Source organism: Lepeophtheirus salmonis, chromosome 2 (assembly GCF_016086655.4).
Source record: "Lepeophtheirus salmonis chromosome 2, UVic_Lsal_1.4, whole genome shotgun sequence".
Lineage (NCBI taxonomy): Eukaryota > Metazoa > Arthropoda > Copepoda > Siphonostomatoida > Caligidae > Lepeophtheirus > Lepeophtheirus salmonis.
This window is the reverse complement of record NC_052132.2, coordinates 30,741,969-30,971,076: the sequence shown is the minus strand read 5'-3', so window position 1 is coordinate 30,971,076 and position 229,108 is coordinate 30,741,969. Positions and strand designations below refer to the sequence as shown.

At 30.4% G+C, this 229,108-nt stretch overlaps 1 protein-coding gene across 2 annotated transcripts; it reads left to right on the top strand.

Annotated features, from left to right (window-relative positions):
* Nucleotides 1-68,790: 68,790 nt before the first annotated feature.
* On the top strand, nt 68,791-195,579 carry eag (ether a go-go). 2 transcript variants are annotated; one of them, XM_040707524.2, is made up of 11 exons: nt 68,791-69,181; nt 103,869-104,183; nt 123,161-123,261; nt 153,657-153,789; nt 153,859-153,984; nt 156,251-156,765; nt 157,541-157,698; nt 170,314-170,594; nt 171,869-172,321; nt 172,388-172,584; nt 193,734-195,579. In XM_040707524.2, the coding sequence occupies exons 2-11, from the start codon at nt 104,105-104,107 to the stop codon at nt 194,775-194,777; spliced, it is 3,087 nt and encodes a 1,028-aa protein (XP_040563458.1). In that variant the 5' UTR covers nt 68,791-69,181; nt 103,869-104,104; the 3' UTR covers nt 194,778-195,579. The 2 variants fall into 2 exon arrangements, with proteins under 2 accessions (XP_040563458.1, XP_040563457.1); XM_040707523.2 differs by having other exon boundaries at nt 153,859-154,002.
* Nucleotides 195,580-229,108: the final 33,529 nt, after the last annotated feature.

Genomic DNA, 229,108 nt, shown 5'->3' with positions numbered 1-229,108 from the left:
CACCTGACTATCCAGAGAGCAAAAAAAGTGGGTGGAAAGAGCCTTGTGAGGGTTGAAAGGTCACTTTTCACACCAGCAATGAAAAATGCATCTTTTTCGTTGCCAAAATCTATTGAATAAGTCTTAAGATTTTTTTTGAACTCTTTTTTGGCACTTTTAGCCATCTACAGCCCTGATGCCAACCCCCTCAACTACAACTTTTGGATTCATGTCAAGGGAAATGCCTGCAGTGTCTGTCACTCAAACATCGAGGTCCTCAATGCTATTAGGACGCCATGACAGAGGAATACATCCGAAGCGGATGCCAGGTCTTCCGCCTCCACCTGGATGCCATCATTGCCGCTAAAGGCAGATACATTAATAATTAAGAAAATAGGTGCTCACGATACACAATGTGAGAGTATAATATTTTATTTATTTATTTTATTCTGAGCAGCGCAATAAACAAAGCCTATAAATGTCGACTTATTTTATAAAATATAAAAATTATTGTTCTTAATAGTAGTGATTCATTTATAATATAAATATTAAAATATAAAAGACAAAAAAAACATAGTAATAAAAAAAAACTAAGAAAAAAAACTAAACAAGTGACACACAAGAAAAGAATGTACTAAAAATCGCTTGAGGTCAGCCTCACATTCCTGGCGAAAGCAAAAAGTTATTTAGGTCCGAAGAATAATAGATTTGTTATAGGAACTATACTTATAAATGTCAATCTTTGGTTTTGGTAGGTAGATGGTGTTTTGAGTGGAGAGTCTCGTTTTATGGAACAGATAGCCTTTATTTAGCATCCAGGTTGGGGGAGACAGGTTAATCTTTTTGCTTAAAATTCGGTGTAGTGTAATTATATCTTTAATTGCACGTCTATGAGACAAAGTGATGAGGCCAAGTCTTTTGATTTTGCATTCGTAGTTCTCGTTATCTCCCTATGAAGGAAAAAACGAGACAATCTGGCTTGCTCATTTTCTAAGAATCAATCAAGTACTTTCTTGAAGGATTCCAGAAATTAAAATCAGAAGGACATAAAATTTATATAGTTTTACCATAAGCCAAGGGTCACGAGTTTTGAAGCTTCTTTTAATTATTCCCAGGTTACGATTGTCCTTCCTTATACTATATTGACTATGCCTCTTAATTTTCAAATCACGAGAAATGTAGATTCCTAAGTCCAAGTAATAATCTACTACCTTACCACTTGGGTGGATGAACTCTTTTTTGAAGAAAGGAAGCAGGGCATATTTACTAGTATTTATAGACATTCTCCAAGTTACTCTCCAGTGATTAAATTTGGTATAAACATCGTCAACAGAGTTTAAGTCAGAACATAGGATTTTCGTATCATTTGCGTATAAGAATGTATCTTCGGAAAAATTATCTACAAGTTGATAATGTAAATGTCAAAGAGTGTGGGTCCAACTTGGCTACCTTGAGGAACAGATGAAGTAACGTCACTAGGCTCAGAAACAGTGTAATTGATCGCTACACTCTGTATCCTATTCGCCAACTAGGAACTAAGCCACTTTAACAACCGACCCTTTATACCTATGTTAGACAATTGTAAGAGAAGATCCTCGTGAGGTAATTTGTCGAAGGCCTTGCTGAAATCAAAGTATACAACTTAACAGTCAAGGTTACAGTTACAACGACTGACGATAACATCCCAGAAAGAAATTAGATTCGAGACACACGACATATTAGGACGGAGTCCGTGTTGCCTACTAGAAATAAGTTTATTACTTTCAAGAAATGATTGTAGCTTCCGGTTAACGATCCGCTCCATTATTTTACTGACATGGCTTGTAGGGATATGGGCCTGTAATTAGAGGGATCAAGAGGATCTCCCTTCTTAAAGATGGGAACTACATTGACTATTTTCCAGTCATTTGGTACATATCCACTTTGAAAAGAAAGATTTAAGAGCATAGATATAGGGGAGGCAACACTATTAGCAACTCTTTTCAAGAAGAAGGAATTAATTTTTGTCAAGTCCAGTGGATAAAGAGCAACTGATATTTACAATTACACTACGAACTTCTTCAGGGAAAAAGAAACATTCAAACAGGGACGGGGCCCCAGGAATCATATCAATAGAACCTGCATGTACTCGATTCAATTTGGGTTGATAGAATGATGCATAATATGTGTTAAAACAAGAAGCTATGCCAACATCATCTAAGACGAGTAGACCCTCATTATTTCGTATCGAACCAATTCCGTTGTTACCTACTCTCTTCTTTCTTATATATGGACAAAGAGGTTTCATATTAGAGTGAGAAAGTTGTGTTAGTAGCTCCATTTCATTTTTAATACTATTTTGTCAAATAAGTTCTATTTCGTCGAATAAGTTAATATGTATACATTCTAAATAAGTACAGTAAATACTTAATAGTGATGTACGAGATATCCAAGATAATAAGAACTAAATTTATTTCTCAAGTCGTTTACTACTAATGCATAATTCAGAAATAAATTCAAATAGTCTAATGTCGATATATAGTTTAAATGGTTTATTTATTATCAATAGAGACTGATGAGTTTTACATCTTGTATATAGGATATGGGTTTTTCATGAGACGATTCTAACTGATTGGAGCGATTGGAGGGGGAAGAGCAAAATAAACGTTGATTACAAATTATTTTATAGAACAAACAAATGGATCTACGAAATTAATAAAATTTCACTGCAAGGTAGCAGGAATGAATATGTTGAATATTATCTAGTTGATAGGATATAAGTACGTTATATCCAGATTATACTAATCTACTTCATTATTGGTGCCTTTATATTTTATCCAATACTCAGTAGACTATTTATCTCAAATAAAAATATACTACTTAGAATAAATACGTATACTTTAGTTAAAAACATAACCAAAACCCAAATTCTGGACCCAAAAACTTCAAAGGCGTCCAGTAATTATAAAACTGTATTATGATATTTTTGCATCAATTATAATACTTCCTTTCTTCGACTATTTAAATCAAAAGTCCTTGAGAGTCATAAAACCTATTTGTCTTCAGTTTATAGAAAAGTTCAAGACAGGAAAAACTATTGTATATATGGTCTTGATCACTTCACAACAATTTAATAATAATTTGCGTGCTTCCTACAACATATCTTTGAAGATTCCTAGATCTAGTAAGGCTTACACGATTGGGCAGTAAGACAGATTATGCACACAGTTGTAAATATATATGTCACCAGACCAAATTATGAAGTCCGTACTACTCAGTAATAACTCAGTTCAAGGAAGAATATATGAAATGGCTGGAAAGATATAAGATTATATGTGCAACATTCTTTAGCTTGTAGTTAGATGAGTCCATTTCACTGGGAAATGAATATATGCTACTCGCTAATATTTATATTTGTCAAAGATAAAAAGTTGGCTCAGGAAATGGTGTTTGTAAGAAGTCTTATAATAAATACTAAAAGAGTGGGTGTTTATATCATTGATAATTTTTTTATCATGGATCGTTATCGTTGCTTCATCAGTTTCTTAAAAAGCCGTACCTAGTGTACTTTCAGTGCTTTGTGTACTACGCTCCGTTTGGTATTATAAAAATCTTAGTGGTCGACTTCACAAATCAAGTTATCACAGCAGTAAATAATATGCAGGCACATTCCCAACAAACAAAAATGACTTCATACCCTATCAACACTCAAACCCATTAACAAATTAACTATGTATTATGTACAATGATTAGTTTTATGACTGCCAAGTATATTTTTGGGTATGAGTGTTAATGAATTTGCTATCATAATTAAATAGTTTTATTTGAAACCATTGAGATTTCTTCCTCTCTTATTGGATTGAAACTCAAATATGAAAGAAAAGAGAAGACTTCTTGAGCAGAAAAACACATTCATGGGAATTGTACCTTTCGAATGAGAAGACACAAAATAATAGTTTAATCGTATAACTTGTGGGTGTATCAAGTTGTGAAATCCCAAACACAACGGTTTACCTTCTATAACTTTGTTACAGAGTCGCTATTAAATAAGTATCTCACTCCCCAGATCCAAATTTCCGAATGGAAGGGCCCAAGGGAAAAAATCAGAAACTAAAATAACCCAAAATTAATTATGGAGCTCACTTCCTTCACTCACAAAGTAGAAAAAGTGAAGGCTGGTAAAAAAATAACTTGAATTGAATTTGAGTATATCAAGAAGAAGAAGTATTTAGTAGTTTTTGAAATTAATGGACAGCCTACCTTACCCTTAACTCGTATAACAACTAGGCTCACAGGCAATATTTAATTTATAAACAAATGTTATATGAATTAAAAGTCGATGAGTAAGGATGTGAAAGTTGTCCAAAACCTTGTGAGTATAACTTAAAAAGTAAAATTATATGTTGGGAACATTGATACACCATGTATCTGCTGAAAGGATTATTATTAAAACTTAAGTGCTCCTTGTTTGATAATACGTTTGAATTAGCAAATATAGAGAGAAAAAATCTATAAAAGCACTTAAATTTTGTAAGTTACAATTAATAGAAATATGCTCAACTATTTCAGATCCCTATCAATGAGGCCCCTCTCCCTTTCAACTCACATAATTAATTAAAATCAGCAATAATTAATAGACTTTAGTTATTAACCGATTATATATGATTATTTTTTAGGATTGGAAAAAACTCGGCGGGAAAGTTGATCCATTTATTATTCAAATGAGGGAGTTATATATATTTTTAATTTATAAAGATCCATGGGACTCCATTACGGACTGGTTAATTAATAAAACTATTGCTCGTATCAGTAGTATAAGAATAGGTATATAATTTGGAGAAATTATTTTTATTGTTACATGAAAAATGAAACTATCATATTCAGATACGGGGATTTTGTATTTACACAAATAAAATTTCATAAAAAATATATATATATGAAAGTTTTTCTTATTTGAGACAATTATAGAAGCAATATCCCAATATTGCATCAGGGACACTCAAATTTGGCATTTTCCTTTCACATTGGACATTTGCAACGTCTTAGCTAAGAAATGTACCTGAAAAAGGGGATATCTTTGTTACCTTTTGTCAACTTTCGCTAGCTGTTTCTCTCAAAAATAGATGGGAACTGTGTCATTGTCTCTCTGCTTCATGATTGATTACCATCTATTATATTATATGACGAATGAATTATAAATGAGAGCGATGTACATTTGTTCCAGCTTCCATGATTCGCAAGGTTTGAACATCAGAAGCCCTACGAACCAGTTAAATATAGGGCACTACCTTTTCCTTCATATAATTACTCAACATCAGTGTAGAGTAATCAATGATCATATTTATGGATACCTAATGGGAAATCAGTTCATAGAGTTTAATTTCATTCTTTTTGGTTGGGATCTTGAATTTTTATATTTCTAGACTAAACAGATATTTTTTATTATTTTTTCATTTGTGCTACTACATATTGAAAAATGTATTGGATATTATAGATAAAAAAGAGGCCTCTTTTAAAGGACATTGAACATATTTTGGTAGATTTAGGGAAGGACATAATAACTGAGTCAAGAGATTTACAAAAAAAAGGCGTTGAGAACATAAAGAACATAATAGATACTTTGGTGCTCTTAATTCTATCTAATTATTTTTCCATTTACGCCTCACCACAGCTATTAACATTATGCTAGTCCTTTGTTTAATTGTCACTTTTATTTTTAATCCTCAAGAGAGTAATGCATTTTTTCTTAAGTTATGTCTTTTTAGTTTTCCATTTGTCCATTTAATTTATGTTTCAAAATCTTCATGTTTGAAATGAAGATAGCAAACAACTTTTTTTTAGAGCTATCAATGAATTTAGCATTTAAATTGGTATATCTGATTTCCATTTATTAATAATTTCCATGTTTGATGCTTGAAATTGATGGGAATAAGTTTTTATTTTATTATCTTTGGGCTTTCAACCAGATAATTTACAAGTGTATTAACAAGGAACCATGCAAGTTGAAGGGATATTTCACGTCTAGAATAATTACTTTCTTTGCAAACTATATATAGGGTTGATCTGTTCTAGTGGTACATATTTTATTGCTTTCAATCTGGAATCACATTGGTTCAAAATCCAGGACAACAAAACATCTTATCTCTGAACAGAGCAAGCTGATACAGTTGTAAAGAGTTGTCAACAAAAATTCGGGCAAAATTTGCCCTTTTCTGATGAAAAAAAAATCACCGTTGATACCACTGTAAATAAGCAGAACAGCCACTACATCACAACCGTACATCTCAGACAATGAGCTTCAGTGGGACATTTCTTCAGAACGAAAATTCCAGTGCCCAGAACAGGTGAAGTCTGCTCTCCCATTTTTGTGGAGAGGAAGGAACGGCTCAATGCAGATACTTATATTGAACTTGTGGATAAAAAAGTGGTACTTTGGCACTGATAAAATTTCGGGGACAACTTTGAGTTTGGAAGACAACTTTCCAGACTTTTGGGACCTCAACATGTGCCCACCCTCCTCTCCAAACACAAACATTTTGGAACCTCGTTTGGAGGAGAGGGTATGTGTTACTCCTCACATAAATGTCTAGTCTCTATAGCAGTGGTTCTTATCATGGGTTCGATCGACCCCTAAATGATCGGCGATTCAGTCTCTGGGGTTTGGCAGAAGTCAAAACACACATGATTTGGGATGACCTGCTCCACTTGATCAATTAACCAGAGTTTGCCGAATATTCATATGAAACTGGTGGGTTTCATTACCTCCAACAAGATGAAGAACCAGTGTTCTAGAGGCTTCCATCAAGAAAAAATGGACCAAGCTCGAGTCTGTCTACATAGTCAAGGTTTGGAAGGGATTTAGCCTTCGTTTTGATGTAATTATAAGAGCTGAGGGCTCACATATTGAATAAACACTTAATTTTTAGCATTGAAATTAATAAATTTGTCCAACAACCCTGTATTTATTTTACTAATTGACTATAAAATAATATAACTCATTGAATCCAAACAGTAATGGTTATAATAGAGAGGTTGCTTGATTTTTTATGGAAATAATTGATCCAGATATTAAGTAATCCAGTAATCATTTACGTTGCCAGTTGGTAAAAAAATAAAGAAGAGACAAAACGTCATACAAGTGTACTATAAAGCACAGTCTTGAAAACGGGATACCAGAACATGATTTTCATTTTCTAAAGCTATTATAATTACTATTGAATTCTTGAAAAGGAAACATTTAAGTTATAAAATAGTGTGTGTGCTCATGAAAGACGGAGAGTAAGAAATAGCGGTTGCTCAAGAGTTCTAACTCTAAGTCCTTGTTGGACTCGAATAAGAATTGAAGCTCAATATTGAAGTAATTCCAAGACAAGGAATGTCTTTTATCTGAAGATAATATATAAACTTCTATTCAGTTAATTGTACTAGAGATAAGTGTTCAAATTTTAATTTGAAAAGAACAAGATTTAGAAAATTTCAACACTATTTATGTTATTTGAACTTTGTCATTCAAATTTGTTATTTAAAGTAACCATATAAGTAATCACATGATTTCTATTAGAATGTATTTGAATGTACTCTTCACTTATTACCAGAACAATATTAAAAACACAAAATAGAAAAAGGAAAAGTGGAACTCTTAGAAGAAGTGAGGATTGCGGCTTCACTTCTTTTTATGTAGTATTGCCCATTTTTGTCTGCTAATTTAGCATTCGGTTCATTTTTCTTTATTTGTTCAATGTTCAGTTATTCTTTCCGTTCCATTCCGTTTTGTGTTCCGTTTAACGTTCCACAACAGCTAATCGCAACTTTCACTTAGATATTGTAACGGACGACGTATTTGACAACTAGGTTTCAAGATTCTTTAACATAACAATCTGTTGAATATTAGCGTTCAAATGAGGTACCAGTGACAAAAATCGGTATATTCATTGTAGATATAGAGACCAAAAGGCAAAATATAGCTAATTTGATTCGGGCCCAGCACAACAACAAGACAAGAAAACTGGACTGTTAACTAGTGAAGAATGACCACTACCTCGCCTACGCAGTCAAAGACGTTCTGCCAGTGAACCAGACTAAGTTTCCAGTCTCTGCAATTTCTTTGGGAATCAGGGTATCAGACAAGAAGAGGATGCCTCCGTATTGGTCTATTAAAGCCCTGAAAATCGAAGTCAAGGCGTACAAGGACATCGTCAAGGAGGTGGTCTTGCACTGGGTGACTTCCGACTACTCAGAGGGAAACTATGTGTTCCACCAAGGCTATATTGCGGCCTTTGTAACACAAAAGATAAAAAAATATTATTTTTAGTTGCTTATATTCACGGCCAAACGATGAGCCTCGGCCACATAATTAATAAGTATTAAACTGGTCAAGTTAGTGGTGTTAAGGAAGAATACTAAAAACTTTCATGTCCGATAAGAGCATTCAAAAAGTTCCGCCTCAGACTCACCCCCCGCCCTCTGAGCCACTGCCACAAAATAGGTCTCCATAGTTTTCGTCTTTTCTTTATCAGCCCTTTAAATCATATTTTCAAAAAAGAAAAAAAATATGTATATATATATTTATATTTATAACCTTTGATTTCTTGAATTTTTTGTAAATACTATTGGAATGGAAAGTAAAAATCTTATTCTAACAAAACAACATTTTTGAAATGAGAAGCAAATGTTTTCGAAAAAAAAAGAAAAAAAACTTGCGGATTCTACAGACATTTCCGGTTACATTTTTCTTCTAGAACATGTCAAAAATTGGAACGAAATGTACGCTTGTATAGAAAATATTATACTTTGATGTCCTAAATGATGATATTGATTCAATTATAGCATATCTCAGAATATTACTTTTGAAACAAGTCTGAATCGGGTTCATATTTTGTAGAAATTATATAAATCCCAAAAGCAAAAATTTTTTTCTGCTATTAAGTGGAATTGAGGAATCAAAGTATGATAAAAATATCATAGATATATTAAAAGCAACACCAAATTGCAATTTTAAAAAAGGTATCTAATTATTTTTTTAATAATAGGGTTGTTTCTCCACGGGAACATGTATAAATATAAGTTTTTGCTTCTACTATTTTAAATATTTTTAGTTCAGATAATTTCAAATCACAATAGAGACATTCAAATGATCTAGAAATATCTAACCTCTAAAGTAGGCAACCATTCAGATATGGAGTGCCAACTTCAAATAGTATCTAATTATTTTTTTTTATGGATAGGTTTTTTTAAAAGGGAAGATATATGTATAAACATTTGTTCATTCAAAATAAAATAAATTAATGGAATAAATGAGATATCCAAATGAGCTGTCAAACGTGATCTGCTTGAAAATTTACAGTTGAGATTATGTTTTGTATATAAATTAGTGAGATCTAATCATTTTGACCTTCGCCTTTCGATCATTAAATGCTATGTGTCATTTAAAATTCGGTCTAGACCGAATATAGATGACACCATATGTGTTTCTAAATTGTGAACCTCGACACATTAACATGGCATGAAGTCAATTGTTTTGCATATATAATAGTTATACAATTTCCGAATTGGGAGAAAATCGGTCCAATTATTGAAAACGAAAAAATTAGTCCAGGACTTGAAAAAATATTAAATCTCTGTCTACAGTCTGAGATCAAGGTCTGGAAAGAAATATTGAAATAATTCCTTTTTTTGTAATGATATGACGCACTGATCTTGAGCAATGTAGGCTAAATTGAAAGTTTCTTAGATCAAGTAGTTTGGCAGACCAAAGATGAAATTAAATAAGTATATACCATAGATGGCTTGAAAACGCTGATATTGCATAAGATCACGACAACGGATATACAATATACATATATATACTCAAAAATCAAGAAAAAAAGAGAAAAAAATAAATCTATATATATGAAGGAATGTTTGATAGTATATTTATCTATCTGTTTGTTTGTCTGGGTAAATCAGATTTTTAACAACAAACTTTTGTAGCTAAAGGTCATATTAAAAAAGAAAAGAAAAGAGGAAGTACATATCTATAAAAAACTTTGAAGGTGACTTGAAATGAGTTTTTGCAGCGGCTTTGTATATGCTCAGCTTACACATTGCCTACTAGAATCTTCAAATACAACGATTATTTTAAAACAAATTTTAAAAAACAAATTTTTGGAAGATATTTTTACCATAAAAACAATATTTTTTTATAATCTAGTCAAATCACTGCTCTGGACTGTCCCAAGATATGTATTAATAGTATTTTTTCAGTTTAAATATAGTGAAAATAAGATTGAAATAAGTCTATTTGAAAAAAATGCTCGTTTTATCAATAAACTAGATGGAGTATCCGGCATTACTTGAAGTTATTGTGCATCGATGAACAGACCAACAATCTTTTCTACAATAATATGGATATGTACTCCCATTTTTTTTTCTTTTTAATATGACATGCATAGCGTTAGTTACTCACGCTCGTTACTTCATTGTTTTTTCTTATATCAAGTAGTCACACAGCTCTAAGATTCTAAGCGCACACTCAAAAATGAGCATCTACAGGAAAACTGACAAATTTTTATGTATTCATTATATTACAATCATTGAAGGAACTTATTTTTCAATTTTTTCTTCACTTTAAGTTTGAAATATTATTTCTTTAGTATCACCCGTAAAACCTCAATTTGTTCAAAATAGACTCTATTTCAACCGTTTTCCACTGTATTCAAAAATCTCGATAGTTGACTACTTGTTGAAACACTATTAGAATGACTCAAATAGAATAAACTTAGCACATTTCTTTAGAACAGCTAAAACTCAAAACATTTTGTTTAGTTACTCAGAAATGATTCAGATTATATAAATACCAAATTTTAGCAATACATTTTCACATTTTTTAAATAGCAATCATACTAATTAAAGTACACTCATTATAAGATCTTTTTCTGTAACTTGCATTTAAGTATTAAATGTTTCGTCCCCCTCTCCCTCTCCACGCTAAAGCCATAGTTGGTTACCTCAGATTTAATATTTAAGCTCAAGGGTAGCAAAGCATAATTTAGGGAGGGATGAGTCAACTAATTTAATCAAAATATTCTGACCTAGGATTCTTTTAGTAAATTTGTATGACTTTTAGGAAATACATTTCTGGATGACCTTGATAACTTTGCAGAGCCCTGGTTGAGAATCACTCATCCAAAGAAATAACTTTTTCCTATTTATATCCTTAAGATCAAATAGAAATAAATATAAAGAGAATGAATTTTATAGTGAAAAAAAGAAGTCTTATTTTTTGGGGAACATGCTAATTCCTAATATACTCCTATCCTTTGTGTGTGTGTTGGTTCTTCCGTTTTTTATCATGATTATTGAAGTTTACTAGCGTCTGTTTTTTTTAATCATTGGTAGATTTAAAAAAAGAGTGCTTGTCAAAAGAGCTGTTAATCTTAATTTATTCATTTCGTAGTGGGAGGTGGCGGTATTTCTCGGAGTAATAAGGTTTCGACGAATAAACAAAACTTTTCTATAATAATAATAATAATAATATTGACATCTAGAGTTGTAAATCGAAAGCATTTTCGGTATGTAAAAATGCAATCCAAAAATTTAGATGGATGTTCTGATAATTTTAAGAATATTTTGGAGGAGCGTAGCTTAGCTGCCATTACGTTTCATTAGATTAGCTGTGAGTAGCCATAAGAGGAAGGAAATTAAACAAATCCTACTCCATATATAGCAAGAACAGAGGCAGAAATGACTCAGTTTTCATTCATCAATTATATCCTGTGTTCCAAAGGGACTCACATTTATAAATCGCCAACAAATTATCAGTGTTTTGGGTCTTTCACCATCATTCCCACTCGTGGTTACACTTTGTACTAAGATGTTCTCTCCTAAAAAATAAAAGAACAATGGTAATAACTTTATAAATTAAAGAGCACTCATCAGGTTACCAACAACAACAAAACTCAGAGGCTAAATAATGTTTGGAATTCACAACCCTATTACGGAGTGGTTCAGATACATGGGGAACAATTTCAATCACTTATATCTGAGCTTCTATAGGTTTTGTAATAAAAAAATCCTTTAGTTCCGAATAGCTTTGTGTGTTGTTAGAAGAAAAAAGAAATATCAGGCGACAGTTAAGGATGGAGCAGACCAGGAGAACCGTTAGAGGCGAATTGCGTCGCCTGAGATTAACTCCATATGGGATTATCAAGCGTCTCAAATACTTGAAAAGTACAGTTTACCGGATTTGTGATAAATTTGAAGCCCTAGGGAAACCCGCAGGAAACATCACAATGTCAGAGCTGACTAAAAACGATCTCCCTGGTTCGTGGCGAGGCTTAAAATGTAAATCGATTCAAATTCGATCAAATCGATGGACGTGTTCGCAAAGAGCAGGAACGTGAGTGAGAGAACCATCAAGAGAGTCAATAGTGTTGACCTGGGATATCTTTTTAGTCTAACGGTTGTAACATATCTCCTCAATGAGGACAACAAGGCCACTAGGGTGATCAGAGGCAACAAAATCATCAACTTGATCAAGTCAACTAAAGGATTCTTTTTTTCTTCAATTATGGTGATTAAAATATTTTTTTTTCCAAGTACTCATTCACAGATTTTTACGAAATATATATAAAGGAAAAGACGGAAGAAAAAAAAACAATAACAAAAAGAGCACAAGAATTCTTGTTGTTTTTTCCCTCACCCGAGAGCATTTGTGATTCTAGTGTGCATCAATAGCAAGTAATCTGATATATTGTTAAAGCACAAAAAAAGAAACCGACAATAAAATACAGTCAACAATCCTTATCACCACATTTTCGTCGCATTAAATGAAATAAAGTCCGGTTTTATTCCTGTTCATTTAAACTCGTCGAGAGACAACTCCACTATTCTTGGTTTAGGGTGGACATCGCTAAAGTGTATTGCAGAGATAAGAGTCTGGAGCCTGCATATTACTTTTTACACCAAACAGAGTCCCTCATAGGTTTTTGAGAGGATTCTTTTCTTTTTTTTTGAATTTTTTTCAGGCAAGAAAATTTTCAAGGTTGACCACTCATCCAACCGCAGGAACGACAGATAGATCTGTTCAGACCCTTCTGAGGGCCACAGTATCATGAAGACCAAGAAGCCAGCCGGGTCTTATGTCCTCACTTTTGAAGTCCAAGAAGCCAGCCGGATCCTATGTCCTCACTTTTGAAATCTGTTTTTTTGCCCTACAAACATCCTGGACCTAAACCTCTGCAATTTCTGTCTCTAGTGGATAGTCGAGCATGAGGCCTGTGTTAAGTGTCTGTGGAGGCCCAGAAGAAGTCCATTACCCGTACAATTGCAAATATGGATCCGCTCGAGGTCACCCGGGCTTGCCAAATCTTCCTGTGCCGCGTGGGCGAGGTTATCAAGAGGGGTAGATTTCATTATAAATAATTGAATTTCATTAAATGTAGCTTTCAAATAATAAGAAATTTATGGTAAAAACTCTATCTAGTTCGTTTGTTATAAGCCTTTTAAGATTTTTGCAATTTATCTAGACCACCATGCACTAAATGTATTCTTCTTTTTCAAAATGACACATTAAGTCTCAGCATCACATACTTATTATTAAAAAGGAGTCTTTCATAGGCAATATATATCGCAGACAAACTTTGCTATATTAATATAAATTATTATATTGTGGGAATACTCTATGAAGTATGATTTAATAATCTAAAAATAATTTATAACAACTTAAGAAAAAAACAACAAAAAAACTGGATCATGTTGCCACCAGCAACAAAAAATTGCACCCTAAGAAATACTAAGGCTTTACAACCAAAGAGCTGTACATCCCTTTTCTTTTTCAATGTGACGTGCTAAGATTTAGAAAAACATGTTCATTACTAAATTGTAATTTCTCAGATTAATAGGTACAAATATTAAGATATAAAGTGCAAACCAAAAAATGCGTCCTCAATTTAACAAACAGACAAACATCCAGTACAACTGTGCTTTATTAATATAGATTAATTATATTACATAATAAAAAAATAGTTGTCCTTGTTGCTACTATATAAAAAAAAATCACTAAAAAGTTGTATGTCCAAGTTTAATAGCTCAAGGATTCTCAACCTTTTTTTAGTGATGTACCACTTGTAAAATATTTATTGAACCCAATTTATTTTACCAGCACTTAGAGTTTTTAGCTTGAATGACAGGGGCATTTGTAGGATTATTTGGGGGAGGGGGAGCTTGGGTTATGGTTTCTTTTTAAAAATGTAATTCTTAAAATTAAGATTTGTTAGAAAAATAATTTCAAAAATTACAAAATAAAAATATCTTCGCTTTTCACAAAAAATTTCCAAATCAATATCTATTCTAAAAAATGTAAGTAATGTAATGTAAATGTTTTTAGAAAAAAAATCAAAATCTACAGCTATTCATAAAAAAATATTTTTTTTTGGAGGGTTAACATGTTGATTTGCATATAACCAAAGGGAGGTAAATAGTAGCAAAGACGCCCACAGGATTATATTTTGGGATGGGGAGTTTACAGCCCTTCCAGCCTCCCCATTGCAGACACCTCTGACTAGCTCCTTTGGAATTCAAAATATGTGACTTTAGGAAACCTTCGGATCTATGAACGTGTAACTTTTTCCAAAATTTTGGGGCAAGAACAGTTTCCCGTTTTAATGTAAATAATACTATGTTTAATAATTGGCTTAGGCTTGGACTGGGTCTTTCAAGCTTGAAAGTGAGTAACCAAGCTGAAAGCTTACAAATTGTTTGGACTAAAAAAGATAAAGTTTGGGCTTCGTCAAACCAAGCTTGTTTACATCACTAACAAGGAGTCATCAAGATATCTGATGTTCAAATGACATTTTTTCACTTTTTATTAAAAGGATATGTAATTGAGTCTGAAATTTAAATATGGATTTTGTCAAATGCTGTTTTCATATTCTATAAAAAGTATAAATACAAAGTACGACAACTTAAGTTCCTTTTTCTAATGCGTGGTAATCAGGCTGTAGAAGTAGTATTAGGATGGACGTGATTTCATTCATGAGGCGAGATCCCAAAGTTTTCTTGCAAAAACAGTCAGTTGCTATCATGCGTTGTGTGACCGACAATTTTATTCCTTGTCTTTTCATTTCTAGTAATTCAATAGGAAGTGAATTCATTCCCAGACATTTTATTCCAACTTGGAAGATGGATATTTAGTGACGTCATACAGTTTATCGTAATGTTTAGGGGTGGCTATCGACGGTGGAGATGAGTGATGAATGACGATTAGTGATTGATGGGAGATGGATATGAATGATTTATGATATTTATGGATTAGAAATGACTCATAATAAATCTTTAATAGTGAGTAGGAATTGAGTCCCGATTCAAGGATATTATTCATACCTTGGGAAATAGAAGTAAATCCCGTAATTACTCTATTCCTTCTATGATATGTCACTAACATACTCAATGTAGTTAAATAGACGATATATCCAGAAAAAATAATTAAATACTATATTTTGTAGAAAATTAATAAGTCAAATTTCAATTTTAAATATCGTCATATGTTTAGAGGTAGACATGGTCTTGGGATTTCTTTCTCAATTCTTTTTCTTCAGGTGCTCTCTTTACATAGTACCTTAATTGACCAAAATTTAATTGAAATAATTTTTAAGGGGCTTCCTTTAATTCACTTTGCGAGTGAAGGAAGTGAGCTCCATAATTAATTTTGTGGTTCATTTAGTTTTTTTTCCCCTTGGCCTTTCTATTAGGGGATTTGGATCTGGAGTGAGATAGACCATTTTATTAACAAAAAAAGAAGTAAATAAAGTACTGATAGGTTTTTCGACTATTTGTGGGGTTCACAACATCACAATGTTCCCTTTTTGTATTCAAAAACATATTTTGTATGTTTTCATTCGACATATAAAATTACCATATATGTTATTTGGCTCAAGAAGTCTCTCTCTTTTTTTCTTATTTGAACATCTATCTAATAAGAGGCGACGAAATCTTTAAAATAAAACTTTTCAATAATAATATCCTTTTAAAAATTTTACACCACTGATAGCCAAAAATATGCTTCATAGTCTTTAGCTATTTGTGTTTTTGAAGAAATTTTTAGCAATAATTTTATTGACATGAATTGACCATTTTGATACAAGATCCATTTTTTAAATAACTCTAACATATGTTTGGATTGATAATCCAAAATTTTAAATTAGGAATTTTCAAAATGTATGATTAAAAAAATAATATGACAATTGTCCTGTTATGTAAATACAAATGTAGTTATATCCTTGAATTTCTTACAATGAAGTGTGTATATATAAAAATATTATACAATCTTCAATTGCTTGGTATTTTAATGTAATTTTAAGTACAAGGATTGATCAATGATGGCTATTTAAAAGCAAAAAAAACAACTGTATTTACGTATTACGATTTACTCTGAAATGCATACATTATAAGCCAGTTAGTTTTTTAACAACAACCTTTGGATGATAAGGTGATCAAATTCCATGTAGAATATTTGAATTTCTACATTATCATGTAAAGTCTATTTAGAACTGTAGTCCACCGACAGTTCTCATACAGGTCGTCTAAAACTGAACACTCCTTTAAATTTTACGGCTTGAGGGCTTGACGAGGGGTTCTTTTGTAGATATTAAGGCAAAGATCTTTCTTAACTAACCGGTCCATGGTCCTTCTGCTGACGTTGAACTCCCTGGAGAGGCAGCTGACGGTGACTTTGCCTCTCTTGTCCTCGACAGACTTTTTCACGGCAGCAACCATTTCGTCCAACCTTCAAGGCATTGAATTAGATCTTGTGGTCACCTCAGGAGTCCCTTTGGTTACCACGCAGTAAACGGGGGTGCAGCTGCAAATCATAACCTTACCAATTTCAGTGTGAGTTTTTCCCCGCGCAGAAAGTTCCAAAATTGCGATTCGACGTCTCTCTATATTATCGGCTGTTGTTTCACTGTTGCTGCTTAGATTTTGCTTGGGTTTTGTTTATAACTAGTCAAGCCACTTGGCTCGAAGTATAAACCAGTTTTAACTCAATAAAATCACAAATATGTGCATGGCGTAAAATTTAAAGGAGTGTTAAGTTTTAGACGCGCACACCTGTATTGACTGAGATCCGTAATCCTAAAACCAGTTTTTTAAGGAACTCATTTATGGACTGTGTGTTAGTCTTTTTTAGCTAAGAAATTAAATGTCATCCTGAATAACGATCGACTAAAGCTATGTGCTTTATCATATATAAGAATCGAGCTCGTTCTCTTGTTTTCCTTATGCCTTGATGGGAAAGATGAAGCTTGAGGAGAATTTATTTTCGGGAGTTCTTTGTACTATTATACGTTGACGATGGATAATTATCAAAGCTGATGAATCGATGCTAAGATTGTTCAATGTTTAGTAAAGATGCGTCAAGTGTGGTGATAAGTTTGATTATTAATACGGATAAAATAAACTAAAGCTTATCTTGTTGCATGATAGTTGTCATCACTTTTTGTAGAAAATATTAAATAATTGAGTTGAGGATCAACGTTGATTTTGTTTGTTTCTGACTTTAAAATCAAGAAGCGGATGAACAACATGTACTCTATGATAAAAAGGTTGTCTTATCCTTATTGAAGGACCAAAGATGCATTTATAACAGATTTGAGTCAGCATTAGATGTATTAGAGACGGTATTATGTAGTATGTTAATTGAGGCGAGACTAGTGGCGATGAATGAGTTATTCTAAAAACCTATTATGAGTCCCAATATGATCCTAAGAATGATATGGATTCTCCTCTCCATTGTTGTAGGATACGATCCCGAGTTGATATTGAAGGAGGTGTGGGTAAGTGATCCTTGAGAAGAGAGTGGGGGCCTGAGCAAACTTTCTTATTGTTTACGTAGATTATAATTGTGGGAAGAGGAAAGGAAGGAAAAGGGTATATTGAAATGGATGGGTTTGAATTAATGAGGAGTAAGAGTAGTGATAGACGATAGTTTATAGTAGGGGAAGAGTCATTACTAGACTTAGGATTTGTAAGCGATTTTTGTAGGCCAAATGAGCACAAAAAAAGGCCTAAATTTTTGAAAAATGAACATCAAAATAGAGCAATTTTTAATAAAGAGAAAAAAATACAGTTTTATAAGGATCATTTATAGTAATTAGCGTTGTTTTATATTTTTCCTATTTTTTTTCTCATATATTTTACTGTATTATATTGACATATTAAGAATTTAGGAAAATTTTCTACCTTTAAATTTTACCTCCGAACTGTATTGGTAGTTTGAAGCATTCTAAAAGACGTTCAAATTAGTAGTTGAAGTAAATTTCAAGTTGGTAATATCTTCAGGAGTCTTCTTAGACGGAGATATCTCATGATCACCACCATCAACTTTTTGTACAAATGGAAGATCAGAATTTGGAAGTTTGGGACAAAAGTATTTATCATTTGTTGCAAGATTCATTGGTATCCTTTCTGTTGTCGGACACCCCTCACATATCCAATCACGTAATCATAACTCTGATTTCATTATATGCATCTTTTACCCCCAAAAAAGAGAGCCTAATGAAAGAAGGTATTGCCAGGTATAATAATAATCAAATGCTTTTGTAAAATATTACTCAAACCCACACTTTATATATTTATTTCATAACAGTTTACAAAATGAGCCATTGCTCATTAGTCCCAAGTCTAGTAATTACTAATTTCAAGCTGTGAATAATATCCACACGGATCGAAATTCTATTCCTAATCATCATTAAAGATTTATGCTGACGTCAATTCTAATCCATAAACATAATGAATCGTTCATATCCGTCTCCCCTCCATCACTATTAGTGTTGGATCAGTCTAAAAACTAAAAAGACTGCAATCCTATTAGTCCATTCCTAATAAAATGTCTCCGTCCTAGAACCGGCCCTTATCCTTCTTTAATGTTTACTACAACAGCTTAAATTACGTAGTTACTAACTACCTCCTTTCCGTCGGAGAAGTGTCATCATAACCTCTTTCAATGAGACAAGATACCTGAAATTTGAAGTAAAAGGTTAGTGGTTAGAACTTATTATTATTATACGTTCTAGCTTTCATTAATTATTTTCTTTGCTTTTATATTGTTCAATCCTAGCTGGCATAGAAGACAAAAATGAAAGTAGATAGGACTGATGAACGCACCAATCATGCGGCGGAATTATTTTTGTATTTAATAAATTATGCGTGATATTGTTGAGGTGTTGAGATCTTTATGTTATCAAATTGTTAGATCCACACTATCGTCGATGATATAAACATTAATAATCTTCATTTTATGGGTTATGATGCTCATGACAGTATCTATTATCTTGTCAATGCATATCATTTATTTATATACATTATTATCAATACATTAAAGAAGAAAAAATAAGTATGAAAATATTAACGATTTCATATTTACAGTTTTAACAAAAAGATTAGGCCTAACCTTTACTATAGCTCAATGATTTACTTATAAAAGATTAGGAAATAAAATAGTATGACAACTTGACATATGTAATTTTTTCTTCTCTCTGTTAATTTGGAATTCAAAAGATAGATTCATGGAGGTTGAGGCATTAGTTAAAGTAAGTGAGACGTATGGTACTACTGAGTTAAGACTCAGATGTATGTTGTATGATTTTTTTTTTTTCGAAGGGGGGTAGATGAGGTTCGAAAAGGAGAAAAATAAGAGATATTTAACAATTTGTTATAACATTGAATCTCATGTTGATTTTAATTTAAAATTTAACTGGGGCATATCAATATTTATGGACTTTTATTATGAAATCACCTTGAAATTTTTTTATCTCAAATTGACAATGGTATAGAGCGTTTTTGGGGAGGTTCTTTCTAAAAAAAATTAAAGTTTATACTTTCAGCTATTCTTTGAGATACTTTTAAACTTTTTGAATCTATTCGTCTTGAAGCTATGAGCCCTAAATAAAAAGTATCTATTTTCTACTTTAAACAAAGATAACTCGTGTTATGATGATTATGCAGACGTTTTAAAAATGATTTTAGAATTTTGTAACATTCGGCTTGAAAATATATTAACATAATTTATACCTATCTTCAACACCGAGGGCATTTGAATAAAAAAAAATATAAGGCATTTCTGAAGGCCACAAGGCTCTGTGAGAAAAAATAAGGCCTTATTTGGAATCAAGCGATCACATTCTATTAAATTGAGTAGATACTGTTTTTGTTCCATTTTTGCTATTGAACAGTGTTATTAGTGGAACGGAACGCTAATATCCCATTTGAGGCGTTTAACGGTAAAAGAAAAAAAGAAAAGAAAAGCTATCAGTTCATTGAACGTGCATTCCGCTGAACGCTGATAAATTTTTCTTATCGTTCACAGTTTAATAAAACAAAAAATTAACAATGAAACTAAACTACTATCTAAATAGATAACCAAATTAATGCATAATAATTTGAAGATTGAAGGGACCTTAAAATTGGTATGAGAGGTTTAGTTTGTTACTATGTATAATTGAGGAACAATGCTTTATTAAGTGATAGGTTAATTTCATTATTGATGTGTTTGGTAATGCAAATGCAATCAATGTTTTAAATAAACTTAACTTTAACGTGATTTGGTTTAAAATGACAAAATTTCCTTAACTTTATAAGCAATTCCCCTTTAAAATCCTTAAATATGAAATTTTACTCCATAATTTTATATCTATGAACAAATTAAACTTTTCATATTTCTGCGAAGGTATAAACATATAACTTTAATCTTTTTTTTTTCAAAATGAAATATTAATTTGATCCTTTTGGATAAATGTTTTATCAAAATAAGGAAATATAATGTTAGAAATATTTAAGGTCAAAAATATGGTTATGGTCTACAATACTTTTTATAACAGAATAAACAGAAATTGTTCAAAGTATTTTATTTGATAACTTTATAGCTATCAAAGGATCCTCAGGTAAACTAAAATCTAAAACGCTAGGGTCTTCAATATTTTGGACATCATTATCAGGCAATGGTATTCTAGTGGATCTAAATTTGGATGAGATGCTCTGAACTTTTAGGTATTAACATTACATAATAATTATTATTATTTTTTTAATGATTAGGGTCCAAATAAAATTTTGTAAAAAAACATAAGGTGCGTTTTTTATTTGAATATTAAAATACTATTAATGTAATCTTTTGTTGATACCGCGTCGTATATAAATGAATATAATAACCATTTTATTATTTCTCTAAATAAATTAGAACTATCAAATACAAATGTATATCTACGCTTTTAATAAAATATTATAAAGTAATTACAATATACAGTATCGAATAAAATAATATTTTGATTTTAATATTATGAAATATAAATATGAAATTCATTTAAAATATATATATAGCATTATGATAGTCTGAAAGTACTTAAGAGATAAATAGCAGTTGGTATGATTGAGTTATTTATTTCACCACCAAATGATTTTGTGCCTTTCTTCTGTTTTTTAAGGAAAGGCTGCTAGATAGAATAAAGGTAACGATGGGATTAAAGAACAAATATAATTCGAAAATATAAAAACAATACCAACAGTTTTTCGAATCACAAAACTATATTAGGTCATGAATTACAATAATACCGGGTGTGGCAAAAAATATTAATACTTTCAAGCCAGAACTTTATCAAGATGTATTTCAGCAATCAGTGGTAATAGGGTATGCCAATAAAATAAAAGTAACTAATAGGCGGTCACAAAAGAACTTGCATACCAAATCTTTGAAGTCCTCAAACATGGCATCCCAGTGATGGTTGACGGTATCCTTGAGGTTATGGATATTCGGGTGACGGACGGTGCAGGCCTTGGACTCAACAAACACCAAAAAAGAGTATATGGACGATTACTACTTACGAAACCTCTTAATCTCACCTTTTTTATTTAGTTAGTCAAATGTTATTGTGTATTACTGTTGTGATACTTTGGACTTCTTATAATGCCATTAATTACTTGTTTGCCACTCGTAAAGATTAAAAAAGTGTGTTATTGAAGAGCAGAAAGACTTCAATGGTCCTTGTTTCTTTTTTGCAAATCTCGAGGCCGAGTAGTATCTACTTCTTTGTCGTCCATGCGGGATTCAAGATGTCAAAGATGTATTTCCTTAAGTGTCATGAAGAACATCCCCGTTCTTGTCGAAGAACTTTTATGGGAAGAAAATAAAAAACACCCAACTGTTGCTCATTAGTTTGAATGGGCATTTCTTACTCCAGGATTAATAGGACACAAGTTTTTATTTATTTATATAATACGACCAAAGAATATACTAGGCACAATAACTCAACATACATTTACGATATTAAACACCATGAGTTTTTCGAGGAAGATATAATACTATCAGCATAAGCTTACTGATGTCATATAAAAGTTGCAATTGTTTGTCATAGACAAAACTGATATAATAATGGAAGAGTTATATTAACAAAATCTTGTATTTCTTGTGTCAATCCATGTATAATATAAATATAACTTTCAATATTTAATATTACATCTTCATTTTCATTATTTTCATATTTTGACTTTGGAAAAGCAAGAAAATTTAAGACTGAATCACATGAACTCATTACAAGAAAGTGAATAACTTCTTACAAAGAAAACTTCAAATTTGATCTACAAACTTTCAATTAAATGTTATGATCAAATTAGCCCCATGGTTGGAGATCCTGTAAAAATTTATTAACAGTTTATAATAAGCTAGGTACAATTTAATATGATAGTGTAGCGTTATTTAAATTTATAAATGAGCTTGATAGCTTCTGATTCTTTTTATTCTTTCACTTTGATAATACAAATTTTATTAGTGATTGTACCATAAATATTTATTATTATTAGATTTTTACTATTATTTTATAAAACAAGACATAATGCTTTCAATATGTTATTTAAATTGTATTATACCTACGCACATAGATCTGAGTTATGAACAAAAATTGAGATTGTTCAAATCTAGTTTTTCTTTTAGTTCAGATAACAATTTTTAATATTCTTTCAGTATTGAGATTCATTATAGACGTTTTTTGAAGATTGAATGACGGAAATAAATATTTCTTCATCAAAATGTGGTTTGGGTTTCTCTGAGCATATTCAGTCCGTGTCTAAAAGTCATAAGTCTTTGAAATGAAGCTAATCTATAAGGTTCTTTTAACTAATTTTGAATTTGAAAAATATTACAACAAATAAATCGATGAGGTTTTTGAAATTTATTTAAAAAAATATTTGTGAAATATATTTTTGATATCAAATAAGATGTTTCCATACTGTTACAATAAAATGAATATAATAATTCCCATCGTGAGACCTCAATCTTAGGGGGCAGGGGGATTTATTCTATGGGACCCTACTCCTCATTGCACCAGGCTTGGTTATATTTATATTAATGTAATAAATCCAAAATATATAATATACATAAGACTTGGAGCTCACTCCGTATTTCAAAATTTAAATAAATGTATATATCATTAATCTATGTTTTTATGAAGGACTACTAAAGAGTTTACATAGATGTCCTTCATTATTGTTATTAAAAAAAAGTTGTCGTGCAGCTAACTATATTGAACAAGTATTGATCATGACGTATTATTTGTTGCAAAACTTGGTAATAAGCTTTAGGTAACTGGTACTTATGTAATATTAGATAATAATGTTTGTTTTTTATTCATCAACCTTGATTTAATATTTATGCAAATATTAAATAAATAAACACTGAAGGTTAAAGAAATGAGAAAGAAAAGAAAGAAACTGAGCAATTTGCCAAAGTGTATATTATGTTATTACTTTTAATTTCATTTTGTACTTATTACGTACAATATTTGCATGTATATTTAGTGATTAAAATCTTCTATATAATAGACATGTGAAAAAAAGAAAGAAACTGAAAATCATCCTATTCACCTTGATAATTTGAAGAAGATTTTGGAGAAGGAAATAAACAAGGACATCTCCAAAAATTTTAGCAGTGTCGATCCCCAATTCTACTCGGAGTCCAGAAAGGACTTACAGTTATAACTCCGAAACAAATCCTCAAGGTTACGCTCTGTCTTTTATGAGCATACAGGAATGGTCAATCAGATTTTGAATATAATTGAATCTATTTAAGAAAGGAAGTTTACAACTCAAGAATAAAATTATAAGTATAACTGGAAAGTAAAAGAAAATTCCTTCTTCAAAAGGCGAAATTATATAACGGTTAATTTTTTTTAGGAGGGTCCATGACAGCAATGTTTCTTTGTGTGTGTGTGGGGGGGGGATGTTGGACTTTTTTTGTTTTATAAATGGGAAAAAAATTTTGGAAATTTTTTACAGTAATTAAATCGAAGTATATTTTTTTTTAACAACAGACAAATTTCAAAAAATTAATATGTTTTCGAAAATTTTGATATTAAAAAATATTTAGGCAAGCCATTATTTGTTAATTGCTTTAACTATAAGAATTCCTTAAAAGTGAGGGGCAATATCCCTTATTATTGCGACGCCGATGTCATATATTTACTCAGTTAAATACATTTCTTAAATTCCTAATTCTATATTCATAATACCTACAGTATTTCCATAAGATAATAATTTATATTAAAATAGCAAAGTTTTTAAATCAGTTTGTTTGTTTCAGAAGTAGGATAGTCTTACTTGAAGGATCCGTTGTCGCATAAGGTTGCTTCAGTTGTTGTTGTTGTGGTTGGGGGATTAATTCTATTTTTTAAAATGTACTAGTGGTAGTACCTGTATTCTCCGGAGTTATTAGGCGTCGACGAACAGACTGAGAATTGATCACTCGAATATCCAAAGTAGTTTGTCGGGCTACAATTTGTTTGTTTTTTTCAAAATGAAAAATAAGGATTAGGCTTTTCTATATCAAACTTTGGACATTTCATTAATAAGACTTTAAAATTGAAACCTCTGAATTCCTTTACAAATTGAGAATATCATTAAAAAAAAAGAAAGTCATTTTAAATGGGCATAGAGGTCACAGAAGATGGTTAAGAAGACTTTTCAAACATAACTTTTTCATCAATATAGAATTAAGAGATCACCCTAACAATGGGAATCCGTAGTACTAGGCTGTGCCGATTATACATCAAAATAAACAATTTACATAAATAATATTATTTCTAAATGTCTCTTTAGTTAGAAACTAATATAACTTCAGATCCTATCAACACTCTAACCCATTTAGAAATGTACTATATATGTACATTATTTGTTCTAAGGCTGTCTAGTATATTTTTGGGTATGATTGTTTTAAATTTGTTAATATTGTTGAATTTTTTTATCTGCAATCATACTGATTTCTTCCTCTCTTATATGATTGAAGTTCAATTACAGAAGAAAAGAAAGAACTTCTTGAAACATCCTTCGAATGAGAACACACAAAATAATAGGTTTGTCCAATAAAAAGGAGGACTTAATGAAATTGTGACCCACAACTACAATGGAAAACCTTTCAGTACTTTATTTGATTCATTTGTCGCTATTAAAATGGTGTCTCACACTCGAGAACTGAATCCACAAATAGATGAGCCAAGGAAAAAAAAACAACTTCACAAAATAAATTAAAGTAATCAAATTTTTTGGTTTTTTTAACATGCCCATTACAGACTGGATTTGCACCTTTAACTATTTACAAAGGTGAACATCCAGAGTGGAATGGGCATGTTCAAAAAAAGAAACCAAAAATCAACATGATAACCCTAACCATTTGAAGAATAGTTTGGAGGACAAAAAGAATAATGCTCATGACGTTTCCTTAAATTACCTGTAATCAGCTGTAACAAGAGAGGAAGGAAAAAATAATATAAACAAATATTTTGATAGTATTACTCCGATGTCGATGCCCAATACTATTCGTAGTCCATCAAGGACCTACAATTATATCTTCGCAACAAATCCTCAGGGGTACACTTCGTCTTTTATGAGCGCACACGAACGTTCAAATAGGTTTTGAATATAATTGAATCTATTTAGGATAGGATGTTCAATACACAAGAACTTAATAATAATGACAACCACGAAGGAAATTAAAATTTGTTCTTTTTACTGCAAATTACAAATTAACGGGCCATCTAAAAAATACACCGGATTTACATGTATACCTATATATGTAAAATTATACGTGTGCACGCGGAATAGATGTTTTGACCCGCTTTTATTGTTTATGGCTATTTTTTCCAAAGATTGCTACAATTTTTTTCTTGAGGCCTATAATTTTTATTATCATTGAGATTACCTGAAATAAAAATATATATTACTGAAAAATTATCAATTACTGTGAAATTTAGGTTCCGACTCTAATAAAAATTCCTGATTCCAAAGTTATTTATAATAGTACTAACTATATTTATAATAATTTACATCTTGTCATATTTTTAATTACCTTAAACAATCACTAGAGCGTAATAAATAATATACTTTTTTGAGTTTTGATATGTTTTCCCATTTTTTCCCATGCTTTAAAGGTGTGAGAGGCTTGAAATTCATATTGTAGGTATAAGTAGGACATTTATTTCTAATAGCACTAATAACACTATCCAACAAAAGAATAAAATATGGTCAACTTAGTAGAGTTTCATCCCCTAATTCCAAATATCACCTTATTCTTTCTTTGCTAGCCTCGTGGCCTCTAGAAAAAGATTATATTTATATTTTTTAATTTTGTGCTATTTTTAACGTTCAAAGCTCTTTAAAACCCTCATTGTTGAAGATAGGGATAAATTATGTTAATATATTTTAAAATGGAATATTTAAAAATTCTAAAACCATTTTTAAAATGTATATGTCTAAATAGGTGCTTTTCATTTGGAGAATCATAGTTTCAAGACAAATATATTCAAGAAGTTTAAAAGTATCTTATTAGATAGCTGAAAGTATGAACTTTAATTTAAAAGAAATAACTTTTCTAAAAACACCCTATGTCGTTGTCAATTTGAGATAAGGCTATGATAATATTTCAAAGACAAGACCTATTTTTGAATTGATTTCATAAGAAAAGTCGATAAACATAGACATTTGCACTGCCCTAGCCAGGAGAAAAGAAAAAAGGAAAAAGAGATAGAAACAAAGAGAGCGAAAAAGGATAGGGTAATAATCTTGTGAGATTAGGAACCGAATTAAGGATCGATGGTCCTTCATGGAGGAGAGTAACTAAAGAGACTACAAGGGAAAGAGGCGACATGTATATATATCAATAATCTATTTTCTTATCTCTAATTCTGATTCGTCTAAAATACGGAATATTATGCACTTTTTCATCTCTTGCGCATTTCATTCTTATATCCCGTCTTTTGACAAATGTAATTTAATACAAGTAAACGTTTTGGAAAAGTTTATGTATTTTTTGTTAGAATAAACCAAAAATATAAACTATAGAGTCTGAATCCTAATTATACTGTCACAAAATTATATAAGTTATTTTAAAACAAAAATACATAACCCTAATCATCTACGAAAAGTACTTATATTCTTTATTTTTGATCGAGGTTACATGAATACTGTACATAATTTACTTTTTATTTCAACCATCTTGTTTCCTCTTTCCTTTTTAGTCTCCTTAGATAGTACTACTTATATGTATTTGCTATAAATAACACGTAAAATTCAAGGGATTTCCTATAATCTCTATAATCATTATTCATAATTTTTTCCAATAACTCATTGTGATGATGGTATTCTGATATGTTATTGATTTTAGAAACTGTTCAAAATTATGTGGAAAAACTGATTGGAATGAGTTTCTTTTAAAGGAATTGAAATTTTCCCATAATCTTTTAACTATTAAGAGACTTGTAACTTGTTTTATTCTTCACTTCGAATACACTTATTAGAATCCATTCGTAAACATGATGCCAATACGCAAATGCTAGAATATCTCTTTCATTTTTTTTTCAAACATCCTAACAGTTCGATTAATTACATCAATGATTTTACTTGTTGTATCTGAAAAGTGAACTTTTATATTATCTACCAGTTTTCTGTATATGATTGCCTTCCAAACTGCTCAAACTGTTAATGATTTCTTTCTACAATTTCATCAAATAAACCTTTAAATATTTAACTGTCTGTTTTTTTACATCAAAATATTATTTTTTATAATCTAATTTTTCAATAAAGAAATATCCCTTCATTTTTAGCTTTCATAATAAAATAGGATCAGTGCCAAATTGTCATAACTTAAATATTTACTTTTCAGAATTAACCATGGAAACTCCAATTTTTTATTATGAACAATGTTGTTTTCGAATTTTTACGATAAAAATAATCTGAGAAATTCATTTCAAAAGTCTGTATTTATTTGTTTTTAAATATTTTATTTCTAGGATGTCATAAGTGCAATAACACTAATATTTGTAATTTTTGAGTATTAAAAATTTGGTATAACCCCTCTCTAGGCTTTTGTGGATCGAGGGTGTCCAAAATATATTCCATGTTTAAAAACATCTGGATTAATCTCTAGTCTGAGGCATTTACTCAAACTTGACTTGACTCAATGCTCAAAAAAACGAACTCAATAATAGGAAAGCTCATTTTTAACAACATCATTTGTGTAGCTCAGTGCGCCATATTAAAAAAGAAAAGAAAAGGGAAGTCAATATATTAAATGAGAAATGTCACTTTAGATGAGGTTTAGCAACGTCCATGTGTAGCTAAAGCTTAGCACCTCATAATAAAAAAGAAAAGAAAATTGATCTAGATATATTTAGGATTGTAAATTCGAAGTATTTATAGGCCGTACAAGTTTTGTTGTTATTGACAACTTGAATAATACTTTTTATTTTCTCAAACTGTTATTATTATTCTTTTATTATTGTGGAGAGAACATAAATGTATTGATTAACTACGTGTGAGAGAGTTCATAAAAAAAAAGGAGATTAAAACTTGGGATTTCTTAGGAGGTTATCTTCTATAATCTATAATAATATAGCAATGTTTGTCTGCTTGTCGACGACTATAACTCTAAGCAATTCATTAATGTCTTATTTTGCTTTCCCGCTTCTCTTTGTTATATGTAAAAAATAGAGATAGTTTGATAATCTTAATTATTATACAATGGCAATTCACTAACTTCATCACAAAAGCAATCTAGTATGACTTTTCAACAAAAAAAAAAAAATGAAGATTAATTTTTATCAGTGAATTATTTTCATTAATCCTTGAATAGTACCGAAAATTGCAGTTGAAGACACAAAAAGTCATAGATATAAATATATACAGTCTTAAAAAAATGGTACTTTTTTGTATGTTTCAGCTACTAAAGTTTAATATGCAATTTTCCTGTTCCAAGTATTGGTGAAATGATGAAGACCGGTGTACTGAATGATTATTAAAGTTGGTAAAAATATATTTTCGCGGTATGTAAAAAAGAAGAAGAGGAAGGAAGCCAAAAATTAGCATGGTTATTCTGACACTTTGAAAAATTTGAGGGGGGGGGGAGACAGCTTATTAGATTAGCTCTAGTATTCTAATCTGAGTCCAACAAGGACTTACATTTTTAACTTCCCAAATAATCAACAATGTTACTCTCCACTACATGAGTATGCATAGAATATACTTAAATATTCCCTCCTCATTAATTAAAGAATAAACTGTTGCAACTACAAAAAAAAATTTGCACTCGTTTTAGTTCCTATTTTTTACACGTCTAATGATTATTATTTAAAACTTAGGATTTTATTTTTGCAGGGGAGAACACAGTTGAGCAATTAGAAAAGGTAAAAACATTGGTACTTCTTTTTCGTTCATTCTTAAATTGATCGTCGTGGCGTTAAAATCTTCTGTGTGCCTTTCTTTGCTATAAATTGCTTTAAAAATAATAAAATAAATATGTATATGTATTTAAATATAATGATACCATTTTTCCTCCACTAATACTGGCTCAAATATGGAGTGCTCTCCTCTTTATGGTAATAATTATTTTTCCCCTCTCTAAAATCATATCGTAGAAGCTGATATTTATTTTAATTCAGTAATACTTTAAGTATCGCTCCCGCCTTCTCTGTGTGCTCTCCCAACATCCCATTCCTACATATAAAAAGTACAAAAGAGAAATGTATAACAAGGAAATACTCTAAAACATATTTTGTGAAAATATATTTATTTGTGAATTAGATTAGTTTTCTAAATTAATGTTTAGAAAGTTGCTTTTATCTTAATAATTCATATTTAAAGTTTTTGTTATGCAAAGGCGTTTAAAAATTTATTTCAAAGAAAAAGTTAATGGGATATGAATTTGACGGTATATAATATGTACGAATAAATTATTTAGAGCAGTAAAAACAAAAAAATACTGAATAAAAGTGCACGTAAAATAATTATACAAATTGCCAAGATATGGTATTATTTTCTTTTTCATATTTGCTGTTACCTTTATATTGTTGTTTAACTTATAACCAATCAGAAAACGAATAGATCTGTAGAAATTTTAGGATGATGTTTAGAAACAAATTAAATTTTTGCTCTAACTTTTGGATGCAATAGCATATCCTAAGTCTTTCGACAAATAATTTTGAATTTTCCCTCCTGTAAATTACTTTTTCCCAAGATTAATAGAAATACAAGATTATAACATAACGCTTTTTCGACTGGTGTTAGACTCCTACCACGCTTCTTTTTTCAAAGAGTACAACTGTTACCAAGAGTAGCCATATATTACCTTGTTTGACTGTTACTGTTAGAGTACTGTTGTTAAATTTTATGACGACAAAATCTATCTATCTTGTCCAGGAGTTTGTATGGTACATTAAATTGAAAACTCTAGCAAGCCAGATTACATGATAGTATAACTTTCTGTTACTATTAACCTTGTTTTTTTTACTATAAATGCTTATTTAATCAAATTTTAATGTAGTTTTATTTGAACTTTGTCGACATATTTAAACTGTCCATAATAAATTTAATATTTTAGCCCCGATTTGAACTATAAATCATGGAATCTATTCATATTAATTTGAATATAATTAATTCATTTGGGGATTTACCATTGTCTAGTGATTATGTACCTTTGTGCCTATATTTGAACATTTTACTCAAAATATGGGCGTCGTAGAAAAAGTTTTGCTTGCTTTGTCATTTGAGTAAGTAAATTCTCTCTAAATTTATCTACTAGTGACCTGTAATGTTAGACGTCTTTTATTATAATCTTTCCTACGATTAACAACATTTACAAATGTTTGATACAATAAATTTATACTTGGAAAAAATACATTCTTGAGATATCCTAGATATTTCCCAGCCAGCCAGCCTACATTTCAATTAATTAAAAAAAAGCTCCCAAAGTTCTAAACTGACCGAAGAATGCCATAGATAGAGATCATATCTTTTGATTGGAAGATTTTGATGTTAACAGAAGATTGGTCATACATAACCAAAATAAATTTAGAAATGTATTAAAGATTCCTGAGACAAATCGATTTGTGCATATTTAAATACAATTTCTAAGGCCATAGATTGTGATGTCATACAAATAGGAAACTATTATGAAATGGGGACTCTTGTTTGATACTATCTTTCTTCTAGACAAGGAAAGTTGAATATAAATCAACTAGAACCAATAAATAATTCTACATCAAGTCTTATATTCTATAAAAATTTTATAATTGTATTATTTACTTACAATGATAATTATGGGTTCTTTATAAGACAAAATATAGGCTGAATAAGTTAGAATTACATAATTGTATTGTACTATGGAATGGGGTTTCTGAATGCATATCTATGTAGATTGTACAACTTCATTCATAATTAATCTAGATGTCACATGGGTAATGAACTTATTCATAGCTCCATAAATCTAAAATATACTCACACGTTACGAATATTAAAAAATTCGTAATGGTATTTGCATGGAAGTTTGATGCCCTTTAGTTTCTTTGAATCACTTTTATATTTTTTTCATTTTTTTTCTTACTTCATTAACAGTTTCAGTAAAATAAATAATGCTTGTAGAAATTTGTCTGTAAATTCGTTTGCTTATAAATTTGGTAAATAAGACTTGATGTTTAACTGAAATTCTGTCATGTTTTGAATAATTTTTTTTTTTTTCAATTTTTATCCTTTTTTGTCTCCTTTTTTTTCCATAAAAAATCAATTTTCAATTTTTAAGAAGAAATAGCATAAAACGATGTTTTTTCCCAACAAATGTGATACTTAAACTGTCCCATTGAGTATCATCAATTTCTGGAACATTTTATTAAATAATTTTTTTTCAATATATACAAATATGTACCAGTTATCGCAGTTTTTTTTTGAGAACATTATTTTCTATAACTTTTTTGTTTTTGCAAGAAAATAAATAAATATTGGTAGGTTTTTGTTTCTCCTTACAATGCCAATAAATGTTATTTACTTGTTTATTGCAAAATTTGTGCAAAAAGTTTTTTCATTTTCTTTACAAATTTCGATTTAACAATATTTTGACAAAAATAAAAAATGATAATGTCAAGTAGACAATTTTTTTATGCATATATGTTGATATGTTATTTGAAGATTATAACACAATATTTAAAAATAAATAAATTATAATAATAATACTAAATTTACAAGAGCCAATAGTATGAATATTTGAGGAAGAGGGTGTGATATCGGATGATACTTTGTGGATTACCTTAATTAACCGAATGGATATAGTATGATAAGTATATTTAGTATAAAATAAATTCAATTTCCCACTCCATCGTTATTATCATAGCAAGATAATAGGAATTTGAATTATCAGGATCTTTCTGGACAACAACGAAACATTCATATTATATAAATAATTATTTTCGGAATAATTTTTCAATAATTCTGACCATTGTCGATGTGATGCCCGCTCCTTCCTTGCCTGAGGAACACCAAGTAACTCTTGGTTAGTAAATCATGAAGCAGAGAGACAAATACTAAATACCCATCTATTTTTGAGAGGAACAGCTAGCAAAAGTTGACAAAAGGTAACAAAGGTATCCGTTTTTCAGGTATATATCTTAGCTAAGACGTTGCAAATGTCCAATGTGAAAGGAAAATGCCAAATTTGAGTGTCCCTGATGCAATATTGGGATATTGCTTCTATAATTGTCTCAAATAAGAACAACTTTCATATATATATATTTTTTATGAAATTTTATTTGTGTAAATACAAAATCCCCGTATCTGAATATGATAGTTTCATTTTTCATGTAACAATAAAAATAATTTCTCCAAATTATAGACCTATTCTTATACTACTGATACGAGCAATAGTTTTATTAATTAACCAGTCCGTAATGGAGTCCCATGGATCTTTATAAATTAAAAAATATATAACTCCCTCATTTGAATAATAAATGGATCAACTTTCCCGCCGAGTTTTTTCCAATCCTAAAAAATAATCATATATAATCGGTTAATAACTAAAGTCTATTAATTTTAGTTTTATTAATTATGTGAGTTGAAAGGGAGAGGGGCCTCATTGATAGGGATCTGAAATAGTTGAGCATATTTCTATTAATTGTAACTTACAAAATTTAAGTGCTTTTATAGATTTTTTCTCTCTATATTTGCTAATTCAAACGTATTATCAAACAAGGAGCACTTAAGTTTTAATAATAATCCTTTCAGCAGATACATGGTGTATCAATGTTCCCAACATATAATTTTACTTTTTAAGTTATACTCACAAGGTTTTGGACAACTTTCACATCCTTACTCATCGACTTTTAATTCATGTAACATTTGTTTATAAGTTAAATATTGCCTGTGAGCCTAGTTGTTATACGAGTTAAGGGTAAGGTAGGCTGTCCATTAATTTCAAAAACTACTAAATACTTCTTCTTCTTGATATACTCAAATTCAATTCAAGTTATTTTTTTACCAGCCTTCACTTTTTCTACTTTGTGAGTGAAGGAAGTGAGCTCCATAATTAAATTTTTGGTTATTTTAGTTTATTTTCTGATTTTTTCCCTTGGGCCCTTCCATTCGGAAATTTGGATCTGGGGAGTGAGATACTTATTTAATAGCGACTCTGTAACAAAGTTATAGAAGGTAAACCGTTGTGTTTGGGGTTCACAACTTGATACACCCACAAGTTATACGATAAAACTATTATTTTGTGTCTTCTCATTCGAAAGGTACAATTCCCATGAATGTGTTTTTCTGCTCAAGAAGTCTTCTCTTTTCTTTCATATTTGAGTTTCAATCCAATAAGAGAGGAAGAAATCTCAATGGTTTCAAATAAAACTATTTAATTATGATAGCAAATTCATTAACACTCATACCCAAAAATATACTTGGCAGTCATAAAACTAATCATTGTACATAATACATAGTTAATTTGTTAATGGGTTTGAGTGTTGATAGGGTATGAAGTCATTTTTGTTTGTTGGGAATGTGCCTGCATATTATTTACTGCTGTGATAACTTGATTTGTGAAGTCGACCACTAAGATTTTTATAATACCAAACGGAGCGTAGTACACAAAGCACTGAAAGTACACTAGGTACGGCTTTTTAAGAAACTGATGAAGCAACGATAACGATCCATGATAAAAAAATTATCAATGATATAAACACCCACTCTTTTAGTATTTATTATAAGACTTCTTACAAACACCATTTCCTGAGCCAACTTTTTATCTTTGACAAATATAAATATTAGCGAGTAGCATATATTCATTTCCCAGTGAAATGGACTCATCTAACTACAAGCTAAAGAATGTTGCACATATAATCTTATATCTTTCCAGCCATTTCATATATTCTTCCTTGAACTGAGTTATTACTGAGTAGTACGGACTTCATAATTTGGTCTGGTGACATATATATTTACAACTGTGTGCATAATCTGTCTTACTGCCCAATCGTGTAAGCCTTACTAGATCTAGGAATCTTCAAAGATATGTTGTAGGAAGCACGCAAATTATTATTAAATTGTTGTGAAGTGATCAAGACCATATATACAATAGTTTTTCCTGTCTTGAACTTTTCTATAAACTGAAGACAAATAGGTTTTATGACTCTGAAGGACTTTTGATTTAAATAGTCGAAGAAAGGAAGTATTATAATTGATGCAAAAATATCATAATACAGTTTTATAATTACTGGACGCATTTGAAGTTTTTGGGTCCAGAATTTGGGTTTTGGTTATGTTTTTAACTAAAGTATACGTATTTATTCTAAGTAGTATATTTATATTTGAAATAAATCGTATACTGAGTATTGGATAAAATATAAAGGCACCAATAATGAAGTAGATTAGTATAATCTGGATATAACGTACTTATATCCTATCAACTGAATAATATTCATTGTTGCTACCTTGTATTAACGTTTTAAGTTTTGTAGATCCATTTGTTTGTTCTATAAAATAATTTGTAATCAACGTTTTTTTGCTATACTGTCTCTAATGGTCCCATCTCGCATCATCCCCCCCTCCCCCACTAAAGCAATGCCTTACTTTTTATTTAATAGAACATAAGCTAACTAAAAAATATGTATGAAGCTTGGTCGTGTAACATAAATAAATTAAAAATGAATAAAAATTCACAGCCCCTTGTATGTGAGAAATATATCTTTATTTTATATTATTTAATAATACAATTGACGGAGTTATAATATTTCACAGCAAAACTTTGCCACTCTCTGTTATATTGTTTACAAAGTGTTTTAAGTAAAACACGCTCCTGTTCTATGAAAATATTTGTATTATTGTTTTTTTTATAAACCATTTTTAACGTGTGTGGTGCGTCAACAAAAAAACAGTCTTGAACACATATCAAGAAAGGATTGATTTTTTTTTACTCAATTTTTCATCCACATATTTGAGTCAATTAGAGATTTTATATTCATTTTTGAAGGTTTAATTAGGATACACAAGAATTTTAGCGGAATCTTTATTTGATTTAAGAAGCTAATTAATCCCTGATAATGCCCATCAAATAAAATACGTCAATTTTGCATTCATTTATTGTGACAATACATTTTGACTACGTTAAGTACAATTTGCAATCTTACAATTTACTCCAAAGGGTATAGAAGAATAATTAAATCGTTATGTTATCACAATAAAAGTCTCATAACCCAATAAATAAGTAGTTCAAAATTTCAGTCTTACTTTTAAGCCATACCTTTAAAAATTAAAGACAAAAGGAAAAACAAAATAAATAACCAAATTTTCACAAAAATTTCATTAACATTTTATATACACCAAAAATATAATTTAAATAATAAATAAAGTAGGTAAATATTCGTGAAGTACTCTTATAAAAAATATATACAAACATGATTAGTCTTTTTGCTGCATAAAGAAACCTACATACTATGCATGTTGACCATAGTGCAAGTACAGTTTGTGAATACTTTTCCTCCTTTCTCAAGAACTAACTTTTATTGTATCTGTATATATATAAAAGAGAGATTGTGTGTGTGTAAATGTCCTTTATACGTTTCTACACCCTTGAACCTAGGAGGCTAAAATTTTGCATGGGTCCCTCTTTTGAGCTTGAACAGGCTAAAACGAGGGTGTTGATTTTTGGGAGAGGTTATATAAGAGGGCATATGCCATACCCAAAACTCAAAAAATGTTTTTGCAGCTCAAGGAGTCTAGATAAGGTATTGAGTTATGTTCGATAAGCGATTGGCGTTTCAAAAAAACAACTATACGAATAACTACATTTTCTCAATTTATTGAAAATCAAAAAAGTTATGGGCTAAGAAAATAAATCGGTGAAAATTGCAGTTTTGTTTATTTCAGGTGAAAAAAATGAACTTCCAATGGAGAATGGGATTAGTAAATGGAGTAAAGTTTGTAGAAATTTGTCTGGAGATTCGTTGGCATATAAATTGGCAAATAAAAATTGATGTTCAACTGTCATTTCCTGAATAATTTTTCAATTTTTTTCATTTTTTTTCTCTCCTTTTTTTCCATTTTTTCATCCAACCTCAATTTTCAGTTTTCAAGAAAAAATGCCACAAGACGATGTTTTTTGCATAATGAAAAAGGCCAACTGAATACTGTGATGGATATTTTCAATTTCCAGAACATTTTATTACATAATTTTTGCAATATTTGCGAAAAATAACCAGTTATCGAGTGTTATTTTTTCGACAACATTATTCTTCATATCTTTTTTGTTTTTGCAAGTACGAAAAAAATATTGGTAGGTTTGTGTTTCTTTTACAATTCCTATAAATGCTATTAACTTTCTTTTTTATAAAATTACAGCAAAAATGTTTTTTACAATTTCCTTTGCAAATTTCGATTTGGGATTTTTTTAAAGTAAATAAAAAATGTACTTCTCATCTAGATAATTTTTTAGATCTATATATATTATGTAATTTGAAGTTGATGACACATTATTTTTTTTATATTCATAATAATAATACTAAGTTTACAAGAGGCAATAATGAAAGTAATTTTTTTTTTTTTGTGAGTTACGATGATGAGACTTTGTAGATTACCTTACTTAACCGGATTGATATAGTTTGAAGAATTCAAGAGAATTAGAACTATCAGGATCTTTTTCGAGAACAACGAAATATTCATTTTATAATTATTATTATACATAAGTATTTTTTTGAATATTTTTTTAATTTTCTCAATTAATTCGTTCATTTTCAATGTGATTTTCATTTCCCTCATTTTCCAAAGCAACGCCGGGTAATCCTTTGCTAGTGATTATATAAATTAAAGGTATCCCTATGTTTGAAATGGAAAATTATGCAGGTGTCCATACAAAGGCTAATAATTTTGGTAAAGTTACTCTAAGTCAGTGGTTCTCATATGAGAGTCTCGTACCCCTAGGGGTACTTGGAGGCACTCCAGGAGATACTGGAAATTTTGAAAGAATATTTTACAAGTTGTACATAGCTCAAGGGTGTCCAAGGTTACCCCTCCATCCCGAATTAAGATTTTTTTTGTTTTCTAATAGAAAATTTAATATTGGAATTTCTTTTTAAGAAAAATTGAAATATTAGAGTTTAATCCAATAATTTGTGAATACCTATGGATTTTAAATTTTTTATGAGCAGTGGTGGATTTTGATTTTTTTTCCTAAAAAAATAATTTTTTGAGAATACATATAAAATTTTGGATTTCAAAAAAAAAAAAAATTAATTTCTTGTGAACAGATAAGTATTTTTGAAATTTTTTTAAGAAAATTTAATTTATGTGGTAATAGCTTTGGATTTTGAAATTTTTTTCTATTTTTTTTTTTTTAAATAGCTGTGAATTTTTGATTTTTTTCGAAAAATTTAATATTTTGAATTTTTAGATTTCTTTTCATATGTAAAACCAAAAATATAATCCTGCGAACGAATTTGTCACTGAAGGTAAAAATTGTTTTTTGCTGATAAGGTTTAAATAAATATTTTCCAAGTGGTACAACACGGAAAAAAAAGGTTGTGAATATCTACTCTATGTACTTCATAAATTTTTAAATTTGAAATATTTTAGCTAATTTGACTATGAAGTTGATAGAATAGATTGACTTAAGATATGCCTCAAACAATTTTTCACTATGTTGATGTGAAAAGGCATGTCAGTGATTGTCAAATGACCTAAGATACTCATAATTTTGGTAACTACCTACTTATGTTTCAATTTGATTTGAACCACGCCAAATGATTTTTTCTTGTTACTTTTACAAATTATATGATTGAATTTTTGATCAAGTGAAAATTATAGATTTGTTTAGTTCACTGTTTGTTAGATTCTGCCGAGGGATTTTGTTCCAGGGACATCTAAAGTCAGTATAATCTCATTGCAACCTCATATTAAAACTAGCCAAAATCTTTAAAATGGCTGTAGCGAGTGAAAGATCGAAGAAAAAAACTATTTTTGCTATCCTCAGACATATCATATTCATACTTTAAATGGACATTTTCATACTATTTCATTTCAAAATGACATGACATGCAGGAGCGTCCGCAGGGTGTGATCTGGAGGGACTGTAGCCCAGAATGTAATCCATAAATTAAGGATTTCTTTATTTTTACTAGAAAATTTAATATTTCAATTTTTATTTCAAAAATTTTAATATTTGAAATTAAAAAAAAAAAAAAAAAATTGTGAATAGCTATTAATTTTTGAAATTTTTTTCAAGAACTTTAACATATAAAATTTAATTTTTGCAATTTTTTTTTAATAAAAAATTATTTCTCAAATATTTTGTCAATAAATGTATATTTAAAAAAATATATATAAAAATATAAATTATAGTTTTTGAATTCGTTTTCAAAAAAAAATAATTTTTCAAATATTTGGCATAAAACTTTAAGTTTTAGATTTTGTTACAAAAAGGATAATCTAAAATCGTTATTTGCATCTAATTTGGTTCACTCACTTTTTTAATTAAAAATTTGCTTTTATAAAATAATTAAGTTTTTGTGAATTACTGTAGATTTTTAATTTTTTTTTTCAAAAAAATAAAATATTTGTAAATTGTTTCCTAAAAATCAATTTTTTGTGTATAGCTTCAGTTTTTCTAATTTTTTTATTAAAAATATCCAAAACCAAGCCCTCCCACAAAATATAATCCTCTGGAAGCCCCTATTTTGTATTTTGTCGTGGATTTTCCTCATAAAGTAACAAATGGATTCTTTTAAGATGACAAATCCTATTGTAATAATCTGAAGATTATTTTTACTCAAAGACACTACACATATTTGAAAGAACTGTCCTTCCTACTAATTTATATATTTTCATATAATATTTGTATAAAAAGGTTTTTGTACATATGTGTAACATATACATATGTTTTCTTTAGTACTTAATATATATTTCCTCTCAAATCCTATACATGGGAGGAAAAAACATTATTGCCCAATAAATTTTAGATAAATATATATATATTAATTTGCGAAGAGTAAGGAAACGTTTCATTTCAAAAATAAGTATTCACAAATCACGTGATCATTTAGGGGATTGGCCTAAAAATATATCTATCCTCTTTGGGACGCCAACCAGGATAATCTGCAAGTTATATTTGGGGGGCTTGATATGGGGATTTTTTCTTTTTAAATAGAAAATATATTTTGTTTGGAAAAAATAAATCAAAAATGCACATAAATTTCAAAAATCCATAGCAATTCACAAAACATGTCACAAATTCACTGTTGTTCATAATTTTTTTAGGAAACAAGTTTAAAAAAATTCTGTTCAGAAAAAAAATTAATTTTTATCTCTGCTTTATAATTTGGACGAATAACCTATTTTTTTTTATAGAAAATAAATCTTTTTTTCTGTAAATTTTTTCATTCTGACCAAAACAAATTCTAGGTAAATACAAAAATTTCTTAATTTTGGGGTGGGCTACAGGCCCTCCAATGTATGTATGGTCATAATGGCTTCTGAGTAAACTCAAAATCCTCTAGCACCGTATTGATTCTAATGTTGTGAATTTTTTAAAAGGTTTCGTGATATACTTCTTGATTTTAACGGTAATTTATATATCAATACAATGTCCCCTGTTTTTATTCTATTATCCGAAATACGTTCAAAATTATACAGCCGAATTTGTGCTGGAGACAGATTTGTTGACAAAACCAAGATCTTTGGAGTTCATGTGAACACTGTCAGCAACATTAACAATAAATTTCAATATACTGGAACCTTTAAAACAACCAAGAGGAGTGGAAATCTTGCAATGCCGTACCGAGGCCAAGATCAAGGATATAAACTTCATTACTCTATCTAATCCTTCAACTAGCATAATGATGCTTGCAAGAGACAATAACATCACTGAAAAGACTATGAGGGACTTCGTAAATAACGATTTGTCTTTAAAGAAGCTTGGGAATTCCTAAATTCAAATGTCGACTACCTTACAACAACACAAACAAGTTGAAGGATGCCAACAGATTTTAAATTTTCTCAAAAATTAGCAAACACCTAAGATAATCTATTTTGTAATGAGAAGATGTTTTTTGTTGATAAAGTCTTCCTATACATCTCTGCTAAGGCTGATCTGGCACAATTAAGGTATTTGGCAAAGTCCAAACAACCTGACAGAGTAATTATGCTAGCATATGTTGGCTCTGATAAAAAAAATTCCTTCCCATATTTATTGAAAACACAGTAAATGCCCTCACATAAAAAATATCTCCACATCCAAAAAGTGATTCTACTCCTTGAAGCTACCTATGGTGCTGGTAACTTTGTTTGGATGCAAGATGGTACTCATGTAGATACCAGTAACACAGTTGAAGCATACTTGATAAATAGACTAAGCTCATGTAGATTTTTGGCCACCAAGTGAATCCACATGTCTTCAATATATGGCAACATGTGGAAGCCAGAGCACTTATTATCACAATGTCAACAGCCTAAAGTCAACTATTGTAAAGGAATGGAACAACATGTCGGAGAAGTACAGGTGAAAAGTATGCAAGCCCTTTTGGCCTTGATTCCAATCTTGTGCTTCTGCCAAAGGATCAGTTTTTTATAAATAATTGTAGATATTAAACATAAAAATAAAGTATTGGCTTTGTTTTTTTAATATTATTTTACTTATTTAATTTACATTTACATTACATAGATCTTATTCTAATATTCTATACTTTTATAAACACAAAAAAAATTTCCTGTTATTAATTACAGTCGTTAATTTTTTTGAAAGCACTAATGTACTTACATATTTTATACATTTTTACGGGAAAAATAAAAGGAGAAATAGGAGGGGGAAGAAGGCGCACAAACACAAGCCTTGGTACCAAATATTTCAAATTCTCTTCTCTTCCCCACTCCCACAGCCTATTATGTACTCCCTGGACTATTTGTTCTCACTCTTCATCTTACACAACTGAAAATATACACTTACTTACTAAGAGTATTACTGCATAATGAAAACAAGACTTAAGATAACTTATAATTATTTGTTTAAAAGTACTGGCAAAACTTTGTTTTTTGAGGGGAACCCCGAATCCTCAAGGTTTTTAAGTACGTCCGTCTCCTGGGACACAATAGCCTCTAGAGATGATTGAAATCTTCTTTCACAAACCTTCACTGCGTATATAATTCCTTGGACAATTTCAATTATAAAATCAATTTGAAAAGCCTTTTGGTGTTTGGGGGATGTTGCAATCAGCCAGTTTATATTACTGCTCTGTTTTTTGGCTTGAAAGAAAATGAAATTGCTGGGGCTCAAGCTCGATAAAGCCTTGGTTATGCGTTATTCTATATACATAAAACTATATATTTGCGCTCTAGGCTACAGATATTGAAGAAATCATACACTGTAAACAAAGAAGAGTCCAATGGTGAAATGAAATCTGAATAAATGAGAATAAGGGATATTGAGAACTTTGAGTTGAAAAAAGAAAAATGATTTACTATTACCGCAGTCAACACCTTCAAACAGGTTAATAAAAGTAAATTGCGAGAACGGATTTCAAGTTTTGTATGGTCACGGATTCTTATCCTGAACCTTACTCTGAAGATCCAGATGGTGAAAGGAAATTTAAAAACTACAAATCGGTTTGGAGAACATCCAATTTCAAATATGAAGTGACAGGAGACCCTTCAAATATCCTTCAAATTATACTGTTTGACGAATGTCTAGTGAAATTAAGATTTATCGGTGTTCATCAACATTACCAAAAATACTTCCCGTTTATTTACTTTCTCATGAATTGTTGTGGAAAACGCTAACAAATATTAGAATACAGATCTGTACTCTTGCATAAGGTCAAAAATTCATAAAAGGACGCGATTAAAGATAAGTAAAATTCCAATAATCACATTGCCCCTACAGCTGTTTCAACGAATGGGTCACCAAGCAAAGCAGTTTCTTGTATTGGATCTCCTCACTTATCGAAAAAAGTAGTCTCGGTACATCTGATGTTCCTAAGGACGGTATTATTAATTATAATTGAGAGTTACATCACGATGGGAAACATAATGAAAACAAAATCTTCGACATTCAGGCAGTAAGGACTGATAAGGACTCTGAAGATAATACTCAACCGAAATCAAAACTTGATTCCCAATTTGTCGTTAAAAAGACTGATACTACTAAAAACTCACCCGTAAAAAAGTATTGACAGGAAGACTTGGATCAAAGGATGATCGAGGAACATGCAATTGAAACAAATCAAACAGTTGTATTGAGAATAAATGACGGGAAGAACAAAAACATAGGAAATCCCTTGTCACTTAAAAAATCCCTAAGTCACACACTTGAGTTTATATGCTCACAAGGAAATCTTGTGAAGGCGCGATGTAAAGCAGTTGAAGCTAATTTGGATGCTATTGGGCTGTATCGTCCTAAACTTGATGATCCAAAGTTTTTCAAATCCAAGGTTCTGTCAATATTATTGCATAGAGTGGTTGTTCTGGGAGGAGATTTTAACATCAAGTTAAAATCAAGCCGTGATTCAAAAAATAACTCTGCTATTTCGAAGCCTCGAGGACAAAAGTTATCTCGTCAATTATTTCTTCCTTTAAATTTATTGATGCTTGGGAAGTAGCAGAAAATATTTCTCATTCATTCTTTTCTGTTGACAAACAAATGAGACCTGCATCTTCAAGGATCGATCTGGTTCTTTTCAAGGGATTTGATAAAGATGTACTCGAGTTATACAAAGTAATAGACACCAGGATATCTGCCCACCGAGGCCTGATTGTATATCTGAAATCCAATTCAAAAATACGAACATATAAATCCTCTCGGAAACTCAACCCTACCTTAATTAACGATCCTGAAGTTAATAATAGGATCATTTCAATCATTGAAACTGCCAGATCTGAAGTAACAAACGTTTTTGCTTGCATTCAGAAGATACTTAAGTTTATGAAAAATGTTGGTCGTAGAGCTGGATCAAAAAAAGCTGAAATTAGACGAAAATGTCTTTATCAAATTGAAAATATTAATGAGGATGAAATATTTCCTCAGAATGGCTCTGAAAGTCGGAAACTTGGGCTCTTGGATTGGAGTGAGCAGCGTAGAAAGGAATCTGCTGGAAAAATATATGAAATAATGAAGAAAGTAATTCCCTTTTTCTCTTCTATAAGTTTGAACATGTGGGATAAAATCAGGACCTAATATATATATATATGATACAAAGTACATTGCATCTACTTCGTGTAAGTCTTTTGAAATGTTAACATTCTTGATAATATCAAATATGGAACGCACATTTTTCAAATTTCACAAGAAAACATTATCTCCAAAAATAGAATCTATAATCATTTAGATTATGAAGGCTTAGGCATTCTCAATTTGTATGATTTTTGGAAGTCTCTCATTAGCATCTGGATTCGTAAACCATGGTACAGGGAACATTTCTGGCAGGAATATCTCAATCATATTTTGAAAAGGGAAAGTAGTGGTGTTTCAGATAGCCCACAGAATGACCTCTCAAAAATATTATCAATATTGTCAAGATTTTCAGCTGCAATATAAAGTATTTGTGATTGATCTAGAAGCAATATGAACTTTCATTGAAATAGGAGATGCCAATAAGGGAAACTTTAAATAAAATGAACATCACAACCATATGCTCCGATATTGCAGGGGATGTCATATCGTCGAAGTCCTTGATTAATCAAATTGCCTCTAAACGCTTATTTTAAATCTTCAGGTTCTTAAATGAACTTCCAAAGACCAATTGTACATTTTAGTTTAATAATTTTAACAATTTCAACGGCCGTCCTAAGGAACTGTTTCAAAACTCCTTTTCTTCTGCCCTTCCAAAACTATCCAAAAAGACCAAATATATCCCAACGAAGCCCAGCAGATTGTGTAAATACTAAAAAGAATTTCATGCTTCTTCTGCAAAGAAATGCCTGAAACGACAGATCACATCATGTAGGAATGCATCCAACTACATTTGACCTACATGGGTATTATACAACTCATTGAAGGGCGGCATGGTAAGAAACTTGGAAGAATCGACTTTCTGACAACTAGTAAAAACCCTAAAATTGACGCCATGATCACCATGGTACGGTATATTTTATATTAGATAAGGACTATAAAAGACAATGATTTAAAGGGAATAATTCCTATTTTCACTTTTTACTCGAGTATTTTTAATTGCACTTAATTTGAAATTTTAATTTAATATCGCTTTTCACTTTCTACCTGATATGTTTTATTATGATATATTTGATGTGATTTCGTTGTTTTTAATATTTTTGAATAATTTTTAATTACATAAAGAATCTATCCTAATAAAGGGCGAGAAAAAAAAATTAAGAATAAAGTCGCTGTTATCAAGCGTCTATAAGATTAACATATTTCCAGAAACACTGTTAAAAATTTGGTAATGACCATGAACGCTAATATAGAGAGTAAATAAGGAAACAACTTGGCTGACTGTGATTTCTATTCAATTTGTCTTGATAAAACTGCTGATACCACATCGTCTACTCAACTAGCAATAGCTTAGTATTCATTTAATGTATAGTTTAATGCTTAGTTTAAAAAATTTGAATTCAAATACCGCTGGGAAAGATGTATGCAAGATTGTCTTAAATATGTTGCGTAAAAGAAACATAGATATTTGAAAAAATGTATCAGTAAAATAGATTATGCTCACAGCATGATTGGCCGTAATATTGGATATGTAAAGCAGTTGGTCATCGCACTTTATTGTTTCATTGCATTATACGCTAAGAAGTACTGTTTCCTAAAGTTGGGATAAAAGAACTCAATGATGTGACAATCTTCACTAATGTAGTTAACCTGATATCAGCACGAGCATTACTTTAACGTAAATTCAGCTTACTGCTAAACGAAGTAGAATCCCTTGATAATGGATTGTTAATTTACAATAATGTACATTTGTTTAGTAGAAGAAATGTTTTTAAACGATTTGTTGAATGATTAAATGAGATAAAACTCTCTTTAAACAAGAACAAGAATATCGATTTTCCCGACTTAGATGATGATGCCTGGCTCAGTAGGCAAATATTTTTACTGGTCTATCAAAGAATTTAAATGAATTAAATGTGAAGCTACAAGGCTAGGGTAAAAGTATTGATATTATGTTCGGGATTATCAATCCTTTTGAAAGTAAGCTGTCATTTTTGCCAACGTGATTTCGAAACTAAAAGTTACAAATACTTTCCAAGACAGAAAAAGAACCGTGATGAATTGAGTTATTAAGATCCAACTATCGGAATTGCAGAAGAAGCCTATTTTATCTCTCTGAAAGACCAGTTTTCATCAAGATTTGCAAAAATTCCGGGGTTTGACGAAATTTTACTTATCATTAAATATCCAGGAAGGCAAATTTGATAGATTTAGTAGAATGGCTAACCTTAGATAATTTGGAACTGGAGTAGTGGAATTCCAATTCCGATCCATTTGTTTACCATAGTCTACCATTTTTAGTGCCAATTTGGAAGAGCGTGAGCGAGACAGGTTACATGGATCCTGTGGCTCCAGAAATGTGAGTTCCTATGGGAATGGTTCTGGGCAGGAGTGAAGGGAGGGGGCGCAGTGTGTCGTAGTTTAATATATATGCAGTTGAATAAAAGAAGGGAATAGATATGTATTACTTATGCCAGGTGTAAGAAGCTTCAAGCTTCTTACAACCATGACTACAATTGGCAGGAGTGGCTCCAATGTTTCTGGATGGAAGAGCATTTTAAGGTTTACGATCCTGGTATAAAAATTTATTAATTGCCCGTACGGTCACATCCAAGCTTAAAGACGAAGAAGTTTGCGTCAATCTAACTCGTGGGAGCCCACAAGGGGGCGTTGTATCGCCAGTCGTTTGGAATATGATTATGGATAGCTTACTTAATAAATTTAAAAAAAAGAGCAATCAAGGTCGTTGGCTTTGCAGACGACATCCTCCTTTTAAATAGTGAAAAACATCTCCACTATTAACAATTTTTTTATTCTGTTTACAAGATTTTACACTGCCGTGCAACCTTTTCAAATTCATTTTATCATTTATTTTTTTAGACAAATTCTTGGTCCCAATATTGAAAACTTGGCAACAAATGCTAAAAAATAAATCTTTAAAAATATTACCATTTGAAAAATTTTGACTAATTAAGATTAGCTCGTAATCTTTCATCTCACTACATATTTTTGTAAATACTTTTCTTAAATTGTTGCATTGAAAAAAAATAGATTTTGCATTTTCACTTGAAATAATAAAATTATATTAATTATAAATTTGTGTGACAATCGAAAATAAGTCATCTCATGCAGTGCCCAAATCTTTTCTTCTTCTTTTAAATCTTCAGAAGGAATATTTTTTATGTCACCCAGACCACAGATTTTCTGTTTTGCTGTAGAGTTTATCAAAGCAAATTGCTCTCTTATGAAAATCAACTTTTTAGGTTTGTGAGAGTCTATATCTGACAGATATAGATTTTCAATGACCCTCTCAACTTCATTGATTAAGTGATTAATCATATCTTTAATTGGGGAAAAAGGAATACTCTTCATATGAGCAAGGATTTTCTGGAGAAGGCTTACCAAGGTGATCTTTTTATTCGTTGTGAGGTGATTCACGCAACTCCAATCTAGGTTGACGTTCTTTTGTATAAATTGAATGTCAAATCACTATTTATCATCACTGGGAATTCGATTTCGACAAAATCAAAACGCAGTTCAGATAGATAGTAAAACTGAATTGAATCCTCCGTCATCCTCCAATGATCATTCTTCGGGAATTTTTGATCTCCACACTTAAGACATAAATCACTAAAGTCAATAACAGAATCTTTAAGGAATAATGATGGTTGAGCTTCAACGATAGCTTTATTTTCCTAAGAAATCTTGGCTGATGTGGTAGCTCTCGGTGTAGGCCGTTGACTTTTGACCGGATGATAAGTATTTTGGAAGATTGGGGAAAATACTAGGCACTAAAGAGGGTTTCAAATACCGTTTTTGGAGCTTATTATATTCAACTCCATAAGATCAATATTTCTTCTTATGGTTTGTACTTCATATACAAAGTGTTCTCGGGTATGGAATATGGCCAAGGCAATCATAGGACAAAAATAAGGACTGCCTTCAAACAAGATTCTCTGGTTGTATGAAGCTATGATCAGACCTGTTATCTCCTACGTGTGTCTAGTATGGGGAAATGCAATCACTTCAAATAAAAGTGCAAGGAAAATATTAAACACCATTGAATGGAAAAACACTTTTGGGAACGACTCATACATTTCGATCAACCCCAACTGCAGGAATGGAGGCAGTTTTGGGTGTCGCTCCTTGGTGAAACATTGTTTTCTTTACTAAACTGTAAAGAACGAAAAGAGGAATAGGTTAAGGGATTTTGCAAGATTAGGCTGTGTTTTAATAAAACACACACATTATAAGCCTAACATTAAAGAATTGACAGCAGGAGTACAACATCACAAAATAAATAAATAAAAATGTCTCCTTTTTTATATTTAGTTTTTTATAGTCTTGATTATAATATTTTATATAGTGATAGTGTCCATTTGGTCTATGTAATAAGAATTTAAAAATATAAATAAACCTTATACCATAGCGTACCAGAATTATTTGTTACAAAATTGTTATTGTTAGTAACGAGTAATTACTTAGTTTTTCCCTTTCTTTTCTACAATATACAGCCAAACTATTATTTTTGAAAGGAGATCAGATTTTTCATTCCAATTGATAATTACTATTAAGAAGCTCATTTATCACTTTATGTTTATTAAGAATGATGACTTGCTTAGCAATAACAAGTAAACCTAGCAGTGATGAAAGAAAGAACAGCGACAACCACAATGTTATAAATACATTTCAATATATTTTCAGGGCACCTTCCTTATCTTATGCCCATGCTTCAGTTCCAATGGCAACGCTTGACTATTTAGAATAGGTTGAATTAAATACTGTTGCCGTTGCTGATAATCATCACTGTTTTATGAGTGTATGAAGAACTCTTGTCTCCGATCCTGATGTCCAAGTGGTATATAATTTTTTTGTGCAACTAGTGAAATGGGAAGCCATTAGTTATTTTATAATCTTAACACTATAAATATTTTTAATATTTTCAACCGAGTATGTAACTCATCATTTTTCTTTGTATGTCTGGCATTCTTGGGTCCCAATCAGATGACATTTACGATGTAGATGGTAGCGTCTTGAAATACATTGCTGCCCTCAAACACTTTTTGCAGGACATGGATGAAGCATTATACACATTGGGCAAAATTAGAAAATCAGCATTACTTAACCCTCGAGAGGTACTTTGTAATATGGCACAATACAGCAAACGTATTTATTCCAGTTCAAATATTTTATCAAGTCTTACGAGAAAAAACTTTAACGACTCAAACGATATTTATAATGAATAACTAAGAAATTCTTTGCAGCTATCAGAATTACCGCCTTTAGATCCTGGTTTACGCCTACAAAAGGTGAAGTGATGCCCAGCGTCGATAATTGGTAGTAAAAGGGACAATACCTTTCCCAAGAACAGTACAATTTCCGATGATAGAGTAGAGCAACGATAAAGAAGCAGAAATTGCTCTGCTAGCTCTTTCTTTCAGCTGCATAATAGCGAAAATGCATGGGGAGAAATGATGTATCATCCTAGAGTAAGATGAAAAGTGTCATGAAGCAAAAGGAGGGCAAATTAAATGTGCACTTCTCTTCCGACTATCATAGAGGAGCCATAGCTAATCTTGCACAGTTTTTAGATATCTTAAACATATAAAGATTAAAATTGAGGAAGATACAGCCAAGGACATTATTTTAGTAATATCGAACAACCAACAGAATACAAACACGATATTTCCACAGTCATACGATTTTGTTTCTACAATTTCTGGCCAGTACAACAGAGGACAACAGAAACTTCAAGAACTGATAGAACAAAATGTGGCATACATCCCATGTCGGAGTCACTGGATTAACACTGTAGTTGAACAGGGTGTAATGCGAGTAAACATTAATTACTTTATTGTTTACAATATTAGAGTTTTTATACACATTCTTTGCTAGTAGAAAAAAAAAGTAAGCATTAGATTCGTAAATGATAATGAAACATTTATTTAACATTTTCTATTTATATCACCGTATTTATGTATTTCCTGAATAACCTACATATTTATATACTCTAGTCTTGCTCAAAGTATTATTGTTATGATAATTATTTATTCAACACATCGTGATCAAACAACAAACAATTTACTTTTCTTTTAGGACAGAAGGGTTTGAAAAAACAACCAAAGACATGGAAAATTTGTTAAAACTTCGTAACTTGTCGAAGACAAGATGGACCACTCGTTTTGAACACTTTCATTGAAGCTTTAAGATTACTTTCTTTTCAAATCGATTTGATACAAAAACGACAAACCTTGCAACATCTTTGCTTGGTAATTTGCTGAGCGTCGACTTTGTTATTTTACAGATTTTCATGAAAAATATTATGCAGAGGTTATACAAGATGACTGAAATCTTACAAATGGAGGGACTTAACATCATTGATGGAACTGATGTAATAAAAACAACAGTCAAAATCTTGTTAATGATAAGAAATGACACTAACACTATGAATGAGGAAATTGTAGCAGGTGTAATATTTTTGAAGAAAATAGGTGATGATGATCCTGAAGCTGAATATAACAAGAAACATGGATGCAGAAAACAATCTTCACGATATGATAAAAACAATGATACACAACATTAAATTTAACTATGACACAATTTTACATGTAATAATTTATTGAATTTTTGAACACCCTTATTGTGGAATACTGCGACAATTTAAAGAAAAGTCTTGATGTGTTGAACAATTTTTCTCAATTCTAAAGCCACAACTTACAGTTCCATTAGTTGAAGACAACTTTCTTAAATTCTTTCGCAAAGAGGTTAATGTAGATTCATATTCTCTTCAATCAGAATTTTACAACTTTGTTTACCATGTAGTTATTCTGTAGAAGGAACATGCGAGTTTGAAAGATGTGGCCAAGAGAGGAAATCTATATTTCCATAAATTAGGTTGTGTTATCATCTTGTCTTGACAATATCAATAACAGTTGCAAAGGACAAAAGAGCATTTTATAGATTGTAGCTTATAAAAACTCATCTAAGAACTATTGCCGTCTTCAATCCCCAATACTTTTCTCCTGCCAGAAAGATTTGACTGATAAAATAGATTTATCAAGGGCAGTATTCGTGCATTCTTTCCTATCCTTCTTTTTCTAATATGTATGAAGGAGTATACACAAGTTGGTTATCTCACTTCCCCCAAGCTTTATTAGAGTCCTTCTATAAAAAATAATAACACTGCTCCCCTACGTTCTACGCCAAGCTTTAAAAAACTAATCAATTAAAAACATTAATAAATGAGAACATGAAAATAAAAACATTGATAAATGAGAGCATTTAAATAAAAATATATAATGAGAAAATTCGAATAAAAACTTTAAATGAGAAAATTGAAATGAAAGCATAATATGAAGTTGTTGTTGTTTTTAAAATAATTGATAAAATTCTTGGTGGAGAATCTAAAATAAGTTTTTAAAAGCAGAAAGAAAACAACTGAGCACCAAAAGCAGGCTTCAAACGGTCGACCGATACAATGTTGCACCTATGACTTAGGTCTATTTTGAAAGTCCTGTCGAATATAGACAATACTTTGAATGGACCAAGGTACGTAGGAGCCAAAGATGGCTTGAGCGGCCTGTTTTAATAAACACATGACTCTCCTTTTTAAGCGCAATTTGAGAAGTCTATTCTCGCTTTAAAGGCTGAAAAATAATTCTTGGCGGAAAATGCTTCATATTTCTTACTTTATTAAAAAGGTCCCCATCCTTCAAAGCAGTAGATGAATCAGCCAACGACATCGGTAAGCAGGGACTGATACCAAAAATTGGTGCATTCGCTAAAATAAAGAGCCTGGTAAATATGGGACGGATGTCTTAATCCCATTTAGCACAAACGTAAGCACCTTAAACCAAGAGCTGCCCTCTTAGTCCATCCTTGCTACCAAGCCTACTTTAAGAGTTTTATGAAATATTTCAAGTATTCCTTTAGACTTGGGATTATAAGTCGTAGTGAGCAAACTATGTGATCCTAGGATTTCACCCATTCTCCTCCAAAGTCTTCCTGTAAATTGTGCTCCTTTGTCAGAGTGAACAGAAGCCAGCACGCCGAATCTTGATATCCACTCTGAAAAGAAAGACTCCACAATAGTCTCAGCCTTAGTGTCACACATGGGTCATTCCATGCCAAATCAGCGAAAATAAAACAACATTTTTACCCTACTTCCTTTCATTTTTGGATGATTTTTGGCACACAAGCTCAAATTAATGAGTTGATTAAGTGTGCCACATTTCAGCCCCTAATTCTATGTCCTTTCTGAGAGATATATACTCATCTCAGACCAAAATTTTCAACGTTTATTTAATGTCTTATTACCATAAGCTACGTTTTCCTGTCTATTTTTTTCTCCAAACGAGCTAAACTCTTGTAATTTAATACTTAACTATTTTGAAGTGTGAGGATTCCAAAAATGAAGTCAAAAGTAGAATACATATAAATTTTTCATGACTTCAATTTTGATTTAAAAAAAAAATCTGAAATACACTAGCAAGTACTTCATGAACAATATAAAACCATGGCACAACTTTTATTAATATGAAACTTTGGCAACATCTTTTATATAAATGGTTGTTGAGGTGGAGGCACGCCGGTCTTTCCAAGAGGGAGCCACTCGTGACGTCAATGCTTAAATTGTGACAAAGTAAAAATCAACTCCCAAAATTGGAGGATCCTTGTCTACTACGTAAACCATCCTAGAGTAGTTATACTCGTCAAGGACTATATCAAGGGACGACATCCCTTAAGGAACAACTCTTTGTCCTCCGAAGGGGACCAAGGACGTAAGCTTAGTCTTTGTAAGATCTTTAAGAACCCATTTTTTTTGGGTAAAATAGAGACCTGAGATCCTAAATCGATAAGGAACTTAATTTAGTTTTTATCGTCGATCTTGTAAATTAGATCCTTGTTTAGGTTGAATACCTCAGCCTCTAAGACCTGAGGACAACGTAGCTTTTTGAGATGAGAGAAAAGAGGAAACATAAGGATCCGGAGCACGTCTTTGCCTCAACGCCGTAAGTCCTGTGCTTATAGCAAAATGAAGTTTGTTTTTCTCTTTTCCTTCCAATTCACATCTCTTTTCCTTCTCATATAGAAGCTTCAAATATTTCACCCGGTCTAGAGTAAGGAGAATTAAAATATGATGTCCAAGCCATAGGAAATTACTTTAAACCATCGCAAACCTCACAAATTCTTCGGACTTCATATTTTCCTGGGCCACAACCATGAGTCCGTATGAGTGTAGGACGGATCGTATCACCATATCTATGCATAAAGAATCCCTTAGGTAAGGTACGAATGCTGGGTCAAGGAGTCTGCGTACCTTAGCCATTACCTTACTCTTCTTGTTTATATAATCTTAATATGTATCATAGAAGGACTCTAATAAAGATTGGTTGAAGTAAGATAACCAACTCGTGTATACTTCTTCGTTGGTGACTACAACATTTGAACATAATGCCAATCACGTCGGAGTCACCAATGAAGAAGTCTATATGTTAATTAATGTTTTTTGTTTACCAAATATGAAACTAGTTGGAATTTTATGAATTACACCCCCAACACAAAAAAACGCCACTGTTAACAGAGTTGTTCTTTTTATAATTTGAACACAAACTTAATTTTTTAATCAATTTTTAATCATAATTGTATGACTTAAATGGTGGTCGTACTTAAAAAAGGCTGTGACGTCCCTAATTTCACAGCTTCAGTACGTCTATGCTTAATACCAAATATAAGTTTGATCTATGTATTGGTTTTACTAAACATTATTATTCCATATTAATTGATAAAAGTGACATGCTACGAGGAAAAAAACTGATTTTTTTTTTGTCACATCCACTTAAAGTTATTACCATCCCTGATAGTTTGTAAAACCTTTTTGCAAGAGCTTTAAAATTTGAATTTTATTTATCCTTCTACAGAAATTATGAAGCAAACGTGTGGAAGATGCACATTTGTACAAATTGTAACTTATAAAATCAAATTGTACAAGTTCCAATTCTAACACGAAACAAACAATTTTAAACGAAGAATTAAGGGTGAATGCTTATAGGATAATGCAATGTATGATATAATATTTTTGTGACAGTAACTTATTAAATAAAAATCTTATTTGGCATAATATATTGTTCAAATATTAACTGTAATTAGTCATAAATATAGCAAATACAATAGTTCAAAATGAAAAGATTGCATCAATTATAAGTTGGTATTTAAAATTACTAAATTTGTAGGACAATGAAATAAAAATTATACAATAGTACCCGGATACCAAAAAACACTTTAAACATTGTGTTGGAAGCATTTTCTCTTAAAAATAAGACTACAAGATTATGAAGGTTTTAATATTGGTTTTACGTTGCATTCACGTTTAGCATTCAAGATGCAAATTATATTCTCCCTAATATTATTCTATTTTATATGTAAAAGGTTCTCGTATCTTAAACCAGTTATACATTTTTATATTTAGCGGAAATCAATATATTAAATATGTATTTTTTTTGAGACGGGAGGGAGGGGGTCTTGGTCTTTCGATTTTTTTGATAATAAATTCAAAAATTAAGATTTTGTGAAAAAGAAAATCAAAAATCCCTATTTACTTACAACAAATTAAATTTAAAATATTAAATTTGCTGAAAAAAAAAATCAAAAATGCATAGCGGCTTATAGAAATTTAAACTTTTTGGAAAAAACTTGAAATTCAAAATTTCACACCCATTCACAAAAAAATTTCACAAATTGAATTTCCAATATTTTGTTCAGTTACATAACTTGCCCGAATGACAAGAAACATTCAAGTAAACGGGAAATATTCCTTAATTTGGGCAGCTGGAGCCCCTCCAATCCTCCCCCTGTGGACGCCTCTCTATTATGTCTATCAATGGCATCTATTTGTGCTGCTTCAGCCAAGCATTGAATTATATGTTACGCTTGAAATACTCTTTAATATTCCAAGATTTTTTATAAATATAACTACTAGCAGTAACACCCACCATTGCCCGGAGTTATTTAGTGTCGACGAAGAGCCGTACTTTCGTTTGATGATGATTTGCTTTATTAATGCATATGATAATTTACCAAGGAGTCGTCAGTCTTCTACTACATATTTCATGAACGCTCTTACACATAGCTACTCTATATATTCATAAACTAAGCAATGCTCACGATTTACAACCCTAAATATATGTGCTCCCCTTCTCTTTTCTTTTTTAATTTAAGATACTGAACTTTAGCTAAAAAATGTCATTCGTGAACCTCCTCTAATGGAAGTGTTAGAGAAAAGGTGAGCATACTTAAATAGCAAGTATACAAAAAATATATTAAAAAAGGAGACAAAAAAAAAAAAGAATAAAGACGCCCAGTAGTTTACAAAACTTAAACTGTAAAGAGCTATCATTTTTTTATAAATAAAAAAATTAATTGAAACAGTGTCATGAACTAAAATAAGCCAGCTAAACTCACGTAATTTCTTATCCAACTATAAAGAAAAAAAAAAGGGCATATTTGTATTACAGCTTGGAGGCAGCGGGTAATTCAGACCCTTTGAATTCATTCATTCACATATTAGTAATAAATTATTAAATCATGCATGCCCTATATAAGTTGACTAATTTTACTGCTATACTATAATTATGAGTGTTATTCCATGCCCCTCAAGGAAAAATGTCTGCCACCAGGCTGATCAATGTGCAATGAGTGATATTTAACTCTGAAGTAGGTTCCCATCAGCCATTTTGTGGAAAAAAATAAAATATGGTCACTCATGAAAAAATGCTTTTTGGTCTTCTTACGTATAATCCGTAATCTTTCAAAATCGGTGAAATAATAAATAAAAGATTTGAATTCTTCCTTGATCTTCCAGAGTTATGCTTGCAAGACATAACATTTAAAAATGATACCTGCGCACTTCTTAACGCACTCAATCAAAAATTGTAATAAACTAATAGAAAATCATGTACTTTAGGCCTGAGTTTGTAGAAATGATAGGAAAAAATAAAGAACTGCACCGTTTTCGTTTTCGATGTTCTTATTTAAAGTCGCATACATTATATATATATATACTTTTTCGTTTCTTTTATAGTATGACGCACAAAGTGATAGCTACACACGCTCGTTATTAAAAATGAGTTCTTTTCAGACAATCCAACAAACAGATATACTAACTTTGCTTCATAAGAATACATTATTTAATTAGGACAAGGTTGAAGATTTGAACCCGATTTTACTACCAAAAGTTTGAAAAAAATATTGAGGTTAGAAAATAAACATTGCAAATTGGTTAATATGCCATTTCTAGGTTAAAAATGTCTGTAGAGCATGATTTTTTATGCTTCAATCCTTTATTCTGTGCTGTTAGCCAATAAATTCACAGTTTTGACCAATTTTTGCCAAAAATAACAGCTTTTGCCTCACAAAATTTTTGAAATCCGAATTTTGTAGACCTACTGAATCTACAAGTTACATTAAAAAAACCATTATTTATGTTCAAATGATAGATAGTGACCAGGACTTTAAAATAAATTGTTTATTCAGTTGTTTCTTCCATAACTTTTGTGCAATGGCCGTTTAAAAATATGTATCGAGTGACAAACGAAATCGAAAATTCTGTGCAATGGCCGTTTAAAAATATGAATCAAGTGACAAACGAAATCAAAAATTCTCACTTTTAGTTAAGTTCCTTATTCCTTAATAGCCTTATCTACTGATAGGAAAGGACTACAGGCTTGATTTACCCAAAACTTATTGACGTGTGAAAAAAATACAGTTGGTCATTAAAATGGATACTGCATAAAAACCTTTGGAGCTATATACTTAAAATTTGATCGTTTGTACCTGATATATTATATGTTAGACTCATGTGTTTATTTTTCTCCTACCAACTGTTTTTCTGATTAATGCATTTAAATTTTTATGCAAAATTTTGCATTACAAGAAGCCTCCACCAAAATACGGAATAAGTGATATTCGTGAAAACTTAGTCGATATGGCCCAGCAAATACCTCATTATGAAAATGATGCCCCATTAAGTCAAACTACTTAATACTTCTGCTTTTTTTTTTGACAAAGCTACATAAACTTGATTATTGAGTAAAATATCCATATTTTGGAATGCGTGATATTGTGCAAACATTTAAACAGTAACAACTTGATATTTACTAAATCTAGGTCCAATGTGTCACAGCACTACTAAAGGTTCTCAAAACCAGAGGTGTTTGAATAATTGATTCATTTGTAGAACTTGAAAATGCTGAAGATATATTTTTATTTCCGTCAGATTAGACATACCTATACAAAAATGAGTGTATAAAAAAACCATTACATATTTTTGTCTTTGGATTTGAAGTCTACATAAAATTTTAATGTAGAAAAAATGCATTACATATAAGAATTCGATACTTGCTATTATCCCAATTTTGACAGTGAAACCTGGGTCAAATCTCAAACCATAAAGACAATAAAATTGCCCCTTGCTTAGAGCAACTTCTAAAGACATTGCAACTGTACACAACGTAAAAAACTATATTTGTATTAATTTTAAATGTACGCTGTGGAAACATATATGTGTTGTGTACAAGTTGAAACTTATGTACAAGTTGCAATTTGTACAATCAAATTGTACAAATTCCAATTTCATCGTCTTAAAATACAATATTCAATAAAAAACACTAGTCATTCTCATTACCAACTATCAATTAATACTACTATATTATTTTAAATAATACAATTACATGTTTGTTATGTATTTTTGTGGGTATTTAAAATGTATAATATGCCACAGAATATTTATATTTTAGTCACTTTTATTAAAAAAATACAGCATAATAAATTAATCATCCATGAAATATTCGATTAGCGTATTATCCTCATCCCAAGTACACAAAGTACTTCATTTTATTTTGTGGTTAGAATTTGTACAAAATCTCAATGTGTTGACATCATATGTACATTTTATTTATAAATCGATTTAAATCTACTTTATAAATTTTATTGGTTCCTAAACTTTTGGCATCCGTGACACCTTTAAAAAAGTATAAGCCCCAAGGGACTTATTAATGTCTTATTTCATCAGCAACATAACTTTCCTTTTCTTTTATATAAAAAAAAGAGATAAATAACAATTTAAAAAAACAAACCCTGAAATTATAATTTACATAATATTTTTGAGGAATAAATACCTAAACCTTTTAAAGTTTTGAATAAAACATTTTCTATGTATTATAGCAGATTAATATGTAATGAGATTTACATTATGAATTGGGGATAATTATAATGGATAAAATATATTTACTCTCACAAACCTCTTAATAATCTTGTCTGGGCTATCAGACATGGTTACTGTGATGTGTAAATATCCAAAATCTACATTCATAAAGCAAAGTTTATCTGTATAAATGTATAAAATATCGAATTACTATTAGAGTATACTTAAAAATTATTATTGGAATTATTTTTATAATAATATTGTACTCGTCAATACCTTTATTGTATATTGCAACCTCTTCTCCGAAAATAAGTTGAAAAAGGCCGCAAATCTGTTAGTAGTTAGCCAATTCCTCCAACTATGATCGCTGTTGCTCATCGACAACGTGCTTGGGAGAAGTTATTCTCTTGAACTCAATGTGTGTTCGCGCCCAGGTAGATAATAACTGTTCCAGTTTTATAAGAACTCATTCGGATCCAACCAATCAATGTTAAGAACACTTGTTAGAAGAAAATAAGAAGAAAATTCTACAGCTAACAACCAAATAAAATTATGGTCAGCCATTGATATTTATGCTTCTTTTCTCCTAATCAGTGTTCTGAATGCTGATTGGTTGAATGATAATGAGTTCTATTTAAACGGTGAACAATTCAAAACAATCATTGAACATTAATTCCATGGTTGAAAAAGAGTGACTAACTACCAACTTTTTTTTCTGTTGTGTGCTACAATCAAGATGCTGATTTTTTTACATAACACCGTGTGGAATAACCCCACAAATAAATTATTTATTTAAATGTCACTCCAAGACTAATAAAGGTAAGAAACAGTACATTATTTATAACTAAGATTAAGTATTGAGCAATACTTGTATAAGCTTTTTCAGATCCCGAAAATCCCTGAAACATTTTTATGGTCTGTAAAAGTGAGGATACCCGAACAAAGTTCGGATCTCAGATTCGGTATCTTTTCACATAATGCAAGTTTGCCTATACGGTACCCGGATACTTTGGATCCCGGATTTGATACCCGTCCTATCTCTAATCAAAACCACCAGCCGAAAAATCTGAGGATATATACTTTTTCAATGGGGCAAATAAGAGTTAAAACCCTTAACTAACGGGCTACTAGAAGATATACTCAATATCTTGGATGGCTGAAGATAAAAAGAGACGGCACTGTCCTTCTGTGTGAAGCGTGATGTGATGTCTCTGGGATGAGAAGGTTCACTTAACAGCAACATTTATTTTTTACTTTGCCAGAATTATTCATTTTTGGTACTTTTTCTGTGTTAATCAAAAGTTCTAAAAATGTTACTCAGGTTAAATGTGTTTAAAAAACATTAAAAACAAAAAATTAGCCAGTTTTTTAAATTTCAGACTATCAAAACACAAAAAGTTTTTTCATTACAAATTATAAACATATTCATTCATCTTTAAAAATCGATGTCACTAACGTGAACACTTTGAGCACTTTTAAAGAAGTATAATTGCTGAACCCAATGTTCTACTAATTTTTCCAATAAACTGACCAATATTGCAGCAATTTTGCGTTCTATATTTTTTCTGAGCTCTTCTAACACCACTGGATATTGATATTGGGCTTACTAGAATTTTCAATCTGATATACTGTAAATACTGCTGGAAAAGACAGGCAGATTTTGACAAAACATGCAACCACTCATAGGCTATGACGTCACTATTGCTAGAACTTTCCGTTTAATATATTGAACCGACTGCTTGGCAAGAAAAACAAATTTTGACAAAACACTCAACCACTCATCTACTATGACGTGAATATTAAGAACGTGGGGGAAGTCAAACATCAGTCAATTACGCGTTATGGTATAACCTTGTATTTCTATTAACATTGGTGTAGAGTAATGACTTGATGTGATCCCAAATAAAATAATCTAAAGGGGTTAAATCGTGCGATCGAGGTGGCCAATGAACTGATCCATTTCTCGAAATAACGTGCTGACCAAATTTGCATTTCAATATATCGATTATAATGCATGCTGTGTGACAAGTGACGCTGTTTTGTTGAAACCACATGTTGGCCAAGTTCATACCTTGAAATTGGAGCAACAAAAAAAACAAACAGTTATCATGGGTTGATTGTGATTTCCATTTACAGTAACGTGACAATTATCATGACCAAGGAAAAAATATGCCCTAATGATCCTTCCAGTATGAAGTCCACATCAAATATAATTTTTTTTGGGATGCAATAATGTCTTGTGATGAACTTGATGATTGATGCAATAAAAATCAATTCTTTTCTATGACGGTTATTTTGATAATAAATTTGGATAGTTTGCAAATGCTGATCAAGTGTATATTGCTCCATGGTGAAATGTATAGCAATTTAGTTTTTCTAAATATGAAAGGAAGAAAATAAATATGGTGTCGTTTTTCCCTTTCCGGGAAAAAAAATTGAAGCATCCCTAATCAAAAACCCATTTATAATAATATGAAATATAAGAGCAACAATTAGCTTTCATTGATTTATTGGAATTTTACTAAGTTACTTTAAACAATGGTTTACTCTCCTGATGCTGAACAATAAAATCAAATCACATAGAAAATTATAATATATGTATATAGAGAGAGAGAGAAGGAAAGAAAAAAAAATATTATCCTAATTAAACTTTGATAAAGATTTTTTTTTTTTTTTTTTTGGATGAATGATGTTTGTACATGTTAGCTTTTCTTTGCTCTTCTTTTATCAATGTGCCGATTTCATATCGAGAAAGAGAGTAAAAAAAAAAAAAAAAAAAAGAAGAAAAATGCAACAGGAGGGGGAATAACAGCTATTGAAAGTGTTTTTTTTGTGTTCTTTTTAAACAACATCAACGGATAAGGAAAGAAAGAGTGTCTTACAAGTCAGCTCTTTCTAGATTGAAGATCTAGTGTGCGTTTTCACGCGATGCTTTCATTTGGGAAGCCTAAACAACCCAGTGTTTTTTTTTTTTTTTTTAACAATGGAAAGCCTCTTTTCATTAATATTAAGTAGTCTGGGATGAGACATAGGACTAGGGCTGATTTTGAATAATCAATTTTTTTTTATGGGATTTTTCTTTTTTTATTATTATTGTGTTCCTTTTATTGGTCAAACAGACATGCACGGATTAATAGTGATGAAAAGGATGTTTACAATGGGCATGTTAAAAAAAAAAAGGAAACCGGAAATCAACATAGTAAGGCTAACAATTTGAAAAATGTGTTGGAGGGAGAAGAATAATACTCATGACGTTTCTTTAGATGAGTTACAATCAGCTGTGACAACAAAGGAAGGATGAAATGAAACAAACAAGGACATTTGCTGGAATTACTGTAATGTCGATCCCCAATTCTACACTCAGTCCAACAAGGACTTACAATTATCACTCAGTAACAAATACTCTGGGTTATATTCCGTCTTTTATGAACACACACGATTTTTCAATCTGAGTTTGAATATAATTGAATCTATGTATCAAAATATGTTTTGTACACCGAAAGTAAATAATAATGACAATTGCTAAGGAAAAGAAAATTCATTCTTTGGAGTACCAATTCCAAAAAAACGGGCCAGCTAAAAAAATCACCGAATTTACGTCACTTTTGATGAAACATGTAATACAAGAAAGCTGTAAGCAAATGCTCAAGCGTACCCGCTACAAATGGTAAAGAAGAACTGAGAAATTGCTATCATGACAAACATAACTTAAAATGGCCATTTGTCGACCATTTGTCATTTTTTTTAATGAAAAAGCGTATTTATTATAATTAAATAGTTAAACATATACCCATATAAAAAAGTCAGGCCTATAAAATTCATAAATCACTGTAGTTATAAAATTTTTGTGTTCCAATATCTAGTCGATCAGAGGCCTCTTTTTTGGTATAAGTACACATTTGACTTTTTTGAATCTAATAAATTTTTGTGTTTTTATTTATTTAAAAACATGACAATAGAGGACAAACGACCTTTTCAACTTATGATATGCCATTGTAATAATTTATAAATTATAACACCCCTTTTGTAGTGGGTGCGCTGGATCCTTCACTTACAGGCTTCTAGTATTATAACTAAGCATTATAGTATTGCATATACTCCATATATTGTCCATATACGCTAAGCATATTTTCTTCTCTAGGAACGACTTCGACAAAAACCTACGCATATTCAGTTTTCATTTAGCTACATCGTTCCATATCTTTTTTAGCATTCAACGGTGGTCCTAAGGATCAATAAATATCAATATAAAAACAAAGAAAATAATGAAAAATAGCTAGAACATATAATATTAAGTTCCAGCCATACACTTACTTTGAATTTCAGTTATTTGGTCTTTTTAAAGAGGTTATGTTAAACAAATGAAAGGAAAAAAGTGATTAACTTAGTTCTTTCAGCTGTTGTAGTTATCATAAAAGACTGATAAGGACTAGTCCTGGGACTGAAAAATTATATTAGCACCAGACTGAATGGATTGCAGACTTTTTTTTTAACCGATCCAGCATAAATATTAAGGAATACAGTGAAGCTATTGAATGTCAAAAAAATGGGGATCCAAATAAAAGAACTTTATTCTGACCTTCTATTAAGCCTCTAATGCGTAGTTTTATTAAATATCTGACCCTAATATTATCTATTCAAAATATGTTATTTCATCGTTATACAATATCCTCATAAAATATTTTTCTCTAAATATCCGACTTTTATCGTCCCTATGTTTATCGGTTTTTACTCTGAAATGAATATAATACCAAAAATTGTAAGATTTTGCAACAGAAACAATCAAAGAAAATGTTTCCAAGAAATTTCTTGAGACGATCCTGACTTCTGCAATGATTGAAATGACTACCGACAAGCTTTTTCATTTAAAAGTTGTAAATGATATTGCTCAGTTGATATCATTAAAGAATATATTGATCTACTAACATCTAACATGAATCGGAGCTCCAATTCCTACTACAAATGGTGGAAGATCATCGAAGTTTACATGTCCTTGATTCAATTATTAATATTCTTTTAAAACTTTAATTTAAAAACATATGTGCAATATAAATTACTGGAACTTTAGTACGTTATATTCAAAATTTAGAGTAATATTAAATTAGGAAAATATATGAAAGTTTTATTATTGAAAAAAAAAAAATTTTTTTTCTTTACATTGTGATAATTCTTCAGTTTACCCAATAATTATCTTGCTTTAAAATGATAATTTTCTACTAAAACTAACGTATAATTGTTCTTAATTACAACTACTACAAAGGTTTTGAAAAAATAAGATTATTTGAGGTTATAAAGGTTTTTTTTTATCGAAAAAGATCAGAAAAAGGTCAAATATATGGTAATTTAACCTGCTCTGTCTACTTCAAGTAATAAGTTGTCTAATACAAATGCTTTTGGAAACATAAACTGTAATTACGGATAACATTTCTTTTAAGAACAGACTGATATACATAGGCAAAAAATGCAAGTTATCGAAATCTGTGCTCTTTTAGACCAATTAGAATACAGTAATCTATAACATTAAAATATTGTAAGGAAACGCTACTATTAGCTTGAGGAGATACAATTGTGCAGTAGTGTAATATTTTTTCATAAGATGTCGCTTTTCCTATGACGTCATTTTGCTATTTTTCTTGCTGACGTAGACTTCCATATATATTAAAAAGAGATGATTGATGAACAATAATGAAAATCCAGTGTAGAATGGTCATGTTAAAAAAACAACCTGAAAATCAACTTGGTAATCCTAACAATTTGATGAATGTTTAGGAGGGGAGAAAGAATAATTCTCATGACGTTTCATAGATCTGCTACAATCAGCTGTGACGAGGGAGGAAGGTGAAAAGGATATAAACAAGGACATTTGCTAGAATTACTCATATGTCAATGCCCAATTCTACTCTGAGTCCAACAAGGGCATACAATCATTACTTTGCCACTAATACACAGGGTTACACTACGTCTTGTATGATCACACACCAATGTTCAATGAGGTTTTGAATATAATTGCATGTATTTAGGAAAAGATTTTCACTACTTTGGAATTAAATAATAATGACAACTGCTAAGGAAAAGAAAATTCCTTATTTAAATTACCAGTTACAAATTAATGGGCCGACTGAAAAATACACCGGATTTACATCATTGTTGATGAAGCACACCTCACACTCTAAAATTGCTTGGAGGGAATTCTTTTATTTTTCCTTTATTAAATTTCCGACCTAAGAGAAGATGAGTTTTCAAATACACATTTATGATTTATTTATTGTTATTATAATAATTAATAGTATAATAATAAATGTATTATTTAAAATACAATGGTCAGGGGTGGGAACTTGGACTTCATAGTTTAAAAGGTATATCTTTTTAGATTAATGAAATATGGAAAAATAACGCAGAATAAACATCATCATCTTTGAACTTGTATAAACAAATTAGTTGTGTAACAAAAGTCCATATTATTAAAATAGTCTCTAATTAAGCTAAGTCTGTATTCTGGACTTCGAATGAGTATCTTCTAAAAAGTAAAATATGTTAGATAACATCATAACTCCTAATTATGTCTCAAAATAATAACTAAGCAGTACCTCTAGCGGACAAAAAAAGTTTATTTACACCAAGACATTTTTCAGCTATTGATCCCTTGGGTACTCGTTTTGCTACTTGGTTTAAAGCTTTACTCTAACCATATTTGCGTGCGCTCATGAAGATGAAGATCAACACTGAGAAATTGGTTAGGAGCTATGATTGTAACTCCTTGTTGGACACAAAAAATGATACAGGAGGGACATCAAAGTACCTGTATGAGACATTCAAAAGGAAGCATAGTAAAGAAAGCAGAGCTCTGATCGAGGAGTCGCCATTAATTCAAAATTGAGGCCCCTCTTATTGATTTCTATAGAACCCCATAATTAAGTCAATATATTGAAAATTAGGGCAGAGATTTTTGAGGATAATTTTTTGTCAGTTTTTTAATTTAAGTAGATAATAAATTATTATTATTAAATAAAACACTTGCAGTCTGGACTTGGCTCATGGGCCCTTGTTGAGAATACCTACTCTAGTGGGAGTATTGTAGTATCTGTAACAACTTGTTGATATTCCTATGTTTTCTCTCAAAGAACTTTATGTATCAGTTTAGTTTAAAAAACCAAAAGTGTAAATTTCCAATACATATACGGCCCGACAACACAAAAGTAAGCTAGTAGGATCTTTTACATTTGTAATATTTGCCACGAATAATTGCCGATTTCAATGAGCAAATTATGCTTCTTCACCCTTTGGAGGCGCCGCTCATTCCTCTTAAAGTAGCAAAATTGATTATCAAAATTAAAGAATACGAAGTTGATATATTTTTCATTTGAAAGGTCGTATCGTGTCAAATTAATTATCACAAATAAAATAAAAATTTTAAACTATAGCAAAAATTCTTGGGTATCTTACCTCATCACACAAATTTGTCTACAAAATCTATAATAGACTACTCAAATATGTCTATTAAATATTTGGTATTTCCAGGGTGTCCAACCATTGATGCCACCACTTTGGTACACTCTTTTAGGAAAACACAGAGACTTAAGCAGCTGATTTTTTTGTTTGAAAGCTTGTTCATAACTTCTCTAGTTTGAAAAAATGGAATGAATGACAAATTTGTTTTCCCAAATATTTGGAAAAGTACAGAGCTCTCCTTGGAATCCGCAGCTAAAGCTACAATATAACTATGACTTGAACTTTGGGACTCAGTGAGGCATTTGTTCGCAAGGCTAGGAGGCAATTGGAGGCTTATAAAAGTGATTTTAAGGTAACAGTAATGTGGTCTAAGGTCTCAATTGGCTTCAATACAATCATCTTGGCGGACTTTGACATACATATCTTGCCGGATCTGAATCCTATGGATTTTTTTTTGTGTGGGCTGCGATGGAACGACAAAACAACTGAACTCCATACAACACCAAGCACGAACTTATCAGTCGGATCAAAAATAATTCAAGGATTTCCCGAGGGACCTATTGGCGAAGGCCTGCTCGTGCTTTCGGCCACTTATAGAGACTGTAATTGAGGCTATATATGATTTTCTTTAACAAATTTTATCAAAAGCCATTATGCTTTCATAATCTGATTTTATTTTTTTTAATCTGATAACTGGTTGGAGGGAAAATTGCGATTGAAAACTTTCATTTCACGGCACTGATAGCTTGCACACCCTGTATGTAGTCAAAAATTAATTGGGACTTTCTTCTTTTCTTGATAGTTGCGAATAAATGTATTTTATAGGAATTTAGATTCCTTAATTTAAAAAAGTAAAAAAAAAAAAAAAAGAAATTCTCAAATACTTTCAAACTTGGTTAAAAATAATAAAAATATCTTTTAATCACTAATTTGTTCATACAAAACATATATTACATACACTCACCATCAACATAACATTATGTTATTTTTCAAATTGAAATAAAAGTCAAATTTATTTCTTTGCAGATGTGTTTTATAAAGCGTTTCTTTTTGGAAATCCGTTTTTTTCTGTTTTAGCTTCAATACGCTCAACCATTAATGATAAATGATTCTTGTATTTGAAGTTCATTCGTATAATGATCATCTTCATTAAAAATGTATATTTTAATTTAATCTTCGTTCCCTTTGTTAAGGACGGTTGTAAATTTTAATTCATTCATAACAGCAATTAATGTGTTTTGTCTCCTCTTTACTCGTTTATAATCATGTTGAACGTAACTTACACTCATATTCGTATATATACTAAAAAGATACCATAGATTGCGATTAATTGACGTGGATTTATAAATAATCATAGTAATAATTATTTTTTAAATATAGCTAGAAACATAAATTTTACAAATGGCTTTCTTTTTTATGTTTAGGTATATTTGTTTCCCCGAATGGGAGAAGAACCCCACCTGAGGAGGTAAGTATACACTACAAAATATAAAACAAACAATATGTTTGTTAGAGTGAATACTATTTTGAATGTGGTATGTCCAAGGATTAGCTAAATAGTGTTGCCTAAACTTTAAGTTTTTATAACCTTGCTACCTATTTATACCTCTGGGTTTCCCACTAATGATCAATTCGCCCCCACCGACCTCGTCTACACCTTAAAGAGTGTTTTCAACGGCTATAATTCCTTTCATGGATATAATATCTGAGTATTTTTCATATTTTTTCTGCATGTCTTCATATAAAGGGGTTTCAAATCATATTCCACAGGATTTCCTCTCTTTCACAAAGAGGAAAATAAAATTTTCTAGTGCAACTCCAGGTCAATCATAAAAAAAGTATTAATGTAGCATGTCCAAAAATAGTTTTCCGTTCACTTAAAGTCTTTTGTAAAACTCAACTCGACCATATAAAAGATTTTGATTAATTCAACACTAGTTTGGACTAATATATTGATTTCATATTCCCTTTGCAGTACATTAACAAAAAAATCAATAATTCACATATTATCAAAAATTATGTCAAAAACTTTTAAAATGTCTCTCAAAAGAAAGATATCGCGTGGTTGAAATTAAATTGAAATAAAATAAGCGACCAAAACTTTCAAATATCATTGATGATTATTTTATGATTAATTTAACCATTTGATAATGACTTACTTGTCTTTTTTCACCAATATGGTGAAATATTGTTCTGAAAAAATCTAAAGTCAAGCATATATTGTAGAATTTACCCAATCTTTAAAATGGCCACCGTGAGTTTTGAAAGGCGTAGACAGTGAAATCAAAACTATTCAAAAATTAATTTTAGTTCGAAAATTGTGATCACTCTAATTTTGGTACATACAAAATGAGCTGAAACTTTAAAAAAAATCTTTATATACTAGCAGGTAAAACCACATTATCAAGTACCAACCACTAAAAGTTTGCTTTCCAAAATGATTTATTTACTCTTCTTATTTAAAAGAATTTCTACCAAATTGTGTTTCTTTTTTATTAGTGTGGGTAATTGTAAGTACTTTGATTTACTCAAATCTATCGAAGGAAGTTTTTAATTAATACCTGCCTCTCTACAAAATAATAGTATATTAAAGGAGGAACGATTAGCTTTCAGACGAGTGTACCTACATAAATTGTACCACCATAGATAGATTAAAAAGGGAACAAACGAGGAACAATTTTGGGCATTGTAGGAGTGCGTACCACGTGCCATATTCAAAAGAGCAAACCTGTTTAGAACCCCTTCAAATAATAAAATAAAGGGGGAGTGGATCGGAGAAACTTGCTTACTTCGTGAGAGGAAAGAATATATATAGAGTATTTTAAAAAGAGAGGCATAGAAGAGGAAGAAAGTGTATATACTTTGAAAATAAAGTAAAGGTGAGGCGGTTTGCGCGCAACAGGATTTCATTTAATAAATGAAAAATGCGCGTGTTCACTACTTAAAACAACAACAAAAAAAAACCGTTTTCAGTTATACATATATTTACATATATATAAAAGAAGAGAAAGTCGGTCTCTTGTTGTTCACGAAGGCTTTCTTAACACTTGATTCTTCCAAGAAGTGGAGTAAGGAAATTCTATTAGTACGTTTCTATATAGAGAGAACGTATTTTCCCCTAACTTTTGACTCAAACTGAATTCCAAGAGAGAATTAACATTGAATGGGCTTTCTTTAGAAGTAGGTAAGACTACTTACTATTTCTACAACTTGTATGTTCATACTACTACGAGAAGGGAGAAAAGCAGGACGCGCTCTTTTTGTTCCGAGCTACTACAAGAAAGAAAAAGAACAAGAACTACCGCTCTCACGTATTCCTCCAACCCCCTTAGATAGATGATACTACTGACTTAGTATAACTTGAACCTTGAAGTATGGTAATCTACCGGGGTTATATTTATGTAGACTTAATGAATAAATTGATTCAATGAGTCATCCCTAAATCAGAATAATGTCTCACCCCCCCAAAAAAAATCACAACCAAAATCCTCTTCAAAGTTGTGAAGTGACTTCCTTCTAAATACATTTGAACAGAGTTAAAATAAATTGTAAAAAAAAAAAGTGAAATTCAATTTAAATATATATATATCTACACATACTTATGTAGCAAGGTAAGCACAAGTTGATTCAAATATGTAGCATTTTATATAACTTTGTTGTATATATTATGTATGGGGTTTGGTTGGTTTTATTTGGTTCTTCTATATCATGTATGTAAAGGCTTTTGTATGTGGAGGAGAAGAAGTGTAACAGGTTACTTCTTCTTCTCCCTTTTTTTTCATTCTTTCCTTTTCTTCCTCCCACTATCTCGTTTTCACTCTATTCTTTTGTATTTTCATAAGTGAACATATTACATCCACTCAAATTGTATAGATATATATTTATATTCAGCTATTTATTCAATGTCAACCAGTGTCGGGGACACATCCCTTCTGATCCCTCAATTAGAATAATTTTTCTCAAAATTGAACTTTGATTATATTTGATGACCTTCGTGAATAACAACCCTTCGGGTGTGTCGCAAATTGCACTCTTAAAGTACTCAAAATTGATCGTTACAATTTAAGAATGATGGATTTTATTTAAAAGGGTCATATCAAGGTCAATATAAGTCTCTTTAATCAAATAAAGGTTTTAAACTTAAGCTACTACTCTTGGGTATATTACCTTATCCCACAAATATATATAACACACCTATTAGTGACTATTGCGATGTATGTTTATGTTTAAAAATATTGGGATTTTCTGCTTGCCTTGATTTGGGATCAATTTGTATTTTTTTTTGGTTGTTCTCGACATACAATATATGTATCATGTAGTGTTTTACCATTACCATTTTGTACAAGTTGGTCAAAAATGCGAAAAAGAATATACAGTAGTACATACTTGTGATAAGGATATTGTGAGTATATGTAGGTGACACCTTTCTGAATGGTCGTTCATATATTAATTGATATGTATATATAAAGTTCCGTTACTCACATGAGATATATTACTCATAATGTTGGGTTTGAAAATCCTAGACCAGTGTATGACCGCTATGATCTTTAGTAGACGAAACTAATTAAGCCTAAATGGGTTCCAAATAAAATTCGGTCTAAACCAATTATGAATATGAACTATTTATGACGTCAGCTGTGTTTCAAAATTGTGAGCATTGACCTTCAATATTGTCATATGAAGTTCAGTTTGGTACATACATCATATTTGTAGTACTCATAAATCAGGAGTGGGAGAAAATCGGTTCATAGTTTACGGTTTGAAAACGTTACAATTTTGATCTACGATCTAAGATCGCATTTGTAGACTGCAATATCGGTATAAATAGGTTTAGAAACAACCACATAAGAACGAACCGAAAAAATGGTTGTTGGATGGAGTCTCATCGCTAATAAATATGGTCAAAGTAAATGCGTAATTTTGACAGATCAAAATGAAATAATAATATCAATTATTTGGTGGTTTGTGAGTAAAAAAAAGCTTATTTTGTTATTAAATAACGCGTTATGAGACATACAAATTGTAACTTTTACATCCTGCCTATAGAAGTTACAACCTTTACAGCTTCTACGCAATATATATTTCTATAACATTACCAAAAGATGGGAAAATGTGTGTTTCATGTCATAAAATATGGACTAATTGCGTATTTCATCTACCTTCTCCAATCCTTATAATATGTAATAGCAACAATAACTATCAATGTTTTAAATAAAAATCTTGGCAAAAAGACATATATTTCGGCAAAACTAATAATTTTGTTTTTTTATCTCAGCCTTTTAGTTTTTATTTTATATTAACATTCTAATTGCAAACGTAGCCAAAAAAAAAATCATCTTTTAAAAGTACATATATTTGAGTATAATATACATTTCAAACTTATACCCAAGTACATATTATAAAATTTCTGTGTCATATTTAGAACCTAGATAGTAGTAATGACTTCATCACTTACAAGGCTATACAATATACTTTTTTCATTAGACTTGAAGCTGTTTACGTAATGTTCAATCAAATAGGGAACGGAACAAAACAGGAGGAGTCTGACATTTGAATTTTTTTATGTTTTTTTTACCCTCTTACTTATTTCCCACATCCACTCATCCTTTTAAAAGCTATTTAGTGTTGGATTCAAGCATACATCGAACTTAAGGGGAAAAACTCGACTTTATATTGTATAGCTGACCATTTTTGAAAATGACTTAAGTAATTCAACTTTATTGGAACTCTAATTCCGATCAAAACTCGTCAAATTGCACTCAAAACGATCCTAAAAATAGTTATGTAAACAAGCCAGGTGTTGCCGAACCCAAATGCTTTCAGCTTGGTACGAATGGTTACTCTTAGGCTTGAAGGACCTAAGCCAATACTAATAAATTATCACTATAATTCGGAAGCAGAAAGGGAAACTGTTCCTGCTCCTAAATACTGAAAAGCTTATACGTTCGAAGACCCAAATACTTCCCGAAGTCACTTACTCCCTCTTCTAATTAGGATGAGTAGGAAGAATTAAAGACAATGATTGGATGGGCAACAAATGATGTTAAATCTTCCTCGTTATGGGAACTCCTACTTGAATCCTTTTGTCACCTTGCTACCAGAATACTGAGAACAAAACTAGGTTGGATCAAAAAACACAAATATGAACAATTTTCTACTGTATGACGTCATTATTAACCTAATGTGGGGATTTTACGGAGGCACGTACATCTGAGGACACACCTCCAAAAACGGGAATGTCTATTCACCCTACTATCAAATAATATAATTTTAAAATAACTTTGAAACCCCAATATATATTTTGATTTGAAAAATAAGCATATATTTTGATTTGAAAAACAAGCATATATTTTGACATCCCGGACCCAAGTTTTTCAACTTACTTGAGAAGCCAAATCCAAGCTTTTGAATATTTTTAACAAATTCTATATAAAGCAAGTACAAACATAGGCTAATTTACTTTGGTAAAAAACTACTAACATACTTTCTTATTTATTATAAGAAGAATTTTTATCAAATATGAAAACTCTCAAAATACTCTAATTGGGCCAAACTCAAAATTGCGACTCTAATCCAACACTAATATTATGTAAAGTTCATGCGTATGCATTTTTTAGCTTCTACTTTTCTCAAGTCAACAACGCATGAAGAGTAGAGGATAATTTTTTTTAAAGATTCAATTATTTTTCGGCTCTCTAATGTTGGACTACAGGGAGTCTTTGTAAAACCGACAACATTTTAAGGGAATCGGGGCGATCTTGAGTGGGATGCCCTGCTGGATAGAATTTTGTAAAAGTAAAATAGAAAAATTATTCATCTGTTTTTTAAAAGGTCATTAAATTTAATTTAGATACAATTTATAACAGTAAGGCCATATGATATATTTTTAAGAAAAGAAAAAGACCCAGCAAATATATCAAAACGGCCTTAAGATAATATGTGAGGTTGGGATGCAAAGACAAAATCGAAGAGTAAAGAGTGGGGTCATCATATATTTATAGGGATGTGCAAATTGTTAAAATCATTGTGAGTGTAAATCAAAAAGAAAAGTATATATTTAAAAATTTGGTCGGCAACATATCTGCTGACCATAAATCACAAATGGTAAAAATTCAGTGTTTTTTCCATTTAAACTTTTTTTTTTTGCATGAGTAATCTGACGAATGAATTTTCTTTTTCTCAACTGTCTTCATTATTATTTAACTCCTATGTAGTGAACTTCCTTTCCTTAAGAGAGTCATATATATTCAAAACTGGATTGAACATTCGTGTATGCTCATAAAAGACAAAGCGTAACCCTGAGGATATGTTGCGGAGATCTAATTGTAAGTCATTGTTGGACTCAGAGTAGAATTACGGATTGACATAGGAATAATTCTAGTAAACTTCCTTGTTTATATCCTTTTCTCCTTCCTCCCTAGTCACAGCTGATTCTTTCTTAACATTGTTCAAATTCTCAGGGTTACCCTATTATTTTTTAGTTTTTTTTGTTAACATACAGCCTGAATATATAATATGCATCACTGTACACACAATTCCCATAACTAGAGATCAGTGTAAAGATTAAAGTACTCCTTCATTGTTAATACGTTTAAATGTTCAAAAGAGGGAGGGATAATTATTAAAATCACTTATATCTGGCATGATAGTTGCAAATACTTTTTTTCACAATTTTCAACTCCTAATAATATATATACGAGTATATATAAATATGTATTTATGTTTAGTATCAACATTGAAATAATAAATGAATGCTCTCTTAAGCCTTGCTTTTTTCGTATCTTGCATAATGCGATATTTTATGTTATTATTGTCTAAATCTTATTTATTGTGATTGGTTTCTCCTTCTCCTTTAGAACCCTCCAGGCTCTAAAACAAAACAAAAAACAAGTGTCATTTTGTGGGATCAAATTTACACTTAGATCCTGTTTTGTCACTTATGAATTAGTTATATACGTATATATGTGAGCATATGAATGATGTAAATGATCTTTATCTAATATTCAGTTGTAAAATTAAAAAAAAAAAAAAAACTAGTACTACTATGTTTATGCCACGAAATGAGTTTTGCATTATTAGGCAATATTTTTCAAATAGATGTGAATAAATTTAAAAGAAGCAAACCTAAAATTCGCCCTTTAAATACTGAGTGTTCTATTAAAATCTGAACATTTTGAATTTTAAACTTCAAAAAGATATAATTTATCAATTAACAATATAATTTCAACAAAATTAATACTATAAAATATATATACCTCTCTTAATCATTGATGTAGCTGCCCTTAGGGGCAATGATGGCTTCACATGCCTGACATCCACTACGGATGTATGTTTCTCTCAGGGTGTCTCAATGATGGCTGGCAATGGCTTTGTTTGGATGACAGACATCCAAGTCTATAGGGGGGCCAAAGGTCCCAAAAGAGTTTACAAGAACCTAAAAGACTAATTCGAAACTGATTCAAAAGAGTCTCGCAACGCGAGAGATGGGTTCTTTCATTGCTGCTGTCAAAAAGTGGCCTCTGCATCCTCTTAATGCTTTTTCCTTCCACTTTTTTATCGCTCTTTGGACAGACAGTCCGGTGTGAAACTCCGAGATCCCTTGCATGGAAAAATAATAGATTTCACAAAGCCAAATAAGTAAATATAGAAATTATTATAAAAATCAATTTTTGGAATAAAAAATATTAATATTTTCTACGCATTGTATTTTAATTTAAATAAATATAGATATTGTAAAAAATATATATATCAGAAAACTTGAAAAACCAAAAAACGGTATTCCATTAGTTTTTGTTTCACATTTTCCAAAATTACATTAGTATGCATATTATAATGAAATTGCACAATTGTTGTCTTCATTATGTCCATACACCAAATCCAAATCCTTCCTTCTGGATACATTTTCAAAGTTTATGATTCATTTTTTGTTTATGTATATTATCAATTGGTTTTGTTGCTTTTTTATTAATTTTCATCAAAATAAATATGCTCGGGGCAGATTACAAATTTATATAGGTACAGGATATAATAACGAAATCCAGCACTTTTGTTTAATATGTATATTTTAAATTAGCATAAAATGATCATTTTTTAAGATTTGTTCAAAAAACCAAAAGTGAGGAGCAGATACAATCATTAAGAATATATTTCACTAAATGTAGCTTCCATTAGCCTCAACAACAGACTCGATTTGTGTCCTGAAACGCGTGCATGCCTTGGAAACTAGAGCTTGATCTAAATTCTTGCATTCTAGAACAAGAGAGTCGATCAGGGACTTCATAGTAGTGCGTCCCTTGACTCCAGTTAGCTCCAGACAAATTAATCCTCAGATTTAAGTTGAGGAAGGGTGAAAGCCAAATGATATTGGACACCAAGTCGTAGCAGTGCTCCAAAAGTCAATCTCGAGTCGTTTTGGAGGTGTGAAAGGGGGTGGAATACTATTGTGAGACCCACAGACGGTCTGTATATAATATTGGTAATATTCAAATCGTTGTTCTCCAAAATTATCACAAAGGGCATATGTGTTCTGCCTCTGAAAATCTAATAGGCTTTTTATCTTCTGTTGCTGATTTCATGGCTTTGTTTTGGCTACTAAGAGAAACGTTTATTTCACCACAACTTAGAGTGATGTCAAAACTATTTTTGTAGTCCTGGGTAGCAATATTTTATTTGTATTTTATACCCGAAAAAGTAATATGAAAAGGAATCAAAGAAATTAAAAACCAAAATAGTAACTAATATAGTAATCATTATTTTTATTATCTAATAATAATAAATGAAGAGCTTCTTAAAAAGAAATTGGGAAGTAAATAACATACACATTTTTTTTTTGGAGCATATGATTAATCTGCTTTGTGTTTATTTCGGGGGCCTTTCCTCTCTTCATTTACATATAAAAGTTGTTTATCTCAATCGATGTATATATGTATGTATTTTCTATAAAACCAAAAATGTTCATACACTTTGTATATATATATAATAAATACACTTATACACAAACAATGTATACCGATTTGGCACAACCATACAGTATACACATAATCTAAATCATACTATTAGGTACAGTTAGATTTGTACTAGTTGTATCTCTCGGGATTCCAGGATTTTGGGTATTTGGGCCACAAAAAAAATCGTCCGTTAAAAAATGACTAGGACTCATGTGGAAAAAAATGTGAGAATGGAAGATCCCCCTCTTTTTGTTATTACAACTTAAACAGTGTTCTTTATTTTCCAAAGCTGATATTATATATTTTTCCCCCCACAAAGAGAACATATAATATAAAATAAGCATTAGTGGGTCAAAGTCATTGGGGGACTCAGAGTAGAATTGATAATCGAGATCGGAGTCATTCCAGCCCTTGCTATAAAACGAGTAGGATTTGTGTTTAGTTCTTTCATCTTATAGAGGCATGCCACTGTGTTAATGTTATCTTCGTACATCTAAATATGGTGTGCTTTTTAACTGGCCTTTTAATGTTTAATTGGTGGTATAAAGAAGGATTTTTTGTCCCCCTTAGAAACTTCCTTTCCTAAATGGATTTAATTATATTCAAAACCTGTTTTAACATTCGTGTGTGCTCATAAAAGACCCTGATGATTTGTTGCAGAGATATAATTGTGAGTCCTTGTTGAAGTCAGTGTAGAATTGGGAATCGACATTGGAGTAATTCCCACAATTGTCCTTGATTATATCCTTTTCTCCTTTCTCTCTTGTTACAGCTGATTGTAGCTGATCTAGTGAAACGTCATGAGCATGATTATTTTTCCCCCTCCAAAACAATTTTCAAATTTTAAGGGTTACCATACTGATTTTCAGTTTCTTTTTTTAACCACTAGATGTTCAAGTTTGGCCATGTTGATGTTATTCTTCTCCCAAGCATTCTTCAAATTATCAGGTTGGATTTTTAGTTTCTTTTTCTAACATAACGGCGAGTGATTCCAGGTACACTCTAAAACGACTCTGCAGCAAGCATCCTGTCAAGCCTCAGGGGCATCCGCAGGATTTTATATATGCATATATATATGGACATTTTTTTTTGGAGGGGGGGTTTTGGTGTTTGGAATTTTAATGGAATACATTTTTTTTTTTCGGAGAAAAAATTTCTGAATTTTTTTAGAATTCATAGCTGTTTGACAAAAAATTTGGCAATTTTGAAAATTTGACAATTATGCAACTCCCAGCTACACCCAAAAATGAGATCGTTCATTATATACCATTTAGATGATAAATACCGGTCGGATCTGGTTATATAATTAAAAAAAGAGAGACCTGCAGGCTTGTAAAAAACAATTTGTGCACTATTATTGATAATGTAAAAAATGAACAACATATGAATTGAGAATAAATCGTTAGGACTGGAATAAAATTTATTACTTAATATTAAAATATCAAAGGAAATATGTGTGTCAATAACATAAAAGAAGGTTGGAATTGTTTAAATGAAACAGAGAAAAACGCAATTTAAATTTTTTGCTTCAATGAAAAACTGAAGATGAATTTTTAAAGAGTCAAATACAATATTAAGCCCCTAAAAAACTGTCCAATAAGTTATTAATATAAATGATATTTTTTACATGAGCATATTATATACAAATTTAATCAATTTGATCATGTGGTATTTGAACTTTAAATCGAATTTTGATATCATCAATATAATTGATTTGAGTTGATCAGGCATGTTCTTAACCATCTAATCCGTTACTTCTTTTCGTTATTCTCCCAACGTGATTACTTATATTCTCTTCCTTAATAGTAATTTTCACATCATGACGTCTCAGTATCTTTTATGATCAGAGTTACCAAATATCCGATTTTTCTCTGGTTTAGTTAACCTTGTAAATAACAGCTCCTAAGAACTTTTTTACTTTTTTTAATCAATATTAATTATAATACTCATAAAAACAGATACGTCTATCATATTGTAGCAATATTGAGAAGAAGTATTCCAGCTTGTTTTTATGTTATCGCCACACATACGCACTTAAATTTCACATTATTTATTATTTACCAACGGGATGCGGATATTTCCTGGGATCCCCCTCAAACCCAATTTCCACGGAAGGGGGAAACTCTACCACGTATGTAGATATTTGAAACATTTCGAAAGCACCTTTCCCAAATGTTTAAATAAGGGAATTGCATGTGGTTTATAAAATGGAAAAACACTCAATTCTGTTAGGCTTTCACTCAAATATATAAGATTGATGATACTTTGTGGAAACAGAAAATATAATTTATTTATTTTTTCCATTTTTCCATTTAAGCTTGATATTATTATTATTTTTTATAAAATAAACAGAAGTATGTATATACAAACAACATATAAAACAAGGGAGGGGGGGGGGGAATAATTAATTAATCGAAAAAGGGGTTTTCAATTTGAAATGTGGTCTTTGAAATATTGGAATTGAAATTTTTTATGAATTTGTACGAACAAAACTCGTTTTAAGCTATGTTTTCCTATAGTAAATATTGGTATATTATTTCTTCAAGTATATGTTCTCTAAACTTAATCTATGGAATTGCAAAAACAACTCAATTTAATATGTATGTATTATATAAAATATTTATTTTTTTCAAGCTCACATTTAAGATGCTAAGCAAAAATTCTAAAAAAGACTACAAATTGAAATAAAAAATAAGGCAGAGCAAAGCTAGTCGACAAACTTCAATTTTCAAGTAAGTTGCTACAAATTGTGATTGAACACTTTCCTGCAATCATTAGTTACGTTCCATTGAGGGTGTTTACTATACCAAATCCGGAGCTATTTTATATTTTCTGTTTTAACAGTCTCGGATTAATTTTTTTCGTGTTCCATAATTTTCTTCTGAAACTCAATTATTAGCTTAAACTCTTAAACTTTTTCCTTTTACAAATATATCATTCTTTATGGTTCATTCAAGCGTTAAATAGAGCTATTTGGTTAATTATTCAATGAAATATTAGTGTTTGAAGACAAGTTAGTTCACGCATGGAATTCTAGGTATCTAGAATAAAGAAGACATTTTTTCTTTTCCCATTTGAGTCAATATTTTTTATGTATACAATAATAAAAAGAGTAAAATAAGAGGTGAAAATATTGTGTTTAACCCTTCAGTGCAAGGTGTCCCATATACGGGACATTTCAAATTTTGATTAATTAAGACATATGCACATGATTTTTTCTTTACAATATAATAACTACTCATCAGTTTATAATTATTAATTTTGTTAAATTTTTCTCATGAAGATAGTGGATCAATTATGAAGTTATTTGAATAAAGAAATTAAAAAAAAATTACCTGTAAAAATTAAAATTAATGGACTGAAAAGTTAAATAACAATATACATATTTCAATAAAGATTGATCTTTCTCACATTTTTATATTACAAATTTTAATCTTAATAATAATTTTGAATCAAAAAGCTCTTTACTTAACACAGATTCATAACATAATTCCTAGTTATGAAAGTTGGGTGCATTTTAACTTTCCATGTTTTGGAGATGGAAAACTGAAAAGGGAACTTTCTTTTCCTAAGCTTTTTTCATTTTTCTTAAATTCCTGAGAATTGATGTTCAAAATCTGATTTGAACATTAGCACAAAGTATAGAAAGTAATTTTGAGGACTTGTTACGGAATTATAATTGTTGGACTCAGAGTAGAATTGAGGATCGACGTCAGAGTAACTCTTGCAAATGTCATGATTTATAAACTTATCCCCTTCATCCTTTTGTGACAGCTGTTTATAGGTGATCTAATAAAACGCCATGACAGTTAAACTGCCTTTATTTAAAACATTCTTGAAATTGTCAGTGTTTGGATGTAGATTTTCGTTTTTTTTTAAGTAGCTTAATCTGCTCCGGACTTCCATCATTGCATTCCATGGGTCACGCTAGTTGTAGGAAACTGAAGATATATAAAAAAAGAGAGGAAAAAAAAGAATATTATATTTTTCTGATTGATAATCACTACAATCCCAACGGTACAAAAAATTGCCAACATTAAAGTCGTAATTTTTAGCTAAAGTAACATAAAATTTGTTTTAAGTTGTGGTGCTGCAAGATGTATATTGCTTTAAACTTTTCAAAAAGTATAAATTTACGTCTCAATATCCCTTCTAAATGGTGAGTAATAGGCATATTCATTTTGTGCTTACCTGAACCACTCATCCCTGCTATATGTACCAAATAAGATTTATCATTTCCCAAAAGATTGGCTCTGAGCGGGATCCCGGAAAACCATTTCTAAAGACATATGATTCTGGGAAATATTGAGACTTGTAAAATTTATGTACATATAAATTTTATGTTTCAATAAAATAATAAAAAAAAATTCAACTAGCCTTCAGGGGCATCCACAGGATTACATTTTGGGAAGGGCTTTCAAATTTCAAAATTCCAAAGTTACTTTCAAAAAATTATTTTTTTGCAAAAGAACATAAAAATCTGCAACATTTCCAAAAAAAAAATTACGGTTCTGGGGTTAAATTTTCAAACCCCTAGAGCTATTCTAAAAAATTAAATTTTTTGGAAAAATAATTAAAAAATCCAAAGCTTTTCACAAAAAAAAAAATTGAAAAGTTACATTAAATTTTAATTTTTTTGAAAAAATAAATTCAAATATTGAATTTTCCTGTAAAAAACCAAAATACCTTAACTGGGGAGGGGCCTCTCCAGTCCACCCCTTACGGACGCCCCTGGTTTTAACCATCTTTTCTCCATGTTCAGGATTTTCATTTTTATCATTACTTCTAGTAATGCATGCATTGTTTTTTAATGTCGACAAGTCCTATTTTTTTAATTATATAACCCGATACGAACTGTAAAAACTATATATAATTAAAATAAAATAAAATAATGAAATAACACTTAATTTTGGGGGAAATCCTACTAGCTTGTTTTTGTGTTGACGGACCCCATATCTAATAAATTTAAAAATAATGCTCTCATTATTTATTATAATGTATTTGCAAATAAAAACACTTTCGTATTCAATATTAATCATACATAGAAAAATTCATATATACAAAAATACATAATATTTCTCATATGCATACATGTTAGAAAATGAATCCCTACTTTCTACCTGCAATGTCATTTAAACAAAAAAACATATGCTTGTAGATTAGGGTGAACCTCATCCCTTAACACTGCCAAAGCAAGGTTAACCACTTTTTGGTCCTAATTAGTTATGAAAGTCGTTTATATAGTGGGCATGGTAAAAAAGAAAGAACCCGAAAATCGACATGGTAACACTGACAATTTGAGGAATGTTTTGATGTAGATCAGCTACACTCAGCTGCAGGGCATTAGTGGGAGGTACTCAAAATTCTTGAGCAAGAGTTGGGGCACGCTAATTGTTTTAAATAACGAGCGAGAACGGGAGGCCACTCTTCATTTTAGAAGAGCAATATATAAGTTTGTGTTACTTTTTCCGTTTCTACCTCTTATGAGATAACGTCAAAAAAATCAAGAGATTAAGAATAAGTTTGAAAGATTGCAAGAATGGACGATTGTATTTATATCTCAAGATAAGCTATAATCTTTTGTTCCATGCTATACCTGTGAATCTCTGCTGTTTTCTATTGACGAGTTTGACTCTCATGTACAAGTAGATGGTCACTTTAAGAAGACCCAGATATCATTTCCCTCAGAGACACCGCCAGCTCCTTCCTGTGATGAGATGCCGTTAGATGATAAATCTTCATTATTTGTAACAGAATTTTACAAACTGAAATGCGATTTTCATATATGCAGTAAATTAACAATCATCCAATCATTTGGACTGTATAAGCTAATGCAAATAATGTATGGTTGCCTCAAATAGTACGACAAACTTGAACTTGGAATATATTGAATTTAATTGCAATCATAAAGTGTTATCAAATCCACTTATGGGAGCGAAAGAATGAGCATCGCTCATTTTTAATTAAGCATGAGTGTGAGCGTGCTCATTGCTTTAAAAACGAGCGGGAGTGCACTCACAAAATTAGTACAAGAGCAGGAGTGCACTCAGGATTTCTTGGGCGAACTAATGCTCTTCTCAGCTGTCTATTTAAGTTATAGCTGAATCTAGTTAAGCAAGGAAGTTTACTACTCAAGATTTCAATAATAATGACAACAGTTGAGAAAAAGAAAATTCATTCTTCAGATTATCAATTCCAAAAAAAGGAAAGAAATGGGCCTACTAAAAAATGAACACAATGTCTATCAATACTCCTAATGAACACACATGTATAAATTTCATTGAAATACGAGGTATGATCAAGAAAAATCTGTTATTTGCTTATTCGATTTCCAAATTGTTTTTGGTAGTATGTTAGTAGTTGGTAGCTGATACTTGAGAGGAAGAAGAATGTACATATGAAAGATATAGAGCAGGGGTAGGGAGGGAACCTTTTTGACCAAAGGAGCCATGATCAACACATATTTTAAAATGTACTTCCGTGAGAGCCATACAATATGTTTAACACTAAATGCAAATAAAAATTTCATTGATACAGTGCATAAATTGCATACCACATTCAAACAAAAGGAAATCAGAACTTATATTTTTTGTTTTTTGAATTTTAAAAAAATTCAAAAATTTATAAAATTTCCTCTGCTTCATAATTTGCCTCAATGAGCTTTTTTCAAGCCAAAAAATTTAATTTTCTGTTTTGATCTACACCTACCTCCAGCCCCTATGATAACCTTGTGTTACACTGAAGATAGCAGCTAGGATTAGGGTTGCCAAATATTTTTATCCTTATCATTCTTTTATTCAAGATCTCTCTGAGAGCCAGACGCAGTCATCAAAAGAGCCACGCTTGGGTCAGGAGCCATGGGTTCAATATCCCTGATTTAGAGTATGTTAAATACCCCATGGCGAATAAAATGAATAAGATCAATTTAAAGAGTTTAATACTTTTCTGAAAGTGTTTGTGACGAAATATGGATTAAGAAAATAAATTTTTATACGAAGATACTTTGTTTTGTTTTACTTATTTTTTGTTTATTATAATGTTTTTATCTAACTTTTACTAATTTAAATACGCAAATTTGTGTTTAAAATAACGGGATATAATTCATATGTAAAAATTAGGCGTAAATTCTTTAAAAATCTTTGAAATATTGGATTAAAAAAATATTTAATATTTTGTAAATAATAATTACATCAAAAAAAATGTAAAATAGATTCAAAGAGCAAAAAATGAAATATAGATAAATTTCGTCACTTGTTCTAAGCTTTAATTGGCTCAAAAAAAAAAGTTTAAGCCCACCCTAATATGTATACATACATACAAAACAATGAATTTTTTTTATGCAGCTAATTTGTTTAATCAATTATTTTCAGAATCTGATAAAAGCAATCTCTTTTTTCCCCTTTACCTTTTCTTCATTCATTTTATGTAGGTACATACAGTTCTCCCTTCTTAGTGTGCTATATAAAATACACATACGAATAGTACATATGTGGCCTAGAAAGTTTTTTTTTTTCAAAATTGAGTGTAACTTACATTTTTATTCTTCCAAGAATTATTATTTATTTCTAACAGTGAATTATTTTTATTGACTGTTCAACGGCGCCACAAATTTCACTGTTGGTAGTCAAAATTGATCGTCACAATAAAATGATTTTAAACTAATAGATCGGGGACAATATAAGTCTCTTAAATCGAATAAAGGTTCTAAACTATACATAGTCAAAACTCTTGGGTATCTTAACTCATCCCAAAAGTTTCAATACAAAGTCTACAATATACACAAATAAGTAATTGAAATATTGGGCTATATGTATATATATAGTGAATTCTTGATTTTTGTTTAATATTGTTTTTATGTTGACTCACCACTCACGACACCACTAGGGAATTTTTGAGATAATTATTCCGTTGTAGAATATATAAGTTATAAGCAATACTTCCTTTTAAAATCAAGATCAGTACTTTCTCCACCTGTTACCTCAGAAGATGTCTAACACAACATATACTTATTCCTTTCATTCCTTATTTAAGCCCTCACAAAATCCCAAGAACTCCACAGTAAAGCATCACACCCAGTGAAAATATATTTTAACCACTCCTGAGAAGTGGCTTAAGGATAGAGTAATTTCGGGTACTCTTGAAACAGCCGGGGAAATACTATAAATACGGGCTAGCAAATTATATTTTCTGCGGCTTAGTAAGAGAAACAACCCACCACATCCATGAGAATGCAACAAATTGACGGAACTCTACAGCTGCGTACAAATCATCATTGAAGAGGCATTTGGCCTCAAACTTTCGAAAAATGATTCGACAAACAACTGAAAAATCGACGTAATAATTGCAGTAGATAATATCCAAATTGTGCACTTCAGGAGACGATCACTTTGGTGGTATATTATCTATATTAAGATTATATTTTAAGACTTTAAATGAGATTATTTGTTAATTATTATTTTATTAACATGCAGCTAACGATGGTTTTTGGAGATTGAATCCCCAAAATCCCCTCATGGACATGAGGGGATTGGCTTGGGCTGTTTTCTTTAACTCCTTTTCGTCCTGAATCTGCGTTGTAATACATTATTATATTAATGTAATCTGTATTACAATTGTTGAATAAAACTGAATGCCCTAGTGGCCAACAAAAAAGTCTATATAAGTTATGACTAATACAAGTGTCATTCGATATCAAAACGACCAGGAGGTATTAATTAACCAGATTTTTTAGAATTTTCAAAAATGTTTTACATGACGTAGATGCTACTTAAAATTATGTATTTCACTATTATTTCAAAGATTTGTATAGTTATGTACTTGATGTGGACTTAAATTAAAGGTTGCAACAAAAGGTAAACACAATAGCACCCTAGAATGAAGTTCCCAAAAATTAAGTGTGAATTACGTTTGTATTTTTCAACAAATTTTCGTCAATTTCTATGAAGAAACTATTTTACAACAGTCCAAAGCTATTTACGGAAAATTAAATTTTTTGGAAAGGAGTCTCAAAAAATAAATTTGAAATAGTAAATTTTTTGGAAAATAAATTAAATTTCAAATATACAATTTTTCAAAACAAAAATTTAAATACTAAATTTTCTAGAAAAACTAAAACTTCCCGAATTTGGGGTGGGGGTATAGCCCACCCTCTTGCCTTTGGATGTGTTGAAAATTGCTTTTAGAGTATAAAATTGATCATGACAATTAAGAAAGGATAAATTGACCGATTTGATTTAAAATACCAAATCTGGCTCAATAATTATTTTTTATATATAAAATTAGCACGAAAACGCTAACTCTAAGATAGCCAATTAAAAATATTTAATGTATATTTAGCATATTTATGTTAAAATTCCAAACAAAAACTATTTATAATAAACTATAATAGGAAAATTTCTATAGTAAATAGTAGTTCTGTTGTATACAATTTTTTTTTTTTGATGTTTTCTGTTCATTGAATGTAAATATAATCAAACTTGCAGCCTTTTTTGACAATCTTGAAAATCTAACAGATAATTGACTGTGTGAAAATACTGATCTGATTTTGGTAAATATGAGGTAATTTTTTCAAATGTTTGACCTTGTGATTTATTTATTGTCATTGCCATTGCTAGCTTACCACAACATCCCTTCTTCAACCATAATGAAGATTAAAGCCACATACTAAGATCTCATCTTCTTCCTAATTCCCTTTTTTAATTCGTATTTAATATACGTTCTGTTAGCACAATAATTCGGGGAATTGTATTTTATCAAAAGGATCAAACTTGCCCAAAATTTGGTCTGATCAGAATTAAAAATAGACTTACGTACGTAACTTAAAATTTTAAAATACTTTTATTTTATTGTCTAAAGTCTGTATTGTCTCCGTTTTTTAAATAAATGTGTTTTTATCATTGTTTTTCTAAGCGGAACGTACATCACACACATAAATTATTTTAATACTATGTACGATAAAGGTTTTTAACTATAGGCAAAATTATTAGGTATTTTATCTTATCCCTCAATTTTGAATAAAAAGCCTATAATGGACTCAAATATGTCTATAGATATTGGCGTTGTTGTTTCTACGAAGTGAAAATATAAATTAGGATTTCTTTATTTTCTCTATATTTTTGTTATACCGTTATATGTTATATATATTTTACCATATTTAAGAACATATCTCCGAGTAAACCCGCTCAAAATACATGCCACATTAAAAAATAATCAGTAAGTATTTAGTCTTATTAAATGCATGTATTAACTATATTTTATTATAATTAAATATTGTACTTTCTATTTTTGGAAGTCTCTTTCCCTTCAGAGTAATTAACTTACAGCTTCCCGTGAAAATAACATTTTCCCCTTAATAAATGATTATGTAGAGGGTGAGGACGGAAAAATTAGAATCATTCGAAAGAACTGACGAAAAGCTACAATTTGATGTTTGTTTTGTTTTTGTCCGATACAAATGTTTGAGCAATAAGCAAATCGATATCCAATAAGAATATCTTCACAGTTGAAGCTGTTCTGCTGAAGAGGATAAATGATTGCTTCTTGGCTGAATCAAGAGCTCAGCTCGAGGGCACATTCAGGACCAAACATCCAGCTCAGGGCATGGCCCTTGGTGCTGTGGCGTCCAACGGCAGCGAGATGCCTCCCTAATTTTTCAAGGCCAACAATAGAGTCAACAAGGACGTCTACTACAACTATTTCTACAGGGCGAACATGGGTGCCTTCTGACCGGCAGACTTCTTGTCGTCGTCCTCACCCTACGTGAACCTTCTGGACTTCGCTGTTTGGTGCGTCTTGGAGGGCGAGACAAACAAGACTTCTTTCCCCAATGTCGATGCCCTGTAGGCTCTGATCATGAAAGAGTGGAAAAACTTGTCCTTGGACTTCATCAAGGCTAGTGGTCCTTCTGTTCGTTCCCGTATTGAAGCCATCATTCAGAATGGAGGAGGGTATATTGAATAAAAAGTGTAGAAAATTGTTGAATTGCTAACTTTTGCTTTAAAATTTAGCAAAAAAAAAAGGCATAAAATAAAAATATGTCTAAATAACGGCCTTAAAAAGGTTTTTTTTTTAGTCCTCACTCTGTAAACCTTTCGAAATATTCATATGTTTCAAAAGTATGTTCATTTGTATTTAAAATAGGAAATCAATATGTATAAATTATGTAATCCCTCAACACAAAAACAAGCTAGAACTATTTTTTTCAAAATAGAGACTGAATTATATTTATTCTCTTCAACTAATAATTATCGTCAATCTAAAACTAAGAAATTGTTCTACTTATTCCTATGAAACTGCCTTAATTTGTACTTAAAGTAGCAAAAGTTCGTCGATCTTTATAGATTTTATTTCAAAGGCCTATATGTGGGCCAAATTAAAATATATCAGGTTTATAAACTGTAGTTGACATTCTTAAGTATCTCAACATGTCCCAGAAATTTGAATCCAAAACTTATAATTGATTGAAATGTTTCTTTACAATATTGGAATGCATATAGGAGTGAGAAAAAAAATAAGTCACAAATTTCTTCTTATCTTGATTCTTGGTTATGATTGTGTTCGTGTTCTACACACAATATATCACGATTATATTAACTATTTTGAAAAGACTATAATTTATTTTGCAGCTTTTTGACTTCCAATTGACACTTAATAAAAAAATGCACTTCCTAAAACATTAAAAATAAATAAATAAATTTTTCGATATTTGTATGACCTTAATAAGAAATCTGACTGTAAAAGGAGAGGGGAATAAATGAAATGTAATTGGAAATAGCATTTTATTACATAATTACATTGTTTCTAATGATTTTTTCTCTCAGAAAAACCTTTTTTGACATTTCATTTTTATTCATCTTTGAAATAATAATTATTGTTTTTGAAGGATATGTAATTCGTCATTATAAAAACAGTCTTTAACAAAGTAAAGAAAAGGAGAAAGTACTTTTTCAAAAGATATATATATATATATAGATAGATCATATCTCATGGTATACATTTTATTTTTCAAAAATAAAATTTAAACAAGAAATTTTTCTTTCAAGGCATATATTCAACAAAACCACCTGAAAAAAGTAATTGGTACAATTTTTATTCAAAATGTGAGCCCTCAGTTCGAATGATTGCCTCCATAAAAGGGATAAATCCCTTGCAAAACTTGACTATGTAATCAGACTCGAGCCTGGTCAACTCCTTCTTGATGGAAGCTTCTAGAGACTAGACACTCCTGGGAGGAGTAGTACACTCCCTTTCCTCCAGGCGCCCCTAAATAGACTAGTTCAAGAGGTCCGTGTCTGGAGAGGAGGACAACTACATATTGAGGTCCCAAAAGTCTAGAAAGTTGTGTCTCAGGAAGGCCTGGGCCAAGTAGTCTAATGACACAGAGCTCCATTTTGAGTGTAAACAAAGTTGTCCCTGAACTTTTCTCTGCCACAAGGCAGCAATTTCTTCTCCAGAAGTTCAATGAAAGCATGTGCATTAAGCCGCTTATTCCTTTCCAAAAAAATGTCAGGGCAGACTCCACAACCCATAACGCCATAGTGGCGGCTGAATTTTGTTCTGAAGATATATCTTACTGAAGCTAAGACATTAACTGGTTGCTGTCGATGTAGCAGCTGTTCTACTTATTCCTAGGGATATCAACGGTGAAATTTTACTTTGTTGGCCTTGAGAAGATTTGGAATATTCTTTGCACTTTCAAATTGTCTCAGCTTGCTCTTTTGAGAGATAGGATGTATTTTTGTCCTCCTCTGAGATTTATCATCAATGCCATTCCGGATTGAAAATAATAAAATCTGCAACAAAAGATAAGATCAACCCTGTAAATAGAGACTAAAGTTTCATAGACATATTTGAGTCAAATATAGCGTTTTTTCATTTTTTTGGGATTAGATTAATTACCCAAGAATTTTAGCTTAAGATTAGCGCTTATACTTGATTTAATACTCTTATATTAGTTCTGATATGACCCTTCATATAATATCTTTCTATTACTCCTTCACTTATTACGACGATGAATTATGACTTCTCAAATTGAAATTTGCGGTGTACCCAAAGGATTAATCAGAATAATTTGTTGATAGGAATTGAGGGTAATTGTTGGAGAAAACAACACACTCAATTTTGAGAAAAATCTATGGAGTTATGTAGCTCAATGGATAAGAAAAATATTATTCTCTTGAATTCAGTATACGTACATTCGAAACTATATTGCTTCTAGATGATGTAATTTATAATAAAGACATGGGCTTCAAAAGACAATAAAAAATGAACATACTAAAAAAAAATATATTATCCACAATATGGTGCGACAGTTTGTTGCATCCTGTTGAAAAAAATGGGGCATCTTGAAGAAATTTTCCACAGGCCTCTATTTGTGAGTAACAAAGACCTATATGGTATATTAAATAAGCAATATTATCCTTCAGGGAGTTGTATTACTTTGCCGCAAGATGTCGTCACTTTCTGCGGCGGTGTTTACAAACTTATATGCTTATGCCCCAGTCCTAGGTCCAATGTAGTAATTCTTTTACTAAAATGTTCACTTATACTTAATCAGTGCCACTCCATTCGACCAATTAAACGAACATTTAAAAATAATAATAATAATTCTAATTTGCTTTTGTGATGACGGGCTACATATATATAGATAAAATATTATTGAATTTGTTAGACATGCAATGTCTACTACACATTTATTAATTACGTCACAAAATACATACATAGATAAAATGACAATATTCTCTTAGAACCAAGTTTTAAAATGTATATACGAGTATATACATTTATACAATTTATATATATAAATTGACGAGTTGTCAGGGGTCCTGCTCTATCTCCTAAAGAAAAAATCCGTTTAATCAAGGGATTGCTTAGAAAGTATTTATGACTTACATTGTAGACAGTCATTGATTGACCATATTTTATAAGTTATAGTGTGTTTTAGTGATGTTCGGTATACCGGGATGATTGGCGTCCCGGGTACTGACAATTTGTTCGAATGGTGCTATATGAAACTAGAATTGATACTTGCATGCCAACTAAATTGTAAAAATACATTGGCGCGCCGATGACGTCATCCTTCCAAACTTTTACACAATTGTCTTCAATTAAAATAGGAAGGAAATTGATCGAGAGGATTGGAAAGGAGGGGCAGGGTAAACGCTTAGGTCCTCATAAAATATGGTTGAATACCTTACACCCTCGGATTGGACCGGGGGTAATGTGGGATTGCTAAAAACCACCGCTAATTCATCCATGGAGTCCCTTTAATATCAAAAAATAGTTCCAAGCCGTCGGATTGCGCAAGGTACTTGAGAGTACCCCTGGATCTTTAAAAACCACCACCAAAACATCACATATATTCAAGGAACCCCTCTAATACCAAAAAATAGTTTCAACCCCTCGGCGAGCCAATCTGTAGCGTAGGGCATTCAACCATATTTTATGAGTTCCTAAGCTATTTAACACCCCTCGGCCTCCTGACCAATTCTCTAGATCCATTTAGAAGATTGGATTGAAAACTTAAAATAATGCAAGGAAATTGTATTGCAATAATATTACTCACACATAAAGGTACTCCCTCTTGGGATCGAACAAAAAATATCTTTAACATATTTGTCATGTGTTATTATTCATCATGAAGTTTGAACAAAATACGGGCAAGTTTCTCACGTCTAATTTTACTAACTGGTAATTTTCCTCAGGGTAATCTTCCAGGGGCTATTTTCCTCAAGACTGTATTCCCAATGAATTAACAAACAATTGCTAAAAACATGTTACATCGTGGGAGTTAAAATAAAGGTTATATAATCATTTTCTATCGTATTAAAAAAGGTCTTAAACATTCTGTCAAAATTGTCAAAAAGCCCAACAGTACTGCCTACCCGCACTATATATATATATATATATATGTGGACGCCACTAATGATGTCGCTGTTATAAAATTTGTCCCACCCACTTACAAAATGCATTATGGTGCTGTTACATAGAGTCCATTATTCATTTACATATTTAAGTCAGCTTATTATTCAAATTTGTAGTATGAGTTAAGATACCCAAGAACTTTAGCTATAGTTTAAAACCTTTATTTGATTTAAGAAGCTTATATTCGTCCGATATAGGCTTTTATATAAAAATTATCAGTTTTGTATTTTTTTATTATTATGATGATCAATTTTTAATTTTAAGTGTAATTAAAGGCGCCTACAAAGGATTAACAAACATAATTTGAGTAAAATGCAAATTTAATCCACACTCATTTCTATGATAAATCATTCTAGCTTGCTTGTGTGTTGAAATTTTCCTGATATTTCTTGTACAAATAGTTAAAAAGTGCAATATCCTCTAGTAATATCACTATTCGATAAAATATGTAAGCTATACATAAGTCTCACGTACATTATCCTCAAAAGAAGGAAATGAATATATACATCTACACAAACTCAAGAGCCCTTCTTCCTACTTTTAATTCATAATTTTCTTACACCAAGAGATTATTATTATTATTATTTTTTGGAAATGAAAAAGTTAACATTCTATCAAGGCTTTTTGTTGAATTTTACATTATTAAATTAAATAATTAATATTTCAAGAAATTATCTTTTATAAGAGCTTATTTAAAGGAGAAAGAAATTAGGAAACCCCTATGTGTATATGTTAAAAAAAATATGAGAATGAAAGAAGGCGCTCCTTTTGTATTTGCATACTGAGGAACATTCTTTATTTTACAAAGCTGTTATTGTTTTTATTTTTTCTTACAAATATAACATACAAGTGTAAGACTAAGGATTGATAGCTGATTTATAAGTGCAAGTCCTTGTTGGACTCAGAGTGACATGGGAGTCGTTCTAGTATATATGTCCAAGTAATATCAGAAGTGGGTTGATTTTTATTTCCCTCAACTCATAGCTGTTTGCAACTCATCTAGAAGGAAACTTCAAGACAGCTAAGCTACTCTTCTCCAAAGTATATTTTTCAAATTGTTAGGGTATCATATACGTCATTCCTCTTTCCTCGAAAGTTGTATATTTATAAAAGGAACTCTTGCAAATAAATGAAATCTTCCGAGATCCCCCATTATTCCCCTGGTTTTGCTTAAATGCTGCCGTATGAAGCAAAACTTTTTTTTGTATAAAGAAAATTTAGAAAAAGTATCAATAAATATTATCACTCATATCCAAATAAATAAAATGCATTCTATGATTTTTTATGTTACTTTATTACCCTGACTTCTACGGATCAATATTGGTTTCCCTCTTCTCTTTCAACATATTGTTTTACATTGATTACACATGCAATAATATATTTTTAACTAGAACAATAGTTAATTTAACTATTGGTCTTTTTGATGCATCATTCTAAATAGCCTTTACTATTGGAACCTCATATGGTCCTGATCCTTTCTGTGGTCTATCTAAGTATTTTAAAATTGCTCTGAATCGTAATTACTAGTCTTCCAATCGAGAGCTCTAATCTTCTAATGATTCCAGATAGAGTACCAACGTTGGTATTGCAACATCACATACAACTGCAATTAATGCCTCCAAGCTTTCATTTTCTTTTATTACTGAAAGTGTTTCTCTTGATTGATCTTCAGCTTTTTGGCGAAACATGGTCAATGTATACATGGTCGGGCTCTTAATTGACAGACTGTATAGACTCGCCTTGAAATAAAAAAATGAAACAATTATTCATTGGTTTCGAAGTTTGATATTTTTAACCTTTGATCAAAATTATATTTGAACAAATAATGTCAGTCTACCTTTAATAATAACAACTTGTTCTTCTTTTTCAGTACAGAATACATTCCTTGGTCTTTGAACAATTCCTGTTTCTTTTTCACACACTACTGTATTTTTAATTAATTTTGTTGAATCAATCCTTGAATCAAAGCTGATCCATTGAATTGGTAAGGAACTGTATTAGGAGGGTCTTTCATGAATTTTTCTTACTCTCTGTCTTTCTTGTCTGATATTTTTTCTATCAGGGGCGTTCTTCTGAGTAAGCAAATTCATGTCTTCCAGCAAATAATTGAAAAGTGCTGACACTGCTGTGTCAGATAGTCTGAATCTGTCTGCCGTTACAGCAACATTGGGATAGCTCACTTGGTTTTGATCGGATGTTCTAAAAATGTTTGCTTTTTCTTCATAATTCATATCTTTGCTCTCATCCTCAGCATTGATGGAGAATATTGTGTCGCTGTTATCAATAATGACTTCTTTCTCCTCGAACCTTCTTCTTTCGTTTTTATCAAATTTTTCTTCTTTCGTCACTTTTAACAATCTGTTTGGTCGCACCCTGGAGATTTGCCACTCATTCAAGGGAATCTTTCTGGGTAGCGACACTTTTCCCTTGGAATATTTTTCTTATAATATTGGAAAACTTATATATCAAACAGCTTATCATATTTTTCTAGAAACTTTCCACCTTGGCATTTCCTCTGGTAGCACCATCCTTTGAGAATCGACTGACAGTAAAATCTAGATATTTTATTTATTTAGTTACACTACATTTGTTCATTGTTGGGAGACTGAAGCTTTCCAAAGAGACATGACAAGTTCCGCTGTTTGACTGTATATATCAAATCTCATCCATTTTCCTGGATGACTTTAATGAAGGCTTTGCTTAGCTTTTAAGAAACACTTAAACACATGTTTTGGGGACGGAAAAATGGCCAGATGGAGGTCTGGGGGGGGGGCAGAAATAAAATGACCTGTTAAATTTCTTGTAAGCATGATTTGAATGAAAAATAACGGGCACTTTAATCAACACAACGTTCATCAAGAGTATACTTATCCTAAAATGTATTAAAAAGTCTATCCATCATAATAATTACCAGAAGTAGTGAAAAGACAAAGGATGAATTAATGTTGCGTACTCCAGACATTTTTCAAGAAAATCTCTTTTTATGCGTAATTTATTTATAACACTTAAGTGAGTAAGAGGTGGGAAGAACAATATTACTCCACAGAAGTCAGGGTAATACCGTAACAAAACAAAAATTATAAAATATTTTTTATTTATCATGATATGAGCAATAATGTTTTTTTTAAATTTTCTTTATACGAAAATTTCATTTCTAGCCAATGTTCCTTTTATCAATATGCAGCGTTTAAGAAAAGAGGAATGACGTATCTCTCTCACCTTTTTATTCATATAATACCCTCTAGTGCCCACGTTAATTTTGGGTTGCTTTTCTTTTTCCATAAAGTATCTGAGTCTGAATAAGTAGGATGTTACTCGGAATAGAAAAAGGAATTTCTTGAAAAAGTTAAGTTATCCTTAATCCTTTGAAGGCACCACACGTTGCAATTCAAGGCTTAACACAAATTGTCAAATACTATTATTAATACGACAGATTTTATTTGAAGGTCATGTTGAAGTCAACTAATAGTTTGTAAAACAAATGAAGTATCTACAAATTATAACTAATATTTATGAGTATCCAAATCCGCTCCAGAAATGTTAATTTAAAGCCCATAACTAGACTAAATATGTTGATTAAATGGTGTTTGGACAAAACATCTAACGAATCAAATTTCGTATTACAAAATATAGGAGAAAGTTCTCAATTGGATTGATGAAACTTCAACAATGTTTAATTCGTACAGATTTATTTTAACTTTGTTATTTAATACGAATGAATTTATCTTGAGGATCCTAAAAGTTGTGATATTATTTAAATAAGAGTTTAATGAACAAAATTAACCTATTTAAGGTAATTAATTTAACACTACTTATAAGTGTGAACACTTGGAACATTTATCTTTTAAGTTTTATTTATCTGGAGTACTCAACTTAATATTAAATAAAAAGAAAAGTATACATTATTTACTGATGGGCTGCATGATTCAAATGTTTAGCTCGAATTGAGAGTGTTATTCAAATAAAAAATTATGGGTTCCAGGGAGAAAAAAAAAATCGTGACGGATAAGGTCCAAATATTAAACTTCAATTAAAAATGTTTTTTTGTAATCTTTCATGTTGCTTGAAATTAATTTTTAAATATTTCCATTCATTTTTTCCAGTTTTATTTCATTTTAACATTAGGTGGTTACAAAATTAACCTCTTCCTAGTAGGGTAGCATTTTCAACGAGAATTTACTTACAGTTTTAAAGATATTCCATTTTTTTAAGGCAAGAGAGTAGAATATAGTTGAAAAAAGTATATGAGCCTGACGTTTCCTGATGACATTTCTAAATATAACAAGGGTATTGATTTCTTGTATGCAATAAAAGCTGTCTATAGAGGGAAAATTAGATGAAGGAAGGAGGGGTGGTCCATATTTAATCAGTCTGTAGTAATTCTGCTGTTTCAACCTGTCGACTAATGTTCTTCTCCTTATGGGTTCTACTCTTCGGTTGAAATATTGCAAAGATGCAATATTGGGCAACATCCACATTGTGTCTTTAATTTTTACAAATAATAGAAATTATGCAAGTCATTATCATACTTTCTTCATGTAAATACAAAATGAACCAATATGAATAAGTGAATCTAATTTTTCAAGATATAATCCAATAATTTAATAACAAATATCTATCCCAATCATGATCATACCTTTACATCTACATACTACTGAACTGGCAAAAAATAATTTTTTTTTCTCTGCTGCATAATTTGTCCGAATAAAATTTTTTTTTACCATTGTTTCATTTTTTTGGCCCAAAAAAATTATAGTAAAAAAACAATAATTCTTTAAAAGGGGAGGGGCTCACAGCCCTCCAGCCCACTACCTGCAGACACCCCTGAAGTTGTAGATCAAACTCTCCGTGGATACTTATAGGAAAATAGGGCCAAACTTTCTGGTTTGAGAGTAAAGATGCCGTTTGATATTGCACAAATATATCTGAAAGATACTCAAGGTATATTATACATTTGTAGAAGTGAAGACAATCCTAAGACTAAAGTTAATAGTTTTGGACTTTTATTTATCCATTTTCTTACATCCTTCCATAAATTATTATGATTCGACGTTATTCCCCTCAACATGTTTTACAAACAACCATATGAAATATTGGGTCGTTTATATATTTTAAAAGTAAAATAAGAATTGAGCATTTTCGTATTTTCTTAGTTTGTGTTCAAAATTGATTTTACGTTGCAATTTTATTCGATGTTGTAGTTACAAGAATACATATGTAATGTTTATATCATACGAAATATCAATAGGCATAGATAAAAATATATATTATGAATGAAAGGGTCATTTTAGTATAAAAGATGACACCAGGCTTAGTAAAATGATACAAAATGAAGAGTGTTACTTGCATAAATACATATTACAATACAATACAAATTACTAGGGATGACGATGATAAAACGACAAATAATAAAAATATATAAAATATTTGCAATATATCTAACAAGCTATTTTTTTAATATATATAAATTTGATTCATATGTCAAAGAATGAAGCCTTTCTAAAAAGAATTTTTAATATCGATTAAAAATTGAGAAAAAGAGCATAAGGTACATAGGCATATATATAACGAACAAAGAAGCCACTCAGTGCAGTAAAAAATTCAATACCTTAAGAATATTCCGTATGGTACAAACATTCTGTATTGAATCCATACATTTGATAAATTTGTATTTAGATGTACATAGGAAAAATACTGAAATACTCGGATATCTAGCATTCCCATTGTGTAAAACAATAGGTTATGAAATAATAGCTAGGTGTGGGATTTTTATTGAGAAAAATACAGTTTCGGAATTAGAAAAGGAGCTTATTTGGAGGATTATTTATGAATATTAAATTTTTTTAATTTGTTATTTAATTTCCACATAATTAACATAAAGTTAATTTTTTTAGAAAAAAAATTTATATTTTTTTAAAACCCACAGCTATCACAAAAAAATTCATTTTCTAGTGGAAAATATTCAAAAATCCATAACTGTTAACAAAAAAATAAATTTGAAATATAAAATTTTTTGTAAAAAATTTCAAAAAATCACAGCTGTTCACAAAAAACTAAAAAAATTAAGCAGTGTTGGCATGTTTATTTTGTATTTATTCATTATTCAATAGATTGTCGTTGTGTTTATACCCTCCTCTGAAAGAAGAATTCTCGCCTTTCTTTGATATAACAATTATTTAAAAAATATGTATCGTTTTAAATATAATTATAATTTTCCCTTTGCTCTAATGTTATTTTATATGTGGAAGAATCTCCTCTCTATAGCAGTAATTCATTTTCTACCCCCCAAAATCATTTAATCGACAGCTGATATTAACAAGAGTAATTTTCAGAAAATACCACAAGTCTCGCTCCTGCCTTTCCTTGCACTCTCCAAAAAACCCAACCCTAGAAATAACGAATATGAGTCGTAGAAAATACGATCTGCCGGTTTGTTAAGAAAAATAAACGTCAAAATGACATTGAATAATTTAGTTTTCATGGCTGTTATTATTATTTTTTATACTAAGACGTCATGCTAAATGTTAAAAATAAACTTGACATACAATAAACAAAGCACACAAAAACAGTTTATTTAAAAACATAATATAATAAGATCTGACAAATTATATGAAGTTTGGGTTAAATCATAATAGAGATGTGTGCAAGACCACAAAATTACAAAATTTAAAAAATATTTAAAAAAGGGATTGATTGAAGGACAAACGGTGTTGATGATTCATTCCATTATAAACTGATCTAAAAGTAATAAAAAAACGTAGTTTAAAAAACTAAAATTATGAAGAATATTAGGTATATGTTTTATGTAATGTGCTGCAAAAAACCAAAAAAAAACATTGATGGCAACATATAATAATAATTCCCCTCTTGCAAAAAGCGCTTGTGAATTCCTATCGATGACCTTCCTGGTGGCGGAGTAGGGTTTGTGTTCATTCTTTTCCTCTCATAGCAGTTCCCAGCTAGTCTAATATAATATGATGACAGGTAATCTGCTCTTCTCCTAAACACTTTTCAAATTGTTAAGGTTGCCACGTCATTTTTCGGTTTCTTTTTTGTTTACATAGCGGCAGGTCATATTTTCTACGACTCTATTGCCAACTCTGACAAACAGCCTATCAATTTATGACGTTCGACTTCGACTTTTAATACGATACTAACATAAAAATGTATTTTTAATATTTATTTTCACTTCCTTAAAATCAAAATGTTATATCTAAATATTTTGAAATCCTTGTGGAAAAACTAAAACAAATTTGTTATAAATACTAAATAAAAAAATTGGCAGAAAGGACATTATTACATTGATAAACTCCACATTAATAAGAGTGACGTAACTATTATAGTACATAGTGTTCAGAATGAGCCAAACATGAGCATGGTAGTACTCATTCAATTTTGGAAATGACACTATATAGCTCATGTTTATTTCTTTTTTGAAGAAAGGTTATGAGATTCAACTAAGGTAATGAAACACTAGATACGTTACTAGTTTTAGTGAAAGCCATCCTTTTTTTAGCCGATTTGAAGTTGTTGCAAATAAAACAAAGTTATTTCACACATCAGTTCGTTGGTTGACATTTTGAAAAGTTGAGATATGAGCAGTTTTATTCTGAACTCTAAATATCAAATCAGCTATAGCTCTTGAATTGAAAAAAGTTGCAGATATAAATAAAAGTTGGAGTGAGGATCAAAGTATTTTTAGGCATATTTGTTAAATTTCTATACACAGCTTAACTCAAAACAAATCTTTAGGCGTGAGGAATTCAATTATTTAAGTATTTGAATAAGTCATATTCATCTCGTATTTTGGTCCAAAAGAGACCGCTTTATTGTTAATCTGTGGTCCTTTTATGTCATCATATATATTTTTTAATGATACCCAGCATTTTCTTTTAATTTTGCTTTCAATATCTGCCAAGCCTTGGTATGTGATCTTGCTTCCAATAGTTTTGACAAGTTAGATCCATCATTCATGATCCCATGTTCTTCATACATAGATATTCCTTTATCAAGAATTAAAGAATAATTATTAGGGCTGTTAATATTGTTTAAATTTTGGTGAGTTTAAAAATTACACCAAAGGAAATGTCGTAAAACGTAGGGTTAGTTTTAAAAATGACATATGTACTGACAAAAACACTATAAACTATAGTGTTCCTTCCTCTCTGATATTTTATAATTTAAAAAAAATAGTAATTGATAGTTAATAAGATGACTCATATCTTGCTCTTACCAACCTATACTTTTTCTTTAATTTGACGTTCACTGCAACATAGAGAATAATTCAATTTCTATTTATGATAACTGATCCGAAAGGATGGGATTACTGGGAAGTGTGAGGAGAAGACGCGAGTGAGGTTCAGGGTATAAATATAGAAGGGATTCGTATTGAGAAGAATCTAAGTTTAGCGAAAAAGGAAAAATGATTGATGTGACTACTTCTTTGTTTAATATTTAATCAATTTTAAGTGTAAAAAGTTCTCCTTACCCTCTTACACAAATTTCATGGCTCTTTATCACCTGTAAGGGTTCTACCTTAAAAAGCTACAACTGTCTACAGTAGTAATATTTTTGACAATTCTACTAATAGTCAATCCTTTAGTGTGCCCTTTCGAATAATCCTACAATCATGAACATCCGCTCTGTAATGGGTTCGTTTTTTGTAGTGTTATTGTCTCTATCCTTTTCTCTGAATATGGAATTACCATGAAAAAAATATATCTAAATAATTTGTAGCGTAATAAAAGAATGATAATAATTGAATTAAGAAGTAAGTTTTCTTTTTTTTAATTAGATGTCTAAAACTATCTACATAATCATATAATAAAAAATATTTGGATCAATCATATTAAAAAAAAACCTTCGTCAACTTTCATGCTCCTTATTTCTTCTTTCAAATTACCAAAAAAAGATTAAACATATAATATGTGTATGTAAGACTTAACTTTATAATTAAGAAAAGATAATTTTACGTCGTTTAAAAATATGCTTAAAATAAGTTATTTTTATCTTTTCATTCACGAAATAATAAATTAAAAAAAAAAAAAAAACTTTGTTCGTTTTTTAACTTAATTTTTTATCTAAAAATAAATTATTAACATGAAAGTTGATCTAAAATATGTTTTTTTATCTACTTTACAGTGTTCCAGTGGGTTTACCACATTTATTATGTATGTTCACGTACACGTGTACAAGTTACGATCAAACTGTGAAACCAGGCATTTTCTGAAATCACAGTTTCTCTTAAGCACATCACGAAATATTTTCCTTATTCAAGTATTTCATGAAATTATTGTTTAATGGTGCCGTCATTTTATGAAAAACCTGATGATGATTATATCTAGAAAAATAAAAAAAACATATTCAATGACAAACCATCATTTTGATTCACAAACCATCTATATTTATGAAGCAAAGTTTCTCTGTACGGATGTTTGAATGAAAATTTAAATATTATAAATAAAAATGCAGTAATGTTGATTAAATCTAACAGTTGTTGCAAAGGTAGCTTCGAGCGTATACACAAGGTTAACTGTATTTAGTGCTCCCTGAGGTATATTATTTACATATTTTTTATATAAAAATAATATTTTAGTTGTATTCACGGAATATTTCAGGCGATTTGCATGTAGCATCGAGTGTATATACAAGGTGCAATGTATATAGTGATCCCTGATATATACCATATCATATACACATTTTTGATCTAATAAATAACAATGCAGGCGTTTTGCATGTAGCATCGAGCGCGTTTTCAGGAAGTACTCTTTTTGTTATATAAAATACAGCATGTGAAATTAGCAACGATTGTGTCTAAATGAAGCACAGCAAATGAGTGCTCTATAGACTAAAGTTCTCCTTGGCTTTTCAAATCATACTACTCTCGAGGAGAAGATCTAAGTATTGAGTAAGTAATTGTGAGTGTAGTCTTGAAAAACTGAGAGTAACACCAAGTTCGGCATTTATCACCATACAATTATTTTCAAAGCAAAGTTTGTCTTTTCAACGACGCTAATTAATCCAGGCAATACTGGGTTCTACCGCTTGTAAAAATATTACAAAAATCATAATTATATTATTTTCAGTGCAAAACAAAAATTTCAATAAATTCAACTAAAGTTATTTGACCTGGTTATTATTATAAAACTAGTTTTTATTTGAACAAGTAAGCAATTTAAAGCACTTATATCTATTTCATTTTTTGTTTGTTTCTTGTCTCTACTGTTTTTACAGTGGAATCATCCTTGCCTACCAGTACATGCGTACTTAGAGCTTCACAAATTGTGATGGTTTTGTCCGTTTTATCATTAGAGTTTTTTTGCAATTGCTTAGGACAAAGGTCGAATGGATTTCTGGAATACTTTGTTTTTACAACTCTAATTTTCACGGTTTTTTCATTTGAAAGTTGCTCATTATGACGTATAAGGGGTTTTATCCTGGTAATGATTACTAATTTGTTGTAGATGATATCGTTAATGATGATTCATTGTCAGTAGAAGATTGGTCACAAGTTATAGTTATATAATTTCCATTTAATAGTCTAACAACTTCAATATAAATCCGTCGATAACTAATTTATTTATTTAGATATAGACATGAAATATAAATATTATTCTTAATTTAATCACCCTCTCTTTTGATGATCTTGCTTCAACGCTTTTGACATTTGCTAAAGTCTTCATGATAGGATATTTGTTTAAAAAAAAGTCATTTTACACACCAAGACATTTTTTGACATTCTGTGAAGACTAATAACAGTCAATATCTTTTTTATTTCCGGAAACACAAAAAAAAAAAAACTCAATCGGAGCCCAGTTTGGACTATATTGAGGATGGTTAGAATATCTTTATTTGCTCGTATCGATCTCTTATTTTTGTTTTGTGGTAAAAGAGTTATTCGTATTTTTAGTGTTGCAAGAGGACTACTAAATTACAGAAAGTAACAGACCAGGGCAGAGCTAATAAATGATACATTTGTATTTGGGTGCAATTAGATTAGATAACATTATAAGAAAAGAAACATTCATTGATAAAAACTAATCCCTGTGTCGTATAAAAAAAGGTAAATAAATGCCACATCATGCCACTAGTTTGGGATAAATTAGTTTTACTACAAGTTCTTTTTTGGTAACGATAAGAAAAGTTACCCGACCATAATCTAGAGGATCCTTCTCTTCGATCAGTCAAGTCCTCTCCTTTTGGAACCTTTAATAAAATTCTTCTGCCTTGGCTTATGAACAAGATCTGATCTCCACATGACCCATTTATGATTGTGTTAATATCCTAAGATATCTTAGGTCCTAAAGCAAAGATAGGAAAAGAATAACGTTAACTAAAAAACACTCATAAAAGTCAACTACTACTCTAATAAACAGTTGAGGTGCTATAACTTGAAGATTGAATTATTATAAATATAAGCATTACTCCTCCAGAAACCACATTATATTTAATAAATATAAAAAAATGTGGACAAATTTAACCTCTCATTTAACTTATAATGCACCTTCAATAATCAAATTATTATGCATAAATTGAGGAGTTATTTAAGTTCTAGGTTAATTTAATTATTTATAGTTTCTTCTTAATATTAATAGAACCAATGGTTTTGGTTAAAAAATAAATTCTAATAATAATCATTTGTTAGAATGAATATTACAATTGAATTAGTTTAAAATAGAAAAAGTTCCTTAATTTTGTAACCTATAAACTTTTATTTAAATGAAATTCTCCTATCTCAAAAACCATAGACCTACCATAATAATTTTTTTTCTGATGTGACATATTGATTTATCTTGTTTTGAAACAAGTTAAGCATCAAAATCTAAGGCTATAATATTTGAAATATTTCAGATCAAAAATATCATAAAGTCAACTATACTCTATTAGAGCAGAATAACCAATTATAATAAGTATTTTGTTGCTTAACATAATATCTACGGTCTGATGTATATATATGCATCCATCAAATGAGTGGTTTACAAACTACAATCCAAAATGCCAGGATCTTTAAGACGATTTTTGATCTAATTCATCATCAAAAGGAGCTCAGAACTCAGAGTTGGAAAGAGTCAAAGATCTGAAATCCTTTTTGAGTTTCTCAATAATAGGTTATTTGACCTAGCATTTCCCAAAGTTAATAGTCGTCGACGAACAGACACACTTTGTTTTACAAATAATGAAGATAACTCCTCAAAATATCTTAAATGTTACTTTCCCCTTGTCATGAGAACACTCACACGTAGTTACTTTATAGTTAGATGTTCTCTCCCCCCCAAAAAAAAAAAAAAAAATATATATATATAATTATTAAAAGGCTGATATTTTTTTTATATGACGTAAAGAACAAGGAAATAATTTGGTCTAGGGACGAAACTACTTTCTGTCCGAGCTTCAGCTACACACGCTCGTTAATAAACCTCACCTAAAGTCACATTTATTATTTTATATTTTGTTTTCCTTTTTAATATGGTTCGACCTAAACGCCTCTGAGTTTTCATTAATTTCCACATAACACTTTTATGCAAGTTATATACTCATACATGTAAATCCGTTGTTTTTTTTTAACTGGACCGTTTATTTGTAATTGGTAATACATATAAAGAACAAATCCTATTTTCCTTAACAATTGTCATTATTATTTAATTTCTGAGTAGTGAACATCCTTTCCTAAATAGATTCAATTAAATTCAAAACCTGTTTTAACATTCGTGTTTGCTCATAAAAGACGGAGCGTAAGCCTGAGGATTTGTTGCGGAGATATCATTGTGAGTCCTTGTTGGACTCAAAGTAGAATTGGTGATCGACATCGGAGTAATTCTAGCAAATGTCCTTGATTACATCCTTTTTTCCTTCGTCTCTTGTCACAGCTGATGGTAGCTTTGTAATGAAACGTCATGAATATTATCCTTTATCTCCTCAAAAACATTTTTCATATTGTTAGGGTTACCATTTTGATTTTCGACTCTTTTTTTTAACATGCCCATTCTACACTGGATTTTGACCTTTTTATATATGTACTACCTTTTTCTTTTGTTAGCTATGACGAACACGCTTGATTTTATTATTATTTCTTATGTAAAGTATCCACACAGTCTTAAGATACAATCAAAATTGACTCTATGTCGTACATTCAAACAACCATATAAACAGATACACTTTATTTTATTAAAATATATAAATGATTACATAATTCAGGTATATTTTGGTAGTAACTGTATTGAACTTTTCACTTTATTCTTCCAAAATTCTGTTTTTACATGAAAATAAATAAGACAGAATGAAAGTTGGTTAATTGTGTAGATATAAAATGTACAATAAGGGGGATTTAGTCACTAAAAGTAGGTACTTGTACCTATATTATAATAACCATTATTATTATAACTTTTATTTTAACAATTTTATACAATTAATAGTTTAATTTCCTTTTCAGAATTACTGTTTGCATCTATTTAAAATCTCCGTTTGAGCTCAATAAGAATGAGCATACCTGGAAGGAAAGGAGGCGAGTCTTTTCTTCTACTGCTTCTTAAAAGAAAACATCCCCGAAGAGATCCTCGCCCCCTTATGTAGTTTTAATCGCTACCTCTCTAAATCCTCTTTACTCAAATCAGGGTATTCTTCTCCTTCTTTTTTCTTGCAAAACCAGAAGCTAAAAAGAAGTACAAAATGCCTGGAGGAAGAAGAGGTCTTGTTGCACCTCAAAATACCTTCCTTGAAAACATCATCCGACGATCCTCTCAGCAGCGTAAGTACTTTATTCTCAATATTTAAACATGTAAAAATATATATATTTAGATAGCATTATGTTTATATAAGTCCCTGTTTGACTTTCCTGGAGCGTTTTACCGCTCTAGATGGTAAAATATCCCTTTAAAATCTTAGCATATCATATTTCCCCCCTGTGTAAATTTATAGTTCATCTTTTGAACTTTTTGAATCCAATTTTGTAGAGGATGGTACTTTCATTAGTTTATGAGTTATTTAAAAATCTTGGAGTTAATTATTTAGGTTTCAAAAAATATTTGTTTATGTGTTCTTATTTTTTTGTCTACCCCTATATAATGAGTATTAGAAAGGGAAAGAAATGTCTCATTATTTATAGAACATTTCTTGTTCTAATAGGTAATAAAAAGATTTGAAAAAAAATAAATATTATTGACCCCAATATTCGTACAAAATTAATTGCTTCCCTAAAAAAAATCAAGGGGGATAAAAGCTTGATAATTAATGCTTGATTGTCTAAATAACTTTATATTATTTTTTCTAACTACTTCTTAGATTATGAATCCACAAACATAAAGTATAGTCTTTAAAAGTATTCCATTGGTTTGCTGATGCTTATAGTATCATATCGTTGACCTAACGCAACACATGAAAAAATGAATTTAATAATTTTTTGAGGGTTACCATGAATGGAGATGTTTAATTCTGCTAACTGCAATGTGCTACGAAGCCCTTAACCATGCTATGTTGCTCTAACAATCCTATCTGCAATGCAGGTATGCATTCCCTCAAAGAAATTGCGACTATTTTACATTGACCTCTAGCTGCAGTGGTGTGCAATGTATATTATTAGCTTTTAACAAATATAATTATAACATAATTAACTTCAATTGCTACATGTACTAGTATACAATTAAGTTTTTATCCTATTTAGTTCAATAAAATAGTTAATTATCCTTGAAATTTAAACTTAACTATAAAATCCAAACCTATCCGCTTGGACTGAATTCAAGATATTTAGCCTGCAAAAATGTACTATCTGGTACATACATTTTATAAATTTGGTATTTAAAACAGGGATAAAGAATGAAAGAAACCTACAATTTATTGACTAGATTATACTAATGATGATAGTTTAATTTTGAATTTCCTAGCTTCAATAGGAGCGAAGTATATTTCCATACTCAAATATTGAAAGTAAAGTATCTCAGTTCAAGCTTTTGTACACATAGCATTTTTTGACACTGGGTCAACGAATTAATTATTTAACAAATATTAAGGAAAAGTAATGTGTTACATTCGTATTTATCCCTTGTAAGATTGGGACTCAACATTCAGGGGAAGTAATCACATTTGGATTTGAAGATAATTTATGTAGGATAAGAGCCAAAGTAATACTTATAGTTATTTTTAGAATAATTGCATTCCTTTGGTATTTTAAAAACCATTTATATAGGGTATTTTATTTGATCTCAATCACTCATCCATATTGCTATACTGTCCATAATCTATAAAAATGAACTGCCCCCTCCAACTCCTAAGTAGAACAAATCATGATTTTATGATTAATGACAACGTTTTAATATCGTTCTACAATAAAACACTATTATATATCACTCTCATACGAACGAACTTTGTATGCATTCCAACATTATCACCCTCATCAGAACCACGAAGTAGGTCTCATATTTATTTTAATGCTTAGTCCTAATAACGACAATGTAAATAAAGTCCTAATAAAGTACTTTCCCCCTTGAATAATAAATTCAAAAATGCATTGTTAGAAGGGTAAATATTTTACATTTTAAATTATTCGATGTATGAAAGTTTTATGATGAAATTCTTTGTCATTGAACATATGTCGTGTAGGGGTACACCGGCGAATAGCCAGCTAATTGGCAATCGAAAATTTCACTTATTAGCTAAAAAAAAAATATATATATATAAAACATTGTTTAGATTGCCCATTACAAAGACACTTCCACACTAAAAAAATGCTTAAGATCTGCAGCTCATTGTTCAATACTCAAATAGCTATATGGACACATACAAACAAATTACTTTTAAAATTTAATTGTGTGGATTTCCTTCTTCCAAGATCAACATTAAATAATTATGGTTGATCTTTACAATACTACTTCAATTTACATAATAAGTTCTTTGCATATGCCCAAGCATTTGTATCTAAGCCAAAAACAAATAAAATCAGATAAAATAAATGGAAGCACAAGATTGATACCACACTTCTTATTAATTCTTAGTAACAACAAGCGAATATTTAAAACAGAAGAAGGTAATTCATTCCATCTGCACAGAATTGACTGTTGGAGAAAGATTGGCCCCGGCATTAATCATAAGTGAAAAAGTAAAAATTAATGGTTCAATTGTACGATTCACAAAGTTTTAACAATTTCTATGAATATTAAGAGGTAGCTCAATGCCCTAAAGTTTTGAAATTTTACATATTTTCGGAAAAAATGTGATTTTGTTTTAATATCATCCGTATACTATATATTATAGCTTATTAGTAAAATTTAAAAAAATTAGTTAAGAAACTTATTTTTCTTAAATCTGTTGTTGCTCCGTATTATTTATATTTATAGAGCTCAGCATCCACCTTTTGGATGACAAACTTACTCGATCATAAAAAAAAGCGAGTCCTACAACTTCCTTCTACTACAAGTACCATGAATGTCTGTAAAGTTTAAATGATGTTGATTTGGAAATTTGACTATTAATAGTCCGAGGTCTTCGATGCATTGATCAAAGATTTACACATATTCGTAGTATAAAAACACATAAATTTCGCGATACTCGTTCTTTTCTAGGAGTTAATTTAAATTTCAGATTTAAACATCCAGATTTTAAAACTATATTTTGATAGCCACCGGTCATGGTGTATTGTACCAGGTATAATAAATTTAACTACTCGCATAGGAACAGTACCAAGAACTATTATGAATAGCTCTAAGAATTCCCTATTATCGTTCCTTGGAAATTTATTTTCGAAATGTTTGTTAGTAAAGTCAATGGTGCCTTGTCATATGTTTTCATCAAGCTTAGTCACCTCTTTATCTGCAATTTTGTATTCATACTCAATCACTCTTGGAAAGCAGTCCCAATAACTAATTCCATGATATGGTGCCTATACAAATGGAGATAGTTTTTTCCAAATAATTGTTCAACACAAGCTCCAATATTCTTACCAGTGTTTGAACTTGTAGTGTCAAAAAACATTACTTTGATATTCTTAATAATGCCCTATTCTTTCATCGTTTTGAAAGCAGAATTTGCTTGTGCTTCCCCTATCCTTGAAGGAAGTTTGGGAACATATATCAACTTTGAAATATATATACTAAATTTTTGAAACATTGTACGTCTTTGCCCTTGGCCTTAAGGGTAATTAAGGTTAGGGTAATCCAAATTGGGATTTTTTTTTGGTAGATATAAGTAAAAAAAATAATTATTTGCAAATTTTTGTAGATATCAGTAGTCTCTCATTGGCTGTGATACGCAGGTGAATAGACAGATAAACAGTTGAGCTACCTCTAATTATTCATAAAAATTGTTCAAACTTTGTTAACCGTATTGTTTTATCAAAAGGAATGCATTTGAACCCTTCATTTTTTACAAAAGGGATTTAATTGACACCCTAGACTATAAAATTGTAAAATCTTCTGACAATATTGTTTTATCATATAATCACGATTGATTCAAAAGTTCAGAAAAAGTGCATCATACATTTTGCTACTTTCTAGGGCAAAATTGTCACCTTATAATGCACTATTGTTGCGTCAGTCCTTATTTAGGATTGAAAACTGCAGTCCCGTCCAGTTAACTCTCTGTCTGGTCCATTTCACTCCTGGATATCAATCCTAAAAACATAAGAAGTTTTGTCTTTGATAACGTAACTAAACTTTTTTTAAATAAGTTATTGTATTGACAGTCTGAAGGACCGGTCCCAAGAACTGATAGGACTGTGTCTAAGACTGGAATAAACCAAATAACTAAGTAGTGATACAACACTATGATCAACAATGTCAATGAGTCCAAATTCAACTAAATCATATTTACTTAAAAGAGTATGAACCAACTGCAAATGTATCTCAAAAATATTTACAACAGATGGAAAATGATTGGAGAAAACTACATTCCTTATCAGAGCTGTTTGGAAGAAGCGGGAACAAAGATAAGAATATCGGTTATCTGGGCTGATAAAGAAGATATTCTTGCTGCAGTTAAAGATGTAAAAATATAAGCAACACATCATTTGTGGATCGAGGTGGATAGGGGTTTCGAAAGATCTACGTTATTGTACATACCAAAAATCAGACGTATTATCTAGAAATACCACTAATACGAGAAAGTAATTAATCTTTCAGAGATTAACCTCACTCCTATTAAACAGGGATTAACTATAGACATGGTGGAGGAGTTGAAATAACATGTTTTACTTAAGCTGATTACCTCCTCAGTAGATGCTACTAATGCTGGTAGGTTGTATGAAGAATTATATCTGGAAATAACCTGGCAACCTCGAAAATCATGCCATTATGTGTATATCGGAGCATGAAGCAATTAGCAATATTAGAGCGAAATCTCCTTTGTGTCACTTATAGCTAAAGATTAAAATCCAGTAACGCCCATTTAAAAAAGTAAAAGTGTTTGCAAGGATGCAATTGCTTGGTTATCCTTCTTTGTAGGAGGAGAGCTTTCAAATTTCAACAAAGCCACCGATATTTAGTTGGAAAAGACCGACATGCTATTATTTTTGATGGCAATGCATCCAGAGTAATGATTAACCTTGAAAATTAAATATTTGAGAGATAAGGCTTATTTTTATAAAATAGTTTTTTTCTAATTTTGGTTGTTTCCTAGCATTAGATGGAAATAATCTAAATAATATTGAGCTCTTGGAAGATATTATAACTCTTACATACATGGATTTGAGTTTAAAAATAATATGATCCGCCAGTGGCCCTCAAGAAAATAAACCAAAAGTCAACGTGTTTACCCTGACAATTTGAAGAATCTTTGTGAAAAGAACAGCTTAGTTTTAGTAAATGATCTGCGAAAATTCTCCCTGAATCATATTTTTTCATCTATGAAAATTACTTTTTCTGGATGTGCACCCCCACTCCAAAAGGTGGGTTCGTCTCCCTTTTTGAATACTACTACACTTAGCTCCATAACTATGTAATTGTTTAAATCCGTAAGTCATAAATTTGTAGTGTCTAAACAGGTAAAGATAATCAGAGTTTTACACTATCATAAAATGAGACCTGTATTTGAAGAAAGCCATGTTTCACACATATATCACTGATAAAATAACTATCTATGAAACTATCCTGTAGGCATTTATTATGTCAGAATAGCAGTAATCTATTCCATACATTGAGAGCATAATTCAAAATTCCAAAAGTTTATAAAAAAAAATATAGTACATACAATAAAATGTCATGATTTTCTAGATTTTACATAATATTTTCTTTGATGTACTTCTAGGTATTTGGTATATTAGCAAAATAAGAAAAATGATTTATTAAAGTTTAGTCAACATATAAAATTGAATTAATTATCTGCCGATGAATTTGTTTTATTTCATTTTGCTTAAATATGTTAATCACTAAGTTGAAACATTTCCATGGTAATTTAATATTTTTAAAGTAACTTAATAGATTCATTATAGTTTCATCTTCTTTTAACTCTGCACTAAATTAAAAATATTATCAAACCTTAAAGCAATCATACTTATTTAAAGGAAAACAAATCTGTAACCATAAACAAAATAAATAATAATAATATTTCTTTAAATACAAATATTCATTCAATTAATTACACAATGCAACAGCATTTTTGCCTGCAGGCTGAAACCCACATTTGTTATTGTTATTTAAGCCGTAAAATACGAATATGACCATTAAAACTTTCAATTCATGAAGGTTTGGCCTTTAAATCCTTTTTCTTAAAATCAAGTTTGTAGAGTATAACTAATTAATCAGTGCCATATTTCGACATGAAAAAACGGTATATATAAAAATCAAAGTAAATAATAAATTGATAAAAGCATATCAGTATTTAAAAAATGAATTAATATTAAATGAAATATGGCGGCCCTGACTCTTAGTTATACCCTAAAAACTTGATTAAAAAAAATACTTTAAGGTCAAACCTTCATGGATTGAAAGTTTTAATAGTCATATTTATGTTCTACGGCTTAAATAACATTAATAAATGTGGCTTTTAGTCTGCGGGCGTTCCAAGACCTTCATTGTGTTGCATAGTGTTACTTGTGCTTTAGTAGTTTAAGTGTCATTCTATAGCTGTTCTTAAAAACAACTTTATTTTATGTAAAAAATTAGCTTTATGGATACGCCGCAAATTCTTCGTTGCCATGTGAGATTTTTTTAATAGCTGGCAATCAAAGCAGTGTTTATATATTTACTAATGCTGTTATACTTATGCTTTAGCTCTTAAAGAGAGAGCATCTAAGTTTTAAAGTGAGGAGGTGCACATGTGCTCATGATTGACGGAGCGCAACCATTAGGATTTGCAGGGGATTTATTATTGCATGTCTGTCATTATCATTATTTCATTTTGAAGGTAGATCAATATGTATAAAATAATCCCCAGTGCGTTAAAGACGTAGATTTACTCTGATGATTTGCTATAGAGTTATATGTGTATGTCCTTTTTGGACTCAAAGTAGAATTAAGGATATGAATTGAAGTAATTCTTGCTTATGTTTTTACTGCTTATGAATTGAGATTTTTGTATATTTCCTTCACCTCATGACTACTTGCAGTTAATCTAATGAAACAGCATGAATAATTATTTTTTTTTACATACCGAAAGTATTGTAGCTTCGTCTTTCAAAAGAAAAGAAAAAACATGACATAAACCTATTGGTATCTCCCTTTCTTTTAATATTAAAACACTATCTAGGAATCGTTAAACAAACGTTTTCTTCAGTTAATAATTTTTGTTAGTCAAGTGTCACGAGCAAAACTCTGAAATGAATACTCGAATTTTATGAATAAAAAACAACATAAAAACTCACCTCCTGAGTATAAAAAGCCGAGTAGTACTCGGAAATTGTGAAAAATTTTGATTCTCTGTTTTTTTCTTTCCAAAGATAACAAATGAATCTTCCTAGATTAACTTTCTTTCTCAATGAAATTTAGAATTTATGCCTTCCCACAGGAAACACCACGTAAAAACATGTTGACTTTTGTCTTCTCTTAATCCCACTTCGTTTGAAAAATAATCTTTCTTTGATTTCTTTAGACTAGCAGGAGTAATCAACATTGCTTGGAATGAGTCATATTATTAAGCAAACAAACACTCAAAAGTCCTCTTTATACAACTATACATACTACAAAATTGGCTGCATTAATATAAATTAATAAATATCTATAAATACATGAGGGAGGGGTCTTTATTGAATATAAATTTGAATGTTCAAATTTGATTTTGAATCTACTATTAATTCATTTGGCATATCCCCATTCCTCTACCCCTTGCAGCGTTTAAGTACTAGAGTATTATCCAAGTAACTATAATTATCTTCTTTGTTTCAATAGTAGTTACATCTTGAAGTAAACCTATCGGCTAACATTTTAGAAAGGATCTTTTTAAAAAAAGGCACATACTTTTTCAGTTGTTACGGTCTCTTTAGAACATAAATGCCCCCACCCCTAAAACTGCCCAGTACCTTATACATATTTCAAATGTACGTATTGGAGTAGAGACTAAACATACTCTCTTGTTTGTACTCCTGGGTAAACAAGTAATTGTTATAATTGTTGATAAACCAATATATTTTCTTCCATATTTGACTTTTGAATAAGATCTCTTCAACACCACAAGTTTCTTATATTCGTACATACATAGCTCACTAAAAGTTTTTTTGGTCATAATATAAATAGTTTTTGATAACTTTAATACGTCAAAAACTGACATATAAATGGTGAAAAGTGACTTGTGCTTTTTTTAAATACATGCACTGTCAAAACTTGTACATGTAAGCTTATTTATTCAATATAGGGGATAAATGACATTAGATCCAAGGATTAAGGAAAAATATTAAAATCAATTGGAATTCTAAATGGCAAGATATACATGTATTTTGAAAAAAATTGTACATCACGTAGTTACATTTTTTTAAAGATATGTTCTTGAGTATCTGCTTTAATGAATTACGCTCTTCGTAAAGAATCTGCATTGTATAAATAAAACCCAAGAACTGTTACATAAACATATATCTACACTCTACAGGGCTTGCAAAATTTCATAATCTCTGATAGTCTTTCAGATAGTCACTTTTCAGAATTTATTAGCTGAGAGTGAAATGAACTTACCTTATTTTTACTGTAACTTAATTAAATATTTGGAACATTTATTAACACAGAAAAACACAAAAAAAATAATTATTCCTAGAAAATTAAATAAATGCCATTTGTGGTTGATGGAATACTCAGAACAGTTTCATCAATCATCATCTTCAGTTTTTTTATCTTGTGAGTCAGTCTTTCTTCTCTGATCACGATTTATTAGAGAGCACGTCGGACAGGAACTATAAAATTAAGCCCAGGTGAAAAAATATATCCCTCTGGAAACGTCAGGCAACTGATTAATCGAGCCTTGATCTACATAAATTAAAGATAATTAATCCATAATGTGGAATCAAAAGTACATTCTATAATGAATTCTATCTAATCCTGTTGAATCAACCCCAGGAACTTTAAGCTTAAATTATGGATTATGGAATATGTTTAAGGTCAATTATACTTTATTAGAGAAAAATAACCAATTATATAAAGTATTTTATTGCTTAAAATAATAGCCATTCTTTGATGCACCATTATAGATATGCATCCATCAAATGAATGGTTTACGAACTACAATCTAAATCTTGTACACAATTTTTGATCTAATTCATCATTCATTAACTTAAAGATCTGAAATCCTTTTTGAGTTTCCCAACAATAGGTTATTTGACCCAGGATTGGCCAAAGTTATTAGTCATTGACGAACAGACAAACTTTGCTTTAGAAATAATGAAGATGACTCCCCCAGAAAAATCTTAAATTTTACTTTCTTCTTGTCATGAGAACACTCGCAAGTAGTTACTTTATACTTAGTTAGTCTACTTTTATAAGAAGTATATTATTGGAAGTTAATTAAGTAGTTCCTTGCAAAAAAAAAGAAAAAGAAAAAAAAAGAAGACAATTTTATTGTCAAAAATTGAGAAGATAGATTTAATTATCTTATGCTAAGAATTTGATATTATTATTGTGTCCGATTGATACTGCTTTTCATTTTTCATCAAATTAGTAGCAATTGTATATTTCCTTATAAACACAACGGGATAATACGTCCAAAGTAAAATACTTCCTGTATCAGTAACAATATCTTAATTTTTGGACATAATAAATACAATATTTTATAATATTACAGTAAAATCCTTAGGTAACGGTGTTCTTGTACATGTAAATGTATAAATAAGTAATTGTACCATTGCAGCTCTTCATATGAGCCTGTTTAAAATGTGAATAATTAATTAAATCTTCCATTATACTCACTTTATGAGTTCACTCGAACAAAAAATGTTGGAACATTTCCAGTAATTGTTTTCAAAAGAAACATGTTCTTTCTTCCCATGTTTTACAATATATATATTATCTAAGGTTAGCATGTTGGTACTTCAAATAGTCTATCCTCCTATTAAGTCCTCTGAGTATATTCCCACCTGAGGTATAATTACTAAATTATAGAAATTAAGAACGCTTAAGTACAAGTGCCAATGCACTTGGCTGCATTCTATCCCTGGTAATAATAAGCAAGGCTGCTAGAACTAGGGGTTTCCCCCTAGATCTTGGGTTCTTTGGTTTTAGTTTAGAAAATGTATATAATCCTTGGTTTTTTTTATATATAATAAACAAAGCTATTAAAGAACCATTACAATGTTATTTTATTTACCTATTTGATTAAAGTATATATACTAGTGGGTAGAGTCTTGCGCTTTATATTACATACACGTTTCAAACATTCTTTGAATTGTATGTCTTGACTAATTATGGTACAAGCTGAATTTTCAAAAGGTTAAACAATTGTAAAACAAAACTATTTTACAATTTATGCATTTTTTGTTGTAAAGGGCTTCCTAATGAATTTCAGTCAGAGCATTTTAGGTTACATATTTTTGTAAATATAATGATATCATCGGAGTGCAAAAAATGTTGAGCTATTATTTTAATAATCAAATACTGCAGTCAGTTGAGATGTCAGAAATGGATTCGAATCACCAAAGTAACAATGAAAATATTTAAAAAAAAACTTATCTTAGAAGACATAATTGGATGAATAAGCCGTTTGATAAAATCACTGATAGAAAATATAAAAATGATTCCTAAATGTTCGTAGTATTTCTTAATAATCAAATATAAAAGATGTTTAATTACGATAAAAACTGGGATAATGGTAAAGCTAGGCTTACCAAAGCCTAATAGATCCTAAAACAACAGCTTTCCAGCACTATTGATGAACGATAGAGGCTTTATCCTTTATCTGCTGCCGACCGTTTGCTAATAGATAAATTTTTTCCCAAAAATTTAGTTTTTTTGTGAGAAGTTGTGGATTTTTGAAATTTTTTGAGAATAGCTATGGATTTAATAAAGAATTTTAGTTTTGTGGTATATTTTTTTGTTCAAAATATTTAATGTTAGAATTTTTGTTCTAGAAAAATTTATTTTTTTGTCTGTAACTATGGATTTTTGGAATTTCATTTTAGAAATTCTTGGAATTTCATCTTAGAAATTTTTGGAATTTCATCTCAGAAATTTTTGGAATTTCATTTCTGAAATTGAATTTTTTGTTAGTAACTGTGAATTTTTGAATTTTTTTCCAAAAAATGTAATTTTCAAACTTTTTTCCAAAACAAAAAACGCCAATTTTTGATGTTTTTCCCCCAAAAAATGTTTCTATAAATTTATTATTTGAATTTTTTTAACAAATAATTTAATTTTTTTCTAAAAAAAATCAAATAACCGAACCCCCTCCCCAAATGTAATCCTTCTGACGCCCCTGGTATTTGACGGAGACAACATCCATAAACAAAAAAAAATGTATAATGTGCTTTAAAAATTAAATACTAAACAAATGGTTTGTAAATAAAAAATATCTAGTACATTGAAATATTATATTTACGTCCACTTTAGGAATAGATCTATGTATAAGTAAATGTTTGTATATTGTGTTCAATGTTCATACAAACGACTATACTATTAATTTGTTTTTTCGAAAGAAAATTTTTTCAGTTATACAAACTATATAAGTATATGTTTATAGTATCATTCTCATATTCTTTCCTTTAAGTAAATCAAATCTTCTTGACATACATGTATTTTGTGGACGTTTAAGCAAAAAAAGAAGATGTTCATGTATAATAAATTTACCAAGCTATAAACAATATTATTATATCAAGAGGCAGTCATAAAAATGATAAGAGAGAAAGCAGAGTATTGAATCAATGAAGTGGTTATATATAACTTCATACATCTAAAAAATTTAGTCATCCTACAAATAATTAATGGTAAAACAAAACTCATCTATTAATGTAAATACTAAGCTCATACCACAAATAGGGGGAGAAGCCAAGAAATTTGTTTGTAACTTCAATACAAACATTTCTTTGGCATATAGTGAGCCTATACGCATTGTTTGCAATGAAATATAATGTTTATTGAGTCTTTTATAGATATACATAGAATTGTAAACTCAAAACATTTTTGGATGTAAAAAAAAAAAAGTAATCGAAAATGAACATTAAAACCCCTGCGGTTTTACATAAATTTTAGAGGAGGAGCAGTTTAGCTTATATGACGTTTCAACAAATTAGCTAGAGAGAAGGGAAATAAACAGATTCCAGCAAGGAATGCCCCTTATAACTCATCAGAGTTAATCTCTGCCATTTATTAGCACACAAACTCGTGCTTACACATTATACTTGTATGCTTTCTCCTCAAAGATTAAAGGATAATGACCACAGCTTTATAAAAAAAAACCTTTATAGGTTGTCAACAACAAAATAACTCGTACGTTCAAAATACTTAAGATTTAAACCTCTAATCATAAGAATCGCTATTAGAGAATAGTGGACGTTTGTGAGTTATTTTTTTATTATAAATTGAGTAATTCTTTATTGCCTGAATGTATAGTTATTCCAAAAGCCTTGTATAAAAAAATTAGTGTTCTTAATTTGAATGATCTTCTTATCTATATTTGTAGAGTTTTGTCAGTCTGAGACGTATAAATTACGAAACTAATATATAAATTTAGCTGATTTTTGACTACTTCCCCCCTCCCCACCCTAAGCGTTTTTAAGTTCACTTGTTGTTACATTCAGCACTCTAATCTGTATGCTAAAAAAAAAATGTCATCAGCCCTGAAATACGTGCAAAACGAGAGCAACACTATTACAATGAAATATGATCTAAAAGATGATATTCGGATATAAACTGAAGTAGAACATTTTTTGTAATAAAAAAATAAGGATATATTAAATAAATCTTAATTGTTTAACGTTAAGGCATTTTTCTCACTATTCACTCTCTTGCCATTATCACACAGCGGATGTCAATTTCCCACTAAAAATAATCAGGGCCGGCGCTACGCAGTGTCTTTGACCTGCATGAAGTATTAGAGTAATAAAAAAATATGTCAGATGGAATTTTTGGATTAATTACCGGCATTAAGCTAAATATCAACACAGTCTAGTAAAAGTAATCCCAAATTGGGTTTTTCGAAACAAGCCAATTAAAATAATGTAACATACTTTCCTAAAAATAAGGCTTTAACTTTTTTTCCGTAAATGAAAAGGTCATATCTAATTCTCAAAACAAAAAAGTCACTTCATATTAGAGTCAGAAAATTTAAGAAATAACGAAAAAAAGTAGAGTTTTAAATAATGGAAGAGACAAATTTGGGAAAATGACTTTCTCTTAGAAAAAAAAACACATGATAATAAAGTTTTTACAAATAGAATTTCTAATAACTTTATCACTCGATTCGACAAAAAAACAAAAACAAAAACACAATGTTTTCTTATGGATACAGCAGAAATGACGAGGAGGATAGATACTTTAATTCTGAGTTGATAAGGGACCAATGTACTTGTACAATTGTAAATTAAATAGGTCACGCCCAGTTTGAGCTTGGCGTGTATATAAATATTATTGCGTGTGTGGAAAATTGATATTTATAATTTCAGACTGTCTGGAATGCTTGTGTACATGGGGGAGAACTATTATGTGTATTTTTAGACTGTCTGGAGGGTTTGACCTAATGGCCCACACACAACTTTTCATTCGTTAAATTTCAAAATTGCGAGAGCAGACATGATCTAATTTTTATTTTCAGCTCCATAAGCTTTTAGTCAACAGGAATTGTAGCAAGGTATAGCCCCCTTTGTAGTCATAGATCTGGAATAAATGCCCAGGAATTACTTTTACTTCATACATTAATAAAACTCAATATTTTTTAGACATATTTCGGCCATTTGCTGGCTTTGTATTCACATATCTGGGATGAGTTAAAATAGTTCAGAATTACTACTAGTTGAATGTAAAATGTACAATATCAAAATTAGAACCGATTCGGATTCCTTAATGTGTACAAAGGAATTACATAAACAAACCAGAATGATCACTTGATAGAGCACAAAAAGCATCTGCCTAAAATCAAATTCAGTTATGTATCTCAATTTGTTCCCAAGTTATGGTTGATTATGAATCTTACGTTTTGTGTATTTATCGTCGGAATTTGATCCCCGCTTTCCTACTGTTTATGTTATAACCTGCAACAAAATCTGTGATCTAATATTATATTTCAATAAACAAGACCATTTTCTTCAACATCTAGAGAGTTGAATGAAATTTTCAGGAATTACAGAGTAGAGTAGGGTGTTATTTTTAAAATACTTGTAATTGAAAAAAGAAAAAAAAACATAATAAGAATCTTGCTTTAGAAGGAGTGAAAGATTAAAAATTTATCTACATTACATATAATTGATCTCAAATTGATTTCCCCCCTTTAAGTAATGAAAATCTCCAAAACACGTTGAGACTTCCGTGCTTGTCTCCTGTAATTCTTTTAGCACCGTGAATCGACATTTTGTAAAAAATCTATCGAAGTTTAATCAAAACCGATCTTTTGTCGTAATCCGGGTGACTAAATATAAACAGGATCAAAAGCATATCTTCTGTTCAACTTTGATGGCGGAGGTAATAACAACATATTATAATTTTTTTAGTGTTTAGTTTTATTGATTAGGACTACGCAAGATAATACATAAATATAATAATTATAATTAGTTGTAAATAATTTGAGATTGAAATTAAAAAAAAGTTTATCCCTCTTCCTGCTTCCTAGTCAATTGATTCCTGGTTGACTCATATACATCTCATGCACTACTGAATAGTCTTTCAGTTTCAATTGATAAAAGTAGGCATAGTAAGTAGGTATTTACAAGCAATTTACTACACCTCCTTGTTTTTGTGAAAAAATGTGATTTACAATTCAAAATTATTAACTCAAGGTCTATTGAATAATAAGTACGAATCTGTATTAATTTAACTGACATTAAATTGTTAGCAAGAATTTGTAATCTTAAATATTTGCTCTTTTAAAATTAAAGAAGATATGTCCTGGCCTAGAGTAAATGACAGTGGATCAGATTAAGTTAAGCCAGATTATGACCCGGTGTTCTCAAATTTTAGAATTGTGTTATAATTGGAGATAATATGTCAATTTACAACATAAAATCATAAGAAAATGGTTTTTCAGAAAATAAATTGCGAGAATTTCATACCAAATGCTAAAGCTTTGAAATATTTTTTTCACATAATTTCAGCCCCTTAGGAGACGGTCTTAGAGAGCCACATCAAATACATTGAGAGAGGTATTACAGTGTTCTCAAGTTTGAATTGATCTATATTTGATTATTAGTATACATCTTTCAAATGCTGTAATGTTTGTGATAAATCTTTGTTAGCTTTAACTTCCGTCTATATGGATCTTTCACAGGAGAATACGGCTCTAAATTGTAAAAATATACACAAAAATCAGATTTTTCAAAAGCTCTATAAGCCAAATCTGACTTTGTTGAATGTTTTAAAGATTATTTTCGTGTTTTACAATAAACAACGTGATTTCGTACCAAGGAAATTTCATGACCTGATTTTTTTTATATAGGTCTATTATTATTGGATTTTTTATATTTAAAAATAAAAATTGAAGAAAAAATAATTTAACCTTTAAGCTGTTATAATTAAAGTCTTATTAGATCTCTACGTGGCAAGATCTTGCAATTTCAACATACTCATGGGAGTCGATAAACTCATAGGAAAGTTAATCTCTATTTTACACATTTTAAGGAGGATGTTCTAACTGAGTTTGTATAAAGCTTACGGATTGGCCAGGGAATTCTCTATAGCAGAAATTTTTTGTTTGCACTGAATTAAATAAATGAAAAAAACTTCCTGCGTTGTGATGTAGACAGAAAGTTGATCGATACTACGACATATATATTAATGAATGATTAGAGGATTGGACAATATTGGGGGAAAGAAAAAAACAATTTAAAAAAAGATGTTAACCTATTGGTTTTATGTTAAAATACTGTGATTATATTTCTAATTTATTCTAACTATGTACCTATATTTTCGTTTGGATTTTTTATATTTACAATATTGGACTGAATAAATCCATATTCACTCTTTAAAAAAAAACTATCTGAGCCCTTAAGATTAAACTTAAGTTAGTTTATAGGTATTATGCTCCTCATCATATTGTTTAATTGACCATTTTGAATAATGTAATAGGAAAAATAGATATATATTTTTAAAAATGCATTTAAATAATTATGCATTGGTTTCGGTGGAATCGGACGTGTTGATTGAGTTTTGAGTTGGGCTGAAAGGTTTACATTGAATCCATATAGTATTTTTTCACGAAATAATTCTTTTTTGTATGTATGTGAAGGATATTGTTACAACCAAACAGAAGTCGAGTCAATTTGTTCTTCAGTATCCGTCCTGGGTCCATAAAAAATAAGGCCAAGTTTGGACTTGAGCACTGGCTTATACATATTTCAATTCCTACGGCAAGCATATCAAACTCAGATAGGAACTGGTGACCGTTCAAGAGCAAATTCTCTAATATCACCCAACCAGAAAGTAATTAACTCCTGTGACGGAATTTATTAACACCTAATTATGATTGATAAATTTGTGTATTTTTTTCCTATCTGTAATTAATAAAATTTAAGCATTAAAAAAGCTAAGAACTTTGTTATTTGTTTATGAAATTCTTTTATATATAATAAGGAATCGGAATTGCACATAAAAATTGTATCGGATACGGAATCGGCTGAAAATTTGGTAATGGTACATCCCTAGTGTTAAGAGTATGATTATTATATTTTTCTTTATTTAAAATTTTCGAAAAATCTCTCTTAAAAATGTGAAAATTGCCTTGTTTGATGTTATTTCATGTAAAATTATTTTTTATTAAATTTTATATTATTTTTTTAATAAACTTTCTACATCTTTAATATATTAATAAAATTAAGAAAAGCATTACATTCCAGGATTAAGGGATCTTATTACACTGTTAAAAAAAGCCTAGAAATACATAATATGTATAGAGTAAAATCGAAAAAAAATATTCAAAACATTTATTAAAAACAAATATCTGGAAATAAAAAAACTATTTCATGAGTTTGTTAACTATTCAGTATTTTATTCTTATCAAAACTCTCCATCGTTAAGATTGATCTCCCGATCATTGGTTCTATCCTTTTAGGTCATGCTTTTTATTTGTTTTTGTTACGTAGATGACTGTCTGTATTTTTGCTATCAATACCTCTATTTTGAATTTCTCGAGATTATTTGACACTTTTTCCACTAACCGATCACCTTTCTTGATTTTGAAGTCCCATTGTTGTTGTAACTTCCACTCTGTTAAGCAATTGCCGTAGGGACCGACGGATGAAGAAAATGTGCTCAGAATTTTAATTGCTCCAGCACAGAAAGTGCAGTATTTATTTTCCACTCTGGATTATTTTTGTTGAGTGAGGATGTTCGATAATGGAACCACTTTTGTCCATAATAAATAAAATAACTTATCAGTCTAGGATCCTTGTTAAAACCCCATTATATTGCAGTACCTTAACACAATCGATACGCTACTCTCAGACCACTGAGCTTTTGCCATCTTCTATGTGTTCCAAGTTGTTTTTGAGGTCATTGTCTCAAGTATAAAAATGAATGGAGTCAATGGAAATTCATCAAGTTAATGATTGTTAACTGACTTGATGATGTTACAAAATAAAGCTAAAATAATAGTTAAACACATCTAAAAAACGGTTTTTTATAAATACCTTGGGTATCAATAGGTACTTTTTACAAGCAACTTGTACAAATTGGAATCAATGAATGAGTTGAATAATTTTAAATGAAAGATTTACAGATCTTAGAATGAAGATACATACATCAAAAATGGAATATCGATCAGAGTCCAGGAACTAGATGCGTAGTGTAGTTTGCAAATAGTCTAATTTTTTCAAATGCACACAGTTATATTACTCATTAATACATAATTACCATGTAATTATAAATTAATCAAAATAAAATGATAGTATCAAATAATAGTTGGTAATTAGAGTAACCAATGTTGTAATTAAATAATGCATTTATAGACGAAGAAATTGAAACTTGTACAATTTGCTTAAACTAGTTGAAACTTGCACTTACTAAGCAACTTGTACACAAACGATTGTAATATGAAGGAAAAGAGGCAAAGCTAAATGTATTACAGAAATGGCTAAGAAGCTATATTCCAAACAAATATTTACAACTTATTCATTTAAATTTGTCATTAATGAATCATTAATTTAAAAATCACTCACAGTAATTTACTTTTCTTCTGGTGGATTTTTATATAGTTAATAAAATACATAAAACAAACTGACATTCAAATTATGTCTATAGGTTTAAATAATTTTACCTCCCGCCTTATAAAAATAGAAGAAATGGAGATTAAAAGTTATAATCCTGACAACTTGAAGGATTTTTGGAAGTTGAGCAACTTAGGTGATATAATTATTCATTAGACTATTTGCAAGAAGCTATAACATGAATGCAATAAACATGAACTCCGTATCTAGCAATGATATATGCAAGAATTACATCTAAGTCCATCTTCAACTCTACTCCGAGTCCAACAAGGTCAAATCCTCAGTTACTCATCGACGCACGAGTGACGTTTTTATACCTATTGAACTATCTCTTCAAGTATAATAATCATAAATGCTTTGTAAATTAAATAATACTGTTCAAGTTGCAATTACAACTAGAATGGACACTCCGTAGAGTGCCTAACCTCTTCCTACAATCAAATTGTATCTATGTTATGTATCTCAATTTGTACCAAAGTTACGGTGAATTATGCGTTTTTTACGTTTTGTTTTACCTTGACATCTCAAAGTATAGTAGCCTCGTACTTGTCGTAATCTTCGTAGCAAGTTTGATCAATTTGAAACTTTTGCCATAAACCTTGGGAATAAAAACAAACAAACAGAGGCTAAAACATAACTCCAAAAGTTCAACTTCGCTGGTGGAGGCAAAAAGAGCCGGATTTTCCATTGTCATATATTTTAACTCATAGTTATGTACATTCCTAGGGCAATCGAAAAAGAAACTGCTCATATCTACATTACTGTATAATAATCCTGAATAATAGTTATCAACTACACTGAATTTTGTAAATGCCATCGCAAAAAATACAATTTTGAGATTCCTTAAATATGGATGACAATTACATTTTTCTTTATGCAAATTATGCTTAAAAAATTCATTACTCATAATCATTGTGATTATAATATATGTGTAAATATTTTGTATTTAAATGTTTCAACTTATTTTCTTTTCTTTTTTACAGCGGACAGCAGTTTTTTATTGGCCAATGCTCAAATAATCGATTATCCCATAGTCTACTGCAATGAATCATTTTGTAAGACATCAGGATTCAACAGAGCTGAAGTAAGTAAACTTTATATGAACATATTATATTGGGACGGGTAGGGGGGGTCATATACAGTTTTGCATAACATATATGACCTACCGCGATGCAAAAAGAAAGGAAAGTGAAGTGAAGGGATATTTATGTATATTATTTTGCTACACGTCTCCACAACGTATTTTAACAATATCATCCATTTTGCAGTGTAGGTTTGTTTTTGACAGATAAAAGATAAAGAATGAAAATATATTTTTTTGGGGGGGGATCTTGGTTTTTGGAAAAAAAAAAAAAAAATTCAATGATTAAATTTTTTTTGAAAATAATTTGTAAAATTAAATTTTAAAAATCTAATTTTGAATCAAAACCTAAAAAATGGAATTTCAAATACTAGATTTTTGTAAGAAAAATATTCACATATTAAATTTTCTAGTCAAAAAGATAAATTTCATGAGCAGACGCACTAGTTATTCCTTTATACATAGATGTGTCCTTCTCAAGAATAAAGGATTACAGAAATCCTGTTCAAATTGCAACTATAAAAATTCCCTCTACCTTTCTAGGACATATTTTATACAACTGTAATTATACCTATTATGTAAACATAAAAGTAATAAAATATATACTACAAAAAATATTTTTTTTAAATGTATAATATTTCATTTAATCTTATGCTAGATTCAGATTTCAAAGAATCCACTAGGGATTTAGAACACTGCGGTATAATTTGAAATGAAAATAATATAAATGTAAAATTCAATGGAAAAAAATCATTTATTTTCATTTTCAAGAACTTATACAGATGTACTCGTATATAATATGTTGTATAAATATATACATATATATATATGCGTGTATTTTTTTTGTATGAACATACGAACATACATATATGGGATATTAGCTTGGTCCATAAAATGGTTTGTTTCAAATATTGGGGGACATAATGCAAAATGTTCTTTCTGGTAAAAAATGAAGAAACGTAGAGTTTCAGCCATATTGATTAATGTTTAGAGGTTGTGCAGGTTCGTGGAAGTTACACAAATTTTAAAATTTGTAGCAGAAATAAACAAGATTGTGCCTGTTCATGTTTCCGGTTTCGGTTTCATTTCCGCTTTATCGGTCTCGTTTTTTTTTTATACCGGCTCAGTTTGGTAACATTTATTCAAAACAAGGGGCACCGCTAGAAAATTTGGGCCCAGGAAATGATACTAGATACAAACAGGGCCGTAGCTACCTTATACACAGAGTGTGTAGTACCCCAAGTTCTAGCTGAGGCCCCAAAAACTCGTATAAAGGAGCCTGAGTATAGCAGGGGGGGGCAGCTGGCCATAGTGAAGTTTGGGAAACCCTGGCTTAAGAATGATTATAGTTATCATGTTATAGGGCCCCAACTTGTTTAGTATCAGACCTGGATCAATAATCTAACCCACCTCTTTCTTCTTGTATTTACACTTTCTGGTGCCTAAAATCACTTTTCCAGATCCATAAGAAGCCTTTAGCTATTTGGAACTTAAATTCAACTGTATTACCCTGGCGACGTAAAAAAATCCTTGAAAACGCTACAATTGCACAAAAAAAAAAGTCAGAAAATTCATGTATTGGTTTAAGTTAATTTTTTGTATAAAATATATTTTATTTGCTTTATATATTCTATATAGGAACAGCAGCACAAGAACCGAGACCGATAAACAATATATAGCGGTTCAACAACCGGAAGCACTTCAACCACAAGACGGCTAAGGGCACAACCTTGGAAATAAATATAACTCTTACCTAAAAATAGTCAACACCAGTTAAAATAGAGCAATATATAATAAAATAGTGGTATTACTGATAATTATTAGACGTTGACAAAAAGACAAATTTCGTTTGAATAATCTGCATGAAATTCTGAGTGTTACACACCATTTTTCAAGAGCTATTCAATAATGAGACATTCTTTCCCCAAGAATAATGATAAGAATTTGTAAAAAAAACAAAACAACCTAGTATGCCTCTTTGACTGATGAGCTAAGGCGTATTTACGTCTCTAGAGCACATTCTGGCTAAGTTTCATCATCTCGCTCGATGGTCTATGCAAAACATGAGGGAAAATTTCCTTAATATCACTACATTGTTATTTCTTACATAATACATATCTATATGATATACATTAGGGAGAAACTTTAAATATTGCACCTTGTATACGCACTCACTGCAACATTAAAAACACTTTCAATATTTCATGAATATCCCTTCATTAATCTTTTTTAGATCAAACAAATAGATAAAATTAACATCAGGGTGCAATTTAAGAAATGTACCCTGCATACAAACTCAATGTTACATGGAAAACCCATGCAAGATTTTATTAATATGACTTAATTTTTATTTCGTAGTTCAAAAATATTTAAATGATATACATCAGAGTGCATTATATACAATTCACCTTCTATACGCACTCGATGCTCGATGCATAGAAAACGCCTGCGAGATTTCATGAATATGACTTATGAATTATTCCTTTCTAGATAAAAAATATGAGCATGATGTACAAGAGGGTGCACTTTATACAATGCACACTGTATACACACAAGATTTCATTAATATGACTATATTTTTATTTTCTCAATAAAAATTGACGTGTTCTTCATTCCAACATACAATCATACAGACAAACTTTGCTTTAATAAACAGACAACTATTGTAGATCTATTTTTTCTTTTACAAATCATCAAATTTTGAAACTTTAAGGGTCCGTTGCAATCTCAAAACATCGAGCAATATACTCAGTATATAACATTTTTGGAAGTAGTCCATCCAACATATCGAAAGCAACCATTTTAAGAGCCAGGCTAATGGGATATTATTCATTTCTAGAAATATGAATAATAAGGATGAAAAGATAGCTCTTATCATTAGCAAGGGAGAAGGGGAAAAGATAAATGAGTGTACAATGTACATACATTGTACAATATACGTATGTAAGATATTTAAAATCATTTTTGGCTTCATACTCAAAGTAGAGGATAAAATTTATTGTTCCTTGGTTTTTTTACTCTTTTAGGGGTATTACATATAAAAAAAAATATAGAAAAAAGGGGTTATTTTCATTCCTACATTATATATATTTAATAATATCTAAACTACTAGATATAAGAAAGCTCTCATTACCTCTCCTCCCTCAATAACTCAAAGAGATTCAAAGTACTATGGCAAACATAAATGTTAAATTATAATGAGTAACACAGCATTTTAGAAGCGTGATAATTTAACTAAATATAGTGTTAGATATATTCAAGTATATATAATTATGGGTAAGATATGTATTGAACCAGGTTGTCGTAAGGGCTACAGAGCACTTACATCCAAAAGGATCAAAACTGACCCTGGAAACATAACTAAACTATTCCTATATTTCCTAAAGATGATTCATCAAGCAAACATTGGACTCAAAATATACTTCTTCAAAATTAGGAGCCTTCAAAATATTATGTCCTGTGTGATCTCTTTTTTATCTCCTGTTCAGATTATAAACTTGAATCTGAGGATACTAAAAAGTTTCGTGGTAAACACCCTAACATAGTCCGAAAAATATTCCATTCCAATTTCCAAATTTTCCTCTTTTTGACTCTAAAATAATTCAAATAGTTAAATCCATGGCTTGTCTTTCTTCTCATATATTGTCATATCTTGGCTTCATTAGGAAAATGATTTTTTTAATAAATGGCATTAAGAACATTGAGATGATAGACACAGTATCTTCTTCAGTATAACTTTACATAACACTTGATTGAGCTCGTTTACCCAAAGAAATATATAAGCATTTTAATGTAATGAATAAAGAAAACATATTCTTCAATCTTAAGCGGGTTACCAGGTCTATTTTTCGTGTACACGTTGAAGTATATAATGGATTGAACAGTTTAGAGTACTTGCACTAAACCATTTAAGTTTTTTTATTTTAGGTACAAAAAGAAAGAATTTCCATTCCACTAGATTTCCGTGGATTATTAGCAGCAATTGTATTCAAAAAAGCAACATTTTACTGAATATACAAGCCTACTTGAATTCCTTATGTTGTTTGAATTTTATATTGAATGATTAAATTTATTGAAGATATTGATCATGTAAAAATATCTTTACATATCAAGGGAAAACATTTTATGTAAATTTACTAACATATGAAAGTAATGAAGAGCGGCATACCCTTATCAATCAAATTGATTGGAGTAGACTTACCCGTCCATCAGATATAATATTTTTAATTTGCACTTTTGCATTTGAATTTTTTTTGGAAATTAAAAAAAAAGAAGTATATTTTAGAAAAGACATCACTTCTTCAAACAATGTAAAATAATATTTATGAAAATGTTAGTAGATTACTTCTATGTTTTCGAATGTGATTGTGATGATCGATTTTATCCATATATGCCTTTTATAAAAAAGTAAAATGTTAAATTTTTTATTCAGAAGTTAATTCAAAAACACATAAATATAAGAAGAGATGCAACAACAAAATAAAATCGTAAGATTGAACAAGCAAAATAAAAAAAAGAAGAATATTAAATAAACAATTTATGTTCAATGGTCAGAATATCATTAATATTTTTAATTGTTAAAATCTTTTATCAATTTATTTCTTTAGAGATTCTAGGTCTTGACAATAATACTACTTGAATATGGTCCTAAACAATTTAGTAAACCAGACTCACTAAGTTTGTAAATTTCAATGACATGCATATTTTCCAATGGCATAGATGATTCACGAGTAGTAAAGAACTCGAGAGTAAAGCTAGAAGAGTCTAGGATGTATAGTAACTAATAGTCCGTACGGAGTGTACATCACGAATTCATTTTCATAAATGGAATTGCAATAAGCTGAGTGTGCTGGAGATGATAAATTTATTTGGCAATGAAACTAAAGTACTTGAATCAATAAAATATTTCTTATAGTCCGTCACGAAGTTGAATTGACTGTAGCAGGAATCACGCTGTGTTTTAATTAATGAACTGTTGATAGACGACGGACTCCCACTAATGCTATTTATAATTGTTATTTAGTACTGAGCAATTTTCCACGAAGTTATCAGTCATTGTCATAGACTTTGATGCTAAAAGTTATCCCTACAATGAATATATCTTTCATAACTGGATGTGAGATCCACCGAGTAAGGCTCTTCATAAAAATACAATATCCCTGAACATCAAGTTTAAGGCTTGAAGCGTGTGGCTAGGATATCCAAATGAAAATATATTAATACAATAGAAAAATGTGTGGGTCCAGTTTCATATACCAGGATATCTATCCAGTTAATTTATAAATTAAAGGATGACACCGGTATGTAATTTATTTACACTATAGACATTGCCTACCTATAAATGCTATACATGCTTCAAATTCAATCTTTTCTCTTTTCCGTTTCCTCTTTTACGCAGAAGTCTTAATTTGGTTACCCTCGGAAGCCATCTCTTCGTTGTTGCTATTGATATATTACATAATTTTTGGCATGTCAATATAAAAATATAAAATAGTTAAAAATTTATTTAATTTTTCAATTTTTTTTTCATAAAAAATTTAATTTTTCTAATTTTTTTCCAGAAAATTTAATTTTTTGGGAATTTTTTTCTCTAAATGTACTTTTTTGAGAATAGCTAGATATTATCATTTTTTATTTATTTTTTGGGAATTTCTTTCTTTAAATGTACTTTTTTGAGAATAGCTAGATATTATTATTTATTTTATTTTTTGTGAATGGATATGGATTTCGGAAATTTTTCTTCAAGAAATTTTTTTTTTGAACTATGGATTTTAGAAATTTTTTTAGAAAAAATTTAATTTTTCCGGAGTAGCTATAGGTTTTTGTGAATAGTTATTGATTTTTGTAAATTTTTAAATTTGGAATCGTATATTTGAAAAAAAAAGTTCTAAAATTTTCATATTTGAAATTTTTATCAAAAAAAATTTAATTTTTAAATTTTTTCCAAAATTTTTTAATTTAATTTAAATTTTGTGATTTATTTTCAAAAAAATGCAAAAAAAAACACCACAAAAACCTTTCGAAGCACCTGATAGTTTTTTAAGCTATTATTTTAAATATTAAAGAATTGAATTGTAATCAGCATCCGGAATTTTACCTAGAATCGTATCGGAATCGGAATTTTCTTAATCCCCGAGTCCAAAATACGGGGCTTTCTTCTACACATTATGCATTTATGTATATGACCTTCAGCATTATTATTTTTTTCTAAGGGGAAAAAGCATTTTGACATTCACTCTCTTATTATGTTCTTATAAACAATTGATGCACAAATTAACTAAACAATATTGTATACATTAGGGTGGGGCTAATACCCAACAAATGAATCTTTTTTAACGTATGTCACTTTATCTTTTTTTAGTAGCGTGTATGGACCTAATGAACACATGATTTGTGCAATGAAACATATTAATTTTTGGAAAATGTGACATAAAAATAGTAAAATTATCTTAATATGTTTTATTATTAAATATTAATTTAAGATTAAAAACAATTTTTTTAATAATATTTATATCCATTCCCTATCAAATTACAATTTATTAGGAAAAAAAGTGGAAGAGAGTTTCAAAAAATGTCAATATTTACATACTAGGTTGTGCGTAATCATTTAATTAAGAATGAAACTAGAACTTTTCTTTATAAAATGCACATTTATTGAATAAAAATGATGGAAAATATTTTATTCAAAGTATTGCCCATCTCCAACCATACATTTTCCTCACCTTTTTCATCATTTGTGGATACCAGAGTAGAAATAAATACATGAAGCTATCTTCGTACATCTGTGAAAGAAATGAAGCGAATGAGAAAATTGTATGTCATATACATGCGAACAGGAGGTAATCGGGTTGAGTAAAGTCTGATGAGCAAGGTTCTATGCAAAAATATATCCCAACCAAATGGCTCAATCGTTTCCTTGACTAGTTTTGTGATTAATAAGAGCATGCTCACTGTAAGCTTCAACAAGCATTCGAAGTGATTCTGTAGCATTTTTTTTCAAATATTAACTCTAAATCAATGCTGTCCTAAAATTGTAATTTTGAAGCTCAAAATTTGACATTTTCAGAACAATTTACAACTGTTGTTTATAACTTGTAAAGCTGAGAATGTAAAATCTTCTTGACCAGAAATGAGAAGAAAGAAAATGGTGCAATGATGTCGCCTCATGGCTATTACATTGACCCCTATTTCCATCGATTAGGGAATTCCAGTGTCATATTTAAACAGCTTTTATGCAAAATAATATCTTAATTTACTTCATATAGGCACTATTTCTAAGGCGAGTTTTAAATTCGTTTCTATTATTAGAAAAACCTTCAAAAAACCAAAAAGGTAGTTATCATAGGTTTTTGGACTCCTTTTTATAATTTCATTGGCTTTGTAATCAAGATCATAGATGTACCAGAGCTCTGACATAAGAGGCGTTACAGTCTATTTAAAGCCTGACAATAAATATACCAGGTGATTCAAAAACCAGTTTTTGATAAACCAGTATATGAGTGCAAGTGTATGTGTTCAAATTACAAAAAAAAACAAATCAGTTAAATTTGAATCAGTTTCTCTATTGAAACTTTTTTTTTCTTCTCTCATCTCTCTTCTGATATCAAGAACCACTTTAAGATCGACACCAGGGACGTCACGGGAGATCTCTGACGTCCCTTCCGATACGTCTATGTTTAATATAAATAAAATTTGATTTAAAAAAAAAGTTACATGCCTAATCTCTGCATTAAATCCAAACACAGTACCAAAAATGATTAAGCGGGTTCGTACAAAGTCAAAAGACCAATCTTACCCCATAACATATTCCATTATGTTATAACTTCAAAAAGACTAGTATAATGCATTCTTTTGGAAGATAAGTTTATAATAGTTTTATATTTAATGAGAAACAATGTCTTGTATACATGCTAATGAATCAGAGACGTCCGCAGGGAGGGTTGTAGCTCCCCCTCCAAATTTTTGCATTTTACTACAAAATTCAATATTTGAAATATTTAAAAAAAAAATAATAATTTAGTTTTTAATTTTTTTTTCCGAAAACTTAATTTTCAGTGAATAACTATGAATATTTGAATTTTTTTTTCAAAATATTTGTTATTTGAAATTTAATTTTTTCCAAAAAATTAAATATTAAAAAAATTTAATTAATTTGATTACAAATTTTCGAAATTGTTTTCGAAAAAATTTAATTATGTGTGAACAGCTGTGGATTTTTGAATTTTTCTGAGAATAGTTATATATTTTGGAAAATAAATTCCCAAAAAAAAAATATATTGTGAACAGCTTTGAAGTTTTAATTTTGGAAAAGAAATTCCCAAAAAAAAAAAAAAATATTGTGAACAGCTTTGAAGTTTTAATTTTGCAAAAACTAGTATTTTTTGAGAATAACCATAGATTTTAGTAATCTTTTGATTTTTTTTCAAAAAAAATTCAAAACTAAGTCCCCCCTCATCCCCCCCCCCCCAAAAAAAAAAAAAATATATATACAGGGTTCTGAAGGAAAACGTGGACTGTTAATAAAATGCTAATTATGCAATTAAAATAGAAAGGTTTTGTGATTCCTCCCCCCTACATATTCCGAATCTCCTGTCCTATTTGCATAAGTAAACAAAAATAAACCTTTCTCAAATAAATCTTTCATCAGTGAGTGAGCAAAGAAACAAAAATGCAGAGGATCTCAGACCTTTTGGATACCAAAATTGAGGTGGCACGAATTATGGACATTGTGAAGTGCTCCATACATGAAAAGAATAGAAAATACCTCTCAAGGAAAGAAGGAAGTGGGGGACACAACTTGAAAGAGGATTCTGACTTTCTGGGGACCTGAAGAAGAAGATCAAGAAGGACCCCACAAAATCCTTTAATCGCCTCTCTAACGAGTTTGATGTGGACAAAGGGACAATCGGGAGGGCTGTGGAGGACCATTTGGGATTGTCTTCTTACACATAAACCCCACACCACCTGTTGACGGACACTCTGATGGAAAGGACACTGCAGAGGTGTATGCAAATTCGTGCATGGATCAAGGCAAATGGATCTACAGTAAAAAATTTCTCTGACAAGATGATTTTCAACGTGGACCATGTTTACAACGGCTGGTACAACCGTTGGCTTGGTGGATCACCAGAGAAGGTCAAAGTGGTGTTCTGTACAAAACATCCGGCCCAAACAATGGTCGTGGGGTCGTGGTGTCCGAAGGCAAGAAGAAGCCTCCTTTATTTTTTTAGGGTGGAGAGAAAATCGGCCAAGAGGCCTACTACAAGGTGCTGGGGTTCACCATACTGCCATGGCTACCCAGAGGACAACTATGTGTGTACCCACACACGCATCGGCCGAATGCCAGAAGTTCGACTCTGACAACATGGCTGATTTTTGGCTCAACGACATGTGGCCATTATCTTCACCCGATTTAAACCCGTTGAACTTTGCTATGAGAGGCACTTTAGTGAGGGAGACTAATCAGACATCTCATTCAAACGTGGACTCCCTGAAGGCCGCCATTGTGAAGGAGTTGAACAACTTGTCTGAGAAGTTTATCCTCAACTCCTGCAAGACTTTCCACCGTTGTAAGGAGGTTGTGATTGCTGCTGAAGGCGGCCATATTGAGTGAACATGAGTGTTGTGTCTCAAAGTTGTGTTAATAAAAATTCAAAATTATTTATGAAAAAATAAAATTATTGACATTTTTCTAAAATCAGTCATTCAGTCCACGTTTTGCTTCCGAACCCTGTATATATATAATCCTGCGGACTCCCCTGTATATATGTATATATATTAATATTTACAATAATGTGTTTTTCAGATATCAATTTAAAAATATTCTTTTTTTAAAAATCGGATAATTGGAAAACTTGTATAGTAATGGATAATTTTTAAGTAAAATAGTAATTAGCCAAATGTTATAAAACTAAGCTAAATAGATTGATTTAGTCGGACATCTTACTAATAAAGTTTTTCAAGTTATATCGACATTTGATCAACAAAAAGGAAGAAAAGGAGTATAACGATAATAAAAAAAAAAATTAAATATGATTTATATATAAAGATAATTACTAGTATCAGGCTTTTAAGAAGTTCGATCCCAACCGGTCTTAAACAAAAATTCGATCTATATTGGTCTCATTTAAAATTTGATCTACAACGATTTTATAGATGAGTTGTAATTTACGATCATGTACTAACCGGCATTCGATTTAAAATCGATTAAACTTCGGTTTTAAATCTTAGATTGCGGTATGAATCAAAATTTCAGTAAAAATTGCTTAAATTTGTATCGGACAAAAATGAGTCTTAAAGTGAGTCTCAATACAAATAATTGCATAAAAAAATACTTAGGAATAATTTGGAACCATATTGTTACCATCATTGTAAAGCATCTCAATTTCTTTTAATTTTTTAATTCTACAACACCTACAAATTTTGTATCAACTCAAATATTTTCATCGAATTTAAATCTGAAACAGCTTTAAAATCTGTAATTCTTGTTTAAAGTAAAATTGATATAAAATAGTTATAGCCAAAACTGTAAAATACTCCAAAGTACCACAAAAGGTTTATTTTTTAGACTACTGTAAGCGATTGTTAAGGAAAAAATGTAGGAAACTAAATTGACCACTGGACAATTATGGTCAATTTATTAACAATTTTTTATTACACTCAAAGAAATTAATTTGTCAACCATAAAAGTACAATATTGCTTTTGTGGTGGACAATTTTTTCCACATTAAAGTATACATAAAATCTGTATCAAGCTTCGGAACCAAAAATGTATTAAAAAAATCATTGTATTGTGTTGTTAATGGCCAACTCTCTTATAAAGGGTATTCTGTGTGACATCAGTATGTTTGATGTTGACTCTTTTGGGGACCTATACAACTAAGTATTCTAACAATAAACACTCCTTCTTTTCTAATATTAAGAAAAATATTGAAAATGCGACCATGAAAGAAAAAACCTTGCCATCTATTAAAAATATATCCCTCTAAAGCCGGGTTTTATTATTTATCTTATTCTAAAATGTACATAAAAATATGTTTTTACATCGTTTACAGTCAAATTTTCATATTTGGTTATAAAAAATAATTATTACAATGAAAATAATGAGATATTTTTCTTTAATTATTGCGCCTTTATCGTCCATAATCATAAAAAAAGCTGTACACATCTAACTATTTTTAAAATTTCCAATATATTTTACTATGATTTCATTCAAATATCTTTTTTTAATGTTTTTCTATATTTTAACGCTATTTAACGAAGTTTCATATAGTTTATTTATTAAAAATATATACTATGAGGCCTCAAAGTGACGCAGCATTCAATTATGATGCAATTTATGACGTCAGTGGAAACGTTATCATTCATGGATAAATCTTCAAAATGATAACATTTTTGATTTTGGTTACACTTTATTTCATAGAAACTTAGAGAGCTAGCACAAAGTTTATTATTACAAAATAGAAACATATCTTCAGAACCTCCTACAAATAAAAACTTTAATTAATAATTGCAACACGAGTTACACTCAATCACATAGAGAGTGTAAGGTTGACTAGCTACATCTTTTGTAATATTCTTTACAATTAAAGTAAAGAACAGCTATGAGCTAATATATTGCCATATAACTTTTACAGCTATTATCCATTAGTTGGCTCTTAATCGTACCTTTTATCTTTTATGTTCGGCATTCAATTATCCGATGTTTAATGCTAACATGTAGCTAGTAATTTTTACTAATTTTACAATTAGGCTTAAAAAAAGGTTAAAAAAAATAAAATAAACTACCTCTAAAATACTTGGCATACCTTAGCTAGGTATTTCCCAGGGATATTTACGTTGAGCATTGAAATGTTATAGGCCGGTGGGCTCGGATAGAAGCTTTTGGCATCTCCATCTGAACTTCTTACAATATCAAGAAGTCAATATATTATATCCCCATGCAGCCAAAAATTAAAAAAAAATACGCTGCGACAACAAACCTGACTTTTGTTCTCCCTCCATTTGACTGTCCTCCAGCCCTGAACTCAATCCTATGTACTTTGCAGTTTAGGGTGTCTTGGAGAAAAATGTTTGCCACACCTCTAATCCCAATTTGGATTCGGATACGGCTGTTTTGATCGTGACAATGAGCTGAGAATCTCTTCATCGGTGTATTGAGGCTGTTATTGCTGATAAAGAAAGACACAATGAATAAAAACTATAGCTAAATGTAATATTTAAACATATCATAAATTGTGTTTAGTTGTCTTTTCTTGAGTTCATACAAATAACGTTTTTCTTAATTTAATAATGCTAAGTGTATTTATAATACTGAGTAAATATTAAAGAAATGACACAATTTTATAAATAATATTGTTGAACATTCTACAAATAAGATTTGAGTTCGAAATTTTAGTCTTACTAAACTTGATCAAATACATATATAATATTGAAGCATACAATGTGTGATGTAAATCTCCCTAAAGCTGTTTAAGCTCTTTGTAATATACTCAATAACAGGTTACTCCATAAAATTCGATTTTTTCTTCAAGAGTTTTCTTGAATGTTTAATTCTTCAATGCCTCTTGGACAAATTATTTCTTTGATCCAAAAAATATACATTAAATTGCGTGCTTGTATGTAGAGAATGAAACTATATAGGATAAAAATGAGCATACTTTTAATATATTTTACTTATTCAGTGCGTTAACATAAAAATAATCTTCAACATAAATTACAAAAAAGGAAAAGAGCCTTTTTTAACTTCACCCACAACATAAAAATATGTAATAATTGTATTTAAATTTGTTGGACGGTTTAATATACAAAAGATTTTTAAATTTACTTTAGAATCTTAATTTAATTGATTTTAAAACGAACGTCAAAGTTCTTAAAAACAATTCTTTAATGTAAATGATATACGGGTGACCGATAAGTCTTAGGATAACTTCAACAACCAATAAAAGTACATAAATATATGTATCTAGATACATATTTTTTCAATATTGCAATGAACGTCAAATTACCTTTAAAATGAGTTTTAGCTCATTTCACTAACATTTTCAGCTCTCAGATGCTTTAGACATACTTTAAACGCGGTACGGATAGTTTCCTGCAACAAGTTTTACCGTGTGGACACTAATGTGGTCTTTAAGTCATCGAAGCTGTGGTAGGATATCACATATACCTCTTTCTCTAGAATTGACTATATACAGAAGTCCATTACGTTGAGATGTGGGAAAAAGGGGCACATGTCCTTGTTCCAAAAGTGCTCGAAAGTGGTTTAGTACACCATTTGTGCACATACTTTTCATTATGTGAAGGTGCTCCGTCATGCTGGAAACAATAAGATCCTTTCTAGTGTTTTTCTGGGATCCAGGAAGGTACTTGGAACTGTAACATGTCCAGATAAACACGTTGATTAACCTTAACTCCCTCGGCAATGAAGATCAAGGGTGTCTTCATCCGGCAGGAAGGGACTATTGTCCAGAAAACACTGAGGCCAGCTTTTGGCCCCTTACCACGCTGCACTCGTTCAGGGAACATCCCAGATGCTCTGACACATCACCTGGTCGTTGTGGCTGTTGTAACCAGTTCCATGTTGAAGATCTTGTTCTCAGTCCAAATAATTGAAACGTGCGTACAAGAATTAAGGAATTTTAGAAAAGCACCTTCACCCAGGTCAGTCTCTTGATCATTGTGACCTTCCGAGAAGCTGACGCTTTTGTAGACGATATGGTTTCATCCTCAGGTCCTCCTTTACCACTCTATGCATGTTGTTGTTTTTTGAGAGATACCAGCCATGAACCATCTTTTTGTGGTTATTCTTAGACCTCATTGCCTGGATCAACCTGGTTGTCCACATGGAACTCGAGCGATCAGTCTTGGGCCTGTCATCAATACTCTTGGTATTTCAGGGCCCTACTGCTCTTTCCTTCCCAATTTAGGGGAATAATGATTCGCTTTGGGTACATGATGTTGTCATTAGAGGCTTAAGAACACATTTTACAAAAAAAGTTTGTTTAACGACAAACAAAAGTGACGATTACATAAATCATATGCAACGAACAAAGTTAAAAAAAAATACATATAGATATGTTATGTAAAAAATAATTAAGTAGACAATGCTTGAGTTTATCCTCACTTCCATGATAAAAGCATTAAGGTATTGCATTCCAAAAACAAGCTTATCTTTAGTAAAACTGTCTTTGGAGATATCTTATTGGGCTTAGGAAGTATATGCTGTTGCAACCAGAGAGTCTCATTTCGTGGGAAAGGTAACCTTTGATTTAAGAGGCTTATATTCGCTCCAATATGGCCTTTTAATTATAATATGTCAATAATTTAGCATTTTTTTATTTGTATGATCAAATTTGGCTACTTTAAATGCAATTTGCAGTGCAATCAAAGGGTTTAGAAGAATAATTATTTATTGATAGAAATTGTCGATAATTCGTTTAAAAATAAAATTGTAATCCACACTCAATTTTGAAAAAAAAAACAAAAAACTGTGTTGACGGTCTACATATAATAAAGGTTATGAAGGAGTGGCATAATTTTTACAGGGGAGGCCATCTATTTCTGCACTATTACAGATTTACAAGAGTTTATTTTGTTTCATCTATTTGCTCTTTGTTAGAAGAATTTTGTATTTTGAACCGATTAGCAAATCGCCTTTTTTTTTTTTCTGTTCTAAAATTTTTTTAAAGATGAAATACTAGTCTTTTATCGACTTTTTTTGGAAGTTAGATATATAAGTATGTTTATATTTATAAACAGCCTTTCTTTATAATGGTCTGCATATTTCATTCAATGATTTTTAAAGGGCAATCTTTTTATATATCCTGGACAATAATGTTTGTGCTACGCTTACATGAAATATTTAAAGAGTACATATATGAAGTTATGGACATATAAGGCAGTTCATTTTATTTATTCTAGTTTTTGTAATATCTTAAAAATTTAAATTTACTCTTGTAATTACACTTTTAAAATAAAAAAGTTAATATTAAGAAATGAAGACATACATATATGGAGCCATTCATTCGGAATAAACACTTTTAGCAACGATACACTTTCCATCTCCAAAACTCTGGTGAACAGTGATACTGCTGTCCCCAGATATTTTATACAGCTTTCGGACAATGGAACATGAAAGTTGTTTTCTTATATTATTTTGTAAACAAAGTGAGAGAGAGTGCCGTTATGTTGCTCCAAAATAATACAACTCCTGAATGATAATATTATAAAATATAAAATATGGGTTTATGTTACTCACATAGAGGGCGCTAAATACACTCACACAGCTTTTCATATAATATAAAATTATTAATTTCTTTATGCCTAGACTTGATTTTATTTTATGGAAAGTAAGACCGCGAGGAGAATTCGAGAGCGAGACCTATGGTATCCTTGTTAATATCAGCTGCCTGTTCTATGATTTTCAGGGAGAAAATGAATTACTCTTATAAAGGGGAGAACCTTCTTCATTGAAATAGCCTTAGGACAGGGAAAAGATTATAATCCTACATAAATTTATTTTTATAACAACTTACACCAAATATAGGCGAGAATTCTTCTTTCCTATGGAGATGATAAAATCACGACAACTTATTTAATAATAAACAAATAGAAAAAAATAACACAACCGTTTTCTATTTTTTTTAAAGGTAGTATTTTAATTTTTTAGTAATTCCCTACTGCAAAGTGTAAGACAGAACTTTTGGCTTCTGTTAGATTTGCAATCTTTTTGCCACACTTAAGGATCCCCTTGAGACCCTTACAGCTAGCTCTTTTACCCTTTGTGCAATTGTTGTTTTCGAAACTTTTCATTCTTCTCACAGACATCTTGGATATTCATAGATGGCTTCTTCCAGCCCTTGAACATTGAAACAAGGTCTAACAGTCCTTTTCGAATGGCTGACAACTTCTTGAGGTGTATATTCTCATTTGATGTGATTTGAATCACATGGAGGGTCCGGATTTTTACTTGACGATGTCGATAAGCTCCCTATTTGGTTGCTACCGGAACAGTTAATGTAATCTTTTGTTGTGTTTGCTGTGTGTTTGAACTGACATCAGTACTTCAAAAGGAACACATATATCATTTAAAAGCTAATAATCTAAATATTTTTATAAATATATGTATTTAATTTAAGTTCTAAAAATCGTCTATAAATATGTGTCACTCTGTAGATTGTTCATATATGTACATATGTAGTTATATACCTAGAAATATATTTATTGAGTGTAACATGTACTTTCATCCTCTACATAATTTTTGTTTTTCTTAAATAAAATCACGAAGAATCTTAAAGAAAAAAGGGCAAACATTTGTTGCACTTTTCTCTCTTCCTTTCTGTTTTAGGCGTGTATTTCTAAATATCTTTGTGCCTTCAAAAAATATTATATCGTTGATTGACAGCATAGACTGTCTAAAAAATAAAACGATTGAAGTTTTCTTTCTTCCATCTACTGATTAAACTTTTTTATCTATTCGTTCCTACGTAGTTATTTATTACTGCTCATAAAACTATTGGATATTTGGCTCGTCAACTAAAAAACAAGCTATAATATTTTTTTCCCATTATTGTATTCTTCGACGAAAACAATCATTACAATGAATGAATAGATTAATAGATTGTCAAATTTTAAAGACTATATCAGGCAAAATTAAGACTCATAAAAACAAAAAATGGGTTGAAAATCATACCTAATATTCTTGGGTATTTCAACTCATCCCAGTAACTTTAATTTATTTGAGTACTCTCTACACACATAAGCATATGAAAAGTGCAAAATATAATAATATAAAAGTAAGCTTGAATGATCTTTTCCAATATAGTGTCTGGATTATATTATTGCAGCCTTCGACGGGTTATTCTAAATTCTATCAACAAATTATTAGAATTATTAAATTAAAGTGCTACAAAATTTGCCACCTAAATTAGCACAAGTTCATTGTCAAAATAAAATAATTAGAAATTGTTAAATTTTTAAATTTGACAGATTATTAAGACCCATGATTAAATTTGACGGATTAGAAAAAAATACAGAATATATATATACTTTTTTTCGGTTTATTTTCAAATATATATATTTTTTAATTTCAATATTTAATTTTTGGAATTTTTTTAAATAAAACTTTTTTTTGAGAAAAAGTTCAAAAATCCCCAGCTGTTTACAAAAAATTAAAAATATCCACAGCTATTCACAAAAAATTAAATTTTTTTAAAGAAAAATCTCAATAACCCAAAAAAATTTCAATACCAACTTTTCTGATACAAAATCCATAACTATTCGCAGAAAATTGAACTTTTTGGAAAGAAAAATTGAAAAATTATTTTTATTTTTTGAAAAAAAAAAAAATATCACTTATTTTTTTAAATTCAAAAAATCAAAATAATGAATCAAAAATTTACTACTGCTCACAAAAAATTCAAAAACTGAATTTCAAATTTTTGAAAATAATACTCCAAATATAATTTTTTTCTGAGAAAAATTTAAAAAATCCAGAGTGGTTCTAGTACAATTTAAATTTTTAGGAAAAAAATTTAAGAAATTTGAATTAAATTTTTTGAAAAAAAAATCTAATATTAAATTTTTTGATAAAAAAGAAAAAAAGTCAATAATTTGGGGGAGCTACAGCCCTTCCAGCCCACTCCCTGCGGACTCCCCTTTCTTGGGTATCTCAACTCATCCTAGAATATAAATTTAAATGAAAAGCCTATAATGGACCTAAATATGTGTATAAAATATTGTACTAATTGTAAATATGAAGGATTTAAAAAAATAAGTAGAATGCATTTATTCTTTACTTGATCTTTGTTAAAGATTTTTTTGTGTTAATTCACAACATATATTAATTGATAAAACATTACACTAAATAAAATTAATATTACTTAGTTGAATTGATTGCAAAGACTCTATGCGTACATTGTACATATATGGATTTAGGAAGTCTGCTCAACACACTTAGAATTTTCTATTGGAAAAATACAATATAGTATAAAAAGCATAATTATAAATATACATATCTATAAAAAAATGAAGGCATAATGGAGTAAAATATCTAAAAAAATATTGATATTATGATTATTATAAAAAAAATGCATTTACTTGCACATGAAAAGGCAATAACAAATATCTCTGATTGAAAGATAACGAGTGATGGCTGGGATTGCAAAAAAGCTTTTGTGTATTTATGCATAACAAAAACTTTATTTCACTGTGGTACACATTTTTAGAGCAGGACCATAATCACTGAGGGAGGCAGGTCCACAAATAATTTTTTATTTATTTATATCGATAGTAACTATCGGCGCTTAATGGTAAATTTTTTATAGTCTTGTCCATAAACCCCCACCCCCTCCCTCATAACAAAAACATAATCACAACACTGATAGTATATACCATGTGCATAAGGAAATCGTACCGCGCCAATTAGAACTCCATAAAACCATTATTACTTGATTATAAGATAAGAGAAAATGAGGGTATTCGGCACGTAAAAATGAACTCCTCCTAATTTGGTCAAGTTATTTTACAAGGAACGGTATTTTCAGAATCTCCATTATAGAAGTCGTTTTCCAAAAATATAATTTTAGTTGAAAGAAAACCTATACATATTTTGGAGTTTCCTAAGAACAACAAAGTATTTCAATATATCATGTTCTATGCCTTAAATTTTTGAGATTTAAGAACCCTTTCATTTTGATTAGGATAATTAATTATGTATAAGAATCTTCACACATTTATTAGGCAAAGAACGTAATTGTGAACACAAAGTGGTATAATACTTTTTTTGTATTTAAAAATTGCAATTAAGGAAATATGGTAATATGTATAAAGTATATGAATTACATTTCATGAACCCAAATTATGTAAGTATGACTATACAAGATTGCAAAAAAAAAAAAAAAACATAAAATCTAATATGAAATAAAATATCATGTTGTTCAAAGAGAAAAATTGCAAATATGACTATTATTCTAATGCCTTTCATCTTTACAAGAAAATAAGACAAATAGGAATGTCTTAATGATAAATATACATGTATATGTTTTAGTAAGTAGATGATGGTGTAATACAAAGAAAATGATTAAGTCAAGCTTTAGCTAAGTGTTACAACTACAATAAACTAATTACGATGAATACATGTAGAGTAAAGTGGAGGTTTTTTTTTTTTACATTTCCATATGTTGGGTCTTTAAGCCTTCAAAATACTACTTTTGGTCCACAAATAGTATCTGCAAATTTTAGATGTTGTAAAAAATATTTAAAGGAAGCTGTACGCTTTCTAAGTTTTGACAATTACGCATTAAAAAAAATGTCGAACTGTTTTAAAATTATTGATGTAAAGTGTACAGATTTTGGATTAAAATAACAAATTTAGTTAAATAAAATTGTATTTAAATTTGTATTAAAAAAAAGAAAGAGGATGTACATGTTCAAAACAATGATAATTATACTTAAATTAAAAGTAGCTTTCACAATCAAATAATATGACTGATATTTAATAAAATTTGGAAAGAATGTATAATTTTTACTTAACTTAAACAAAAAGGGTTAATTTTGATTATCTATTTACCTTTATTTGAGGAAAAATATACATTAGGTGGGGGAAAACGGATTTCCATATTTCTCCTACATTTTAAAAAAATAAGTATATTTTGTTAATTATTGGTCACATCAAATCAAACGCTAATATGTTGTAAAAGTGTGAGTATATACTACAAACGTTTTTTCGAGAGTACTATCCTTGGCTGGTTCAGTCGTAAATTATCATTCGTTGAGTATGAAGGTCTCAATGTAATTTTTTTCATATTTTATATTTTTACTACCTGAATGGAAAAACACATCGAAAGTGACAAATAAAATTTGCGACGTATACGGACCGATATTCTTTAGGTTCGTGTTGCACGACTGTGGCTCGAGAATTTTTTTCCACGTCTCAATTCCTTTACTCTGAACAGCATTGGTGAGTTGGAGACAACAAGACATTATCAAGAAAACTCCCAGCTTTATACATCTTTGTTGAAGTGATAAACACTTGTTCCTGTCTATAACCAATGAGCTTTGGGTGGGGGGATTTGTTTCTGTAGAGCCCTGTGAAAATTGGTTGTGCAAGTATTTTGCTAAAAGGGACATGTGCTTCTATGATAAGGGGATTATGAAGTTAGATTCTCGTTGGCAGCAAGTTATTGTGGATATTTAAGACATATTTGGCTTAAATCAAATGATTGTAACACTTCTTAAAAAACATTTAAATAACGCAAAATATACTAAATTACTTTTTTTTCAACATAGTAGTTCACCAATTTTTATAAAATAAACTTAAATTTTATGTACAATAAATAAATGTTTCCAAAGAAAATTTAGAAAAAGCCACATATATAAAGAAATGGCCCTCAATGTCATTTGATGCTGAGTGCAACGAAGGACTAACCCATATATAGACATTTGCATCTTTTTACTATTAAAAAGTATAATAATGTCACAACATGTATTACCTCAACAGTTTTTAAATTATATCAGAAAAAAAAACCATCCGGAGGATAATAATAGAAAAATTGTCCTTCTTTTCGGAAAGTTATGGTTGACTCTTTTCTCCTCTAATAGAATCAACTTTTTGAATTAAACCACGATGTAGTATATTTCTCTTTCAACTGTTTTTATATAATTTCATGAGTTAACTTTTGTATGATTTCAAGTAGCTGACTCTACGCATTATTGATTCAGAAGTGTATTACTTAAGATTTGGATTTTTATATTAGTGTATATCTATCAAGGCCTTAGTTTAGAACTTGTGTCATTTCATACTTATTCATTGATAAGATTATTTATAAAATGTATTAAATAATGATCCACTATTATATACATAGTTTAATAAACAATTGCCAACAAGAAAAATACAGAAAGTAAGCAACCAAATCTTTTTTTCAAATTTCAAAAACAACATAACTTACTTTTAGTAAGGGTTGCAAACAGGCTGAAGAAGCAGTATAGTAAGCTTAGCTTCGTTCTAGGGGTGAGATTCTTAATTTTTCTTTGAAATACAGTCTGTTGCTATTATGTGTTTGAATAGTGAGGAACGTGCGTTTAGTTGTTGAAAATATATATTGCTAAAAAATAATTTGACAGAATACATTATCAGTTTAAACTAATTGCAATTTAGCTTTTGAGATTTTATTAGTACAATTTATGAAAATCAATTAATAACTAATTCTAATATATATGTATATATAAAAAAACCACTTTTTCAATTCCTTTTTGAAAATTGAATATCTGTGAAAAAAGTTAAACGCATATAAGTTCATAGATAATGATGTTAAATAGCTATAATTAATGTTACGAATATTAGATCCAATGTCATACAAGAATTCTCAATTGCTGAAAAATTGCTGAAATCCAAACCACGGCTCTGGATTTTCATTAGTTAAATGGGGGGGATAAATTTGACGTCATAACTGATTGACATTGATAAATTCTTAAACTTTCATCCAGTGTAAAAAAAATTGGCATTATTCTTTGGAAAATAAGTCACCTCAAGATAGCCTTCAAAATCCAAAATAAGATTTTATGGATCTAATAAAAAGTCAAATCGACGTTAACTCTGTTATTGATCTATATCTTGTGAAGTTTTTACCCAATTTGTTAATGCGAAGTAAACAAATTTTAACCAAATATTGCCACCTTCAGTCTTTATTACTTTGCAATATGAAAGTACTTTGTCTTATTTTTTTTTTGTTTTTCAATCCCAGGTATTTAAAAGTAACATGTCTTGTAAAATACTGTACTTTGTCTGTAAGTCCTGAAAATTTTATTAAATTCTCTTGATATTTAAGAAAGTTGTGTTGTTTTAGTGAAATATCATATAAATAACAGATTTTACTGTAGGCCATTTTATAAATAATATGAAAAGAAAGTGATGATATTCTAAAGATAAATTGGTCATAACATCGTTCATGTTAATGCTAGAGACATGATTTATTCTTTTACCATTATTGATCAGATAATACATGCTTAAAAGGAAAGTTTTGAATTGAATTTTTTTTTTGATGATACTCATATAATATCCGTTACTATATCGAACGTCTTTATGGATTTTCAAATCTGCAGCTGCAATATATATGCTTCTTTATTCCATAATATCTTGGGATATAACTTTCTTCCCTCAGAGCAGGGCACTGAAAGTTGGTTGATAAATGAGTCTTTCAGCACGACTATGATTCAAAATATACGGCCATGACAACAAACGAGTGGCTCCGAAAGACGCAAATTCAGGTCTTGGAGTGGTTTAGCCAGTTTCCCGACCTGACCCCCATATAAAATCTTTATCATTGGGCAAAACTACAAAATTGGCATGATATCAAATACTTTCTTATTTCCTACACTATGTACATTGTACAACCTATACAAACATACATTTGTAAAACTGTCATCATGTACATGTATATTTATACTAATGTAGAAGCAAATTGAATGTTGTTTGAAAATGAGAAAAAAACACATATTTTTGTATAATTTATCTTCATAGATGGAGGAGAAAGTTGTCTTGTAAAAACTCAAGTTACTTAAGTCATACATACATATATGAATGTATGTATATACATTTCAGAGTGTACTATGTACATATGTTCGTTGTAAAATACTTTATTTTACTTCTTTATCCCTCTTTCTTTAAACGTGATGCCTTTTAGATCTTGAAAAATATGTACCTATATACATATTTATATACAAAAGACACTTCAAGTCTGTTAATAGCTATTAGCCCTTCGTTAATATATATATATTGTAAGTAAGGCTACTTTTCAAAATCGTGGATAACACATATTTAGTGAGCTAGATTTTTTTTAATGTTAGTACATTCGAAAAGAACATTTATTATTTAAAGCTAAATAATATGTTTAGTTCGTATTTGTTAGGCATAATTGTCATAACTATTCTGTGTGCAATAGGTTTCTTCAGTTTTGGGAACAAAAAAAAAGTCACATGGGGCCCAATTCGGTAAAAATGATGGCTGAGCCATGATTGTGGTATTGTTTTTGGCCAAAAAATCGCGGCACACAAAATACCTCTAACCATTACTGATTCACAAACAAACTAAACATATTATATAATTTTAACCAATAAAAATATGGTTTTTTTTTTAACTTACATAGAAACAAAAATCTAGGATATCAAATATACACTGCCGTAAATTTGAAATGCCATTTAACTGTTTGAACACACCTTGTACATTCCACATTTAAAAAAAAAAGCTTCTTATTCATTTGAATCTACACTTTTTACGGCAATACTTTTTTGTATTTATTACATCAAAAATTAAATCTTATTATATGTTAATAATTTATTTATCTTTATAATACATTGATTAGGATTTATTTGAGGTTTAGTGAATTTAACGAACTTTTCACTACTTTAGTTTCTTGTATTCTTCTTTTTTTTTTCAATGTGTGGATTTTATGGTCCTGCCATATAGTTAAAAAATGTTATATTGTAGCAATTATTTTATATAGGTTGTACACATAATTTATTATAATCGTGCAATTGTTTTTTATTTAAGTAAATACTTTGGCGTTTCTTAGTATACAGTTAACAGTTAAAAGTGTAGAAGGGAAAAACTATTATTTTGCAGCTTTTTGAAGTGAATAATTGATAGCAACGAGCACTGGCAGCTGAATGTATTTGCAAGTGAAGGAGGTGGCAAATTATGAAATGGCGTATGGTTATCAAGATGGTCGGAAGTTTTTTTTTGGGTGAGGGCGGGGGGGAAACAGTGCTGTGACTAGGAATTTCCTTTCGTGGTGTGAGTGTTATTTGACGATCTTTACGCCACTAATCCGGAACCATTTCTAAAAGCAATATATAATTATATGAGAATTGAGACTCGTATGCTGAACAATATTTAAAAGGTATTTTCTCTATTGAATTGGAAAATTATTGACAAGTATGTTTTATTTGACTTTTTTTTTATCAAATAAATAATGACCCTTTTTATCTGTCAAAAAGGATGGATGTAAAAAGGAAATTTATTATCGAGATCATATTGGCCAAAAAAGTACCTTCCCTCGCTTTCTAATTTAAAAAAAACAAATATCATTGCATGTTTAATGAATAGTTTGTACATTGAACATGCAAGAAACATATTTGTAGTTTATCAAAAGTGTAATTACCTACCTACAAAGTATATACATGTTTGAGTAAAAAGTATAATTTAATAGTCAATCATATGTTGCACTAGTAGGGCTGGGACTAGAGTTTAGTCTTTTATACGTTTAGTACGTTCCTGTACCAATAAATTATTGGTACAATGTTCTTAACTTCTTTATGAAACAATGGTTGATAAAAAATATACTCAGGTTATAGTATTCTTTAATGAATTTTTTTTTTTTGCGAAGGATGCACTGTCTGAATTTTTTAATAATATACAAGACCAATTAGCAGTCACAAATCGCAGCTGACGAAAAAGGTATTTAGTTTAGTCGAGATATACCTGCAGTTGTGAGGTACCGACAAGCTAACTTGGTAAAATTGAAAAATTTATTGAAATTATCCTTCTACCATACCATTGGGTTTTTGTAGGCCATTATCATTTTTTTGTATAAACATCACAATTATTTCTTATATAAAAGGATGTTTATGGGTTAAATTCTTACCTCACTATATAATTTATAAATTACAAAAAAAGATCACTAATATTTATAATATCCAAATATTTAATATGTAAATGTACCGTCGTACAGTTCCCAAGGTAAAAACGTACCAAACAGTACCATCCCTATGCCCTAGTGTTGTTCTGTATACCGGGATACTGACACATTTGAAATACTACACCATCAAATTGATATTGGAACCAGTACTTGAAGTGACATTATATCATTTTTTTCCGTGTCAATAACATAATTTTCTAATCTTTTAAGCTGTGAAATTATCCATCGTGTTCAGTAAGATTGCATTTGGGGAGGGGCAAACCCTTGACTAGGGTTCTTGTCCTTTTTTTAAATGGTAAGATGGAGTTTCTCTGATAAATTATAAGTTAATTTTTTAGTATTACATTTACTCTATCTGACCTAGGAATCAATCTTCATTGAAATCCATATACAGGAATTATATTTCTTCTCCAGGAACAACCGGGATGTAAAACAATGCACATTGAGTTCAAAAGAATAGTATATCCCGAGCACATTGTCCTTTTGAGCTACGTCGTTCAATTAGCTTTTTTAAAATTTTTGACAGCAATTTTTTTTTTTCATAAATACCACATTGGACAATAAACTTTTTTAAAACATTTTTTATATGATTTTTTGAAAGAGACTAAATTTTCAAGAATAACCATTATATTTAGACAAGACCCCATAATTAAAACAAAATTGTTTATAACATTTTTATTATAAAAGAAGCTGTTATGAAAATTATCTTTTTTTATATCATCAAATTTATCCCTTTTCAAACATCTCAATCAAATATCCTACAGCCCACCGATGGCTTAACCCCTCAAATTAATGACTCAAAAAAAAAAAAATCTTTATAAAGAAGGTAAAAATGAAAATTTTTACTTGAAAACAAAGTCATCAAATTTCTTAGCTAGCTCCTACACCGAACAAAATAAATTATGGAGGCCCCTTTTAGTACATGTGAATTGTCCTTAACGACATTTTGATTTTATATTTTTAGTCAAAAGTATCAAATACCGATACTTAATTGGTACCCATGCCTGTACAAATTATTGGTTTTATGTATGAGAACAAAATATTGTTAATAATGATACTTTGAGTCCATACTTTACAAAAATCCAAGAAATTCAATTTCTACATATTATAAAGTATCTTATATACAATAGCATAATCATCATGTAAGCTATTGTTTGCTTTGTTTTTGTTGAGATAAGTATATTTTATAACAAGCAATCATATAATTATGTACATAGATATTTATGAAACCTGATATTCATCGTTACAGAGAGAGAAAAAGAGGGGTAATGTTTTTGCTTCATAAACCTGACATAAACAAGCTCTTCTTCTTTTATTCATTGAGTTCCGATTATACACATCTATATAAATAGAAAAAAAAGTTTATCTCTCTCTTGGGTGACGACTCATTTTTAACAAGAAGCTTATTAAAAAAAGAAAACAACAGCGACGTACATATATAAACAATTGTAATCACTAAATTAAACCTAGACATGGACCCCAATTTGAGCTCTCTACCTCAATATTTTCTCAAATTATGGTCGATTATATATTTTTAAAGTTTTGCTCTACCTTGACATTTCAAAATTTAATGGCTCTTACTGTGAACATATATAATCTTCCTACCATGTTAAATCAAATTGATTTGTAACTTCTGCCGTAATCCTAGTGACCACAAACCAACAGAGCCAAAAACATGACCTCCGTCCTATTTGGAGTTAAATGTATCTAATATTGAATAAAACGAGGTTAAAAAACGAGTTTGTATAGGTAGAGTAGAGCCAGTGAGTGCTTTATCAGCTAAAGTAATGCACCCTGGTTCATAAAATCGTATTTAAAAAAATAAAAGAATATTATTATTCGTCTTCCATTCTTGAGTAGAGAAAATCTAAGTATTCAGTAGCTTCATGTGAGTATACTCATACAAAATGGAGAGTAACACTGATAATTTGTTTGAGAAATTATCTCATATATTTTAAGCAATGTTTGTCTGTTAGTCGATACTTAATTACTCAGGACAATGCTGTCTACGACCGCTAGTTCTTTATAATCCTTATTACGAGAATTTCCTTGATTGTTATAATGGATAGTTTAAATCTGATCATGTACTTTCCCAAAAGTGCAGGAAACTGCACTTACCCTAGCCAAAATTAATTTCATATATGGAATTAAAAACAATAACTTCAGAATCTTAAAGGAGGACCAGAGTTCCACCCGAAAGTAAAACATCTTTTCCATAGAATAAATTGGATTGATGGACTATGTGGATCGTTTATTCATATTCAATATCTTTTATAATCAGTTTATGGAACTTTTATCGACACAGACTTATTATACATAATCTTATCTAAACTCCCTCATGTTTTGAGCCAACATTATTGTTGAAACTCAGTCCTAGCCCGGATCTTTTTTCCGTGTAGACCTTTAGTGATTTTTTCAGACTACAGCAAAATTTATACGTGATCCAAATATGTACCGTTTCTGTGGTCTCAATCAATGGTCCAATTTTCACGCAACTCTTGATTCATGAGTAGTACTAATGCAATAAATTGAACATCATATAACGTAATTCTTGGGTCGATGCCCCCCATTTTGAAACGTACATGATGCCATCAACACTTCATCTATAGAATCGGCATAGACCAATTTTTTCTTTTACACCGGTTCAGACCAAACTCCTTGGGAGGACCGAAATAATTCGGTCCTTTAAAAATCATAACAGTCTCAGACCGGTCTTTAGTGTATTGTATTATATGTGTTTCAATCTCAGCCTGTTTGTAAAAATGGTTATAAAATAATAAAGGAATAAAGAATTCAAATAAAGTTAAACATAAACCAAAGAAAAGTTTTTTTCTTTGTATTGTATCGTTAAGCTGTGTTTTTAATTGCATACATATATATACATACAACATTACAAGTCAGGCAATTTTCCTCTGAGTCAATATTTCTAGTATGCTGAACATACGTATAAAAAACAACTTATCTAAGGACTGATACAACTAACGCTAGAGTTCTACAAAATATGACCTTAACGCGAGTGAAATATTTTTCTAATTGACAATCTAAAAAGTGTTATTTATTTTTCAATGCTCTTATTATTATTCTTTTTTTATGAATGAGAAAGCATCACTCGTGTAAGTTCTCACGGATGACGAAAAGTAATACTCATTTGTTGTCGAGTTATGCGTGTAAGTCCTTGTTGACTTTGGAATTGAGGATCAAATCGGAGAGATTCCTGTCTATATTCTTGCTAAATAGATAGAGAATTTGCTGTTTACTTCCTTGCTCCAAAAGCTTATTCCACCTAACCTTTAAAACGTTATGACATCTAAACTGCTCATATCAATTGTGAGGTGTACCGTTTATGATGAAAATCGTGTGTATTTTGGGTGTCTTAAAAATAAAGAAACTAAAAATAAGTAAAAAATGGTAACCCTGACAATTTGAAGAATGTTTTGGAGGAGAGCAGCTTAAGATTGGATAAAATCACCTGTGTCGAGGGAGGAGAATAATATGGCCAAAAAACATATGGAAGAATTACTCCAATGTCGATCCTCAGTTCTAATCTGGGTCCAACAAGGACTTACAATTAACACTCCATTTATGAGCCAACACACACGTGGAGCATAAAACTTAAAGCTTATGCTTTATAGATTGTGTACTTTTTAATACAGTGATATTTTTAAACAACCACCGTCCTCTCTTAATCTTATGAGACTTCTGGGACTGTCCTCCTATATGTCTCAAGTTTATTAACGTTAATTCTGCTAGTATTGGTTTCAAATTCCTAGCCATTAGTAAGCACCGTGAATAACTCCAACTTTATCATTTTTAAACTTATTTTTTTGTATGTATACTATTTAATAATATCATCAAAACATGTCAACCTTCTTTGTTATTCTAAAAAATAACCATCATTCAAAAAATATACCTAAAACTTTGTAAATATTTTTTAAGTGCCCTTATATTTAACTTAATACGAATATGAAAAAATAAAAAAGTATGAACTTTTCTTTCATGAGAATAAAAAGCCTCAAAACCACTTTAGTTTATATATATTATATATTTCAGTAGTATGTATGTTTAATATGATTTATTATTAATAAATCATAGTTCGTCTGTCTGTTGAAGACTCATTTTTGAGTGTGCACTTAGAACAGCCTGACAGCTTCATCTAAAAAATAATAATGTACAAATTTACAATATATTCCTTACAATAAGGTTATTTTAAGTGAAAAAGGCTCTCTTCTCTATAGCAGTAATACGTTTTCTCCATCCTAAAATTAAATAACAGGGAGCTGATGTTAACAAGGATCTTAATTCAGTCTCACTAACTTCTTTTCTTCAAAAATTTTAAAATAACTATCCTTAGTTTACTTATAATTAAAATGAATAAATTTACGACAATTGAACTAAGAAATTGCAAAAAAATCAATATATACTCTGAGACCTACAGAACTGTCCACGACTTGGAAAAATTAAAATTACTAGAAAAAAAGAAAGAGAGAAAACGTTGATTGCGTTTTCTGTGTTTTTAAATTGTTTTCTCAAGTACATAAGCATCGGTGATTGAATTTTTCTTACTGTAGGTATTATATCTTTATTGTTGAAGGAGTGTCGGGCAACTGCATTTTTGCGCTTTTGCATCTTTGGATGGCCCCCATTGGGTGTTCTATCCCAATGATTGATATACCTCCTTGGAGGTTTGCTGATTCCTGGTAAGAATAGCCCGATATCTACCTTCTTAAGATGGGTGTTTCCTCTAATGGAAATATAACGTCTAACTCGAATTATTTACATGCATTGAAAAATAATTTGGATGCAAAATCGGTCATTTAAGATTTTTCTGAAGTAGTTTTTTAGGTATATAAGTAAAGTTGTAAATCCTCAGAATTTTTTAGTGTGCAATTTGGTTTTATTTTCCTTTGTCCTTTATAATTGCTCTTTCATGCTAGAGAAGATAACATCTATGTGTAACTAAGAGTATATGTGGTCATTAATGGCAGATAGTAACACTGAGTTTTAAGTCTTTGTTGAACTGAGAGTGGAATTAAAGATTCAAAAGTATCTTTGTCCTTGCTTGATAAGGAGTGGGACTTTTGATATCATAGCAATTTTAATGTACTAACGTGACGATGGAACGACGTAGCTCAATGTATAACGCACCCGGGATAAATTGTTCTCTTGAACTCAATGATCGCAGGTTCGCACCCTGGTCGTTGCTAGAGAAGAAATGTACATAATGTACATGGACTTCAAAGAAGATTCATATGTCAGTTAGAGTAAATGTAAAATGTTTTTTCCATTTTTTTTAAAGTTTTCTACATAAACGTTGAATTGCAGTTAAAGTAGACAAAATGGATACTCACAATCAAATAATGATAAATTAATGGATTTTATTTGAAAGACCATATCGGAGCTAATATAAGTTTCCGAAAATTAAATAAAGGTAACAAATTATAGCAAAGATCCCTGGGTATCTTAATTCATCCCATAAATTTGAATAATAAGTCTGTTAATTACTCAAATATGCCTATAAAATATTCGACACAGGTATTTATTAAGAAAAAAATAAATTAGGATTTTTTTTTTTTCTCGATTTTTGGTCAAGGTTCTTTTTATGTTGATTTACCTCATATGTAACGAGATTAATACTAAAGATTTCCTCATTTGACGAATGATAAAAAATGATATTTATTATAATCTCTATTTTTTTTCTTTTAGGTGATGCAAAAGTCATGCTGCGTTGCTTTCATGTATGGAGAACTCACTGACACCGATACCATAGCTCTCATAGACCAAAGTCTTGAGACACAGCAGCAAAATCAGTTTGAAATCCTTCTCTACAAAAAAGACAGTAAGATACAAATACCCAGACACATTTTGAAATAAATAAAAAATATTTTGAATCTTTCCTTTTTTACAGAGACTCCTTGTTGGTTAATTTTTCAAGTATCTCCTGTTAAAAATGAGAGGGATGTTGTTGTTTTATTTCTTTGTACCTTTCGTGATATTACCGCTCTTAAGCAACCGATTGAGGAGGAGAATAAGGGTATAGAAAATATAAATCGTAATTATTTTTTTAGTTTTGCTTTTTAATATACATTTGCATCTGCTCATATCCTCTACTAAACACTCTATTTCCTTCTTTTTAAATATGGGAATTATGAACAAATCATGTTTATATAAGTTCTATGATAAAATAAGAGAATGGGGAACAGTAGAGGGTATTTTATTATTATTTTTATTATTATTATCAAAAATTTCGCTTAAAAGGAGATCCTACTGCCTCGACTTCTTGATGAAAAATTTTATGAGCACTCCAAACATACCTTCCCATAAAAGTCTGCGGGTGTACTATCTTAAGCAAATATTTTCAACTTTTTTTAGTGATGTACTACTTGTAACATATTTATTTAACCCAAATATCCCCTTACTATCACAAATCATTTTTAGCTTCATTGGCAGGAGCGTCTGCAAGTTGAAGGGGGATTGTGGGGCCCTGTTTTTTTTAAATTTAAAAAAAAGAAATGCTAAGGTAAATATTTTATTGGAAAATGGTTTCAAAATATTAATATTTTTTGATGAAAAAATTCAAAATCTTTAGCTATTCACTATAAATTAAATTTTTTGAAAATAAATTTTCAAAAATCCATATCTATTCTCAAAAAATTAAGTTGTTTTTTTTTTTCGGAAAAAAAATTAAAATCCACAGCTGCTCACAAAAGATGAAATTTTTGTAAAAAAAATTCATTTTTAAAATTTGTCGAAAATAATTTCAAAATTAAATATTTGAGAGAAGAATTTATAAATCCATACCCATTCACAAACAATGAAATTAAATTTCAAAAATTGAGTTTTTATGAAAAAAAAATGAAACATTAATTTTTTTTTAGTAAAAAACAAAAAAATCCTTAATTTGAGGGAGAGGAGGGCTACAGCCCCTGCAGCCCACATTCTGCAGACGCCTCTGAGTTATGTACAACTTTTCAAATATTCTTTCAAAATATCAAGTATCCACTAGAGTGGCTCGAAGTACTCAAGTGGTACGTGTACGCTCATCTGAAAACCACTGAGCTAGAGGATTCTTACAAAATGGCCTCTAACTTTTTTATATGAGTTAATATATGTACCTATCGACTCCCCCCCCCCCACTCACACCTTTGATAATTCATAACCATCATATACCAGTAAACAAAAAGTGATTTCTTTCACTGTTGTTATTTTTACTTATAACATTAATTTGAAATATATAGCTCATAAGTAGTGATAAGGTCACTATGACAATGGATAGAATCCTCCAATGCTCAATATTCTTATGTAAATTCCTGAATTTTATTTGCACATATTATAAAAGTAGGAGGTGAGGAATTTTGATCCGTTCGAGTTGTTTGGACAATCATCACTTTGAAGGATCTTGAAAATAGATTAAAAATCTATTTGGGTTGTGAGTTAGTCTCTTATGGAGTATCAGGGGGGATGATTTGGAGTGTATCTATAAACTATTAGCGGCATATACTCATCATGAAATGTATCAAGGCTCTTTCAGGTATCAATGTCATGCCAGCCATGCCAATATTTTTACTTTGATGAATACCTTGTACAAAGTCATAGTGTGAAAGTCCGTATCTCTTAGCCTACAGTAAAATATCATTTCGCTTTGCTGGGCGGAGACTTTCTCATTATTTTATTATTAAGAAGCTGCAATCCTTGAATTTCAAATTACACTTTCTCCAATTGAAAGATAGAAAGATAAAATAGTTTGTGCAATCAAAATTGTAAACCTATTTCGGAAGGTAGAACTTTTTTATAAACACTTTTTAAAATACATTTTATGTAAAAAATATGGGTTCATTCTAACCCACGTATTTTGTCGTTTTTAAAGAATGATTTTAAAGAGAAAATAAAATCAGAATTTGATAATATACATTATAAATGAGGATTAATTAATTATCATTCTCGATGTTATAGGTATATAAATTTTCTTTATATCTAATTAAGTTTTCAAAGTGTTTATAAAGATAATTTCTATAATGGGGAGAGTATATTGGGTTAAACTACTATTCCTATTAATTGTATCAAAATATGAAGTTTTTAAGGCTGTAAGATCCCCTTTGTAAAATTGAGTATTATAAGAAATTTCAATCGTTCCTATTTAATTACCCACTTACTTTTAAACTTTAATTACAATGATATACATACAGGCAATAAGACCTCGTTTTAATGCATGCCCTTAGTTACTCATTACAATCTCAAAAGAAAATATCATGAATATTTATTGTCTTAAAAAACATAATTTATGTAACCATTTTTTGAAGGAGGACTAAGCAAATTTGCTAAATTGGCTCGATCAGTGACAAGATCCCGCTCTGCCCTGGCATCTCAAATTACTCAGCAGGTTGCTAAAGATTCAGCAAAGCAATCCAATTTAACACAGATAATGAGTTTAGGAGCAGATATCATGCCTCAATATCGACAAGAGGCCCCCAAAACCCCACCTCATATCCTTCTTCACTACTGTGCGTTCAAAGCAATATGGGACTGGATTATCCTATTTCTAACATTTTATACAGCCATCATGGTTCCCTATAATGTGGCTCTAAAGAATAAAACCTCAGAAGATGTGTCTTTATTAGTAGTTGATTCAATAGTGGACGTTATTTTTTTTATTGACATTGTTTTAAACTTTCACACAACGTACGTAGGAGCTGGAGGTGAGGTGGTCTCGGATCCAAAAGTAATTCGACTCAACTATCTCAAATCCTGGTTCGTCATAGATCTTCTCTCCTGTTTACCATATGATGTTTTCAATGCCTTTGATCACGACGAAGATGTAAGTTCAAATTCTCATATTCTTTTTTGCTCTTCAAATTAATTTCATCAATATAGCGTTTTTACACACGTCATAGGTTGTATCATAATCGAAAGTGACGCCTTTTTGGGGATCATAGTATTGGTTTTTAATAGAAAAAATGGGTATATTTCCTATAAATCTTGATGAAACTTTATCAAATGACTTTAATAATAGTGAAGAAGACAGAATACCTTAATTAAATGCAACTTGATACCGAAGATAAATAGTAATACTTGAAAATGATTAAAGTTTTGTATACTTAAAATCCTATGAAATGGCTAGATTTAAAAACAAAGCTCTGAGAGTGAATGAGGGAACCTATTTTTTCTATTGTAATCGTTAATTTATGGTCTATACTATGGAAATAAGACTGTATAAAGATATAATAACATATTTCACTATTTTATTTAATATTAATGAAAAGAGTTTTATTGTTATAAAACTTGGTTGTTGAGGCCTCCAAAATGTGTAATATTAACACTGCTGACGTCCAATAAAAACGCTATATTCGTGCCTTTCCAAAGTCACGCACTTTTATTAATTACTTAATTATCATGAGTATTATAAATGAATTCATATATATATATGTACTTCTTGTCTTCGTCATATCATTAGTCTTAATTCCATTTACTTAACTATGAGGCAATTTCTATATATATATATATGTATACATATATACAGATGCACATACATGTATAAGCATAAATATAATGATATGTATCTTTTCCTTTTTCCATGCTTTTGACTTATCCAGGGTATTGGAAGCTTGTTTAGTGCGCTGAAAGTAGTACGGTTGCTTCGTTTGGGACGAGTTGTCAGAAAACTTGATCGCTACCTCGAATACGGTGCAGCCATGCTAGTTCTTCTACTCTGTTTTTACATGCTTGTAGCACACTGGTTAGCTTGTATATGGTGAGTAGCCCTTTAATTTAACCCTATAGGAAGAAAAATTTAGAAATGACAAGGTAACATCCAAAAAACTATTGTATTGTCTTCAGCTGCAAATTTATGAGACTGATTTGTTTCGTCCCCATTTTAACAGCCTTTACATAATTGGGACTGTTTCATGTTCGGCACGATTTGTTTGCAGATGCATGACGCTAGTATCGCGGCAAAACTTCAAGGGATATAAAATGATAATTATGACTAAAAACTTTATGAAATGTGAAAAAACAATGGTGAAAGTTAATTTTAAAAAGGGTTTTTTCATTTGGGTCACTATAATTTTTTTCCGTTAGGGAAAAAACGACGCCATATTTATTTTCTTCTTTTGACATTTAGAAACTTGTAGCCATACCCACTTGATCAGGGATTGCATATTATCAAAATAACCATAATAAAAAATCTGATTTTCATCGCAAAATCATCTGAAGTGATAAAGCTCATTTTTGACTCAATGGCTTTGTTAATAAGCAAAATATGTGTTATTGGTCAGACACAAATCCACAAGTGCTTCAACAGATATCATTGCAAATGGGGAAAAAATACTTCTTTATGGGGTATTCATGATGGAGGCATCATAGAGTCTTGTTTTTTCGTTAATGATAATAATTGCCACGTTACTGTACATAAAAATTACTATCCCATCGTGATAACTGATTTTTTTTTGCTCAAGTGCAAGGAATGGACTTGGCACATATGTAGTTTCAACAAACTGTGCCAATTGTAACACAACCAATATTACAATCGATTTATTGAAAAAAAAAAAAAAAAAATTGAGTTCGATTTTCCGATAAATGGACTTGTTGACCAGCCGCCCGATCGTGCAATTTAACAGCTTTAGATTACTTTCTTTGGGTTCACATGAATTCATTGGTCTACACGAATAAAACAGGGACGTTAGAAGAGGTGAGAGAAAATATTCAATGCAAAATTGCTGCAATATCGGTCAATTTATTGGAAAAAGTAGTGGAAAAATGGGGTTAGCGATTGGATTTCTGTAAACGTGCTCATGAATGTCACGTTAAAAAAATCGATAAATCGATATGTGATTAATTTGTGATGAAAAAATAAAATTGGAAAATTTTTTAACCGTTCGTGTTTTGTTTATAAAAAAAAGTTAAAGCGCTCCTAATGCAAAAGCCTTTATTCTAAGAAAATGATGCCACAAATAATTTGAATTTTTCGACAGAAATTTAATTTCCTCTCAGTGTCTAAAGTTTGAGATCATGTCAGGTTTTAAATTGATAAAATACGTCTTGGTGGTGATTTTTTCACATTTATCAGTCTAGTATTGCAAAAAAAAATCTCATCTGATTTTAAACAATAATTATGACTGAAAACTTTAAGAAATCTGAAAAATGGTAGCTTCAATCAAAGTTTATTTCACAAAAAAGTGATATCACAAAGTAATTGGAATATTGGGAAAGAAATTTCGACATCCTCTTTTTATTTATAATTTGAGCTATGACGTTTTGATCTGATAGAGAGTAACCAAGGTGTCATTCTTGTGCATCAAACGGTCCCTTTAGTAGACGAAACATAACAGCCTGTGGTAAACTTCTCATATTTACTTTATCTCTGCTTAACAAAGCCAAGCGGTCAAATAAAACTCCTTGTCACTTCTACATATTTTTTTCTTTCTCTATGACTTTAATATACTACACTATTATTTAAAAGAAAATCCTATGGTTAATCTTTGTTTTATTATTTAATTCGTCTATATGTGTTGTTTGACTTTTCCAAAAATTAGTACTCTAGATTAGGATCAGGCAAACTTCAGCCTGGAAAGTTGTTCCAATTTAATTTTAATTTTTAATTTTGGGGGCTCTACGGCTTGGTTATGGTGAAAGGTGGAGGGTAGCAATCCCTCATACACTCCTTTCTACATTAAAATAGTTTTAAATATAAATTTAAACATCACATTATAGTAATTTTTATTGGATCTGTTAGTCTTTCCTTCTCCAATAAGATAAAGAAAATACTCTAAATTCACTGGTGGGTAGCCTCCTCTCAACTGTGACACCCTGTATTCCTCACTTAATTGTAGATGATTGCTTGCAGCTAATTCAAGCTCAACCAATCTTCATAACAATATTAAGGGCTAAGAAAACTAGAAAATCAATAGTTGAAAATAGAACAAGTGAGCTATGAAAGATGTGGCATGGTGTTACCTCACCAACTCAAAAATTAACTCATTTTTTACTGGGATTTGTCCTTTGTTTCCGTACATTTTCCCCTAATCAGTGTACTGAACGTTGATTGATATAATTATATATATATATTTTGTTAAGCTGTGAGCAATCCCAAGATTTTGGGCCTTTTTTTTTCTTATTTTCGGAGGAAAAGTTGCAAGATTTAATCAAGATATCAATTTTGACTTATATATATATATATTGAATATTTTAATTTTTATAACTTAACTGAACTAAAATTCCCTTATTATTTATCTTTCATTGAAACGTTTGTCCAACCCTACTTTAGGGATAATTTGAATACAATTGGATACTCATGTCAAAACGTTTGTTTCCACTTCAGTTGATAGAGGGAAAGAGTAATCTACTAAATATACAATATTATTGAACTATTTTTCTAACTTCTATATTTTTAATCTGCAAATTATGCGAGTTAATGATAACTTCTAAATCATAAAAAGTAAAAAGTTGTGGCGCTGATGAATGTATTACCAGAATAGTCTTTCCATATATAAGTTGAAGTGGAAACAAACGGTTTGAAAAAATAACCCTCAATAACTGGCTCATTTTTGAAAATATTGAAAAATTATACTGAAATAGTTGCGTTCTTAATTTTATGTCCAAAATGCAAAGTTTTACAGTAATTCTCCTTTAAGAATTGAAAGTTGACGATTCATAAAAAAAAGAAAAAAATAAAGAATTGAAAAAATATTCAGAAAATGACAAATATTTCAATAAACAATCATATTCAATTTGTCAAATTTATACACAAACGAATTTTTAGACAAATTTCTACAAACTTTTTTTTATCTTTAGGAACTAACACTATTCAAATTAATAAAAAAAAACCATATTCATCCCGTTTGCCATGAAATTTAAAGTACACATGGTGTTCCTCTGGGTATGAAAGGAGTTTTTTTATGGTTAACAAATTGCACTACTAACCAAGATTAGTTATTAATATTTATTATATATATATATATATATGTGTATTTTTATTTCATATTCTATTCGACAAAACAATCATAAATGATACTGTTGAAACAATATAGTAGTAATTTAGCATACAATGTCATATATTTTAATATTTTCTCTAATAAATTATTGAAAATTTTACGGATAGTGTTTTTAACACCAATTTTTATCATTTTGTTAATACAAAGGTACATCAAAAGCCAAACATACATTTCATCTGGCTTTATTATGAGATTGTTTTGTAAGACCAACATTAACTTGAAAAAATATTTTATCACTTTTGTTTTTCAGTATAAAAATATTATTTAACTATAGTTCATTCAACTGAAAGTATTAAAATATTATTAGCACAACAAAAAAGAATAAAAATATAATATACCATTTGATACACTGACAAAACAAAATCCATTCACACCCATAGGGACACCAGTGTCCCAAAAATTCAAGTATTTTAATTTATGATGTATACATTTAAACTAAACAATATTTTAATCATAGATGCTTCAATATAAATACAAACAAATGAAATATATTTAACATAAATGTAATTGATTAACAGATCATTTCCTTGAAAAATAAAAAAGTAATATAGATTAATATTTTTTTAATCCATGGTTCTTACCAAACGTGGGTTTAGCTTACCGTCAAAGCCCTAATGTATATATATTAATTATTATTATCAAATTACCCACGTTGTTACCTTAATTGTAGACCACAGCCTTTATTACAAAAAGAAACAGAAAAAATGGCCCAAAAATAAATTGATGGTTAGCCCATTCTACCCAACTCAGGAATTATTATTAAATACCTAATTGTTGAGAAGTGTTTAAAGAACATAACCCTGTGATAACTCTGATTCAACCCATCAATGTTCTGAACACTGCTTAGGGTAAAAACAGCAAAAACATTGCCGTTAATGCCATGTTTAATGCCAACCATTCCTTCTTTACCATAAAATATATACGTATCTAAACGCTTACATATATTATGTATACTGATATCAATCAACTGTAAAAAGGTCCTCCATGTATCGTTTTGATCTTATCATGCAACCTTTATAATTGTATGTACACTGGGGCAGTCTTTCTCAAAGTGTGTCACGTGTTCCATTGTTGTTAGGCCAAGGCCGGAGTAAGAGGGGAGACAGTTTTTATCAACGCAAAATCTCTTGAGAATGATTTGTCTCAAATTCTATTTTTCGACAAATTACTGTAATTTCTATCAACAAATTATGTTTATTAAGTCTTTGGGCGTTTCGCTAATTGCACTTATAGTAGTCGAAGTTGATCGTCAAAATGAGAAAATAATATATTTTGTTTGAGAAACGAATATAAATCTCTCAAATCAAATCTTCCATAAGCGTAAAATAAGCCTTTTTACTCTGTTTAGAGACGTCAAAACAAAAATGGAAAAACGATTAAAAGAATCAACTTATCTACGACACTATAGAAATGGGGAAAGATGATGAAAAGAGGTTGTAATAACATGTAGTGGTTCTTTCGATATTCGATACTGTAAAAATTTTTTGATTTACTTCTTTTTTTTTTATAGAAGAAAAATAAATTATAGCTTATGTTTGAAAGATCATATCGGAATCAAATAGGGTCTTATACAGTCACTAAAGCCTTTGAACTATGTATAGTAATCATTAAAGGTTATATCATTTGACATCTTCCAGTAAAAAGAAACAAGAATTTCTTTTTTTATTAAAAACAATATCTTAAAAAGGCTCTCCACCGCCTCACCAATTTTTGAATTTTGAGAATAACATTGTTGATAAGTACTATCTTGATTAGTGTATTTTTGTCTCATTTATGATTAACATGACATAAATTGAAGAAAATTAATTATTATGTATTTTTAATGAGCGTTCATGATCATTTTTATCATAATACTAGAAGGGCACCATGAGGACCAATGCCATGAAAATAAATAAATTATCAATTCTTATTAAAAATAATGAGAAATTGATAGATTTTACTTGAAAGGCCATATGGGGCCAATATCCGTCCCTTAAATAAAATTAATGTTCTTAACTATAGATCAAATTATTTGCTGTATAAACCAACCCCGAAATTTGAATACTATGACTATAATTGGCTCAAATATTTTTGTTCAATACTTGGCTGTATAAATAAGTAAAAAAATATATTGAGATTTTCTCTTATTCTTTATTATTGTTCATGATTGTATTTATGCTGACGTATTACAAATGAATTTTCCTAAATAACAATCCATCAAAATTTGCTTAATTTTCCAAGTTTTAACTATTATAATTTTTGATATTTTCTCAGTTGGTACATAATTTAAAAAGTTTGATAACCACTCCAGTCATTGGGGTGATGTATGTATATTTTATTGGATTTAACAAATGAAACTACCTACAATCGAGAATTATTGATGTGGATCTAAGTATATGAATCCCCTTTTCTTTTCTATTTAATATGAGACGCTGAGGTTTAGCTACACCCACTATTTGCTGAACCTCTCCTAAATTCACATTTATTATTATATATTTCATAAATGTATGTACAGTGATGTAAATCTGGTGAAACTTTTAGCAGGTCCGTTTTTTTTGGAATTTTGTCATCTGAAAATTGAATTTTCTTTTCCTTAGCAGTTGTCTTTATTATTTAATTCCTGAGTAATTCACATTCTTCCCTATATATATATTCATAACATTATATTTGAACATCCGTGTGTGTTTATAAAATACGGAACGTAAACCTGACGTAAGTCCTTGTGGCACTTGGAGTAGGATTGGGGATCGCTATTGGAGTAATACTAGCAAATGCCCTTTTTTACTCTTTCTTTCCTTCCTCTCTTATCACAGCTGATTGTAGCTGATCCAATGAAACATCATGAACATTATTGTTTCTCTGTTACAAAACATTCTTCAAATTGTCAGGGTTACCATGTTCATTTTCGGTTCTTTTTTTAATATGTGTGTATATACAATACACGGCATTATATATATTATAGGGTTTGAGTTGTTCACTGAAGGACATAATTTGATGGAAATATATTTTAAAGTTTTAAGAAGTTCAAAGTCTGACGCACTTTAACCAAATTTGAATGTTAAATAGGATTATGCATATCAATCTATGTGTTAATAATCCTTGTAATTGCATATATTAAAAACTAAATTATATGAGTTTTTTTAGAAATAAAGTATTTGTTCTATTCGTATTTAAAAAAAAATTAAATAACAATTATACAGATTGTAATTATATTTTTTATGCCATTTTGAATTTAAATAATTGGTCAACAAATAAAACAAAACATTTTTCATTTCCTCTTACTACTTTTTGTAAATTTTTTTGTATGAACATGAAAGGGGATAGTTTTTTATACTTTGCAAAATTCAATTAATATTCTAAATTTCCATACAAATACATTTTCCTTGATTGTGAGTGCTTTCACAGAAAAAAAAAGTTATTCGACCGACTAATGAACAACTGCATGTCCTTATACGTGTAAAAATTGTAACTTGTACTAGGGGAATGATACAAATCACAACTCAAAAAGTAAGATAAAGAATATACAGCAATTGCAATCGGGATAATGCAATAATTGAATATTCCATGAATGTTCGATCTATTAATGATATTTTTTTTTTTTTTTGCATTATTATTGATCATTACTTTTTGATAAGTATTCTGTGGCAGATTATATGCACAGGGTTGTACATTACAATAGGAACAAACTTTTAACAAACAAGGATTTGAAACTATTTTTTAAAAAAATTATTAAATTCATTATGAAAAGAAGAAGAAGAAGCTTCATTTATCATTGCCCAGACCCCACTCACAGTAAAACTGGCATTGAACATGAGTTGTAAAAAGAGCTACAGCAGGCACAAAACTACATGGTAGAATATTATCATAGTGAACCAACTCCAAGAAGCTTTCAAGTTAAACAAAGGACTACGTAATTCATTCATAGTGTCGGTGTTCGAGGGAGAGAAAGAAAAGGGGAGGGGGTGTGGCAAAAGAGACATTTGATTACCAAAAATAGTACAATAGTTGGAGAAAATTTGTTACCACCCATGTACGAAATATTGCTATCAGAAAAATGCCCTCAATTATACTACATTTATAGTGGTGTATCTAGTAGTAGGTCCCATTTACAGATAGGTCTGATCCATCTGAGAATCCATTCGTATTGTTTCCCATTTGCAGATGGGAAACAATAGAATAACTTTTCTAAAATTCTCAAGTTGTACCCCAGAATAACTGAGAATTGTGTAAGATAATCTAAATATCCAGTTGGGAAAGGTTAAACACAACTGCTGCCACTTCAAACAACCCATTAAAGATTTGTTAATGCTCCAAAGTGGGGCCCAAGACAGATGAAAAATCGCCCACCACTTGAAGAACATTAAAGACCACTCTTAATTTTTTTTGGGCGTTTTTCATGCAGCTGGGTTTTCAAACGGCTCAACAATGATGAATAATATATACCTGTAATATTGATACACTTTTCCAGATAATCGGTGAGGATTATTCCTTACTAATCCAAAATATAGTCGCTAAAATCTTTCTGCTCGATTCCTCAGTCCAAACGAATGCCAATCAGAAAGAAATAGATAGCTCTAGCTAAAAGTTAGCGTGTGTTCTTCCAAGATATGCTACTACCTAAACATAATATCAATATGCGCCAGTAATGCCATCTCTCGGGCTTTGCATGAACTTTTCAAACGACCCTCGTATAAAGTATGTCCTAGAAATCATGGCTGGGGTTTTCTAGTTAGTAATCTGAACAAGGTTTTTTATTGTACAAAGCTGCTCAAATTATTGTTTAAATATTGAGAAGGGAATATCAAAGTATAAAGTAATAACTTGTGCAAAATGCTCATGAAAGACGGAGAGTAACAATGAAGGTTTGTTCGGGATTTATACGTTTAAGTCCTTGCTGGACTTGGAGTAGAATTGAGTATCGTCATAGAAGTAACTATAGCCTATACAGGGAGTGAGATTTGTGTGTATTTCCTTCCTCTCAAGACTACTTACAGCTGATCAAATAAAACGTCGCGACAGCTAAGCTGCTCTCCTCCCAAACATTTGTAAGAACTACCATGTTCATTTTCCGTTGCTTTTATTTTTAGAGAGAGATGTAATACAGATTGTTACGGGACATAGCAATGCAACAAAACGAGCTGTATTCACCATACACATACAAAAAAATATCAAGTTTAATAAAAGAATGATAGTCCTGTGAAGTTTTGCCATACTAAGCTACCTTAGGGAAAGACAATATCCATGTAAACCATTTTCAATAGGACATGAACAAACTAAAAAAATATATCATTCGCGAGATGGCGTTAGAGTCACTACCTGGTTGTTTAAAAAAAATCACGCTTCCTGAGAAATATATTCATAGCTCCTTGAATAACATACATTATACGTAAAAGTACCAAAATCCATTCTTAGAAGTCAGCAGTGAGGAAACAAGAGAAGTAGAGCAAGAATGATTGATATTAAGAACAATGGACACATTGTGTAAGTTTGTCTGTACGTTATACTTTCTCTTTCTGTCTTAAAATTGGAGAAAACGACAGTGGATAGTTGAAATTCAATAATTGAAAGCTTTTAATAATAAGGAAATAACTTTGCAAAGCAAATAATATATGATTGGAGTAAGAGGAGAGGGATTTGGGCATTCTTCAGATATTCGGACAGTTAGCACTTTGGGGATCATGAAAGTAAATGGAAGGAGGTTATTCGAGGACTGAGGGATGAGGCAGCAGGAGATTACATCAAATTAAGTAAAGAACTACAAATTTTTGTGTGGACAAACTTACACAATGTACCCAAGTCCAAAGTTCAAGATATCATATTAAGATTTTTGGCTACAAAAAAAAATAAAGAAGTATGCCATCTTTATTTAGTAATATGAAAGATGGTGGAAATATATATTTGTTTGCTTTTCCATCATTATATTTGGTAGAACACCTAAATACACCCATCCAATTATTTTCATTTTGGAAGAAAAACTTAAATGTGTTTATTGAGGGAGAAGGCGCTATACGTTTATATTGAATCCAGGGAGGCGCCAGGCTGAAACCCCTATTCTATATGAATAATATACATATATTTATTATATTAAATAATATTTCACGCAGGCAGTTGTTTTATTTTGTCACAAGACAGGACCGCTCTCTGTTGCTTTGCTTATAAACCAATATGAGTAAACAATGCTCATGCGCCTTTCATAAACTGACAAAAACTGTTTAATAATGAATACATTTTGTTGTTCATCTCAAAAAGCGAATGATGATAAAATGAAACAATATATTTTCATATTTTGACAAAAATAATTATTCATTAATCACATTTTTGATGTGTATACATTATTGTGCAAAAAATCAATATGTGTAACTGTGATATGAAATAGTTCCTTTTATTACTCTTTTGTTATGTTAGAGTTGAATCAAATATTCATCATGGAGTGTGTGTCAGTGAGTGGAATACATATTTTGTTTTTTCTCTGACGTCACATGTTGCATCATAATTGGGGTTCATAGTTGATATTTTTATTTAAAAAAAAATGGGCAAACTTCCAATAGTGAGTGGTTGATTAAAATTGGAACACTTTGAACTTTAAAATTCAATCAGAAATAAGAGAATTATAGAATTTCAACAAAATTAATACTATAAATAAATGCTTTTCCAAGCTCAATTAATCATTAGTGTAGCCGCCCTAGCGGCAATGTGTAGTCGAGGGGTTAGTAAAAGGGCTGTAGGGAAAACAAAAGTGTTAAAGGTATTCAAAAGACTCATTCTAAAGAGTCTTGTAATTGAGGAGATGGGTTTCTTGTATTGCTGGTGTCAAAAGGAGCCTGTCCACCCTCACAAGGCTCATTCTATCCACTTTTTTGATGTCTCTCTCGACAGTTTGTTGTGAAACCCTGAGGTCTCTAGTATGGGCTCTTACAGACTTGAAGGAATTGGCCTGGCCTGTTTTCGTTAGCTACTGCGGATCTAGTTTGCCCTTTTTGACAGAACCATTTTCCCTTGTAACGTTTAGGACTTGCTTACGGTGTAGACGGTGATCTTGGAGACGCCCAACTACTTGGAGTCCACGTATATAAATTCATAAATCAGGTTCAAGTGTCATTTTCTTGACTTGTACGTAAGCTAGACAGCTCAAATTTGTATAATTTTGTTTCTAATTGTTTATGCCTTTGGGCGTCAATACGGCCTCATCACAACTTCAGAAAACGGAAGAGGTCTTGACTTGACCTTCATTAATTATTAAATTACTAAGATTTCAGAATTCAATAGATCACCCGGTAAATATAAATTGAAACTTTATCGAATGGCTTTAAAATACAAAAAAAAAAAAAAAAAAGACATTACACATGTCTTGAATACTCTTTAATTCAAAAGAAAAAGAGTGATATTTGAGTAAGTTAAATATCTAGGAGATAAAATGGCTAAACGGTTAAAATTCATTTAGTTTTAAATCGATTATGGACAAGAAAAATGTGATCATTTGACAAACATATCTGATTTTTCCAAATATCATAGTTAAATTATTATCTACACTATGTAGTTAAGAAATTACAATTACGTTATAATATACTTTTAAGTTTTAATATACACTTGAAAAAATAAATATATGATCCCTTCTCGATTATCTATATTTGTCATCATACAATGGAATGAACAGTTTATAATTTTAAGTGTTAAGTGTATCAAAAATGCAGACTAAAGAACAAGAACACTAACCCCACCATCATTTATGAAGGTGGAAAGATTATGTTTTCGGGGTTTTTCTCTGTTAAGAGGACAAGATGACTGCACAGCATGGATATAAAAATCCGGGAAATATGAGGTGATAACCTTTTTGCCTCAAAATAAGGCCACTGAAAATAGGGCATGTAATGAGTCTTCCAGTACGAAACATACGGCCTTGGCAAAAAAGGGATTGCTCAAGAAGAATCAATTAAGGTTATGGAGTGGCTTATCTGGTCCAGTATAAAATCTTAATGAATGGGCGAACTTTTAAAATAAGTAAGAGATTAAATAATTATTTACTTCACTATAGTTATAAAACTAAACTAAATTTTTTTACAGACAGTAGAAATATAAAAGCCCTTTTATTTGTTGGTCCCATTTTGACGCCCATTTGTGTCAGTCCTTATTTATTTGGTACAGTCTAGTTTAGTATTAGGACTGTTCCTATTAGTCCTTAAGATCAGGCCTTAAGACTGTCAGTCCTTCGTACTGTCAGTCTGAGAACTGATTAAAAAATAAGAAATAAAATAGATTGACGTCATCAGAGACGGAAATCCATAAATTTTATGACTGAACTGGACCGTACCCACACTAAACTAGACGGGACTGCAATTTTCAGTCCTAAATAAGGACATTCACAACACACGTTTATTATTATTTTCCTTAATTATAAAAAAAAAGTTTTTTAATTCTGATAAAAATTGATTGTGTGGGTTCCTAAGATATCTGATATCCACAATGTTGACACGACCCGAACACAATTTTGGAGCCATTTCAAAGTTATCTACCTTTCAATACTAACAAATCACTCGCTAAGTCAACAGTCTGACCTATATATGGCAATATCGTTCACAGACCCACGTAATTTCTAGTTGTTACTGGTGATCAAACAGTATGTGTTAAAATTGCATTCCATTACGACCATTTTAGAGATGAGAGTCGTTTTAATGACTTAACTTTTTTAACTTGGCGAGACAATGAATAGAAAGTAATTTTGTGTTTTGATTATAAACTGGTTTTTTCGGGGGGAGGACTTTTTAGCCAAAACTGTGGCTTGATAACTATTATGGGTATTCTGCACCAAGGAAATCAACTATTATTGACTCTTATCTAAAATAAAAAGTCTAGTTAAAAGTTCAAGAAGCATTGAATTGAATATATTACTCTTGAAGGAGAGTATGTTGATAAATATAGCGGAATTTATATTGTAAGAAAATGGTTTTCTTATTTTATAGGTTCATATCTACACAGAATCTATTTTGTGATATATATATTACAAAATTAAATAATTATAATTATAAAATCGAAATTTAAACAATTTTTTAATGGGTACTTTTGTTTGTAACAAATTAATTCCTTCTCCTAGTAATATTTATTTCTCTTAACAGAAAAAAATTATAATTTTTTTATCTATACTTTTTTTTGGTCAGCTTTTCTCATTCTTAATACAACTTTATCATGCAATCCCTTTTTTTTAAATTTATTAACATGCTACCATGTGACAATTTTGACATGGTTTTATATAAATAAGTAACAAAATAAATATAGTAGACATGAAAACATCCAAGTTCCATGTTGAAACCTGTTTGTTACTTGACTGATTGAGTCAATGAGAATACAACTGCAACGGTATATTTTAGTTATTTTATTAACCATATATATGTATATTTTATTAGGTATTCGATAGGGAATTCGGATCTCATGAACGGAATCGAGTATGGCTGGCTTTATACGCTTGCAAATATTACAAAGCAGCCTTATACACAAAATATCAAGTATGGAACTGATAACTACACCATTGATGACATTGAGCTGAGGGATGGTCCTTCTAGGAAAACTATTTATGTAACGGCTCTTTATTATACAATGACCTGCATGACCTCTGTAGGATTCGGAAACATTGCTGCTGAAACAGATAATGAAAAAATCTTCTCCATTTGTATGATGATTGTAGCAGGTAAGAAATGGAATATTATTATTTGTATATGAAATGTGTCAGTTCTAATACTTCAATTTGAAAAAAAGGGGAAGAAACTTTGCCGGAGGCGTTCAACTTAATTAAAATTATATTATTTTCGAGTAAAATTTGATAAAATGAAGTATATCCTTTAAAATAACTATTTGTACAGTTACAATGAAAATACATGCATTAATACTCTATGTATGTAGTTTTGGAGCCTTGGGAGTCAAAAAAAGATATTACATAAATAAGCTCAAAAATAATTAAATTATATTTTTCTTAATCCAATCTTGGCGTAATACGAATACATATTACATATTTGTAAAATAAGCCTATATATCAATACAATATAGATATAAGTATATAATAAATCTTTATTAAATCCTTTAATATTTGAATTTGTTCAAAAGTTAATTTATGAAATCGTACATATATATAGAGTTGTAAAAGATGTGTTCTTATCCGCGTGTAAAATTTTTAGTAGTTGCCAATATGAGCAGTGTTTTTTTAAATTTTCTATAGTTGTAATCATTATATGTTATTGTTAGAATTGACATTTGGCTTTGCTCTAATTTTTTCCTAACCAGTCATGTAGGAAAATTGTTTACCTGTCCAACAGTTTGAAATGGGCGAGAGTTATCAGCAGAAAATAATTGCTGTCTATATAGCTTTGTTAAAACAAAGCAGAACTAACTACAGAATATACGATATTACAAACTTAGTTTGCATTTAATTGGTACCCCTGTCCGTTTGGACATCATATACACTGTATTAACATGTCTCATATAACAATCTGCCTGTACCATACGGTGGGACAAGGTGTCATGTACAGCCCTGTGACATTTTTGTAAGGGAAACCGGAAGTTTAGAAATTAGAACACGTCGTTTGTGGTGCTAACTTTTTCCTCTAAAGTAAGCATTCTCTCTTATCTTTGGTGTAATTGTTTTAAAAAAACATACGAAAATAAACATATAAGAATTTAAATATAGTTGTAATATTTTTCGGAAAAAAATTGGAACTCTTGTCAATATATCTTTGTCCTTGCTATATCAGAAGTGGGATCTGTTTTCATTTCCTTCTCACATGGCTGTTTGCAGCTACTCTAACGAAACGTCACGTCAGTTAGAGTCTTTTCCTCTTAAACATTCATTAAATTGTGATAATTACAATGTCAATTTTAGAGAAGGCATATTTATACAACTCTTTAAACACATTTGTGAATTGAAACCCCTTTTATTTATTATAACCACCTTTCTACTTTATTTTACAGCCTTACTCTATGCTACCATCTTTGGTCATGTCACCACAATCATCCAACAAATGACTTCTGCCACTGCCAAATACCACGATATCTTAAACAGCGTTCGTGAATTTATGAAGCTTCACGAAGTTCCTAAAGCTCTCTCAGAGCGTGTAATGGACTATGTTGTATCAACATGGGCAATGACCAAGGGGATTGATCAAGACAAAGTCCTCAATTATTGTCCAAAAGATATGAAGGCAGACATTTGTGTTCATTTGAATCGTAAAGTATTCAATGAACATCCGGCATTTCGACTGGCTAGTGACGGATGCTTGAGAGCACTAGCGATGCATTTCAGTATGACTCATTCTGCTCCGGGAGATTTGCTCTATCATACCGGAGAGAGCATTGACAATCTTTGTTTTATTGTATCAGGTTCTCTAGAGGTTATTCAAGATGATGAAGTTGTTGCCATACTTGGTAGGGATTCATTCTTTTGATCCTTTATGTATAACAAAAATAACATTTTTTTTAAAATGCTTACAGGTAAAGGAGACGTCTTTGGGGACTGTTTTTGGCGTGACATGGAAGTTGGTCAAGCTGTTGCAAATGTCAGAGCTTTAACTTATTGTGATCTTCACCTTGTGAATCGGGAAAAACTTCTTGAAGTTTTGGATTTTTACAAGGCTTTTGCTCAATCTTTCTCACGAAATCTCATTCTTACATATAATCTAAGACATCGGGTAAGTAATCGAGCCAAAAGTTGCATGCTGTCAATCTTTTATGATTATGGGAGGGGAGAAGGTAACTCATCAATTAAGGAAAGGAATAAGGGAATATGTATTATCTTACTTGGCAAGATGAAATATTATTAAATACAAGTAAAAATATGTAGACTGTAACATATATATACCCATAATAATCAATTGATCTGTACGTAGGGGATCTGCAATTAAGCTCACAAAAATATCTGACGAATTACATCATTATTATTAAATTTATCTTCAATTCTTCTAGACATTATACTCTCCCATGATAAATTTAAATGAGTCAAATCTGAAACAGCCAATTGACAAATTTTACTAATACATTTTGAAAATTTAAGTATGTCAAAGAATATATACAAAAGTGACTCAAAAAAACCAGTCAGGTCCTTCATGATCTTAGGCAAAGGCTTTGTTAAAGTTTAAATTTGACTAGCAATTTTTCTTCAGGAATTTTGTCCCAAGATGACTTCATATGATCAAGAGGTTGCTTTAGCCGGATTGGGCTTGAACCATAGAGGCCATTGGTCCCAACTTTTGTCATACTTTTTATAATTATCACAATAAGAAAATTTCTTCTGGTCAAATAAATTTCAATGTCATACGTATTTTACAAAACAAAAAATCAATTTCTAAAAATAAACCTATTGTTCGTCCAAATTTAGTCTCTTCTGAAAAGTTTGAACTCTAAGATTAAAAAAAATGTTTTTGGTAATAATAATAACAAATATTTTGTAAATGTGGGCATTTCCCAAAAAAATCCAAAGCCTCCCCCACCAAAAAAAAAAAGTTAGGCCTCAGTGATGACGTAATAATATATTTGCTCCCCCACAACTTAAAAATACATTCCAACGCCGATGCCAGCTGGTTTTGAAACTTCATTGTCTTTCCTCACACCTATTCTATATGTGTGAAAAATCCGGGGTAAGATCTTGTAAAGAAGGTTGTCCACTGAGTTTGCTTCAAAAATTAAATATATAAGAGAAAAAATTCAAAAAAACAAAGTTATTTAGAGAAAATTAATAGTTCCAAGCCCTCGGGATGTGCAATGTACTTGGGGTACCCTGGATCCTTAAAAACAACTGCCAAAGCATCACATACATGCAAGGAACTCGTCTAATATCAAAAAATAGTTTCAACCCCTCGGCTTTTGGGTAGTTTTTAGCAATCGCACACCACCCCCGGCCCAATCTTTATGCGTAGGGTATTCAACCATGTTTTCTGAGGCCCTAGACTATTTATTCCCCCCCACTTCTCCTTACCAATCCTCTTGATCCATTTCTTAGAACATTGAACTGAATTTAAAATATTGCAAGGAAATTGTATTGCAGTAATATTACTTACACTTGAAGGTATTCCTTTGGGTGATGGAACAAACAAATATGTTTAGATATTTGTCATAAATAATATTGAGCGAATTTATAAAGTGTTATTATTCATCATGAAATTTGAACAAAATATGGGCAATTTTCTCCTGGGTAGTTTTCCTAACTGGCAATTTTCTCCTGGGTAATCTTCCATAGGCAAATTTTCCCTAGGGCAGTTTTCCTAGTACTTATATTATAATATTCAACAAACTTACAGTTTTTTCTATCTTTCAAATAAAATATAAATTAAACGACTCCCTTTTATATAGATGACTATTGATGCCACAAGATTAATGAATAACTTCTGTTGTTTTAGGAATTATATTCGACATAAATAGTATAAATTAATTTTTAAGAACAAACAATTAATATTCTATTTATTTCAAGTACATGAAAAGAAACTTAGTTCAATTAATTATTTTTGCATTAGCTCTCAAATAAGCATTTGCACTTATGTACACCTATTGTGTGTGTTTATCTCGTATTAACATAAATACTTGCATCGATAATAACATTCCTATATTTATTTGAAGTTTGAGATAAATTATTTAAAAATAATTAATTAACAAACTAATAACTAATTTTTTATTTAAATACTTATTAGTTATATATGTAAAATTATTATAAAAATATTCTTTACAAATCTAAGTCACATGGGACTCATCCGATATAAAGATAGTTTGCAATGCCCATATCTTCCTCACTTGGTCACCAAAAATTTAACCCAGTTAGCAAAATAAATAAGAAACAGGTGTCAATGAAAAGTTTTTTGGCGATTTTCTGCAGTGACAGACGCTAAAACAAGGTAAGGGAGTAGACTGGACCACAACAACATACTTTGTGCGTCTTTGTCTATCATTACTACAAGATGGGACCATATTGTTGAAAATAAACAGGCTCAGGGCTCCTATTGATTTAGTGTTACAAACCATTTTTGATGTTATAATAACATTATATTGTTGAAAGAGTTGCTGATAAAGTTTTTCCCCCTATTCTTACAAGTAGGGGGGGGGGGCATTAAAATCAAATTACCAAAAGTCACAAAAAATGCCCAACTTATTCTAAATTTTTATTTTAGCGTTTGGACTAGGTTTTTCTAATTTTTAGGGTGACTTGTTAAATTCCATCTTCTGTTGTATTTTAATGAAAAAGTTATGTTTGTAAAGTTTAAGTTTTCAAAAGGCGTTTTTTGACCTCTATAGCAATTTGAAAATAACTTTTGATAACCAAACTCTTTATTTGTAAAGGGATTCAGAAGTTTCAATTTTAAAGTTACGTTGCTGAATTTCAAAAGTTTCATTTAAGTTCGTTTTCTGAAGTGTTACATATGATGATATCCTTATTTATTCAAGTTTGACCTTAATATTTTATTTATTGAGTCATTAAAATATACTCTTGTATATTGGGCTAAACCTTAATTTACTAATTTTTATAAATTAACACCCCCTTCCCCTAATATAATAGCATTGTAATTTTAGACAATGTCATAGTAAAGTTCCATATGAGTACACAGTGGATTCTCGTCTATTATTATAATTATTTTAACCACTAAAACCTCTGTCCAAACCTCTGTCCACAATAAGATTGTCAAGTGTTGAACGGCTCACAGTTAGAAAAACGTTGGAACTAAATGCTAGGCTGCATTTTAGACATAATTTTCTTCAAATAGATCTTTGTCAAATTTTCTATCTTGAATTATTCATTATTATCAAGTGAGTTTGAACTCAATTTGTAACTTCAATAACTTCTTCTTCATGCATCACCTGTGTTCATTTCTTTGTCCAAAAAGTTTATTTATTTTGAAGTTATGTAATTGTGTATTGTCTATGCATGTCTTTGTTGGATTAAAAATAGTTTCGGGTAACAAGTAAGATGTACACAGTCATTACTTTTTATAAATTTTTGTTACTCTAAAGTATAAATCTACTTTTTCTTCAATTACAGCGCTCTTATTCTGCTCTATGTTTACATAAAATGGTCATATTTAGTCTATGCAACAATATCTATCAATATTTTATGAGGTTTATATCTGTTTCTTGAATTTTTGATGACATAAAATATCATATATAGTAACCAGGCAAAAATATATACATAAGTTATTTTTAGGAAAAATTATATGATATTTCCCCCCCCGACATTGAGGTCTAATTTGGAAAAGTAAAGAATTTTACAGTCTGAAAAATATAAAAAGAAGGTATGTCAATAAATCGTAGATATCCACCTATTCTTTTATTTGCTGGTTTGCTTGTAGCAGTTAAAAAATTTGAGATAAATTACCATATTTTTTACTTTCATAAATTAAAAAGTGGGATTTCATCAATTTGACATAAGCAACCTTTTTCCTGACCTTTATATGAGGAAAATACTTATATAGTAAAATTTTAAAGATAAATCAAAAATTTATGTAAATAAAAGAAATTAAAAGAAAATTTATTAGGAACCACTGTTATTTATAAATGCTCTTCCAAGTCATTTAAGGCCGAGGACAACAAATGAGAACAGAAAGGATCTTTAAAACTATCTCTAAATATTTTTCAAAATGTCTCAAAATTGGAAGTCGAAGTAGCTCAACGGACAACGTGCTCGGGAGAAATTATTCTCTTAAACTCAATGTGCGTAACTTATGTGTTTGGATTTCACACAAGATTCCAAGGTCAAATGGAATAAATGTAATACTATAATAGTTTCTTATACTTAATCAACGGAACTCCATTTAACCATATGCAACATGCAGCGTTTAATTTTATAAAAAGTTAGACATCTTATGTTACTTAAACGAGGGAAAGCAATATCTGAAACTATATCCCGTAAACATTAAAATAAATTGAACGTTGCTCATTACAGTATTTATATTGAATCCTTTGAATAACAGACAACAATAATTATACCCAGCTTTTAAAGCAAATACTCAATACGCAATGGAAATAAGGAACGACGTATTCACAAGTGATGCAAATCGTGTGTAATTTGTAGCTGTTCCACTTTTTTTGGAATTGTTAATCTGAAGAATATATTTTATTTTCTTTCGATTTTGTCATTGTTATTTAACTCCTGAATTGTGAATTTCCTTTCTTCTACATGGAATTATATTCAAAATATGATCAATTATTTGTTTGTGCTCATAAAAGACGGAGAGTAACTTTTAAGATTTATCGAGGACTTATAACTATATGTCCTTGTTAGAATCAGAGTAGCATTGAAGATCAATGTTGGAGTAATTCTTGCCAATGTCTTTGTTTATTTCATTCTCATATCCTCTTTTGTCATTAAGGGCTGATGGTAGGTGATCTAAAGAAACTTTATGACAGCTGAGCTCTTCTCTACCAAATTATTGATCAAATTGTCATGTCTACCATGTTGATTATGAGTTTCTTTTTTGTTTTACATGGTCAAAATAGAAACGATTTTCATTATTAATTATTAAAAGTGATGTCAAGAGAAAAATTTGCTAAATCAATTACTGTTAAATCTCCTATCGTGAATAGAAATAAGATACACGCAATCAGAACATTGAAGGAGTGTAAACAATTTCTATGAAGGTTTATTTCATGCTTCCATTATTTTACAAAAAAATATTTTTTTTGGATATTTACTATTTAAGTTTTAATTTATTAATATTTATACTATCAGCAGAATAAGGTTTTTCTATAGTTTCTATAATATCTAACTAAATTTAAAAGGATCTCCTTTCCAGCAAATTAAATAAAGGAAAAGAGTGGACTTTAATCATATTATATAATGAAAAAGTTATTTGATGATTATTTTCGTTCATAAATTAATAACTCTTATATGACTTATATCTACAACCTGTGCAAATAATTGAATGGAGAATAACTGATAAGCCTTTTTCCATTTCATAGTTAATAATTGATTATTTATAGCGCCCCAGAAGTACTGAAAATAGAAAAGTTACTTATGTTCATGTCGGAGTAAGTAAAAATGTGCTAAATTAACACACAAACATTCTTCAACAAAAAATAAAAAATGTCCAATTTATTTTCTATTCCTTCATATGTGAAAACAACTCAATATTTAATAGACATATTTCGGCCAATTATAAGTATTTTACTCAAATTTATGGGATGAGTGGAGATAACCAAGACTAATAGTGATAGTTTAAAACATGTATTTTGATTTATGAGAGTGCCAATAATGTAATCTATACTCAATTTGGAGAAAAGTATTTCTCTCTCACTTTTTTGTTGACAGGTCATATATGTGTTGCCAATAAATACATCCTATTTATGCATATTTATAGGACTATATGTTGGCTCTGTTCCTTTGTCTCTTTACTCACTTATTGGAAAATAAATTAGAGCAATAAAGAGAAGACAATTATGGGTAACGATTTATTTTCGGTAAATTGTATTTAATGAATTTAATAATTAATGAAATGCAAAGGCAGATGAACCAGACGGCTTAAATAAACTATGAAGATATTGTATTTGTCCATAGTTACAAGACATTGTGCCAAAGGACTCTAATATTCAAAAAAATACTTAACCTTTCCTCATTTCTCTTGTAATATTGCAGTGTGTTAAGTCAACATTAAAATTTGATGTTTTAACAAAATAAAAAATGTATTTATAATTAAGAAATGAATTGTATACTTTTTTATCTTATTTTTGAAAAATTTCTTCAATTCGTGAAATGGAGTTCCATTGATTAAGTATAAGTAAACATTATAGTATTACAATTATACCATTTGACGTATGAATTATTTTTGAAGTCTGTATATTTGCTTCTTTAGAAACCACTGTGGTTCAAACTTACGTAGATTGAGTTTTCCTAAATACATTGTCCACTGGGCTACGTCCCAACAATATAAATTATTTACCCTGATCCAATAAACATGCAAAGTAGTAAAGGAGGCTGAATTAATTTGATTATGATTTATAGAGTATTATAATGATTTATGATTCTCATTCACATTGTTCTGATTGATTTGCCGCCATCAATTGTCTGAAGTTATTGAGTGGTCATTTTTGATTCATTTCATGAGGAATATGTTCCTATATGAAAAATAAACTAATACTTATTTCATTTGCAAATGCTCAAATGAGTAAATTTGGACTGGGAGTCAACATTTACCTCACTGTTACTCCAATAGCATATCAATTTATACTTATTTTTTTTTTGCTAGGAGTAAATTATTTAATTACTCATACCCATAGATGTGAAAATTGTGAAAATTTTTGATCGAACATTTGAATAAAAGTATTGAGTGGTAACCTGAAATAATTTCGTGCTCCTATTAAATTTTTTTTTCTCTTTCAAAAAATCAAACGTATTAGGGATTAAGGACGAGTTTTGTTATATCTCTTTCAGCTTATATAATGTCGTCTCTGAAAGTTACCAGCTCAAAATATTTTTTACTTATTATGTAACTTCTCAAAAAGATTTCCTGCACTTAGATCCTGGAAATTCAATCTTCAAATTTTGGTAACTTGGGAAAAAAGGATGAGATAGAAATAATAAATAGTTGGAAATTTAAGGCGGTCAACCAATTCTGTATCTATTTGTATCTAGCAATGATATAAGGAGAAATTACTTCGTTGTCAATCTTCAACTCTCGTCTGAGTTAAAACAGGATTAATCCCTTTAACTTCTCGATAAATCTTCTATGTTACTCTACGCCTTTTATGAGCACACACTCTACTGCTTATAACATACTTATATGCTCTGTATTCTAGATTTACAGAACAATGATAACAGCTATGGAAAATAATGAAAAAACAATATTTGGATTGCCAATCACAAAGCAAAAAAACAACAACAAGAGATTTCGTGATTTGCTTTTACCAGCATATATTTTAAATTTGTTGCTCACCTCAATTTAGCCAGTACTCACATTCCATAAGATAATAATTGAATTATTTTAAAATATATGTTTAATTTGAAGGACAAAAGAATGAACTTCAAATAATATGAATAGTTTTATCCTCCCTAAAACCAATGATTGATTCCCCTCCACTTTCCTGTTATTTTATTAATTGGCTAAATTCTATTACTGACTATGATTAAGGATTATGTCTTAAATCAAAGAAGTTCTTGAAAAGTTATATTAGTTTCATTTAAGATTATAATAATTGTAGATTTATCTAAATATTCCTTTTTATCAGATATATTTATATATACATAGATATAGATAGTGTATTTCTTACAAAATTCTACTTAAAAAGAAATTAAAGTTTCCAAAGTTTTAACAACTTTTCAAAGAAAATGTTTTATTTTGTTATTTATTAACTACTAATGTTATTTTATGATATATTCTGATAAAGATATATGCATTATAGTAGTAGTGGTGGATTCGAGTTATAGAAATAGGGCCTGAGCCTTGATTACTAATATAAGTTTGTCAACAAAAGAACCGTCTTGCAGTAAAATAATACAACTCCTTCAATGATAATATTTTTGATATCAAATATAGGTGTATGTTACTCACATAGAGGGCGCTGTGAAAAATATTTCACCATGTCCAATTTTTTTTAAGCAACAAGCTACAGACCTTAACCCCACCTTGCAGATATTATTGTTTTTTTATTTTGCATATGTTTTATTGTATATTGAGTAGAGTCGAGATCAAGTTTTAGAGGATTTAGTTACAGGAGTCGAGCTTCTGTAAAGACATCAGGCAAATATTATTATATTTGAATGAATTGATCAAATCGAAGTCCATCAAATAAGTCCGTTTGAATACTTCTGTAAGGCAGCCAGTTATTTTCAAATAATGCAGCTATATATTATTTTATTTAATGATCCTCCATATGGATTAAGTAAAAGTAAACATTATAGAATTACAATTACTCCAACTGATGTAGAAATAGTTTTTGAGGTCATACACTTAATGTAAATACAATTTCCTTCTCTAGGAGTGACAGTGATTGGAACCCATGCACATTAAGTTTGAGAGAATAATTTCTCCAAGTGCTTTGTTACTTGAGCCTTGTCAATTACAAAATATTTATTTGCATATATATATCTATTTAATCACATCAAAGCATAAATTAATTTAGGTCCCCGTATTGTATAGTAGGCAAATTTGTCAGTTTTGTTCAAATTTCGAAAAGTTTGCAAAATTTCATTCGTTACGATGTCATATTTAGGTCCGTCATTTTGGTCAAAATTTGAAACAAATTACAAATTCTTTATGCTGTAAAATACCGTTTTGGCAGACATTTTTATAACCTATAAACAATATTCATAAAGTTTTTGTCTAAAGTCACACTATGGAGGGAAAAGTTGAACTAATAGAGCGTGGGCCGTTGTTACACAACGAATTTTAAGTGGATACGCAAGTTGGATATGGCTTGTTGCTTTGGAGGCGTAGTGTTTGGCGTCAGTTAAATAAAAATCGTATCTTGTTTCATTCTGTACCGGATGGGACAATGTTGTGATTGCATACTTCTGGACAAGTCCTTCGTATGGAGAGTCAGAAAGGAACTTTAATAATTTGGAGGGGACAGCAAGACTCTGCCCAATGCCACGCTGCAAAGGAAACGTTTGCTTGGTTCTCAGATTTTTTTGTAATCTGACATTGTTGTACCCCAGTGTAGTATGCCTCCATACTTACTGGATTTAAATTAATGGACTTCTTTGTGTGGGGTGAGGTTCTTATCGACACACCAACATATCCTCTTGCCGCACAAATTCTGAGCTGATATCCACGATCCCGGAGGAGCTCCAGAATATGTCAAACGAGACTGTCATCTAGACCTTCTATGGTTTCCAAGGTCGTGTCGAGGCTTTATTGACACCAAAAAATAGTAATAATTTGTTATTCGTTTTCAATTTGAATTGGTTTTATTAAATTCGGTTAATTAGTTTTGGCGAAAATCCAATTTAAAAAAACAACGTGTTTATTGTTGAATAAAAGTTGCACCTTTTATTTTGATCCTTCCATTTTGAAAATGTAAAAATAAGATCTTACCAATATGGAATCACCAAAAGTTATTTTCTCTTTTTGCTACATAGGATGTTATAGAAAAATATTTTTATTGATATTTTTTGTTCGTTAGAAAAATCTATATATCAATTATTTTATGCAAAATAACTACTAATATCTTTTTAGTATTTTTTATTTATGTCTAAATAAAGAATGTCTGCCCTTTTCAAACATTCTAAAAGATGTTCGACCTAATGATGACATTGTATAAGAATGAATTTTTCCTTAGGTGATTTTCTTAACCATTCACTACTTCTTCGAACTAGCTGTAATTGAAATTTGAAAAAGTTGAAATACAAAAAGCTCTAATTTACAGTTTGCTGCATTTTGGGCAGTTTCAGTAATTTTTTTTTGAAAATTGTCACCTTTTGTAAACTTGTTTTTATTTATTTAGAGTATTACTCGAATACAACACTATAAATTACATATAACAAAAACAAACTGAGTCTTTTTCCACTTTTATTAATCCATTATTACTCTCAACCATTATATTATAGGTATACATTTTTGGTTCGAGTCAGGAATTCTTTCTTTTCCATAATTTATAGTGTTAAATGACAATTTTCAACTTTAGCTGAATAAGTTTAGCAGAAATAGAAAGATACATTCGGCCCCTTAAAAACTCTTTGTATAAAAATAGATTCTTAGTGTAAAAAACCAAAAAAAACATTACTTATAAATCAAAGCATAATGTTAAAAAAACTTTCTATAAAAAGTTTTTTCTTTGCTTTTTCTTACTCCTTTGTGTTTTCTTTGGATAAAATATATCTTTGGGGCAATTTATGTGTGGTTAATATTAATCTTAAGGAGGGAGTTCTGAGAGCTTTATTAGGTTTACCACTTGTTTCAAAATATTTATAAATAGCGTTGTAGATCTTAAGCACTTACTCGTGCGTGAAATTTTTAGGAGATTGTCTGCATGAACAGTGCAGGGTATTGATTTTCCAAATTATGTTTGAGCTTTTTAGCAGATAATATCTAAGTTTCTTGTGCCTTGGTTAAGAAAAGAAGAGACAGTAACTCTAAGGAGTTGTTGTGGAGTTATAAAATAGAGGCAAGGAAAAGATCTGCAGGTCCAAGTGGAGCTTCAATTCTTTGCTCACTAGTCCAAGCCCTTGAATATTTTTATAGTGTCCTGGAATATTTTTTGAGGTAATTTTAAGTTCATAACTATTATATAGAGTTAATACTTTTCTTGGATTCAGTATGCACTAGCTTTCGAGTTAAAGTCGAGTTGCGAGTATTTGCCATTGAGTGCAAGTCAAGTCTCGAGTCTTGGTTGGCCTCACTGAGTCTAGAATTGAGGATATACACAAAACATCGTTCTGTGTCTATGCCCTTACCATATATGGAGGGTAATTTGTGCTTGTTCATCTTCTCATAGCTGCTTGTAAGTAAAGGACTCTAGGAAGGAGTACAGAGATGTAAATAATTGGCTGGAGTATAAATAATTTCGCATTTTTCGTTTTATTTCAATGCTTTATGAATATGAGGAGTGTTACACTCCTTCGATTTAAGCCAAGTATGCCCCGTTCTATTTGATAAAGTTATTGCCATCCAAATTCATAATGCCCTTCTCGTATAAGCCTTTGTCCTTTTAGGCAAAAAACTTGGATATACAATTTTCACAAGGGCCTATTGAAGACAAATTTGAACCCCTAAGCGTGTTGGCTATATACAAGAACAGGTAGTAGTCACCTGGTGATAGGTCCAGACTGTAGGGTAGACGCATAAGAACTTCCCATCCGAGCTCTCGGAACTCCTTTGTAAAATCAAAGATGTGTACGGCCTGGTGTTGTCTTGATGATGTCTCGTTGTCTCATATTCACCAATGCTGGATGCTTCAGTTAGATAGCCAGGTTTAAACGGGTGATAAGTTCATAGTAAAATTCTGAATACAAGTTTAAGTCCAGTCACGAGAAATGGGCCAATGTCATGTGTTATATATCTGGTTACTATCTAAGTCGAGTCCTTGTGAATGGTATTATATATATTTTAATATCTTTTTAACTGCATGTCTTCTCATTGAACGTGAGTTGGAAGGTTAATAACTTTGGAGGAGAGTGTGGGTGCCCTTGAAAAAAGGGTATATTTATTTCATCGAGATGGGCCAAATGAACCTTCTCCTCCTTTATTCTTACGACCTTGTTTACATATATATTTATGTCGAAATACTCACTAATAAATTTAATAACTAACTATTACTTATCAAAAAAATTCAATTAATTACACAATGTAAAATTGCAGAAGTACAAATAATAGCGAGTAGATTTTGCTGAATGTCAATTAGGGATATTTTGCCAAAAAGTGATATTCAACGGTGTTATATTTAAATTCAATTAAAATTGATATTATGTATGATGAATTGGTATTGTTCATATACTATTTATATGTCATGGAGGCAAATTACTAAGTCTTCTTTTGCAAATGATATTCTTGTTTTAATTATATTCATTAATGGTCATTATATAAACACAAAAGTAGCATGTAGTTTATCTCCGTTTCCTACTTAATGTAATTGTTTGGGTTGGTGGGAAATAAATAAAGTAGTTTGCAATGGATTATCACTTTTCATTTCCCTTTTTACTCCTTAGACTATAATGTCCTGTAGTATTGATCAGGATGTAGTTACAGGAGATGAATTTTATTTTGGTGATGTCATAGTCACACAACCTTACAATTTGAAGATATAACTATAATTTTATCTTTTTAAAATTTGTATAACATGAACAGAAATCATAATTACCCATCATTTCAGCATGACACATCATAAAATCTATGTATTATTTTTTCCGGCAATGTGTCCTTTTGGCAAAGGGATCATTCTGCAAAATGACATTCGGCAATTTTGCTGTTGTCAAAAGGGTTCTTGGCAAAGTTTTCATGCAGAACATATTACACCTAGTCCAAAATAGTGGGTCAATGTCTCCTTGGCCTCTTTCCCACTGATATGCAATATCAGTGGCCGCGTACTGTTATTAAAAATGGAAAATTGAGTGAGAGGATAATAACTAAAGTCAATGTTGAGACAAAGTAACATATTACTGAATGTATTTAAAGTACTACAATGGTAAAGGATTTGAATTACATTCGAACCGCATGTTACTGTATAACTTTTATTTAATGATCATTAATGATATAATTAATCAAATATATTTTGCTGCAAAAGAACAATAGTTAATTTACGTATATGACAAGAAACATATTAACTGTTCTAGAGTAAATTAGTAAATCTATGACAGTAAAAAATTTGCCTATTTATTGTTATTATATTTATATATTAAATTAAAATATGACCTCGCATATGTCAATAAATTTAATTAAATTTTTCGGTCAAATATTCCAAACTGTCCTTATGTCTCATATTCTTTTCAAAAATTGTCAATTGACAAATAGTCTTAGAATCCATAACTACACATATTCTTAAATAAGGTTATAAAGATAAAAATCAACACAGACAGAAGGAATTGAGGCTGTGTTGAGAATAACTCCCCTTGGTATATACATCAAAGAAAAATCAAGAGGGAGAACTAAGCATTTTCGAAGGGACACAAAGTGTGTTGTGGTCACCGTTTATCCAGCGACAAAATACTCAGTCTACACAAAAGTAACAAATATAGTGACTACATTAGAAATATTCATGTTTGGATAGATAACAGCCCTGTTGACGAACCAAACATAATCATCTATACCGATGGATCCAAAGATGAGGACAATAATGGTGCAGGATTGGCTATCACTTGAGGCATCGGTGTTCCAAGCAGGGCTCTTTGCAGTCACTAAATCAGAGAAGGCTTGCAAGATAAACTATGAAAAAATGTGACAATTCGATCAGTTTCTCAATCAACAATTGTCGCAATCCTTCGCCCACTTAATATCAGCAAGGAATTCAGAAAGTGTAAAGAAGACTTGAACAAAGAGAGGAGTGAGAAAAATATATATCTTGATTGGTGCAAAGGCCGTTTTGATTTCACTGGGAATGAATTTGAAGACTATCTTGCATAGTATGGTACTATGAGTAAAAATTCTAAGTGTGTAGGAGTGCCACCAATCTATGCAAGGAATAAAATGCATTGCTTTTTATCTGAAGGTTGGAGCAATAAATACAAAAAAGATCAAGGTATGAAAAATACACATGTGTAGCTAAAAGAACCGAAATCGAAGGTAATCAAACTTGGACGTGAAAGCATGAGAATAATGGTTCAAGCTTACATTAGTCTCTGGCCTTATTTTGCCCACCTCAGCAAATGGAAGAACAAAAAAGCAACGTGTTTTTCGAAGAACCACAAACTACAGACTATCTCATCAACATATGTCCCACTCTCTCATATGAGATACATCAAACAATGCCAAAATAAAAAAAATAAAAAAATAAATATTTTAAATTTCATGAAATGCATATTAATAAAAAAATTAATGAAAATAACATTAACGTCAAATAGGTTTAAAGAACTGCTGTAATAGTACATATGACACTTTGTGTGGTTGTGTTCATTGCCTTATGTTTATATTGTTTATTTATCGTACATGGATGTGGTAAATAACAATAATTTGTTTAACTAACTAAAAACAGGGACATCATTACCTAAATGTGTTAAATATTGCTAAAATCATCATCCATCCACTTTTTGTTATTTTCAAAAAGTAATAATCAGAGGAATGGCCCCTTCTTCCCTCTGTTCCGTCGTCTAAAATCATGAGTGAAGGAAAATTTACCAATGATCACTATTTAAAATTTTTCTATGGATGGGAGATATGGAGCAAAGAGCAGACTTAAAACTGATACTGTATACCTTATTTTTAGTTCAAACAGCAAAAATAATATCAAATGAGAGTTTGGTAAAGTTGTAAAATTTTGTGTAAGAATTGAGGGACTTTTGTATTGGGGAAAGGGCGTGGGTAGAGTAAAGAGAATTAGAGAATAAGACTATTACAAGCGACATAATGAGGTATTCAAATTTAATCAATAAGTTGAAGGGATATTGTGAATCAAAATTTAGAGCATATCAAGTAGCAAGAATGCTGGCCCCCGATTAAATGTATTCCTCAAAAGGAATTTAAAATACAATTAATTTTCAGAAATGCCCCCAGCATTAAGAAGAACCAATCAAATAAAAGATTTGAAGGTTTTATAGGGATAGTATCGGGCGCAGAGAAAAAATATTTACACTTCGTTTTTGCAACTAAATTAACAGTTTTTGTGAATGCGACAAAATTTTTCCGGTCAAATAATAAAAATAAACAAAGAAACTAAATCTTCCTAAGTGTCTTAGAAACCAAGAAAATCCCATTCGAGCGTGAACAACGAAATTTGGTCTGCGTACACTTTTGTACGCTGGCAAGAAACCAACTGAGATTGCCATGTTACCATTGGTCCAGACCAACTACCAGGGACATCAACTTGGTGTTCCAGCAGGATGGTACGCCTGCACAAACGTCCAAAAAGACCCAGAAGTGGTTGGAGGACAAATTGCCTTTCTGTCCAAAGAAAGTGTCTCCCCTCCTATTCACCAGATGCCAACCTATTGGACTTCACTTTTTGGGTGCATGTTGAGTCCAAGGGCTGCACTTTCCGTCACCCAAATATCAACAAACTCAAGCACCAGCACTGGAATCCCACGTCTGCGGAATACATCCGCAATGTGTGCAAGACCTTCCGTGGCCGCGTGGGAGCCATAATTACTGCCCAGGGAAGCCTACATCGATGATTAGGATTGCTTATATTTTCTGAATGCATAAAAGTTGAAATAGGTAGGTGGCTTGCGTCAAAGGCTTCGGAATTATTGTAATTAGAAGCAAGGAATGGACGTTCCTTTTAAACTTGGAATAAAGGGATTGTACAAATAAAAATACTATTAACTCTAGGTTGAGTTTCAAACAGTAGTTTCAAGAGCAAAACTTGCAATTTAGGTCATTTTAATTAAGTTAAAATTAAGGAATAGTGGTAGGTGTCATGAGGGACAGCGGTGCCAAATTTGATAAGTAGAGAAGATGAATTTTGTAAAAATTATGAACATATTATTATATGCAGGATAATCCTGCAACTTTTCCTTTTTGCCTAATGATAAATAAAATCTTTGATAAGAAGAAAGTGTACTTTAGGGGGGATGAATTGAATATATTTGATAATATACCAATTAAAAATAAGCTGATATCAAAATAAGATCTGATATTTTACAAATGAATGGATGTAGCTGTATTCACAAAAGTATTTCTTTTTTCTTCACATTTTGTTTGTCATAAGATTGATATCCTAAGGACAGAATATCTAAAAAATATAAAAACTAAATTTTTATTATTTATAAAAAAATATTTGAGGTGTAAAGTACAGACTCGCCATTTTGATCCTGTTTCATTAGTGTTAGTAAGATGACTGTTTAATAATAAGAAAAGAGCTATTTTAGTGAACGACAAACCTTGGTAATGAATAAATCTCATCTTGGATTGTTTACCTAATGTAATGACCAAAATTTGTGTCGTACTCCTTTTGAAAAGTACATAAATTCTTCTCAGATGCATTCATTCGTTTCTCAAAGTGTTACTACTTTTTGCATCATATAACATATCGACATTTCCAATAATTGTCTATGATACCAATACGATAGACATATTGAATATTTTGTCCAATGTATCGGTTTTCTGATTTAGATCCAATATGTCAGCCTACGTCTAATACCTGTACAAAAAATATATTGTTAGGTGGGCTTGCAGGGAGAAGGCTGGAGCTAAGAATCTTACAAAGAAATAATTATGAAATAGCCGAATCTCCCTTTTGAAAAATGCTCCTGATTGCAACAAACTTTTAACGTTATTAGGTGTAAAAAAAAAAAGTTTATTTGACAACTTATGTTACTACTCACAAATTACACCATGCATCAAATTATTGTTCTATAATCCAATGTGGTTATTGAATTTTTTTACTCTCATTTCATATACAGCATGATTTTTTTTTTGAAAAGATTAAAGTTTTCAAAGAGCTTAAACATATAAAAGAAAAGTTATCTTATTTCGGCTGATTTTATTTTGAATAATAATTGAATATACACTAAAAAAGTATTTGATATCTTTCTCATTTTATAAGTTTGCTCACAAATTAAGATTTTAATTGGAATTGAGGTTCTGAGACTGGCTAGATTACTCTGAGGCCTTAATATGTTTTTTCTTGAGGCACTCCTTTCTTGACATGCCCGTATGTGTTGAGTAATTGCTGTAGTGGAATACATATTCCTAAGGGAAGGAAGTTGCTGGCCAAGATTTTATGGTATACCGGTTTGTCCATTGATATTTAAACACTTATTAATAGAAGGTTGAATATTTGAAATTAATTCATATTTCAACATATTAAAGTATAGACAATTAGTTACAAAACAAAATTTTACTGAGCTCTTTAGCTTACGTACAAGTAGAGAAAATGACACTTGAACGTGATCGACAAATTTATATTCGCCAACTCCAAGTCGTTGGGTTTGTCCAGGACCAAAGTGTACGTCTTCAGAAAGTCCGAAACGTTGGAGAGGAAGATGAGCTCTGTCAAAAAGAAAATAATCCAGGTAAATCCTCTCAAGTCCTTGAGGGTCCATACAATGAATCTTGGGATTTCACACCGAACATTCCAGAGAGCTAGCAAAAAAGTTTGTAGAAAGAGCCCTGTGAGGGTGGAGAGGCCATTTTTAGACACCATCAATTACAGAAACGAAGGACATGTTGATCTCCTTCGTTGCAAGGCTCTGTTGAACTTTTTTTTCAACTTTTGGACCCCTACAATCCTGATGCCAACACCCTTGACTACACCTTTTGGGTGTATGTTTAGGGGAAGGGCTGCAGCGTTCGTTATTGACGAGGTCCTCAAATCCACTGTCAGACAGCACTGGGACACCATGACAGAGGACCTACATCTGTAGCAAGTACCAAGACAAGTTATTGGAAGCCATCATTGTTGCTAAGGGTGGCGACATTATTTATATAGATATGTCAGACACACATCTATTTATAGAATACATTTTGTCGATTAATAAATTATATTTTGTTGAAGTTTAAAAGTTAAAATGTTATTTAATCGAAGTCCATCCTCTTTTCGATTCAGTGAAGTCGTCCTTCCTTATATCAAAGAAAAACAACCCAACATAATGTTTCCACCCCCATGTTTGAATTTAGGATGCTGTTTTTGGGGCTATACTCAGCATTTTCCCCCTCCAAACACACTTTCAAAGTCGGCAAGGGATCGGCAACACTTACTTTCCCCCTGTACTTTGATGGGAATTGATTTAATTGTTTCGACAATTATTATATTTTGTTATTATTTTATAAATGTGTAAAAGTTACTATAAATTATTTATAGTAAATGTAAACCTTTTACTATGATTTTCAGTATATATTACTTTGATTAAATAAAGATATGATTAATAATCATAAACATATGGTAGTATTGTTTTTTTTCTAATAAATATAAAACAGGGCATTGAGAAGATTTCTGTTTGGGCTAGCATATAGATTTTATTGTACTCATGTATTTACTTTTTGTAAAACTTAAGTTAAGTCCCGTACTAATCAGACCTACATCCATGGAGGGGTATTACAAATTCTAGGGAAAGTAAAAACCGTCACTTGATTGTTTTATTTATTTTTTCTCGCAACTTTTTGAATGACTTTTTTAAGTGACTGGCCACGGGACACATTTACAATTAAGGGTTGAAAAGTACTGTAATAGGGGATTTACTATTTTAAAAAGTATTGAAAACATTATAATATGTAAAAAGATGCATATTACCTAAATTATGTTTATTTAAAGTCTGCATTAATCTTTGATTATAATTTGAATTCTTATGCATTAAAAAAATTCGAAAGTATATGTAAAAGTAAATTCTAATGAGAATGTGAAAATACATTACTTTTTCTAGATGCTCATAAATAGTGAATATTATATTTATTACAAAAATCAAGAAACATTTTTATCTTGAATTGGCAAAAACCCAAGGCAACGATTCATCTAAGAATCTAAAAGTTTAAAATTTTTTTGTACATTTATATTTTAAGTCTTTGCATTTTAATAATGTTACAAAAGATATAATAATTTATTTATTTGCAAAAGCAAAATGCATTCAATACTGTCATATTTATTTGTAAGTTTCACATAGCTACAAAAAGCTTGCTCGCACTATAAACCAGAGAGCAATTAGAGTGATTTCTATTTTTGAAATGACATTGTTTGAAACTACCCATTTAAATTATGTAGTCTAAAAATTACAAAAAAGGCGTTGGAGTAATTTTTCTAAAAGTACTCACGTCCATTTTAAAGATTTTACATAATTTTAGTATGAGGTTGCGAGAATTTCTGAACTTCAGACATACCCTGAACAATATTTAATAGTGTTGATGTGAAACAGCAATACAAAATTACTAAATGTCAAATGGTAACACCAAACAATCTATGATATTTGAAAGTTTTGATAACTGGCCTTGTTTTAATTTGACTTGAACCACGCTAATTTCTTGATACATCTTTAAATTTTATGATTTAATTTTTGATAATGTGTGAATTATAGATTTATTTTGTTGATTATTTTTAATTTTCAGCACAGGAAATTGATTCGGGGCATATCTAAAATCCATAAATATTAAAGGAACCTAATTCAAAAATTAGACAAAATCTTTAAAAATTCAATGGCGAGTTACTAAAAAGTCAAAGAGTCAATTATCCTTGGATCATCTGGTTATTAAACATTTTCAAATTTCAAATATGGTTTAACAGATAGCTCTTTACCATCCAGTCTTTTAAATAGTAAAGATCTTGAAATTCATCCATACTTTAAATTAGCACCTTCCACCTATTTCTTTTCAAAAATAGTGATCACTCTAATACCAGGTGCAGCGAAAAAATGTTTACACTTCATTTTTGCTACATACATCAAGATTTTTTTAATGTTGTAAAATTATTCCGGTTAAATACTAAAAATACACCAAAAATGAAAAAAAAAAACTAGGTCTTTGTAATTGTCTTAGAAGCCGGGAAAATCTAATATGAACGTGACCAACGAATTTGTTAAGGTGGCAAAAAACAAACAGAGATTGCAATGCATTTGGGAGCTCTAAGCCAATCGTTTATTTTTATTTGTAAGGGAAGTGTGTTTAAACTACATATTAATCTTTTTCTTCCATATTTGGTTTCTTGGGATTTCTCAGAGATTTACATCTACAGTAAATTCCTGGGAAAATCTCTTTCCCGTGAAATCCTGCATTTAATTTTTTCATGTATAACATAATGCCCTTTTTTATAATACGTGACAATTAAACGGTATAGGTAATAGTGGGGGGGGTATGGTTTTATTCTAGAAGCAAGATTCTAAAGTTGTCTTTGAAATACAGTCAGTTGTCATCATGGTTAAAAGTTGTGGGGAACGTGCCTTTGTAGATAAATATTCCCCGAAAATGGTTGAAATCAGGTCTGGTGCATGCAATTATTATAAATTTTTGTGATTTGTTCAGATTAGGTAATTTAAACTGGATTTATTTGGGGGAAAACCCAATATTATTAAAACCTTTTTGGAATCGCCAATAACAAGTTATATACGTAATCAACTAATAATCCACAAAAGATGTACTAGAAATGAAAATGAGATAAGGAGGAAATATTATAAATTAAAAAAGTGTAAATGTGAGTCTTTGGCGACGCTGTTGCATCTAATAAAATTCGTTTAATGTTTGGGGAAACAATTCACCCCAGTTCACTAAAGACGTAAAAAAGGATGTTAATATACTTTAGTATCTATATTCACTAAGTACAGGGTGTTTGCTTTTTGTCATTATTCGATCGAGATGTGCAACCTTAAGATAGCCTTGTAGGACAAGGCAATTTTCCATTTATAGTTCATTTTCAGACCATTTGCCAACTTTGTCCACACTACCCTATATTAAAATTTAAAAAAGTTGAAAATCGAACCGCTCTATTGTATATAGTGGACAATATGTGCCAATCATTCCACATACATACATATAATCTAACTATTTTTGTGCAAAATATATTGAGTTTATAAATAAACATGTGTAAGTTTCTTTTATCTTCTTCACTTTCTGCATAAAAAGAATAAATATTACATGTCCTACATACATGTCAGTCAATTCGTCAATAGTTTATTGGAATAAATAAATTAGATATGTTACTAGGGATGTTTGTTTCCGAACTTTGTTTTTGTTTCTGTGGAGAAATGACCTTGAGGGAAGACAATGACCAATAGGCACATATCGTTTTTGTTGAAACAAAAAAAACATTTTTTTTTGTCTATAAAGATTATACTAAAGCATTTTCCCATATTTTTATAAAATTATTTTGAGAGACGGTTTGGCAAATTAATAAAAATATTTCTAAAACTACAGAGTAAAAAGAATAACCTATGGAAATATTAATAACATGTATTGCGTGCATTTTTTTATATATTATCAGAAAGAAAATGTCAAAATATAATTTTGAAATTTTTCTTATGTCATTTTCTTTATTAGATTCATAGACGGACTTTAGAAAGAAAAACTTTACTTATATTTTTTAAAGTTTTAAAAAATGTCCATCAAAATAATGTACTGCAAAAAATTTGTCTTCTTTCATATTTTGACCCAGATTTGTAGCTTAAAAATGAAATTGTAGAGCAATAAAATTTTTACATAGATAATTGTCTTTCTGAATGACCACATATCTGCACTAGTTGTAAACAAATTGCGGAATTTTTTTATGAAAACAAACCACCCTAGGGTTTCTGCAATGAATCATTGCAAACTCATTATATATTTTGAAATCCTAATTCAATATTTTTTTCTTAATTTTTCAGGTTGTCTTTAGAAAAGTTTCAGATGTAAAAAAAGAGCAAGAATTAGCTGAGAAGCGGAACACTGAGCCTGCTCTTAATCATTCGCAGGATCATCTCGTTAGAAAAATATTTTCAAAATTCAAAAAGGGCTCGACGGACAGTTCCTTACCATCCAATCTATCAAACAGCAAGGATCTTGAAAGAGGTGATGCTGATGGAGGCCCTGCTTTAGGTGGAAACAATGGACTAAACAACGGTATACCCCTGAACAATAATAAAGTTTCTGTTAGTGATGTTCTCAAAATAGAGGAAAAAGACTCTTCCAGCACAAGCGGTGGAAAAAGAGGTCCTGGAGGATCTCTTTGGGGACGATTCAAAACAGCCCCCTCTTCATCAGGAGGAGGAGGAAATAATACCTCAACAAGTAATGTTAACAAGCAAAGTTCATCTTCGCCAAGTGGAGGTGGATCTAATACCCTCTCCGTGATTAGGACAGGTAGTGATGAAATTAACGAAAGTCGTCGAAACTCTGGATCAAGTATACGTAACTCTCCCATCAAAAGTATTGAAAATGACTTCTTTCTTCATATCCAAGCCAAGCAATTGGAACAACAACGCGCCCGAGAGAAGCAACAGGCACTTCAACAGCAGTTATCATTTGATCCTGGAATAGATTTAAGTACTGTGGTGAATAATTTAGTGGAGTTTAAATCTGAAATTAAACAGGAAATATCTGAAATGAACATTAAAATCTCAAATATGGAATCTTCCATGAATAATTTTATCAGTACTTTAAATAAGAGTCTTTTAGAACAGCAACCCTCAGGTAGTCGATTATCAAGGCCACGTGCTTCTGATCAAACAGAGGACGTTGACAAAAAACGAAAACATAAATCTAAAAGTAGACCCCGTTCATCCTCCTCTACCTCAAAAAAGATACAACATATGCTAGAAGAGGAATTGGCGGATTCCTCCTCCAAGGAAGGCACCGGAATTTCTCCCTCTCCAAGCCTTTCAAAAGGACAATTAACTTGCTTACATGGAAGTCGAGAAGAATTCCTTTAAAAGTTTATACAAATACAGTACTCCATACTTTGAAAAAATCATTCGAAACAGACGTTTGAACAACATCCAATAACAGCAACCTTACATAAAATATCATAATTTTCCTTACCTACCTTTTTGAATATTTGAATACTACTGCTACTTCTACTACTACTTATGTTAATATTTAAGATTTCTTTCGAAAATATATGAAACTTTTCTTTTCAATTTTTATAATAAGAAAAGTGTTATCCCGCTCTCATTAAAAAAATACTTCCTTTTCTAATTTCTTTTTTTGACTAATAAATAAGAAATGTATCAGTACAAACAAGACCTCTGACATCATGGAAAGACTTTGTAGCTTGAAAAAACCTTGCGCTTACCTCAAAATAAGCTATAATAAGCATAAACATACTTATGTTGTATTTTGGAGACATTTTTTCTAGAGTATTTTAAAAAATTATACAAAATAATAATTTGTGGTTGACTCCTAGCTTTCTACTCGTATACAGTAAAAGAAAAAAGTTGTATTTCCGTCCGTTTTGAAAGGCATTATGCAAAGTTGAACAATATATATATATATATATATATACATACGCAGCTAAACAATCATTACTTCGTGTATGAAACTTCATACTTTTAAATACATATTATTAAAAGAATGAAAAATAAACCAATAGAATATCAAAACAGGTCCTTCCATGATGAAAATTTTCATACATTTATGTATAAAAATAAATATTTACATTATACCCTTATAAATACATATTAAATCAGTAATGATTACACTATTAGTCAATAAATTTTTGCCCTTGGATAAAAATGCTGTGTTCTCAATTGTTTTTACTTCGATACACATAAAATGGATCTTTATAGCCATTATTTTTTTGTTTTTGTGTCCTACAGAGATCAACAAACTATAAAATATTAATATTGGTGACATATTTCTTATAAAAAAAAGGGTCTGAGAGGGAAACAGGAGCCAGATAACGGTACGTACTTTTGAGTTAATATGAGCAGCTTGTTTTTATTGTTATAAAGAGAGAGAGCATTTTGAATTATATTTGAAATAGTATTAGTGCAAGGAAAATGCTTTAATTATATTTGAATTCATTTATATTTAATATATTATGCATTTTAAAAACAACTCACACCAAAAAGAGGCAAGAATTCTTCTTTCTGAGGGAGAAGTTTACACAACCAGCAGTCTATTAAATAATCAGCAAACAAGAAAAAAAGGTACCAATAACAAACTGTTTTCCTTTTTTCATTTGTAGACGTCCTTTTTTCATTAACAAAAATTCAACTCTTACTATCAATAAACCTTATTAGCAATAAAATTTAAAATAACTTTGAAAATATTGATTTTGAAAAGTCTGTACTTCAGGACAAACTATGAATTTTGTCCTTGTGATCAAAAGACAGGCATTTATTAAATTTTTGATTAAAAGCCACATTTTTAGTTCTTATTTTGTACTTACATGGGGCATTTTTTCCCATACAACATGCAAAACTAGTCTAAATATTTTTCGAATCTAGAAATATATATAACGACCTATATTTAATTAGATCTTTTTAAAACTAAAAAATAACACTAAATCATGTGATGTTGAGTAAAAAAAAGTACACTTTGTACGACACAAAACTAAAAATTTTGTGTTGTAGAAGGTTATTTTCCTGTTTATTTGGGTACAAACAATCCGGAACACAGCATTTCAATCCAAAGTTGGACAGAAATAGGTTAAAATTTGGTTGAATAGTGTGGTTATAAGAAATATTCTAAAAAAAACAATTCAAATATACCTCTTTTTTTATTATTTATTATCATACATATGTTACACTACATAAATTTAATGTAATAAGATTATACAATAATTATTTTATCTACAAAGTGCATATACGAATATTAAAATATATAAATATTTATCTACATATATTAATATATATGAAATCAAATAAAACTCCCCTTTTGTTGAACAAATGATGCGTTTTTAAGATTTAGTAATTAAAATTAGTAAAATTTGAATTAGTCGAATGACAAAGTTTACAAATCCATTTTGAATATATAACTTTGCTAAAAAAAAATATGGAAAAGTTACTGAAAAAGGACTCCCAAGGGGTAAGACAACTATTGCTTGAAATTATTTTTGCCAAAGGACAATTTGCCGAATGGATATTTTGCTATTATATACGATTGTATATATATATATTTTTTTTTTTTGTAAAAAATTTCCATTGAAGAAATAAGACATTATCTTGTGTCTTCATCGTGCTCCAATTTTGAAGGAGGTAATTTCAAATTGGAGCAAAATAAAGTCCAAAATATGTTCAACCAGCTCAATTAAGTTATTTTAGTTACTCTTCTGAATTTTTGTTCAGGCTGTCGGTGAGAAATTTTTGTTGAATACCATTATTATTTTTGCAAGATGTCATATGTATATATTTACAACTAATTGGAGTATTTAACATTTCAAAAATTTCAGTATGTAATCAAGTGACTCAATTCCCTCCTTCTAAGAAGAGAAAATCAACCAAATTATTAGCAGAGTAAATGCAAAGATAACACAATCTAGCACAAATAAGAATTAGAGATAATTCTAGCCGTTTTAGACAAGAAAACATTTTGAAGGAAGTCAAAGGTCCATCATCATTTGTAAACTTAACATTTTTACACACACACGTATTAAAAAATAAATGTGTATCATTCCATTCGTTTAAGGTGCATTGATACCAACCGTCGTTCTTGTGTAATAATTTAATTTTTTCATACTACAACAACAGTACAGTATTTGAACTAAACTCGAGAAATGTGTTTCTTTCTTGGGGTCGTATGATGATCATTGATGGAAATAACAAATAAATTCTTGAAAATAAGACTAACTAACTTATTTATATGATATATAATAGCATCTGAACATTTCCTATTTATCATGCAATCCTTTTAAATTGAACTAAAATATAAAATTGCATATACTTATCATTATATTACATATCATTTTTTGGCATAATAACCCATCATTTTGGGGTCTTCACTCCGAAAATTAATTTAATTATTTAAATAGGTTTAGCTTTTATATGTAGGATTTAAATTTTGGAGGCCTTCCGAAATTCCTTTTTTTTAGGGAGGAGAGCTTAGCACCCCCTCCCCCCCAAAAAAAAAAAAAAAACTTGTAACGCCATTGGTATCCACTAAGACAGGGGCGTCAGCAGGGATATGTTCTGTCATAAGATTTTTCTTTTGAGTTCTATTTTAAATTCTTTTTTAAGTTCTCTGACTGACATTTCTTTTTATCTGACTCTGATATGAGGTGGCATATTTTTGAGAATATAATTGAGCCTTTTTAATTTTCTCCGAAAATAAATGGCTTTTTTGATCAATAATTTGGTTCATTTACAATTGAATGACGCTTTTTTGCCTTTTTTTAATGACCTTTTTCAACCCCTTTGGCCTAGTCTTAGTCGATACTTAGTTAAATAACGTTCTAAAAAGATATTTTCCAGGAAATAAGTGTATTTAATTTGGTGTCAGGAAAGCTCAACTGTGTAAAATTTGCTTTCCAAAAGTTTGATGTAGAATTTCTCGCTCTCACAAAATAAGCATTGGATAAAGCTCGCCAGGCGGAAGAATTGTCTTCCAATTATTTAAAGCAAATAATAATCTTACTAATGTAAATGACTAATGAGTTCGAACCAGAGACAAGATATGTAATAATAAATATAATAAAAAAAAACAAAAAAAAACAAAAAACATTACATCAATTCGAATGGAAGAAGTGAAACTTAGTTATCGGATATCAATTACCTTTAGACTGTATACATCATGGACTATTCTGTATTCATATTAGAAAATACTTATGGGTAGACAAACAAGCATAAGCTCAGATTAGGCAAGATAATTGATTTAAGCTTTATCATGAGCCTGAATGTGTGAGAATAAGAGATGATAGGATATTGTGAGTCAAATCACTGATAGGATTAGGGGACGCACTCAAAGGTAGGGTCGTAGGAGGGCACGAGAAAATTAGAGACATAAGTGAAAAAAGCTGTAAAGCACAGGACAGTTGGAGCAACCCAGAATTGAAATGGAGAGATTAAAACAATGTTCAAGGAAAATTGCTTGTGAGAGTAGTTATTACAACTCACTAGTTACTATATTAATTGATGAATAATAATGATGACATCTCAGGTGTGGTTTTTAACGGGTTAGGGGTAAGGATATATTAGGTGTATTAATTTCAAAAGTAATATTGAGTAGTCAGTCCATAAGAGGGAATTAAGCTCTTTGAATCTCCATCCTCTTCAGTGGAGGATGATCTCCTGAAGACTTGTTCTTCTTAATATACGCTCACAATTAAACAATGCCCCCCCCCCTTTAATTAAAAAACCTAGTATTTTATTTGTTCTATTCATTCTAAGGATTTAATTTTCATGAATGTGATTCGATTCAAGAAAATCTCTCTTTCATTCCTCATTGGAATTTCAATCTAATAAAAGAGGAAGAGATTTTATTGGTTTCAAGTAAAACATTTCAATAATAGTAGACAATTTAAAATTTAACAATCCTACTTAAAAATATACTCGCCTGCCTGAAAACTAATAAATTTATATAATACCTTAGTATACTTTTTGAAGGCTTTGAAATTGTTTTCGTTTCCAAGTAAAGATGATTTTAGAATGAATACTACTTGCATAAATTGTTTTGATACAAGATTCAATAAATTAGTTATTTCATATGTTTTGAATTAGATATCTTAAAACTTTTATAGTTCATTGTTAATTTATAGGAACTGTTGATGTGAAAAATCCATTTTTGCTATTTTGAAAATACAAAATGGAGTGACGTAGCTCAATAGACAATGCCTTCCGTAGAAATTAATCTCCTGAACTCAATGTGTGTAGATTCGTTAATCGGTCGCTTCTAGGAAATATACATTATGGTATTGTATATGGACTTCAAAGGAAATAAATTAATTGGTAGAGATGTAAATTGTATGATCTGTCCCGTTTTTTCTAGGAATTGTTAATCTGAAAAATTAATTTTCTTTTCCCTAGTAGTTGTCATAATTATTTAATTCCTGATTGAACATTCATGTGTGCTCGTAAAAGATGGAGCGTAATCCTTAGGATTTGTTGCAGAGGTATCATTGTAAGACCTTGTTAGACTCAGGGTATAATTCAGGATAGACAACGGAGTAATTATTGCCTATGTCCTTGCTTATATTCTCTCCACCCCCACTAGTCTCAGCTACATATTGCAGAATGTTTACTTATACTTTACTAGTGCAAATTTGATCAATCAAAGGAACATTAAAAAATCTATGTATTTGTAGTTTTGAGTTTTTAAACTCTTCTTAGCCAGCTAAACGATTAAAAAAACAAAAAACACTATGGACGACAAACTTGACAAGCCTTGGCAATGAATAAGAATTAAATTATATTTTTTACATATTCTAATATTACTGAGGAGACAAAATTTGTCTCTCAATCTTTTTAAGAAGTACACAAGTCATAAAAAATGCATTTCATTCAGATCTATGCGAGTATCAATGAAGTAAGTATTCCCAAGATACAAAAGTTGAAAAACAGTTTATTTTCAATTTCCTTCTTTTTTTGTTATTGCATCATATGAAATTAAGGAGTAAATTAGACAATTTACTAGGGCTGGTACTATATGTGGCTATATCATGGTTCGGTTAGGCACAATTTTGCCCACGGCAAATATATATAAACACTTATTAAATAAACAAGAGCAATTTCGTTGATTACTATTTTTAACAATATCGAACGTATATTTTGCCTTATAAATATCTATTGCGTCTTAAATATTTAAATGATACCCAAGAATCTAAGTCACAAGAAATAAAACATTATCTGAAAGAAATAGAGAAAGAGATAATAACTAACAAAATGATCAAATTGATCCCAGTAGACGTAAACTCAGTGAAATGGTGGAGGGATGATATAGATAAATTTACCAATATCTCCAAATTAACTTCACGATCCCTTGCAAATACAGGTACATCTGTATCAAGCGATTTTTGTTTATAGATGGCGATGTTGTGACTACTAATCTGTCTTAATTATTACCAAAAAATATAGACAAGCTCATCTTTTTGCAAAAGAAAATAATTATAAATTTATTAAAATGATAGTAATATATAATCTATGTATTTATATCAACCTTTGTTTTTGAGAGATGTTAAATATATTTAGAAATAATTTATTTGTACAGAAAATAAATTATTAAAGAATATAATATCAAAAAAACTTTACAAACTGCATTAATTCTATTAAAAAGCCATTTTACTAGTATACACTACCATGAACCATGGGTATTATGGAGTCTACCCTACCATTTGTGTGGAGAGGAAGGATTAGCTAATGCACATACTTTTATCGAATTTGTGGATAAGTGTTCCCTTGGGCCAGAGAAAAAAAGTCCGGGAACAACTTTGTTTTGACTCAAGACAGACCTCTATGTCATCGTGCCGCTAATACCCAGGCCTACCTGAAAGATAACTTTTTTTTACTTTTAGGACCTCAAAATGTGGCTGCCCTCCTGTCCATATACACACCCCTTGGACTACACCATTTAGACGCGTCCAGAGGAGAAGATGTGTGCTCCTCCTCAGAGGAGTGTCCAATCTCTAGAGTCTTCAATCAAGAAGGAGTTGACCAGGCTCGAGTCTGACTATATCCCAGGTATGCAAGGGATTTAGGCCTCATATGAAGGTAATTATTAGAGCTGAGAGCTCACATTTCAGATAAAAGTTGTGGTGAGCAGTATTTTCAGATGATTTTGTAAAATAAATGTCACCACAATCATCTCCTTTAAATTTTACTCATGAAACATTCAAAAAATAAAATTTGTACCCCTAGAAAAGATCAACCCTGTAGTTATATGTATGGTATACATTCATTTTTAGAAAGATTAATATGAGGAGTTAAAAAGTAGTTTTAAAATATTATATATGACCATTAGCAAGATATAATAAAAATATTACAACATTATAATTATATTTTGGAATTATTATTGCAAAAAGGTACCAAATAATTAATAAAAAAAATACAATATAATTTTTGTCCACAGCTAAAATAAACATAAAAGCTGCCAATTTGTAAACTAGTCATTTGTAAAAAAAAAAAATACTTTACTTTCTAAAAAAAAAAATCAATTCCTTTTGTTTATTTTTGTATATCATTCCAAAGTTGAGGGATTATCTATTGTGGTAGATAATTGAATCCTGCTTCTTTCATATAATATATTTGTTTTTGTTTTTTTTACTCTTCAAATTTTCTTCTAGATCTTCTATAAATATTTGATAATAAACCCTTAATTATATCATATCCAAATTAATTTAAATTTGTGTTACTAATTTATCTAACGACTGGAAGACTGATGATTAATTTATATACAGTCTACTGAATAAATATGGAAATTGTCTACAATTTTAATAGTAGGTTTATTTAACATTAAATGAACAGAAATAAATTTTTGGATTGAGAAAATGCAGAATATAACAATAAGAACACAATCCCTACCGTCAAACATGAGGGTGTTTATCTGGTAAGGGAAAGTACCACTTCAACTCATCGAATTGAAGATGGATAAGGTGACAACCACCTTATTTCAGGGCAAGGCACTAAAAATGAGTCGTATAACGGATTGTCCATCACAACAATGCCAAAGGATTGGCTCAAGAACAAACACATTAAAGTCTTAAAGTAACCTACCCAATCTCCGGACCGTAATACCATATAAAAGTTTTATCAGTGGGCAAACTTACAAAATAGGCAAAGGATCAAATACTTCATATTTCTAATACTATTTATATTCAGATATAAAGATTTGTATTTATATTGGGTTTCTCATAAGCAACGGCAGGTTTATGTATTTCTAGTAACTACTAGTAGAGATCATTTTCTGTCGATAATAGTTATTATATCTGTTATTATCATTAGGATCTTGCTTTGACATTCCCTCACAATCTGACATCACCATAAAAATAACCTGACGGCAAGCGTCATACATACTTAAATAACTTGGATAAGCATACGAATAATTTATACCAGTTAAATCAAATTAAATCTAAATAGAGAGCAGAGCAATGTCTTACTTGGCTAGCTTGTTTGGAAACGTTTTGCAGCTATATATCAGCGGATCACGTTTTGAAATTAAAAAAAAATAACCATATATCTTAGTACTGGTAAAATTTTTTATATAATTTATATAACATTATATAACAAATAGGTATCTTAATACTGAAATTTTGATATCAATTGGTTACTTAGTTCCAAAAATATTAGCGTCTAAAATTAGCAAAATCAAATACTTTCCTCAAATAATTCTAAGGCATATAGTTAACTCTGGTAAATTTTTAGGTGTGGAATCATCGAAGTGTTAGTCATAATTTAAATCTTATTTTTAATTTTTGGTATTTAATTGTTAGAACATCGGTTCTAGTTTTTTGACCAATATTTGAAAGTTATCGTATACCAATAAATTCACTACTATACTAAAATGATTGTATGGTAGATAAGATATCTGGAATAAACAATCAGGAAGAAATGGCAAAGAAAAAAACAGAAAAAAAGTGGGGAAAATGGTACAATTTTATTGAGTTGACGTAGGTTATAAGAAAACACTTTAATTTGTCAAAACCTTAAGAAAATCCTGCAATATAACACAGAAGGATGTGGTTGGATTTGTTGTTGCTACTGTACACCTGGTCCTAGAAGAGAAAACGTCAAAAAATGTATATGTTTGGTACTTGTAAGGAGATCTAATTTTAATTAATTAAATATTCATTACGTTTATCTTTATGTTAATAATAATATTGATAATTAAGTATTGTTAATTTCAACCTATATCATTTGAGGTACACAAAGTCATTCATTATAAAATGTTAAAAGAAGACAACCCCGTGGATGAAATGTTTGACCCAGGAGAAGAAGACCAAAACCAAAGAATGGTAGGTTAGTCATTACTAGAAAGAAAATACATCAGGATGTGACCTCTAAACTACCCATTGCGTGTTTACAAGAAAATGTAGATCCGTTTATCTGTTGAAAAATAGAGTAGTGGAATATTAATGTTAATAAATACTTATATAATCATAATGCCAAAGAAAATCCATCCTATAGTGTCTGAAGGACTTCATGAAGCCTATTTGGGGATATAAATAGTAAAGTAAAGAGTAAACTGTAATATTCATCCAATTTTCAGACTCTGCCTGCAGGATATGAGATGTACTTTGTCGCACATAGACAAAGATGTTGGCAAAGGAAAAAAAATCAGCAACGCGATTGGAAATTTGCTTACACCACTTTTATTCACATAAAACCTTCCTATAACAAAGCAGACACTCCTATAATCTCAGACTAACAATGCTGCAAACGAATACTCGACCTTCTTAATGCCAATCAAAAATTACCAGTGTCTCGTCATGCAGTTCAAAATGCATTTAAAAAATTGAAATTGAAGCGTGAGTGGCTTGACAAGACATTCAAGATACTGATACTAGATATATTAGAGAGGAAGAATTACAGGAAAGCATTTTTACTATCGATGAAGTCTGGCAGATTAGCATCGTTTAGTGCGGTCAAACAGAATAAATTTAACTTAGAACCATGAACAAGAAAAACACATTGAAGAAGAGATTAAAAGAATTAAACGTTATCCAAAATTTAGTTATCTTGATGCGCAAGGTTTTGGAAAGATTTCTTGATAATGATTCTCCAAAATGAAGTCTCTCATCCGATGAAGTAATTACTGAACTCATTCTTGAATTTTTATGGAAATGGAAATACTAACATTCTATTGTTAGCTTGTGTCATGACCATATAGCATCAAATACTGGACATCTTACAACAGTTTGTATCATAATTCAGTACAAAATCTAAGTACTCTTTTATGGTTTGCATGTTGTCATCATGTTGGTCAGATAATTTTGATTGATGTATTTACAACTCTAAAAATTGATCAATCAAAGTGTTCTGAAGTTTCTCCTTTCAAATACTTATAAAAAAAAATGGGAATGTATATATTTTGCAACGGAAAATAATACCTCCAAAATCGAAATATCTGTGTAAAATAAAGGTGCAAATAATTTTCTCTTGTCCAGCAAAGATAATATCTTAGACACAATTATGTCAAATACATTTAATTTAGGAAGAATTTCAAGAAAATGTCTCTACTTGGCAAAATTGTTATTAATAGTAAGACTACAAAACTAACATATAAATCTGGAGCAATGCATAAAGCCCAATGAATGTCTAAAATTATATAGCAGGTGTACAAAAATAATGAGAACTCATAAAAATACAGTTTTGAATAGGTGCTGTTGATTAAATCTTAAAGTCCCGATTATTTTTGAATAGCTTAGATTCTCAGCCTTTGATTGATGTATATGTGGCGATGGAGGCAACAAAAGCCATCATAGGCAAATTAATCCACGCCAGAGGAACCATCTAGGACATAATGAAGGTCTTAAACGGCTGATTTGAGATCTGTCGGATCAGGCCGATGGGAACAACCTTAAAACAAATCCCAGAGTGAAAGACATGCCAAAGTGAAGCCTGAAGACATCATGGATGCCCAAACCCAACCCAAAAATAAAGATGCCAAACTAAGCCAAAAAGATGAAAGTGCATCTGTCTTCTATGGTCAAGACCATCCAAAAGACTGGAGGAAGGCCGACTAGAAGAATTGAGAGGGAACTTTGTCCAAACGTCAAAAAGAACTCCGTCTTCAGCGATGTCAACAACTCTTGAATGATCTGAAGCACTCCAGTAACCGGGTAATTTTTTTCTCTGATGAAATAACCTTTACTGTTGAGCCCCGTCTACAACAAGCAAAAGGGTCTGGTTGGATCTGTTAGCAAGACTGACAAGGACATCAGGACAGTCACCAAGACTAAACAATCGGACTCTATGAATATGAACATGTTGGGGGGGGCATCAACTGGAGAAAAAATGCCTCCAATTTGGTTTCCTGTCGGATAATGGTTACCTGTTGCCGACTTCTTAGTTTTGTTGAAGGAAAATGTGGCCCCATAGATCACCAAGACCATGAAAAAGTCCAAAAAGGGCACGTACGTATTTTAGTAGGACAAGGATCCGACTAATAATGTACAAGAGTGGATGGGTAGTAGCATGTGCTTCGGGTCCAAGAAACTTTCGCCCCCTCAGAGCCCAGAGCTGAATCCAATGAATACTCTATTTAGTGGCAAATTGAGATGAAGGCCTGCAAAGACAGCCACCCAAATATTGATGCCCTGAAAGACCTTTATAAACCAGTAGTGGATGATCATAAAAAGACTATGTTACTAATGTGTGCAAAGGGTTCCGGCGGCGGTTTGAGGCTGTCATTGATGCTGATGGTGTCCAGATTCATAATTAATGTGCATTGTTATAATTTAAAATATTCTAAAATAAAATTATTGAATTATGAATATTGTAATGACTACTAAGAGGAAGGTCTCAGTACTTTTTCTACACCCGGTACTCCGTTAGAATTCGCCTTCTTTAAGTACAAATTTCCTTACCACCCCAAGAAAATGTTACAACACAGCATCAACTAAAACAAGTGGAGTTTTTTTTTTCTTGTTGTTTAGACATACTGTAATTGGTGGCTTCCTTTATAGTCTGCATCAACTGTTCTATGGTCTGATTCGTGTTTTTATGAAACACTTATTAATTTTAAAAATGTCAAATAAACTTTTGCAAAAGTTACTTTTATGGCTTTGATGGACACCTTCGGTATTTAACGTCTGAAATTGAAGTAATGGTTCTGCTCAGCGATAAACTTCCTATAGAAGAGTAACAAAGACTTCCAGATGCTTTAATACGCATAAAACCAGATAAACTGTCATGTACCCCAAGACACAGTTACAGCTCAAAAATATGGGAAATGATATAGTATCAAAATATTACACTGAGAAGAACTCTAGCAGACCTAATGATTTAAGATTGTTAGTTTACAATAAATCACTTAAATCTAACTATCACGTTTTGCCAATAAAAAAATGGTAAAAAAATGAATATGTTCAGGAAGCAAAGTTAATTGTTAACAATATCAATAAAGTCAATGACTCTACTAATTTTATATGAAGCTCGTATTTGATTTTTCATCAGATTCTAGAATAGAAAAAAAGATCAAAATGTCTTGCAAGTAGTCAAAAATGATTAAAAAAGAATACAAATATACGAAATTATGTCAGAAAAGATTCGTCATGTTTATAATTGTTACTTTTTGTACGGCAATAATATGCAATAATTTTAATTTTTTATATTTTCTTAAAAGTTTATTTATTTAGTTCAGACTGTTACCCTCTTGAATATACCATTTAAAGCATAGTCGAGAACAGAGCCTGTACTATCCCTCACTGAAATTTGGATGACCTCAAAAACTCCGTAGAGCAGATGTGGGTGGACATGTCCGACGACTTTTTAAGAAGTGCTGAGGTGCATTTAGTCTCAGGTTGGAGGCCATGGTAGTAACCAAGGGAAATGTATTTCAAAAATATATCAATAAAATAAGTTTGTAATAAAGTCCACAATTATACGTTGTACACTACTGTATTTACAGGGTTTGGAAGCAAAACGTGGACTGAATGACTGATTTTGGAAAAATGTAAGTAATTTTGAAATTTTTTTACAAAATTTTGAAACCCAACCTTCTTGAACATATTCAATCGATATGGCCGCTCTCAGCAGCAATCACAGCCTCTACACGGCGGCGAAAAACCTTGCAGGAGTTGAGGGTGAACTTCTCCGACAAGTTGATCCACTCCTTCATAATGGCGGCCTTCAGGGAGTCCCTGGTCGGGTAAGATGTCCGGTTAGTGTCCCTTTCCAAAGTTCCCCACACAGCAAAGTCCAACGGGTTCAAATCCGGTGAAGATTATGGCCACATATCGTTAGACCAAAAATCGCCTATGTTGTCGGCGCAGAACTTCTGGCATTTGACCGATGTGGTTGCTTAGGTCCACACGTATTTGTCGTCTGGATATGTAGTCTTTACCCATGGTATATCGTGAACCTCAGCACCTTGTAGTAGGCCTCATGACTGATTTTCTCCACAGCCTTTAAAGAAAATGAGACATATTCTTGCTGTCGGACGCCACGACCCCCAGGACCATTATTTGGGCAAGATATTATGTACAGAACACCTTTTTAACCTCCTCTGGTGATCCCCCAATCCAACCGTCGTTCTGACGGCTGTAGACCTGATCCACGGTAAAAATCTTCTTGCCAAATAAATTTTTAACTGTGGATCCATTTGTCTTGATCCAAGCACGAACTTTCTTGAACCTTTGCAGTCTCCTCTTCTTCAGAGTGTCAGTCAACAGGTGGCATGGGGTCCTTGTGTAAGAGGACAACCCCAAGTCAACCTTCACAGCCCTCCTGATTATCCCCTTGTCCCCGTCAAACTTGTAGGAGAGGCGATTCATGGATTTTGTGGGGTCCTCCATGATCTTCTACCACAGGTCCCCCAGAAACTCAGAATCCCTTTTCAAGTTGTGTCCCCCACTTATTCTTTCCTTGAGAAGTCTTTCTCATCCTTTTTCATATTGGCCACCTTGAAAATGAGGCTCCTGGATCACTTCACAATGTCCATAATCTCTGACACCTCAATTTTGGCATCCAGAAGGTCTGAGATCCTTTGCCTTTTTGCTTCTTTCTCACTCATGATGAAAGATTTGAGAAATGTTTATTTTGTTTTCTAATGCAGAAACGACAGGAGATTCAGAATATGTAGGAAAAAATAACAAAACCTCTCTATTTTAATTACATAATTAGAATTCATTAATAGTCCACGTTTTGCTTCCGAACTCTGTACAGGTGAAGCAACATAACTTTGTTTTTTATATTGCGTGAAAATCAGGCTGTAGAAGTAATACCGAGGTCGTTTTGGTTTTTGGACTCCAGAATCAGCATTCTAAGGCTCTCTTAGAAATACAGCTAGCCGCTTTTCGGAACGTGCGTTTGTCGTCGAAAATAAATATTGCCAACAATGGCTTAACAAAACATTTTACAAAAAATAAACTAAATAAAATCTAGCCTCTTTATTTTTATTGGTGCAATTTATTTAATTATAAAATTTCATTAATTTTTTTTCCATGAACTGAATATTATTAATGCATATTACTTTTGATTTTTTCATGAAAAACTAGGAACATCAGTAGTTCTTTTGTGTTTAAATAGGAAATTAAACCATTAATCACTTTATTATTTCCTTTACAATGGCTAAGAATGTAAACATATACATATAAAAATTGACAAGACAAAATAGTCACGTTTTTTTTTTGTTTTTTTGTGATTGTTATTTTATAATGTCCCATGAATCAAAATGGAAGAGTTTGATATAATTTTCAAAATATAACAAAATTGCAATATATTTTGATACGTTGATTCCATCTAAGGAATTGATAAAATAACATTGATTACTTCCTAATGTGTATATTCATGATTCGGCAGAAATTCATTTATATATCCCTCGATTTTTATATGTAATTATGAACAATATTAATTCAATATCTTGAAGTTTACAAATGCTTAAATATATCTCTCTTCACAGAAATCAAATTCACAAATGTAACTTAATTATATATGGGTTCATACCAGAGCCAGGCGGCTCCGTATCAAAAGGGCACATCCGTATCAATATAGAACGTAAATATAATTCAGATATAAGGATGCGGAACCATCTGAAAAAAATAGTACGGATATACAGTACATTCTAATGTGAAATAAAGTCTGTATCAAATCTTCAAATATTGCGTTTTTTCCATCAATTTGTACTTCTTTATATAACAAAACCTCTAATAATAAAAATTAGTTATGGTTTATAAGTTTTTTTAAAGCCTTTGTATATGATATTTATTTTGTAAAAATCATCAAGTAGCTTTGCGAGTTGAGTTGACTCACCACTAGATGGATTGATCTTTTGATCTTGCGGGCCATTTGCATAGTCTAAAGGTTTGCTATACTGAGCAAACGTATAAATTTTATAAATTTAGCAAATATCTAGTGTTGGCACATTCATGTTTTAAATCAGAGTTACATGTTTTCTTCATGTCATTCTTTTCAGTAGCAAAGAATTATTAGCATCAGGGATCTACTAATCCGTTGGTAAAGAACGAAATGCCAAGTGCTAAGCCACAAGATGGGTAAAGAGCATGTGTATCTTAACAAAATCCAAATTACCAAGCTATAAAGAAGTTTTTTATGTTATTTTAAAAAAATGAACCCCTTAAAGTTGAAAGCTTCCCTTCAGTGAACGAAAAAGTGACATATGAAGCAGCCTATTCTGTTACAATAAGATTCAACATTTCTATAATTAAGCAAATATACTTTTGATCACGTCATCTAAATTGAGAATTGACGTTATTTGTCAATTTGGGTAAGTGTCATTTCGGAATATTTTTTTTTTGTTTTGTGTGAAATTTAGGCTTGCCTGGATTCGAGTATTGTTACTAGGGATGTGCCAAGAACTAAGCTTGTTAAACGGTAGTCGAGTATTATCGAGCAAACACAAAACAACAACAAAGACTTGGGTTTTAAACCTGACAGCCGAACATTTACTCAAAACTTGTAAAAACTTGTAACTCCTCAAAACTTGTGTTTCTTCGTAGACTGACTTCTTTGTGAAGCTTAGATTTTATTTTTCCCAATTGGCAACACTTTGTACAATTGTGTTGATGTGTACTCTTAACAACGTTACCTAAACAATGCTTCATTTCTTTTATTAGGAGTTAAAAAGTTTTAATTCCAGACGAGGAAGAAATCTATTGAATTTAAGCTTGTTAAAATGATGAAGGTTCTAATAAGAATCTTATTATTGCTTAATAGAAAAGAGTTTCTTTTAATTAATTGCTCCTTACAAAGAATGAATATGTCCATAATAATGTTAGAAACTTTTATTTTCTACATTTATTCATATTAATAAGTATCAGTACCACTAAAAATATACATGATATAATCCGACTAGAGTAAAATATGGATGCGTTCATCATATAAACTGTTCATTTATGCTAACAACGAGCATTCAAGTACGTTATTTATATATTTCAGGCTAATTTTTGGATCATTAATTACGAAGACAAGATTTTTTTAATGTCAATTTTTCAATAGTTATTTGAACAATATGCTTTTGTGACTGACGAGTATGTTAGTGAGGAAAAGTTTGAAAAAAGATAATGATAGCTTGTTATGGCTCAATTTTATTTACAATTAAGAAAAAATATAAATATAAACTTAAATAATAATTTTAATTGTTAATGTCATATTAATATGCTTCACAATTGTCAAGGACCCTATTATTTAGTGTCAATGAATACTGAAATAATATATCCTATTTACAGTTTTGTTATATCGTAAGTATTTAGTGGAAATCCTAAATCCTCACGATCGAATTATATTTAAATATAATACAAGTGATTTAGTAATTCAGAAAATAAATTCCAACTCACTTACTTGTAAAATATGCTTAACAAAATTTATAATTCAAATATAACTCTATAAAAGTTTTAAGATCACCGATAATTTATTAACTTATTTATCACGTAAAAACTATTTATGCATATTTGTAGATTATATGAGAGCTGAATATGTTGTGCGGCTTTGGTAATAAAGATATCTAGAAAAGGGGACTACATTAAATTCATGGTACAGTATTGTCTTCTACTTTTTTTGTACAATCACAAAAAAGACACACAAGTAATAATGGAATCGGAAGCGAGGATGAAGGGTCTAGAATGAAATAAGTAATTCTGTCTTATAGATGGACTCAGTGTCATGCATATGAGCTGTTTGTTATGTACATCAATGACATTTAAGGACACAAATCAATGAAATAGTTTCCTAAGAAAAAAACTGTACTTGAAATACAGTAGAATATGGAAGGAGTTTCAATGGAAGAGATGCAAATGAAAGATGATAGGTCTAAGTGTTCCTCTATGTATATTTCATCCAAGTATATAATTCCTTTTGATTAATCAGTTTTTTTAAGAAATATACAACGATTCCATACAAGATATAGAGGACGGATGTGTTTTTGAACTAATGGAGGATGAAGTAACAGATTTAGACGTTAAAGGATATCTTCACAACGACTAATACTACTATTAAATAAGTAAGGAGCCTTTTCTAAAGATATGGGATCCCGGACCATGATGGATATCCCAATGACATAAAATATGAGTTAACTTAGATCCATATATTTGGATGTTCCGTGCAAAAGATCCATCTAAATCATCCTTATTGCCTTTTAAGTAATTATTTGATGACTAAAGTTTATCCCAAGAACTGTTTTCAAAAAAAAAAAGTTTTAAATCATTTTATTTATTCAAAATCATCACCCAATGAGGTAGTTTGTTGTGTGAGGTTTTGTGAGATTTATCATTCGCCTTGCTAAGATATAATTGTATAGGTATATTAAATATATATATTTGCACTTAATATCTTATCCAAAGTATCGAGATTGGACTCAAATACAGGTCGGAATGAGGAACCTCATATTTGCTTATGTTTTCATATTTTTTGTGCAACCTCCGGTTTTGGATTGGTCTTAAAACCGACTCTGACTAATTTTGTCAATCCTAGGATCGATCCTTATCGGACTTTTATTGTAATTTCTTCAATCCTAACAAGACGTAAATAAACTAAATAAATAGCTTATACCTTAGGCTGATGAATGGTTTAAAAAATAGACTAATTTGAAGTGTTGGATCGATTCTAGGATAGATTTCCTAATCAGTCTATTCTCCCCCACCCCACATTCCAGTCTTTTTTTATCAATCAGATCTTTTTTTACCATTTGAACTGTAATAATAAGATCTAGGCTACTTTAAACTTTGGTTATCTTGTCTGTTTGGAAGAGGTTATGATGAAACTTCAACAACTGGAATGACGAGTTATTAACTACGTTATTTCAGCTGTTGTAGTAATCATGAGCAACCGGTAAGGATTGGTTCTAGGACTGACAAACTTTATTAGGGACTGACTGTTAGGACTGCAGTTTTTTAGATATTTTTTACCGATTCAACACTACTGATTAGGAATTCCGTTGTAGGACCGATTCAATAGTAGTAACCTCAGATGATAATTTATTAAAGATATGGAACCCACTTTTTTCTACAGCACTTTATACATGAAACAACTTGGCCAAACTGGATAGTTGACGTCAGTCCTAAATTAGGACCCACACAACCCTAGTTACAAATTATCAAAAATAATCTTTTATCGTTTTTCATTTCATACTATAATAAATTTTCTATCAATTTATTCCTTCAAACTATATAACAAATTCTTGTATTTTATAATACAATACCTTAAAATAAGCCAGAGTTATTTACAAGGACTGACAATTAATTGAAACCTTATGAGGATATATAACATTGCACTGCAATAAAATGATTGCAAAAATTCTTGGTATTCAAACTATAATAATCCATTACAATTTAACTAAATAAAAAAAAATAATACGTCTATCACATTTGTTTGACAGATGCAACAAAGTTCTCATGAACTTTTTTTTGTTGTTGTAAAAATATACTTAAAATAGATGTAAATTCCGAAAAAAATTGTTCAATTTTTGTGGATCATCCAGATTCTTATCAAAAAAGATCAATTTTTTCTTGTTAAATTAGTGATATCTCTAATGTGATCGTATTACGTCCATTTGTTCACCTGACTCATAACTAACTTGATACTTGGGTTGAAACATAGTTAATAAATAGACATAATTTTTTTTTACGGTAGTCGTCTTGATTTTTAGCAATGTAAGTCTAATTAGAAACTTTTTTTTGGAATTGTAATCAAGATATCTTAATAAACCATTGATATTTGATATGCTGCAATGTTTTTGTGGATTAATTTTTATTTTCGCTTATATATATTTTTTTACATCGAAATATGGTTTGAACCGAAATTATACTCCAAAACATGTTTTTTTAAGGCTATAAAGGCCAAACCTGTGTCTGTTTAAGATTTTAATAGGCATTTTGGTGTTCTAAGACTTAAATTGCATTCAGGCCTCATGTATTGGAAGACCCGATTTTTGTTGCATAGTAAAATCAGTAGAGAATCTTGTTTAGAACAATTTATGATAATGGTAGGCAATTAAATGCGTGGAAAGCTTAAAATCATGTATTTAGCAATATTAGAGTACAATTTCTCCTGATGTTCTGAAAAATGTAATTGTGTCGAGGCAAAAAAGTACATGAAAGTATAGCTAACAAAACCATAATATATGTAATTAAATTGGTTTTGTCGGAAAAGAATGCCCAATTTATCACCACTCATACAATTTGCTTGCAATCTCAAAATCATAGTTTTGAAAAACAAAATGTTCATTATTCGAAATTTATTTAAAATCAAATCTATGTTTCAATTACAAATTTCCAGATGAATCCGTTTAGTTTTAAGATATTTTTAATATAATTAAAGGAGTACCTGAAGATTAGTTTAATCCCTGAATATTATAATATAGAAGTGATTATTAATTAACCATACATTTTGGGAATACATTGATCAATGTTACAATTGGTTATAGGAATATTGGCAGGAGGAATAATTTGCAAAATAATGTCATAGGATAATTTTCTTGACATGAACTATTTGGGATTCATCTAAGGATTTGTCCACTCTATAAATGAGCTTGATTCATTTAAAATTCTGTAGATAGTTTTCCTATATGCACAAAAGCCGTTGAATATAGATAGCGCCGGTCAAAGAAAAAAGTATTGGGAATTTAGAATAGATCTTTTATGGTTCTAGAAGAAGCTGTGGGATTTCTCATCTGCTTTAAATCCCCAATTTAAAACCCACAGATATAGAGCTAAGGCAACTCTATGTGTGGTTCTTTGAATTGTCGATGGTGGTTTAAATCTGTCTGGAGATTGTCTTATTATCTTACACAAATCCTCTATGCTTTGGTTGAAATGGGGGAAGTTATATTATTATATGATCGCCCATTTGCAGATAGGGAATACTATCGACGGATCTTTAGACGGGGCAGATCAGTAGATGAATAACAATAAGTGTGGGCAATTTTCTGATGGCAATATTTCAGACTATACCCTGGAGAATAATTTTCCTCTAGACAATCCTACGCGTAAAGTTACAAATACATGGGAATTTTTTTTCAAGTATTAATCCAAATGATGATAATTGTGAAATATTTAATTATAAAAAAACCATAAAATATACAAACATGTACCTAATCATTGACTTTACACTTTTTTTTTATTTTATGGCTAAATGCATAGTTAAATCATTATTTGTTGAATAAAATAAGATCATTAAAGTTATATTGTAAATATGATATTCCAAAGAACCTTCCAGGATATAAGATATGAACTGAATGTTCTACCTACACACAATATGTACTTATCCGTACATAGATAAACAACTTAAATATGTGGTACATAAACATCTAAACAATCTTGATTTTAAAATAAGAAAATCATATAATAAATATAGACTATATCCCAATATTTGATAGACATAATTGAATCAATGATAGGCTATGTATTCATATTTGTGGGATGAGATAAAATACCCCAGAACTTTAGCTGAAGTTTAAACCTATGTTTGTGTTAAGAAACATGTATTGTCCCCGATATGGTCTTACAAAATAAAATTAGTCAATGTCTCCTTTATTTATTGTGACGATCAATTTTAGTTAGAGTATGTGAAATTTACGGCAATAATTTGTCATAGAAATTGAATATAATTTGCAGAAGAATACAAATTCAATCACTCACAACTTTGAGAAAAATCAATCTCACTTGCTTGTGTGCTAATCATCATATTATATATTTTGAAAGTAGTTTAGTGAGGAGTTTCTTTTATGAATGTCATTTTTAACCATTGTTTACTCATCAAGTCAACTTTATAAAAACTCTACTTTATGGTACATAGTTATTTATACTATGTACTTAGACTTCTCATTTCCCGTAAAATTCTGTTTGAGCATGATCCTGGGAATTATCAGGATCTTGTTAGTAAATAATATATATACTGTGAAAAGTAAATATTTTTTTATACATTGTAAGAACAAATAATTAATTTCAAAGTAATTGCTTTACCCATATATTCTAAATTTTCATTTTCTACATTTTTATCATCATCTCTCAACAGTATTTTTCTGAATCCACGACTCCCGCTTTTTTAAATTCTATAACTGGATCCGACCTGCAGGTATAATTGTCAAATACATAACCCAACCCCGGCCTAAAAGTAAACTTGCATCTCACTAGAATCCATGTTACTTTTTTTATTAAATATATCTTAAATATCACATGCTTCAAAATGCATGCTTCTATTTAAAATACAGAACGTTTATGTAGATATGAAACAGTTTTCAAATCATTTACCTGACATATAAATAGTGAGTGAAATTTGTAGGTTGATTCCTGGTTCTAATTTCCTTTTTCCTAGTATCAAAGATGCATTATGTTATGGACTTATATAATATGAAAGTTATGTAGTTAAAGTAATGAAAATCTTGTGAATCATGGGTATGTTATAAAAAAATGAACATGCTAACCCTCCAAATTTGAGGAATTTTATGAAAGATATTAGCTACGATCGTCTGTGGCAAGAGAGCAGGGCAAGAAGGAAGTAAAGAAGGGCATTGACCAGAATTACTCATATGTCGATCCTCAATTCTACTTTATGTATGTCCAGCAAGGATTTTTGCACTTATAGCCCAGTGATTCCTCTGTATTTGCTTTTTAGGACTCCTCAGAACCAAATTCCTCCATCACCATGGTATTTGAAAAGGTTATATTCCAGGGATTTTAAAATTAATTTACGGAGATCTATGAAAATTTTATATTGCCCTAAATCTAAACATAAAAATATAGAGATATATTTTATATATATTTATGATGACAAATAATTAACTGTCCAGTTTCAAATATCGACTAGACTTACTTTTTATAATGCTCCATGGGAAGACTGTGGAAAAACTTTTAACTACTCTATACACGCTTTTGTGGAATGTCCAAACGTTCGAATGCTAAAACAATATATTGCCTTAAATGTAAATGGATTGGATGGTTCAGTAACAAAATTCACAAAAGTACTGGTTTTGTTAGAACATTCCAAACGAAAAGGATCCCTAGGAAAGACAAAGGTGTTGGAATTAGCGTTGTTAAATTCTAAAAATCTTATTATGCGTAAAATGACAAATTATGAGCCCTTAGCTGCTGAGGAGATAAGAGCAGTTATACTCTCAGCTATTGCAAGATATGGTACCTTCTCTTTGATGGTTCTGAGCACTTCCAGATCTGGATAGCAATATGGTGATGATTTTATTAGGTAGTAATCTTCGATATCAGCAAAAATAAAATTAAAGATTGTCGGGTTCCAATTTCACACTCTTTTTCATTTACTGCTGGATTTGTTGTTGTAAATCCAAAATTATAGAAAGAAATTCTTGTTGCAGTACTGTTTACATTAAATTCTCCTAAAAAAATTATTTGAAAAAGTAGTGTTAGTGTTGTTACTTGCTGCTGAAAGAAGTAAACTTTCCCCCCGTATTTACTTTCTTCCATAGCCATGTCTCCATGCTTGGAGGTCAGTGTGGCTGTAGTATACAAGCTACTCGGAAGTTCGACCCAGTAAGCTGTTGTTACTGAACTTGGATTCAGTTTAAGGTCCGTTCAGAGAAGGTGCCTAGCTCACAAATGAGGAAAGAGCAAAGAAGACAAGCCAACTCCAGGTTGTCCCCCCTTCAATCTTCTCAATTGCCAAGCAAGGAATCTCATTGAGTCTTGGAAAAAGACGCCAATGATTAGCAGGGTAAGAATACAAATATTATCCAGACACCATTTTGAGAAAATTCATTCTTGCCTGTTATTGTGTTGAAGAGACATAAATTGTAAATGATTCAATAATACGATATTAAGAGGAAAAAAGTCAAATTTGTGTGTCTTAACAATGACAAATGCAACATATTTTAAACTTAATTTTCTTGTCCAAATTATCCTCAAAGAAACAATTAATTTGATCATAATTATCTATATAAGCACGAACATGTAAATAAATAATTTATAATCATGACAATATAGGTACAACATCTCCCAATTATTTGCTGTATTTGACGTAAACTTGTGACTATTTATTATTTTTTTCGGATGATATTTTGTAGAAAACTAATTCAAATATGTTGGAACGCTACAAATAAATGGACTTCAAAGAATCCAAAAAAAATTCGTTTTTAAGTCCAGGAAAGCTTTATGATGTTTCGAAATTGAAATTGTAGAGGGTTGTAGTATCGTTCGATGACGTGGGAATATAGTGATACCCGGGTAATGACTCAAAAAAACTGCGCTACCTATAAATCACTGATATTGAAACTAGTACTTATAGCTCCATTATGTATTCAAAAATTTGCCTGCCTATGACGTAACTATAAAACTTCTGACCCTAGACGGCTCCCTTTTTTAAGTAAACACAGATGCTGTGTATTTTTCGTTTAACTATTTTTATAAGTTGACTGTTGTATGATTTAAAGGAGCTGGCTATATGTCTATCATAAAATATAAAAAGTAATGCATTTGACTTAGATTTTTATATCAATTTTTATTAATCATGGTCCTTCGTTTGGAATTTGTGTCATTTCTTACTCTGCCATCGACTAGATTGCAGAGGGAATCAATTAGAGGGGAGAGGATTTGTTACAAATGAATTGAAGACAATAATCGAATTTATCTATGAATCCAAATTAAAATGGGATTATTGTAATTCGGGACCATTATCTTTCATATTTTACCCTTAAACCAATCCTAAAATTAAAAGTAGGATTAATAAAACTTATGTCAAAGTGTTTTTATTGATTCTGTATCTTGTTGTGAACTCGATATGTTTCCAATTTTAAGCTGAAAAATGATGAAAAACGACACTCTTCTTAAGACACTTATAACTTATTCATCATATATAGTGATGAAGAATATCATAGCTTATATTCTAGAAAAGTAATCAATGTATATTGTATAATTTCAAAAAATATATATATTTAAAAAATATGCATCGCCAAGGTTTTTTGTTCCATTCTGTACTCCCACTTTTGATGTGGGTGTACTAGCAAATATTCAACATTATCATTTTATTTTTCCGATTTCAATGCCAATTTCATGACGTCACGCCTCGTAAAAGGGAAATCGAGATAATCGAAGGAGGATACTTCCAACTTAATCATCCATTAGAAGAGATGTGCAAATTCAGAATCTGAATTCCACGTTGGATTACGGAACAAGAATGCATCCTAAGAAAAATCTAAAAAATCTACCAGACCTCATAATGGAGTAGAGTGGACTCGCTAATAAAGCGATACATTTACGATTAGTAGATAATTTTAAGGTTGCATGCCTTACTAGGTCCAAGGAGGGAATGGTGGATACTAATATTCCTTCTTATTGTTTATACCCCTTCGGTGCGGGCGAGTATTTAATATGGCGTCTGTATGATATATATAAGTATTACTATTAATAATAAAAAAAGTTTTATAAGCTTCAAATAATATACCAACATATCTGAATGCAAAAATTTGTAGAAATGATAAATATATCTTTGATTTTTGTCAAAAATAGCGAAATTCAAATTTACTAGGAAAATTACACAGAGCTATTTTTCACTAATTAGGCAAAAAAGCGGTTAACATTCGAATTTTTAGGATAAATTTATACAAACTTTATTTAATCTATGAATTCAATGTTCAATTATAAGACAATTTTTTTGCCCCTAAAAAAAAATAATAACTTTAGTCCAATTTTAATCTATATTTTTTGCCCATAACTTTTTTTAGTTTGAATAAATTTAAAAAAGATTATATTTCGTATAGTTGTTTTTTTTTAGACGCTGGTCACTCTTTGATTTATAACTCAACACTCTATCTAGTCTTGTAGAGCTAAAAGAATCAATTTTGTGTCTTGGTTGTATAATAAGCCCCTAATTACAACCCCTCCCCCTGAAATGGGCACTTCGGTCTTAGCTTGACCAGGCTTAAAAGAGGTACCCATGCAAAGTTTCAGCATCCTAAAGTCAACAGTGTGGGTGCTCATAAAGGACCAGCACAAACTCTATTATATATATTTTGATTATAGAATACTATAATTGATACTGCAAGTCATTTTAAAGCCTATGAAGAAAAAGAAGAAATTATACAGTTATATAGCACATACTAGGTTTGGTATATAGAGAGGATAACATTGTTGTTGTTTTTTTTATTTCATTTAAGACTGTAAATTAAATAAAGAAAATGCACAAAGCTAAAAGGAGTACATGTATTCCTATTATTACTTAAGAATGAGAATGCAGTTGGGTGATTTATCAGGTAAGTAGGTATAGAAGTGAAAAATTGACTCTTCATCTTCTAACACTCCTAAATACCATTTATCAAAAGATCAGATATCATTATTGTTTAATTTAACAGTAAATTATTAAATTATGAACAACCTGAATAACTTTTATAGCTTCTATGTACATGGGGTGACGGTATTCTGGGGTGTAGTACAAGTATACATAAATAGTAGCTCATACTACTGATGTCTCGATTCACGGGTCCTAAACGATTTGCAAATTCAAACAAGTGGGGGGAGAAATACTTTAGTAAATGCAAGAAAATGTAGTTTTAATATATATAGTATAACTATATATAAAATTTATAATCTGTGCTATCAAATATGCTTTGCAACTCCAGACGAATTTGATGTGGGGGAAGAAGGGACAAAACGGCTTTTTCGAAAGTAAAGGCGGCCTACCTTTGGCCTATGCAAAACGGTCATTAATACAACAGAAAATAAATAACAATAGCCTGTTTCCTTATGGAGATGAATTTATTTTTTGCTATTTGAGAAATAAAATACACACAGAATATAGGGAACTTGAAAAAGCAAGGCTGAGTGAACATATAATTATAAACAAGTGCACAGGTACGTTTGGTCTGAAAAACACAGGACCTGTCCGCTTACAACGTGTACCAGACACCTTATTGCTGTACTTTAGCTTATTATTTACATTTCTTAAACACACTTAAAGAGATCGGTGGGCAAAATTTTTGGAACAGTGCAAGTCCATTATGGGGTTTATTTTAGAGACGACCACCATGTTTAGTCTCGATCTTTATTTATTTTTTATGTAGGTCAGTGCCGAGAACGTTTTTTTCGAACAAATAAATAGGCCCAAATGGAATTAGGAGATGCATAGCAGCCATGGGCAGCTGTGGGTTTTCTCTCTCGACCAAAATCCAAAACTCAACCAGCGTGGTGGTGTTAATTGCTGGTTGTAAGGTTCTGACATCTAAACCAATGCATCTTCCAGGTAAGATGTGAGATGATCATCCCGAATGATTTTATTCAGTCATATTTCTATGGAGATGTTTCCTTCATGAAATACTTGTTGAAGTCTTCCAGGAGAGACTGAAGGTGCACTGCTTTAAAATTATGCACTGTTTTGAGACTAAGTGTATTTTCCTCAATTAAGTCGTCTAGCTCAGAAAGCATATCAAGACTCTCCACTCTCACTCTCCCTGACCAGTGCTCGAGTTTCCTCTTGAATGCGCAGATTTTGTCATCTATTGCCAAGATGTTTTTGTTTTCACCTTGTAGTGCCGGATTTAGTCCATTTAATTGTTTAAATATGCTGGACAAATACACCAGCTTTGTTATCCATGCAGGTGTTCGGCGAGCTGGGATCCATGTTCTATCAGAAAAAGCCGTACATCGTCCTGCAACTTATATAGGCAGCTGAGCACATTTCTCCGCTAGAACCATTGGACTTCAGTATGGAACAGCTGCACTTCATGCTCTGATCCCAGTTCATTACACAGAGAGGCAAACAGTTTCATATTAAGTAGACGTGTTTTTATATAGTTAACAATCTTAACTGCAGTGTCAAAAACATGTCTAAGGTCTGGTTCAAGCGTTTTGGTTGTAAAGAAATCATACAGTGTATGAAATTGATTTGCAGTGCCATTTGTAATACTCTTGCTTTCAATCCTTTCTTTCCCCCAGCATCGCTCCAGCCACGTCCGTAGACACAACAATGCAATGTTCCAAAAAAGTCCCTCTTCTCTTAATTTGCTGTCAAGCCTTTCAAAAATGTCCTTACATATATAAAATAAATAAATAATTTTATTTGTTTTTTGGAATACATTTTGCGACCCCTGCATCTGTGTTTTACAATCCCCACTTATGGAACCCTTGCGTTAGATCACAAGTTTTTTATTTACCGAAATTGCAATACACCCAAATATAATCAGCATCTATTCTATAAACAACAACTGAAACAGGAATGTAATATTCACGTGTCTGTATATTAAATATTTCTTTAAATTGAAAAAGTTTTTACCTTTCTTGGACTGATGTGTGCAACAGGATTCAAAGTAAAACAAACTTATATCAATAAACTGATATTATAAATCGTATTGAAAAAGATAAGTAAAAGTTTTCATTTATTTTCCTTTTTTTATTATTTTTGATACATTTAAAGTGATGTAAAAAGAAATGGAAAAAGATATAAAAAATACTTATATAATACATGTCCAGGGACAGTTGCACCGTCCACATTCCAACGGTCCTCTTTTTCAGTTAATTATTATTAATTGAGTAATTCACAAATCTTTTGCTCTTGAATGTAAGGGTCCATAATAAAGTAAACTACTCAAACCAATCCCCTGCATCTTCATCCACTGCCTCCAAACTGTCCCTGAGCTTGGCACATGCCTTGATAAAGAATTAACCGTCTATCTGGACCACTGACTCGAAAATGGATCCCTTCAAGAAGTCTAGAGTGTATTTTACATATTTATTGAACTCTCGCTAAGACTCTGCACATATAGTAGTCCAAGTGGTTCAAATACGGTGAGCAAGGAGGCCTCATTTCCTCTTCTCTTTTGCTTCAGGAAGTCGTAAATGAGTTTTTACTCTACGAACGATCATGAGTCTTCATTGCAGGTCTCCCGACCCATCAGGCCCTCAAAATCCTTGGCAGCATCGTAACAGTTGATTTGACAGCATTGTAAACTCAAAATTTCTTTGGGCATGCGCCAAGCACGGAAACACACAATAGTGGCCGTACGACATTCCTATTCGGAGGACAACTAAAGGATTCTCCTTTTTTTTATACAATTTTGTTAGGTATAAATATAAAAACAGAGATTTAAAGGTTAGAAAGTTATTATGGTCTAAACTTGTATCCAAATCAAACCAACTAGGAGTAGTTGAACTCAGAACAAGGCGGTTCGCAAACGGTCCCAGTTTCCCCTACATTCATTGTATAACTATTGTAACAAGAAATAATTGATTATGATATTTGTTTTTCTTCAGGATGAAAATGATTGATTGGTCTATAAGTAAAAGAATAATACAATTATTCAAATAAATAAAATGAAATTGATGAATATAATGATGCCATGCACATTATATTATATTATACCATTTTGCATTCAGGAACATATTCTCAAATTATAATTTAGTAATAAGTATATATTAAATAATATAATATTATGATATGCAATAAAAAAATGCAAATCCATGATAAATGACATTAGATATATTAAATAATTGTTGAATATATTTTTGTACGTCATACATATGTATGTAACTTCATATTTACTCATTCAATCATTATTAATCACATTGATGATTTTCATGCCCATCATCTGACAAAACGAATAAAGGAAGATAGTTGAGCAGCAGTTAGAGTTTTACTTTACTTTCACTACATAAATACAGGGTGGATTTGTAGGATTTTCCGTCCTAATGAGATGTTTCATCCTTCATGCACTTCATTTTCCTCCCAATTCATCTTTAATGATCATTTGAAGCGTAACCACGTGCAAATTCATCTTCTTGGCTAAGTGAATTAGTCAAGTACTGTACTGTTTCTACTTTTATTTACTTCATTATTCATATACTTTTGGCTTAAACAATTACAGAGAAGGGATTATGATTCAAAATGCTTTTCACATACAGAATGGTCAGCAGGTTTCCAATTAAGAAGATATTTAAGATTTGATATTCATTTTTTTCTTCTTACGACTTCTTTTGGATTTTTGGGCATGGTCAATTTAAAAAAGCAAATATTTAATTGAATCTTTTGGAAATTTGACTCAGTTCTTTTTTTGCATCCTCGGACACTACAATGATCCATTATTTTGGAGTAATTTGTTTCAAATTTGCTTTATTATAATATGTAAATATAAAGTAGTTAAGACAAAAAAAGATATATACGTATTAAAATTATTACTTATTAATACTATGTACAATGAATAATTGAGTGACGTCATAGAAAAGCGACATCTTGCGAAAATACTATGACAAATATTGACCATACTATTTCCTCAGGCTAACGGTGCTCGATGCGCTACTTGGTTTAATGCTTTAGCCAAGACTTCTATGGGTTTCAAATCGCTGTTTAATACCTTAAATGGTCATCTGGCTGATTATGAGGTCATTGGTAATCTCGGTTAGGGTATTCTAGCGTACCAATATTTCAGACTCAATAATTCTCTTGGCATTTGCTTTGTCTTTTTTAGAAGATTCAGCCAATATTTATCATTGAAAACAGATGAAAATGAATATTAGCATTGCAACCTTCCTTTTGTAGCCAAATCCAAATCAAAACTTGAGCAGTGAGCATTTCTTTTAGTCTAAACTTAAATATGACGCATGGGATATTTCTCCTCCATGGCGACTGTAATAACTCTCTATCTCCCTTTCAATCTTCCCGTCACAGCTACCCTGCATAAATATACTTATGTATTTATCCTTAAGAGTGGACTCATTCACACTTTTACCGTTTAAACTTTGGTGATTGTTCGTTCATTTATTTCGGTTCGTTTGTTCTCTTTTTTTAAACAAGACGACGATCATATGATTTTCTTTAGCTCATATTTGGTTGGCTACAAAAATAAATTTATCCACCCTGCGAGATGTCAACTTTGAGATGCCACAGATGACGTAACTTAATAACATTTTTTTAATTTTTCGTCGCTACATATACATATTTTTTTTTTTGTAGATTTCCCCCTTGTGCAAACATAAAGGCTGCAAAGTTCGTTATAGAGTCCTTCATGGTATCCTCATTACTCTTATTTGCTAAAAAGTATTCTTGGAGTCAATAAAATTTGGTCAAATTGACCACGTGGCGTCGTTTTACAACTTGGTTTTTGTTTTGGCCTTAAGGACAAAAGATGTATTTTGATAACCTAAAAAAGAAGGGAAGAAATGAAGACCGTTTAAAGGTTTTCTCCATTAGTCATTCATTTTCACTTCTTAAGATGCTTAAAAACGAAAAGTAATAATTCAAGGTCCACTAAATATTCAAGCCTGGGTTTATAAATAAATCAAACATATTCTAAAAGTCCATATTTCATTCGTCTTTACATACTTTAATACATTTATTTGACATTTAAATGTAATCTAATTAATAATGATTATTAGTATAAGTATACATTGCTCTAATTACATGGCTTATGCTTACTTCCTATATTAAAAAAAACCATCTGAATATAGATTATAGATTTTTAATTACCGTGATATATTCAATAGGAGTAAAGAAAAGGGAGACCTTAGACAGTTTCATCATAGCCTGGTTTTCGGTATATTCGGTTTTTGTAAGAGCTCAAGGAGAACACAGGAGCGAGACTGATGGTATTACTGAATTCACATCCATGCTTATGTAAACCTGATACCTGTTTCATGATTTTGGAGGAGGAAAATGAATTACTGCTATAAACCGGAGAACCGTCAACATTTAAAATAATATTTGTGCAAGACAAATAAATTCAACCCATATATTTATTTTATTAAGCATTTTTAAAATAATTTACACTAAAAGTAGACAAGGATGCTTACTTCAGAGGGAATAAAAAAGAGGACGCAACATCCATTTTTCCAATTTCTAATCGCTAAACTTGTTTTTTCCTTTATACAGATCCTTTCTTTAGTAAACATTTAATAAATTCATCTAGAGTGCGCTCTCCAGTTTTTCTTTATTAATCGATCATTAATAAAGCTATTGCCACAAAAATGTAAATTGCAATTGTATAATGCAGACTATTGTGAAACAAGTTCATTATTTTTTCATCTTTTCTCCGAAATATTAAATAAAAACTGATTATGAAATTTTAAAATAATTTATTTTACAAGCAATATTTTTGCAAAATGTAATCAGGTTTTTTTTACATTGCTGTAAATTATATCATTTAATTTTTTTTTATGTATTTAATTCAATATCGAGCTACAATGTAAAATTTAAGATCATTTAAATTATTCATATTTTTATAATGAATTATATATTTTTATCCAATGTTATGTTTAAGCGTAGAAGTTTTAAATTTAATTGATAACTAAAAGACTAATTAAGGGTGAGAGAAGAAATGGAACTTTCAAAAATGGTTGCTTCTGCATCGTCTGGATTTTAGAAGGCTAGGCTATTTAAAGATTTTTGACCTAGTTTTATCAATTAAAAAAATATTTATATGACTAATGTATTTTATTATTAATTAATATATATGTAATAATTAGGAACTTTTATAGATTAAAACTACCTATAACTAATTAACTTATTCGACCTGCCGATGTATTGGTTTACTGAATAACTCATAGGTTTTTTTTTAAACTATCCGAAAATACCGTGGAATATTTTACACTTAATTGTCATTTTTATGCTATTCATTATAACAGGCGAAAGTACTTTTACTATATAGGAATCTTTTTTGGAAATTTGAAATGTAATCATAAACTGTCTGGATATGTTTTTTTTAATTTATTAGTTTTCAAAATAAAAAAATTATAAAATTTTCTAAATCTGAATGAAAATAAAATTTGAATAAGTATGTTCAAGTCACAATTATTCAGTCAATATAAAAAATCATCGACATTCAAACATTATAAGGATTATTTTTTCTGAATGACAAACATTTTGTACATTTAACTTTTGAGCAAATATCTATAAACAGATGAAAAAAGATGTTTTAAAATTAGGAAAAAATATAAACAATTATATGCAACATAGTTTAAAGAACATGTTTTGACATAATTATGAAAAAAAAAAAAAAGAAAGAACTAAAAATCAATTGGTCTATTCCCAAAAATAGAGAAATAATAAATAAAAAATTGAACCATGACTTTAAAAATATTAATTTTATATTAGAAGAATAACAATATATACATAATTAATATCTATTTTTAATCGAAAGGATCCTTTTTAACAAATAAAATAGAAATATTTCTGACATTGCAACTGAATTTAGGTCTTGGAACGTCCGTAAGATTTATCATAAAAAAAGTTTGATTTTGATTGTATTATTAGTTTAACTTTTAATTTTTTTACATAATATTTAAAAGATATGTATAAAGGTTGCATGAAATTGTTTTAAAATTCAATATAGTTAAGTCAATTGTTTGAGTACCCATAAAAAGTAATGAATATTTTAGATGCAAGAAAATTTCAAAAAAATTTCATCAATGATTTGATTTGATTACTTACTTAATAAATAAATATTAATCAAATACATTGGAGAATAAACATATTTTAATTGGGGATAATCTTACTACCTCTAAAAAATAAATTAATTATTACTATAGGAATTGAATGGTTTAAGATGGTGTGCTTAAATACTGCTTTTTGTTGATACTTTAAAAGTCTTCTATTAATAAAAATTTACTACACTTTTTATTTTATAAATGTTTCTCAAACTTGGAAATGTCATCTACTTATTGCAACTCAAACGTTTTTGTTTTTTTAGCCAATAAACAAACCGAAAATTCGGCATAAAATATACAAAAACGCCTTAATATATTTTTTTGAAACTTTCAAAATCGATATATATATAGACATCAAGAAGTCTAAAACAGGTGTCAAATGTTTTGGGATAGATTTTGACAAAAAATCATGTTTTTACAAGAGTGAGTAAAAGGTATATTCCTCGTAGCTAATCCAAGTTCAAATAATCAACTTTCAGAACAAAGAGGGAAAAGAGGAATATAAAAATTGACAGCTTAAAAAATGCATAGGATAAAAGATATTTCTTGAGAAGGTTAATTTTCATTTGGTCCAATAATTAATGATTCCTTCGAAATTAAAAAATATCGATATTTTATTAATTAAAATACATAATCTTTTTCAAACTGTTTATCATTATTCAATCGGTTTAAGAAAGTGAATCAAAAAATGTCTCGTCACCTTAAAACTTAGTATGACATCATTTTAGTAAAATATTGGCCCAGGCATAAGTTTTACATAAAACAAACCTTACTTAACCGATCCAGAGACCAAATAAGATCGGTTTCCAAAAAGTTTTAGGATCATCTACCCATTCAAAACTTTGAGAACGAATTGTAACACCATTATAAGTCAAAATGAATATTTTAAACAAAAATAAAGTAACAACAACCAAATCAAAATATACTTTTTCTATGTATTTTTATGTAAAAGATATTGTATGCACATTCATTTTTAATACAAAAGAAAATAATATGGAATATTTTTGATGTTGGCTATGATTATTATCAGTCAAATAATAATCAGTAAACAAACTTTCATCAAAATAACAATGTTTTTGTTGTTTCTACTTTCACTGAGTCTCTCAAGCCAGTATTTTGAAATAACAAGCAAGGAATACCTATATAAACATATAAAGAAATGTTGCAGTATAATACTAGTGTTAAGGCTCGGTCGGAGACCCAACATTTGTTCGGTTCGGTCTGAAAGGTACTTTTTTCGAGACTGATATTTCGGTAGTGGATTGAAATTAATATTGTATCAGATTTTTTCTTCATAAAAAAGTACAAGAACAATTTGCATTTCTCTTTTCTATAGAGTTGTCAACAAATTAACATGGCTAACTTACGAAAAATGGGATTTTTATCAGTTAAAGAAAATACAACTCAAAACCAGTTTTTGATACATTTCATTACTATATTTAGATCTATTTCTATGCAATATATCCTTCATTGCGAGCAATAGCAGCCTAGACACGCTAACAAACATATTGGCATCTTTCGACGATGAAGGTTGAGTCCATGGCGTATCACAACGGAATCAATAATAACAGACATAAAATTAAATTAATGCTACTGCTAGTTTTGGGCCTCCCCTTCCCTCTGTATAAAAACAAATGACATAGGACCATATCATAGATTTTACAATAAGACCGGTCCAGACCAAATTATATATTAATCCTATACAATATATAACCAGAATAATTATATATTAGTGATTTATTTCGATCAGAAAAATTTTAATCGGTCTGGGAGTATTATAATTTTAACTAATTCAGTAAAATTTTGGTTTGAACTAATCTTGTAGTATAATTTGGCAAAAAAAAGAAA

Coding starts and splice junctions, on each gene's coding strand:
- eag (XM_040707523.2), top strand. CDS start 104,105: ATGCCTGGAGGAAGAAGAGGTCTTGTTGCACCTCAAAATACCTTCCTT. Junction 104,184..123,160: donor CCGACGATCCTCTCAGCAGC/GTAAGTACTTTA, acceptor TCTTTTTTACAG/CGGACAGCAGTTTTTTATTG. Junction 123,262..153,656: donor CAGGATTCAACAGAGCTGAA/GTAAGTAAACTT, acceptor TTTTTCTTTTAG/GTGATGCAAAAGTCATGCTG.